This window comes from Thalassophryne amazonica, chromosome 19, assembly GCF_902500255.1.
Source record: "Thalassophryne amazonica chromosome 19, fThaAma1.1, whole genome shotgun sequence".
NCBI classification, from domain to species: Eukaryota; Metazoa; Chordata; class Actinopteri; order Batrachoidiformes; family Batrachoididae; genus Thalassophryne; species Thalassophryne amazonica.
Window position 1 is genome coordinate 13532173 of NC_047121.1, and position 269581 is coordinate 13801753.

The window sequence follows — 269581 nt, forward strand, 5'->3', positions numbered from 1 at the left end:
AAATCCACACTTTGTGCGCGCCGTGGTGTGGATCACAATGCAGTGTCGGAGGTTACAAATTGGCCTATTTTCAATTATGACTCGGGCATTCTCACGCTTGGACTGGAAGTACGGAAGCGATTTTACACACACACACACACACACACACACACACACACACACACACACACACACACACACACACACACACACACACACACACACACACACACACACACACAGAAAATAAATAAATAAAAACAATAGCTTGATCTCATAATTACGGCGACGTGGAGCATAATTTCTTGTTATAACGTGATAATTTCTCGTTATAACGTGAAAATACCGCATCATGAAATAACATGATAATTTCATATGATGAAATAACATGATAAGTATCACATTATAACATGATAAATATCACGTTATAACATGAAACTTTTCACGTAATTGCATGATACTGAGCCAAATATATATTAGGGCTTGGCAGTTCAGAGTTTCCGTATGTAAGAAAGAGAGCGACGTCCAGCACGTCAGACTGGGCTTTCCGCCGGAACAATCCCAAGGACTTGAAATGCCTGCAGTGTTGACATACTAATATTAATATCATCCTCATTTTTAAGAGATATCAGTATTTCCCAGTGTCTCAGACCGAGAAGGTGGTAACAGCAGATTAATTGCGACAGCGCCATCATGCCCGCTGATCACTGAGGAAGCGCGCATACAGGAAGCTGGAGACACCTGATCTCGTAATTACGAGATCTTTTATCGTAATTATGAGATCCCGATGTCGTAATTACGAGAAAAGATCTCATAATTATGAGAAAATATCTCGTAATTACGGGAAGCTGATTGGTGATTAAGCCAGGAAGTGTTTGCTGCTTATGTACACCTTTGAGTGGTCTCTCTGTGTGTGGAGTGGTGGACTCACATGATGGTTTCTTCTTTCACAGACTCGGTTGGTCGCGGCCACCTGGGGGGTGTCGGCGGGGTCCTTGGGTCCGAACTGTTCTGGCTCTGGACCGTTTGTGCTGCTGGGAGCGCACCGTTTTTCCACCTCGCCAGACCGCGCACTTATTTTGTTATTAATAAGCACTCACTGTTATGTCATTAAATTCTGTTATCCTTTGAACCGTGCTCTGCTTATTTTATACTGGGTCCTAATGTCAAACGCTGGTCGGTTCTCTGCCCGCGTCCGACACATAACAGTAGGTGCTCAATTGATTTTAAGTTTTATAAATATTTGTAGCTGTTCAACTTTATTTACCACGTTATCGGTCTAAAAGTTATCGGACAAAAAATGTATCGCAAGAAATTTAGTCCAATAATGGTTTTTAAAGTTATCTAAAAAGATAATCCGATAATGAAAACATTATATTCGATAATTATCGGTTATCAGATTATTGGAACTGTGCCCACCACTGGTTATCTGACAATGGTTTTCTGAAGTGTTCCTAACCCCACGCGGTAAGATCCTTTACACAATGATGTTGATTTTTAATGCAGTGCCACCTGAGGGATCGAAGGTCATGGGCATTCAATGTTGGTTTTCAGCCTTGATGCTTACGTGTAGAAAGTTTTCCAGATTCTCTGAATCTTCTGATTATATTATGGACTGTAGATGATGGGATCCCTAAATTCCTTGCAATTGCACATTGATAAACGTTGTTCTTAAACTGTTGGACTATTTTTTCACGAAGTTGTTCACAAAGTGGTGATCCTCGCCCCATCTTTGCTTGTGACTGGTTGAGCCTTTTGTGTTCTTTGAACATTCATCAACTTTCCCAGTCTTTTGTTGACCCTGTCCCAGTTTTCTGAAATGTGTTGTAGGCATCCTTTTCAAAATGAGCAAATATTTGCACAAAAACAAAAAAGTCTATCAGTATGAACATTAAATATCTTGTCTTCGTGGTGTATTCAATTAAATATAGGTTGAAGAGGATTTGCAAATCATTGTATTCTGTTTTTATTTATATTTCACACAATGTCCTGTAATTTCCCCTGGCTCTTTTAAGCAAGATTCTGCCCCTTACCAAAAACCAAACCACTATATTTCTCATTTTGAGTGTATTAAAGGTCACGTTAGAAACCAGGCCTGGGACCCTCACAGACAGTGTCCATCTTGTGAAAGGCCCCTGAAGTAGCTTGTACAACACTTTTATACAATGTGGGTGTTAACAATGGGTGTGATTTACTCTCACATTTGTAATGTTACTGGCTCTCACCAACAAGGGGAGATATCCCTGTTTCTGAAACTTGCACATATGATGGAAGCCCTCACTGCAGTCCATGCTGCCTTTGCAGAAGCAGAGCAGCCAGGTTGCCTTTACCACTTGGCCCAATGTGTATACCGTCCAATGCAGGTGGAAGGGCTCCAGGAAAGATATGCTGCTGATGCTGGGCTCTCCCTTGCAACAAGAACATTGCCTACTCTGGCCTTTGTGCCACCAGAAGACGTGATCACTTGATTTGAGCTGGTTCATGAGGGACTGCCTGAGGAGCTTCAGTCTGTGGTCAACTACTTTGAGGACACCTTCATTGGTCGCCCAAGTAGAAGAAACAGCAGGGGTCTAGGTTTCAACCTCGCGATCTGGAACATATCAGCCAGAATACAGGAAGGGCAGCCACGCACAAACAGCATAGGTTGGCACTGCCACATGGCTGCTAGTGTCGGCTGTCACCACCAGAACATCTGGGTATTCATGGATATACTAAGTAAGGAACAAGCAAACAATAGAGTCATTATCCAGGAGTTGGGAGCTGGCGAGCCTGCCCCACCACAACGCCAAGTGTACCGGAACATCACCTGCAGAATTCAAACCACTGTGGTTGAGTACCAAGAGAGAGATCTCTTGGACTTCCTCTGTGGTATTGCCTACAATTTGCAGCTATAAACAATGTACTAAAAAAAGTTAATATTTTGCATATTTGAAAAGACTCATTGATAGTAAGTCCCTTCGGCTTCTCCCTTGTTTGCACTCGGGGTCACCACAGCAAATCCAAGGTGGATCTGCATGTTGATTTGGCACAGGTTTTACGCCGGATGCCCTTCCTGGCGCAACTCCACATTACATGGAGAAATGTGGCAGGGGTGGGATTTGAACCCAGAACCTTCCAAACTGAAACCAAGCGCATTAACCACTTGGCCACCACCCCTGCTCTTGAAAAGACTCATTGATACAACAACATATTACATGCAAAATTATCAAATGGTAATGTAAATTTTTCATGTTTGTTTTGTAAATATTTAGTTGTTACAAATAAAGTCCCAGTTAAACAGGAATATGTTTTGTTTATAATTACTGTCATATGTACAGTTTGAAAGATAAATACAATGTAATACAAAAGAAAACATGCACGGGGTGGGGGGTTGGTAATCGGGAAAGGGAGAGGACAGGTGGGAAATTACCTAGGGGGGGAAAATATGTCTGGGGGGACCATGACCTGTGGTGGGGGAGGATGCCCTAGAACTGATTTCAATACAAATAATGCACCCATTTAGTGCGAGACGATGCAAGATCTCTTCCACCCTATGTGCGATTCTTGCACTACAAACTGTCAAACTGACGTCATTGTCATTCGACTGCCACTTGCTCACTCATCTTCAACCACTTACTCCAATTAAGGGTCATGGGGGGGGGGGGGGGAGCTGGAGCCTATCCCAGCAATCGCAGGGCCTGAGGCGGAGTACACCTTGGACAGGACGCCAGTCTGTCGCAGGGCCACATATAGACAAACAAACAGAGTCACACCATCACACACGCCTACGGACAATTTAAAGTTTCCAATTCACCTAACCTATATGTCTTTGGATGTGGGATGAAGCTGGAGCACCTGGAAGGAACCCATGTAAACATGGGGAGAACATGCAAACTCCACACAGAAAGCCCACAGGTGGGAAATGATCCCATGACCTTCTTGCTGTGAGGCAACAGTACTACTAAGCTACTGTGCTGCCCTATGCAACTACTAATGACTTAAAAATGTTTTTATTATAATAACAAAAAATGATAATAAAAAATGCATGCATGATAAAGTAATTAATGGATTAAAAACATAAATTACACATGAATCACCTGGTACATTTACGGAACTTGGAAAAGATCAGCACACACTGATGACGTCATCACAGGTAAGATGTGGAAGAAAAACTTCATTAAAACGTTTTTTTTTTTTTTTTTTGCTTTATAAGATTTGTTGGGGTGATGAAATAAATTTAATTTGGGGTGGATGTTTAATCAACTATTTTTTTTTTATTTAATTTAGGGTGATTACTTAAAACCAACTTTCATTAAAAAGGGGTTGGCCGGATGCCTGTGGTGGTGGTGGGACAGGGGGAAGACATAATATGGTAACTAGAAAGTGTTCAGTGAAGGAAAGTTTGCAGTCGTGATATCTGCTGTCAACTTCTGGGAACCACTCATATGGTCCAACTGTCAGAACAGACACAACGATCAGATATGACTCACAGGATGTAACCCAAACCTGTGCAGGATATACTGTATCTCAAATGAGGTTAACTCATGTCCTGTTTCCATGGCACTGCACAACCCCCAAAACACCATACCAACAATGTAGTTTGGGGGTGGGAACATCATGGACATCATCTGACAACACTGGCAAACTCCATATAATTGAAAGAGGGATGAATTAAAAAATGTACTGAGACATTCTTGATAAAAATCTACCAGGATGATGAAACAATGGTGGACATTTCAACAAGACAGTGATACCAAACACACAGCCAAGGAAAGTCTCAATTGGTTTCACAGAATGAAAATAAAACTGTTGGAATGGCTCAGCAAATCACCTGACTTGAATCCAAGAGAAAATCTATGGAAAGAACTAAACATCAGAGTTCATAGAAGAGGTCTACGGAACCTTCAACATTTGGCGACTGTTTGTGTGGAAGAATGGACCAAAATCACACCTGACCAATACATCTGACTAGTGTGTCCATACAGGAGGCATCTTGAAGCTGTCATTACCGCCAAAGGCTTTTATACAAAGTATTAAATAAATTTCAGTAAGGGTGTTCAACATTTTTTGCACGTGTCATTTCACATTATTACACATATGTTAAAGGTATAGGGTCATTGAGCTTTTTAATATTTAAAGCATAAAAACACTTTCACCCAAATTACTATCTTCTTCTTTCAGCTACTCCTGTCAGATCCGAGATGTCCCTCTGATATGTTTATTCCTCATCCTATAATTTCATTTATTAGCCTTTAAATAGGGGATTCATAATATCACATTACCAATATGATCAAAATTCACATTGTCTCTAAAAAATTTATAAAATTGTCCCCCGAAAGGAAACATTTCAAAAGAACAGATGGCCTTGAAGTACTGCCGGCAGCTATGGTTGAGACCCATGCAGTTGATGACAGTGATGTCATCATGTGGGGGTTTCCCCAGACTTGTGCCAAGCATTATGGGAAGCAGCCAATCACAGCAGAGAGGCACAGTGACATGTCTCTTGCTCCAAGTCCAACATGGTGGAAAACGCTCTGAAACAACAGCATTTCTGTGTAAATCTAAGATGTTTCTTATATGTTATGTAAAAGCTAGCAAGAAATAAACACTTCTAAAATAAAAAATGCTGTTTTTGTAACCTGATAACACCTCTGGAGTGAGTTACAAGATATTTCATGTATGTCAGCATCACACATCGCATCAAGGTAACTCCCAGTCTTTTGAAAAGCGCACACACACGTCCTCCTGCAGAGGGACTCAAAAAGAAAATATTTAGTATGGAAGTCTCCCTAATAAATATGTTCTCTTGATTAAAATGAAATGTAATTTTACAAGATGTTCCAAAAATAAACTGACATTGTAAACTGACATTAAGAGTACTACTGTCTCACTGCACAGCATTCCAGCAGTCAGCCTGGTGATTGCACAATCCATGGTGAGGCACAGCTGGTTGGTGCCTCACCGCACATCTCTTCTCAGTATTTGAACGGCAAATGTGAAAATTCAGCAATTTTGAATAAAAATAATCCAAAACTGAAGTTAAAAGGAAAATAACTTTATAGTACAAACCACTGGATAAGTATAACCATTTAACTTATTTTTTCATTTTACAATTTTTTTTCCCATGATGACAGGTGAGGCACAGCTGAATCAAATGGTTGAATTACCTCCTCAGTATGCAGTTAACCTCTCCAGAGCTGCTAATGACCTCATTAATTGACTAAGGTATGTTGAAGCAGTGACACAGTTGAAGACCCTGGTGTAGAGGATGGGGCTGAGGACACATCCCTGAGGGGTGCCAGTGTTGGTGATGATGCTGGCTGAAGTCCTATTACCAATCCTGGTAGACTGGGGCCTGCCAGTCAAAATGTCTACAAGCCAGTCACAGAGGGTGGGGTGCAGGCCAAGTGTGAGCAGTTTGTGGGTGAGTTTGAAGGGAATGACTGTATTGAAGCTGTAGTCCAAAAAAAAAAAAAAAGAGTATCCTGAAATAGGAGTCTCTGTTTTCCAGATGAGACAGGGAATAACAGAGTGCAGCAATGATGGCATCTGAGGTGGACCTGTTGGGTCAGTATGCATATTGCAAGGGGTGCAGTGTGTCTGGTATGCTGTTCTGAATGTGGGCCAGCACCACTCTCTCAAAACACTTCATGATGATTCGAGTGAGTGCAAATGTGTGCAAGTGTCAAGGTGCCTTTAGTTACTATGAAGATGTTTTGTAGAGTGAGTGCATAACCTAGGGCCACAAATTCTTTCTTCAGCGTCCCACCTACTTTGTAGGCCCACTTCTTGCAAAATTCTTTCAAAACGTTGACTTTCCAGTGGTCAAAATCTTTCATATCTTCATTGCTGTCAGCACTTATCTTGTGTTTTGAGTGATCGTGGAATTTGACTCAGCCCATCAGGCACTGCGCCTGCTAAGATGCTGAACTGACTTATTAGCACATCCCAAAGGCAAGGAATGGGACGTGGGTGGAAGGGACGTCTCCCTCTTAAATGCCTTTGTGGAAAAACAGATTCTTTCTCATTTTGACAGAACAGAAAATAAAGATTTAGTGCAATAAAAGTACATAGCAAAATCGCCAGTGTTAAATTAACACTAAAAAGTCAAATCAAATCAATTTTATTTATATAGCGCCAAATCACAACAAACAGTTACCCCAAGGCGCTTTATATTGTAAGGCAAAGCCATACAATAATTACAGAAAAACCCCAACGGTCAAAACGACCCCCTGTGAGCAAGCACTTGGCAACAGTGGGAAGGAAAAACTCCCTTTTAACAGGAAGAAACCTCAAGCAGAACCAGGCTCAGGGAGGGGCAGTCTTCTGCTGGGACTGGTTGGGGCTGAGGGAGAGAACCAGGAAAAAGACATGCTGTGGAGGGGAGCAGAGATCAATCACTAATGATTAAATGCAGAGTGGTGCATACAGAGCAAAAAGAGAAAGAAACACTCAGTGCATCATGGGAACCCCCCAGCAGTCTAAGTCTATAGCAGCATAACTAAGGGATGGTTCAGGGTCACCTGATCCAGCCCTAACTATAAGCTTTAGCAAAAAGGAAAGTTTTAAGCCTAATCTTAAAAGTAGAGAGGGTGTCTGTCTCCCTGATTCGAATTGGGAGCTGGTTCCACAGGAGAGGAGCCTGAAAGCTGAAGGCTCTGCCTCCCATTCTACTCTTAAAAACCCTAGGAACTACAAGTAAGCCTGCAGTCTGAGAGCGAAGCGCTCTATTGGAGTGATATGGTACTATGAGGTCCCTAAGATAAGATGGGACCTGATTATTCAAAACCTTATAAGTAAGAAGAAGAATTTTAAATTAAATTCTAGAATTAACAGGAAGCCAATGAAGAGAGGCCAATATGGGTGAGATATGCTCTCTCCTTCTAGTCCCTGTCAGTACTCTAGCGCAGCAAAGTTAAAGTGTTAACTTTAATACTGTTACTGTTTCTTTAACACCCTGATGGGTCAATCAAAGTAAACAAGTCTCAAACATCCCTTCAAATATATATATATATATATATATATATATATATATATATATATTTTTTTTTTTTTTTTTTTTTTTTTCTCTGTTTCACAGTTGTGAATGTCGCACCATCTCGCGGCCCGTGACTCACGCGAGAGGTCAGTTTCAGGAGAGTTCCATTCAAGGCACAACAAGCCAACATCGGGGCACGGCAGAAGTCCATCACAGGTGCTACAACTCCTCTAGATAACCCTCTCAATTTAGGAGAATGTGTCATAATCATAATTGCCCGTGAATTCGCTGGATCAGCGCCATCCACATTCTCACTACCCACTGTTTACATGCGCTGTGAGACACCGGAACTCTGCTGAAGTCGTGGTGCATTCTGGGAAGTGCAGTGAGCCGCCAGGGGGATTATGGGAAACATTAAAGTACTGAACAAAATTAATTATACATTTATTGTTATTTACATTAATTATTAAGAGGTGATGGTCTCATGGTTAAGTGTTGGGCTTGAGACCGGAGAATCCTCAGTTCAAATCCCAGCCTGACTGGAAAATCACTAAGGGCCCTTGGGCAAGGTCCTTAATCCCTTTGTTGCTCCCGGTGTGTAGTGAGTACCTTGTATGGCAGCACCTTCACAATGGGGTGAACATGAGGCATTAACTGTGAAGCGCTTTGAGCAGATGGAAAAGCGAGACATAAATGCAGTCCATTTAGCATTTATTAAGATCCTATTGTCTTATGTACAATTTGTACATGTTCACTAAATTTCCTCTGTCAGTCAATCATACGTAAACAATATTTATGTTTTAACTAGGGATGGGTATTGAGAACCGGTTCCTTTCGGGTATCGTTAAGAAGTGATTTGATCCACTGACATCAATAACCTTTTTACTTAACGATTCCCTTATCAGTCCTTCAGAGTGGCTGATGTTTTTGGGATTGTTTGTCAGGAAAATTATAATTTCTCTACATTGATTAGAGACCCTGCAGCAGGTCTGCAATCAATGTTTCTGCAGCGTGTCTTTGCTTTGAGCCCTGAACCAATTGAAGCAGTGCTTCGATCATTGCTTTTTCTCCCCCGCTAAAACCGCTAAAGAGCATATGGCTGTGAGTATTATTTACCTTTTTTATGTTAAACCGAACTGTTATGGTCTTCTGAAACAGTGGATAGATGTATTTTATAACTTAAAAACGGGACCGATGCTAACACATTAGCATGTCTATGGCATTTTCAATGTTAAAGTTAGCATTAAGCAGTTGCAGCTGTCAAGCGTTTGTTGTCGTAAAAGAGTCAAATGTATTACAAATTGTAATATTTTTTAGATTTATTTTTGTTTATATATTAATAATAATAGCAAGCACAACAATAATAGTAATAATAAGTAATCTAATGATTATATACAATTTTAGAGAAAGAGACAAAAAGAACCTGAATAAAAACACAACAGAAAAAATATAAAACCAACTAACAATGAACATACATAAATAAATAAATACATACATACAGAAACAAATAAGTGTTTCCTGTGAACATCTAGTGACTCTTACACCTCCACTTCATCCCTGTTTTAAGTTTAATGACAATTTGTTTTAGTCAAACCATATTTTCAATGTGTTAATTTCTTCAGTGATTTCCTCCAGAACTATCTGCCAAACTAGAAAACTGCTGCATCCTAGTAAGAGCAGAATACTGCTGATATGAATTTGAATAAGGAAAGTTGTATTTTTTTTTTCTCACTTAAATGGATGCTGCACTCACTCCAGTTTATCATCTGGAATAGTCCCAGATTGCACTTCAGAGCTTCTAGAATTCAAACATTTTCGTGCAGGTGGTGTTGGGGGTAATTTTGGGTTTCAGCATTTTTGTTTTTCACCACTTTCATCCCTGAATATGAGTTGTGATTCACTTTTGTGCGGATTAAAGTTACTAACTGGGACTCCTGTCTTGTTGCGAGAAAGAAACGAGAATCATCCTCCGTTCTGTTCACACAGCTCCAAACGCTGCGCGGCTCTCTGACAAGTCAAGATCGAACGATAGAATCCAGTCTGAATTAATAACTTCAAAGTGAAACACCGTTTTATTTTATTTATGTCTAGAGATCAAGGATACAGTGACCAGTTTCATAATTATTTACTTTAAGACTCAATGAAATACAGAGAAAACCTGTAAAGCCTACTTTTAGTACAAAATACACGAGGTATCGATAATGGAATTGATAAGGAATCGGATTGATAAGCAGAATCGATAATGGCATTGATATCGATAAATCTTATCAATACCCATCCCTAGTTTTAACGGTGTCTGCAGAAGGGCGTATGTGTGCACATATATGAGCTTTTGACAAGAGCGGAAGTTATCTTTAGTTAGCTGAGGTTAGCATGCATGCTGATGTCAGCGAAATGTTTTGTAAATCACTGGAGAGGTGTTGTCAGGTTACAAAAACAGCAGTCAGTTTTACAAGTGTTTATTCCTTGTAGCTTTTACATAATATATGACAAAGAGGTTATATTTACACACAAATGGAACAGAATTTACAGCTAGCTAGACCAGCCTGTGACGTCACCATGCTAATGTCTGAGAAATATCTTGTAAATTCATTTCAGAGGAGTTATTTGGTTCCACAAACAGCATCTTCTGTTTTAGAAGTGTTTATTTCTTGCTAGCTTTGACATAATACATGACAGAGATGTTATATTTACACACAAAGGAAATGGACTTCACTGTGCAACATTCTACTCTGATTGGCTGTCACTCCACCCCCTCCAAAAAAAACAAACAAACAAACAAACAAAAAAACAACTAAAAACAAAGAGAACAGAATGAAACAGAATGTGACTTTTTAACTTCTTAAAATGTCTCTAAAAATAGGTCAACGTTAGCCATCTCTGAACTTGTCCAAGGTCTGTGTCCCAATAATGTTTCCTCTGAATTTGAAGACAGACAGACGGACGGACGGACTCAGAGTCTTCACACGACCCGATGGCCATATTTTGATGGCTTCGGGTAAAATATAACGGTATCGTTGTTCGGTGGAGTTTGGCGCGCCCAAAAGTGACTCCGCGTGCACCGCACGTGTTAAACTTCCTCCTGTAGGAGGAGGACGGAGGCGCGTGACGTCGCCGCGCGCACAGGCCCGGCAGGAGGACAAGCACGGGCGCGTCAGGACAGAAGAACGCACGCTGCAGCTGCACAGCAGCACCCAGCGCACGAAACAAACCGGCAGAACCGTTCGCACGGACGACGGCCATAATGCGGCACCGGAGCTGATGTGCCGGAGTGCGCGCTGAGCGTGGACGAAGCGGCGGGTGTGTGTGTGTGTCTGGATGTGGAAATGTCCTCACCGAACGCAGAAGAGGACCACAAATGGGCCCCGACGCACGTCCAGGTGACGGTGCTGCGGGGCCGGGGCTTACGGGGCAAAGGCAAGCACGGCACCAGCGACGTGTACGCCATCATCCAGCTGGGGAAGGAGAAATACTGCACCTGCGTGGCGGAGAAGACCACCGAGCCGGAGTGGAAGGAGGAGTGCTCGTTCGAGCTGCAGCCCGGCGTGCTCGGCGGCGGTCAGAGCGCGTACCCGGCCGCCGGCGGCGAGCTGATCCTGACCGTCATGCACCGGGCGATCATCGGTCTGGACGTGTTTCTGGGACAGGCGGTGATCCCGCTCCAGAAGGTCTTGCACGAGAGCGGAGGCGTGAAAAACGAGTAGGTTCATAAGTGTGTTGGTGTGTGATTTTTGTTTGTGCAAATATTTTCCCATGTTCATTGAACGCCTCATTTGTTTACATTCTGATGTCCAGCTGAGACATGAACACACGAGCTGTCAAATCTCTGGTGGTGCATCCTGTAGACACGCCCCTCCCTCCTCCTCCTCCTCCCAAGATCCCAAACTCAGTCTGACCACATCTGCCCACCACAGACCTCACTGAGGCTGCAGGCTTCCAGAAACATCACGTTCACCTCCCGGAGGGCGTCATCCTCCTCGTTTTCTTATGCAACCTTGCAGTGTTGTTTTCCCAACAGCTGTGACATACTCAGTGGGGATATTACTCCCTGTCCTAATTCCAAGGGATTATTGAACACTTGCACCTCTGAAACCTGCAAACAGACTGATTTTAACAGTAGACACCGACCGATATAGATTTTTGCGAGGCTGATACTATACCGATATTGGGGAGTAAAATTTATGATACTGGTGTATTTGCTGACATATAAAAGTGTTTATTTGTTATTAACTTTTACCAACTATGAAATAAAAAGTGCCAAACATGCTAAATTTATACAGAAATCCATCTGTCTGGGCACATATTTTTCCATCTTGGATTATTTTGTTTGAGTAACCAATCAATGTGTGTCATGCAGTCATTATTCTGCCTTCAGTCACATTGGCCATCACTGTGTGCCATTGTTCAACACGTGCATAGATTTGTTGTCCATTTTGACCCCGCCTAACTGGAGGCACAGCAACCATTTGTCTCTTGTTGCTATAAAACACCCAGTCTGATTGAAAGTGAATGACAGTTGGTTGCTTTGCCTCTGTCTCCTGTAGCTAATGTGATCAAGGGGTGATGGGGGTCCCAGCCATGCTTGACATCATGGTAAATAATGCTCTCAAAGTGCTCTCTGCTGGACATGCTACATACTGACACCATTTCCAACAGTAAAGTGCTTTTCTGTGTTCTTTAATTTGTAAAAATCAAAGTTTTCATATCAGCAAAATAACACTGATACTGATATCTTAATGAAAGGCTCATATAGGCCCATATTATCAGCCAACCAACATATTGGTTGAGCTCTACCTGACATAAATCGCATTCTGGTTGTTGAGAAGTCAAAGTGTGTGTGTGTGTGTGTTTTAGGAATATAAGTCACAGGACATCGTAATCTTGTTTAAATAAAAAGCACAGCTTATACTGTGAAAAATACAGTAGACACAAAATAACAGAGGATGAATGTATTTGTAACAAGTAAACACAGTCACAGTCTTTGATCCATATCTTTTAATCTGAACTTAGTTCCTGCTTTTGTTTGTAGTCTACAGCACAACAAAGTAGGAACCAACAACAATGAACACAAAGTGGAAACGCATTAATATCATACAGTACTTACCCATTGTAAAAAAAAATAAAAATAGAGGAAAACCCAACAGCACAATAATACACACTGATACATACTTGTAAGAGTTTGGAGATGTGCAGAGGATGGAACAAAAACATGTGTCCAATATGCTAGGGATGTGGATCTTACAACAACTCACGATTCATTCAATTCCAATTCTTGGGGTGATGATTCAATTCAGAATCGATTTTCGATTGAAAGAGCTCTGAGAAATAGTTATATTACTTAAAAATGTTTATGTTTAAGAAAATGCAGCTTTACAAGGTTAATCAAGTGATTCTAGATGTAAATTTACTTATCTGCTTTGCTCGTTCAGAGTTGGCTGGCAGTTTAGCGAAGCACTGGTCAGTAGTCGGCAGAGACCGCTGCTCCACTTCTTTTAGCTCCGGGTGATGATGTAGCATGTGGGCTTGCAGATTTGAAGTGTTTCCAAAGTACTTGACTTTCATTTTGCAGATTTTGCACACTGTATAAGTCATGTCAAGCTCCTTCTTATGCAGCAAATAATAAAATCCAAAATGCACCCAAACATTTGCCTTCAGCAAAGACGGTGCTGGATGAAGTAGCTCTTTGCCCGCCATGCTAAGCTGCAGCTCACGACTGTTTGAAGCCCCTCCCCTCGTGGGGACGCTGCAGTACGGAAGCTGTTGCCTGACAAACAGTACACACAGCGAGTAAGCAAGAAAATGTTTAAACAAATGCCTTTTAAAAATCGATTCTTGGACATTTTGGATCCATTCAGAATTTTTATATCGAATAAGAATCGCGATTCGTACGTGAATCAATTTTTTCCGGCACCCCTACAATGTGCTGTCACAGATCCGTGGCCTCAGGGTGTTTGAGATTTTGGTCTGTATTGACATCATACAATCACACAGTTGCCACACTGTCACACCACCATCAGCCTTAATAAGCCAGTTTCGAATTTATCAGTGCGCATGCGCGCGAGCTAGCTAACACTTCCGCTTCACAGGTCAATGCATACAATCAAACTGCCGACGCTGGTAAGAAAACGCTATGTTTGAAGCAACACAACAGCTTAAGGAGCCAAAATAAGTTTCACTGTGGACAAAAACGGTATGTAAACAGTTCAAAAGTCAGTATTTTTATTTATTTATTTGTGCATTTGTTTTAAAGATGACTGTGTTTGGGATTTTTTTTTTTATGTTTATTTATTTTTCGTGCATTTTTGTGTTCGTGAACACAATATAAGTGAGCCGTTAGCTCCGTTAACGGTTTATAAATATAATACAGACATAAACTGACTATTTATACTGCAGTTTACTGCGTTTGATGAAGATGATGACTGTGTTTGGGATTTTATTATTTATTTATTTATTTGTTTGTTTGTTTATTGTACATTTGCTTTGCGTTTGTGGTCCTGGAAATGTGCAGTTTGTATGACTTGATCTTTGAACTTACCCGGCAGCCCCTGCGGCGCTTAAAGTCAAAAGTGGGTTATTGTTGATAGAAAGCAGGAACCAGGCCTTCGTGTTGTTTCCACCAAAGCCTTACCCCGACATCTCAGTGTGGCAGCACAAATCAGCACTCGTTGGACCAGACTGCATTTAAAAAATTTTTGTCTGTACATTTTTTCGTGAGGTCGCGTCCACTGTCACCTCAATTTCCTGGTCATGGCTGACAGGAAGTGGCACGCAGTGTGGTTTTCTGCTGCTTCAAGGTTCAGTGTGTGGTGCATTCAGAGATCCTCTCCTGCATACTTGAGTTGTAACGGGTGGTGATTTGAGCTCCTGGTGCCTTTCTGTCAGCTCAGAGCAGTCAGTTCTTCTCTTACCGCTGCCATCCACATGACATTTTCACCCAGAGCTCCCCATCACTGACTGGAAGTTTCTTCTTTTTCAGACCATTTTCTGTTAACCCTGGAGATGGTTGCATTTGAAAATCCCATGAGACAAGCCGTTTGTGAAACACTCGGATGAGCCCGTCAGCACCAATATCCACACCACGTTCAAACTAAAGTCACTTCAGTCATCTTTCTTCCCCATTCTGACACTTTGCATTGAAGATCCTCATCACTATGGTGATGTGTGTAAATGGATTCCGTTTTTGCCAGTTGAACAGGCGTACCTAATAATGTGGCCAGGTGAGTGGCCATATTATTAGGTACGCCTAATAATAAAACTTTGCTGGATATGAAGCTTTGGGTTCACATCCAGCAAAGTTTCTTTTGTGCTGTGTCGATGACGTTTGCTATCTGTTAAAGAGGAGCTGGAGTTAGAAGAACCTGTACAAAGGCTGAAATATTGGTCATTGGTCCAGTTCACAGTAACTTTTATAAAGTTCAATTTGAATTAGAGGCCAGGCCATAAAGCCAAGCCATAATTGGTCAATAATGTGCTACTTGTAGATAAATTGGTATCTGTGTTTATAACAGCAGATCATTGCCAATAAGTATCTGAGCAACATCTGTAGGATGACCCACATCACTGACACATTGATTTCTAAAACAATGCATTGCAAAGCTCCCAAACATGATAACTCACCATAAAATGGTGAGTTATCGTTTGCTGTAGGAACAGATCCAACGAGTGGCTCGATGACTCCACCCCTTGTCGGTGGACTGGACGCCTGCATGGACTCTCGTCATTTGTTACTATGTTCTGTACTGTAAACCTTTCTGGTAGAATGGGCTAAGCAGAGGGTCGCCCCTTTGAGTCTGGTCTGCTTGAGGTTTCTTCCTTAAATCATCAGAGGGAGTTTTTCCTTACCACTGTCACCTGTGTGCTTGCTCTGGGGGTTGGTGAGGTTTGACGTTACTTGTGTGAAGTACCTTGAGGCAGCTTTGTTGTGATTTGGCGCTATTTAAGCTAAATAAATTAAATTGAAATTTTGTTCTGAAACATGTACTGATCCACATTTGTATTGAAGTGCTGTCACTCTTTTCAGTCTGCCTTATTGTCACCAGCAGCAGGCCACTAAACTAATTACAAAAGTTGACGTATGTTGAATTGGTGTCAGATGTTAGGAACAGAATGTGATGCTGCCTGCAATATTAAATCTGTACGGAGTAATGTTTTATGAGATGCTACCATTTGTACAAAATCAAACAAACTTAAAATTGATTAAAATATTGAAGGTGGTCTGGCATGGCGTTCAAAGTTTGTCAGAAGTAGAGCCCGGCCGATATATTAGCAGATAAGAGCCTTTCACCAATACATCAGTATCACTATTATTTTTGCCGATGTGAAAACTAAACAAATTCAGAAAAATTCTTTGGCTGTTGAAAATGGAGTCATTATGTATTTTGTCCAACAGAGGGTGCTCTGGCAACATTGTTTACAATTCCATTAAGCATGGCTAGAACCTCCGTCACCCCTTGGTTATGCTACAAGAGACAGAGGCAAAGCGACCAGCTGTCATTCATTTTCAGTCAGACTGGGCCTTTTACAGCAACAAGAGACAAGTGGTTGTTGTGCTGCCAGCTATAGGTGGGGACAAAATACAGGAGAAAATAATTTTATGCTAAGCGGTACGACACTGTGACTGCCAATCAGTGACTGCAGCATGACATACGTTCATCGGTTCTTGATTATGTTTATAGTTATCTCTAATAAAATTCATCTTTAAACTGTAATACATCAACTCTCAATTAAATTTCTTTGTCATAAGAGTTTGATAATGAAATATTTGGAATAATTGCCAATTTTTTTTAATGCATATGTCTTAAATTTTTTTTCACTTCCTCATATCTGTATCCGCCCACCTAATATCCAGATCTGTCAGGCTCTACTAAATGGTGTCCTAAGGTGATAACTAGATATCTTGCTCTCTTTGGGGGTTCCTTGTGTATGGTCACGAGCATGTTGACCGTGGGGATCCACGGGTCTAGATTGGGTAGTGTTTATAACATAGGTAGCCGACATTTATCAGAGTTGGCAGTCCATCGGTTTCCTGCTGAGAACCATGGCCTCAGATTTAGAGGTGCTGATCCTCATCCCAGCCGCTTCACACTTGACTGTGAACTGACCCAGTGAGTGTTGGAGGTCACAGGTCGATGAAGCCAACAGTGTTGGGGAAAGTGAGGAACACGGACCCACAACAGGGGGCGCAAATGAACGGACAATGAAGAAAGTCAAATAACAAAGCTTTACTGTTGTGAACACGCACAACAAACAACAAATTACAATTTCGGTCACAAGTCGAATTCCAACGGTGTCGTGTGGTCACTGCCTCCGCTCGTCGGATCCGGTACTGCTGGCGAGGAACAGAAACAGTCAGATGTGGGTGCGGCTGCACCCAACAACACGTGGGGTGGAAAACACCACCTCCACCTCTAATCAGACACAACACTGTAAGGTAGGAATAAGAGTACTTATCCAAATACGTCCTTCTCAGTCTTCAGTTGTTTTACACACAAGCAATAAGGTAGTAATCCGTATGGCTGGCTGAGTTCGTTACCTCCGTGGTAGAGCGATATCTCGGCAATGAGGTGGAGATGCCGTCCTGCTGATATACCTCCCTGGTGATTGATATCAGCTGTCTCAGGTGATGGGTGACAGCTGTCACCCTGGCTGCTCCTGTGAGGCGGCAGCGCCCTCCGATGTCTGGAGCCCGCACTCCAGGCAGGGCGCCCTCTGGTGGTGGTGGGCCAGCAGTACCTCCTCTTCAGCGGCCCACACAACAAACAGGACCACATCATCTGCAAAAAGCAGTGCTGAGACCCTGAGCCCACCAAACTGAAGGCCCTCTTCATCCTGACTACTCATCCATATCCTGTCCATGAATATCATAAACAGGATTGGATTGATCAGGCTACTTTACAAAATGCAGCAGTAACTTTTTCTTTCAGTCTTCCCACAGCATCTCTGCAAGAACACACATAAAGAGGAAACTAGCAGACTTCAGAATGGTTTGTCTTGCATAGTACAGCCTGATAACAATCTGCCGGATTTTCCAAAGTAGTATAAATCACAGTTTTTATTTTTACTAGTTTGGGAGGTCCTGCGACTTATACTCCGATGTAATTTATACAATCAAAAATCACACATTTGTGAAAAATAGAATTATTAGAATGACTATTTCCATAGGACTTTCCCAGGAATCAAAGCAATAAACAAAATAAGCTTTAATAGTCAAAGAATAAATGCCAATCATAAAACGCACACTACAACAAGGCACAAAATTCCCAAATTAAAACCCTGATAATACAGAAAAAAGGTGTGACACATACTCCAGAAAATACAGTATTTATCAAAGATAAATGATCCAAAACCTGTTGTTTGATGACTGTTAAGAGTCATTCAACTGAGAATTCTTGAGGCGCTTCATTTGAACCGAGCTATTGAAACCACTGTTTTGGAAATTAAATCATTTAGATGAATTGACGCCTTGGCCTTGTGACTGGCATTGTGAGTGCTGTTTGGATCTGTCAGACCTGTAAATATCAGAAGAAAAGAGAACCACTGTTGTGCTCATGCTGCTGGTGAGCTGGTCACTTGAAGGTTAGAGCAGCATGTGGCGATGGCATGTCAGCAGATTGGTGCCGTGGTGCATTCAGCATCTCCATGTGGCATTCAGTGAATCTGGGTGGGTCAGCAGTAAATCTCCCATCACGATCTGTTTGCTGACATTTTTACCTCTGCCAGGTCACTCAGATTTGATTATTTGGCAGCAGGATTGTGGAAAAGCGACTGAACTAACTTGGTGGGATATGGGCTGGACAAGAAACTGACAATTTCAAGTGGATGCCAATAAATGGGTGGATGCAGAATTTATATATATATTTACCTTTTTATTTAATTGTGGAACTTTTTTAAGCCATTTTTCTTCAGCTTTGGAAAAACATGTTACCTGGAAAATGCAATGTAGTCCAGCAGTTAGGTGTAAGAATTGTTCAGCTGATACATGCAACAGATTTGGTGTAAATACTTCTGAAAAGTCATTTTCTTCACAAAAGCTTTTAGCCACATAAAATAAGAATTTTGAAGGTGTATAATGTTGAAAACGTTTCATCTGTTCAACAGTCTATTCTGGAAGTTTCAAGTCTTCATGCACTGATATATTATCAATGCAAAGTCCATCACAGAAAATTTCTCTGTGTATTACCCTTAGCTAGTTTATCCTACAAGCCAATGCGGTTTACTGTATGTGGCCAATTCCATGCACAAGCAACTATTTGGACCATAGGTAAGCGTTAAGGCCCCCTGACATGCGCATAACTTTGATTCACACACTAGCACGCACGTCGGCGTGATGGTGCCACCCGCTGTGATCCCAGCTGGACGCTGTTCTTTGTTCTACCGGCTGCCACACGCTCTGTGCTGGACGTCGTGTATATAAAATAATTATTTTGTGTTGGATTAATCATTTTCTCTGCAAATTGACCGTTGAAATCGGCTCTAATCACTTCCTGAATCACAGAGGACTGCTCCAGCTTCAGCTGTTTGCGCGCACCTAACAAGCTGCAGAAAGCATTTTGAGCTGTCTGAAAAGGTAATTATTTGTCATGTTTACATTGTCATGGCTTGGTAAAACAGTTGTGTGTTCTTTCCTTCTTGTGTGCAGGTGTTAAAGCATGTTTATAACAGATTTAACTTCTCGTTCTAATTGTTCAGATGAGCTGCACTGTGCTGACGTCACCACAAGCTCTGTTCACTTCTTCTTTACTCCAATTGACGAGCTGCACGTTGTGTTGCCGATTAGATTGCGCCATGTAGCATGACATTTATGCATGAAAGATTTTTTTTTTTGAGCATTTCAAAATTCTCTGTGCGCGTAGCACACGCCGGCGCCTGTTTCGTGTCCTGTCTGCACCCGTTAATGACGAGTTTACTCTCCAGCATGACACAGGTTGTGCTAGTGCGTGAATCAAAGGCATGCTCATGTCAGGGAGCCTTTAGGTAAGCAGTGAGGACTAGGGTGACCAGATGTCCCATTTTGTATTGTTCTGTTATTAACATTGTTATTAACAGTAGCATTGTCAATAATAATGGGGAAATCGCTGTACCCTGGCTCACTTAGTCTTTCTGCTCCCGGTTAAAAAAAAATCCTTGCATTATTTAATGTGACACTTTTTCAAATGTTTGATTTAGGTCCGCCTCTTGTTGCAACGGCTTTGCAAACATTGCACGTTGCTGTCTTGCGTTGCAGTGTTCAGCAGACATGTTATCGACTGTACTCCTCACTGCTCGTCTGTTAGCTGGCTGATAACTGCGGAAGAGGCCTCTTGAATGGAGGCGTCTCTCATTACAGTACTACACGTCTCATTGAGAGACACGCCTCAGTTCAGGACCCCCTCCTCTCCCCGCAATCTGTAGCCAGCAGAGCAGCAAACAGAGCAGGAAAGCAGCACTCGTGGAGAATTTTCCAGACGTTTGTATCAGAAATTTTCAGTTCATGAATTACGTTGGTATCGAAAGCAGATACTAATATTGGATCAGATCGACCCCATCCCTAATTCTTACTTTTAGGCTCCTCATGTACAGTTTTAAATAATCTGCTGCACTAATGAGTGAGTAGATGTGAAGGAGAGAGAGCGAGGGAGATGGTCAGGCCTAGGTGTGGTGGCCACCATGGCTTGCTATCAGTTGTTCATGGGATAATGTCTTGATCATTTCTATTCATACAAATTTCTTTTTGTCCTCTTTGAAACAGTTAGTTTGTCTTTTAGACATTGGTGGATGCATCCACTCTGACTGCCCTTCTGGTTTAAAAAAAATCACCTGGGTTAGACAAAGAACACTGGGTTCAACATAAGCCACATTTTTTCCCCCAGAAACACTTTTAGGCTGCAGTCATTGGCTGTGTACTTCATAATATCCAGTCATGTCCCATTTTAAAGGCTGCTTGAGAAGTGGCCGACGTGTGCAGCTGTCATTCCTCCACAAATGAAGGGTACATCAGGTGGATCCTTCACGGCTCAAAGAATCCCATGAGTCATTGCACTGCTTTTAGTTTAACAATTGATCGAGTTGACTACAGAAAACCAAAATGTTTTTTCAAACGGCCAACACAGCGTACACACCTTGTAAAATGTCCACCACCTGGTTGCGATGGGTGATGCATCATTGAGATTTCAGCTTGGATTAGTCAATAAAAGCCAAACATATGAATCCACCAGTATTTCAAGTCATCCTTCTGCCAGGAGACCTAAAAGACAGCTGGTTTCATCATGTGTTCTAATTTAGCTGATAAGTAACTTTTGGTCAAAACCCATTAAAGTAAAAGTGGAATTTTTCTTTGGGCCCTCATGACGGTGTCATAAAAGCTTCTTCGGGATTGTTTTTTTTTTTTTTTAAGGGGAGGTTTATTTGCATGTTGATAAAACCTGGAAAGATGTGAAATTACTAAAACACAAAAGTGGTCACTCTGTTTCAGTGTAAATCAATCAATCAATCAATCAATTTTTTTTTTATATAGCGCCAAATCACAACAAACAGTTGCCCCAAGGCGCTTTATATTGTAAGGCAAGGCCATACAATAATTATGTAAAACCCCAATGGTCAAAACGACCCCCTGTGAGCAAGCATTTGGCTACAGTGGGAAGGAAAAACTCCCTTTTAACAGGAAGAAACCTCCAGCAGAATCAGGCTCAGGGAGGGGCAGTCTTCTGCTGGGACTGGTTGGGGCTGAGGGAGAGAACCAGGAAAAAGACATGCTGTGGAGGGGAGCAGAGATCGATCACTAATGATTAAAAGCAGAGTGGTGCATACAGAGCAAAAAGAGAAAGAAACAGTGCATCATGGGAACCCCCCGGCAGTCTACGTCTATAGCAGCATAACTAAGGGATGGTTCAGGGTCACCCGATCCAGCCCTAACTATAAGCTTTAGCAAAAAGGAAAGTTTTAAGCCTAATCTTAAAAGTAGAGAGGGTGTCTGTCTCCCTGATCTGAATTGGGAGCTGGTTCCACAGGAGAGGAGCCTGAAAGCTGAAGGCTCTGCCTCCCATTCTACTCTTACAAACCCTAGGAACTACAAGTAAGCCTGCAGTCTGAGAGCGAAGCGCTCTATTGGGGTGATATGGTACTACGAGGTCCCTAAGATAAGATGGGACCTGATTATTCAAAACCTTATAAGTAAGAAGAAGAATTTTAAATTCTATTCTAGAATTAACAGGAAGCCAATGAAGAGAGGCCAATATGGGTGAGATATGCTCTCTCCTTCTAGTCCCTGTTAGTACTCTAGCTGCAGCATTTTGAATTAACTGAAGGCTTTTTAGGGAACTTTTAGGGCAACCTGATAATAATGAATTACAATAGTCCAGCCTAGAGGAAATAAATGCATGAATTAGTTTTTCAGCATCACTCTGAGACAAGACCTTTCTAATTTTAGAGATATTGCGTAAATGCAAAAAAGCAGTCCTACATATTTGTTTAATATGCGCTTTGAATGACATATCCTGATCAAAAACGACTCCAAGATTTCTCACAGTGTTACTAGAGGTCAGGGTAATGCCATCCAGAGTAAGGATCTGGTTAGACACCATGTTTCTAAGATTTGTGGGGCCAAGTACAATAACTTCAGTTTTATCTGAGTTTAAAAGCAGGAAATTAGAGGTCATCCATGTCTTTATGTCTGTAAGACAATCCTGCAGTTTAGCTAATTGGTGTGTGTCCTCTGGCTTCATGGATAGATAAAGCTGGGTATCATCTGCGTAACAATGAAAATTTAAGCAATACCGTCTAATAATACTGCCTAAGGGAAGCATGTATAAAGTGAATAAAATTGGTCCTAGCACAGAACCTTGTGGAACTCCATAATTAACTTTAGTCTGTGAAGAAGATTCCCCATTTACATGAACAAATTGTAATCTATTAGACAAATATGATTCAAACCACCGCAGCGCAGTGCCTTTAATACCTATGGCATGCTCTAATCTCTGTAATAAAATTTTATGGTCAACAGTATCAAAAGCAGCACTGAGGTCTAACAGAACAAGCACAGAGATGAGTCCACTGTCCGTATTCCCCACTGCTGGGTAGTCCATCAGAGTAAATGTAAATGTTATTAAGAAATGATCAGACAGAAGGGAGTTTTCAGGGAATACTGTTAAGTCTTCTATTTCCATACCATAAGTCAGAACAAGATCTAAGATATGATTAAAGTGGTGGGTGGACTCATTTACATTTTGAGCAAAGCCAATAGAGTCTAATAATAGATTAAATGCAGTGTTGAGGCTGTCATTCTCAGCATCTGTGTGGATGTTAAAATCGCCCACTATAATTATCTTATCTGAGCTAAGCACTAAGTCAGACAAAAGGTCTGAAAATTCACAGAGAAACTCACAGTAACGACCAGGTGGACGATAGATAATAACAAATAAAACTGGTTTTTGGGACTTCCAATTTGGATGGACAAGACTAAGAGTCAAGCTTTCAAATGAATTAAAGCTCTGTCTGGGTTTTTGATTAATTAATAAGCTGGAATGGAAGATTGCTGCTAATCCTCCTCCCCGGCCCGTGCTACGAGCATTCTGACAGTTATTGTGACTCGGAGGTGTTGACTCATTTAAACTAACATATTCATCCTGCTGTAACCAGGTTTCTGTTAGGCAGAATAAATCAATATGTTGATCAATTATTATATCATTTACCAACAGGGACTTAGAAGAGAGAGACCTAATGTTTAATAGACCACATTTAACTGTTTTAGTCTGTGGTGCAGTTGAAGGTGCTATATTATTTTTTCTTTTTGAATTTTTATGCTTAAATAGATTTTTGCTGGTTAATGGTGGTCTGGGAGCAGACACCGTCTCTACGGGGATGGTGTAATGAGGGGATGGCAGGGGGAGAGAAGCTGCAGAGAGGTGTGTAAGACTACAACTCTGCTTCCTGGTCCCAACCCTGGATAGTCACGGTTTGGAGGATTTAAGAAAATTGGCCAGATTTCTAGAAATGAGAGCTGCTCCATCCAAAGTGGGATGGATGCCGTCTCTCCTAACAAGACCAGGTTTTCCCCAGAAGCTTTGCCAATTATCTATGAAGCCCACCTCATTTTTTGGACACCACTCAGACAGCCAGCAATTCAAGGAGAACATGCGGCTAAACATGTCACTCCCGGTCCGATTGGGGAGGGGCCCAGAGAAAACTACAGAGTCCGACATTGTTTTTGCAAAGTTACACACCGATTTAATGTTAATTTTAGTGACCTCCGATTGGCGTAACCGGGTGTCATTACTGCTGACGTGAATTACAGTCTTACCAAATTTACGCTTAGCCTTAGCCAGCAGTTTCAAATTTCCTTCAATGTCGCCTGCTCTGGCCCCCGGAAGACAATTGACTATGGTTGCTGGTGTCGCTAACTTCACATTTCTCAAAACAGAGTCGCCAATAACCAGAGTTTGATCCTCGGCGGGTGTGTCGTCGAGTGGGGAAAAACGGTTAGAAATGTGAACGGATTGGTGGTGTACAGGGGCTTCTGTTTAGAACTACGCTTCCTCCTCACAGTCACCCAGTCGACCTGCTTTCCCGGCTGCTTGGGATCTGCCGGGAGGGAACTAACGGCGGCTAAGCTACCTTGGTCCGCACCGACTACAGGGGCCTGGCTAGCTGTAGAATTTTCCACGGTGCGGAGCCGAGTCTCCAATTCGCCCAGCCTGGCCTCCAAAGCTACGAATAAGCTACACTTATTACAAGTACCATTACTGCTAAAGGAGGCCGAGGAATAACTAAACATTTCACACCCAGAGCAGAAAAGTGCAGGAGAGACAGGAGAAGCCGCCATGCTAAATCGGCTAAGAGCTAGTAGCTGCGCTAAGCTAGCGGATTCCTAAAAACACGCAAAGTGAATAATGTGTAAATAATTTAGAGGTGATTCAGCAGAAGGAGTGCTTTAGTTAAGGCACGTGAAGATTACACTGTGAAACAAATCGTTATCTAGTTAACTAGATCAATCTAACTGCGCAGATTAAACAGCTAACAGATACAGAAAAACACCGCTGTGCTCCGGAACAGGAAGTGATACAATACCGCAGTGAGAGCCAACCACCAGTAAATCACAAAAGCCACTTTATGTTTCTCTCTGTGACAGCAGTGTTGCATTTATTTACAGTGGAGGAGGGTCTCCACAGTGAGCCAAATTACTGCCAAGACTCATTCACTTGACACGTTCTAATATTTATGAAGCTATTTGGATGAGGTGGGTTTTCCTCAGCGATCTCGAGCTGTGGCTCATATATTTTCTGAGATACAGCAGATTAACGCGGCCCCGCTGTATGAAGCCTTTGACTTGTTTTATTGTGTAGATGGATCAGCAGATTCCACTTTTGAATCAGCACTTCTCTTTCAACATCAGTGAAAATGAAGGATGATGAAGTGTTCTGTTGGAGATGGTGAAATGATTCACTTTATTTATTTATTTTTCTTGCTTTCTTACTTTTCTCTGCAGTCAAGATTATTATACACAAGATTAAAAACACAAAAAATGCAGTGCTTGATATGACAAATGGCCATCCTTCATATTGAGTGTATCTGAGCCATATAAATATTTGCTTTAAGTGAAGTCATACCAGGACAGAGGGGTTCTAAAGAAAGGTGCGTTGGCCGTGGTGTATTTGCATGTTGAGCAGATTGCAGGAAAGGTGGGTGTTGGGTAAATTCCCCTGCAAAATGTATCAGGAAGAAGCGACAATAACACTTCTGGATCCCTGCTGAGAATAAAATTAGCAGTGGCATCATCATACAGTATGTTATGAACAGAATATTATCAAAGGCATTTGCGCGATGTTGACTTAACGACAGCTTTTTCTTGGTAATAGCTTCCTTCAGTGACGGTTGCACAGTTTTACTCATTTCTCATCTGATTTATGATGGTTTATTTTGTGCCTGTGAACTGACTTGGCATGTGATTTACAGTCAGAAAACCATTTGCTCACAACAGACTTATGGACATCTATAGATTATATAATGCTGCCGTCTGACATGCCATACTGGAAATGATGGATTATATTTTTGAATATTTTATTATTATTGAAAAGGATTCCTGGGCAGATTGCAGTGTTGTGTATATGTCACATAAACATCCATTCAAACCATACACAGGAGGATATAATATCTATAAGCTGAAAGCAGACGTTGTGTATTTGCACTTCAGACATAATGTCTGCTGTTAAGACTGAGTTCACTGAAGCTAAAAAATAAATAAATAAAAATATTACAAACTAAATCAGATTTGCATGGATGGAACAAGTCCAGTCCAACTCCACATTCTGCTTCAGTACTTTTCATATGTACGGGACAACAGACTTTCAGACATTTGTTACTCTGTTTAAATGTGGACGTGGGTGCTCGTCTTCAGTCATATGACTGATTTCAGTCAAAATCAAACTTCAGATTCTGTTATTTCCCTAGAATAAATTATTCCTATAGTGCTCTCACATGGCCGCTATAAGAGTGGCATCATCTCGCGATGTTCTAGAGCAAGACTTGGTGGGAATCTGACTGTGCACAAACCTATTTTTCCCAAGAAATTAAACATAAACAACTTCAGCAGAAAAATGCCCCAATGTGTGGGGTGCTGCAATCGCCGGTCCGCCCAGGGACATGCCGGCGCCAAGCGTCACAGAGGCCAAGGAAGGTGCATGTGGGTGCTAGTCTTCTGTTGTATGACTGTTTTCCATCAAAATTAATATTCCGCTATTTATGTTTTTTTCCCACAAAACGGGTGAAAAGTAAAGAATTCCGTCTTGAGATTTCTTAATCCGATGAGCGCGTTTAATTACAGAATTAAACTGAAGTGGACAAACTTGTTACACAAGCTGTGATTGGTCAGAAATCAAAGCGAGACTGTCACTGAGTTCTCTAATACAATTAGGTCAGTAAAGCACCATTGTGAACATCGATGTGGGAGATTCTCGTCTTTTTCCATCCATCACAATTTCCACAGAGCACTGTTTTCTGGATGTGTGAGAAAAGTCACAGAAACACATTCAAATGGTAATGACTGTTAACATTTCAGTCAAATGTTGTTAAATTTATTTAAAAAGGTCACATAGCCCAAAAATATGCTGAATTAATAGCAAAGCAATGTCTCTCAAGTCCAAACCAAGAGAGTAAAAAATCAGCACAACCCCATGTGAAAAATAAGAGATGCCTGCACAACCAGCTTCAATCAATCAATCAATCAATCAATTTTTTTATATAGCGCCAAATCACAACAAACAGTTGCCCCAAGGCGCTTTATATTGTAAGGCAAGGCCATACAATAATTATGTAAAACCCCAACGGTCAAAACGACCCCCTGTGAGCAAGCACTTGGCTACAGTGGGAAGGAAAAACTCCCTTTTAACAGCTTGTGGTTTGTTTGAAAAATAAAAATGAGTCGGATAAAATAAAATAATGAGTCCTGTATACATATATTAGAATTGGAATTTGACATTAAAATCCTTCTACTGTGGTGCTATAGCAGTCACTGCATAACAGTTATAAGCTAAAAAAATAAAAGTATGTGAATAAAATTTGCATTCATATTTGATTCGGTTTACTATTATGCCCCTCGTGTTGTGTAGCTTCGCCGCACAATCCATCCAATGCCGAAACAATTTCAGTCAAAAAAAGAAAAAAAAATTAAAAAAAGAAAAAATTCTCACCAGAACCCATGTGTGAAGGAAGTTCACTTTATGACCAGAGTTGCTGAAGGCAGAGCAGATGTAGGAACTGCTTTGCTCTGTGTGTCTCTGTCTGTCTGAGCGTGTGTCCATGTGATCGATATATTCCCAATATCTTGAAAATGAGTTCTTATATCAGGGTAAAATTTGGTGCAAATGTTCAACTCATGAAAACGTTGGACAAATTCCACACTGGGCATGTTTTGATTGTAATTGTGACCACAAGGACGCAGAGTGTGTGAAAGCATGAGGTCCGTGGTGCAGGATGGAATATGAGCCTTGTTTGGTATTTTGTAAACAAATTATTCCATGACCTTCATCAGTGAATATTAAAAACATGCTCAGGTTAGTGTGGGTGACCTTTAAAAGCATGTCTGTCCCCATTTCACTCTCTCTTTCCTGTCACTCTGGGTCTATTGCTTTCAAGTATAGGCAAAACAGAAAAATAAACATTCAACTTTTTAATTTTTGGAATGTGTTAATTTGTACATAATAAATGTGGTTGTCCATTGTTAAAACACATTAAACCCAGTGACATTTGACACTTTTTTTATGTGTGTTTGGCTACATTTCTTTGTCACACTCTAGATGCTTAAGATATCAAATGTATTATTTTCTCATGGTTCTTGGCTGAGGACATGCTGAAGTATTTTCTTCAGTGTTTTTTTAATGGAGTTATTACTGTCGATTTTCCACAAAATAATATAAACAACTGTTTCCTGATTTTAACCATCATTGATCACATCGTGATTTCGAGACACTGTACAGTAACAGACGATGGTCTCTTGTGTGGTTCGAATGGTTTGAATTTCGTGGTCTGTCAGTTACTTTTGCTGATGAATCAGGAAACCACAAAACTAAACATTTCCATGTACTATAATTCCTCCTCTGAGAGGCCCGAAATGTCAAATTGATGACCGTCGTTGACAAAGAATCACGTGCAGGTTTTGGTATTTTTATGACATGTTTATAAGTAAGATTAGTCACATTCACAAAAAAAACAATCTCAGGTGGATGGGAGCCAGATGGAGATTTATATGAGCTGTAAATAAGTCATTAAATAGGAAGATGATTGTGATTGAAACGTGAACCTGGGAAGGGGTGTGTGTGTGTGTGGGGGGGGGGGGGGGGGGGGGGACAGAGAGACCTGTGCTTCTCATGTGTTGTACCTTCATTACAAGTCGTACTTGTGCGTGAGTCAAGTCATTCTATGTGTCACCGGGCCTTTACTGTATTTTCCAGACTATAAGTTGCTCTTTTTCTTAACCCTCTGGGGTCTGAGGGCATTTTTTTGGACAGTTCACTCACCTGGCATAAAGGTTTTATTATTGCTGTTAACAACTCTCCCTGCATCCCACAATCAAGTTTTATGTCTTTTTTTTTTTCAGGACAACCTGTGCTTTCAGAATATATATATGTTTTTGTTGTGTTTTATAAGTGTAATAAAGGTTTACAGTCAAAAATAGGCAAGGAAAAAATAAAGCGAAAAATAATTTTCCACACACATTTATTCAAAACACACAGCAAACTATAATGAACAACTGTTTTGACACTTTATAAAGGTAATTTGAGGTCTTGTGTGAAAGACTGTACAACAAAAAGGTTCAAACAATAAACACAAATGCACATTTTGCACAATATATACAAAATGGTTTATGTGTTTTGTTGTCCATTGACATGGTAAACAGTGCTTTACGCAGAGAAAGCAACAGAGTTATCCAGTAACATTCACATGCAAACTGGTGGAGCAATCCTGATAGTTACACACTCTTTGTTTGAGCACGTGAGATTGTCATCAGAGGCTCTCTGTGTGCTCCGTCTGCTTTCACTGATTGCTGTGCGTAATGGTGCAGGGCACACTGACTATGTACTAATAGTATGTACTCATTGGAGCACCCAGGGGGCTATTCAAATAGGCCAGCTAGTAACGTATCACTCCTGAAAACGATCTTTGGCTTTTCACGAGAGGTAAATCTACCCTACGATTGGATTTTGGAAAACCATGTGACGGTGAATCAATTCAGATTGGACACTGACATTGCGCACGTCATCACACAGCTTCTATGAGGAGTACAAAGATGACCGATGGCTGGCTCGAAAGTCTGCGGAGTTAACTTTTCAGCAAAAAAAAAAGTAAGTTTCTATCTCATATCATTCAAAAGTTATTTATAATTTAGTAATTTAGTACGACGGCGTCGGCCCCAGAGGGTTAAACTACTTCGGGAGGTCCTGCAACTTAAAGTAAAAGTAGTAAAACATCACATTCGTGTAGAGCTAGGCCAGGATATTTTACACACAATGGAAGGCCAAGGGTTTAAATTCCAGCGTATTGATTGTGGTTTAAGTATCTGAGCTTCTGACCCCTGGTGAAAAGGAAGACTATTCACCCTATTGAGATATCCCATAATCTCTTGCGTGCCAGAGTCGCTGTAGTCAAAACAACATAGAGAAACCACATGACGACAAATGCAAATGAAACTTCCCTTTCCCGGGCCACAGTAACCACCTCTGACTAGGGGGTCCTGAGGTGTTCCCAGGTCAATGTAGCGATATAATCTCTCCACCTAGTCCTGGGTCATCCTCTGGGTCTCCTTCCAGATGGATGTGCCTGGAACACCTCCCTAGGGAGGTGCCCAGGAGGCATCCTTACCAGATGCACAAACCACCTCAGCTGGCTCCTTTCAACGTGAAGGAGCAGAAGCTCTACTCCAAACGCCCCACGGATGACTGAACTTCTCACCCTATCTCTAAGGGAGACACCAGCCACCCTCCTAAGGAAGCCTATTTCGATCTAGTTCTTTCGGTTATGACCCAACCCTCATGACCGTAGGTGAGAGTTGGAACAAAGATTGACCAGTAGATCGAGAGCTTCGCCTTTTGGCTCAGATCCCATTTCTTCACAATAGTATGATAGAGCGAATGCAACACGGCCCCTGCTGCGCTGATTCTCCGGCCAATCTCACTCTCCATTGTCCCCTCACTTTTGAAGAAGACCCTGAGGTACTTGAACTCCTTCACTTGGGGCAAGGCCATATTCTCTACCCAGACTAGGCATTCCATTGGTTTCCTGCTGAGAACCATGGCCTCAGATTTAGAGGTGCTGATCCTCGTCTCAGCCGCTTCACACTTGGCTGCGAACCGATCCAGTGAGTGTTGGTCACCGGCCGATGAAGCCAAGAGGACCAGATCATCTGCAAGAAGCAGTGATGAGACCCTGAGCCCACCAAACTGCAAATGAACATTGTACTACCAAAATGTAATTTCTATCCTTTTCATCACGTTAATAAGAGACTGCATGCATGAAACCCTGAAAAGTTGCTAAAACAAATATTCCAAATATTACATGTCTGTTGCGTTTAACATGTGTGGAACTTCATAAATGCAAACCGAATTTCAGACATCTTATATATATATCACTGTAGAAACAAACTGGACAAACAGTGCTGTAAAGGACAATAAGCAGGACATTAAAGAGCAAACTTCAGTTTCCCCCCGAATGACATGAACAGGAAGCGATCACAGCTCACAGCAACTCCCGTTGATTATAACGGAGAAACAACCTGAGCTTCTCGCATGTTTACATAAAACAAACACAATAACAACGTCTAGAAAACCCAGATAATATATTCACCAGAGTTTTAGGCACAATATACAAAGAGTTTTACCTTGCGATGTTGATGCTGTTGACCATGTGCAGCAGGTAAATTGCAGCCTTATCAGGTGGTGAACTCTGAAATTTTGGCAAATGGAAAAGTGATGACAACAATAGCTTTTGCAGGACTCTTAAAGCCATACAGATCATTGATATTTACAAAAAGGACCCTCAGAATTACCCTCTAAATTGCATTTAGGGGTGACTGTCCTTTTAAAAAATTTGTTGAGTGTGTAAAGGTCACCCGAATTTCACTCTTGTGCCCGCAGATAGACCACAGGGCCCAGAGAGTACTGCTTTTATATTCAACATAAAGCAAACGGAACGCGCAGAACTCAATTATGTACAAGTCACTCTTGGTGGTGAAATGCGCTTCTCTGCAAATCAACATTGCAGTCAACCACTTAACACACTGTTGATGTTGCTACTGCAAGAACCAGCACTAAGCTTTCACAAATACCTCAATAATACACAATTTTGACAACTATATACAATTTTTCCAGGAGCCCTCCCTCTCTATTTACCTAATTAACAGTGAACTCCTCCCCTGACCACCACTATTGGTGAATGTTCAGTTAACATCAAAAATAAATATAATTTTGTTCACTAAATATTTGACTTTTTACATTTTGGAGTACAAACACAACTGACATGAGTATTTGATTGTATAAATTCCAAATTTTATTCAATGAAATACTTTGTCAAACAATTTCAGAAGTTGAAAACACCCCTTAAAATTATGAAAAAGCAAGGGTAAGCATACCTGTTAAAACAATCTGAAATGGGCAGTCCTGATTTTCATACCTGAATGAATGAATGAATGAGTTTATTTGGCACACGCACGTACTCAACAAAAAATCTCGTAAAAACAAAAAACTTAGGAGATGGTGGCCCGCTGGGGTGGGGTGCTGTGATTTCCTGTTTTGTGAGATGGGGAAGCAGATACCTGCCACTGGAATGAGATTGTTTATTTTAAAAAGTGAGACTCCTGTAATTCCAGACTTTTTTTTTTTTGGTTTGTTTAACACTGCAAAAATGCTAAATCTCACCAAGCATATTTGTCTAATTTCTCTTCAACATGTCTAATCTAGACCTAATATACAGTAATGTGCAAATGTTTTAGGTGTCCCAGAGTTATAATAAAAGTAGCATTTGATGCCCCTCCCACCCCCTTTTTATTGGCTTGTCAACATGAAATAATTTCCAACAAAAGTGAATATGTGGGCTGTATTTTTATAATAATATAGAATATTGTTATAATAATATACTTTCTATTGATATATTTAATAATAATTTCTTTGTAAGTGTACTGGCCAGTTTAATACCACACAAACACAGATAATATTAATATATGTAATATTAAAAGGCATGTAAATCTAAATTCTAAAACGATATTAAATCACAATTTCTCATGCTTTAAATCACATTTTTCTTAGAATAGTTCTTGTGAACCTGCAACTTATACTCTGGTGTGACCAAAAAAATCGCACATAAATGGAATTTTCATGGACTGACATGCCATTCCCACAGGAGGCGGAACATCATCTTTATATTAAAAGCATGCGTGCGTGTGTGATTTTTATTTAGTAAGTTCAATGTAAGAAATATAATTATAAATACATGGATGACACTAAGTGAAAACATGTATTTCCATTGTGGTCCATTGAAAAATCAAAGGACAAAATAAAAGTTAAAATAATTAAAATAACTATTCAATAATAGTGTGTATATGATAACAAGGACCTAAACAATTTATAAATACACTAGCATGTTACGGCTCGAGATTGGATAGTTTTTATAAAATAAATAGCTGACATTTTTCAAGGGTGGTAATAAATTGTGCAAAGTTTCTACAATGAGTTGGAATGGCATGTGATTCCAGAATGTTTTTAGAACCTTCGATGTTAGACCTCAACAATTTTTAGAAGAAAAACTCAACCCTTTTATTTCCTGTTATGTAATTTTTAATGTTAATTTACTGTCTTAATGTATTTATAAATGGTTGTGTGTTGTTAGCTAATATACTATATAGCTTGTTGAAAAATATTAGTCCTGTCAGAGTAATGCCAGCTCTTCCCAGTTTGTGTGTAACTAAAATTGCATGCACATACATGCACGCACAGCTGTTTTCTTTTCTGCAGTCTGCTGTAAGCAGGTGCTTTTAATTTGACAGACCCGGTAGCGGCGGACATTAAAAACACTACACATTTCACTCATGGTGCCAATATAACACTTCACTCACTCATGGTGACAACAACATAGCACTTATCTAAACTGACTAAATCAATAACACTAACAACACTGTTAAACTAACATGAACCATAATAACATTTAAAACCCAAAAACTCCAAACTCCCATTGCAGCACAATGTGCATTGTTTGTTGGTAAGCTAAAGCTGCTAGTTTCTCCAAAAATATTTGTCCTGTCAACTTTTTGTTTTTGCAGCATTCATTCTTGACCCAAAATACATAATCATACCAAATGGCAAATGCGTTTGGTATGCTTATGTATGGAAATGTTATCTCTCCCCAGTTTTTGCGTGATCAGAGCCATACACATGCGCACATGCACACAGAGGCCACTTGGCTATTATAATATAGATTAAGACAGTAAATTAACATAAAAAATATGTAATTAACAGTAAAAAAAAAAAGAGTTTGAGTTCTCTTCTAAAAACTGTTGAGCTCTCAGATTCTAAAAACATTCTGGACTCCACACCATTCCAACTCATTATAGAAACTTTGCACAATTTATTACCACCCTTGAAAAATGTCAGCTATCTAGTTTATAAACATACCCATTCAAGAGCCTGTGGATCCCCACAGGCAACACACTATTTTATGAATATTGACATAGTTTTCAAAATTTTTAATGCTTTTATGATGCATTAAATATGCCTACAATTTTTGCACAGCCCTGTAATACACATTCGCTTAAAAATTTCAGACAAATATGAAGATGTTTTCAAGTGATGTCTTTTTCCTTGAAAGTGTCTTTCAAACCTTTTTAAAAGAAGAAAACAAGTGGATTTAACTTTTAACTAGTCAAAAAAAATCTGCTAATTAAACAAAGTGAAAATGTCTTGAAATAACGTGTTTAAATATGCTGATAAACTAATTTTAGTGGTATTTGAACAAATTGTATCTTTTACAAATAACGACATTAAAAAAATTTTTAAAAAAAAAAAAGCTTGTTTAATTTCAAAGATGACTCAAAACAAGATATTTCCAAGACGCTTGCACCTTCTGATTTATTATATAAAAACAAATCCTTATACAGTGCATCCGTAAAGTATTCACATCACTTCACTTTTCTACATTTGTAATGTTACAACCTCATTCCAAAATGGATGAAATAATTTTTTCCCTCAAAATTCTACACAATAATTCATAATGACCATGTGGAAAAAAAAACTTTTTGGGTTTTTCTTGCAACTTTACGAATGCACTGTATATTATTAAAATTTCAATGAAATGATTTTGCCTTATGTCAAGTATAGATCAAATAGTTTGGACTAGACATGAGAAAAATATACTCTGTGTAAGCCTGATCCCATCAGATCTCAGAAGCTAAGCAGCGCGGCATCTGGTTAGTACTTGGATGGGAGACCTCTTTGGAACACCGTGGCTGTGTGTGTTTCTCCAGGTTATGCTGGAGTTGCGTCAGGAAGGGCATTTGGCGTAAAACTTGTGCAGAGTACCAATTTTTTCCATTTTCATTTATTTAGCACACAATAAAATCACAATTTACTATATATATATATATATATATATATATATACACAATATGAGGATACATGTGCAGGGGACAAAAACATAAATGTCACAACAATAAACAAAAGATTATATTAATTTATAATATGTGAAACGTAAATGTAAATCAATCCAAACCAAGTAATATATTGACATTATAATACTCATGTAGGAGCTTAATTTTAATTGACTTTTGGATCTGTTTAAGGTGGTGGATGGATTTAAAAGATGTACTGTATTATTCCAAGATTTACCACTGTGATATCTGATATGACGCTGATAATGAGTTGTTCTATGCAAAAATAAATGCAAATATGAAGTCTGCCTTGTCAAATAATTAGGAATTTGATGGTTATGCACAAAATAATATTTAATAAAAAAAAGGCCAACTAATATCATGAAGCACTCTAAAGACAAATATACAAGTCAGGAAAATATTTATATGATAGATATTTAAGAGCTGCAATTTGAAAAAGAAAGTTGCCCTTGGAGCACAAGGGTTCAAAAAATACGGGATACGAACAAATTTTTTTCTGCAAAAGAAAAATTTTGTTTATATACGTTGCAAAGGTGATTCCCCATACAACATTGCAATAAACCAAATAAGGATAAACTAAACTGTAATATAATGTTAAAAGACATTGCGTACCAATGTGGATCTATCCTCTGTGGCGACCCCGAACAAAAAACGGGAGCAACCGAATGGACAACAACAAGAACATACTTGGTTACATTTTGCTTTTTTGTTGTAAAGGATTTACTTGATGCTTTGTATGCAGCATGCTGACCTCAGGTGAACTGCAGCACCTCATGTGCCGGATGATGCTTTTGGAAAAGTGGGTCATTTCTTGAAATGTTATGATTTGTTTGTCTTGACTGTGCATCAGAATGTAGGCTGCTTGCTTTTGTCTGCTTTGCACTTTCTGTTTTTAGACCCTGCTGCATCTGTGTATGTCACACTTATTCATGTGTTATGTGACCCACAAGAACAGGTGTGTGTAAATATGCCTCTACATATTTATTTATTTTTTGACATTGTCTTCAGATATACATGGCAGCATATATATTGTGAAAATAGCAGAATCCGATGTTTTTTCTGTGCAACCAGGTTAATGTTACAAAGTGACCTACTTGGATAAAGGAGCGACTGTGCCAATATAAACGATACATAAATAACCATTTTGCAAGTTTGCAAGTACTCACTCACAAATGCAGTCCAGATCATAGTAATGGTAGTAGGTGGGGATTTGTTTGGGGATTTTGGGGGGGGGTGATCTCTTCCACAGCTCTGTTCCACTGTTTGGAATGTAAACTCCACCTCAGCCACAGGGATTTGGCTGCCGTGTCAGGCAGAGGGTTGATACTATTGTTGGAGCACAGCCGTGAAACGCGAGTCCACGCCTAATAAGCATTTGATGTAACTCTGACATATAATTTTACAAACATGAGTAGGAATCTTCTGTAGCTGTTTATCAGGTCTACAATCTCGGCAGCTTTCAACTTTGATTTTGTGCAGATGGACAAAAAAGCTTGAATATTTGCTGGATGGGAGTGTCGTTCTGTGAACATAATGTCCACGTTACACATTTAAAGAAATATCTTGACTCTTTGCTCAAACCAGTACACTTCCCACATTTTCACTGTTAGCGTGACCGTGCATTCGGAAAGTATTCACAACGCATCACTTTTTCCACATTTTGTTATGTTACAGCCTTATTCCAAAATGAAGTAAATTACTTTTTCTCTCAAAATTCTACTCACAACACCCCATAATGACAACGTGAAATTTTTTTCTTCAGCTTTTGCACATTTATTAAAAAAAAAAAAACAACTAAAAAAATCACATGTACATTCACACCATTTGCTCAATACTTTGTTGATACACCTTTGTCAGCAATTGCAGACTCAAGTCTTCCTGAATATAATGGCACAAGCTTGGTTCACCTATCTTTGGGCAGTTTTGTCCATTCCTCTTTGCAGCACCTCTCAAGCTCCATCAGGTTGGATGTGGAGCATCAGGGCAAAGTAATTTTCAGATCTCTCCAGAGATGTGTAATCGGATTCAAGTCTGGGCTCTGGCTGGACCACTCAAGGACATTCACAGAGTTGTCCTGATGCCACTCCGTTGATATCTTGGCTGTGTGCTTAGGGTCCTTGTCCTGGTGAAAGATGAACCCCAGTCTGAGGTCAAGAGCGCTTTGGAGCAGGTTGTCATCCAGGATGTCTCTGTACATTGCTGCATTCATCTTTGCCTCAGTCCTGACTCGTCTCCCATTTCCCGCTGCTGAAAAACATCCCCATGGCATAATGCTGCCACCACCATGCTTCACTGTAGGGATGGTGCCTGTCATCCACCAAACATGAAGCCTCATTCACACCAGAGTTCAGTCTTTGTCTCATCAGACCAGAGAAATTTGTTTCTCATGGTCTGAGAGTCCTTCAGCTGCCTTTTGGCAAACTCCAGGTGGGCTGTCATGTGCCTTTTACTAGTGGCTTCCGTCTGGCCACTCTACCATACAGGCTTGATTGGTGGATTGCTGCAGAGAAGGTTGTCCTTTTGGGAAGTTCTTCTCTCTCCATAGAGGAATACTAGAGCTCTGACAGAGTGGCCATCGGGTTCTTGATCACCTCCCTGACTAAGGCCCTTCTCCCCTATCACTCAATTTAGACAGGTGGACAGGAAGTGTCCTGGTGCATCCGACCTTCTTCCATTTATAGATGACCGAGGCCACTGTGCTCATTGAGACCTTCAAAGCAACAGAAATGTAGATGAATGTAAATGTGATTTCTTAGGTTTTTTTAAAATAAATTTGCAAAAATCTAAAACACACACACACAACACTTTCACATTTTCATTATGGGGTATTGTGTGGAGAATTGTGAGGAAAAAATTAATCAATTATTATTTTGGAATAAGGCTGTCACAAAAAAATGGAAAAAGTGCAGCGCTGTGAATACTTTCTGGATGCACTGCATACTGGAAGATGTTTGTGAACTAATTGTTTTCATTGGCATTCTTCTCGGGTGTTGTCGTGTTTGCACGGCTGAGCTTGAGGTCAGCTGCAGGATGATGATTGCGTAACAGTCTGGATTATATCAGCATTACATTTTTTTTTTTTTTTTGCAGCTCACAGTGTTGTTGCTAGAACAGGAAAGTATTCCTCCAGTTTCTCTCACAGATGCTTAGTTTAGGCTTTTAGCAAGGTTAGAGTGCCTTGAGCCCAAAGCCAATTTTGACATAATCTGTACCCTTTGAGGTCAAACAACACTATGGGCCCCTTCACACATATTACGATTAAGTACAAAGCAGGGCGAATCACGGTGGAACAGCTCGTATGAGCAAACAACGAAAACATCAAGCCGACGGGCAGACGTGCACAATCCTGCTATGACGGCATTGTGCATGCGACGGTGTTGTGCGAGCAGGAACACAGTGCAAGCAGCTGGGAGGTGTACCACATTGCGCTGCTGATGTGGAGGAAAATAAAATAAAAACCAGCTGTATAATTAGTGAATATCACTGGGTTCATATAAATAATGAATAAAAGGGGATGCAATACAGAATAAATAAAAATAAAAAATAAATGTCACTCCCGGGATTCGAAGCTGTAAGCTCTGATTACCAGACGGAAACTTTACCACTGCACTACAATCCATGTCTTGTAACAGGGGTGTGAAATGGCTAAAATCAACAAGCAGAAAAATGTCTCTTTTTTTAAAAAAGAGAGAGAAAAAATGCAGTGATAACTGAACAAATGGCATTTGTTATGGTGTGTTTCTGCTGATGCGTGACTGAAAGTGGTGTATTTGTCGCACTGTTGGCTTGTCCTGCAGTGTGCCGCTCACAGCCCTCACGGCTCGACATGCGGGTCCTGTCAGACAGATGTGACATTCAGATCGCATGCTGCATGTCCACCTGAACTTTTGCCCGTTGCAAAAGCGATATATGTTTTTATGTATTTCCACATGAGGCCAGCAAGCACACACGGGACGTGTTCTGCAGGTGTGATGTCCAAAGACCAGAGATGTCTCAACAAAAGCTGTTGGCAGGCAGCCACGCCCCCGTCCGTTCAGCGCACAGACCAAGATCTCACTCTGTGATCAGATGAGAGGCGCCTCGTCTGCGGGTGGGCGCGCAAACCACATGCACACATGTGTTGGGGGAGGGGGGGCGCAACACATGCACATGTGTTGTGGGGGAAGCAGACACTCTGGCACGCCACATGTGCACTTGGCAACTTCACATTCATGGGGCACTTAGACACATTTCACATCCAGCTCAACAGTGATTGTCTACTGACAGTTTTTGTGCTAACAGTGCGAATGGCCACACATTTTCTAAGTGCCAAACAAGCGGTGTGAGATGTGCGTGCATGTCACCTGGAATTTGGCTGACACCTACCGCAAGAGGGAGCAAGTGGGAGCGAGTGGACTCTCACAGCGCCGCTGGTGTGCGCAAATAGTTATCGCAACAGGTGTACGAAGTTTTGGAAGCAGCAATGCTTTTACATGTATTGCATATGATTCATGCTTCATGCGCACTTCATGCTCAATTTGACCACATTTGTGTTATGTGTGAAGGGGCCCTATACCATGACCTATACAAAAATGTATGAAAGCCAGTGCCATCCCATGAAGGTAGCTATAGCCAGTTAGCAGTCAATGAAGGATTAAAGGCCTTTCACACTGAGCAAGCAAACCTTGCGCACATTGCTCGAAAAGCCATTATTTTTAATGAGAAGTGTTGCATAAATGCTGCATTGCACCGCAATGTGCAAAAACCAAGCTTGCATGATGCTCTGCCGGAAGTGTGCACCAGTGCGTGACGTCAAACTCACCGTGGTGAAAGTTCAACTCAATCCAACTTTTGGGCAATTCTATGGTAACGGAATTACAACAGCAGCAAAATCTGGACATATGGCATCTAACCATGACAGATTAGCTCAGATTGTAATTCCATTACCGTAGAATTGCCCTTTTACCACTGTGCGCTGTAATGTAGCTTTACACGTCCAATAGAAATGAGGCATCATGCCAAAAAACGGAAGACAACAGAGTGCAGAAATGTGTGTCAGAGGAGCATCAGAACTGCTAATTTATTTACAGCAGTTTTCTCAATAAATTCCTTACAATTTACTTCAAGATTAATTTCTGATTACTGTGCATTTTGAGGTTAATTTTTTTCTTGTATTAGAAAACTTGTAATTAAAATAGCTTGAAGCAAAAAAAAAAGATTCTTTAGAATTCTTTGATGTTCATCTGTAAATTAAAATCATAACTTACGTGTTGTTGTTTCAGATGAGATATTTCTTGATTAACAGGATAAGGAACCTTTAACAAATAAAAGACAAAATAGCATGAAAAGTCTGCATAAAAAGACATTTTTAAGTCTGGTAGATTGATTCATTCATATCTGCATTTTAACCATAAAAAAGGCACCATAAATAAATATAAACATTTATTATAAACACAACATGAGATGATAAAACGCTGACTGCAGTATGTTTAATTCGGATTTCTCAATGTGACATAAACCTCATGATGAAATTATTTTTTTAAATTTAGACATTTCAACATTTAATTACATCCTCGTTGACTATGCAATTGGTTTTAATGTTGTAATCGTGACACATTAATGACTACAATATGAATTTGACTATTCTAGTGATTGTGAATGCTTTGAAATTTTGCACAAGGGGCAGGGCTTCTACCTGTGCAAGTGTCTTTTTGACTGAACTTTGACTTCATGGAGATTAATGTAAAAAATAAAAGGAAACACCTTTTTCAAATAATAGTTGCTTTTTAAAGAGCCTTTGTTTTATTTAGAAGTGTAGCACCAAGTGTGTTTTCAGAGACGACAGGTGTGCTGGAATCTCAGGACACTTAACCATATGAATGCCTTCTCCAAAGCTTCAGCCTCTTGGTGGAGTTTTTGGAGACACTTTGATCACATTTTAAAGTGCAGCGATGTTCTATTCTTCCTTCTGGACTGTAGGATTTGGTGTTCAGCTCCATAACTTGATGTTTTGAAGTGCATCTGGATTTACAAGGTTCTCTTCACAGCAGATGTTGAAATGTTCCTGATGTGAGACAGGTGAAGAAATATATTTCTTAAAATATAAAGAAACACAAAACAGCGTTGTGCTGTTTTCTTTAAGGTCTGATTACTAGATAGTTTTTTAACAATCGATTTTTTAACAATAGATTAAAATCTATTACTAGATTGTTAAAAAACTAAGTTATGTAAAGTTGATAGTCTTCTTCTAGTGCTCACAGCAGTAACAATAAAAACTATTGTGTGGATTTATTTGGTAAAAATAAAAATAGATCATATAATTTACAAATATAAAACATTCACTCAGCTTGACTGAATGATTCTGCAGCTAAAGGCTAAGCTAACGTTAGCCAATAAAACTTCAGTGTTCAGTGGGGCAGAAACATCATGTTTTATTTTCAGATTACTCACTCACCTCAGAAAATTGATGAAAAATTTGTAAAACTTGCCTGCCAGTGCCTTTATTTGATTTGATGAGGGTTTGTGTGTGTGGGTGGCTGATCTTTCCCCCTCACAGTGGAAACCCACCCCAGTGTTAAATGTGTGTAATATTAATTAAGCAAATCATTATTCACTGTCATTCATAATCATTATTGAGTGTTTTTGTTGTGATTTGCCGAGTAGTACACTTTCAAAGAAATCATTTTTCAATATAAATGCATTGATTTTAAATTCAATTTGCTAATTGATGACTTTTTGAATGTGAATTTTACATGTGGTTTTTTTGTTGACTCATTGATCAATTACAAAAAAAGGATTCAACTTTAGAGAGGTGCTGTGGTTGAGGTGTGAGGTGCAAAAGGCACAACAGCACAGAAAACGAAAATATAAAGCATGTCTCAGGGGTGATCTTTTTTTTTTTTTTGGTCTTCTACAATGATATTTATCTCCCTGAGATCAAACACATTAAACTGGGGATTTTTATCATTTATTTTCAGTCATATCTTTTTTAGCTTGCAGTCACAGGACACCAGATGAAACTTTCCCATGAGTCATGTTGTGAAGTTGTTGGTGCTGTTCCACTCACTGGTTAACTCTGTTTCCAAGAAGGGCTCTGCTCGCCTCCTAAGCGGGCGTGCAGTCATGTGGGGTTTGCCTGTTTTATTTGCGTCAGTCTCCATGAAATCGGTAATGAGCTTTGTTTAACTGCATTGTTCTCGAATACCAGGTCTAATTCTTACTGTGGGTTGTCTGACAACACACAACTTAGTGATGTTAGTACACACAAACCCCGTTCTCCCCCCCACCCCCAATAAAAATGAATCCGTGTCAGGACAGATTAGCCTCATTCAAAATAACAGTACAGTCATTTACCACGTTTCCTGTCTGTTGGCACTCAGTCATGAAAATTACACTTTAGAGAGTGTTGAGTGTGGAAAAAACACACACTTTGAGTGTGTTTTTTTAAACCAAATTCTCAGATTTCTGCTTTTTAAATGTCATTTTTTTCTGATTCATTTAACTGCTTTCTCTGGTCGTAAACAGAAAATCTATTGGCTGTGGAAAAATGAGACATCTCAAAGCATCATCTTTGGAAAACATTCAACATTTTTTGCCATTTTCTGAAATTTTACCAACCTATAAATAAATCTATTAATTCATGAATTGTTTTCTCAATTAAGCAATTATGAAAATAATCATGAGTCGCAGCCGATTCAATGCCTTAAACAAGATTAACAGAATGGTAGTAAAACACAAACAGGCAACCACTTTTTATCACTTTTTGATTTACACTAATGTTACCACTAATCGTGCATATTTCATAGAACTCTCCTTGAATCATTTAGAACTTGTAATCGATCAGGATGCACCAGCCTCTGTCGCAGTGATTGATTTGTCCTGTCTGTTATCGTTGTACTTCAGCCATTCTCGAGCTGTGGCTGGGAAGTGCAAACCAAATTTACATCTTAAAAAACAAATAGACAAAAGTCAAATAAAATTTACATTTGGGGAAAAAATTCTTTTGTAACTTGTTTTTCTAAATGTAAATTTGCTTTTCAACTTGTAATTTTTGTCCGTTATCGGGATACTCTTCAAAATGACACCATTAGTAAAATATGTGTTGTGGTAAATAGATTTTGAGATATCGAGCTGGGGAAAAAAAGTCCTGTGATCATATTTTTTTAAACCATATTACCAAGCCCTAGTTGCTGCTGGCCACACTTCCATTGTGCGAGAAGTCTCTCTCTATTTCTTTTCCATAACTGTATGGACGTCCTGTGGACTTACAATTGGATGTGGACATTTTCACAGACGTTTAAAAGGAATTTTGGTCCAAAATTTTGGATTCAAGTGGGAGTCTATCTACATGAACAGTTTTGAATTGTGGGACTTTCAGGCTATTTTACAATGAAATCCCAAATATACAGTCTAAGGCACACCTGTGCACTAATCATGGTGTCTAATCAGCATCTTGATATGGCACACCTGTGAGGTGGGATGGATTATCTCAGCAAAGGAGAAGTGCTCACTATCACAGATTTAGACTGGTTTGTGAACAATATTTGAGGGAAATGGTGATATTGTGTATTTGGAAAAAGTTTTAGATCTTTGAGTTCATCTCATACAAAATGGGAGCAAAACCAAAAGTGTTGCGTTTATATTTTTGTTGAGTGTATTTGCAACCTCTTACACACTACATGACCACCACAGCAGTAGCATGAAGCATTACAGTCTCCATAGTAACGACGCATTTATCTAGCAGGACATGCTACCCGGAATGCATTGCATTAGTATGTTAATCGTATGGTAATCAAGTGAATGACGTAGTAGGTAGTGACTTTGTGATTGGCTATGGATGTACATACTACCAGATTGTGATGGTTGTGACATGTTACAGCACAAGTATGAATAAAAATGTTCATTTAGTGATATTAACCCTCTGGAGTCAGATGACGCACCCTCAAGTAGAAAATCACATGACCTAATTAAGTGGACAAAACACTCAATCTGCTGCACTCCGAGGCTCCCTTTAAATGTGTGTTCAACTTGGAGACTTCAACCTTTATAGCACTTTTTAAATTTTGTTAATAAGCCTAGTATAACTTGACTTATGAGTATTTTTACACCGTGCGTTTTCATGAATATTATTGTAAATTTTCGCTGCGCGCTTATGTACACACACTCAGCAAAAAGGATCATTTCCTTCTCTACTGCAGCAGCAACAGTGGTATGAAGAAATATGACTCCTTCTTCCTCGTTGGTTGGCTCCTGAAATTTTCCACCAATCAGAAGTCACTAACCCCACGTGTGTTTGATCACAGTCCACCCACCCCACGTGGGTCTGATTGTGTGTGCATTTTCTCTTTATGACTGGTGGGAAGTGTGTGTGGTTGATGTTTTGTTGTTGTTTGGGTTTTTTTTTTTTTTTTTTTTTGTAAAAATGGGGCATTTTATGAATGTGGAACAAGCGCTTGAGTTATTTTTTGAACTGGAGGAAGACTGAGCCTGCAGTGCGTCATCAGAGTCTGAAACAGACAGTGAGGACTTTGGTCATGAAAGAGATGATCCTTCTTCTGTTCTGGAGGAGCAACCAAAGCAGATAGATCCACCAACGTGCACACAGAGATCTGAAGAGAGGGTCGTAGCTTGCGCTTACATTTCCAGATCCTGATCTCCGCTTGGACGCGCAGCAGAGACATGCCTCAGTGCTGAATGCTGGAACATGGAGTAGGATGCAGACACAGCTCCAACAGTAAGCAGATTTGAGCCTTGGAGAAAACCAGGAGTCCAGGTTGATACACTTTCCACCCAAACTCCTAAAGACCTTTTTCTTTTGTTTTTTGCAGCTGACACAATTAGAACAATTTGCACCAACACCAATAAAACTGCTGCGAAAAACAAGACATTAGGGAAAAATACAGCTGGACAGACATTGAAATGGAAGATCTGTACAAATTTTTTGGACTTCTGATATACATGTCGTTGGTGTCACTGCCAAGTCTCCAGGGCTACTGGAAACAGTCATATTTTGTCTGTGCCCTTTCCAGCGAAAAAGTCTCCAGGGCTACTGGAAACAGTCATATTTTGTCTGTGCCCTTTCCAGCGAAAGTAATTTAGATCGATTTTCTGGAACATCCACCTAAGTGATCCAGATGAGGATGTAGAACATGATAGAAAAAAGGGAACACCAAGTCAGGCCCGGTGCCAGAAAAAAAATATTAAGGGGGCGATGAGTTTATCACAGCCCCCCCACCCCCAATAAAAAAGTGAGCACCGGAGGGGACGTGCCTCTGAGTGTGCATAATGAATTGGGTGCGCTCCTGGAAAGCTCGTGTATTTAGGCTACACCGTTGTAAGAGACTGACTGAGTAAGAGTAAAGAGTGATGACAGTATTTTTTTTAATTATTATTTGAACGTATAGACCCTTGGTCAAGTGATCTCCTGCATACCACAAAACCAAACCAACAACTGATCTGAGAAACGACACGAGACAGTAGATTAACCCCACATACAGCCCTCAAGCACAAGCACAAACACAGTGCAAGTGGGAATGACAGTCACACAACGGGTCAAAGATAAACCTTTCATGTAGATATATTTACAACAATACATAACTTTAATATCTGTCATTGCGGGCGACTGGCCGTGAACGGAGGGACTATGAAAATGCATACCGCACGACAACAGCATGTTATTTGCATTATTATCACTTTTTACTGAGATACACAACACGTTACGCGTACATAAAATGCTGGCTCACTTAACTTCTGCCTTGTAGCCTGGTGCACGCGCTGCTGTTCAAATTCAGCAGTGCGTCCTCATCAAGCTGGCTGCTTTAGCTGCTGTTCATTGTCGTACTATCCATGAGAAAATCATCTGGAATATCCATATTGGGACCAAAACACACTTCTCGCATTTTCATCTTTTCCTCTGCGGACAGCCCCCCCACCCCTGTGGACAGTTCTTGGGCTGCGCGCGCTATGACGTCATTTATTTACGCATAGGGGCGGGTACAGCCAGGTACCGTCAACATAAATGTCCGATACCGGCCCAGCAACGCCCCGGTAAAGTGATAATAATATTGAATAACTAATATTTTGCTATATTTTCCAGTATTTCTTTTCATTTTTATTTTTTGATAACTCTCACATCCGAGGGGGTGGGAATGATGACGTGAGGGGGCGTTGCCCCCAAACGCCCCCTCGTGGCGGCGGGTCCGCACCAGGTCATGACAAACTGTTTCAAGTCAGGCCTCTTTATGATGACATCCTCAGTGCCTGCCAGGCTTATTACCACCAGAGAAGGAAGCTGGCAATGGATGAAAGGATGGTGGTGACGAAGGCAAAAACTGGAATGATTCAATAGTTGAAGGACAAACCAACAAAATGGGGCATGAAACTTTTTGTGTTGGCTGTTTCAAGTAATGGCTACACACTCAAGTTCACCATTTACACTGGCAAGACTGTGACCACAAGTGAGCAGGGATTGTCATGCGATGTGGTCATGAACCTGATCCAGCCATCCTCGCTTGGTACTGGGTACCACATTTACATGGGTAATTTTTACACCAGTCCCAAACTGTTCATGGACCTGGCTAACATGAAGTTTGGGGCATGTGGCACATACAGGGAGAACATATGAGGATGCCCCAGAGGGAGGGCAAATGCTCTCACAAAAAAATCAGAATGAGGATCTATAAGATGGATAAGAGAGGGGCCTCTGGTGTTTGTAAAGTGGATGGACACACAGGAGGTGTTGAGACTGTGCGGAGGAGGGTGAAGGACACGAAGGATGGACACTGGATAGTGAAAGACATTCCCTGTCCTACTCCAGTGTTGGCTTATAATAAAAACATGGGTGGAGTCGACCTATCTGACCAGCTCATCCAGTACTACTCCACCCATCGGAAAACTGCAGACTGGTACAGGACAGTGTTGCTGCACTTCCTTGACAATGCAACCACAAATGCATTCAAAAATGCATTCTTGCATGGTGAGATTAGCAGTGTCAAGCAAGTGCAGCCCATGACACACAAGGACTGTGTGGCACAGACAAAACAGGTGTCCCACAGAACAGGAGCCAGAACCATGTTCCTGTGCCAATTGTGACAGGCACAGATCCTCGCCAGAATTCTACAAAAGACAGACTGAGATGCCAATGGTGCCTTCACGTGGGCAGTAAGAGGTGTGACACACCGTGGGAGTGTCAGGCCTGCGATGTGCCCCTTTGTGTTGTGTTGGAGAGGAATTGTTTTTTTTTTGTTGTTGTTTTTGAGTGGCACAAATAGTTTAGCATGTCCTGCACTACATTGTATATATGTTTTTGAAATGTACCATTTATATTTACATTCTAAATCTTATTTTGACATCTGTTTTTGTTCTAAATAGTTTAGCATTACCATTTCCTACACTATATGTTTTTGAAATGTACATTTTATATTTACATTCTAAATCTTATTGTGATATCTGACTATTTCACACATAGTTTACCATGTCCCGCACTACATTGTACATGTTTTTGAAATTTACCATTTATATTTACATTCTGAATCTTATTTTGGCATCCAGTTGTTTTCTAAATAGTTTAGCATTAGCATTTCATGCATTATATTTGTACATATGTTTTTGAAATTCTAAATCATTGGGAAATCTGACTGTTTTGTAAATAATTGTACAAAAAAGCCCGAAGCATTTCCTGCATTTATGTAAATAGTTGTATTTAACTTAGCTTTTTTGCTACATGTGTACATATGTTTTTGAAATGTACAATTTATATTTACATTTGAAGTTATGAAAATGGTTTGTTAAACAAAAACAAACTTTTTCTACTCGGATTTTATGTTTTATGTGTGATTTTAGATTCACTGTGTTAATACAGTAGGTCAGAATGAATGAGAAACTGTAAAGTCACACAGGTGAGGTTGTGCTGAAAAAAATGACACCAAACAAAACCAGGTAAACACTTTTTTTAAGGTAAATTATAAAGGTAAAACGAAAAGTAGTGAAAAACAGCCAATTATACCCTGGACTCCAGAGGGTTAAAGGAGTGACTTTTTTTTTGTTGTTTTCTTTACAGGTGGTACAGGCTCAACTCCAAAACGGGGAAGAAGGAGAAAGAGCGAGGAGACATTCAAGTCACTGTTCAGTTCACCAGAAACAACCTGACAGCCAGCATGTATGACCTCGTCATGAAGGACAAAAGCATCTCTACCTTCAGTAAGCTCAAAGAGCGTATGAAGGGTAAGAAGAGGCCCAGTGATGAGGACTCTTCATCTGCTGTCCTTCCTAGTGGTTATGGATCTCTATACCGAATGCGGCAACGGTTGCCAAGCGATGGAGGTGGAGAGGAGGATTATGAAGACGACGAAGGGGGTGAGGCCCGGCGCAGCAAGATGAGGAACTTCTTCCTGAGAGGGAAGTTGCGAAAGTCGTCAGACACGCGCTCCAGCACCTCTCTCGGCTCGGAGAGCAGCGAATCCTCTTCACGGGGCGGGAGCCTCAGCCCCACGGCCGGCATCAGTGTGGTGGTTTCTGATCTGTCCAACTCGCCGAGTAACAGCAGCAACCTAACGGCAGATAACAGTCCCGGTACAAAATGTGTAACGTTGTGTTTTTGCTTGCATGCCTCTCTGTATCCTGTGTCATTTGCTTTTTCCTTTTCAACAAATAAGAAAAGAAATGAAATTAACCTTGTTAAAGTAACTTACAGTATAAACAGTTCAAAATTCTAATATATTATCTAAAACAACCCATTCCAGAAACATTTCAACCTACTGCATATAGGTGGTACATACTTCTGTACCACCATACTAGGCACACGATTTGTTTTTTCCTGCCGTTTCCAAAGTTGGCTAACCAGTGTATTTCTGGCTCCAGCTCTTTTGTAACCTGTTATTTATTCAGAAAGGTGCCACTAACGTATGTTAAAAAAAAACAAACAAAAAAAACAAATACATCTAAATAAAACTGGAAAAGCACAAACTAAGTAGTAATAAATACATGCCCTGAAACACAACCGCATCCCACTGATTATACTTTCTCTTGTTAGCATACAACAGCCATGTAGAATATCATCCTGCTGTCTGGCGCTGCTCCGGTTTCAAACGGCTTTGTATGTAAACAAAGTCATTGTTTACTTCTATACTTCCAAATTCTATGAAATCGACATGACTGCCAGTAAGCATCCATTAGCCATTGTCATTTCTATTTATTTTCATTTATATAGCACCAAATCACAACAGAGTTGCCTCAAACCACTTCACACAGGTAAGGTCTAACCTTACCAACCCCCAGAGCAACAGTGGTAAGGAAAAACTCCCTTTGAGGAAGAAACCTCAAGCAGACCAGACTTAAAGGGGTGACCCTCTGCTTTGGCCATGATACAGACATAAATTACAGAACAATTCACGGATGAATATACAAGAAATACTATTGGCGCACAGGACAGGAGGATCGCCAACATGAATACAACTCCCATCTCTGGATGGAGCTGCACCTTAAACAGAGAGAAAAACAGAATCAGGCATCAGAAAGACAAAAAATACTGTATAATTTGTCAGCATTAAACAACAAGAAAAACAAAAGAAATACTAAGGTGATCGCCGGCCACTAGCCCTAAGCTTCACTAAAAGACCCAGAATTTAGGTAAAGTTGAGGCCGTGGCCCGCTCCAATTACTAATAAATGAATTAAAAGAATTAAAAGCGTAAAACAAAACTGTATATGCTAGCTATATGAAAGGGAAAATAAGTGCGTCTTAAGTCTGGACTTGAAAATCTCCACTGAATCTGACTGTTTGCGTTGCTTGATTTATTTATTTATTTTTCTCCTCTCCATTGGTTTGTCCACAGTGAATAAGCCAGGTAAGCATACACATGGCTAGCATGGACAGCCAGTAGCCATTTGAAGTCCCGTGTCTACATCACAGCTCTCCCATTCAGATTGCATCTCCCATTGAGATCACGAACAGAGCCGTCTGCCATCATCACCCATCATTGCTTTCTGTGAGATTCTTTGTGGTCATACTTCTCCAAAATCGGATAAACTTATGTGTCTTTCTATGAAAAGACTGTAAAGAAGCCACTCCAAATAATTAAATCAAATAAAATAAACAAAGCACATTAGTCAGGCACTGCTATGCGTAAATCACCTGTATTAATGCTACTGCAAGTGCAATGATTGGCTAAAGAAATGGATGTTGACAATGTCATGCATTCTGGGTCGGGGGAGTTTTCTCCCTCTTCTGTTGGTAGGGAGAAGTTGGAGTCGTCAGGTTTTACAATATTTTCTGGTACAACTGCAGTCCCATCCTTGATTATAATCTGGACAAGAGATGTGCAAGGTAGCCTAACACATCCTAGCCTACTCTATTAAATACAATGTGAATTAACATACAGCTGTTAATTCTATTTCAATTTATTTACATAGTGCCAAATCACAACAAATGTTACGCCATGGCACTTCACATGGATACGATCTAACCTTGCCAGCCCCACTGAGCAAGCCAGTCGGAGACAGAAAATCGTCCTCCGTTGTCTTTTTGAGGAAGAAACCTCAAGCAGACAAGACTCAGGGTGGGGTGGGGGACCCACTGCATCGGCCATTCCAACAGTAACAGAACTCAAATAAACAAAGTACCACAAAGAATTTTCAAATATGCAAAACAGGAATCGAAACTGATCGTATAGGTCACTGCAACTGTTCATGAGTTGTTAAGATGCTAAATGATCCTGCAAGCAATAATGTATTTTTCTAATAATTGTAATATAATAATGAATTAATGATTTAAAAAGTTAATATTACCATTGCAATGTTGCATATTGGTGTATATTTGTCTGCAGCATCAAAATTCAGATTTCCAGTTCTGAATGTGATGAGTCATTAATGAATAATTGAAAGAACTGAAAGAATTTTGTTGAAAATGATAATGAAATAGAATATTTCAGGTTTGTGTTCTTCTGTACAGGACTATTTTCTGTTTCATATTATTATTATTACTATTATATATTTACTAAATTATTTAAATAAATTACAATCTTGGATGCGCCAACTCTGTCTAATCCAAATATGCATCAGCACTCACAAAACACATCAGTTTCATTATTTCAAATGATCTCTTGGACAAAGTCTGTTAAATAGTCCATAAGGTTCTTGGCTCAAGTATTCCTAGTTGTACTTAAATGTAATCATATTCTGATAGAATATTTATGTGCACAGTTGCACACTCTTTGACATCTACTCTGACCATTAACAGTTCAGCCTATTTGACCAAAATCTATCAAATACCAAGTCTTTAATCTAGTCAGAAAAAAAAATAGGATTTTTTTTTCTCCCAGTGACATTGTACACGTGTATCACAGTGTATTGCTGTATATAACACTACACTAGCACATTGCCATGGGAATCCATGGGTTCTAGATTGGGTAGTATTTCTAAAATAGGTAGCTGACATTTTTCAAGGGTGGTAATAAATCATGCAAAGTTTCTATAATGATTTTAACTGAAAGTACAGGAAATTAAAATGAGAAAGCTTTGTGAATAATTGTATTTATTATTTGGCACATTTAGTTGATGTCGTGTTTTGCAACTGGCAAGGTTGAAATATTTCCTTTGTTCAGAGCTTGTCTGGTTACCAGATACGGATTAACGGTGATATCAACATCCATTGTTCACTGTTGTTACCTAATATTGCAGATTTCTCCAAAAATATTTGTCCTATCAACTTTCTGTTTCGCAGCGTTCATCCTTGACCCAAATTGCTTGAGCATACCAAACGGCAAATGTCAGGTTTCCCCAGTTTCTCCATGATCGAAGTTGCACACATGTACTCAGGGGATTTACCGCCCCCTGCTGGAATGGCATGTGAGTGCAGAATTTAATGATCAATGTCCATTGTTCACTGTTGTTACCTAATATCACTAATTTGTCCAAAAATATTAGTCCTGTCAACTTTCTGTTTTCACGGCATTCATCCTTGACCCAAAATACATAAGCATACCAAACAGAAAATATTATCTCTCTCCAGATTCTCTGTGAATGAAGACATACACAGGCACGCACACATACATAATATTATTGTATATTACTGTACTTGGCCCCACAAATCTTAGAAACATGGTGTCTAACCAGATCCTTACTCTGGATGGCATTACCCTGACCTCTAGTAATACTGTGAGAAATCTTGGAGTCATTTTTGATCAGGATATGTCATTCAAAGCGCATATTAAACAAATATGTAGGACTGCTTTTTTGCATTTACGCAATATCTCTAAAATCAGAAAGGTCTTGTCTCAAGAGTGATGCTGAAAAACTAATTCATGCATTTATTTCCTCTAGGCTGGACTATTGTAATTCATTATTATCAGGTTGTCCTAAAAGTTCCCTAAAAAGCCTTCAGTTAATTCAAAATGCTGCAGCTAGAGTACTGACGGGGACTAGAAGGAGAGAGCATATCTCACCCATATTGGCCTCTCTTCATTGGCTTCCTGTTAATTCTAGAATAGAATTTAAAATTCTTCTTCTTACTTATAAGGTTTTGAATAATCAGGTCCCATCTTATCTTAGGGACCTCGTAGTACCATATCACCCCAATAGAGCGCTTCGCTCTCAGACTGCAGGCTTACTTGTAGTTCCTAGGGTTTGCAAGAGTAGAATGGGAGGCAGAGCCTTCAGCTTTCAGGCTCCTCTCCTGTGGAACCAGCTCCCAATTCAGATCAGGGAGACAGACACCCTCTCTACTTTTAAGATTAGGCTTAAAACTTTCCTTTTTGCTAAAGCTTATAGTTAGGGCTGGATCAGGTGACCCTGAACCATCCCTTAGTTATGCTGCTATAGACGTAGACTGCTGGGGGGTTCCCATGATGCACTGTTTCTTTCTCTTTTTGCTCTGTATGCACCACTCTGCATTTAATCATTAGTGATCGATCTCTGCTCCCCTCCACAGCATGTCTTTTTCCTGGTTCTCTCCCTCAGCCCCAACCAGTCCCAGCAGAAGACTGCCCCTCCCTGAGCCTGGTTCGGCTGGAGGTTTCTTCCTGTTAAAAGGGAGTTTTTCCTTCCCACTGTAGCCAAGTGCTTGCTCACAGGGGGTCGTTTTGACCGTTGGGGTTTTACATAATTATTGTATGGCCTTGCCTTACAATATAAAGCGCCTTGGGGCAACTGTTTGTTGTGATTTGGCGCTATATAAAAAAAAAATTGATTGATTGATTGATTGATACATGTACACAGAGGCCACTTGGCTATTAATATATAGATTATCTGTTACTGTTTCAAACACCCCGATGTTTCATTAAGCAAATGACATGCTTCAATGTTTTTATGTTGAACAGGTGTATCACTTTAGTAGTTACTTTTCAAACTGTCACTAACGTGGATTCACATCTTGATGAGCTCAAAGTTCATTATGGGGCTGCAAAACCTGTATTTACTTATTGTGAAAATCCCACATGTGGAAGTGTGACATTTTTACGTGCTTGACGCAGTGTATGTTTTGTGCATATTCACATGGACCACGTGACGTCACCTTGTAGTTTTATTGTTTTGTAGATAAATTCCTGGATGGGCGTGCATGCACAGAAAGGTTTTAAAACAGTTGTATTCTCCATTGTATCAGGATAAACTAAGCACTACCAGAAGAAAATGAATCACTTGAAAATAATTCTTCCACACAGTCCTGCTGTGAAACAGTTTGGCACTCAAATCAACTACAAGGGTTTATCAGCCAAGAAAACCACTTTCAGATTTAATGTAGAAAAACTATTGATTGTTTTTCAGAACACACAGCAAGCACGTCACCCAAAGCATCCTCTCCAAAATGTGAGTTCAGAGAAGAGACTGGGGAGCTCACCATCACAGTGCCTCAGCCTCCTGTGTACATTAATGGTAGCCATGGCAACAACATCCAGGTTCCGCATCCAGGCTCAGGAAAAGCTGCAGGTTCTTTAGGACTGGGACTGCTGCAGAAGCCTTTGCCTCTGTCCATGTCTCTACAGAACCTCAGCCCATGGGCCTCCACAGACCTTCCCAAAGGCCAAGTTGGAGACGGACGCCGTTGGTCCTTTGACAAGCCCGACGAGGAGGAGAAGGCTGCCATAGCGGCAGCCCTGGAGCAAAGTGGCCCAATGCTGAGTGAAGAAGAGGAGCGCTCGGGAGACACTGCCTCTCTCCAGGTGTCCTCCTCCTCATCCACGGCAGAGTCAGAGAGTCAGGTGAAGAAAGAGAGGAGGAACTTGTTTTCACATGGAAAATTCCGGTCGAAGGACGAGTCGGAGTCTGCTCCTGCTGTCACTGAGGAGAAACACAAGGGATGGTTTGGATCGAAAGACCACCACAGCAAACCCAGGTGAGGCACTGACACACAGACAGTTAGCTTTGTTACTACACCAAACAGATGTTTACCGAACAGTTCAACAGGAAATAAAGCAGGAAAGTCAAAACCAGCCCCAAAAGTGACATGATGACCATGCCGCCGCACTACAAATACGCTGATCTAATGGAAAATATTGACCAATATTCATTGCCATTGTTAAATAATACACAAAAAATAACTTCTACAAATATCTGAGATGCTCTTCTGCTTGGCAGCTGGATTTTGCTCTGGATGATTATTTCAGTTGTTTAATGCTGCACCCTTAAAATTATCCTGAGTAGTTATGCTATATATGAAGGTGAATGGAATGAGGTGAATCAGACCATTTTTTTTCTCTCTTTCTGAATACCAATTCCACATGTAACGTCTTTACTTTCTACGTCTGCTGGTGTTTTATGTGTTTCTGCGCTTTACCAGCTGGATTCCATAAGAAGGTGCCTCATAAAGCTGTAGATTGCTGTTTTTACAGTTTAATTAACTGAGAGAAGCTTTAAAAAAATAAATAAATAGACGTCTTGTTTCACCGGTATACTTTCTGATGCCAGATTGATCTGGATTCAGGTACTCACATGCCATTTATTCACTAAATTTTAATCTTAGTGTTGTATGTTGGGGGGTTTGGCTGGATGTTTTTGTGTTGTTTTCTTTTCTTTGCTCTCCAGGTGGTATGCAAACTGGTTTTTGTCTGTGGAGACGGTGCTGGCAGAAGAGTCCTTCACCCTCATCAGCATTATTAGCTGCACCTGTGGAGGATGTTCACGTGCAGGCCTACTGACTCGCAGCACCTGTGGATGATGCTCACGTGTAAACTTAGACTTTCAGCTGAAGCAGATAATGAGATGGCGTTCTGCATTTAAGCCATGAGTGGTTCAAGCAGAATTGCCGGGAACTCGACCTTGTGACGTTCGTTTGTGAGACGCTGAGGACCGCGCCAGGGTTTGACACATCGTGCCTGTGGAGGAGGACGGGTGAGGGACACATGCTGTCAGCACACATCAGAGGTGATTATTGTCTGAATGATCGTTAATAGTAATTTGGTATTTTGTTACGCAGTGTATTTGAACATTGATGAGAATTGTGCAGTTTGCTTCTCACTGCCGTGGCGAACGGACTGATGATCCTCCACCTGTTGTGAGAAGCTGCTCATTTACATAAAGCTTAAATTCAGACCTGAATGTGTTGCTGATAGTGTGTGCCTCTGAGGGATATTTGCTGTAGCTCTGTTGACTTACCTCACCTTTTCCATCCTTCACAGAGTCAGTTTGTCGTGTCCACCTGGGGGGTGTTTGGCGGTGAATCTGAGTCCAGAAGCGCAGAGGCTTCGATCATTTTGGGCGCTGGAGAGCGCGCCGTCCTTCACTCCGCCAGACAAACTAAATATTTATGCTGTACACTAATTATTGCACTAGAGGGGGAAATAAAATTGTTTTGTTTGTGGAACTGCTTTCTGGTTATTTAGCGCTGGGTTCGGTCAGACGTTGGTCCGCTCCTCAACCTGCGTCTGCACATAACACTTAGATTAATCTGAATTGCATTTTGGTGAATGAAAACGGAGACCGAAACTGTGTTCTTGAAATGTATGTTTTAGTTGTGGAAATAAAATTAAGAAGGCACTGTAAACTTTATCAGAAACAAAGCTGGAAATTCATACATCCCCTGAACACTACATGAATCGATGCTGAGGCATGGCACTGCCTGGTGCCACAATGTTAGCATTCCTTTTTTCCCCAAGTGGCAACCTGACTGCTCGAAATGAAGCCAACATGGACCTTGCTCCAAAACAGTGCACTTTCTCATAGTTGGCGCTGCCGCGGCTGCCAACATGGCAATGCCCAAATATGGGCTTCGTATCGCCTGTTCCAGGTCTCTATAGAAAACCTATGCGTGATGTCACGCAGGCTTTGTCCAGTGTATATATACAGTTTATGGGAAAAGCCAGAAATGCGTGGAGTCTAGTCTGACCATGTTCTTGGTTATTAAAGGTGACGTGAAAGGTATTTTAAACATTAATATAACCAGTTAATCATTGGTGCTCTACTGTGCATATTTCAAACAGAACTACCTAGAACCTTGAGAAATTACTTAAAATTAAAAGCTCCCCCAACATTTCCCAGTAGGGGCAGTGCCCTGTCACCCTGCACGGGCCCGCTGCCAGTACAGGGCTCTTAATCAGTTAGTGTCCTTCCTGCCACTCCCACAGATGAACAAGCAGAAGAGGTTATTAAAATACTGAGGTGAAAATAACAGGACAAAGTTGAAGCATACCAGAACTGCTCGCAGAGGTCTGCACACATACTTTCTCAGTTTCTGGTCTTGGTCTCTGGTTACAGCATGTATCTGCAATGCAGATGGGGTGGGGCGTCGCTCCTCTGAAATTAGCTCTGTAGAACCAACATGTGATGTGGTTATGTAATATGAGTTTGGACAGAAAGTGATGGGGTGGAAAGGTGTGTATTCTTTGAAAGTGGGTTTGGTTGACATAATTTTTGAAAAGTCTTTGAACGTACACACTTTTTAAAGTGAGCACTTTATGTAGAGTATGTCTCCTGTTGAGCTGTGCTTCTTGTTCTTCTCTCTGTAGTACTGAGTGCATTGCTATAAATGCACTTTCAGTTGGCGACTTACACAAACGGAATGTTTCCTTCAGGTCTCCAAGAACACAAACTATCAAGTCTGAAGTTGAAGGTTTCGATTAACCCCAAGAACACTACACATGTCCACAGTAATGTAACGCATCCATACAGTAGGAATAACAAAATATTGGACTAATAAGCACCTCCTGATTGTCATGAGGTCAGCTGTTCTTTACTGTAGTAAAGTCGGTACCTCTGTGCTGGACCTGTGCGTCTTCAAAGCATAACCTCCACTGTAGACCTTTGGGGCTGAGATGTGCAAAGTTACACCAGCAGCACAAAATGGTCACTACATCTATGTGCATCGACTTTTCTTACTTTAATATGTCACAGGCCAAAGAAAACGCAGAAAAGATACAGAGATGAAAACTTCCAAAGATGTGAAAACATGCAATTGTCTTGCTCATTTATACGATTTCCTCTGTTATGTAGCAGTTGTTTGATTTTACATGTGATGTTAAAAAAAGTCCAGCTGCACATCCATCAAACACCACTGATGGGTAACTGCTTAACTTTGATTCTTTACATTCTCTTATGTCCAGCTCTCCAGTGGAACAATTTTTTGACTTGTTGCTGAACTATAGCAGCATTGTTTAGTCATTTAGGCCGAAAGGGGAAAAGGACCATTTTTGGTCATTTTGGCAGTTAGAAACAGAATTTTAAACAACGTAACTTCAAATTCTGTTCTGTAGCCTCAGTGGTTACTGAGCTCCAACAAGGGGTGATTTCATTGGGGTTGAAGGTCAAAGAGAAATGTTTGTAAATTAATGGAATATTTACTTGAGTCACTGAGTAATTTTAACACTAAAATCGTCTTTTTTGCTTCTGTCTTGTTTTAGTGAGAAGTGGGTATTCTGTGAGTATTGTGTAAATTATTTAACACCAGATATTGACTATCGAGAAGTTTACTTTACAGGAGGTGGACTTGTTTGTTTTCAAACCATTTTACCATTCATCCGGTTTGATTATTCCTCTCAGGGCAGTCTTCCATTGGTGATTTTTGACACCAAATTGTGCATGTTTTTGGTGCCCAAAAAATAAAAAAATAAAAAATCCGATATCCAGTCGAGGCCTGAAAATAGGTGTAATCTGTGGTTAAAGTAGTGTTGTGGAACATTGTGAGCCTTTGGGAAATTTTTAAACATGTTTAAAAAATCATCCAATCATCATTGTTTCACAATTGCCCATGGGGGGGATATGTCTTTATTATATTAATTATGCCTCTGATGTCCTGGGGATGCTGTACCAGACCAGAAAGAGCGGAGCCAGAAGGTGAGACTGTCGATTTATGCTCCTATCCTCACCTGTGGTCATGAACTTTGGGTAATGACGTAAAGAACAAGGTCATGGATACAAGCCACATAAATGAGGTTCCTCTGTTGGGTATCCAGACTTATACTCCAGGACAGTGTGAGAAGGTCATATAGCCAGGAGGGACAGAGTACAACCGCTGCTTCTTTGCAATGAAAGGAACTAGCTGAGGTGATCCAGACCAAGATAATCGGCAGAAAATAATGAATGAATGATAATATTAATTGGGCAGCGCAGTCTTGTTTGAGGGGTAAGATATGACACATGTGACCCAGTTTTTCTACATCTGGGGACAGCCCTCATATGTCCCCATCAGAAACATGGCACTTTCTCTGAGTTTTTGGGCAAATTGCATGCAAACAAAGTGAAAATGCAAAGAAAAAGTGATGATGCGGTGGAAAGTGGACATGTGTTGCAGTTTGTTTATGACCCCCAGCTCAAACACGTTGAGGCGGTTGTGCAGGTGAGACGACGTAGCTGCTCTGGCTGGTTGTGTAAGCTAACACTTACCGACACGACCTCTCCCATTAGCCTCGTCTTCCCTTCTCCACTAGGAACCGGAAAAACTGCACTTTTTGCAACTGCTTTGGTGATTGCAGCCGAAAACAAAACAGTACACCATTTTTCCATGTGAAGTGGGGAGAGACTAATCCCCGGGTGGAGTGTGGGAGTGTCAGCACAAACCATTTGGAGGATGGGCATTTCAGCAAAAATCATTTTAAACCGGCACATCTTCAACTGACACATCCGCTAGGTGGCGGAAAGTGTGCTTTTAAGTTTACCGAGCCAGGCTGAATGGTTCATGCTGAAACTCTCACACTCAGCCCAGGGATTAGTCTGCCGCATTCGTGCAGTCTGTCCCCGGAAGTGGTCATATCCCACAGGGGTTCAAACAAGACATCTCTGCCTTATTTCCGTCTTTTCACTCTTCACTCTGAAAAATAGTTTTTTCACCTCCAGTACACCCTCAATATACTCTTGTTTTAGGATTACCCATTCTCCATTTCTCCTTCCATCCACACCATGGTAGAACAGTCTGAACCTACATCTGATGTACTTGGCTTTACTCCCCTTCTGTTATTTCTGTAATACACACAGTATGTTTTATTCTTCAGCATCATAACAGCCAGCTCTCTGCCTTTACCAGTCATACCGCCAACAGTTTTGTCTCTCTAGCCACAATCCCAGCGCTCCTTGTCCTCCTTTGCCTAACACTAGCATAGTTTCCATCAGTGTCCTATTGGGTGACAGTAGCAGTGCTAGTTGTTGTAGTTGTTGTTGACTTGAGCTGCAAATGATGTAGTATGGCAGTTGCCCTTCATAATGCAACTCTACCCCATGTACCTGGGCTTGTGATCACCACTAAGAGGGCACTGATTTGTGCATCCTCAGTGATAGGGGTCACACATTCACAACGACTGCAATCCTTTTAGTGCATCGACAATTATCAGATGCAGTTTTTGTCATAGTGTTTTAAAAGTCTCCTTTGCTGTCACTCTGATCACAGATTGTGCCTTGAATCAAGTTTGAAAAAACAAAAGGGCTGTTTGTTGAGTATGAAATGATTAAAAACAGATTATGCTGAAAGTCTGTAAAATGGGATTGTGATCATATCTGAGACACGTCAGTTACTGCAGGCATTTAGCCATGTGAACAATATGTGTCTGCCCTTCCTTTCACAGCCTGGTGGTGTTACTTAACAACTTAGAGCCCAGCATTGACCCCCATGACTCCCTGGTCTCACCACTACATCACACTAACCCCTTCGGCCACTTTCAGACCACACCACCCCCCTTATCCCCTTGCAACCCTTTCTTTTCCCTTCTCCTGCAAAATCCTTTCTATGGAGACATGGCTACTGCTCCTGCCCTCAAAACGTCACCGCCTCCTCTGCCCTGTCTCTCCAGTTTTTGCCCCCCAATAGCTCAACTTTTTCCTCTGGCTAATAACATTAATGTAATCCTGACCCAAGATTGTGACACTGTTGCAAATGCAAAGAGAGAAGTGATGGCAAAATCAGAGCAAGGACCCATTCCTCCTGATCCACCGGAAGGCAAAAAGCCTGTAAGCAAGAAGGCACCCAACCTTTTCAGATCTTTAGCTCTGCTGGAACAAGATCCAGAGTGGGACAAGTCATTTGAAGTATTTGCAGCTGGCAGGCTGCATTCTCCGGAGGTTCTGAAGTCAAAGTGCAAAATAGAGCAAAACACACCCTGTAGCTTTCCACCGGAACACTGCAATAATCAAAGATTATCAGACTTGAAAGGTGTTGATCAGGACACAAATACAAATGAAAGGCCAGGATTCACTTTGAAAGCCTCCAGTCAGGTGACCGTCACAGACAAACATCACACTGAAGCATGTGCACAGCCTCTTGAAACACTACCAGAACGGAGTACACTAAATACTGATCCACAAAAGTTGAATGATTGTGTTGAAACTGACAAAGTTAATGTTACCACTAACTCAAATGTTTTAACAAACACTAATATGCACCAAGCTCCCAGTTTGTCTGTGATGCTCCACAGCACCTCCACAGATCCTGGTTCTTCCGGTCTTGGCAGTTCAGTAGAGGAAGACTTCCGCTCCTGTTTCTCCTCATATTCAGTATCAGAGAAACTCTCAGCATCATCATCAGATGGAGCTGATTCACAAAACATTGGAAATGGCACAATTAGCTTCTGTCCAAGATCTCCTGAGTGTGATCTCGAAATAACTTTGACATCTTCAGAATCTCATAAAGATAACACTGAAAGGCCACACAGTTTGTCTGAAGGTGATGTCGTCCAACAAGCTGTAATTCAACCTGGGGATGTTGATGAAAAGATGAAGTCACGCCCACCAGTTCTTACAGAGCAGCAGCCCTCGATGACAGTAAGTCAGGTGGAAACTGATGTTGAAAATTCTCAGTCACTAAACTTTCTCCAAGATCAGTCCTCACTTCCAGATCTGCAGCAGTTGTTCAAAGTCTCGTTACAGTCTGATGATGAAAATGAACTGACAGATAAACGAAAGTTCAGCAAATTCAACATGGATTTTTCCGAATCATTGGATAATCCTTCTGCATCTGTAAATTTCAGTCCAGACCTTATAAATCTTGCTACACTAGATGATGATGTGTGTTTCCTAAGCCCGTCGCTGCACATAATGACATCCTCCCCTTGTGTCAGTCCATCTTTGTTGGACACACCCTTTGAAAACACCACTTTAGTAGAACAGGAAAGTGGCATAAATTATCTTCCAACATCTGGGCCTTTTGGTGAATTCAGCTTAACTGATCTCTGTGTGAGCAGTGACTCGCAGCATTACCAAACCTGCCGGTCTCATCAGTCCTCCAGATTTTTCAGTGGCTCAGAGCCAACTGAGGAGCTACACTCTGCTAACTCAACACTGTGTGGTGAGTTCAACGAGATTTGGCCATGTCAGGGAACTGAGAAAATAGCTGCTTCTAGTCGAGAAGGTTCCCCTAGTGCATGCAGCCCACCTAATGATGGAATGAACCACAATGACCAGTTTAAAACTCTTTGCAGTGGTGATACATTGACAGGTGCTTTTGAGGAAAGCTGTACAGTAGCAGATGACTTTGATTCCTCAATACTTCCTGTTGCACCAAGATCTAAAGAAGACGATGTAGGGCTGCAAGAGTATAGCACAAATTGTAATTCAGATACGCTTGGTGAAATAGACGTGCGGAGTCTTGCAGACTTGCCAAGTAGTTCCTCACGGTTCACGACTCTACACCGCACGCAATCTCAGGAAGCACTGAGGACTGCCAGTGATGACGACCTCATGCCGTCCTTTGTGAGTGATCCTGGTGTGACACAAGATTCTTCCTCAACCCAACCTGGTCCTGCCTTCCCCCTTCTTGCCTTTTTTGAGCCTTCTCTAATTCCCAAATGCAGCTCTCCTTCTGCGCTCTGTTTCTTACCTTCCTTTTCCAATGCTTCGGCAAAATCACCACCCAGCACAGCGCCAGCTCTTGGCAGTGCAAAGCCGCTGACTGATGCAGTTTTGCCTGAGGAGATGCAGCAGCACCAGCAGACACCCAATCAGCAGAACAGGTGAGGTTGCACATGCTTAGTGTTTGGTGAAAAGGTGGAATAATACACGTTTTCACACTACTTCCATCCTATATTCTTGCCTCTTCCGTTTGTCTCTACAGCTCTGCTTCTGCCCACTTTTCTTCTCTGTCGCAGAATCTCGAGGGTTTTCTTCTTTGTAGTGTGACCTTCTCTTTTCACGCACACTCATTGGTGTTAACAGGACTTCACTGCAGGTGTCTTGTGTGTCCCGGCTCTATGATAACAGGAGGGGAAACTGAGCCTCGGGCCAATTAGCAGTTATTATTTTGCCCTGATTTCTAATGCACAAACCTACAATCTCCCTTCCCCCTGAGCCACAAACTCTTCTCACACAGCAACACTCATTTGCCAAACTCCAGCCAAACCCTGGCGTGTATGAGGTTGAAAAAAAGGTGTTGTTGTGTCACTTATTTAATTTTCTCTTCACCTTGGGGTAATAACACTTTTAATACAATACAAATGCATGCAATTAAGCTTTTCAGTTTTGAGCTCATTTAATTTTCACCTTTATTCCTTTAATGAGGAGTCTTACACCTGTCTAACCTCCTTTGTTCTTCATTATGAATATTAAGAAACTGTGGGATTTACAAAAGAATGATCTCTAGCATTCATGTCTGGTTTCAGTGTGGAGGTCCAGAAGCCAGGCTTTACTGTTCAAACAATGTCTAATAATGTGTCACTTTGGATAAAAAAAAAAGTAATGTGATACTCAACCGTGAATGACAGCGTCGGCTCACAGGACACTGTCTTCTCTGTGTTAAATGTCAGAAGGTCCATTTGACTATAGTACACAGCTGGTTTCAAAAATGTTTTTCACCAGCAACCTACCATGCAAACAATTAATTTCTAGGATTTGTAAAAGCCTAGACATGTCCTCTGTAAATGCAGTAAGTTAATAGATTTATTTTTTTTAAATAGTCTGTTCTCTCTGATTTGTTTAAGTGGAGCTCTGGATATTTCAACCTAGGCCCTATCGTTAGATGCTTTTTGGTTAAATTTTTCACTTGGGACAAAAATTAAAATACAAGGGGTGATGGACAAGTTTTCAGCCTGTCCCAGAAAAAGTAGGGCATGGTTCTCCATCTTTTGCATTCTGAGAAACAAACATTTCTCAAGTGTGTGACGTTTTGTCTCACTGGCTGCAAAGTTGCGAAATGTTTTCTCAGAATGCAAAAGATGAAGAACCACACCACACTTTTTCTGGGTCAGGCAGCTCGAAACTTCTCAGTCACCCTTCATAAGTGGGCCCGCATTGGGTTGGAGAACTAACACCATCACAGGCTAAATAAAGTGCACTCCAAAAGTATTGGGCCACTTTATTTTACAAGTTTGAATTTATTTACGCCATATCAAATGCAAAACATAAATACTCACAAGTCCCCAGCTGAGCGCGACTACCTTGGAGTTTGGCTTTAATATTTTTAATTAATTTATATCTACGTAGTTGTAGAGATTTGCTTTGAGTTTAAGGAGGATAGTAAGTCCCTTTGGCTGCTCCCTTGTTTTGCACTCGGGGTCGCCACAACAAATCCAAGGTGGATCTGCATGTTTAATTGACACAGGTTTTACGCCGGATGCCCTTCCTAACGCAACTCTGCATTACATGGAGAAATGTGGCAGGGGTGGGATTTGAACCCGGAACCTTCTGCACTGAAACCAAGCGCATTAACCACTTGGCCGAGGATAATTTCAGAAATTTTTATTTTGAGAAACCTGATTTATTGTGTTTGAAATGGCATAAACAAATTAAAATGTGTGAAATATCAAGTGGCCTAATACTTTTGGGGGGCACTGTAGCTATACAATATAAGCCCATGGGGCAAATACTTCTTGCCACCACAGAATAAGAGAAAATATTAGAAGTGCCTGGTAGCATTGGGAGGAACCCATAGATGCATGTTTACCTCAGTAAATGTGAAGAAACTTTAAAATGACTGACTATACAACCAGACTTACCTTAGTCTTATTCGGTGTACCCCCCAATCTGATGATTTCTGGTAATAATTTCTTCACACCACCTCCCCATATAAACTCTGTCCTGTGACTGTCTAAATAAATTATGCAATGTGGGATTTATCAATCAGTCATACTGCACGCAGGGCAAAATTTTCATGTTGGCACAATGGGGAACTATTTTGCTGCTTTATTAACCGACCACGAGTCAGAATCATCAATAAGGTGAAAAACAGACTTTTTACCCTAAAAGTTGTTGAATGAATTGAAGGCTGTTATCCAATTAGCAGTAATAATATTAGTAGTAATTGTAAAATTGAACAACTGCATTCATGATCATACTACATGCGGTTCAGGCTGAGTCCAGCTGAGTCGTTCCTTTGACCATATTTGCAAGTCAGGCCAATGACAGCCCAGAGCACTCACACTAGTCAAATAAACTGAACTTTGGGAGGTGTAATATGCTGTAATATGATTTAGAATGACTCGTGAGCATACACCATAAATCCCTACAAACTGACTTTTGATTAAGGGCGCATTGTTTTTGCTTAGAACCATAATGAAGCTTTCACGGTTGCCTTTTAAGCATCCAAAAAGAGAGGTAACATTAAATTCTTGCCTGTATGATAATGGAAGTAAAACTAGTTTTTCTAGTCTTGCGTTTTCATCTCATTTGGGATGGCATATCTGCCAGCTGCTGGATGGTTTGTGGATGCTGGATTACTGGTGGATTAGTTGCAGATATGGATGGTAATGAGCAAGGCACTCGTTTTACCCTCAGAAATGTACTAAATAAGACAAACTTATTTCTGATTGTAATGGTTACATTGTGAAACTGAAATTACTCAAATGTCATAGTCATAATTTGACACTACCCTGCAGTAAGGAAGGCTCGAGGTCATGTACCTAAGCTTAAAAAAAGGTCTTTAGAATTACTATCATAGCCTGGCTTTCATAAATTGATTTAAAGAAAGGAGGGAGAAAAAAACAAACTCAGCTGGTCAACCTGAAGGAGACTCGTGGATTATTGATTATTGGACCTGGCACAAAATAGAGTGGAGAATAATTTAATCTCACCTACAATGTGGCCATTTGGGATCAAACCCGAGTCTCGATTCATAGGAACAGACTGTTGTATGGACCACAAAATTCTCTCTCTCTCAAAACCCCTTCAAAATGGCCATTAGACAAACATTTTTGCAATTAAAAAAAAAAATACACTGCAGAAATCATGCAGTGCAAATGATTTTTACATATTGGGGGAACATTGCACAGTTTTCAAACTGCTACAAATTAAAACACATTGCAGTATTTAATCACTAAATTATGACATTTTTTGATGATTTCTCATGCAGTCTGATTGTATTACATCAAATCATAGCTATGATGAGGTGTTGTAGCTGGACTACTGGGACCTCCAGTCAGACAGGGTGCAGTTCATCATCTCAGGCAAAGTGTCTCACTGCTGTAATCATCTATACCCGACTTTCTGTTGTTAATGCATGTTTTGGTTGGCCTCCAGCCCCCACCCAGTGAAGCCCCTGACCACTGCCACGTTGGCTGAGGAGAAGTGGACTGAGGGCCGGTCAGTGCTGGCCACAGGCCTGGAGAAACTCAAGTCTACCATCACCCCTGGGAGAAGCAACCATGTCACAGAGCAGGAAGCAGACAGGAAGAAGGTGAGGGATGTCTTCTTCACGGTCATACTAATAAAACAATGCTGCCCTACAGAGGCTGAAACGTGGTGTACTTTTGGACACATGACTTTAACATCATGTTTGTGACAGGACAAAGACTCCATTCATCTCATTCATGCGCGGCACACTCCGAGCACAGCGCACTCCGAGCGCCGATCGACAGGCTGACACCCCGCTGAAACAACCATATCATTTCCAACGTGAAGCTTTGTTGATCCGGGATGTTGTCTGACTTCCACAAAAAAGGCATAAGGCGTGGACAAAAAGGCATAAGGCTTCATCACGGCGTTGCTTTGCGCCATGCGGCTCTGCCGCAACGCGCGGAATTCCTCCGCATGTCTGTCTCAATGTGCCAAAAAAGTGCTGATGTCCACGTCTTCTGCAATTTCTGTGCTAGTCAGAGGACATCCCGGATAAAACACAGCGTCCAGTTTAGAAATGAATGGCACATTCCGCTGTTACAGGAGTTTTTGTCATGGAAAGAGGAGCGGAGGAATTCCGTGCGTCGCGGCGGTGCCACATGGCGCAAAGCAACGCCGTGATGAAGCCTCACAGGACATGTTCTGGCATGTCCAGCTCATGCACAATTTCTCGGATAGTCACACGACTAAAAAGCCACCGACAGCCGTCTGAAATCCATCTCAAAGCCGTCCTGTGAGACCAACACGGAGGTGGTTTTGTCCCGCGCCATGAGTGGCACGGTGGCGCATCCGTCCGCTTCTTTTTCCATGAAAAAAAAACTCCTGTAACAGTGGAATGTGCCGAAAAAGTGCTGATGTCCACGCCTTATTCCATTTTTGTGGAAGTCAGATGACGTCCCGGATCAACAAAGCCTTCACGTTGGAAATGATCTGGTTGTTTCAGCGGGGTGTCAGCCTGTCGATCAGCGCTCGGAGTGCGCCGCACTCTCAGACGCTGTGGGCGGTCTTTAAACCGGCTGGAGCACTCCTTAATCTGTGTAATCCCCATAAAATGGTCCCTGAAAGCCATCTGAATTTTCCGAATGGTGTCCACCTGGAGGTCTCTCACAGTTTCTGGAAAAAATTTGATGCAGCAAAGCTCCAAATCGTTCAGACATTTATTCGCAATAAAAATCTGACGAGAGGGGTGGACCACTGCTCACACAAAGCCTGCTCACAGGCGAATGACGCAACCGACAGGCGTCAAAAAACTCACGCAGGCGCACGAAGGTTCAAGCATGGCTGATGCAATCACACGTGATTCAAATCCATATGGCTTTTGCAAAAAATAAAAAGGTCCGATACTTTTCTAACAGACCTCGTACGTGGAGACCAAGACTATCACGAGAGCATGGTTACTGACTCCTCACTGTGTCCTGTTTTGCTCTCTTTCTTTATCTTCAGTCTCTGACAGAAGGAGCGGGCTTGTACTACCATCTGACCCACAACGAACTGGTTGCCCTGCTGGTGCAGCGGGAGGCGGAGCTGGAGAAACAGAAGGCGGAGCTTGAGCGACAAGCAGCTCTGCTGGCCAAGCGGGAGGTGGAGCTGAAGAAACTGAAGCCGCAAGTTAGAGATCTAGAGGACTACATTGACACACTGCTGGTGCGCATCATGGAGCAGAAGCCCACCCTCCTGCAAGTGCGCTCCAAGTTCAAATGACCAAGGGCTTAAAAGAGTTCAGAGTCCAGTCCGTATCTGTTCACTCGACCCTCCACAGCAGCTCTCTAGTCTTTTCCCTGCTATGCTGTGCTTTTTGATACAAACATTTAGGCACTGAGATGTTGAAGCGGTCTTTTCCTGCCGGCATGCTGTACTGTACTGAGACGAGTCCTCGCAGCCGAGGGGTTTGGATCTTGCAGGTTTGAATGTAGCAGGTTCTCAGGTTGTTTTCAGGTCACGCAGCCTGTTGGTTTGAAGCTCACGAAGAAATGAGCCAAGTGGGTTTGACACCCAGATACTTCCATTTTGGGATCCTGGTTGTAGAAACATTGCTTCAGCTGTCGCTATGATCACCTTATTACAAAAGAGAGAAACTGTAGTATTTCAGTCCATAATTCCTGATGTCCGAACAGTGGATTTTTAAATATGCACACCTCTCCAAAAATGTCACACTTCCTGCATGGAGAGAAGATCTAAAAACTTGAAGGTCATCCCTGATGGTTATTTATTTTATGTTTTAGTCCATTAACTACAAATGTTGTGGGTATTTTTTTAAACAGTTTCTTTTAAAATTTCTTATCTAACTTCCACTTTTAGTTATTTAATGTAGCATTAAAATACTTCAGTGACCCAGTTTAGTGATGTTATCCCAATAATTAATTTTATCAGTATACATTTAAGTACTTTGTTGACCCCCCCACCCCCACCTCCCCAAAAAGAAAATAAATTGACTGTCTGGGAAGCCATGCCACCTAATATCTACACCCCCCCCCCCCCCCCACAAATAAAATAAAAAAAAAACTGAAAAGTTTGGAATCTGATTGCATCTTTGAACAGCAGCCGACAATCAGAATGTGGATTTTGAAGAATCCAGTATACATGAGGACTCACACCTGCAGTACATCACAACACTTACAATGCCTCATTCACATAATCAGTTGGTTCACTATACTGCAGTGGATTTTAGCAAAGTTTTTAAGTATTTGCAACAGTAACCAATTACTTTTTTTTAAGAGTATGGAGTCCAAAATCTGCAGTCACACTGCTCTGTGCACACAGCTTTATTATCTTAGCTTGTAGTTAATGGGTTAAAACAGCTCTTCAGGGGTTCATGCATATATAATACCAGTCACATATGTTGCAGAAAATAAAAAAAGGGCGGTTTCAGCCCCACGGTTTGCTTACAACAGGAATATTCTGCACACACAGACAGAGAATTGTATGATTTAATATCAAGCTCCGTCCTTATTTCACTGGAAAGATCAAGCCAACTGAAAGTAATATGACCACTTCAGTATGATCGCATGTGGCTTTTTTTTTTTTTTTTTTTTTGTAGATGGTCCACATGTTTTGGATTGACATTCTACATTACATTGAGCGCGCACTAGTTTTTCAAACTATAAACCAAGTGTTGGGTGTCAAACAGCAGCCTTGTCATGTGCACATTTCTAGGAACTGATTGTAGCTTATGAATATTCAGTGTTCTTAGCCAGTATGTGAAATGAGATTATGTTCAGCACGCAGTAAGTGCTTTCTAGATCTCTTTTGTTGCTCTTTTTTTTTTTTTTCCTTTTCTTCTTCCTTGTTCCTGCTTCTTTCCCGTGGGCATGCCTTGAATACACATGTAATGCTCTTTCACATAAGATAACAGATTCTTGTGTGGATGACGGTGTTACCAGTTGGAAAACAGTATCGATCATCTTCCTGCCAGTATCGATGTCAGACATCACAGCTTCTCTGATTTCGAACTTTGCCTTGCCAACGCGACTCCGCTGCGGCTGCTGAGAAAATCCCTCACTGTTCACGTCACATCAGTTTCTGCTCTGGTACACACATACGTGCACGTTTTCAGGTGTTACAAAGGGATATACTGTTTAATTTACAGGGTATATGCCGTATTGAAATGCCAAATGCTGCCTTATTTTTGTTGTAACATTCATTTTTTTTTTGTTTTGTTTTGTTTAAATTTAGCACTTAATTTTTGTGGGGGGGGGGGGGGGGGGCAGCTTTCAAAAAGCCATTTGGTGCAAGTTTTTTCTTTTCTTCTTCTGATCTTTGGTTGTGTAAAGTTTGGACGACAGCACAGACAAATTGTACACATACCAGCACAATACAAGCAGTATTTCCTATTAGTCTATGAGCCAGTCATCAATTTGACCTAATCTTTAGCACTTAAGGTGACGAAACAACACTTAGAATCCAGCCTCAGTGTATTATGGCCTACACAAAAATGTATAATAGCCGTCCCAGGGTGGTAGCTGTAGCCAGCTAGGGGTCAATGAAGAATTACACAGAGGTCAAGCTGTAAAAATGCTTTGATCAAGTTGAAAAATATACTACATTATTTGTCTGATCATAACGTTTCCAAAAAGGTAGTTTGTACTATCTGTGATGGAATGTTCTGGAGTTATGGGGTAAAAACAGCAAAAAGGCTAAAGTTCCTCCAATTTCCGTAAAAAATGATGCCAATTATTGGTTGAAATGAAAGGATTAATAAATGAAATAGTTTTGACTGTGTTGAATGCTTGGTCTCCAAAGCAAAGGTCAAACAAGGTTGACGTCCATTGGATTCTATGAGTTGTGACATATGTTACCCTGTAACATGATGTAACCCTAAGCATGACATGGTGCAAACTATTCCTTTTTAGAACCCTATTAACCCAAACAATAATTTGCATTTTTTTTTTACTGAAATTGGAGCAACTTTAACTTTTGACCCCTGTACAAACTGAAACTGACCTTTCTTCTTTCTTCATTGACCCCTAGCTGGCTACAGCTATCACCCTGGGATGGCTATCATACATTTTTGTGTAGACCATGGTACGCTGAGGCTGGATTCAAAGTGTCGTTACGTCACCTTATGTGGTACCAAAAATCTGCTTGGCCCATGGACTATATGAAAAGTTTGAGTGGGAGCAAGCCAAGCCTTTATCACTTAATCCTTGGAACAGACTGATACACCCAAACCTTTCACACCTTTAACAGCATTTGTGGATGTTGCTACACTTGATGAGAACTTTACTCTGCTGTCAGTGTAGTTAGATCTACTTCACACCGTACTTCACTTTGTAATTGCTCTCTATGATTTAAACACACTTGTCTTACTTCGTCAACACAATGAAGACTAATTAGTGAGCTTGAAGGATACAAATCCTCCACAAACAGCCTTGTTCTCTCATTTATGCTGTGCAAACGCAATATCAAGTGAATAAATGACTGTTGAGACATTAAATGTGGCCGTGCAATTCTGAAACGCAAAATTATCTCTGTGTCTTCCGTTTTAGAATCTTTTATTTAAGTTTAAATTGATTGTAATTTGACCTGACTGCATACCTGGTGGATTGTATAAGACTGGAAAGTTTACAATTTGTGATGCAATTCTGTTTCACATATTTTGTATATTTAATAAAGAATATTTTGTTTCTTGCGCACTGTATTCTGTTGTCATATAATACTTTTGTTTTACCACTCAAATAATGACTTTCACCAACATTGGCCATCATGCGTTGACTGCCTACAGTTGAGTCCATAGGTATTTGGACAGTAATATAATTTGCCCCTGTACCCCGCCACAGTGAAAATGAACTACAGTATCTGCTCACCAGATTTCATTGAAATCTGTTCATTGCTTTTTGAGTTATCCTGCTAACAATCAAACTAACATACCACAGCCAATCCTTCATTTTGACAGCAGTTAGGTAATGGACAAACTAAATATAAGGATTATTGTTACGATAAATCATCACTTTTACAGCCAATTTAGACAAGTCAGACAATGGATACATTAATAATTCCAAGTCACAGAATATATCTTATCAATCATGAGGAAAAACGCTATGGCAATGTGTGTTAAATCAATCTGGAGTTAGGCAGTCCTCAAAAACTGAGTGGCTGTACAATAAGGAGATGAGTGACAAAAGCCACCAAGAGATGTAGGACAACTCTGGAGGTCTTACAGGCTTCTTTGGCTGTGACTGAAGAAACTGCATTGTGTAATGTTTGTCTGTTGAATGTCTTTTGCCAAAATAACTGAAATGAGAAGCCATGTGATACCAAATGTGAGCTATTTGGATTTTTACTAGACTTTACATAATACATTGTATTATGTTAAATATCTAATGTTAAACATTAGAACAGTAATGATAAAGCTGCACAATGTTGACCTTTTCTTTTTAACCTTTACAGAAATAACCGTGAATTAAATCACAGTCAATATATTATTTTTGACAAACAGTTGTTTTTGAACAGAGCTGGTTTGGATGGTATTATGCACTTCCTTTGTAAAGTGTTTTTGTGTAGAGTCACAGCTGCCATGAGGGGGCAATGTTCCCCTTTAGAAACTGTGTTACGTTCTTTCTAAAACAGTTTGCCATTATTTTACAACTCAAACAACAATAACAACACTTTTCTTTATTATAACCAACAGTACCTGCTTGATCACGCCTCATTTTCAGGCATAATAGCTCTTCCTGATGTGCCGAGTACTTTTCATCACAGACGAAGAAAACGTGTAATAACGTTCTGGGAAATGTAGTCACGCAGACCCTCTGTTTTGAGAATGATGGTTGATGAAAAACTACATTACCCATAATGCAACATCGCCGTACAGTGATCTCGCAGCTTGTGTTTCAGCAAGTGGTTCGGTTTGTGTGTTTTTATCAACATGTATGAATATCCGACGTTCCAGTATGGAAAGTCTCGTTTTGATCAGGTATGTTCATTTTAAATATGACTGAACAGGAACAAGCAGCAGTACTATATTGCACACTAAGCTGTAGTACGAAAACATTTTAGTGGCATCTTTTATTTGCTAAATTAGCTTTACAATTTGGTGTCAATTTGTATGTCTAACCAATCATGAACCGTATTAAATTTACACAGAAAATGAATGTCAAACGAAAGTACAACACTGCACTGACTGTGGGTTGGGGCGGACTTTACACCGAGCGCCCTCTGGTGGCCATTTGTGGCCGATGAAAACAGCGCCGAGGTCAATACATATGGGTTGCTGCGGAGCCACGTCACTTCCGGCGAAGTGGCCAATCCGAAGGCGAGTGGCCGCCCGATGAAATCAAGCTCGGGCTGCATTGATTGTCATCTGAAACTCTGGTTTTATTTTGTCTCTAACTTGCTTCTAGCAGCCAGCTGACAGGTCTCACTGCCTGGAACGACGAGATTTGTACACCAAGCTGACCTAAAATGAACCACTGTACATTAAATTAACTTTATTAACGAGTCTGACCCGTTTGAAAAGTGACCATATTACATGTATTTGTATCGAGCTCTGAATGTTTTCATTGGCCAAAACTGGCCACCAGAGGGTGCTCAATGTAAAGTCCGCAGCAACCCATAGGGGAAACCGGGGCACAGTGGATCAGGAATGTTGCATACAGCAAGTTATTGTTTATAAGGCTGTGTTAATAATGTCTCCCCAAGTGTAATTTACAGGTGTTTAAAATCAGTTTTAAAATTTTTGATTCACTGTGCCCCGGACACTAATTCATGAGGAACAGTGAATCAGTGTCCGGGACACAGTGAATCAACTTAGAATATAATAAAAAAACACATAATTATACAGATTTCTTCAAAATTATTTATACTGATGCATATGCAAACTATAATCCAGCAAACCAGCTATGTAATGTGTGAGTGTCTTATATAGTGACATAAGTCCTTTAGAAACTATTATAAATACAACTGTCATAATTTCTGCTCAAATGTGAAAACAGTTGTTTATATACACAAATGATAGAAATAATTCATGGAGAAATAAATGTATAAGCTTCAACAAGTAACATTTGCCATCCACTTGTTACTGGGTCTTAGTAAATCACTTTCTAGACTGATTCACTGTGCCCCGGGTGCATGTGACACACATGAGTCATGTTATCAAATAGCTGATAGTCTGGAGAAGACATAACACATGCTCATCAGTTGGATGGGGTAGTCTTCTAACTAATAACAATTTTTTGGGCCACCTTTCCTCTGTTGTGAGACATAAATACAAATACACTGACATCCACAAAATTTACTTTTGATAGAAAAAAACTGACTTTACTTGCCACTTAGTTTTACCCTTAATGTATTCAAAAACAAAACACTAATTTATAAGGGGGATGTCTTTATGCATGGCATAACTGCATAGTTATGCCATGCATAACTTATGCATGGCATAACTGCTGCAAATATATATGTAGTTTTGCACATATAGCTACTGATTCACTGTGCCCTGTGATTCACCATGCCCCAGTTTCCCCTACACGTAATTCTGATCCAATTACATTTGTTCCGCAAATCTGATTGGTTAATCGTGTGAGATTTCAGACCATAAAATATCTTTTTGATGGTGGCAAAATATTCAACCATTTCACATTTGATGTATTACTCCGCGCCCTGACTGCTTTGCCAGGCAGATGTCAATATTTGACCATTTCACATTTGATGTACAACTCCAATTCCAATGAAGTTGGGACGTTGTGTGACATGTAAATAAAAACAGAATACAATGATTTGCAAATCCTCTTCAATCTATATTTAATTGAATACACCACAAAGACAAGATATTTAATGTTCAAACTGATAAACTTTATTGTTTTTGTGCAAATATTTGTTAATTTTGAAACGCGGAAGTATGAATTCTCAACCTCAGATTCCCCACTTCATTGGAAGTGAGGTCTATCTGCCCCAACCCATAGTCTGGGCAGGGGGGGGCGTAGCGAGTGTCTCCAACTCAGAAAAAGTGCAATTAAACTGATTTTAACAATTAAATCAAAGTTGGAAACTTCATATGTGTAGACCTCAGTCACCGATCTGATGTTGCACCAAAATAGTTGTGCTCACAGTGAGGGGTCTATTTAAAATGGTGCCAAATCAATCAATCAACTTTTTTCTTATATAGCGCCAAATCACAACAAACAGTTGCCCCAAGGCGCTCCATATTGTAAGGCAAGGCCATACAATAATTATGAAAAACCCCAACGGTCAAAACGAACCCCTATGAGCAAGCACTTGGCCACAGTGGGAAGGAAAAACTCCCTTTTAACAGGAAGAAACCTCCAGCAGAACCAGGCTCAGGGAGGGGCAGTCTTCTGCTGAGACTGGTTGGGGCTGAGGGAAAAAAACAGGAAAAAGACATGCCGTGAAGGGGGGCAGAGATCGATCACTAATGATTAAATGCAGAGTGATGCATACGGAGCAAAAAGAGAAAGAAACAGTGCATCATGGGAACCCCCCCACAATCTACGTCTAAAGCAGCATAACCAAGGGATGGTCCAGGGTCACCCGATCCAGCCCTAACTATAAGCCTTAGCGAAAAGGAAAGTTTTAAACCTAATCTTAAAAGTAGAGAGGGTGTCTGTCTCCCTGATCTGAATTGGGAGCTGGTTCCACAGGAGAGGAGCCTGAAAGCTGAAGGCTCTGCCTCCCATTCTACTCTTACAAACCCTAGGAACTACAAGTAAGCCCGCAGTCTGAGAGCGAAGCGCTCTAATGGGGTAATATGGTACTACGAGGTCCCTAAGATAAGATGGGACCTGATTATTCAAAACCTTATAAGTAAGAAGAAGAATTTTAAATTCTATTCTAGAATTAACAGGAAGCCAATGAAGAGAGGCCAACACGGGTGAGATATGCTCTCTCCTGCTAGTCCCCGTCAGTACTCTAGCTGCAGCATTCTGAACCAACTGAAGGCTTTTTAGGGAACTTTTAGGACAACCTGATAATAATGAATTACAATAGTCCAGCCTAGAGGAAATAAATGCATGAATTAGTTTTTCAGCATCTCTCTGAGACAAGACCTTTCTGATTTTAGAGATATTGCGTAAATGCAAAAAGGCAGTCCTACATATTTGTTTAATATGCGCTTTGAATGACATATCCTGATCAAAAATGACTCCAAGATTTCTCACAGTATTACTAGAGATCAGGGAAATGCCATCCAGAGTAACGATCTGGTTAGACACCATGCTTCTAAGATTTGTGGGGCCAAGTACAATAACTTCAGTTTTATCTGAGTTTAAAAGCAGGAAATTAGAGGTCATCCATGTCTTTATGTCTGTAAGACAATCCTGCAGTTTAGCTAATTGGTGTGTATCCTCTGGCTTCATGGATAGATAAAGCTGGGTATCATCTGCGTAACAATGAAAATTTAAGCAATACCGTCTAATAATACTGCCTAAGGGAAGCATGTATAAAGTGAATAAAATTGGATAAAATTGGTCCTAGCACAGAACCTTGTGGAACTCCATAATTAACTTTAGTCTGTGAAGAAGATTCCCCATTTACATGAACAAACTGTAATCTATCAATCAATCAACTTGTTTCTTATATAGCGCCAAATCACAACAAACAGTTGCCCCAAGGCGCCCCAAGGGAAAGAACCAGGAAAAAGAGATCGATCACTAATGATTAAATGCAGAGTGATGCATACGGAGCAAAAAGAGAAAGAAACAGTGCATCATGGGAACCCCCCCACAGTCTACGTCTAAAGCAACATAACCAAGGGATGGTCCAGGGTCACCCGATCCAGCCCTAACTATAAGCCTTAGCGAAAAGGAAAGTTTTAAGCCTAATCTTAAAAGTAGAGAGGGTATCTGTCTCCCTGATCTGAATTGGGAGCTGGTTCCACAGGAGAGGAGCCTGAAAGCTGAAGGCTCTGCCTCCCATTCTACTCTTACAAACCCTAGGAACTACAAGTAAGCCCGCAGTCTGAGAGCGAAGCGCTCTAATGGGGTAATATGGTACTACGAGGTCCCTAAGATAAGATGGGACCTGATTATTCAAAACCTTATAAGTAAGAAGAAGAATTTTAAATTCTATTCTAGCATTAACAGGAAGCCAATGAAGGGAGGCCAACACGGGTGAGATATGCTCTCACCCGTCTCATCTATTAGACAAATATGATTCAAACCACCGCAGCGCAGTGCCTTTAATACCTATGACATGCTCTAATCTCTGTAATAAAATTTTATGGTCAACAGTATCAAAAGCAGCACTGAGGTCCAACAGAACAAGCACAGAGATAAGTCCACTGTCCGAAGCCATAAGAAGATCATTTGTAACCTTCACTAATGCTGTTTCTGTACTATGATGAATTCTAAAACCTGACTGAAACTCTTCAAATAGACCATTCCTCTGCAGGTGATCAGTTAGCTGTTTTACAACTACCCTCTCAAGAATCTTTGAGAGAAAAGGAAGGTTGGAGATTGGCCTATAATTAGCTAAGATAGCTGGGTCAAGTGATGGCTTTTTAAGCAATGGTTTAATTACTGCCACCTTAAAGGCCTGTGGTACATAACCAACTAACAAAGATAGATTGATCATATTTAAGATTGAAGCATTAAATAATGGTAGGACTTCCTTGAGCAGCCTGGCAGGAATGGGGTCTAATAAACATGTTGATGGTTTGGATGAAGTAACTAATGAAAATAACTCAGACAGAACAATCGGAGAGAAAGAGTCTAACCAAATACCGGCATCACTGAAAGCAGCCAAAGATAACGATACATCTTTGGGATGGTTATGAGTAATTTTTTCTCTAATAGTCAAAATTTTGTTAGCAAAGAAAGTCATGAAGTCATTACTAGTTAAAGTTAATGGAATACTCAGCTCAATAGAGCTCTGACTCTTTGTCAGCCTGGTTACAGTGCTGAAAAGAAACCTGGGGTTATTCTTATTTTCTTCAATTAGTGATGAGTAGAAAGATGTCCTAGCTTTACGGAGGGCTTTTTTATAGAGCAACAAACTCTTTTTCCAGGCTAAGTGAAGATCTTCTAAATTAGTGAGACGCCATTTCCTCTCCAACTTACGGGTTATCTGCTTTAAGCTACGAGTTTGTGAGTTATACCACGGAGTCAGACACTTCTGATTTAAAGCTCTCTTTTTCAGAGGAGCTACAGCATCCAAAGTTGTCTTCAAAGAGGATGTAAAACTATTGACGAGATACTCTAACTCCCTTACAGAGTTTAGGTAGCTACTCTGCTCTGTGTTGGTATATGACATTAGAGAACATAAAGAAGGAATCATATCCTTAAACCTAGTTACAGCGCTTTCTGAAAGACTTCTAGTGTAATGAAACTTATTCCCCACTGCAGGGTAGTCCATCAGGGTAAATGTAAATGTTATTAAAAAATGATCAGACAGAAGGGAGTTTTCAGGGAATACTGTTAAGTCTTCTATTTCCATACCATAAGTCAGAACAAGATCTAAGATATGATTAAAGTGGTGGGTGGACTCATTTACTTTTTGAGCAAAGCTGATAGAGTCTAATAATAGATTAAATGCAGTGTTGAGGCTGTCATTCTCAGCATCTGTGTGGATGTTAAAATCGCCCAGTATAATTATCTTATCTGAGCTAAGCACTAAGTCAGACAAAAGGTCTGAAAATTCACAGAGAAACTCACAGTAACGACCAGGTGGACGATAGATAATAACAAATAAAACTGGTTTTTGGGACTTCCAATTTGGATGGACAAGACTAAGAGACAAGCTTTCAAATGAATTAAAGCTCTGTCTAGGTTTTTGATTAATTAATAAGCTGGAATGGAAGATTGCTGCTAATCCTCCGCCACGGCCCGTGCTACGAGCATTCTGACAGTTAGTGTGACTCGGGGGTGTTGACTCATTTAAACTAACATATTCATCCTGCTGTAACCAGGTTTCTGTTAGGCAGAATAAATCAATACGTTGATCAATTATTATATCATTTACCAACAGGGACTTAGAAGAGAGAGACCTAATGTTTAATAGACCACATTTAACTATTTTAGTCTGTGGTGCAATTGAAGGTGCTATATTATTTTTTTCTTTTTGAATTTTTATGCTTAAATAGATTTTTGCTGGTTATTGGTGGTCTGGGAGCAGGCACCGTCTCTACGGGGATGGGGTAATGAGGGGATGGCAGGGGGAGAGAAGCTGCAGAGAGGTGTATAAGACCACAGCTCTGCCTCCTGGTCCCAACGCTGGGACCAGGATGACAACATAAGTTGCCCCAAGGTACTTCATAAGGACAACAGGGCTATTTCACAGGGCACCACCCTACAACATTCACTCATGATCCAAAAAAGTGCAAAAACAGGATGAAACATCTTAATCTGGCTTGCCTCCTAACAGGCTGCCTTATAAAGTACAGACCTGGCAACTCTCATGAAAACGAAAGCTGTTCAATTTTCAAAAAAGTGGATCTCGATTTCAAATCTATTGAAATCGCATCCCGATTTGCTATTTGGGATTCAAAGGGGATAGGCCCATAAAGTCTATCCTTACCAACCCCCAAGCAAACACGTATGTAACATTGGTAAAGCGCCAGTCACAACCCACCGTGCGTTTTTTTTTCGCCGTACATTTTCTGCGGATGCCACGTCCACTACGTTTTTGTGAAAACGTACGGAGGCAGTAGCAAGAGGAGGGAGGGAGTACGTTCAACGCACGTCTCTAGGAGTGTAGTGATAAAGAGAGTTGACAATAAAACAGTGTGTGTGTGTGTGGGGGGGGGGGTCGGCTTTTCTTTTGATGTGTGTGTTATGAGCGGGACCGGAGCGGCAGGTGTTTTTCAGCGTCGGCGATGCATGAGCATGTCCAGCCTGCAGCGGTCAGTTGTACGAGTGTTTACTTGCCTCGAAAGGTTACAGCTACTTATCAGACTGAAGCTGTGGAGCGTGTGTTGCTGAAGTTTGGAAATAAAGTCCAAGTTCAAGTGAGAAGCTCCGTCATGCATGCAAGTCTGTCGGCCTCCATAGTATGTGGTGAGTGCCGTAATCCGTACTGCCTTCGTACGGATTTGGTTAATTCAATAGTAATTGAATGAAATGAAAATGTGCTGCTTTGAATCCGTACGGAGGCAGTACTCACAACGTGCGTCATCTGTACTGCTGGTGAATCCGCAGCCTGACCGCAGCGAAAGTTCTGCATGCACTAAAACCTCTACGGCGTGTCTGCGTGTGTCTGCGTGCTCCTAAATTTGTACTGAGGCAGTACTTACGACGTACGGATTTCCAAATTTAGCCCACGTTTTTGCAAGTAGACTGTACGCACGTGCAAGTACAGTGGGTTGTGACCACGGCTTAAGGAAAAACTCCCTCGGGTGTAATTTAAGGAAGAAGCCTCAAGCACACCTTATTCAGTGGCGTGACCAACTGGAAGGTTATACTAACAATAACAAAGATCAAATGAAGTGCAACAAAGAATTTTCAAACATGCAAAGCAAGAACAGAAAAGTTATAGTTCTTGTATGTAAAGTGTGATGGGTTTATGCAGTAAATGTATCTGAGGGGTATTGACTTGTGTTGTGGATCTTGGTATTCTCAAGGTTGGACATTACCCCAGTACCCTCTGGTGGTCGTTTTTGGTCAGTGAAAACATCACCGAGCTCAGTACAAATACATGTATTTTGGTCACTTTTCGAAGGGGTCAGACTCATCAATAAAGTTAATTTCAGGTCAGCTTGGTGTATAAATCTCATCGTTCCAGGCAATGATTGCTATCAGCTGGCTGATAGAAGCAAGTGAGAAACAATACCAAATCAGCTAATTTCAGTACAGCCTGAGTGTGTTTTCACCGAGTGGCCCATCACGGAAGTATGAATTCTCGCCTTCGGATTCGCCACTTCGCTGGAAGTGACGTGTACCTGACCACACCAATTGTTGTAAGTACGGCAATGGGTTACAAGAGGATAATCCCCCTCTCAAGATGGTGGATGAAAATATCCCAGAAAGGAGCTCTGTGTCCTTTTCTTGAGGAGATACGCTGAAATATATTTAGATCAGATGTCAAAACACAGACTTGGAATTATTGACTTCTGCCGAGCAATGGAAATTAGCTTTCTTTTTCACGTGCGTTCCAGATCAGTGGTTCGAACCATCGGCGATTCAAATGTTTTGGAACAGTGTTTCAAATTTGCTATGGGTAATTTGCAGCACATCCCCATTCACATGTTCTATCCATTGTTTATTTATGGTTTTACTTACCTCTTGTGTTGTACCGTATCCACATGCTAGACTTCCCCTGGCCAAGCATCAACCCTTTTTTCAGAAAGTTGGTTATATGTCCACCTTGAAATAAAATTATTTTTACACTAAAGTATACATTTTGCCAAGCCAAAATTAAATAATTTCATGACCCTAATATAGTAAAAAGCAAAAATAATGAGTTTTGACAATGGCTTTCTCATCCCTTCCGTGTCTTACCTGTGATGATGTCATCAGTGTGCGCTGGTAGAAGTTGTTGTGGATTGAAGTTTATGTTGAAATGTGCTCTTATTTTCAAAGACTCGTGCAAGAAAACGGAAAGTGTTCCAGGACAATAGCTAGCTTTGTGAGAATTAAGATTCTATAAGTTCAGTATTGTTGCAACAGCTAAATAAAGACTTGGCAGTTAATAAGCATAAAGAACCATTTGCTAGAATTTCTCAGCATTAAGACAACATGGTGGCAGAAGCAGTGAGCCACAGAGGAAAGGTAGGAGAGTTTAAAAAGTTTAGACATCTGTAAACAACAAGATTGGGGACGAAGAAGCTGTACTCCCCAGCTAGCAGCTAACCTTCCGAGTGCATCTCTGAATGCATCATTTACTCTTCAACCTCCAGAGGCATTTGACTTTTCAAAACCCTAGGACTGACATTTTGAGTGACAACTACTGAGTGGAGCGCCTTCGAAGCTTGCAGCGTTTCCCACTCAGAGGCCGCTGGATGCGGCCACTAGCTGTTGTGGAGGGCTCTGTGTGCTGTTTTGAGCATATTATGACAAATACCTGGAATACAACCCCTGGCAAAAATTATGGAATCACCGGCCTCGGAGGATGTTCATTCAGATGTTTAATTTTGTAGAAAAAAAGCAGATCACAGACATGAGACACAAAACTAAAGTCATTTCAAATGGCAACTTTCTGGCTTTAAGAAACACTATAAGAAATCAGGAAAAAAAATTGTGGCAGTCAGTAATGGTTACTTTTTTAGAACAAGCAGAGGGAAAAAATATGGAATCACTCAATTCTGAGGAAAAAATTATGGAATCATGAAAAACAAAAGAACGCTCCAACACATCACTAGTATTTTGTTGCACCACCTCTGGCTTTTATAACAGCTTGCAGTCTCTGAGGCATGGACTTAATGAGTGACAAACAGTACTCTTCATCAATCTGGCTCCAACTTTCTCTGATTGCTGTTGCCAGATCAGCTTTGCAGGTTGGAGCCTTGTCATGGACCATTTTCTTCAACTGCCACCAAAGGTTCTCAATTGGATTAAGAGCCGGACTATTTGCAGGCCATGACATTGACCCTATGTGTCTTTTTGCAAGGAATGTTTTCAGAGTTTTTCCTCTATGGCAAGATGCATTATCATCTTGAAAATTGATTTCATCATCACAGCTCTCCAAGGTGTGATCACTCCTTTTTAGATGCAGACTAACGAGCAGATCTGATTTGATGCAGGTGTTAGTTTTGGTGATGAAAATTTAAAATCAAATCAAAATCAAATCAATTTTATTTATATAGCGCCAAATCACAACAAACAGTTGCCCCAAGGCGCTTTATATTGTAAGGCAAAGCCATACAATAATTATGGAAAAACCCCAACGGTCAAAACGACCCCCTGTGAGCAAGCACTTGGCGACAGTGGGAAGGAAAAACTCCCTTTTAACAGGAGGAAACCTCCAGCAGAACCAGGCTCAGGGAGGGGCAGTCTTCTGCTGGGACTGGTTGGGGCTGAGGGAGAGAACCAGGAAAAAGACATGCTCCCCCACCACGATAAGGTGGTGAGGGGGAGCTAGAGGGGGGAGGTTGAGTAACATCAAGAAGGCTTTATCCAGTATATATACAGTCTGTGGATTGCTCACATGAAGGTGTGTGCTGCATCTAACAGGTGGCAGACACTTCTTTGGGATATTAGATGGGCCAAAAATAAATTTAATAGGGCAGTGCAGTCTTGTTTGAATCCCTGCATGATATCGCGGGATTTGACCACTTCTGGGGACAGCCTGCCGTTGTGCAACACAAACACAGCATCACCTTACATGGAAAAATGGTGTACTGTTTTGTTTTTGGCTGCAGTCACCGACTCAGTCATAAAAAGACCTCTTCTGAAAGTTCTTTGTTCTCTCACGATGTCCTGGGTCAACAGAGGCTTAAATTTGGAGGTTTTCAGCTCGAAACAGGCTGACGACGGCGCCTCGGACCGCTGCGCGACGTCCTGCTCTGTGGGAAGTCCTTAAAGCAACAGGAACACTCCATAATCTCTCATCAGCCGTTAAAATTTTCACTGAAAACCAGCTGAATTTCTCGAATGGTGTCCACTTCGATGTGCCTCACAGGTTCTGAAAAAATTTTGATCAAGCAAAGCGCCAGTCTCTCAGGAAGTTCCCAGACAAAAGAAATCCGACAAGAGGGGTGGACCACTCCTCACTCAAAGCCTGCCCACATGCGAATGATGCAACTGACAGGCGTGAAAAAACTCTTGATGTAATCGCACGTGATTCAAATCCATATAGTTTTTGAAAAAAATAAAAAGGTCGGATACTTTTCTAATAGACCTCATTTAATGTAAGGCAAAAGCCATACAATAATTACAGAAAAACCCCAACGGTCAAAATGACCCCCTATGAGCAATCACTTGGCGACAGTGGGAAGGAAAACTCCCTTTTAACAGGAAGAAACCTCCAGCAGAACCAGGCTCAGGGAGGGGCAGTCTTCTGCTGGGACTGGTTGTGGCTGAGGGGAGAGAATCAGGAAAAAGACATGCTGTGGAAGAGAGCAGAGATCAATCACCAATGATTAAAAGCAGAGTGGTGTATACAGAACAGAAAGAGGTGAATAAAAAGAAAAAACTTGGTGTATCAATGGAAACCCTCCAGCAGTCTAAGCCTATAGCAGCATAACTAAGGGATGGTTCAGGGTCACCTGATCCAGCCCTAACTATAAGCTTTTTCAAAAAGGAAAGTTTTAAGCTTAATCTTAAAAGTAGAGAGGGTGTCTGTCTCCCTAATCCGAATTGGGAGCTGGTTCCACAGGAGAGGAGCCTGAAAGCTGATGGCTCTGCCTCCCATTCTACTCTTACAAACCGTAGGAACTACAAGTAAGCCTGCAGTCTGAGAGCGAAGCGCTCTATTGGGGTGATATGGTACTATGAGGTCCCTAAGATAAGATGGGACCTGATTATTCAAAACCTTATAAGTAAGAAGAAGAATTTTAAATTCTATTCTGGAATTAACAGGGAGCCAATGAAGAGAAGCCAATATGGGTGAAATATGCTCTCTCCTTCTAGTCCCTGTCAGTACTCTAGCTGCAGCATTTTGAATTAACTGAAGGAACTTTTAGGACAACCTGATAATAATGAATTACAATAGTCCAGCCTAGAAGAAATAAATGCATGAAATAGCTTTTCAGCATCACTCTGAGACAAGACCTTTCTAATTTTAGAGATATTGTGCAAATGCAAAAAAGCAGTCCTACATATTTGCTTAATATGCGCATTGAAGGACATATCCTGATCAAAAATGACTCCAAGATTTCTCACAGTATTACTAGAGGTCAGGGTAATGCCATCCAGAGTAAGGATCTGGTTAGACACCATGTCAGAATGTGACTGCTCGTGTGGAAAAGTATTTGCAATGGCAGCATATGTTAAATACTAAATTGGGTCTCAAAATCTGACAGGTCACACATTGTTGCATGACACCGCTAAGGGCCCCTTCATACATAACACAATTGAAGTGGACTAGCCCACGGCCGGCTAATGTCACTTCCACCATGTAAATTGTAGTTTACATGACACAAAGAAATAGTGGAAATTAAATAAAACAAATAAGGGTGAAGGCGTGAACTCATTCTTGTGTGATCGCTTTGCTCATACGCTTTGCTGTGGACATACAGGGTCTGTCAGCTGACCGCCAACTGACAGCTGGATGTGACCGTGCATGCAAGGTGTTCCATTACAAACACAGACATCAGACAGATGCAGGACAAACACATAATAATATATTAGAGATGTACCCAATCCAAGATTCGGTTTCGGATTCGGCCGAACATTGGCCTTGTTGACGGGGTTCGGTTTCGGCCGAACCCTAGAGCACCAACCGAACCGAATCCTACCGCGCGTAAGCACAACGTGATTACGTCGTTAATGTTTAAGGCCGGGTTCACACGGCAGGATAATTAGGCCAATACCGGACCCAGTCTTCCCCTTCCGACAATCTTAAGGACGCCCCAACAATCGTGATGACACTATAATCTTATCAGATATTCCACCCATGTGTGATGTGTTAGAGCGCTCTGATCTGCTCGGAAGGGCATCAGGAGTGCTCCGATCGCAAATTGGGGATATTCAGCATGTTGGATTTTTTTGGCCCTATATCGCTGTGTGTGTTGTGTCTTTCGACCAAAACAAGCACGCAGCCTGCTGAATGTGATGTGCAGCCAATCAGAAAGGGAGGTGACGGACGCACGGAGCAGAAAATAAAATCAAAACAGCTGTTCTGACTTACCAGAAAGTCCTATGGTCCCGCTGTCTCCACTCCTTTAAAAAACGCCTTTTCTTTTTCTTTTTGTATTGTTTTTTCCCCTCTGTTTTAAATAGTCCACAAAGTATCTCTGTTTGTTTACTCTGAAGTCACGTTTAATCTCGAGAGATTTTGCGAGATTTCCTGTCTGAGCTGTGAATGTCCATGCGTGAAATCTGTTCGTGTGTGGTGTTGTTCTTACTGTGTGGCTAAACACCACACACTGTACGACCAAACCTGTTAGAGCTATAATTTTTTTTATCTTCACGTGTGTGGTCTCTCAGGTTTTGGAAACCTAAAGATAATTTTAAAATCCTGTCGTGTGAACCAGGCTTAAGAGAAGATGACCTTTTTGCTCTCTTTGTTCTTTGGAATGAACAGAACACTAAGCCTGTACACTGAATGGCTTTAAGCTTAACATTTCAGTGGGGTTCTCTAAGTGTGACTATATTGAAATAAAAAAATAATGGTAGAAGTTATTGCCTATGTTTTATCTTACTGTTAAAGAAAGGAAATACACTGTGCAATGGTTTTCATTGCATTATAATGTACTAGCTGATGATCGGAGTAGGATTCGGTATTCGTTTTCGGATTCGGCCAAATCTTACGCAGTGGATTCGGTATTCGGCAGAACCTTAAAAATCAGGATTCGGTACATCTCTATAATATATAGATAAAATTAAAATCACAGAACAAAGCAACAGAGAGTGAGCCTTTTTGTTCTGTGAGCTGCTAAGGTCCGTTGACAGAGGTGGGCATGTCCCCCTGCGATGTGCAGCTGTTCAGATATCTGTGCTCGCACGTCACTGCTGGGGAACACCTGTAGTGGCTTGTAGGACACGACCTCACATAACCACAGCGTGAAGCGCAGACGTCGGCATGCTGTCCTCACATGGGAATAAATTAAAACATATTGCTTCAGCTGATTGGCGCATCAGTGCACTGCAAGGCTGCTGAATATTACGCCATGAAGGAAATCACCCCACAGGACACCCCCGCGAGGCGCGTGTCACTACGGCATTTCCCCACATTGTAATAATTAAAACGATAATTAAAAATTTGCAGTGGATCACTGCTGATGTGTTCACGACGCGTGAGACGAGCGCATCAGGTAATTCATGTAAAACATAAAAGGGAGAACAGTAATCCACGTTATTTCATTACTTCCTGGTGTACGTCTAGGCGGAGGCTAACTCCGCTCTTTATAACAGGAATTAAGTATTATGATTTGTGGTGTTTTTACATTTTTTTCCTCCGCTGCTATGTGCGCAACTTTCCATGTGCTCGCACTGTGTTCGCACGTGTGAACATGAGCGTGCACGAAACCATTGCCATGGTATCGTGCATGCCTGTCCGACCGTACGTCCCTACCAACAGCATGTGGAAAGTTTTGCCGTTCCCCATTTTGTTTTTACTTTGAGGATTTTCTTTCGGTTTCTGCATCTTTCATGTTATGTGTGAAGGGGCCCTAATACAGCAGTCACCCTATAAGCCAAGGTCAGCTTCCCCTTTATGACACCGGTCACACCAGTGCCAGCACAAAGTGGTCAGACTGGAGTTACTGCAGAATAACTACAATTTAAGAAGCATCTACCACAGCGTAGGTATAACATCCATCCATATGCTTGGTAAGTCACAAGGCGCAGCAGTGAGTCAGACAACAGATTTTCAACCAAATTAGCAGTTATTGTAATTAAAACCAAGTTGGAGAGGGATGGGGGGAGTTTTATGGCCATGTGTTGTTGTATCTCTAAAATTGTTCCTTATGCTCAGTTTTGAATAAATGACTGAATGATATTTCTGGAACAAGCACTGATTAAATTAATTGTAAATGGTGTGAATAAATTTGTGTCCCTACAAGATGCTGAAAGGAAACAGTTTCTCAGAAGTAATGAGGAGGCTGCACCTGGTGTGGTGAAACAGCTGGCACACTGAAACATCACCGTGTTTTACAGATGACAACTGTCATTGCTGCTCTTAAAAGTGACAGCCCACAATTATTACATGATTTTGTCTTTATTGGTTGAAAAGAAGAAAATCTTTTGAAGTTCATTGTTTCTTGTACTGCACCGTTAATATGAATATTGTAACATCAAGACATCATAATGGATGTAATAATGCATCTTTATGTCTCATTGGCAGTAGAATATAGTGAGAATAATGGTTCTTCTCTATAAATTACGATATATTCATAATCTCGGTTTCTGAGTTTTTTTTAATTTTGCATTTTGGAGAATGTTACTTTTAGTGATGTATTTTCTTCTTCTGCTAGAACACGTTTTTTGGTCGATTCAGGCACTTCTTGGATGTGATTGACCCCAGCACCCTTTTTGTGACAGAGGTACGTACATTTTGCTGGTGGTAGTGGGGGGGCTTACATCTTAATAGTGGATTTTCTTTAAATATAACTTCAGTTTTAATATCATTAAACTGATAAACAAATAAAAAACAAAAGTAAAATCATTATTCCTGGCAAACCAATAAATGCCAACATAAGTCTCAGCAGGACAAATGAAGCCCAAACACTGGGCGTTCACTGGCTGTTATAAAAGATGAATTTGGTGTGAGTATTAAAAGCTCATAGCCATATTTGCTATGAATGCTAGGAATGGTCTATTTGAAGAGTTTCAGTCAGGTTTTAGAATTCATCATAGTACAGAAACAGCATTAGTGAAGGTTACAAATGATCTTCTTATGGCCTCGGACAGTGGACTCGTCTCTGTGCTTGTTCTGTTGGACCTCAGTGCTGCTTTTGATACTGTTGACCATAAAATTTTATTACAGAGATTAGAGCATGCCATAGGTATTAAAGGCACTGCGCTGCGGTGGTTTGAATCATATTTGTCTAATAGATTACAATTTGTTCATGTAAATGGGGAATCTTCTTCACAGACTAAAGTTAATTATGGAGTTCCACAAGGTTCTGTGCTAGGACCAATTTTATTCACTTTATACATGCTTCCCTTAGGCAGTATTATTAGACGGTATTGCTTAAATTTTCATTGTTACACAGATGATACCCAGCTTTATCTATCCATGAAGCCAGAGGACACACACCAATTAGCTAAACTGCAGGATTGTCTTACAGACATAAAGACATGGATGACCTCTAATTTCCTGCTTTTAAACTCAGATAAAACTGAAGTTATTGTACTTGGCCCCACAAATCTTAGAAACATGGTGTCTAACCAGATCCTTACTCTGGATGGCATTACCCTGACCTCTAGTAATACTGTGAGAAATCTTGGAGTCATTTTTGATCAGGATATGTCATTCAAAGCGCATATTAAACAAATATGTAGGACTGCTTTTTTGCATTTACGCAATATCTCTAAAATCAGAAAGGTCTTGTCTCAGAGTGATGCTGAAAAACTAATTCATGCATTTATTTCCTCTAGGCTGGACTATTGTAATTCATTATTATCAGGTTGTCCTAAAAGTTCCCTAAAAAGCCTTCAGTTAATTCAAAATGCTGCAGCTAGAGTACTGACGGGGACTAGAAGGAGAGAGCATATCTCACCCATATTGGCCTCTCTTCATTGGCTTCCTGTTAATTCTAGAATAGAATTTAAAATTCTTCTTCTTACTTATAAGGTTTTGAATAATCAGGTCCCATCTTATCTTAGGGACCTCGTAGTACCATATCACCCCAATAGAGCGCTTCGCTCTCAGACTGCAGGCTTACTTGTAGTTCCTAGGGTTTGTAAGAGTAGAATGGGAGGCAGAGCCTTCAGCTTTCAGGCTCCTCTCCTGTGGAACCAGCTCCCAATTCAGATCAGGGAGACAGACACCCTCTCTACTTTTAAGATTAGGCTTAAAACTTTCCTTTTTGCTAAAGCTTATAGTTAGGGCTGGATCGGGTGACCCTGAACCATCCCTTAGTTATGCTGCTATAGACGTAGACTGCTGGGGGGGTCCCATGATGCACTGTTTCTTTCTCTTTTTGCACCACTCTGCATTTAATCATTAGTGATCGATCTCTGCTCCCCTCCACAGCATGTCTTTTTCCTGGTTCTCTCCCTCAGCCCCAACCAGTCCCAGCAGAAGACTGCCCCTCCCTGAGCCTGGTTCTGCTGGAGGTTTCTTCCTGTTAAAAGGGAGTTTTTCCTTCCCACTGTAGCCAAGTGCTTGCTCACAGGGGGTCGTTTTGACCGTTGGGGTTTTACATAATTATTGTATGGCCTTGCCTTACAATATAAAGCGCCTTGGGGCAACTGTTTGTTGTGATTTGGCGCTATATAAAAAAATTGATTGATTGATTGATATTTCTACAGTAATAAGCAATTCAGTTCAATTTCAATTTATTTTCATTCATATAGCGCCAAATCACAACAAAGTTGCCTCAAGGCGCTTCACACAAGTAAGGTCTAACCTTACCAGCTCCCAGAGCAAACACACAGACCACAGTGGTAAGGAAAAACTCCCTCTGATGATTTGAGGAAGAAACCCCAAGCAGACCAGACTCAAAGGGGTGACACACTGCTTAGGCCATGCTACCGACACAATTTACAAAACATTTCACAAAATGAATATAAAGGAAATATTTGCCAGTGCACAGGACTGGAGGGTTGCAGAAGAAGACCCCACATCTCTCAGGCATCAGAAAGCCAACAAATACAGTATAATTTGTCAGCATTAAGCAACAAGAAAAACAGAAGAAATACTAAGGTGATCACCGGCCACTGGCCCAAAGCTTCACTAAAAGACCCAGACTTTAGATAAAGTTGAGGCCGCAGCCCGCTGTGTTTCCTAATTAAATTAATTTAAAAGAGTAACAAGCATAGTAACATACTATACCAGTATGCCAGCCATGTGAAAAGGAAAATAAGTGCATCTTAAGTCTAGACTTGAAAGTCTCTACAGAATCTGACTGGTTTATTGATGCAGAGAGATCATTCCACAGAACAGAAGCACAATAAGAGAAAGCTCTGTGACCCACATACTTTTTATTCACCCTAGGGACATAAAGTAGTCCTGCACCTTCAGAATGCAGACCAGGGGTTTACCCAGGTACCCAGGTGTTTAATTAGGTCAACTAAGTAGGGAGGTGCCAGTCGGTGAAAAATTTTATAGGCTAGTAGCAGAACCTTAAAATCTGATCTCACAGGGCAGGATGCCAGTGAAGGGATGCCAAAATGGGTTTAATGTTGTCGAACTTTCTGCTTCCTGTCAAAAGTCTGGCATCAGCATTTTGAACCAATTGAGACCCCTAATGTTGGACTGCAGTAAACCAGAAAATACACCTCCGTTGGAAGCCTTAAGGACAAGTTGGAACATGTCCAGCTGTTAAACAATTTCTCAGATACTCACTCAACTGAAAGCCATCAAAAGCCGCCTGGTTTTTACAAATGGTTATCAACACGGAGGTGTTTTCCCCGTGCCGCCGGGCACCGCGCTGGCTGCGTCCCGACGCGTGGACCCGTCCGCACATCTTTCATTAATAAAATCTCATTTAACAGTGGAATGTCCGGATAAACTGCTGATCCCGACCTCTTCTGAAAGTTCTCTGTTCTCTCACGACGTCCTGGGTCAACAGAGGCTTAAATTTGGAAGCTTTCAGCTCGCAACAGGCAGACAGCGGCGGCTCAGGGCGCGTCGCGATGTCCCGCTCCATGGGCAGTCCTTAAAGCGACAGCAACAGTCCATAATCTCTCATCAGCCGTTAAAATTTTCACAGAAAACCAGCTGAATTTCTCGAATGATGTCCACTTCGATGTGCCTCACAGTTTTGGAAAAAATTTTGATCAAGCAAAGCGTCAGTCTCTCAGGAAGTTCTCAGACAAAGAGATTCCGACGGGAGGGGTGGACCACTCCTCACTCAAAGCCTGCCCACAGGCGAATGACGTAACCGACGGGCATGAAAAAACTCACGCATGCGCACGAGGGTTCAAGGTTGTCTGATGTAATCGCACGTGATTCAAATCCATATAGTTTTTGAAAAAATAAAAAGGTACGTTAGTTTTATCACAGACCTCGTAGAACATTGCAGTAGTCCAATCTAGAAGAAACAAACACATGAATCAGGGTCTCAGCATCAGCCAAAGACAGGATGGGACAAATCTTTGCTATATTTTGCAGGTGGAAGAAAGCAGTCCTCATGTTATTTCTAATGTGGAGGTCAAAGGACAACGTAGGATCAAAAATTACCCCAAGGTTCCTCACTTTGTCAGTGTGATGTATGACACACTAGCCTAAGCTAATTGTTAGCTCATCAAATTGTTGCCGATGTCTCACTGGACCAAGAACCATAATTTCAGTCTTATCAGAGTTTAAAAGTAGGAAATTGCTAGACTTCCAGCTTTTCACTGTTGCAAGGCAATCTTCTGAGGATGTTATGTGGATGAGATTACCAGCAGTTTTCGGCATGTATAACTGAGTATCAGCATAGCAATGAAAGGTAATCCCAAAACTGTTGTGAAAGTGTAGGTACACGGACCCACAACAGGGGGCGCAATGAACGGACAATAGAGAAAGGTGAATAACAAGTTTTACTGTTGTGAACAGGGCACAACCAATACAACAATTAATACTTTGTAAGTCGAAATCTGCTGGTGTTGTGTGGGCAGGCTCGAAGGTAGGAGACGTCCGTCCCCGTCGAACCGGAACCACCCAGATTTCCTCTGCCACCGAAAACCAGGAGTACTGGAACCGCCAAGTCCCGAATTCCCAGGTGGCCACTGCCTTCGCTCGTCGGATCCGGTACTGCTGGCGGGAAAGAGCACAAACACACAGGTATGGGTGCGACAGCACCCAGTAGACGGAGAGGGGAGAAGCCGCCTCCACCTCTTGAAATAATGAAGCAGGAAGGTGAGTACTTATCCAAGCAAGGTGCTTTCTGTAATCAGCTGTCCTGAAATAGTTTAGCAAGGTTTATCAGAGTCCTCAAAATATATACTAGCAGAGTAGGTTACCTTAATCTCAAGGCGATATCTCGGCACTGAGGTGGAGACGCTGTCCTGCTGATATACTCCGTCCTGAGTGCAGTCAGCTGTGTCTAGTAATGGGTGACAGCTGTCAGCCTGACAGCCTTCGTCGGCGGCAGCGCCCTCTGGTGCCTGGAGCCCGCACTCCAGGCAGGGCGCCCTCTGGTGGTGGTGGGCCAGCAGTACCTCCTCTTCAGCGGCCCACACAACAGGACCCCCCCCTCAACGGGCGCCTCCTGGCGCACGGCCGGGCTTGTCCGGATGGCGTCGGTAGAAGTCGGCCAGGAGGGCCGGGTCCAGGATGAAGCCCTTCTTCACCCAGGAGCGCTCCTCGGGGCCGTACCCCTCCCAGTCCACCAGGTACTGAAAACCCCGGCCCATTCGACGGACATCAAGGAGCCGGCGCACGGTCCAAGCCGGTTCCCCGTCGATGATCCGGGCAGGAGGTGGTGCCGGACCCGGGGTGCAGAGGGGTGAGGTGTGATGGGGCTTTATCCGGGAGACGTGGAATACTGGGTGGATCCGCAGTGAGGCCGGAAGCTGAAGCCTCACTGCGGCGGGATTGATGACTTTGACAACCTTGAAGGGACCGATGTACCGTTCTTGGAGCTTGGGGGAGTCCACTTGAAGGGGAATGTCCTTGGTGGACAACCACACTGCCTGCCCAGGACGGTACGTGGGGGCCGGGGCCCGCCGCCGGTCTGCATGTTTCTTCGCCCTCGTCCGGGCCTTCAACAAAGCAGAGCGGGCAGCACGCCACACCCGACGGCACTTCCGTAGGTGGGCCTGGACCGAGGGCACACCGACCTCTCCCTCGACCACCGGAAACAAGGGGGGCTGATACCCCAAGCACACCTCAAACGGGGAGAGGCCGGTGGCTGATGACACTTGGCTGTTGTGGGCGTACTCGATCCAGGCCAGGTGGGTACTCCAGGCCGTCGGGTGCGCGGCTGTCACACAGCGTAGTGTCTGCTCCAGTTCTTGGTTGGCCCGCTCTGCTTGCCCGTTGGTCTGGGGGTGGTACCCGGACGAAAGGCTGACCGAGGCCCCCAGTTCCCGGCAGAAGCTCCTCCAGACATGTGAGGTGAACTGGGGACCGCGATCGGAGACGATGTCTGATGGTATGCCATGCAGACGGACGACGTGGTGGACCAGGAGGTCCGCTGTCTCCTGGGCCGTAGGGAGCTTCGGGAGGGCCACGAAGTGGGCCGCCTTGGAGAAACGGTCCACTATCGTGAAGACGACGGTTTTTCCCTGGGACGGCGGGAGACCCGTGACGAAGTCCAGGCCGATGTGGGACCAGGGGCGATGAGGCACGGGCAGTGGCTGTAGCTGCCCTGAGGTCTTCTGATGATTGGCCTTGCCCCTGGCACAGGTGGTACAAGCCTGGACGTAGTCCCGGACGTCGGTCTCCAGGGATGCCCACCAGAAGCGTTGCCGGACGACTGCCACGGTCCTTCGCACCCCTGGGTGACAGGAGAGCTTAGAACCGTGACAGAAGTCTAGGACTGCGGCCCTGGCCTCTGGTGGGACGTATAGTTTGTTCTTTGGTCCGTTTCCGGGGTCCGGGACACGGGTCAGGGCCTCCCGGACGGTCTTCTCCACGTCCCAGGTGAGGGCGGCCACGATAGCGGACTCCGGGATGATGGGATCCGGGGGATCCGACGGTTCCGTTCTGACCTCCTCTTCGTGCACCCGGGACAATGCATCCGATCGCTGGTTCTTGGTCCCGGGGCGGTAGGTAATCCGGAAGTCAAAACGGCCAAAGAACAATGACCAGCGGGCTTGCCTGGGGTTCAGACGCTTAGCGGTCCTGATGTACTCCAGGTTCCGATGGTCAGTGAAAACCGTGAATGGCACGGCTGTTCCCTCCAACAGATGTCTCCACTCTTCGAGGGCCTCTTTCACAGCAAGGAGTTCCCGATTGCCGACGTCATAATTCCGTTCAGCGGGGGTCAACCTGCGAGAAAAATAGGCACACGGGTGAAGGACCTTATCGGTCTTCCCGCTCTGGGAGAGCACCGCTCCTATCCCTGAGTCCGAGGCATCCACTTCAACCACTAACTGGCGGCTAGGATCGGGCTGCACCAGAACTGGTGCAGACGAGAAGCGCCGTTTCAACTCCTTGAACGCGGCCTCGCACCGGTCCGACCAGGTGAAGGGAACTTTTGGAGAGGTCAGGGCTGTCAGGGGGCTAACTACCTGACTGTAGCCCTTGATGAACCTCCTGTAGAAATTAGCGAAGCCGAGGAACTGTTGCAGCTTCCTACGGCTAGTGGGTTGGGGCCAATCTCTCACCGCCGCAACCTTGGCCGGATCCGGGGCGACGGAGTCAGAGGAGATGATAAACCCCAGGAAGGACAAAGAAGTGCGGTGGAACTCACACTTCTCGCCCTTCACAAACAGACGGTTCTCCAACAACCGCTGCAGGACCTGACGGACATGCCGGACATGAGTCTCAGGATCCGGGGAAAAGATGAGTATATCGTCTAGATATACGAAGACAAACCGGTGCAGGAAGTCCCGCAAGACATCGTTTACCAACGCTTGGAAGGTCGCGGGAGCATTAGTGAGACCGAACGGCATGACCAGGTACTCAAAATGACCTAAGGGGGTGTTGAATGCCGTCTTCCATTCGTCTCCCTTCCGAATCCGAACCAAATGATACGCATTCCTAAGATCCAGCTTGGTGAACATCTTGGCTCCATGCAGGGGGGTGAACACCGAATCCAACAAGGGCAACGGGTATCGATTGCGAACCGTGATCTCGTTCAACCCCCTATAATCAATGCATGGACGAAGTCCGCCATCCTTTTTACCCACAAAAAAGAAACCTGCGCCCATCGGTGAGGTGGAATTCCGGATCAACCCGGCAGCTAAAGAGTCCCGGATGTAGGTCTCCATGGATTCGCGTTCCGGCCGTGAGAGGTTGTACAGCCTACTGGACGGAAACTCACTGCCTGGAACCAAATCAATGGCACAATCATACGGGCGGTGGGGAGGTAGCGTGAGGGCCAGATCCTTGCTGAACACGTCAGCGAGGTCATGGTACTCCGCTGGCACCGCCTTCAGATTGGGCGGGACTCGGACCTCCTCCTTAGCTTGGGAGCCAGGAGGAACCGAGGAACCGAGACACTCCCGATGGCAGGTTTCGCTCCACTGTACCACTACCCCGGACGGCCAATCAATCCGGGGATTGTGCTTTAGCATCCAGGGAAAACCCAAAACCACACGGGAGGTGGCCTGAGTCACGAAGAACTCGATCACCTCCCGGTGGTTGCCTGACACCACCAGAGTTACTGGAGGTGTCTTGTGCGTGATTGGTGGGAGTAGGGAGCCATCTAGTGCCCGAACCTGCACAGGCGAGGTAAGAGCCACCAGAGGGAGCCCTATCTCCCTGGCCCATCTGCTGTCAAGCAGATTCCCCTCAGAGCCCGTGTCCACCAGTGCTGGGGCTTTCAGGGTTGAATCCTCATATAGGATCGTGACTGGGAGTCGTGTAGCAATGTGGGTGTGTCCCACGTGCATGTTTTGGCCCACCCCTGGCCCAGTCTCTAGGGGCGGGCGTTGGAGTTTAACCGCTCGGGGCAATCGTTTGCCATATGCTCACTCGAGCCACAAACATAACAAGCTCCGTGGGCCCGCCTCCTTTGTGCTTCAGGTGCCCTAAATGTTGCCCTGCTCGTGTCCATAGCTTCGTCAGCAGGGGGAGCCGTAAGCGCACGGAGCGCCGGAACAGAGGAGCGTGGGGACGGCGGAACTCGATTGGACCCGGAAGGGAGAGGGACGACCCGTGCCTGGCCACGCCCTTCGCCTCGCTCCCGGCGACGTTCCTCTAACCGGTTGTCAAGCCGTATGACCAGATCAATGAGCCCGTCTAAATCCCGCGGTTCGTCTTTAGCCACCAGGTGCTCTTTTAGGACCAGAGACAATCCATTTACAAAGGCAGCGCGGAGGGCAGTGCTATTCCAGCCGGATCTCGCTGCCGCGATGCGGAAGGCGACTGCATAGGCAGCTGCGCTCCGACGTCCCTGTCGTATGGACAGTAATGCGGTTGAAGCGGACTCTCCTCTGTTGGGATGATCGAACACCGTTCTGAGCTCCCGTACAAACCCGTCGTATGACTGAAGGAGCCGTGAGCTCTGTTCCCAGAGCGCTGTAGCCCAAGCGCGTGCCTCCCCGCGAAGCAGATTTATCACATAAGCTACCCTGCTAGCATCAGCTGCGTACATCACGGGACGCTGAGCGAAGACGAGCGAACATTGCATAAGGAAGTCCGCGCACGTCTCCACACAGCCGTCGTACGGTTCTGGAGGGCTTATGTATGCTTCAGGGGACGGAGGAAGGGGCCGTTGAACAACCAGTGGAACGTCATTCTCACACGCAGGGTCCTCGGGAGGGAGAGCCGCAGCGGCGCCCGGAGGGCGCGCTTCCATTTGTGCGGCGAGAGCCTCCACCCTGCGGTTTAGGAGAACGTGCTGCTCGGTCATAAATCGATCCGAGTGGTGAAAGCGGTGAGGATCCGCTGCAACTCACCGATTACCCCTCCCGAAGCCGCCGCTGCGCCCTGTTCTTCCATTGGCCGTTCAACAGCCGGTTGACGCCCCTCGGGATCCATGACGCTGGCCGAGATATCCTGTTGTGAAAGTGTAGGTACACGGACCCACAACAGGGGGCGCAATGAACGGACAATAGAGAAAGGTGAATAACAAGTTTTACTGTTGTGAACAGGGCACAACCAATACAACAATTAATACTTTGTAAGTCGAAATCTGCTGGTGTTGTGTGGGCAGGCTCGAAGGTAGGAGACGTCCGTCCCCGTCGAACCGGAACCACCCAGATTTCCTCTGCCACCGAAAACCAGGAGTACTGGAACCGCCAAGTCCCGAATTCCCAGGTGGCCACTGCCTTCGCTCGTCGGATCCGGTACTGCTGGCGGGAAAGAGCACAAACACACAGGTATGGGTGCGACAGCACCCAGTAGACGGAGAGGGGAGAAGCCGCCTCCACCTCTTGAAATAATGAAGCAGGAAGGTGAGTACTTATCCAAGCAAGGTGCTTTCTGTAATCAGCTGTCCTGAAATAGTTTAGCAAGGTTTATCAGAGTCCTCAAAATATATACTAGCAGAGTAGGTTACCTTAATCTCAAGGCGATATCTCGGCACTGAGGTGGAGACGCTGTCCTGCTGATATACTCCGTCCTGAGTGCAGTCAGCTGTGTCTAGTAATGGGTGACAGCTGTCAGCCTGACAGCCTTCGTCGGCGGCAGCGCCCTCTGGTGCCTGGAGCCCGCACTCCAGGCAGGGCGCCCTCTGGTGGTGGTGGGCCAGCAGTACCTCCTCTTCAGCGGCCCACACAACAAAAACGCCACAATATGTATCCAAGGGGTGCTATATAAAGGGAGAAAAGCAGGGAGCCTAAGACGGACCCCTGTGGAACCCCACATTTCATGTCACTAAGGTTAGAGGTAGTGTTATTGTACAAAACACAGTGAGAACAACTGGTCAGGTATGATGTCAACCATGCAAGCACATTCCCAGTAATCCTAAAGTAATTCTCCAGCCTATTAAGCAGAAAATGATGATCCACGGTATCAAGCACTAAGATCTAACAGCACCAGAATGGTAGCAGTGTCTGAATCCATTTGAAGCAGAAGATCATTCACCACTTTAGTGAGAGCCATCTCTGTGGAATATTTTCTAAAAGCAGACTGCAGTGCAGAAAGATTATTCTCAGTAAGGTGGTCCACGAGCTGCTGTGAAACCACCTTTTCCAGAATATTAGAGCAAAATGATCTTGTAAGATCTTGACGATTTAGCCAATATATGCTGACTTAAGGAAAAATTTGGCTAATAAGCCGGCGACATCAAATAAGTGCGGTACCATCAGTGGTGGTAACATCACTAAAATATCATTTCCTGCTTGTGCTGAGAGTGCTGAACATGCAAATGAAATAATAAAATTTTGCTCAAAGGAAATACTGGAGCAGAAATTTTTTTTATTCTTATTCTTTATTCTTATTTTATTCTTCCTGGTATGAAATACCAGGATATAGTGATCAGCATGTCCATCTGTCTGTCCATTTTCATTTGTTAGCATGATGTCTCAAGAACCAGTTGACCAATTCCATTCATATTTAATATAAAGGTGTACTGGGGTGATCCCCCAATGTCAGGTTAATTTCAAGGTCACAGTGAGCTATTCGCAATATTGTCATTACCACCCTTGTTGACACGATATCCCCAAGAACCATCCATCCATCCATTTTCTGAATCTGCTTCCTCGAATTAAGGGTGGGGGGGCTGGAGCCTTTTCAAGCAGTCATAGGGTGTGAGGCAGGGTACGCCCTAGACAGGACACCAGTCTATCTCTGGGCCACATATAGACAAACAAACACATTCACACCTGCACACATACACACACACCTACGGGCAATTTAAAGTTTCCAGTTCACCTAACCTGCATGTCTTTGGATGTGGGAGGAAGAAGCCGGAGAACCTGGAGGGAACCCATGCAAACAGGGGTAGCACATGCAAACTCCACACAGAAAGGACATAGGTGGGAAGTGATCCCATTCGCCCTATTGACGTTTCAAATCTCGCAAAACTTCGAAGAGGTCGCCGCACTGCATTGAGATGCTCTGATCGGGCTGCACTTTAACCGCTGCACACGGACAACACCATTAACATCACAACATAAAACTATTTTTATATTTTGCCTAAAACTCTCATGAATAGATTCTCTGGGTTTATAGACGTTGTTATTGTGTTTATGTAATCACAGGCTGTTTCTCCATTATTTTCAATGGGAGCTGCTGTGAGCTACGCTCGCTTCCTGATCATGTCGTTCTGGGGGAAAGTGAAGTTTGCTCTTTAACATCTTGATTATTTTTCTTTACAACACTGTTTGACCTCTTTGTTCCAGACAAATATATATAATATGTCTGAAATTCAGTTTGCGTTTATTAAATTCCACGCAGATTAAACATAGCAGACACGGATTATTTGTTCTAATTGTTTTAGCAAGTTTTCAGGGTATCATGCAGCAGTCTGTTATTAACGTGATGAAAAGCATAAAAAAATTACATTTTTGTAGTAAAATATTCATTTACAATTGTCATCATGTGGATTCTCTATGTTGTTTGACTGCAGCAACTCTCTGGCACGCAAGGGATTATGGGATACATCAATAGGGCGAATGACCTAATTGCTGTGAAGCAACAGTGTTAACCACTAAGCCGCTGTGCTGCCCTCTCAAGAACCAGTTGACCAGTTTCATTGTTATTGTAGATGCATTCAACTGCAGAGCAATAGAATTCTGAGAAATAGCAAACACGGTCGATTCCACAGCAGCTAGCAGCCACTCTCTAATCTAACAGAAGATGCCATTAGCACCCGGCAAACACACACACACATATACACACACACACCATCAGTTGTGGCTTGGATTTATCACACATGGCAATAGGAGAGCATAATTGTAAAACAGAATGTAGCAAAGCAGTTGTTTTATGTCAGTGATGTTATATTTGTAATGGGGAAAGCCTAAGTTGTTACTGGATTCAAAATTCTATGAATTGCCTAGTGGTTCTGAGGTCCATCGGCTGTGTTAAACTTGATCATGAAATAGGTTCTTTTTCCATCACCACCAACTAGCAGAGGAGACAGTTATTATATAACTTGAATCCTCCCCTTTCACATCTGTTCGCAGACCTGCAGGTTATGAGATGTTCTCAACTTCCTGATCTATGTGATGTGGTGTAACATTTTTTTGGTTTTCGTTGAGTCGTAATAAATTGTGCTCGTGGGCATGTTGAGCATGCGTGCTCCAAGTAATGAAGCTGTTAGCAGGATCTTTGGTGACAGTAATAGCAGCAGTATCTCCTGGGATGTGATGAGGTGTGAACATGTGGGGTAGCTGTGAGGGCTGAGGGCATGCTGTGCACACACACATGCACACACCCTGCTGGGCCAGTCATAGCCTCAACTTGTCCCTAATAATGAGGGCAGAAGAGGACAGACCATGATTTTTGCATGCAATTACTCACACATTTATTCACCCACTCACACTCGGAGGAAACCTTGCACACCAAACGCCATCACACACAAAAGCAATGACAGGAGCATGAACACACTCGGGGAGCAGCAGCAAGATAATTAGAGCAAATTGGGCCACGTGCTCTTGTGTTTTGTTCTGTATTAGTGAATGATCATGACACAAAATACGCTTCGCTACCTTTCAGGAAACACATTTGTCATGTGTAAGGCATTTTGAATTTTTTGGTGAAATTACCCACACTGAGGCATGTGTGTGGGTAATTTAATAATAATTTAATAATAAGGTTGTGACGGATCCAAAAGCCCACCGTTCGGATCAGATCACAGTTTTTAAGTTATACATCAGAGCAATGAGAACAATCAACGTTTGTCTGTGATCCTGAGTGAGAAAAAGGTGTCCAATGTTTTACATATTTTAAAATGGAATACTTAATTATATTAAGTTGCAATATGAACAGTATCCGTGAATAAAAAATTACCTTTGTCAAAGTCATGAAAAGCTTACAAAAAATGGGAGCAAAGCTGGTCTAAATTCATAACTTTAAATTCTTTCTGCTGCATGTGCCTGATGTGTGGGGAAAAAGGGCAAGACGAGAGCCGCGTGCAGCCACACATCTGGCTTTCTCAGGCTTCTCCTCTCTGCACCACTCCATGGCACAGAGTCCAAGTAAGCATGAAATCACAAAGTTCTTCTGGTGTGGATTTTGAGGAACAAACTGGAGTGATCTGAATTGTTCAGCAACTGATGGTTGGATGAATATGGGTGTGTGTGTGAAGACAATTCACCTCATTCACAACGTGACAGAACTTAACGATGCACGGTTACGCGAGATAGTGCGCGACAACGTGGGACATTATTCTTGACTGTGCTTAATGGTTCCTGATAATTCTCCAGCAACATGTGCCATTAATCGTAACGCGTGGTAACAGGTTGCAGCAGTTCCTGAGGACACCTGATGCTTCTGTCTCATATCATCACATTCGTGATCAGCGGCCAAGAATGTATACTTCGTGGCATTCGTGACGTGCCGTCATTATGTGTAAACGCAGCATTATCTGTTTAGCATTATAAAAGTTAACTTTTCAGTTAGCTGATTAGCGGTTATCAAAGCTAACTTTTTGGTTAGCTGTGCCCACCACTGGTCATGACCAAATGTGAACAATATGACACTGTTTGTTAAATCTGTCAGGAGTAAAAATTTCTCAAAAACTTAGTGACCATTCAAGAGTGAGACCAGTAAGGGAAGCCACCAAGACACCACTGACAACGCTGAAAGAGTTACAAATGTCTGTGTGTGTGATTGGAGAAACTGGAGATGGTGCAATCTTTGGCTGTGGCATCAGGAGTCACAGCTTCATGGTGAAGTGCCACAGATAAGGACGTAATACAAGTCGAGATCAACAGGTTGAACAAGATCAAATCTAGGTTTATTGTAATGTTGGTGTTAAATTTCATTCGGGCTGACATTTAAAAAAAAGTCTTTAAAAAGCTTAAATCTTTCTTGCCTTAAGCTGTAGGAACCCTGCTACAAAATTGATAATTGTATTTATTATACATGTGGAATTGAAAATATCCTTGTTGGGCTTTTCTGACAATAGAACCCAACAAACTCTGACCTCATTTGAAGAGACGTGTTGATTATACAGGGGAACCATTGTTTTATGCTCTCCTGATTTTTCTCTGTTCCGTCAAATTAGAAACGGCTGCAGGAGTGCATCGACATGCTTGATCACTTCAGACAAGGAACTCTGCCTCCAGGTGTGACAGATGCTCAGGTAAGGGCACAATATCTCAAGTTCTTCTTAGTTCTTGATTTTACTCAGGAGCAGAAAGACTTTTGGGAGCAAACAAAATTTGATTGTGTTGCCTCTTTTGAAGAGCAGAGGACAACCATGCTGCTCTGAGCAAAGCTGATCTTGTCAGATCTCAGCACTGAACCAGAATAAGTCCTGATTCGTACTTTGCCTGGACACCAATTGGGACACCAGGAGCTGTGTGTGTTTTTCTCCATGTAGAACCTGAGCTACGTCAGTAAGAGCATCCGGCATAAAGTATATAATAGTGCTAAATCCCAGTGTGGATCTATGCGAGATTGACTGGCGATCTCGAAGGGGGAAATTCAAGAGCAGAGGGCGCAAAGTCGTTCACAATCAAACTCCTTTAAAACACATTAAAGGTAAACCTTAATGAAGGAACAGTGGTGGGCACAGCTAACCAAAAAGTTAGGTTCAATGACCATTAATCCCATAAGTGAAGTTATTTTTTTTATGACGCTAAACCGATAAACTGTTAAAAAAATTGATCTTTATTAGAGGTAACCGATAACTTTTAGTATTGATTTGGACGTGGCCACATCAGGTTACACTTTCGGCCTCTGATAAACCACTTTCACCTTTCACTTTTCGCTATTGGGTAAATTCAGTGATCACAAACACAAAAGAACACAAGAAAAATTAATGAATAAAAAAACACTGTCATCATCTTTCAAAAGCAGTAAAACACAGTATTAGAAGTCACAGTTTATCTCACTATTATATACGCAAACTAAAAAGCTGGTGCTTTTTTCACACGCTTTGAACCTTGCAGTTTAAACAACTGATATATGTCCATTAATGCATTGATTGGCAGAGTAAAAGACACGATAGTAAATATAAATTCTTACCTGTTAGTTTCAGTGGGATTCATCTGAAGAAATAAAGAGTCCTTTTTTTTAATCCAAAACAGTGAAGAAAAGTCCCTACACAGCTACGCTGTGAGAGCTCCTCTCCCCCACTGAGTCTTGGCGATTAAATTATCCCATCAGCCACAAACAAATAAAATAAAATAATGTTAAAATTAATCTCTTTTGTTTGTGTCAAGCGGATCGGAACAGTGTAACGTCCAAAGTGAACCTGAACTACACTACCCACAGTGCTCCCTGTGTCGACCGGCCAATCACGTCTTGCACTTAGCGATGACGTCATCAGCAAGCGAAATGCAGCCAGTCTGCCACAAACACACAACAGACGGACTAAAATGTTCGATTTTAGGTTTTACAAATGTTTTTGACTGTTAAACTTTGCTCACTTTACCAGCAAAAAAAAAAAAAAATGTTTCTCACTGAAAGTTATTGGAACTAAATTTATTGGAAGATAATGGGTCCAATGATGGTTTTAAAACTTATCTGAAAAGCTAATCCGCTAGCAAAAACATTAGTTTTGATAATTATCTGTTATTGGATTAGCTGAACTGTGCCCAACTCTATGAAGGCCTGAACAGGTGGACTTCCTGAGTTTCATTTCAGAAGTATCCATTGATCTGTCGTCCGTTCCTTTACTTTACATTCTGTTACTTTTAGATACGCGACCTCAAACGCACAGTCTGTGTTAGCTTTGAGTGAAGAGGAGTGTAATACAGATCAGACTCTTTCTTTAGTTTATACTGTGGAGTTCTTGGAAAAGGACATCGTAATACATTCAGGTTGTGCTGACTTGTCAGCAGAAGGGTGAAGGAAAGTGAAAACTGGGTGTGTGTGACATATTCAAACATCTGAAAGGCAATGATAGCTACGCATAAGCCTCTAAAAGATAGTAAGTCCCTTCGGATTCTTCCTTGTTTTCACTCAGGGTGGCCACAGCAGATCTGATGTGGGTGATTTGGAACAAGTTTCATAACGGATGCCCTTCCGGATGCAATTCCATATTACATGGAGAATGGGCATGGGTGGGGTTTGAACCAGGAACCTTCCACACTGGAAACAAGCACACTTCACCACTTGGTCACCTCCCCTCAGTCTCTAATCAGATAAATGTATACATTTGACATTTAATCTTTTTTATGCTCTGCCTAAAATATGAGGTTTCTGCTTGTGTTCATTTCAATAATAAACAGATTTTCAGAAACCTTATTTCACTGTAATGAAAATACATGTTATTGCAGTCATCAAAGTGTTTCATTAGGGTGTTAATATGTTTGATTACAGTCTGTTGACCTTCAGCCATTGTTTGTCTTTGCTCCACCAAACTGTTTGTTTTTGTTTATCATTCCAAAGTTACTGGGTTTTTTACATCTATGATTTATACACTAGTATTAGTTTGGGCATCATTAAAGTATTTTACTTAAATATTAAGGGTTCTATTTTGACAGGGGACACAAAATGGTCTTGTGCAGAGGGTGAAAATGTATTTTCTGTTTAAGCGGCAAGAAATATTGATGCAAACCAGGCACTGTACTCTAAAGGGTTGGGTTTAGGTGTTCATTATTCATGAGCATTTTGTAGTGTGACTGTGATATCAACCAGTCAGAGCATCACCTGTGCCTTTCTTTAAACTGGAGTGCACAGAGTGCTGAGGATTGAGGAAGCAGATGCAAGTGAGGGGATTTTTGGCATGTTCATGAGTTAGTGCCAACCTGTCAGACCACACAGCGACCACCAAAGATCCCTGAGGTGAAAGAAAGAAGAGGGGTTTTTTTTGTTTTTTTTGCCAAGAGTGTCGTTTAATGAATTTTATCAATTTACGTCCATAACACATTTTTTTATTAGAGATAGAACACTGACATTCTGTGTCCTTCATCCCATCCATCCATCCATCCATCCATCCATCCATCCATCCATCCATCCATCCATCCATCCATCCATCCATCCATCCATCCATCCATCCATCCATCCATCCATCCTCATCATTGAATCAGAACCTATCAGCTGTCATGATGAAAATTTTGGGTGACTGCTTGATGCATAACTGCTTAGAAAAATGCAACCACAGGAATAGTGTTCAAATTATATAGACTGCAAAATGTGTTGTGTTGGAATATGGCTGAGGTGTGCATTCTGCGTTCCATTCTGTGTTGTATTTTTTCCATTTCACTTGGTCATTTTACACATATAAATGACAGGATCAGAGTTTTTCAGTACAGATTTATTTGTCTCTACAGCTTTGGCAAGCTCAGAAAATAAAGCAGGTAAGGTGTCTGTCTGTCTGTCTGTTATTCAGTCCTACACAAAGACACTATGACCTTTGTCCACATTGTCTCCAGTTGCAGTATGTTGGCAGTAATTTGGCTCAATAGTGACACATTTCTTTGCAGCACAACTCTTGGAGTGGACAAAACACTGCAAACAGTGTCAGTGTAGTTGTGACTAAACTAGATGTGTAGACAGTAAAGTGACATTAGCTCCAGTCCTGAATTACAGAATGTTCGTTTTGTCAAAAGCACAACAGAATGATTTATTTTACTATAAAATAGCTGATATGTCTGAAGATATCTAGCAAAAATAAATGAAATTTGGACTTCCAAAGTAGCTGTTGTACAAGTGCAAATATATCACAAATATAGATCACACTTAACACAAATGCTTATGTGTAAGTACTGTTGTTGTGCTGATGTGACAGGAAAACGGTGTGTAAAGTTTTTTATGAAGCTGCTGTTTATAGTATGTGTGATGAAAGTCCATTTTGAGTTTAAATTAAAGGGGACCTCAGATACGAGGGCTGTTCATAAAGTATAGGTCCTTTTTATTTTTTTCAAAAACTATATGGATTTCATTCATATGTTTTTACGTCAGACATGCTTGAACCCTCGTACGCATGCGTGAGTTTTTCCACGCCTGTCGGTGACGTCATTCGCCTGTGAGCACTCCTTGTGGGAGGAGTCGTCCAGCCCGTCGTCAGAATTCCTTTGTCTGAGAAGTTGCTGAGAGAGTGGCGCTTTGTTTGATCAAAATTTTTTCTAAACCTGAGAGACACATCGAAGTGGACACGGTTCAGAAAATTAAGCTGGTTTTCGATGAAAATTTTAACGGCTGATGAGAGATTTTGAGGTGATACTGTCGCTTTAAGGACTTCCCATGGAGCGAGACGTCGTACAGCACTCCCAGGCGCCGTCGTCAGCCTGTTTCAAGCTGAAAACCTCCACATTTCAGGCTCTACTGATCCAGGACATCGTGAGAGAACAGAGAAGTTTCAGAAGAAGTCGGTTTCAGCATTTTATCCGGATATTCCACTGTTAAAGGAGATTTTTTTAATGAAAGACGTGCGGGCGGATTGCAGCGTCGGCTCGCAGCCGCCGCGACGCTCCGCCACAGGAAAAACACCTCCGTTGGAGGCTTTAAGGACAAGTTGGAACATGTCCAGCTGTTAAACAATTTCTCATATACTCACTCCACTGAAAGCCATCAAAAGCCGCCTGGATTTTACAAATGGTTATCAACACGGAGGTGTTTTTCCTGTGCCGCCGCACCGCGCCGGCTGCGTCCCGACGCGCGGACCCGTCCACACATCTTTCATTAATAAAATCTCCTTTAACAGTGGAATGTCCGGATAAACTGCTGATCCCGACCTGAAATGTGGAGGTTTTCAGCTTGAAACAGGCTGTTCATTTCGATGTGTCTCACAGGTTAAAAAAAATTTTGATCAAACAAAGCGCCAGTCTCTCAGCAACTTCTCAGACAAAGGAATTCCGACGAGGGGCTGGACGACTCCTCCCACAAGGAGTGCTCACAGGCGAATGACGTCACCGACAGGCGTGGAAAAACTCACGCGTGTGCACGAGGGTTCAAGCATGTCTGACGTAAAAACATATGAATGAAATCCATATAGGTTTTAAAAAAAATTAAAAAGGACCTATACTTTATGGACAGACCTTGTATTTTTCAACTTGAGATTTATTTTTTGATGATTTTGAGTTCATCTTATCATTTGGGTCAAAAGTGATTTTAGTCAGTGCAGTATTATTTTGTAACTTAAACACTGTAACAGGCTAAATGACAACATAATACAGTTAGACTGAGGAAGTGAAAACACTTGAAGTACCTGCTTCTTATCACCAGTGAGGATTGTGTGGAGATGGAGGACAAGATAAACTCAGGTTGAAAAGTTCAGAATTCCCCTTTAACAGACTGTTTTTCTCTGTTTAACATGACTGTTTAACATGTCCCAATAACTTTTAAATCTCATTTTAGTAATTATATTCTCATTACAGGCCATAATCCACCCTGACACCGGGGAGAAGATTATCATGCCCTTTCGGATGTCAGGTACAGTAGCTTGGTGTTGAAACCTTGAGGGAAGTGGAATCTCCAACATTCTTATGTGGTCCAAAATGGAGACCTCATACACTCTGGGAGCTGTCACAACTCAACGGGGCTCTTCAGGTTGTCTCAGGTTTAGGAAAGGTCACACTCAGCTGGATGCTGATTAAAACCTCTCTCTTCCATGGTGATGGAGAAAATCTTAAAATTTCCAAAAGAAGCAAGATGTCACTTTTTTCCCCTTTCTTTTGGTCTAGTCCCAGAGCAAAATTTCATAAGATGACTTTAATGGATCAGAGAGACGGTGGGTGAGAGAATGAAAAAGGCAAACTGTTGCTGATCTAACAAAAGTAAAGCAAAATTATTTCTCTCCCCACCCACCCAAGGAGATAGTTACAGTAAAAGTCGTTAGCCCTGTCTCCCTCATTCACGTCATTGAGACATGGCCAAGAAACCAACACTGAATATAGTCCTGCGCAGGATGATTAACACCCCCGCCTGTATTTAATAAAAAAAATGCAAATGAACAATTGTGTTTCAGAATATTTAATAAAAATGGTCAAAGCACAGTCCATTTGGAAAGTATTCACAGCGCTTCACCTTTCCACATTTTGCTGTGTTATGGCCTTATTCCAAAAAGGAGTAAATTAATTTTTTTCCCTTTAAACGTCTACTAACAACACCCCATAATGACAACATATTTTTTTTGTTTTGTTTTTTTTGCAAATTTATTAAAAATAAAAAAACAAGGAAATCGCATGTACAAAAAGTATTTACAGCTTTTGCTGAGTATTTTGTTGATGCACTTTTGGCAGCAATTACAGCCTCAAGTCTTGAATATGATGCTCCAAGCTTGGTGCACCTATCTTTGGGCACTTTTGTCCATTCCTCTTTGCAGCACCTCTCAAGCTCCATCAGGTTGGATGGGGAGCGTCGGTGCAAAGTCATTTTCAGATCTCTCCAGAGATGTTCAATCGGATTCAAGTCTGGGCTCTGGCTGGGCCACTCAAGGACATTCACAGAGTTGTCCTGAAGCCACTCCTTTGATATCTTGGCTGTGTGCTTAGGGTCATTGTCCTGCTTAAAGATGAACCATTGACCCAGTCTGAGGTCAAGAGCGCTCTGGAGCAGGTTTTCATCCAGGATGTCTCTGCACATTGCTGCATTCATCTTTCCCTCAATCCTCACTAGTCTTCCAGTTCCTGCCACTGAAAAACATCCCCACAGCATGATGCTGCCACCCCCATGCTTCACTGTAGGGATGGTGCCTGGTGTCCTCCAAACATGACGCCTGGCATTTATGTGAGAGAGCTCAATCTTTGTCTCATCAGACCAGAGAATTTTGTTTCTCATGATCTGAGAGTCCTTCAGGTGCCTTTTGGCAAACTCCAGGCAGACTACCACCTCAAAAATAACCGTCTGTATGTTGCAGCCAGGTGAAGTGTGGGTGTCCCCTTGGTCTTCTCCAGCCACTGGGGACCTCAACACTCAAGCACCCATATGCTGGATCATGCACTACATGGTCAAAATGTCAAAGATGACGCTCCCTCACAATGTAAGTGACATTCCTCTTCGGAGTGTTGTTTCTATGTAGGCTCTCAGTTGTCCAGGTGGTTTCCATAGTAGAGAAGCTTGAATCTTCGACTGGACTGGGTTGCTTGATGCGAGGACGTTTCGCTTCAAATCGCAGAAGCTTCCTCAGCTAAAATTCTTGCTCTGGTAGTCTGACTTCTGTCTTGACTCCTGTAGAGAAGAATAAACAGAAGCCACAAAAGCTGGAGTTTTAAACCTAACCAGACTCCTCCTACCGAGAGGCAGACTGCTAAGGCTAGTGACTAAACAATAACTCTAATTAGCACCTATTGTGCTCTAGTTAACACCCTCCTAATGACAGGGCAGCTGTCCCTCCTATTGATGGAACGGACGCCTCTCTTGATGGCTCCCTTGACGACTCTCCTGATGACGTGAGTGACTGATTACCATGAACAAAAGACTGAAACTGCTTTGACCTGAGTACCCCATTGTAAACAGGGGACAAAGCGTGTCTCAGACCCCCTCCCCAGTTAAGGCTGGGTTTCAACTGTTTCACATAGAATGCCTCCTTGACCCCTCTCTGAAACCATTTCTTCTCTCTGGCTAAGATTTTAACTTCCTTGTCCTCAAACGTGTGGTTAGTGTCTTTAAGGTGGAGATGAACTGCAGACTGAGGTCCACTGGCGCCCTCTCTGCGGTGCTGGTATAGCCTTTTGTGTAAAGGTTGCTTAGTCTCACCTATGTAGTGTTTGTTACAGTTTTCCTGACATCTGATAGTCCTTACGGTGAACTAATTTCTGTCTCAAGGTGTTAACCGGTTTAAAGTAAACTGGGATTTTGTGCTGTCTGAAAATCCTCTGTAGTTTTTCCCCTACTCCTGCTAAATAAGGGAGAGACACTTCTCTTCTTCTTGTCTCTGTCTCCTGTCTGTCTGGTCTCTTTGTTCTCTGGGACATCTCCACTTTGTCCAGGGACCATTGTGGGTACCCACATACTGTGAGGGCTTTCTGGACAAGTTGTTGTTCTTTAGCCCTTCCCTCTGCAGTTGTGTGCACCTGTAGGGCTCTGTGTTGAAGAGTCCTTATCACCCCGAGCTTGTGATCAAGGGGGTGGTTTGAGCCAAAGAGCAGATATTGGTCAGTGTGAGTGGGTTTTCTGTAAACCCCTGTCTGGAGCTGCCTGTTCTCTCCAGTCGTATTACCACAGTCCAAGAAGGCTAAATGGTTGTTTCTGGCATCTTCACGTGTGAACTTGATATTGGAGTCCACCAAGTTGATGTGTTCTGTAAAGTCCTCAACTTCCTGTTGCTTGATTTTGACCCATGTGTCATCGACATATCTGAACCAGTGACTGGGAGAGATGCCCGTGAAAGACGTCAAGGCTGTCTTCTCCACTCACTCCATGTACAGATTGGCCACAATGGGGGATACCGGAGACCCCATCGCACAACCATGGATCTGCCTGTAGTAATTACCCCTAAGCAGGAAATACGTGGTATTAAGACAGATCTCCAACAGTTGGCAGATGTGGTCTGGTGTGAGTTTGGTCCTTTCAAGTAGAGACACCATCCTCCAGCAGTCTCTGCCTCACAGCTGAGACGGCCTCAGAGGTGGGGATGCAGGTGAACAACGATGTCACATCAAATGATACCATAGTTTCTTCTGCCTCCAGCTGCATGTCCTTGATCTTGTTCACAAAATCTTGTGTGTTCTCCACATGGTGGTCTGAGTTACCCACTAGAGGAGCCAAAATCTGCTTGAGGTGCTTGGCCAAATTGTACGTGATGGAATCTGTGCTACATACAATAGGCCTGAGTGGCACGTCCTGTTTGTGAATTTTGGGCAGTCCATAGATGCATGGAGTGACGTCCCCAGGGTACAGTCTGTAGCATGCCTGCCTGTCGATGCCTCTTTCTCCATTTTTTGGAGGTAGCTAATGATTTTCTTCTTATAGCCGCTTGTAGGGTCTCTCTTCAGACGTTCGTATGTATTGGAGTCATTGAGCAAGTTGTTGATCTTGGCCTCAAAGTCCGATGTGTTCAGGACTACCGTGCATCTGCCTTTATCCAATACATTTTTACAAGTGCTTGTAAAAATGACCCTGTCTGAAATGGAGAAAAAGGTGTGGTGCGCGCATCAGCCAAGGAGGCGGAAGGAGAGGAGGAAGATACAACTAATAATATTACACGTGCACAAGATGTGAACAGATGTTGTGTGCAGTGTTTTCTGCAGTTTTAAGAATGTTGTCACATAAGCAGTGCAACAATGTTTCACCATTATCACAACGTGTGTTCCTGTGCTAATTATTGTGACACAAGTACAAAGTGCATCAGTGCAGCACAGCCCGTGCACACACTCTTGTATTACGATAAGGTGCACATAAATATTTTAACCTTTTAATTTGCTAGAGTGCTTATTGTCTAAAGTGGAGTCAGTCACATATGTGAGTCCATGCTTACATCAGGTGGTTTACCAGGGGAGCTTAGGAGCAGCAGCCCCCCTGGGTTTTAGAATTTAGAATCAGTGACTCAAGAGTGTAGAAGTGATGACATCACTGACTTTTTTTCCTCCCTTCTACAGGTTTTGTCCCATTTGGCACACCAGTGGTAAGATAAACATTTAGGAAATGCAAAATGACTTCTCTTTTTTTAAAGACAGAATTTATTAGTTTACTTGTTTATCTTTTGTTAACTTGCTCAATATACCTGGTCACGGACCTGAATTGTTCCAGACCCCCCAAGCTGTAAAGGAGTACCAGCTTTGGCTGGGGAACCTGATGACAAGTGGCCTCTTGGCCTACATAGGACCTACTGCTGCTGTACAACTGCTAATACTACTTTATCTTCACCTTCTTTAGTCTTCTCGTTCTTCTGTTAACAGGGTCAAGAGAAGAGTTCTATCTGACTTTTTACTATTATTAATAATAATAATAACTCACTCATCTTCAACTGCTTTCTCCAATTGAGGGTCATGGGGGTGCTGGCGCCTATCCCAGCAGTCAGAGGGTGTGAGGTGAGGTACACCCCAGACAGGACGCCAGTCTGTCACAGGATCACATATAGACAAACAAACACAGTCACACCTGCACACACACCTACAGACGCCACCTAACCTGCATGTCCTTGGATGTGGAAGGAAGCTGGAAGGAACCCATGGAAACTCCACACAGAAAGGCCACAGGTGGGAATCGATCCCATTACCTTCTTGCTGTGAGGCAACACTGCTAACCAATAAGCTACTGTACTACCTAATAATAATAATAACATTATTATTATTAGTGACACATACAGCAGAGTCAGCACATGTTCGGATCCAAACTCCAACAGACTTTCAAAAAATTAAGGGTTTCAGGTTGAAGTGTGTCATCTCTTTGTACATCCTATGTAAATCCGATTTATCACTTTCGAATGAAAGCTCAGAAGCTTCATTATCGGACATAGCAGTGTTCATTTCACTCTGTCTGTTGGCCATTGGTTTCTGTGTTCGCTAAAATGTGCGTCACATGCCGAAAAACAGCAAGAAAAACAGCCGACTAAGACGTTTTCCAGAAATGCACCTGCTGACTCGTCGAGTGAGAGAGATAATTAGCAATAAAATACAGAGGTGACCACTAATTATTACTGAATGTGCGCAGATAGACTTACAATCATGAATACTTTGTTGTTGTGTTGCTAACTGAGATGTTAAATAATTTGTGAGATGTCTTTTAAATCAGTCTTTCAGAAGTCTTAAAAATATCAGGACATGGGAAGGAAGATTTTGTTTATGTTTTAAAAGAAAAATATGTAAACAAATAGCTACACACACACACACACACATATGTGTATATATAATATAATATAACTGTGAAATCTGTAGCGGAACAACAAAATCTCTGTACTTTGTTTTCTCAGAGCATAGACACTTTCAGTTAGTTAAATGTAACTTACATGATGACATGGGGAACTATAAATTTAATGAAACTTTGCTTTTAAGGAAGGATTTTGTGTGTCTTAATCCAGTAACCATGTTCTACACTGCATGTAGAAAGTGTTTGCAGCGCTGCACTTTTTACACATTTTTTTTGTTACAGCCTTATTCCAAAATGGATGAAATTCATTTTTTTCCTCAAAGTTCTATCCACAATACCCCATATTTTTACATTTTTGCAAATTTATTAAAAATAAAAAACTAAAAAATCACATGTACATAATTATTCACAGCCTTTGCCATGAAGTTCAAAACTGAGCTCAGGTGCATCCTGTTTCCACTGATCATCCTTGAAATGTTTGCACAGCTTAATTGGAGTCCACCTGGGGTAAATTAATTGGATTAGACATGATTTGGAAAGACACTCACCTGTCTACATATAAGGTCCCACAATTGACAGTGCATGTCAGAGCACAAACCAAGCATGAAGTCAAAGGAATTGTCTGTAGACCTCCAAGACAGGATTGTCTTGAGGCACAAAACTGGGGAAGGATACAAAAACATTTCTGCTGCTTTGAAGGTCCCAATGAGCACAGTGGCCTCCATCATCCATAAATGGAAGAAGTTCAGATCCACCAGAACTCTTCCTAGAGCTGGCTGCCCGTCTAAACTGAGCCTTAGTCAGGGAGGTGACCAAGAAACCGATGGTCACTCTGTCAGAGCTCCAGCATTCCTCTGTGGAGACAAGAGAACCTTCAAGAAAGACATCAATCTCTGCAGCAATCCACCAATCAGGCCTGTATGGTAGAGTGGCTAGACAGAAGCCACTCCTTAGTGAAAGGTGCATGGCAGCCCACATGGAGTTTAACAAAAGACAAAAGAAGGAATCTCAGTCCATGAAAAAACAAAATTCTCTGGTCTGATGAGACAAAGATTGAACTCTTTGGTGTGATTGCCAGGCATCATGTTTGGAAGAAACCAGGCACCATCCCTACAGTGAAGCATGGTGGTGGTAGCATCATGCTGTGGGGATGTTTTTCAGTGGTAGGAACTGGGAGACAAGTCAGGATGAGCAAAAGATGAATGCAGCAATATACAGGGACATCCTGGATAAAAACCTGCTCCAGAGCACTCTTGACCCCAGACTGGGGTGGCGTTTCATCTTTCAGCAGGACAATGACCCTAAGCACACAGCCAAGATATAAAAAGAGTGGCTTCAGGACAACTCTGTGAATGTCCTTGAGTGACCTAGCCAGAGGCCAGACATGAATCCAATTGAACATCTTTGGAGAGATCTGAAAATGGCTGTGCTCCTATGCTCCCTATACAACCTGAGAGGTGCTGCAAAGATAAATGGGCGAAACTACCCTAAGACAGGTGCACCAAGCTTGTGGCATCACATTCAAGATGACTTGAGGCTATAATTGCTGCCAGAAGTGCACCAACCAAATATTGAGCAAAGAGTGTGAATAGTTATGGACATGTAATTTCTTTTTACTTTAAGTAAATTTGCAAAAATTTACCAAATAAAACATTTTTTATATTGTTATTATGGGGTGTTGTGAGTAGAATTTTGAGGGGGGAAAAAGGAATTTACTCCATTTTGGAATAAGGCGTTGAACTTTGAAAAAAATGTGGAAAAAGTTAAGTTTTGTCAGTACTTTCTGGAGGCACTGTATGTTACATTTTTTTCTTTTCAGTTTCATCTCTAACACCTCAGCCATTTATTCACATCCCCCTCCCCCATCATTTTTGTTTAATGTAATGTTGGTCTTGATTTTCTCCAACTGGCATTCTGTCTTTCATTAATTTTAGAAACCCTGATACATTGATTCACATAGATGTGAGGAGAGATGAAGGAGCACAAGAATACACATGATTACATATCTGTATTATATCATTTAGCGCTGTACTCTTGCTTTTTAACCTTTTTGTGTTTTTGTAAAGACATGTCAAATTTCTTTAGGTCGTTGGGCTCCTTCTGCCAAATCAGACCTTGGCATCGACTGTCTTTTGGCAGGTACGTCTATGCTTCTAGACAACCAAGGTTCTGGCATTTTTCCACAGCCTTCTTTTATTTTATTTTATTTATTACATTATATTGTATTTTATACATTATTTAGGAATTTTGAGGAATTTTCTCTGATTCCTAAATCTTGTCTTGGCGATTAAAAGGTGTTTTCTGCAATAGCAATACAAAACTATAGGAAAATGATTTTAGATTCAGAACTTTCATTCTAGTATCAAAGAAACCACAATCACATAATTTGGACTGCAGTGTAATTAGACCAAAAGTAAAATAATGATATCCTTGCTCAACAGCATGTTTGTATGGCATCATGTCAGGTCTGGGCATCCCCGTAACAAATGCTCTTAAGAGTAAGTGCAAGTTCTATAATCATTTCTGTATATGTCTTCATTATACCCACTTCAAACAAATGTTTGGGAGTGTTAAAGAGTTTTATCTGTGGTCTGTAATCAGACACAACATAGTTTTTGTTTTGTTTTTTTAAGCTGAACTTAGGGACAACAAAATGGTCTTTGTATTCAGTGCATCCGGAAGGTATTCACAGCGCTTCACTTTTTCCACATTTTATGTCATAGCCTTATTCCAGAATGGAGTAAATAAATTTTTTCCCTCAAACTTCTGCTCACAACACCCCATAATGACTACATGAAAAAAGATCTTCTTGAATATTCAAAATATTCAAAGCGCATATTAAACAAATATGTAGGACTGCTTTTTTGCATTTACGCAATATCTCTAAAATCAGAAAGGTCTTGTCTCAGAGTGATGCTGAAAAACTAATTCATGCATTTATTTCCTCTAGGCTGGACTATTGTAATTCATTATTATCAGGTTGTCCTAAAAGTTCCCTAAAAAGCCTTCAGTTAATTCAAAATGCTGCAGCTAGAGTACTGACGGGGACTAGAAGGAGAGAGCATATCTCACCCATATTGGCCTCTCTTCATTGGCTTCCTGTTAATCCTAGAATAGAATTTAAAATTATTCTTCTTACTTATAAGGTTTTGAATAATCAGGTCCCATCTTATCTTAGGGACCTCGTAGTACCATATCACCCCAATAGAGCGCTTCGCTCTCAGACTGCAGGCTTACTTGTAGTTCCTAGGGTTTGTAAGAGTAGAATGGGAGGCAGAGCCTTCAGCTTTCAGGCTCCTCTCCTGTGGAACCAGCTCCCAATTCAGATCAGGGAGACAGACACCCTCTCTACTTTTAAGATTAGGCTTAAAACTTTCCTTTTTGCTAAAGCTTATAGTTAGGGCTGGATCAGGTGACCCTGAACCATCCCTTAGTTATGCTGCTATAGACGTAGACTGCTGGGGGGTTCCCATGATGCACTGTTTCTTTCTCTTTTTGCTCTGTATGCACCACTCTGCATTTAATCATTAGTGATCGATCTCTGCTCCCCTCCACAGCATGTCTTTTTCCTGGTTCTCTCCCTCAGCCCCAACCAGTCCCAGCAGAAGACTGCCCCTCCCTGAGCCTGGTTCTGCTGGAGGTTTCTTCCTGTTAAAAGGGAGTTTTTCCTTCCCACTGTAGCCAAGTGCTTGCTCACAGGGGGTCGTTTTGACCGTTGGGGTTTTACATAATTATTGTATGGCCTTGCCTTACAATATAAAGCGCCTTGGGGCAACTGTTTGTTGTGATTTGGCGCTATATAAAAAAATTGATTGATTGATTGATTGAATATGATGCCACAATCTTGGTGCACCTATCTGTGGGTAGTTTTGCCCATTCGTCTTTGCAGCACTTCTCAAGCCCCATCAGGTTGGATGGGGAGCATCGGTGCACAGCCATTTTCAGATCTGTATAGAGGTCTGGGCTCTGGCTGGGTCACTCCAGGACATTCACAGAGTTGTCCTGAAGCCACTCCTTTGATATCTTGGCTGTGTGCTTAGGGCCACTGTCCTGCTGAAAGATGAACAGTCACCCCAGTCTGAGGTCAAGAGCGCTTTGGAGCAAGTTTTCATCCAGGATGCCTCTGTATATTGCTACATTCATTTTCCCCCCATCTTGGCTAGTTTCCCAGTTCCTGCTGCTGAAAAACATCCCCACAGCATGATGCTGCCACCACCATGCTTCATTGTAGGGATGATGCCTGGTTTCCTCCAAACATGACACCTGGCATTTGTCACGGTTTCGGCCAGGTCTGGGGGTTTACTCTGATTTTTCCCCTTTCTGTTCTTTTCAGCTTTGATTTATTAATATTTATTTTCATCAGGAGTTATTCTGTCATGTTTTTCTTGTCACTTTGTTCTGGTTATGATTCACTAGTTATTTTGTTTTCATCATATGGTTATTTTCTGTTTTGATTTGTCACTTTGTTTTCTTTGTTACTTTATACTTTGGCCGTCCATTCTGTTCTAGTTGTTTTCAGTCCTTGTTTATTAAGTTATCACTTGTTTCTCTTGGTTATTATATTTGTTGTACTGTTGTGTCAGGATTTGTTCTGGTTATTGTTTGGTCACTGCTTTTTCTTATGTTTTGTCTTACTGCCTTGTTTTCTTAAGTCAGTTTGTGTTTAATGTCATTTTAGTATTTTGCTCCATGTCTCTCGTTCTAGTCCGTGTTGCCAGTTCATGTTTAGTTTAGTTCTCATGTTCATGCCTGCTTCCAATTGTATTATGGTCTGCCATAGTTCCCTGGTTTTTCACACACCCCCTCTGAGTTCTGTTTCACTCCACGCTCTGCACCTGCTCTATGTTTTCATCCCTGTTCCATCTCCGTCTGTGTTGTCATGTCACTCTACTAGTTCTGTGCCCTCCTCTCACACTTTGTCCCAGTCTGCTTTGTGCTTTCATTTAGTCACATTCTTGACACCTGTTCACACATCTTTGTCTTTTCTTCTCTCCACCTTGTGTTCTCTTCCCACACAACATAGTATCTTTGTTCATTAGCCACCCCCCCTTTCTGGATCCTTCCTCTCACATGCACCTTGTTAACACCACCTGTTCCTAATTAGTCCACATGCATATAAAACCCTCACAGTCTCACAGTCCCTCGCCAGATTGTTGTTGCTTCCAGCACACTCTCCACTCTCCTTGTTTAGTCTTACCGTGTACCAGTTCTTTGCTCTGAGTTTTTTGACCGCGCCTTTTTACCTCAGCCTACATGCCTGTTTTTGCTCGTGCCTCAGACCCCTGCCTGGAAATGACTACGTTTATGCCTCACCCTGCTTGTACCTCTGCTCCATTATCTGATCACCTGTGTGCCGAACCTCTGCCTGTAATAAACATGACGACTTCTTATACCACAAAGCCTGGTTTGGGAGTTTGTACCATGGGTCCACCCGCTCCTGGTGTCGGGCAGCCGCCCGTCATGACAGCATTAATGCCAAAGAGTTCAATCTTTGTCTTATCAGACCAGAGAATTTTGTGTCTCATGGTCTAAGAGTCCTTCAGGTGCCTTTTGGCAAACTCCAGGTGGGCTGCCATGTACCTTTTACTAAGGAGTGGCTTCCATCTGGCCACTCTACCATACAGGCCTGATTGGTGGATTGCTGCAGAGATGGTTGTCTTTCTTGAAGGTTTTCTTCTTTCCACAGAGGAATACTGGAGCTCTGACAGAGTTACCATCGGGTTCTTGGTCACGTCCCTGACTAAGGCCCTTTTCCCCCCTATTGCTCAATTTAGATGGGCAGCCAGCTCTAGGAAGAGTCCTGGTGGATCTCAACGTCTTCCATTTACAGATGATGGAGGCCACACTACTCATTGGGACTTTCAAAGTGGCAGAAATGTTTCTGTACCCTTCCCCAGATTTGTGCCTAGAGACAATCCTTTCTCAGAGGTCTACAGACAATTCCTTTGGCTTCATTCTTGGTTTGTGCTCTGACATGCACTGTCAACTGTGGAAACTTATATGTAGACAGGTGTGTCTTTCTAAATCCTGTCCAATCAACTGAATTTACACCAGGTAGACTCCACTTAAGCTGTGGAAACATCTCAAGGATGATCAGTGGAAACAGGATGCACCCGAGTTAAATTTTGAGCTTCATGGCAAAGGCTGTGAATACTACATGCTGGCACATTACCTAATACATTCAGCCACACATCAAGCAGTACAAGGTACATAGATTTGTGGTTTCATTAATCTGCTATTGCTGTCACTGTGTCCATAAATCAACAGCCACATATTGGGCCTCATGTATCAATGTTGCGCACTTGTGGCGTAAATTTACGGCGTAAACTTGAAATACACCAAAGTCGCCGTGACATGTATCAAGCAGTGCGCACCTGCCCATTTCTGGCGTATGCCTGATGTGATCTTGATAAATGCGGTGGGTGGAAACGATCATAATTATAATAAACACGCCCATAAATATTCAGACTCCGCTTCAGACACACCCTCATTTTACGACACTGAAGCCGGAAAGACGGCAATGAAAAAGAACTCCACCAATCACGACGCGTGCCAATAGAGCGTCAAAAGCGGCCGTTGTATCAATTGTTTTGTAGTATATAATCAATAAAGTGTTACAGTGGTCCCTCATTAATCGCTGGAGTTACGTTCTAAAAAATAGCCCGTAATATGCGAAACCGCGACGTAGTCAGCGTTATTTTTTACAATTATTATAGACGTTTCAAAGCTGTAAAACCCCTCACTACACAGTTTATACACTTTCTCAATCAGGCATGAACATTTTCTCACTTTTCTCTCGTGTGTAAACACTCTCAAAGTTCAAACCTTAGTAGGAAAATAAGACCAAACTGTTTTCAGGCCCAAACATTTGTTTGAGAAATAAAAATAGAACGTTTTCCTATAAATAATTATGATGGCATTTAGAACTAACAAATTAATTTTAACGACCAACGAACGAGGTCGGACACATAAGAAATTATTAATAGTGACTCACCAGTATTTCACAGATAGGGCCTCTGCGTCCTGGTGCTGCGCCTTTTCCCACTCACATCTCGCTGCAGCAGGTGTTTGTTTCCGTGTGACAAACACAGTTATGAGTAGTTGTTGGCGCTCTTTTCTCTTCTGGGCAATAAGATTCTTATAAACAGATACGCAGAACACAGAACACTGTAAAAAAAAAAAAGGCATGCAAAATTGGACTAAATACTCCGCGAGACTCCGAGACCACGACAGGTGAACGGCGTTATAGCGAGGGACCACTGTATTCTCTTTTCACGTCAATAATTCTTGACATGTGGATATTTGCTCGCTCAATTAATAAGACACGCCTAATCTGTCAGATGTCTTTATTTTTTAAATGTATTTCTGTATTTATTTTATTGTGACAACCGAATGGAGACGACAAAACCTGGTTGCAGCACGGGCGAATTAAGGGAATGACGAAACTACAGTTGTTATTATTAATTTCATAGTCTAAAACGATCACACCACATGAAGTTAAGCTCAGCGCTGCTCTGGCTCCAGGCTCGAAGTCTGGAGAAAAAGGCGAGCAGCGCTTTCTTTGCAGTCAGCGCTGTGGCCACGGATCGTGCTCCATAATCCTGCAAAGGCGGGATTTGTATTGATTATTATGTAGTATAATCAGGAAAGTGTTATTTATGTAACATATGCATTGATTTGTATAATTGCACTGTTTATCATGTTGATCATCTTCATTTTTATGTGGATTCCAGCGCTGGTTCATTTTGGTGTATAATTTACGGCACCTCTCGACCTGGTGTATATTTTCAGCACAGCGTACGCCAACGACCACACTGATAAATGCCAAGTAGCGCAGCCGTTTTGGCGTACACCCCATATACGCTCAAATATCGCCGTACACAACGTTGATACATGAGGCCCATTGTGTGGTTAAAAAAAAAAGCAATAAATATTAGTAATCAGTTGTTGTGGCTGTTGGGATTTGTTAAATCAATGAAACTGACTCTAAAAAACTGAATATTAGGAAAATGTAGTGTTTTTATGAGATAATGTACAGTAATAGATAATATACAAGAGCAATCAGAGAGTTTTGACATCCACCAATCCAGACCCCAGATCACCTCCAAAATTTAGTGGAGTCTTCCATACCCTAATATCTGTGGTGTAATATTGTGGTGCAACTTTGGTGAGAATCCGTGAAGTAGTTTTGATGTAAAGACTATATAAAATGAAACTTGATCTGGATCCATATCACCTCCAAACTTTAATAGAGTCTTCCATGGCCTAATATGATTTTTTTTTTTAAATTGAATTCATTAGACACCCATGCAACAAAATTTCACTCATATACAACAACAAAACTCATAAACAAAGTAAGAAAAGACAGTAAGAAAAAAATAAACAATGTATACGGTGCTTAAAGGCATAGGCAGAAGCAAAGCTTTTCAATGCCTACACCCCTCCATGAAGTAAAATCAAACCAGGCATATGTGCCTGTTCATAAACATTCATTTCTAAACAAAATCTGAACAACAGCATCATAATTACAATTAAAAGAAACCAAAGATTTTCGAGCAGGGGCGTATAGATGAAGCAGCTCAGAGAGATAGGACGGGGCAAGGCCATTTAAAGATTTAAAAACAAATCTTAAAATGAATTCTAAAATGCACAGGCAGCCAGTGGAGGGAGGCCAGAACAGGTGTAATGTGCTCCCTCTTACGTGCACCAGTTAGCAGACGAGTGGCAGCATTCTGAACAAGCTGGAGACGTGCAAGGGAGGACTGGCTAATTCTGTAATGAAGTGCATTACAGTAATCTAGCTGGAAAGTAATAAAAGTGTTGTGTGGGCCGCTGAAGAGGAGGTACTGCTGGCCCACCACCACCAGAGGGCGCCCTGCCTGGAGTGCGGGCTCCAGGCACCAGAGGGCGCTGCCGCCTTATGGGAGCAGCCGGGGTGACAGCTGTCACCCATCACTGGACACAGCTGTTCCACTCAGCACAGAGGTATATCAGGAGGACGGCGTCTCCACCTCAGTGCCGAGATATCGCCTAAGACTGAGGTAACATTCTCTGCATTCATATTCTGAACAACCAGCTAAAACTTGTTAAACCTTTTCAGGACTGTTGACTACTGGTAGCTACATTGCTTGGATAGTACTCACCTTCCTGCTATACATTGACAAGAGGTGGAGGCGGCTTCTCCCCTCTCCGTTACTGGGTGCTGTCGCATCCACACCTGTGTGTTGTTGCTCTCTCCCGCCAGCAGTACCGGATCCGACGAGCGGAGGCAGTGGCCACCTGGGAATTCGGGACTTGGCGGTTCCAGTATTTCCAGGGTTCGGTGGCAGAGGAGATCTGGGTGGTTCCGGTTCGACTGAGACGGACGTCTCCTACCTTCGAGCCTGCCCACACGACACCAGCGGATTTGACCCCAAATTGTGATTGCTGTATTCATTGTGCTCGTTTCACAATAGTAAACCTTGTTATTCACCTTCCTCCATTGTCCGTTCATTGCGCCCCCTGTTGTGGGTCCGTGTTCCTACACTTTCACAACAGGATATCTCGGCCAGCGTCATGGACCCCGAGGGGCGTCAACCGGCTGTTGAACGGCCAATGGAAGACCAAGGCGCGTCGGCGGCTTCGGGAGGGGTAATCGGTGAGTTGCAGCGGATCCTCACCGCTTTCACCTCTCGGATCGATTTAATGACCGAGCAGCACGTTCTCCTAAACCGCAGGGTGGAGGCTCTCGCCGCACAAGTGGAGGCGCGCCCTCCGGGCGCCGCTGCGGCTCTCCCTCCTGAGGACCCTGCGCGTGAAAGTGACGTTCCACTGGTCGTTCAACGGTCCCTTCCTCCGTCCCCAGAAGCATACATAAGCCCTCCAGAGCCGTACGGAGGCTGTGTGGAGACGTGCGCGGATTTTCTGATGCAGTGTTCGCTCGTCTTCGCACAGCGTCCCGTGATGTACGCGACTGATGCTAGCAAAGTAGCTTATGTGATAAATCTGCTTCGCGGGGAGGCACGCGCTTGGGCTACAGCGCTCTGGGAGCAGAACTCACGGCTCCTTCACACGTACGATGGGTTTGTACGGGAGCTCAGAACGGTGTTCGACCATCCCAACAGAGGAGAGTCCGCTTCAACCGCACTACTGTCAATAAGACAGGGGCGTCGGAGCGCAGCTGCCTATGCAGTCGCCTTCCGCATCGCGGCGGCGAGATCCGGCTGGAATAGCACTGCCCTCCGCGCTGCCTTTGTAAACGGACTGTCACTGGTCCTAAAAGAGCACCTGGTGGCTAAGGACGAACCGCGGGATTTAGATGGGCTCATCGATCTAGTCATTCGACTCGACAACCGGTTAGAAGAACGCCGTCGGGAACGAGGCGAAGGGCGTGGCCAGGCACGCGTCGTCCCTCTCCCTTCCGGGTCCGATCGAGCTCCGCCCTCCCCACGCTCCTCTGTTCCTGCGCTCCGTGCGCCTATGGCTCCCCCTGCTGACGAAGCTATGGACACGAGCAGGGCAACATTTAGGGCACCTGGAGCACAAAGGAGGCGGGCCCACGGAGCTTGTTATGTTTGTGGCTCGAGTGAGCATCTCGCAAACGACTGCCCCGAGCGGTTAAACTCCAACGCCCGCCCCTAGAGACTGGGCCAGGGGTGGGCCAAAACATTCACGTGGGACACACCCACATTGCTACACGACTCCCAGTCACGATCCTGTTTGAGGATTCAACCCTGAAGGCCCCAGCACTGGTGGACACGGGCTCTGAGGGGAATCTGCTTGACAGTAGATGGGCCAGGGAGATAGGGCTCCCTCTGGTGGCTCTTACCTCGCCTGTGCAGGTTCGGGCGCTAGATGGCTCCCTACTCCCACCAATCACGCATAAGACACCTCCAGTAACTCTGGTGGTGTCAGGTAACCACCGGGAGGTGATCGAGTTCTTTGTGACTCAGGCCACCTCCCGTGTGGTTTTGGGATTTCCCTGGATGCTAAAGCACAATCCCCGGATCGATTGGCCGTCCGGGGTAGTGGTTCAGTGGAGCGAAACCTGCCATCGGGAGTGTCTCGGTTCCTCGGTTCCTCCCGGCTCCCAAGCTAAGGAGGAGGTCCGAGTCCCGCCCAATCTGAAGGCGGTGCCGGCGGAGTACCATGACCTCGCTGACGTGTTCAGCAAGGATCTGGCTCTCACGCTTCCTCCCCACCGCCCGTATGATTGTGCCATTGATTTGGTTCCAGGCAGTGAGTTCCCGTCCAGTAGGCTGTACAACCTCTCACGGCCGGAGCGTGAATCAATGGAGACCTACATCCGGGACTCATTAGCTGCCGGATTGATCCGGAATTCCACCTCTCCGATGGGTGCAGGTTTCTTTTTTGTGGGTAAAAAAGATGGCGGGCTTCGTCCATGCATTGATTACAGGGGGTTGAACGAAATCACGGTTCGCAACCGATACCCGTTGCCCTTGTTGGATTCAGTGTTCACCCCCTTGCATGGAGCCAAAATCTTCACCAAGCTGGATCTTAGGAATGCGTATCATTTGGTTCGGATCCGGAAGGGAGACGAATGGAAGACGGCATTTAACACCCCCTTAGGTCATTTTGAGTACCTGGTCATGCCGTTTGGTCTCACTAATGCTCCCGCGACTTTCCAAGCGTTGGTAAACGATGTCTTGCGGGACTTCCTGCACCGGTTCGTCTTCGTGTATCTAGACGATATACTCATCTTTTCCCCGGATCCTGAGACACATGTCCGGCATGTCCGTCAGGTCCTGCAGCGGTTGTTGGAGAACCGCCTGTTTGTGAAGGGCGAGAAGTGTGAATTCCACCGCACTTCTTTGTCCTTCCTGGGGTTCATCATCTCCTCCAACTCCGTCGCCCCTGATCCGGCCAAGGTTGCGGCGGTGAGAGACTGGCCCCAACCAACAAGCCGTAGGAAGCTGTAACAGTTCCTCGGCTTTGCTAATTTCTACAGGAGGTTTATTAAGGGCTACGGTCAGGTAGTTAGCCCCCTGACAGCCCTGACCTCCCCAAAAGTCCCCTTCACCTGGTCGGATCGGTGCGAAGCCGCGTTCAAGGAGTTGAAACGGCGCTTCTCGTCTGCACCAGTTCTGGTGCAGCCCGATCCTAGCCGCCAGTTAGTGGTTGAAGTGGATGCCTCGGACTCAGGGATAGGAGCGGTGCTCTCCCAGAGCGGGAAGACCGATAAGGTCCTTCACCCGTGTGCCTATTTTTCCCGCAGGTTGACCCCCGCTGAACGGAACTATGACGTCGGCAATCGGGAACTCCTTGCTGTGAAAGAGGCCCTCGAAGAGTGGAGACATCTGTTGGAGGGAACAGCCGTGCCATTCACGGTTTTCACTGACCATCGGAACCTGGAGTACATCAGGACCGCCAAGCGGCTGAACCCCAGGCAAGCCCGCTGGTCACTGTTCTTTGGCCGTTTTGACTTCCGGATCACCTACCGTCCCGGGACCAAGAATCAAAGATCGGATGCATTGTCCCGGGTGCACGAAGACGAAGTCAAAACGGAACCGTCGGATCCCCCGGATCCCATCATCCCGGAGTCCGCTATCGTGGCCGCCCTCACCTGGGACGTAGAGAAGACCGTCCGGGAGGCCCTGACCCGTGACCCGGACCCCGGAAACGGACCAAAGGACAGACTATACGTCCCACCAGAGGCTAGGGCTGCAGTCCTGGACTTCTGTCACGGTTCTAAACTCTCCTGTCACCCTGGGGTGCGAAGGACCGTGACAGTCGTCTGGCAACGCTTCTGGTGGGCATCCCTGGAGGCCGACGTCCGGGACTACGTCCAGGCCTGTACCACCTGCGCCAGGGGCAAGGCCGACCATAGAAAGACCTCAGGGCAGCTACAGCCACTGCCCGTGCCTCATCGCCCCTGGTCCCACATCGGCCTGGACTTTGTCACGGATCTCCCGCCGTCCCAGGGACACACCGTCGTCTTCATGATAGTGGACCGTTTCTCCAAGGCGGCCCACTTCGTGGCCCTCCCGAAGCTCCCAACGGCCCAGGAGACAGCGGACTTCCTGGTCCACCACGTCGTCCGTCTGCATGGTATACCATCAGACATCGTCTCCGATCACGGTCCCCAGTTCACCTCGCACGTCTGGAGGAGCTTCTGCCGGGAACTGGGGGCCACGGTCAGCCTCTCGTCTGGGTACCACCCCCAGACCAACGGGCAGGCAGAGCGGGCGAATCAGGAACTGGAGCAGACGCTACGCTGTGTGACAGCCGCGCACCCGACGGCCTGGAGTACCCACCTGGCCTGGATCGAGTACGCCCACAACAGCCAAGTGTCATCTGCCACCGGCCTCTCCCCGTTTGAGGTGTGCTTGGGGTATCAGCCCCCCTTGTTTCCAGTGGTTGAGGGAGAGGTCGGTGTGCCCTCGGTCCAGGCCCACCTACGGAAGTGCCGTCGGGTGTGGCGTGCCGCCCGCTCTGCTTTATTGAAGGCCCGGACGAGGGCGAAGAAACATGCAGACCGGCGGCGGGCCCCGGCCCCCAAGTATCGTCCTGGGCAGGAGGTCTGGTTGTCCACCAAGGACATTCCTCTGCAGGCAGACTCGCCGAAACTCCAAGAACGGTACATCGGACCTTATAAAATCCTCAAGGTCATCAACCCCGCCGCAGTGAGGCTCCAGCTTCCGGCCTCACTGCGGATCCATCCAGTTTTTCATGTTTCCCGGATCAAGCCCCTTCACACCTCACCCCTCTGCACCCCGGGTCCGGCGCCGCCTCCTGCCCGGATCATCGACGGGGAACCGGCTTGGACTGTACGCCGGCTCCTTGATGTCCGTCGGATGGGCCGGGGTTTTCAATATCTGGTGGACTGGGAGGGGTACGGTCCCGAGGAACGCTCCTGGGTGAAGAAGGGCTTCATCCTGGACCCGGCCCTCCTGGCCGACTTCTACCGTCGCCATCCGGACAAGCCCGGCCGTGCGCCAGGAGGCGCCCGTTGAGGGGGGGGTCCTGTTGTGTGGGCCGCTGAAGAGGAGGTACTGCTGGCCCACCACCACCAGAGGGCGCCCTGCCTGGAGTGCGGGCTCCAGGCACCAGAGGGCACTGCCGCCTTATGGGAGCAGCCGGGGTGACAGCTGTCACCCATCACTGGACACAGCTGTTCCACTCAGCACAGAGGTATATCAGGAGGACGGCGTCTCCACCTCAGTGCCGAGATATCGCCTAAGACTGAGGTAACATTCTCTGCATTCATATTCTGAACAACCAGCTAAAACTTGTTAAACCTTTTCAGGACTGTTGACTACTGGTAGCTACATTGCTTGGATAGTACTCACCTTCCTGCTATACATTGACAAGAGGTGGAGGCGGCTTCTCCCCTCTCCGTTACTGGGTGCTGTCGCATCCACACCTGTGTGTTGTTGCTCTCTCCCGCCAGCAGTACCGGATCCGACGAGCGGAGGCAGTGGCCACCTGGGAATTCGGGACTTGGCGTTCCAGTATTTCCAGGGTTCGGTGGCAGAGGAGATCTGGGTGGTTCCGGTTCGACTGAGACGGACGTCTCCTACCTTCGAGCCTGCCCACACGACACCAGCGGATTCGACCCCAAATTGTGATTGCTGTATTCATTGTGCTCGTTTCACAATAGTAAACCTTGTTATTCACCTTCCTCCATTGTCCGTTCATTGCGCCCCCTGTTGTGGGTCCGTGTTCCTACACTTTCACAACAAAAAGCATGGATTGCTGTTTCAAAGTGCTGCTGTGCAAGAAATGGCTTAACCCTAGCAAGCTGCCTTAAGTGAAAGAAACTCGATCTGACTACTGCACTAATTTGGTGATCCAGTTTAAAATCGTTGTCCATCTTAAAACCCAAGTTTGTGACAGTAGATTTTGAAAAGGCTGACAAAGGCCCCAGATCGACAAGTGAAGAAGAACCGGAGCTGCTAGGGCTAAAAACAATCACCTCGGTTTTCTTTTCATTGAAATTAAGAAGATTCAATGCCATCCAGGCTTTAACATCCTCAAGACAGGACAAGAGGGGCTTAAGAGAAGAGGCATCATTTTTCTTTAGAGGAGCATATAGCTGGCTGTCATCAGCATAGAAATGGAAGCTGATGCCATGCTTTCTGAGAATAGACCCCAGGGGAAACAAATACAGGGAGAAAAGTAGGGATCCAAGAACTGAACCCTGTGGGACCCCGTATAAAAGTGGAGCGGAGGAGGACTCACAAACCCCGAGGTCAACGCACATAGTCCTGCCAGTTAAGTAGGACCTGAACCAGTCCAGGGCACTACCACCAATGCCCACAAACTGCTGCAGATGATTTATCAGTGTGTTGTGGTCAACTGTATTAAAAGCAGCAGTCATGTCAAGCAGGACAAGAATGACATGGTTCCCGCTATTGTTTACCATTAAAATATCATTAAAAACCTTTAAATCTTATACATATCTGGAGAATACCATTTCTTTGTATAAATATTTGAAGCGGTTGATATCTATGCTGCCTCGTCACGGCTTGTAAAGTTCAGAGAGTCATTGTGTGTCCCAAAAAAAAAGAATTGCCAGGACTCGCATACTGAAACATTCCTTGTTTGTTGTTTCAGCTTTCTAACGCTCTATACAGCCATGGCAGACGTTTCATACATGAAAAACAATCACGCGCTTGATTTGTTTCATGGACATTACTGGTGGCTGCACTGGGACAAGTAATATAGGATGAGTATGTTTGCATAAAGTGTACATGACCATTATAATCAGATAACTTTTACTGATCAGATAACTGTAAAGCTGCATTTACACATAGGCAAGACGTGTTACGAATGTCATATTTGCATCATTCTTGGCACATTCCTGACATTCTTAACGTGACTTAATGCATCGGAATAGGTTTCGTAATAGTGCATGTTGGTGCGTAATATTCGTGATTTTCGTGGAGCATACTTTTGGATGTCAAAAAATCTTCCACAAATGTCACACACCACCCTCATTTCGCCTCATGTCGTGGAGGTCACAACTGAGCGTGTTGATCTGTCTTGATTAGTGGTGATCCTTAATAGAGACTGACAGTGTTCTTCTCTGACCTGCACACAATTAAACCCTGCTGCACCACATTCAGTTTCATTGCTGCAGCATGCTGAAGGACAGTGAAGCCAAGTCAGCTAAAAGTTTCCTTCCAGTGCTCATCAGCGTGGTCCTGCAGATGTTCCACCTGCTGCTGTGCCTGATGTTTGGGAAAATGTGTGAGACAAAAGCCGCGTGGAGCCACACATCTGGCTCTCTCAGTCTTCTCCTCGCTGCGCCACTCCATGGCACAGAGCCAAACTAAGCATGCAGTCACAAAGTTCTTCTGGTGTGGATTTTGAGGAGCAAACTGGAGCGATCTGAATTGTTCAGCAACTGATGGTTGGATGAATATGTGTGGAACATTATTCTTGACCGTGCGTAATGGTTCCTGATAATTCTCCAGCAACACCTGCCATTAATCGTAATGCGTGGTAACAGGCTGCAGCAGTTCCTGAGGACACCTGACGTTTCTGCCCCGAATCATCACATTCATGATCAGCAGCCAATAATGTATATTTTGTGGCATTTGTGACTTGCTGTCGTTATGTGTAAACACAGCTTAAGAATCTGATGTTACGAGCCCTGACGAGGCAGCAGTGCATCCCGCTGTGTGTTTGGAAATGTGAGTGCCGTTTGCGTTTCATGTACAGAGTGCATAAATCACCAAAGCATAAATAAAAATACTTAATTTACTTGTATTTAGAGTCAGTTTGGGTAAATCGTCGCACCTGTTTTGCCTCTGTGTGCACGCTCATTAATATATGTGTTCCACCTACCTATCGAAAGATGTTCTGGGTGCCAGACGTAACCGTTTCCACACGTATAATACCGTGCAGCACTGACCCAAACCCCTCGGTGGAAACGGGGCTGTCAGGACGGACAGGACGGATGAGTCACTGAGTGACCTATTTATCTGTTTAATCCACTCATTCCAACACATGTGATCCTTAGGAAACAGAAATCATTAAACTCCGCCTGCAACATTGTTTTAATAAAAGCCTGCAGCAAACACATGGAGCCAGCATAACTCCAGAAAGGAAGCACTTGCACAGAAATATGTCCGATCGCTAACCAAACAAATGGGGCTGTTAAGATAATGGTTCTCGCACTGATATCACTTCCTCGTTCTTCTCCAATGTCGTGACTCATCCGGAGGTTCTTGGTTTTTAGTGGAGTGCAACTCAAAATTTGAATATTTCTCTCTTCACTAACCACACACCGGGAAAGCATTCATTTCAAACTGTTATTTAATTTTAAATACTCAAAAAAACATTATATATCGTGTCACCTACACTTTAATCTCTGAACATGTGTGCATCTTTAGTGGCATTTAGGGAATAACCCTGTTGTGTCTGATGGTTTGTGGACATTCATGCTGGTTATACGGTCGCAAATTGAGCTTTAAAAAAGTAAAAAGGAGTTTTATGTTAAAACGGATATTTGCAACCGTATAACAGCATGAACATCTGCAAATCATCAGACACAAGGTGGTTATTCCCATTCTATTCAAATTCCATCATTTGCACTGTTTATTATTCTGTAGGTAATTTGGTCGGCAAGGCTTACCCTCAAGGTGAGGCAGCCTCACTCCGACAGTTTTCAGGGCACGGAGTAATCCATCAAATGATCAAATCCATCAAATGTGAAACGGTAATTCTGGATTAGAAATTACATCAATACTTTCGTACGGTAGCTTAAATTCACCCATTTCAGCGGTGGCCACGTCATCGGTACGCAAGTTTTTCTCGCTCTCAGCTAACAGCTCTAACAGCTAGCAGTGCGTGTGGCCAGTGTTCTGTTGAATTGTGCATCTCGTCGCATAAATCAACAGTTCCGCATCCCGACAATACTGTACATGCGTACGCAGTTGCATCCTCTGCGCAAAGAGGACAGGAATGATAATCAACAGGAATGACATCTCCTCAGAACACTGGTCAGGGCGCGGAGTAATACATCCAAATGTGAAACGGTCAAATATTTTGTCACCGTTACCCCGATATTATATGGTCTGAAATCTCACACGATTAACCAATCAGATTTGTGGAAAAAAATGTAATTGGATTAGAATATGAAATATTAAAAATCCTAAAATCTAAAACCTAAAATCTCTAAAATCACCTAAAATCTCACCGAATAACTTAAAACAAATGATGAATCATGTTTTGTTGTTTGTTTGGGGGTGGTTTTGTGGGTCCTCCTGCAGATTGTGGAACCTCTCACAATGCTCTTAAAGCTTCTACGAGTGGGCAGTGAGTACTTACATTTTATACACTTTCTTAATTTAAAAGGTTTTGAAAGAACAATTCTACAAACATTTTAGCATTTTGTCAACTTAAGGAGCATCAGCTTCTATGAGTACTTGCGTGTTGTCTGTAGGGATAACACCACAGGGCCCCACCAGTCTCCACTTTCTTCTGGTTACACACTCAGTAACTGTTTTTAAGATTTGTTGAAAAATTGCATGTGTAGTTTGTCATTTAATATCAAGAGGGTATTAAACAAACAGAGCTAATGGTAAAATACCAGTTTACAAAAACCCGCTCACCGAATGTTTAGCTTTTGATGGATAAAGATGTTGCTATAGTCCAATATATGAAAACATGAGTCTTGTGCAAACTTTGGCTTTCCTTTATTTGCATCAAATATGTTTGGCCTGTTAGGGAGGTGGAGATATTTAGCCTAAAACAGTTTGACAAAACAGTAGCAAAAGACAAAGTTAACATATTTAAAAATGTTTTACAGCCAGGATGAGGGGAGATGATGACAATCAACATCACCTGGGAAAGGAAGCTTGAGCTTTTACAGGATAATAGGGTCTATTTTCCAGACCTTACAAATGGTTCTGGTACTGGGCAAAAGCTGCCAGTTGTCTAATTGCTGTATGTTAAAGAGATCAAAGCATTTAAGCATTAAAAATGCTGAATGATGTCAACTGTGACCTTCTATACATCCCAGTCAGTGATTGTCTGTTCCATAAACAAATTTCATTTTATTTTTTACAGTGGTTAAACCAGAGCCACAATGCGTGTGTTAACTATTGCAACCGCAATGCTTCAAAGGTACGTGTGAGTGCTGAAATAGCCCGTTCCATTGAGTCAGGTGTGAGTTTGTACAACTGCTTTAATGTTTTTTTTTCTTTTTTTTCTTTTCTTTATGTCTTCTTCTAGCCAGCTCCGCTTGCCAAATTTGTGCAGGGCTATCTCGGGGCAGTGACGACTGCAGTCTCTATAGCGGTGAGTCTCATAAGGCATAAGCTTTGCAATAACCTCTTATAGAACACTCATTTTAACTTGTCACAGCGGGTGACGCGCGGGTGACAAATTACATTATTATAGTGCAGCATCAGTTATGCAGGTGTACCATTATGGATTGACAGCATGTACATTTTCAGGGCTCAGACATGAGAAGAAAGGAACGCAGCTTATAAAAGATGTATTTATTGTATCCTTGTCTTTCCTCCTATGTGATCTTAATATTTGTGGTGTAAATAAGGCCTCAGACTCAGACAACTTTATTGATCCCTAAAAGGGCAATTCATTTCACACCCAATTACCTCATATGAATGTACAGCAATTAATCCAAAATTATAACTAGTTGAACGTAATAATGGCCCACGTCAGAATTAAAACAACCGCACATATATATTTGATTCTTTATGTACGCTAAACTTTGAAACAGTTCGTCATCCGAATTGAGGAAATGTGAGAGTGGGGGGGCTGCAGCAACACATGGTCACGCAGCCAGCTTGGGGGGAATGGGGAGCTGCAGCAGCTAAAGCTGTGCTGCGCCCTGGAGGGGGAAGAGAGTGGCATGAGCAGGGGATGGGATGGGGTGGGGGATGGGGACAGGAACACAAAGGAGGGAAGGGGGTGGGAGCATGCGTATCAGTCACTGTCCATGTGTGAGTGGCAGATGAGTTAAGTTTATATCAGTTTCTGTCCGTGTGTGCTGGAGTTGCAAAAGATAAGAAGGCAGCCGAATGGTTCACCAAAGCCATAGAAATTCTTCTGGAGGAAAACAATGGGGCGTTTTGACCTTCAGAGGCTGATAAGCCTGCCATGTTTACGGTTGTGCAGTGAAAACACATTTGCAGCTCTCATGAACAACCAAATCCAATTTATGAATATTCCCTGGTCTCCGACATCTTCCTTTGCAAGGCATTCATTTGCTCCGAGATGTTATCCAACTTGTGCCTGAGTTCAAGGGTTAACGCAGTCTGAGGATGTATTGACGGACAGGTGAGGGGTCGTGGTTCTGGTGGCAGCTGTCTTGCCAGTTCTCCGGTAGGTCAGGGTAGCACATAAACCAATAAGTACCAGCCCTCCTACGATAAAACCAAATATAAATAAATCTTCGACGTCCTCCACAGAGAGTGGCACCAAGCATGTGACATGCCATTTCTCCCAGGCATCGAGAACGTAGCCCGCAGGGTAGGTTCCATCTGGGCACGCAGGGTCCCCCAGCCCTGATTTCCTTATTAAAAAATGGTGTCAGTAGCGTTCAGAGACCAGCTGATCAATTCCATGGTTAATCCAATATAGTTTGAAGAATTCACAGTCCGGTGAAGTAGGGACTTCGAAGGTTGGAGCAGAGATAGAGGAGCTTCTCGTTGCTGGTGAAATGAATTATGGTGCATTCATCTGATGACTAGACGGACATTTGCCCATGGAGAGTGAAAAGTTAACATCGATCAGCGCTGAGGTCTGCCAGAATCAGCAGGGGCTATGTTGATGTCAGTCAGACATCACTGATGTTTGTTGTGGTCCCTGAAAAACCCACTGAAAAACATGCTTAAAATCTTCAACAGTCATGATAAAATGCAGGCAAGAGTTGAGCATCCCTACCACTACGTACCTCTGCTAGTACATCATTACTGGTCCATTCACCTCCACCGGCCTGCGCTAGCCAACATGGGAGGCTTGACTGGATGCACCACCTCCTCTGGATCCCTTGGACATGAAGAAATATGATGAAATGTGAAAGAATATGTAGACCATCTCAGTGACGCAGCACTAGTAGCAAATGACGCATTCGCAGCGTTGCATCGAGTTTAAACAGGCTCTGTCACTTGACGTCTCTGATTTTGAGTTGATGATTAGCTACGCCAAACTACACTACTGCTCCACAGAGTGTGGTACCAATGCACCTGCCCTCTTGATGGCAAAAGTTGAACTGCGTCCCGTAGTAAGTCATTGAATCATCTGCAAACTTTGAGCTCTGCCACTACAACGTCGCCCTCCACTGAGCTATGTCAGCCTGTGTTGAAGACAAAAAAATTGTACCCTTGGAGGGACCTTTTCCAGCGTTTAACAGAGATTTTTGAGAATCTGCTACATTCTGAATTTGTCCAGAATAACACACTATGGAATGAGAGCAATCAGCAGCGCTTGTCCATGCTGTACATAATGGCACTTCTTCCTGAGTTGCACTATGTATCATGTGTCAGACAAAAATAAATAAATTAACAGCATGGCACAGATTTAGAAAGAAGTTGATGTGATGTTTGTTTTGCATTGTTTTAATCAACACATGGGACGGGACAGATTAGTACAATTTTGTGCTGAGCGATCGGGGGGGCTTGGTCAGACGAGTGACCAAGAAGCAGATGGTCACTCTGTCAGAGCTCCAGCATTCCTCTGTGGAGAGAATAGAACCTTCCAGAAGGAGGACCATCTCTGCAGCAATCCACCAATCTTAGTAAAAAGTGCATGGCAGCCCACCTGAAGTTTGCAAAAAGGCACCTGAAGGACTCTCAGACCATGAAAAACAAAATTCTCTAGTCTGATGAGACAAAGACCGAACTCTTTGGTGTGAATACCAGGTATCATGTTTGGAGCAAACTAGGCACCATCCCAACAGTGAAGCATGGTGGTGGCAGCATCATGCTGTGGGGATGTTTTTCAGATACAGGAACTGGGAGACAAGTCAGGATTGAGGGAAAGATGAATGCAGCAATGTACAGAGACATCTTGGATGAAAACCTGCTCCAGAGCGCTCTTGACCTCAGACTGGGGTGACAGTTCATCTTTCAACAGGACAATGCCTGTTGAAACCCTAATCACACAGCCAAGATATCAAAGTCCAGACCTGAATTGGATTGAACATCTCTGGAGAGATGTGAAAATAGCTGTAGTGTACCCCGATGCTCCCCATCCAAACTGATGGAGCTTGAGAGGTACTGCAAAGAAGAATGGGCAAAACTGCCCAAAGATAGGTGCATCAACCTTGTGGCATCATATTCAAGAAGAGTTGAGGCCAAACGTGCATCAACAAAGCATTGAGCAAAGGGTGTGAATACTTATGTCCATGATTTCTTTGCTTTTTTTTAATAAATGCATACATTTCCAAAAAATTTATAAAATAACTTTTTGAATGAAAAAAGTTAGGTTGTTTGTGAAGGCCACTCTAATATATATATATATATATATAATATAAAATGGCTGAGTGGATCCTTGTGATTTGATTAGTGCTTTGTCATGGATTAATTCATCCCATTTGTTTTGCATTGCATTCAGAGTGCGGCTTGGTTCCATTTAGAGTGCAAATTTGGTTCCATAAGTTTGGTACCATTGCACTCTCACGTGCACATGCACAGCCTCATGCACACACGCAAATGTGATCACGCATACACAAGTGCGCACGAGTATGCGTGCACACGCGAGCATGCTCATGCACGCACACCCACACGTGCATGTGCGCGCACGCACACACAGAACCAATCCACTGTGCTACCTGGAGGTTGTTAGCAGGAAGAGAGAACAACACGTGATTTTTTAAATTTATTTATTTATTTATTTTGCTGCACTGAGGACGTATAGTCTTATTTTTGTTGTTCACGCACGCACAAGCACCGACCAGGTTACGTGCGTGTGTGTGCGCGTGCGCAGGGGACACAGCTCTCCTGAGACATAATTTGAGCTAACTGACACTGCTAATTCTTGTAAGATACAGACACACACACACACACACACAAAACAAATCCACTGTGCTGCCTGTTAGCAGGAAGAGAAAGAAAACCTGGACTCATTTCTGACGTGACTTTTTTTGTTTTTGCTGCACTGAAGAGGTACAGCTGGACCAAGCCAGTGGCGTGTGCGCACGCACGGGGCAACGACATGATGATTTGATTGAGTTAACTGACGCTGCTACACACACACACACACACAAAATCCTCTCCCCTGTAAGCCGTCTGGATGCATGAAGAGCTGCTAACATGAAACGCTGATGTGATTTTTGGCTGAACTGAGGAACTACACAGTCTTTTTTTTTTTTTATGGAAGTCCGAAGTCAGTGCACAGCATCACTGGACTACACGTTACAGTGGAACACCAAAATGTAAGTCCCTTTTCTGTTGTTTATAAATTAATAAAATATCAAATGACAATGATCTATTTTAGCGGTTATATAAAACAAATAATTAATTAATTCTGTGAAAGCTGGAACATACCATTCAACTCTGCTTCACCTCGTTGAATGATATGTTCCAGCTTTCACCTCATGAAATATTCGTACCACTGAACTCATAAACATTCATTATTTGTATACTGTGTGGTGTGTGTATGTATAGTAGGGTGTGTGGTGGGTGTAACGACAGGCTGGAGAAATGAAGGCAGCATGAGATCAACAATTAAATACGAGGGCTGTCAATAAAGTAACGGTCCTTTTTATTTTTTTCAAAAACTATATGGATTTCATTCATATGTTTTTACGTCAGACATGCTGAACCCTCGTGCGCATGCGTGAGTTTTTCCACGCCTGTCGGTGACGTCATTCGCCTGTGAGCACTCCTTGTGGGAGGAGTCGTCCAGCCCCTCGTTGGAATTCCTTTGTCTGAGAAGTTGCTGAGAGACTGGCGCTTTGTTTGATCAAAATTTTTTCTAAACCTGTGAGGCACATCGAAGTGGACACGGTTCGAAAAATTAAGCTGGTTTTCGGTGAAAATTTTAACGACTGATGAGAGATTTTGAGGTGATACTGTCGCTTTAAGGACTTCCCACGGTGCGAGACGTCGCGCAGCGGTCCCAGGCGCCGTCGTCAGCCTGTTTCAAGCTGAAAACCTCCACATTTCAGGCTCTATTGATCCAGGACGTCGTGAGAGAACAGAGAAGTTTCAGAAGAAGTCAGTTTCAGCATTTTATCCGGATATTCCACTGTTAAAGGAGATTTTTTTAATGAAAGACGTGCGGACGGGTCCACGCGTCGGGACGCAGCCGGCGCGGTGCGGCGGCACAGGAAAAACACCTCCGTGTTGATAAGCATTTGTAAAATCCAGGCGGCTTTTGATGGCTTTCAGTGGAGTGAGTATCTGAGAAATTGTTTAACAGCTGGACATGTTCCAACTTGTCCTTAAGGCTTCCAACAGAGGTGTTTTTCCTGTGGCAGAGCATCGCGGCGGCTGCGAGCCGACGCTGCAATCCGCCCGCACTTCAGCCGTTAAAATTTTCACCGAAAACCAGCTTAATTTTTCGAACCGTGTCCACTTCGATGTGTCTCACAGGTTTAGAAAAAATTTTGATCAAACAAAGCGCCAGTCTCTCAGCAACTTCTCAGACAAAGGAATTCCAACGAGGGGCTGGATGACTCCTCCCACAAGGAGTGCTCACAGGCGAATGACGTCACCGACAGGCGTGGAAAAACTCACGCATGCGTACGAGGGTTCAAGCATGTCTGACGTAAAAACATATGAATGAAATCCATATAGTTTTTGAAAAAAATAAAAAGGACCTATACTTTATTGACAGACCTCGTATCTGCTCTGGTGACACCCCCCCTTGGCTGGGGTTAGCCGACGGCTAAATGGGCATGTTGGTGTGTTAGAGTGCACATAGCCTTTTATCTGCAGCTGTCTAGTGTCTTAAAATACATTTTAGTCAGGTGATTGTTTATGCATAGATCCAAATGATCTATTAAAATTCTTCTGTGTGTGTTCTACACTTATCTGTCATGAAAATGTGTTATTGCCATTTTCAAATTTTTAAATGAAAATAAGGTAAATTATGTAAATCCTGACATATCACTAACATTTTGAAGTTTTTATTTATTTTCATCTGATTGGATGCAGTCTGTTATGAGTCTGGTAGTATTAATATGCAGTTGTTGTAAATGATTGTCTTATGTAGTGAAAAATGGAATTTTTGGCCTACTGGGCACATAATTATTTCTGTAAACTAGCAGGTAACAAAAGCACAACTGCGTACTACAAATTACAGATGGCATGGTGTTTGGCAGCATGTGTGCTGGTTGTGGAATCGTAACTGAATTTGTGATTGGTCTGTGTCAGGGTAGGGTGTTTGTTTTTTTTCTTTCACCATTCTGAAATAATGCAGCTATGGTCCTTTCCTTTAGGTGGGTTTGAATGTGTTAATCCAGAAAGCCAACCACTTCAGCCCTGCAACCAAGCTTTTGGTGCAGAGATTCATTCCATTCCCAGCAGTGGGTAAGTTTAGAAACATCAAGTGGATATTTTGCACGGTAAGGATTTGATTTCAGTGTAGACTAAAATGACCTTTGAATCTACCAACCATCACCTTGTTCAGGATGGATGTTTCCTCTTTACAAAAATGCACTAGGAAATGCTGCAGCTTACATCCTGTGAATCTCAAACCGCACTAAGCAACAAGAGATGGTACCGGGGATGGATGTGTAGTTCAAATTAGTTTTTTTTAATACAGATGGTGTGGAATACTTCCAAATAGACATGGTTGTGTAGGTACAGAGGGCTGTAGTATTGAGGAAGGAGATGCAAGTGAAGTGATTTTTGGTGTGTTAAGAGATTAAAACCCCAATTCCAATGAAGTTGGGATGTTGTGTAAAATGTAAATACAGAATACAATGATTTGCAAATCCTCTTCAACCTATATTCAGTTGAATACACCACAAAGACAAGATGTTTAATGTTCAAACTGATAGACTTTTTTGTTTTTGTGCAAATATTTGCTCATTTTGAGATGGATTCCTGCAACACATTTAAAAAAAGTTAGGATGGGGCAACAAAAGACTGGGAAAGTTGATGAATGCTCAAAGAACACCTAATTGGAAACAAGTGAGTGTCATGATTGGGTATAAAAAAGCATCCCCAAAAGGCTCAGCCATTCACAAGCAGAGATGGGGTGAGGATCACCACTTTGTGAACAACTGCGTGAAAAAAATAGTCCAGCAGTTTAAGAAGAATGTTTCTCAATGTTCAGTTGCAAGGAATTTAGGGATTCCTTCATCTACAGTCCATAATATAATCAGAAGATTCAAAGAATCTGAAGAACTTTCTACATGTAAGCAGCAAGGCCGAAAACCAACATTGAATGCCCGTGACCTTCGATCCCTCAGGCGGCACTGCATTAAAAACTGACATCATTGTGTAAAGGATCTTGCGGCTTGGGCTCAGGAACACTTCAGATAACCATTGTCAGTTAACACAGTTTGTCACTACACCTACAAGTGCAAGTTAAAACTCTGCCATGCAAAGCGAAAGCCATACATCAACAGCATCCAGAAACACCACCGCCTTCTCTGGGCCCAAGCTTATTTGATATGGCAGACGCGAAGTGAAAAAGTGTGTCATCGTCTGATGAGTCCACATTTCAAATTGTTTTTGGGAATCATGGATGTTGTGTCCTCCGGACAAAAGAGGAAAAAGACCATCCAGATTGTTGCCAGTGCAAAGTTCAAAAGCTGGCATCTCTGATGGTATGGGGGTGTGTTAGTGCCCATGGCATGGACAACTTACACATTGTGATGGCACCATCAATGCTGAAAGGTACATCCAGGTTTTGGAGCAACACATGCTGCCATCCAAGCAACGTCTTTTTCAGGGACGTCCCTGCTTATTTCAGCAAGACAGCGCCAAGCCACGTTCTGCACGTGTTACAACAGCGTGGATTCGTAGTAAAAGAGTGCGGGTACTAGACTGGCCTGCCTGCAGTCCAGACCTGTCGCCCATTGAAAATGTGTGGCGCATTATGAAGCACAAAATACGACAACGAAGACCCCGGACTGTTGAACAACTGAAGTTGTACATCAAGCAAAAATGGGAAAGAATTCCACCTACAAAGCTTCAACAATTAGTGCCCTCAGTTCCCAAACATTTATTGAGTGTTTTTAGAAGGAAAGGTGATGTAACACAGTGGTAAACATACCACTGTCCCAGCTTTTTTGAAATGTGTTGCAGGCATCCATTTCAAAATGAGCAAATATTTGCACAAAAGCAATAAAGTTTATCGGTTTGAACATTACATATCTTGTCTTTGTGGTGTATTCAACTGAATATAGGTTGAAGAGGATTTGCAAATCATTGTATTCTGTTTTTATTTACATTTTACACAATGTCCCAACTTAATTGGAATTGGGGTTGTCGCTCCAACCTGTTAGAGCAGACAGTATCCAAAGTCACCAAAGCCCCCTGAGGTGAAGCAGTGCAGCACCAAGGTTAGTGGTTTCATTTTTGCCAGAAGGTTTTACCTCCTGGACGGAGGACCCGTCAGGGAGCACCTGGTGGCTGGGCTTGCCACGGAGCCTGGCTAGTCACAGCCCAAAAAAGACTATGTGGACTTTCCAGCTCCACCCTGTGGGCACACTACTCACAGGGGAAACCACTGAGGTTGGGTGTGCTGTTCAGTGGGTAGCAGGCCCTCGACTTTTACTGCTACCCTGGTGGCAGAGGCTTGCTGTGAGGGACAGAGCCGGAGCATGTGCGGAAGGTGGAGTGCTACCAGTTAGATGTCGTGGGTCTCACCTCCACACACAGTCTCGGCTCCAGAACAACTCTTCTTGATAGGGGTTGGACCGTAATCTTCTTTAGAGTTGTTCAGGGTGTAAGGCGCCGGGAGTGTGTGGGGATACTCACTAGTCCCCGGCTGAGCGCCACTACGTTGGCATTTACCACGTTAGATGAGAGGCTTGCCTCCATGTGCCTTTGGGTGGTGGGGGCTCTCTGACTGTTGTTTGTGCATATGCAGTGAACAGCAGTTCGGAGTATTCCACCTTTTTGGAGTCCCTGACTGGAGCCCCATACAGGACTCCAGTCAGGGACTCTGTTGTGCTGCTGGGACTTCAGTGCACACATGGGCATTGACAAAAACACCTGGAGAGGCGTGATTGGGAGGAACGGCCTCGCTGATCTAAACTCGAGCAGTCACTTGTTACTGGACTTGTGTGCTAGTCATGGACTGTCCATAATGAACACCATGTACGAACATAGGCATGTTCATAAGTGCACACGGCACCAGAGCACCTTAGGTCGAAGGTCGATTTTGTGATCATATCATCTGATCTGAGGTCGCATGTTCTGGACAATTGGGTGAAGAGAGGGGCAGAGCTGTCAAATGATCACAATCTGGCAGTGAGTTGGATCGGAGGGTGGGGAAGGACTTTGGACAGATCTGGTCAGCCCAAACGGATAGTGTGGTTGAACTGGGAACATCTGTAGGAGCCCACTGTCCGACAGACCTTCAACTCACACCTCCGGCAGAAGTTTCCTGGCATCCCTGTGGAGGCATTTTGAAAACCTCCATTGCTGAAGCTGCAAGCAGGGAGCTATGGCCTGAAGGTCTTAGGTGCCTCAAGAGGCGGCAACTCTTGAACACCGTGGTAGATGCTGGTGGTAAGGGACACCATCTGACTGAAGAAAGAGTCCTTCCAGCATATGTTATTCCGGAGGACTCTGGAGGCAGTTGCAAGGCGCTGACAGGCACGAAGGGTGTCAGCCTGTGCAGTCACGGAGGTCAAGCAGCGATGTGGGAGGAGTTTGGAGTAACAATGGAGAAGGACTTTTATTTAGCACCAAGGTGCTACTGGCGGACCTTGAGGCACCTCATAAGAGGAAAATTGGGAACCATCCAAGCTGTTTACAGTAAGGATGGGACTATGTTGGCCCCAACTGAGGAGGTAATTGGGCGCTGGAAGGAACACTTTGACGAACTCCTGCATCAGACTGGAGTGGCCTTTGTAGTAGAGGCAGAGCTGTAAGCAGGTGGTGGATCATCATGAGTTTCCCTGGTGGAAGTCACTGAGGTAGTCAAGCAACTCTGCAGTGGCAAAGCCCCGAGGGTTGATGAGATCCACTCAGAAATGCTGAAGGCTCTGGGTGTGGAGGAACTGTCTTGGATGAGACATCTCTTCAACATTGCAGTGAGGTCTGGGACAGTGCCTAAGGAGTGGCAAACTGGGGTGGTGGCCCCCATATTTAAAAAAGGGGACCAGAGAGTGTGTGTCAACTACAGGGGCATGACACTACTCAGCCAACCTGGTAATGTCGACTCCAGGGTGCTGGGAAGGAGGGTTCGGCCAATAGTCGAATCTCAGATTGAAGAGGAGCAATGTGGGTTCCATCCTGGTCATTGAACAACTGACCAGCTCTTCACTCTCACAAGGACCCCGGAGGGGGCCTGGGAGTATCAATCAACCAAATTTTATTTATAGAGCCCTTTTACAACACACAAGGTGCACAAAGTGCTTTCCATTAAAATCAAACAAGGAAAAGACAGTGTGCATAAACAGTTAACATTCAAAAAATAAAATGCAAAAAAAATAAAATAAATAAATACACCATCACTGCTTAATAAGTATCAAAAACCAGTCTGAACAAACAAGTTTTGAGTTGAGCTTTAAAAAGATCAAAGTCTGTCGTGGTTCTCATGTCAGGGGGAAGTTTGTTCTAGAGTCTAGGCCCAGCAACAGAAAAAGCTTGATCACCCCAGTGCTTATACCTGGTTCTTGGGACTTCCAGTAAAAGCTGGTCTGTAGACCTTAAGGCCCTGGTTGTGTTACGAATACACAACAGTTTGGAAAGGTAAGAAGGGGCAAGACCATTAAGAGCTTTAAAAACAAAGAGCAAAAATTTAAAATCAATTCTAAAAGAAACGGGGAGCCAATGAAGAGAATAAAGAACTGGAGTGATATGTTGGCGACGGGAAGTGTTTGTTAAAAACTGTGCAGCTGCATGTTGAACCAATTGAAGCCCTTTGAGAGACGACTGGGTCATCTCTCAGTATGCCCATCCTGAGAGTATGCCCATCCTGTCTACATGTGTTTTGTGGACTTGGAGAAGGCATATGATTGGGTACCCCAGGAGATACTGTAGGAGGTGCTGCGGGAGTATGGAGTGAGGGGACCTTTCTCATGGCCATCCAATCTCTGTACTCACAAAGCGAAATTCGGGTTCTCTGCAGTAAGTCAGACTCGTTTCTGCTGGGGGTTGGCCTCAGCCAGAGCTGCTCCTTTTCACCAATTTTGATTGTGATATTGGCTGGATTGTGATGGACAGGATATCAAGGCATAGTCGGGGGAGGAGGGTCTTCAGTTTGGTGCATTCAGGGTCTCATCACTGCTTTTTGCAGATGATGTGGTCCTTCATCAGACTGTGACCTCCAATACTCACTGGGTCGGTTCGCAGCCAAGTGTGAATTGGCTGGGATGATGATCAGCGCCTCTAAATCTGAGGCCATGGTTCTCAGCATCCTTGGGATGGTGGCTGGTGTTTCCCTTAGAGATAGGGTGAGAAGCTCAGTCATCCGTGAGTAGCTCGGAGTTGAGCCGCTGCTCCTTTGCATTGGAAGGAGCCAGCTGAGGTGGTTCAGGCATCTGGTAATGATGCTCCCTGGGTGCCTCCGTAGGGAGGCGTTCCAGGCACATCCAGCTGGGACCAAGGGGAAGACCCCGGACTAGGTGGAGAGATTATATCTCCACACTGGCCTGGGAATCCCCCAGCCAGAGGTGGTTAATCTGGCCCGAGAAAGGGAAGTTTGGGGTCCCCTGCTGGTGCTGATCAGCAGTTGCAGATGTATGTATTAATATTGTATGGTTGCAGGTAACTGATAAGAAATATATGCATGCAGGCAACATGTACATGCTTTCTGAACCTGCATCTGTGCTGCACTCTTTATACAGTGCTAAAGATTGGTGGGATTTAGATGTGATTTTTTTGGAGTGAGATGCAAATTCTGCAGACAGGCATTATCAACCTGCCAGCTCTGTGCATGACCACACCGTATTTTGACACCAACATGCCCACATGAGTGTACATCACATTGTGATTTGGAGGAAATGACAATGGCATCAAGTGGAAACTTGCACTGTGCTGTGCACTGTTTCCCTCTGTTTGAAAGAGACGACCCATTGTTTCTTATCCTCATGTCACGCCGCCCACTTATAAACATCAAATTAACCCTGACATGAAATTCCATGGGGAAAAGTTAATTCTCAGGAAACCAATCAGACCTAAAATCAGTGGCTGATTATGTCCCAAATTTCAGTGTTAAAATTGTATTGTTTTCCTTCATGTCTGTGATCACAATAAACCTCCACATGAGAACCAAACATGGCTGAGTGATCTGTAAAATTTTGCTGCTCCCATTATGTTTTTCCTCTCTGCAGGGTTAGTGATCTGTTAGATTTTTTATTTTCATATTTTTGTATGCATTCGTCGACACAACCTTTTTGTTTTTGTGCAACTCTTCCACGAGCATAACAAACACATTCATTCCCAGGGGTATAAACCTGTGTCCCAGAATGCCCCAGGGCTGCTGGCTCATAATTAAATTGTTTGTCTACTCCGTGTCCAAACCATTATGGTTCTTCTAATTAAATCAACAGGTTTCTGCAGCTCAGCCTTTGCCTGGTAATTGGCTCCTCGTTAGAACTCTGCTGCCGCAAACAAATTGGATAATTATCTCTAAAGTGCCGTCTATGTCAAGGCCTCATTTACCTGATTTCTGTTTGTTCATTGTTGTTGCTGTTTTTTTTTTTTTGGTAGACCCACTTAAAAGGTAATTAAAATGGCTAATTGAAGCGAGTGAAAGCAAAGTGCTGTTTGAGTTTTCACCCGCTTGATTTTGTTTGCTTAGTTAATGAAAGATTTATTTGTAATAACCTAATCAACTAGCAGCCTGTCATTCAATTAGAAATACAATCTGTTAAATAATGTTGAAAAATGACGCTGGATATTGAAAGATTGTATTGTAAAAAGGGGCAGAAAATATAAAATATAAGACTTGTTCTTCTCTCTGCTCCTTTTCATTCTGGTAATGGAGATGCTTTATTTCTGCTTTTCTGTTTTTTGTTTTTTGTTTTTTTTTTCTTTTAAATGAATGAAATAAATAAATAAATAAATTAGATTGTGAAGGCTTTAACTGGAGGGAAAGTCAGGCCACCAGGATTAATATCAGTAATTATTTTGTTGTCTTTGAAAATAATTTATGAATTATTTGTAATTTTTTAGAGAGTAATTACACAAAAAGTTCTTGGGTGGATTTCCGTGAGTATACTGACGGTAATTAAACCACAATTAGAATGTACAAAGTGTAATTATTTCTGAAAATGACTTGGAAAGTACAGCCACTTATTTCAGCGTTACCTGAGCAGACATTACTATAATCAGTTTATAGTTTGACTATATGAATTAATGTTTCAGCTATATTTACTTGCCAAACTCATGTTACCTGTCTGTGATTTGCTGTGGAGAACAAAAATAAAGCAAATCACTTGTATGTTTTTGAAAACAGAGAGAGCTTTTTGCTTTGTCAGTTGAATTCCACTCACGCATCGACCTGTCAGCCGTGTCACCCATAGGAAAGATAACACTTAGTGATGTTGTTTTAAATTAAAAAGGCTTCTGGCACCGCAGCTAAACTCTATAAATTAGTTTTCCTTATTCCTGTTGGAGTCCTGGAGAATGGTCCAACTATATTAACATATATTTGTGTTCATTTTGAGGGTAGTAACATTGTTTTCAAACCTTTTGTTCGCCCTTGTTATGTTTGTACATTGTTTGACATCATATTGAGTTTCTTTTATGACAGAAATCACGTCATCAAAGAAATACTTTATGTATTAGCTGAGCCGTGACCTGCAACCATAAGTGAGTGAACCAGAAGAGGCAAAGCAACATCTTTCAGAAGGACACTGAGTTCACCATCTTCCACCCAGCTCAAAGTGGTGCACTGCATAGCACAAGTACCATTGCTGTTTTCCAGCCAGTGCAATTATTGTTTTTATACCCGATGCTGAGGTTAAGTAGGATGTGTATTGGGTTCATTTGTATGCCCTGGGCATGTTAGTTTTAAATTGGGGTGTATTCAGGTGCAGTACAGGGGGCATTGTCGTGAGGCAACAAATTGATTTAGCCAGAGACTAGCAAAAACCTGGTCTAAAGTCTGGCACAGTTTCTCTGTGCTACCTAAATATTAGATCAGGTACACCTACATGGATAGGTTTGTGATGTGTGATCACTCTGCAAGTACTCTAAGGGATGTGTAGCAATCTACAATGAAATTTAAAGTGAACACAAACAATCAAAAGCTTAAATTAATGGAAAAGCATAAAACACTGATATGTTTTTGCTGTGTTTTTCATCCTCCATGATTTGACAGATAGGGTGTGTCAAAACAGTGCAAGTGGGGGATCTGTCTTAGCATTTTGGGATGAAGAAGATAAGATGGGTGGAGATGGAGAAGGTTTTGCGGATGCAGTGTATTCAACTGCTTCACCTCAGGGAGCTGTGGCGGATGTTGGAAATGATCCACTCCCATGCTTTTACGCTTTGTGTCTAGATCTATTCTGAGTCAGAAATCCTCTCAAGTCCACCATTGAAAAAGCAGTGTACTGGGTTTCATGGGTGTACATGGCTCTTACAGGTAATTACAGATGGAAGTCAAATTTGTCTAATTCATGTTGAACCAAAAACACATCCATGAATAATTAAAATACTAAATAATCTCCTTTGCTTCCTCTGCCTCGCTTTGTGCTGAGTTCATGCACCATGTAAAAAGCAATGTGGAGTTAAACATGCCCCAGATCAAGTTGCACTATGAGCTTTAGACCATATGCTGTATATCATCAAGATAGTGCCATCAGATTCTTCCAGTTTCAAGATCTGAACTTGCAACTTATTGCAATCTATATGGTTTGATTCAAGGGTGCAATTTAGAACTAGAAATTGGGGGGACAAAGTGTGAGGCCTGCAGGGCTGAAGCCCATAGGCCGGGGGTCTGGGGGCCGCTTTAGGCCCCCAGAAGCCAACGGTTTCTAGATAAGGTCAGATGCATTCTGAGCAGCCGGAACAGTAATTTTAATGTTTTGAGAAGACCATAAAGTGGACACCATTTGACTTATACAATTTGAAACTGTGGATATAAGTACTTTATTCTGAGAATAGCCAGCATTGATTTTATTAACATCCTGGTGTAAATAAGGTATCACCACATGTGTAGAACTCAAAAAGAATGATAGGTTGAGTTCTCATTAAAAAAAAAACAACTGCAATGTGGTAAAATGTATTAATAAATATGAAAGAACAGTCTCTTAATAATTATTAACTATTGCATACTGTATTTTTTTTTCTCAAGATTTGTTTATGCATACGAGGGCTGTCCGTAAAGTATAGGTCCTTTTTATTTTTTTCAAAAACTATATGGATTTCATTCATATGTTTTTACGTCAGACATGCTTGAACCCTCGTGCGCATGCGTGAGTTTTTCCACGCCTGTCGGTGACGTCATTCGCCTGTGAGCACTCCTTGTGGGAGGAGTCGTCCAGCCCCTCGTCGGAATTCCTTTGTCTGAGAAGTTGCTGAGAGACTGGCGCTTTGTTTGATCAAAATTTGTTCTAAACCTGTGAGACACATCGAAGTGGACATGGTTCGAAAAATTAAGCTGGTTTTCAGTGAAAATTTTAACAGCTGATGAGAGATTTTGAGGTGATTCTGTCGCTTTAAGGACTTCCCACGGTGCGAGACGTCACGCAGCGCTCTCAGGCAGCGTCATCAGCCTGTTTCAAGCTGAAAACCTCCACATTTCAGGCTCTATTGATCCAGGACGTCGTGAGAGAACAGAGACGTTTCAGAAGAAGTCGGTTTCAGCATTTTATCTGGATATTCCACTGTTAAAGGAGATTTTTTTAATGAAAGACGTGCGGACGGGTCCGCGCGTCGGGACGCAGCCGACGCGGCGCGGCGGCACAGGAAAAACACCTCCGTGTTGATAACCATTTGTTAAAATCCAGTTGGCTTTTGATGGCTTTCAGTGGAGTGAGTATATGAGAAATTGTTTAACTGCTGGACATGTTCCAACTTGTCCTTAAGGCTTCCAGCAGAGGTGTTTTTCCTGTGACGGAGCGTCGCGGTGGCTGCAAGCCGACGCTGCAATCCGCCCGCACGTCTTTCATTAAAAAAATCTCCTTTAACAGTGGAATATCCGGATAAAATGCTGAAACCGACTTCTTCTGAAACTTCTCTGTTCTCTCACGACGTCCTGGATCAACAGAGCCTGAAATGTGGAGGTTTTAAGCTTGAAACAGGCTGATGACGCTGCCTGAGAGCGCTGCGCGACGTCTCGCACCGTGAAAAGTCCTTAAAGCGACAGAATCACCTCAAAATCTCTCATCAGCTGTTAAAATTTTCACTGAAAACCATCTTAATTTTTCGAACCATGTCCACTTCGATGTGTCTCACAGGTTTAGAAAAAATTTTGATCAAACAAAGCGCCAGTCTCTCAGCAACTTCTCAGACAAAGGAATTCCGACGAGGGGCTGGACGACTCCTCCCACAAGGAGTGCTCACAGGCGAATGACGTCACCGACAGGCGTGGAAAAACTCACGCATGCGCACGAGGGTTCAAGCATGTCTGACGTAAAAACATATGAATGAAATCCATATAGTTTTGGAAAAAAATAAAAAGGACCTATACTTTACGGACAGACCTCGTAAGTTTGAAAAAACAACAGATCATAAGTTTAGGATAAATTACTTATCATGAATTTAATTTTCGAAGTGGCACTAATGACAACATTCATACTGAACATAATTTCGCTTGCATAGACTGATTTTGGAGATCAAGCAATAATTGCAGATGGGCTTTCTGAGGTCCCAGATAGCTTTTCTGATTTCCTTTCTAACTTTCAGAATTTAGTAAATTAGCATATGGTCCATTGATACTTATGTGTAGACACTAGTCCCTAGAGGCAACTATTTTTGGTTTCAGATCTGGGCAAATGCAGTCCCAGAAAATTCCGAATGTGACAAACAAGAAACAGGTGTTGTAAACAAGTCAATGCTGCTAAAAATACAAACTTGCAGAAACAAAGATACTATTCTGACATGGTTTTGCACATAAAACTGACATAGCATGTTTCAAGTACACACATATATGTCAGAAGGTGGTGGGGGGCATACCATATCCTGTCCCCCCTGGTTGAAAAGGTGGGGGGGACATGTCCCCCCATCCCTCACCAAATTGCGCCCATGGTTTGATTTCATTAGAAGCAAAAACTGTTGAGCAGGTTTTTAAGGCCCCTCCCACTGGCGGAAGATTTGCGCATGAATTGAGCACAAACTTGGTTTATATTCGCCTAACATCTGCAATATCTGTGAAACATGCTTGTATGAGTCGACCAACATCCACACACATCCGGAATTATCCGCAGAGGCACGGTTTTCCGTTGCCAGGATTTTTGAGATGCACAAAATTTTGGTTGCGGATGACATCCGCCTTACATACTCAATACATACTCTATGCGCTGTATATCCGCTGATATCTGCAACTGATGGGGTATTGCGGCTTGGCAGCGGACTGGGACAGTGTGTAAAATGGATATATAGCATGCCTATCGTCCACATTACGAACTGAAATAAATTGTAGCGAATGCATAAACATTGGCCACGAATAAACCGTTTGTATTACATCTGCTTTGCATCTGATTTGCGGACAATTTGTGAATGCATAACAAACACTTCACGTAAACCCAAAGTACTATATAAATGTGGCAGAAATCAACATACTTGCCAGTCATTGCCAGTCCAGCTGTGGAGACGTACAGATGTAGTTATGGATCCCCAATGACGTAGTGTGATAGTTGCTGCCATCCAACAATTTACCAATCAACTTGTCCAGATCCAGCAACTGCTCCAGAGGCTGTGGTGTTGGTGTGAATAGTGATGCTGAAAGGCCTGAGTGTGCTTCTTTTATGACCGCAATGCAGATGCTGCGTATGTGCAATACAACCGCTGTTTCTGCAACATGTGCGCAACGCACTCTCAATACATCCGTAATACTTTTGTGATAATCACAATGCGTCCGATAAGTTTCCTCAATACATGCGTTATACATCTGTGATTGTTTGTCATATATTTGCTATACATTATAAATATATCCATAATTCATACTGAGAAATTTGTCATTCTTGCCCAATTTTGTTGCAGATGACAACGAACGCCCGAAATTTGTATACTCAATTCATGAGCAATTAATCCTCTCCTCAGTGGGGCAGGGCCATTACTGAGAGAGAAACAGCAGAAATGCTTAAAACCAATTAACTTCACAATAGTTTTATTCTGTGTTTTAGTACCCCCGAATTAGAAAAATTTGGGATTGAAAATGCAAACAAAACTACCCACACGGATTCTTGCATTAGTTTATTGCACACAGTATGAACCCAAGTTACTGGTCAACTTAATTTCATTTGTTAATATACATCCATTCCTGCATTTCAAAGCACATTCCAGAAACATTTGGGATGCTAAAGCTTTTTTCCATTTTATAATGTTGTATTCCTTCTCACAATACAAAAAAGCTATTTTGGCATTGAAAATGCCAAACGATGAAACGTTTCAAGTAGGGATGTGAATCTCATCACTGACAACGATTTGATAAACATCTTGATACACTACCAGCGATACGATACATCTTGGAATGTACATGATGATACGATGTGATACAATTCACCCCTGTTCCCGATTTGATGCGATTTGATATTTATTTGATGGCGATTCAATTCCTCACAATGCGATATGATGCCATTTGGTGCGATACGATGTGAAGAAATTATACCAAAAATTTAAATAGAAAATAAGAAGCTGCAGTTCAGTATGGTACTATGGTATTCTTCTTCGTGTGATTCTATTAGAAGCACAGGACTTGTTTTACTCCAGATTCAACGTTAAGGAACAGGAATCGGTTTCCTCATATTTGGAACCTGTTTAATCATAATGTCAGAACTTAAACAGTACAGTAAACAGTAAGACAACATCACTGTCAATGTGTGACTTAAAGTGACACTTTCAATAGTGCAATGTCCAAATTCCTGTCTGCCAGAAAATACTAATATGAACTCTTCGGCAGGTAGCCTAATAAAATAGTGAGAAGCAGAAAGCATAAAGATTTTTAATATGAATAATACAAATAATAATAACCTTTCACAATTGTCTTTTACAATTGCTTGTGCAGAGAAAGATGCAAACTATTATTTGGCAGTCATAGCTGCTGTAAATGGAGTGTCTGACTCTCACTGAGTCATATTCAATGTCCATAAAACAAACAAAAGAATCAAATAAAATATACTTTTGAAAACAGATCTATCTGTAAATGCCATTCTCACTGCTTAACACCTACTTTGGTGGTTTATTTCATGTGGCTTTTTTCAGTTTTTTTTTTCAGGAATATTAGTTGCTCCACATGTTCAGGAAGAAGCAGACTGTGCTCTGCTGTCACAATATCACCTGCTGTGCTGAACACTTGTTCAGAGGGAACTCTTGTTGCAGGGATGGACAAGTAGCTCCTGGACAGTTCTGAAAGCACTGGAAGATCCACTTGTTCTTTCCACCACTGCAACACATTGTCATTCAGAGCTAAACTATTCCACCCGTGTATTTTGCTATTTCCTCCTTAGCTCTCCCGCTCTCTCTGCCAGTGTAAGGTTTAGCAGCGCGGCATTCCTTACAAATGACCTGCGTCTTGTTATGTTTCTCATCTTTTTAAAAAAGCCAAAGTATTTCCAAACACCTGATTTAAATGTTTTAGGTGCATCAAAAATTTCCTCTGAGTGCTTGCCGCTGTTGTCGCGGGGCTCCATGTTTGTTAAAAATGTATTTTCAAGCTTCCGTCTGTCATGCATTCATGGTGCATTGGAAAAAATTGATGCAAGCAGGCAGCAAGTGATCCATCCGCGATTCATCTCACCAAATGAATCGATGCACACTGAATGAATTGATGCACTCGCATTGCACATGTTGATATCTAGATACCGATTCGTACCGATTAATCTCCACATCCCTAGTTTCAAGTGTTATTTTGTTCCTTTCTTCCTGCAAACTTGTCTTAAGCTCTGCAACAGTAAGGGGTCATTGTTGTTGCATTTTTCTTTTCAAAATTTTGCACACATTCTCTGTTGGGGACAGGTCAAGACTACAGGCAATAACCTCAGTACCTTCCCCTCTTCTTCCATAGCCATGTCTTTGTAATGTGTACAGAATGTGGTTTTGCAATAGCTTGTTGAAAAATGTGAGGAAATCTGTGGAAAACATGTTGTCTTGAAGGCAACATATGTTGCTCTACAATCGCAATCTGATTTGTTGCATTAATGCTGTCATCACAGAAATGGAAATTACTTTAGCCAAGGGCACTGACACAACCCCATACCATGACAGATCCTGGCTTTTTGACTTGTTCATGATAACAGTAAGGATGGTCCTTTTCATCCTTGGTGCGGAGTACATGGTATCCATTTATTCCAAAAAAGGTCTGGAATTTTGATTTGTCTGACCACAGTACACATGTCCTCTGTGTAATGGTCAAACCCAAATGCTTCTCAGCCCAGAGTACTCAACACTGCTTCTTGTCAAGTTTAACATAAGGCTTCTTTATTGCACAGTAAAGTTTTAAGTAGGATTTGTCAATGTAACTCCATATTGTGGTTGGCAAAAGTTTCACAAAATAATCCCTTCCACATGTTATATCAGCTATTGATGAACAACAGTTGATGATGTAGTCCTGCGTGAGAGTTTGGAAATCACAGATGTACAGCTTAGGCTTGCACTCTTCATCGTCCGATTTTACGCACTGTAGAGAGAGAAATGGGAAAATCTCTTCCAATTTTTCTTTGAAAAACATTTTTAAACATTAAAATATTTTTCTCACACATTTGTTGGCAAACTGAAGATTCACTGCCCACTGTGGCTCCTCAAAGACACCATATGCATGTGAACCAAAATATGTTTGCAATCACCTGTTGACATCACCTGTTTGAAATAACACATTGTCCTTGTCTCAACCTTTGTTGTGGAAAGTGTTGTGGACTTGAAATACAGGAAAGGATGTACATTGACAAATGAGGCAAAGTTAGCACAGTGGCTCAGTGGTTAGCACTCTTACTTCAACGCAAGAAGGTTTAGGGTTCAGTTCCACCCATGCCCAGTTCCTTTTTGTGCGTAGTTTGCATGTTCTGCCCGTGTCTGTGTGGATTTTCATTGGGCATTCCAGTTTCCTCCTACCATCAAAAAAGACATGCACATTAGAGTCTGCTCCTTTCTTTGACCAAGGCCACTTCTCTACATCACTGCTTGCTGGATTGTGTGTAACCTTTAGTTGGGAAGAGATAAGTGCAGAGGGCAGATTTTGTTTGACAACGGCTGCTCATCTTCTTCTAGATAACCACACAAAATCTGAAATATCTTTTCGGTTCATACTGTCTGCAATGAAATAGAAGTCAAAGTAAGTGTAAGCATCACTGCTGGGGGATGTTGTATATTTTTTTAAATAATATTTTCTATACTGTTCAATTTCAATTTATTTTATTTGTACAGTGCCCCCCGGAGCAAGCAAACAGGCGGCAGTGGGAAGGAAAAACTTCCTCTGGTGATAATGAGGAAGAAACCTTAAGTAAACAAGACTCAGAGGGGTGACCCACTGCTTAGGCAGCTCCGTTCCAACTTTTTCTGATTTGAAGTTGTATTTGCCGTCACTCAATTCATGATAATAAAACTGGAGATAAACTATGATGTAGATATGACGTGTGTACCATATTCTAATATTGACTTAATGTGTTCACAAGAATATTTACACAGAGGCAAACATGATGACTTTTCAGTTTTACCTCATATGAGGTTCATCGTGGCAGGACATAAAAGTCCAACTTCAGTTCAAGCGGATCTTCATTTTTGATTTACCATATCATTGCTTCATTCATGTTTATCTCCACTTATATAATGAATGAAGTTAATTCATATTTACAGCTGCATATGTGACACACCATCCATTCATATTCATCCACATGTTTGTCTTTAGTGTTATCTACACTTCATTTACCTCTATTCACTCCTGTTTACTCACTTTTTTGGGTATTTTCATCTCTCCAGCAAGTGCCAACGTGTGCAATGTGGTTCTCATGAGGCACACTGAGTTATCAGAGGGCATCAGTGTGCTTGACAACAATGGAAACGTGGTGGGAACTTCAAAAGTGGCTGCCAAGCATGTATGTCACCCAAACATCCATTTGTGATAAAAACACATTTTTGTATTATTAGTTTGCATTGAAAAGCTGTTTTGCGAAATTGTTCATTTCTGATAAAATTATACGAATATGTTTTTTTAATCGTATGTTTTTTAATCCAAAGCTATTTTTCCTGTTTTATGTGATGATTGTAATTATAGGCACTTCTAGAGACAGCCATGACCAGAGTGGTCATGCCAGTGCCAATCGTGGTGCTTCCTCCTGTCATCATGGCTGCACTGGAAAAGTAGGAAATGTCAAATTCCTTGATTTAAATCTTTGATGAGTCAGTGGGTTTTTCAATTTGCTTATGGCTTTGGATATACTTTGACAAAATTTTTAGAGGTGTTCTTGAGTTACACTGTATAGGTGCCAGAATGCTTGTAAAGGGATGTCCACACATTTAGAGATCATAGGTCGAGGTTGCAGATGTCGAGGTCAATTTGAGCAACACTGAATCTTTCAGCACCATAAGAACTCAAAAGTAGCTGGGATATGATGATCATAGTTCAAGGACAAGGTTGTGGAGGCTAATATATTAATTCATTCATTCATTTTCTATACCTGCTTATTCCAATCAAGGGTCATTGGGCACGCAGAGCCTATCCCAGCAGTGATAGGGTGAGAGGCGAGGTACACGGCCACATACAGACAGACAGTCAAACACATTCACACTTGCATGCACACCTACGGTCGATTTAGAGCCAGTAGTTCCCCGAACCTGCATGTCTTTAGAAGTGGGAGGAATCCGAAGCACCTGGAGGGAACCTATTTGAGCACGGCAGAACATGCAGAATCCCAGTGGTGGGCACAGTTCCGCTAACTGCTAATTAGCAAAGCTAACTTTTTTGTTAGCGGATTAGCTTTTCAGCTAACTTCAAAAACCATCAGCGGACCAATTAGCTTCCACTAAATTTAGTTTTGTTAATAATAATTAACATAAGTAAAGCCAAACAGTCAAAATTGTTTGTAAACCCTAAAATCACATGTTAGTTCCTGTCTGTTTTATTTTGCAGCAGTCAGGTAGCTGTGAGGAGCTAAGCTCAACCCGACCCCAGCAGAAGGGACCTGGCTACCTGACTACTACAAAGAAAAAAAAAAAATGCAATTACATTCACAGCATACAGTGCCCCTGATGTGGGCAAAAGGCATAAACAGAAAAGCAGGTTTGACTTATGGTTTGATTTAAAAACCAAACTAATTCCATATGGTTATTGATATTAATGTTAATAACTGTCATTTGTACAAAGTTAAAATATCACAAATATCCTTTAGTTTTAAAGTAATGTACTAATTCTGAAAGTTTGAGTATTAAAACTCACAGATGCCAAAAGGCATTATGGGAAATTGAGCCTCCTCATCACTGGTTGGTTGGTTGGTTGGTTGGTTGGTTGGTTGGTTGGTTGGTTGGTTGGTTGGTTGGTTGGTTGGTTGGTTGGTTGGTTGGTTGGTTGTAAAAAAAAAAAAAAAAAAATACCAAAAACTCACAAGTTACTGTAACGTGTGTGTTGGTTTTTACAAATAAATCTGTATTTGTAAATGTGCAATTTTTTTCATTTGTAAAAAAAAAAAGGCATTTGCAAAACTGAAAATTCTGTTTAAGTGTGATGCAGTGCACCGAATGGCGACCGTATGACAGTTGGATGCTATTTACACTCCTGTCCAGTAGATGAAGGTGTTCTATGGATTTTGATCAAAAATGCAATAAACTGTCCAGAATTAGTTTGGTTTTTACATCAAACCATAAGTCCAACCTTTCCTTTTCTGCCTCACGTCTGGACCACTGTATGTTGAATGTAAATGACTCTTCCTTACTCAAAATTGCACTCAGCTTATCTTTGGCCTCAGCTTCTCTTTGTGCGCCCTGCCTATAGCGGGCAGGGTGCACAAAGACAAGCTCTCACTCATTGTTTGTGTTGGGTTTGTGATCGCCTTTGATTCTACTCAGAAGTATTGGCAGTGCTTAAACTCAAAACTGGCTTGTCAGTAGCTGACAGTGTACTGGAGGCACTACTAAAAGTTGCCGGTTATTGGTTAGCTGTAGCTTCTGCTAATATTTTTTTTAAATCGGTTTATCGGTTTATCGTTATAAAAGTTAACTTTTCAGTTAGCGGATTAGCGGTTATCAAAGCTAATTTTTTGGTTAGCTGTGCCCACCACTGCAGATTCCACACAGAAAGGACCAAGCAGGAAGAGGTCCCAGGTCCCTGGTGTGAGGCAAAAGTGCTAACCACTATGCCACTGTGGTGCCCACAGTCAATATAATTCTAGTTTGTTAGTTACAGGTTTTTTCAGTGCAGAGCTGCCAAAACTACTGCAATAATTATTGCAAAACTCTTTGTATGTCATTGTTGTACTGCATTTAAATTTAATATTTCAGACATATTTGTAATGCTGTTTGCTCAGGTATTGGACAGGTACGTTAGAGTTTGTCTCATATCTCTCAGAATCAACTCTTTAAAACAAACTGCCCACAGAATAAAAAGCCAGTTAAAGGAGCAGCAATAAATATTAAAAATGCGCACTTTATACACATTATGTTTTAAATAAAAGAAAGTGCAGGTAGATATCAAAGTGCATAAACATGTATGCTTGTGTTTGAGAAGAGCAACACCTTTTGTAGTCAAGATTTAGTGCACAAAACAAAGGATGATTGTGGAAGACTGTGATAAATCTGAAGGTTACCTGGGACTATGAGAAGGGGGTTAAGTAGTTGAACAGAAAACAATCTGCAGTGTGTTGTGAAGTGTTAATTGCCCGTGGTGTGAATAAGGTGGTGGAATGCAGTGTTTCTTTGTGGCCTTAGTGGTTTTAAGCCCCTTTCACACTGGGGCTGCTACCAGTTGCGTTGTGTCGTCATGGTGACGCTGTATGGAAGCAACTCAGTGCCGAGACGATGCAGCTCGACACCACAATAGTGCGTGGGGCACAAAGGACGAATCAAATCGGATGCCAAAAATAAATCCTCTCCCTCCCAACTCTTCTGTACTTTGTTGCATGGTGAAACTGTCTGATAAGACCGATGACTAAGTTGTGCACATATCTTTCATCACAGAACCTACTGTGGACAAACTGTATCTGCCTGAATTACCGACCAATTCCCATTTAAGTCAAAATGGGAGTCTTGTTACTGTCAAGACATGAAGTTTGTAAAATGTGTAAAAAAAGATTATAATTTTGCCTGGGCTGAAGAGGATTAAACATGTTTAATGCAGAAATTAAGTAGTCTCAGTGCAAGTCAGAGCAACAGGACGGTACTCGACATGACTGAAAGCCACACACTCACAAGACAACGTTACCCAACGCCAATTTATGATTCCTGCTGTGTTCCATTGTTCCTGAAGTATAAATCACACAGGATTGTTTTTATACTGTGCACCCAATGCAGTAAAACTACACGCTGATTGCAGCTGCTGCTGCAGCTTGCTCTTCTCTCACAAAAGTGTTTAAATAAAATCCATAAGTCCTGCTCACAGACTGATTGCCAGAGACAGGACATGTCCACATCCAGTAAAAAGTCCAGACATCTCCAGTCCACTCACGGACTGTTCGTTCACGCGCACACATGTGAACAGTTAAAAGAAAGAAAAAAAAAAGGCTGCTGCGCTCCTCACTCTCCCCTCAAACTCTCTCATCATTCTGTTAAATAAAGTCCATAAGTCCTGCTCACAGACTGATTGCCAGAGACAGGACATGTCCACATCCAGTCAAAAGTCCAGACATCTCCAGTCCACTCACGGACGATTCAATCGCGCGCACAAGAATCCGTGGAATCGTCGCTGGCTTCATCAACACACCTGAAAGATAAAAGAAACGGGAAAAGTGAACTGTGCCCTCTCAGGAAAACATGGTAAGAATTTTTCTCTTCTGGAAAATAAACATTCTGCTGTTCAAACAGGATTTTAGACAAGATTATGTGACATTTTTTCACTAATCTAGACTTTCTTTCATTGTAAAAGACATTGTGGCTTTGAATTAATTTAGGCTGCATGAATTTACACAAGAATATGTGACTTTTTACTATAAGGTATGTTATTGATATTTTACCCTGATTTTCCAAATATTCTACAAGCTTTAGCTGTGGTTTTTGAAATGCTGTAACAGTCTTTTCAGTCTTCATAAATTTCATGTAGTTTAATTGTTCTGAGTTGATGCATAATTTGTTTTACAATTAAAAGGAAAATCATTCCAGGTCCTACTTCCACGTCATATTCTGTTATTTCAACATCATCGACAGTTCAAATGAAAGGTTGAATATAGGATCATTTAAATATCCACTAATTTTGAGATTTGTTCTTCCAGGAGATGCTGAAAAAGCGTCATTAGATACAAATTTAATTCTGGGGCCCCATAGGGCCCAAGACCCTGGCTCCTGGGGAGCTGTAACCCACCCCCCAGACCCCATGCAAATTTTCCTCGGATTTCACAGTTTTCATTTCACAGCCCTGTATGGACGTGAAACACTAATATGAAGTTGGATATCACTTTTATATTGTTTACGGCATTTTTGACCTTACATCACTGTTAAAGGTCAAACAGGTTGGAGCCAGTATCATTAAACATGGTGGAAGGGTTGTGTGTTATTTAAGGAAAAATTGGTTCCATTTTGGAGAGAATTCTTGTATGATACAACTTAGATTAATTGAAAAATATAAATCTACATTTTGTACTAAAGCGAATACTTATGATGATTGAACCTTTTTCACCACTAAAGCTGAGTGCTGTGTGATGTGACTATAATGATGTGTTAATGATTCAGTGTGTCTGTGTGAATTTCTTATGATCGATGGCCTCACTGTGTTTTCAGCGTGCCAAGGAATGTCTCTGTGTACGTTCTTCAGCAGCCCAGGTGTGTTTGGGATTCTTGGAATGAGTGAACAAGGGGAAATAGGCAAGAAGAAAGAGTGAATGTGGTTTGTAGGGGAATACTGCTCAGCTATTATCCATGTCAGCTCACTTTCACTGGCTGTCAATGGAGCGAGAACACGGGGACGTGACGGGGGCCTGGGCCGCCCCTCAGTGATGGATTATGCTGCTGAGAGCTGGTGGGAAGCAGCAACAGCAGGAGCTGTCCTGCATGGATTTATTTTCCTCTGTGCAGCTTACTGCATTTATTCAAGTTTGAACCCAATTGTGTAATTAACTTTGAGCCAAACTTTATTAAGTCCTGGTTCTACTGAATAATAAAGCCATGAATAATGAGCCACGTATGGATTTGTCAGAAATTTCAGTGATTATTCGAGTAATGAGCAACCTATATGAACATTGCGTAAACAATTAAAAAAGCACTGCGTGAGAGTGCAAGTGACTGCGTCACTGATCACAGCACAGCTCATCTGATCGATTAGAACGAGATGTTAAATCTGTCATAAACATACCTTTACAGCTGCTCATAAGAAGGAAGGAACATGCAACTGTTTTACCAAGGCATTATAATATAAACATTACAAATAATTTCCTTTTAGACTGTTCCAAATACGGTAGTGTTCATATTAATAGTAATGCTATGTGACTAAAAAGATTAATCCAGGTTTTGAGTATATTTCTTATTGTTACATGGGAAACAAGGTACCAGTAGATTCTCACAAATCCAAGAAGACCAAGCATTCATGATATGCACACTCTTAAGGCTATGAAATTGGGCTATTAGTAAAAAAAAGTAGAAAAGGGGGTGTTCACAACAATAGTAGCATCTGCTGTTGACGCTACAAACTCAAAACTATTATGTTGAAACTGCTTTTTTAGCAATCCTGTGAATCACTAAACTAGTATTTAGTTGTATAACCACAGTTTTTCATGATTTCTTCTTTAAAATTAATGTGAGGCATTAATTTTGTTGGTTTGGATCCAAGATTTTGCTTGTTTACTAGTGTGCTTGGGGTCATTGTCTTGTTGAAACACCCATTTCAAGGGTATGTCCTCTTCAGCATGAGGCAACATGACCTCTTCAAGTATTTTGACATATCCAGACTGATCCATGATACCTGGTATGTGATATGTAGGCCCAACACCATAGTAGGAGAAACATGCCCATATCATGATGCCTGCACCACTATGCTTCACTGTCTTCACTGTGAACTGTGGCTTGAATTCAGAGTTTGGGGGTCATCTCACAAACTGTCTGCGGCCCTTGGACCCAAAAAGAACAATTTTACTCTCATCAGTCCACAAAATATTCCTCCATTTCTCTTTAGGCCAGTTGATGTGTTCTTTGGCAAATTGTAACCTCTTCTGCACATGTCTTTTATTTAACAGAGGGACTTTGCGGGGAATTCTTGCAAATAAATTAGCTTCACACAGGTGTCTTCTAACTGTCACAGCACTTACAGGTAACTCCAGACTGTCTTTGATCATCCTGGAGCTGATCAATGGGTGAGCCTTTGTCATTCTGGTTATTCTTCTATCCATTTTGATGGTTGTTTTCCATTTTCTTCCACGTGTCTCTGTTTTGTTTTGTTTTTTTGTCCTTTTTAAAGCATTGGAGATCATTGTAGTTGAACAGCCTATAATTTTTTGCACCTGCGTATAAGTTTTCCCCTCTCCAATCAACTTTTTAATCAAACTACGCTGTTCTTCTGAACAGTGTCTTGAACGTCCGATTTTCCTCAGGCTTTCAAAGAGAAAAGCATGTTCAACAGGTGCTGGCTTCATCCTTGAATAGGGGACACCTGATTCACCTGATTGTTTGTTCCACAAAATTGACGAACTCACTGACTGAATGCCACACTGCTATTATTATGAACACCCCCTTTTCTACTTTTTTTTTACTAATAGCCCAATTTCATAGCCTTAAGAGTGTGCATATCATGAATGCTTGGTCTTCTTGGATTTGTGAGAATCTACTGGTACCTTGTTTCCCATGTAACAATAAGAAATATACTCAAAACCTGGATTAGTCTTTTTAGTCACATAGCACTACTATTATTCTGAACACTACGTTCACCTCATGAAGAGACAGAGAGAGAGAAGCGGCAGATGAAACAGTCCTCTGTGATTCCGAAAGTGAGGTGTTTTCTGAGAGAAAATGATTCATCTGCTGCAAAATAATTATTTCATGTATGCAGTGTCCAGCACACAAAGCACGGCATCCAGCTGAACAAAGAAGGTGCGTGAGAGGGTGGAGCCAAAATAGCCTTTACAAAATAGCCTGTCCTGTCCTCATAGCCGCCAGGTACTTGGATAATGGGCTTTTAACAGCCTTGTCCTCACCACTAATATGTCTCTAACATCCTCTTTTGTCCTCGTAGTGCCCTGTACACAGACTGCCCCCCCTTTTTTTGCTAAATTTTGAACTTCTCTAAATTAGTGCCACGTTCTGCTTCTAAGAACCTCTAAAGCCCCTTTCACACCAGGCCTGCTTCAAGTTGCGTTGTGCGGCATTCATGACAACGCCACGTGGATGCAACCTAGTGTCGAGACGATGGAAATCAACGCCAGAACACCATGACGGACGCAAAGGATGAAGCGAATCGGACGCCAAAAATTAGACATTTAATTTTTCTGCATCGAGCACAGGACGCAGAAAGGAAGTGGTTTCAAAACAAGTCAGGGCAAAGCAACGGTACTCAACGTGACTGGAAGTCACACCCTCACAATACAATGTTACCCGATGCCAATTTATGATTCCTGCTGTGCTCTATTGTTCCCGAGCTATAAATCACGCAGGATTGTTCATACAAACCTTTTATATGTGTACACAGTGCAGTAAAACTACACCGCACATGTGAAAAATCAAGAAAAAAATGCTCAGATTGCAGCCTGACTGCTGCTCATTGTACTCACCTTGTCAAATTCCCTCTGATTGTGTTAAAGTCCATAAATAAGTTCTGCTCACAGACTGACTGCCAGAGACAGGACATGTCCACATCCAGTATAAACTCTGGACTTCTCCATGCCCACTCATGGACGGCGCAAACACGCGAAAGCCGGCTGCAGCTCCGTTGTCGTATTTTGCGCTTCATAATGTGCCACACATTTTCAGTGGGCGACAGGTCTGGATTGCAGGCAGGCCAGTCTAGTACCTGCACTCTTTTGCTACGAATCCACGCTGTTGTAACACGTGCAGAATGTGGCTTGGCATTGTCTTGCTGAAATAAGCAGGGACGTCCCTGAAAAAGACGTTGCTTGGATGGCAGCATGTGTTGCTCCAAAACCTGGATGTACCTTTCAGCATTGATGGTGCCATCACAGATGTGTAAGTTGTCCATGCCATGGGCACTAACACACCCCCATACTATCATAGATGCTGGCTTTTGAACTTTGCGCTGGTAACAGTCTGGATGGTCTTTTTTCTCTTTTGTCCGGAGGACACGACGTCCATGATTTCCAAAAACAATTTGAAATGTGGACTCATCAGTCCACAGCACACTTTACCACTTTGCGTCTGTCCATTTCAAATGAAATGAGCTCAGGCCCACAGAAGGCGGCGGCGTTTCTAGATGTTGTTGACATATGACTTTCGCTTCCCATGGTAGAGTTTTAACTTGCACTTGTAGATGTAGCGACAAACTGTGTTAACTGACATGGTTTTCTGAAGTGTTCCTGAGCCCATGCAGTAAGATCCTTTACACAATGATGTCGGTTTTTAATGGAGTGCCGCCTGAGGGATCGAAGGTCACGGGCATTCAGTGTTGGTTTTCGGCCTTGCCGCTTACGTGTAGCAAGTTCTCCATATTCTCTGAATCTTCTGATTATATTATGGAGTGTAGATGATGGAATCCCTAAATTGCTTGCAACTGAACATTGAGAAACATTGTTCTTAAACTGTTGGACTATTTTTTCATGCAGTTGTTCACAAAGTGGTGATCCTCACTCCATCTTTGCTTGTGAACAGCTGAGCCTTTTGGGGGTGCTCCTATTGATACCCAATTATCACACTCCCCTGTTTCCAATTAACCTGTTCGCCTGTGGAATGTTCCAAACAGGTGTTCTTTGAGCATTGTTGCCCCTACCCAGCTTTTTTGAAATGTGTTGCAGGCATCCATTTCAAATGAGTAGATATTTGCACAAAAACAAAAACGTTTCTCAGTTTGAACATTAAATATCATGTCTTTGTGTTGTATTCAATTGAATATAGGGTGAAAAGGATTTGCATATCATTGTATTCTGTTTTTATTTACATTTCACACAACGTCCCAACTTCATTGGTATTGGGGTTGTAAAAGTTAACTTTTCAGTTAGTGGATTAGCGGTTATCAAAGCTAACTTTTTGGTTAGCTGTGCCCACCACTGATGGCATGTTATCTGAGCGCAAAGTAGAGCACTCAGGATGCATCGGGTATATTTACGTGTTTAAGGCATAATATGGTGTAATTTTTTGCCAAAGACAGATGACGTGCTCATGAAAAACTTACAGAGGTGATATGCAAATGCCAGAAGATGGTTTTGTTGTGTATTTTTGATAACAGCAGATGTTTCAAGAGAAATACAGTATGTTGTGTGCAAAATGTATGTTTTATTTAAAAGGAAACTGTAAGGCCAGAATTTGTATTTAAGGGTGTAATTTGAGTAAAGCACTTAATTATCAGTATTGGATTGAAACATATTACTGGTGAACTGGTGGGTTTTACAAGTGGGGTAAATTTCTATGACTCTGGGCATGATGACCCAGAGTTGAACTCACAGCCCTGGGGATTTTCTAAGAAATGACCTCTTTGCACCTGCATATTGCTGGAAAAAATGACTGACCCAAAAATGTATAAAAAATGTAATTGTCATCTTTTGTGTTTGGAAGCAGTCCTGGTGTGTTCTGTTTTACGGGGACTCTGTGATCTGCTTCCATTTGCCGGCAAAATAAAAACTTGCTTTGGGACTTGATTCTCGCTGACTTTTCTGGACACCGTTATGAAGATATTTAAACAATTGTGCACAGCTATAAAACATGTAGACTCTTGTCTGGTGATCAGGAACAGAGGCTCATTATGAACATCTTTGATGCATTCGCTTTGCTGCCACACAATAATGCAGGTGTCATTTTCATGTCCAGCGCCGACGTCATGAAAATTGCGAGTATGATTGCGCTCATTTGTGCACCCATAAACATGCTGGTCAAAAGGTGAGGTGAGATCGTGTGCTGTGCTCACGCTGTGCATTAATGATGACATTTGCGCTTTGATGTTGTGCCACTTTGCAGTGGCAAAGTGGCACAACATCAGTGTAAAATTTTTTCTCAGCACCTCTCCTTGCAAGCCAATGTCTGATTCCTGATCTTCATGTTATTTTTCAGCCCTCTTTCTGATGCCCTTCTGCATTCTTGTAGCTTCCTGTTCTTCATTTCTGGTGTTGCACAACAGCATAATGTCTTCTGCACCAGGGAGACTGGTTTTTAATCCAAAGAACTCCAGTTCATAAAGTAATGGGCATAAAGAGTATCACTGGTGCACAAATAATTTTAATTATTATTATTTTTAATTAATATCAGCAACATAAGCTGCATGGGTTTTTTATTTATTTTTGACTTTGCTTTGCTGTTGCTGCACACATTTTACAGTTATGTTTTCAAAGATGAAAATGTCCCCACATGCACAAGTTCTTTTTTCTTTGTAAAGTGTGTGTGTGTGTGTGTGTGTGTGTGTGTGTGTGTGTGTGTGTGTGTGTGTGTGTGTGTGTGTGTGTGTGTGTGTGTGTGTGTGTGTGTGTGTGTGTGTGTGTAGCCTAATTAAACCATAGCAGCCATATGTATTAATGAGCTCCCTCATTAGGCAGTAGTTCTCCTCGTTAGGGGGAGTGCCACACTGCTGGAGGAGAGATGGAGCAACTCGTTCTCAGGCTCCTGCTGAGTTTGACGTCCCAAACACTGAAGAGGAAATTATCGAACAGAGGCCAGCGAGAAGGCATGAAAAGTAGGGTCTGAAGTGGAGAAAATGTATTTAGTAATTGATGTTTAAAATGTTTGCGATGCTCTTGTCTTAAAGAGTCACACAGACATGCAGTTAATGGGCTAAACCTCTGATTCTAGCCCACTGACGCATGACTTTGATCCACACACTTGCATGCACTCTGCCGTGCACAAGAGTAAACGTGTCTCAGACTCATTATAAACAGTTGTAAACTGTGTGCAGCTTCGTGCAAGTGCGCAAAGAACATTTTGAAATGTTCAAATTCTCCATCACACATTAATTATATGAACTTCACGTGAACATTGCACAAACAATTACAACCCCAAATCCAATGAAGTTGGGTTGAGTAAAATGTAAATAAAAACAGAATACAATGATTTGCAAATCCTCTTCAACCTATATTCAGTTGAATGCAGCACAAAGACAAGATATTTAATGTTCAAACTGATAGACTTTATTGTTTTTGTGCAAATATTTGCTCATTTTGAAATGGATGCCTGCAGTACATTTAAAAAAATTTGGGACGGGGCAACAAAAGACTGGGAAAGTTGATGAATGCTCAAAGAACACCTAACTGAAAACAGGTGAGTGTCATGATTGGTTATAAAAGGAGCATCCCCAAAAGTCTCAGCCATTCACAAGCAAAGATGGGGTGAGGATCACCTCTTTGTGAACAACTGCATGAAAAAATAGTCCAACAGTTTAAGAACAATGTTTCTCAATGTTCATTTACAAGGAATTTAGGGATTCCATCATCTACAGTCCATGATATAATCAGAAGATTCAGAGAATCTGGAGAACTTTCTACACATATGCGGCAAGGCCGAAAACCAACATTGAACGCCTGTAACCTTCAATCCCTCAGGCGGCACTGCATTAAAAACCGACATCATTGTGTAAAGGATCTTACCACGTGGGCTCAGGAACACTTCAGAAAACCACTGTCAGTTAACAGAGTTCATCACTACATCTACAAGTGCAAGTTAAATGAAATGGGCAGACGCAAAGTGAAATAGTGTGCTGTGGTCTGATGAGTCCACATTTCAAATTGTTTTTGGAAATCATGGACGTCGTGTCCTCCAGACAAAAGAGGAAAAAGACCATCCAGACTATTACCAGTGCAAAGTTCAAAAGCCAGCATCGATGGTATGGGGGTGTGTTAGTGCCCATGGCATGGTCAACTTACACATCTGTGATGGCACCATCAATGCTGAAAGGTACATCCAGGTTTTGGAGCAACACATGCTGCCATCCAAGCAACGTCTTTTTCAGGGACGTCCCTGCTTATTTCAGCAAAACAGTGCCAAGCCACATTCTGCACGTGTTACAACAGCGTGGCTTCATAGTAAAAGAGTGTGGGTACTAGACTGACCTGCCTGCAGTCCAGACCTATCGCTCATTGAAAATGTGTGGCGCATTATGAAGCGCAAAATACAACAATGGAGACCCCGGACTGTTGAACTACTGATGTCATACATCAAGCAAGAATGGGAAAGAATTCCACCTACAAAGCTTCAACAATTAGTGTCCTCAGTTCCCAAACACTTATTGAGTGTTGTTAGAAGGAAAGGTGATGTAACACAGTGGTAAACATACCACTGTCCCAGCTTTTTTGAAACGTGTTGCAGACATCCATTTCAAAATGAGCAGATATTTGCACAAAAACAATAAAGTTTATCAGTTTGAGCATTAAATATCTTGTCTTTGTGGTGTATTCAATTGAATATTGGTTGAAGAGGATTTGTATATCATTGTATCGTTTTTATTTACATTTTACACAATGTCCTAACTTCATTGGAATTGGGGTTGTAAAAATAAAGGGCAAGTGATTGCATCAGTGTACCGCATCAGAGTGCAGCTCATCTGAAAGATTCTAACAAGATGTTAAATCTGTCATAAACATACTTTTACAGTTGCTCATAAGAAGGAATGAACATGCAACTGTTTTACCAAGTTATTGCAATGTAAACATGACAAAAAAATACGTTTTTAGACTGTTTCAAATGCTTTCTCCACCTCGTCCAGCACACACAAGAGAAAGAGGAACAGCTGCTGCTGGAGCAGTCCTCTGTGATTACGGAAGTGATTAGAGACATTTTCAACAGCCAACTCGGAGAGAAAATGATTAATCCATTACGAAATAATTATTTTATGTATGCAGCGTCCAACACGCAGCGTGTGGCATCCGATGGAAGAAAGCACAACGTCCAGCTGGGAACACAGCGGGTGGGATTGTCATGATGATGTGCATGCAAGTGCGCTGATCAAAGTCGTACAAGTGTCAGGGGGCCTTCGGAAAACAGCCACCCGCAGGTGGATTAATTCAGTGCAGTATATATTGTACTGTATTTTTTGGACTATGTATCCTTATCTATATTATAATAGCCAAGTGGCCTCTGTGTGCATGCGTTTGTTTGGTTTCAATCACACCAAAATTGGGGAGAGCTGACATTTGCCAATTGGTATGCTTATGTATTTTAGGTCAACAGTGAACACTGCAAAAACGGAAAGTTGATAGGACAAATATTTTTGGAATAATTAGAAATTTTAGCTGACCAGTAAACAATGAATGTTGTGCTGTAATGCACCATGTGAGTTTGCGTTTTGGAGGTTTTAAAGAAAATGAAAACACTAATTTCCGTTGTTGTCCATCAAATTACAAAATAGAAGTCAAAGTAAAATAATAGTAATAAAGACAATAATAACAATAATAATGGTTATATGATAACAAGAACCCAAACTATTTCTAAATACATTAATGTATTTTATAATTTAACATTAAAAAAAATTACATAAATAACAGGAAATAAAAGGGTTGAGTTGCTCTTCTAAAAATTGTTGAAGTCTAAGGTTCTGAAAACATTCTGGACTCACACACCATTCCAGTTCATTATAGAAACTTTGAAAAAATTCTTACCACCCTTGTCAGCTACCTATTTTAGAAACACTACCCGATCTAGAGCCCGTGGATCTCCACAGGCAAGGTGCTAGTCAGCTCTTTAATTTTGGGATTTTTGTGTATTTTTTTTATGTATTTTTATTGACATTTATTTTTTTTATTATTGGACTTTGTTTTGTTTAGTGCTTTGATTGTTATATTGTCAAGAAACACAATTTTTTTCGGCATATAAATCACATCACCGTATAGGACCTTGCATACTGGTTAAAAAAAACACGTCCTCCGGAAAGTACGGAATATACTTGTCAGGACACATAAATGCAAAAATTCCGACCAATTAGTGAATTAGCAATTTTTTTGGGGCCCAAAATAAAGCAAAATATCATGGTTATGCAGTCAGAGTGGTTCTTCCCGACTACGTGCCTGTCGTGGTGAACGTGTCACTCACAAACTACATTTCACGTGAAATATAGCTGTTGAATTACAGTATGTTCTAAATCAAAAATTAAAATGACCCTTGATAGGAAAAGGTTCCCTACCCCACTGATCTGGCGACTAGGGAGTTTCATTTCAGAAGAGTTTTTGTTCCAGTTTATGCTGTCATAAGTTAAATTACTGGGCACAGGTGCAAACACCTCTTGATCCAGATTTAATGTACATGGAAAACGACTCTGTACTGCAATAGCAGTTTACTTTTTGAATTATCAAATCTTGTCCATACTATATTTTCTATCAACATTTCACTGATGTATGTATTTTAAAAGTAATTACACTCTGTGCCGTTACTCGATCCACCACTCTCACTGTAAATGAAAACAGCCTCAAATCCAGAACTGACCTTGTGAAGAATTTCACCTTGTAATTTGTACAAAATGATATTTCGTCAGAGAGATCTGCGTGCAATATTCTTATGTAAATGTATTTTTCTGATTTGAAAGGTGGATATTTCTATGTGCTGCCTTCAGGAAATGGCATACTGAGGGTTCCTGTCAGAGTTTCTCTGAAGGAATCACAGCATTCACATTCTTTTTTGTATTTAATATTTATGTTTTCACGTACACATTTCTTTTTAAAATACATGAACCACATTTTTAAAAAAATGTGTAGTTTTATGTGTACTAAATTCTCTCTTAGTGTCAGCACCAAAATGAGTATGTCCGTTCACTGTAAACTTAAAAAAATAAAGTCTCTGTGGTTCTTTCTCATTTGTTTTCCATCAGACTCCCTCTGCTCCAGAGGCAGCGGAGGCTTGTTCTGCCCGTCCATAGTCTGGTTTGTCTCGCTGCCTTCGCCTTTGCTCTGCCTCTTGCTATCAGCCTTTTCCCACAGATGTCCCAGGTACATAATGTCACATTTTTTCCCTTCTTTGTGTAAAATATCTTTATTCCAAAATCCAATTGATCATTCAGTAATGGTGATGCAAATTTATACAGTGAGGCAAATAAGTATTTGATCCACTGTAGATTTTGCAAGTTTTCCCACCTACAAAGAATGGAGACGTCTGTAATATTTATCCCTAGGTACATTTCAACTGTGAGACATGGAATCTTAAAAAAAAAATCAGAAAATGACATTACAGAGGCCAACATATGGCCATCGCGTATTGCGAAGACCTGGCACCTGCCCGTCTGTCTGTCCGTCTGTCCATCTGTCTGTCTGTGTTCAGTATAAGTCCAGTTTACTGCCACAGTCTTCAAATTCACAGGGAACATTCTTGGGACACAGACTTTGAACAAGTTCAAAGATGGCTACCCTTGATGTATTTTAAGAGGTTTAAAAAGTCTCATTCTCTTATCTGATCCCTTTCGTGCTTGAGTGACGCGGGTGACAGCCAATTAGAGTAGAGCTGCACTGTGACATCAGTTACTGGTTTCTTCAAAACTGCTTCGCTTTGTGTACTTATATACATGTTTCTCATATATTATCTAAAGCTAGCAAGACATAAGCACTTCTAAAACTGAAAATGCTGTTTTTGGAACTATTAACACCTCTGAACTTAAAGACATTTTATGGAGGTTATGGAGGTGAGGTCACTTCCTAGTTTAGCGACTTGCTAACTGCTTCGTTTCTGGTATATTATGTAAAAGCAAGTGAGAAATAAACATTTATAAAACTGAAAACCCTGTTCTTTAACCTGATAACACCTCTGGTGTCATTTACAAGACATTTTGTGGATGTTACCTTGCATGCTTACTTTCACTAACTCAAAGCTAATGTCCTATGGAGTTAAATTTCTCTCATTAATATTAATACGTGCAAATGCACAGAGGGTGATCTACAAATATTCCTTGATTTGCACAACATGAACAAATGATTTGATTTGAACATGTACAAATTGTATGTAAGACAATAGGATCTTAATACTTAACTAAACAACTGCAAATTATTAGCATTGCGTTATATTTAAATCATTCATTTGTATTTTATTCCATGAAATAAGTATTTGATCACCTACCAACCAGCAAGAATTCTGTCTCTCACAGACCTGTTAATTTTTCTTTAAGAAGCCCTCTTATTCTGCACTCTTTACCTGTATTAATTGTACCTGTTTGAACTTGTTAGCTGTATAAAAGACACCTGTTCACACACTCAATCAATCACACTCCAACCTGTCCACCATAGCCAAGGCCAAAGAGCTGTCTAAGGACACCAGGGACAAAACTGTAGACCTGCACAAGGCTGGGATGGGCTACAGGGCATTAGGCAAGCAGCTTGGTGAGAAGACAAAAACTGTTGGCGCAATTATTAGAAAATGTAAGAAACACAAGATCGCTGTCAATCTTCCTTGGTCTGGGGCTCCATGCAGGATCTCGCCTTGTGGATATGGATGATTCTGAGAAAGCCCAGAACTACACAGGAGGACCTGGTCAATAACCTGAAGAGAGCTGGGACCACAGTTGCAAAGATTACATTAGTAACACATGATGCTGTCATGGTTTAAAATCCTGCAGGGCAGCAAGGCCCCCCTGCTCAAGCCAGCACATGTCCAGGCCTGTTTGAAGTTTACCATTGACCACCTGGGTGATCCAGAGGAGGCATGGGAGAAGGTCTTGTGGTCAGATGAGACCGGTATCAACTCCAATCGCAGTGTTTGGAGGATGAGAACAACTACAAGAACACTGTCCCAACCGTGAAGCATGGGGGTGGAAACATCATTTTTGGGGGTGCTTTTTTGCAAAGGGGACAGGACGACTGCACTGTATTGAAGGGAGGATGGATGGGGTCATATATCACAAGATTTTGGCCTTTGGTCTTCCAGCATGACAATGTCCCCAAACACACAGTCAGGGCAACTAAGGAGGGGCTCCGTAAGAAGCATTTCAAGGTCCTGGAGTGGCAGAGCCAGTCTCCAGACCTGAACTCTGAAACTATAAGGTCTCTAATTTAGTCTCCACACTGCTCTTTTACACCCTGTTTGCACCAAGTCCACAACTGAGTTGCGATCGAAAACTGGCCTCTGCTCACTGTTCATCTCTCTGACTCCCACTGGGGTTGCAGGCTGATCACAAATGGGGTCTCCGTGGTCACAAAAAAGATCTCTCTTGGTCGCCATCACTCCCCTTTGGTCTCCAACAGGTGTGCGATTGTGTTGAACTGTTTAAAACATTTGCACAAGTTGTGTGACCAGGTAATACAGTAGTGTTCAGAATAATAGTAGTGCTATGTGACTAAAAAGATTAATCCAGGTTTTGAGTATATTTCTTATTGTTACATGGGAAACAAGGTACCAGTAGATTCAGTAGATTCTCACAAATCCAACAAGACCAAGCATTCATGATATGCACACTCTTAAGGCTATGAAATTGGGCTATTAGTAAAAAAAAAAGTAGAAAGGGGGGTGTTCACAATAATAGTAGCATCTGCTGTTGACGCTACAAACTCAAAACTATTATGTTTAAACTGCTTTTTTTAGCAATCCTGTGAATCACTATACTAGTATTTAGTTGTATAAGCACAGTTTTTCATGATTTTGTCACATCTGCGAGGCATTAATTTTTTTGGTTTGGAACCAAGATTTTGCTCATTTACTAGTGTGCTTGCGGTCATTGTCTTGTTGAAACATCCATTTCAAGGGCATGTCCTCTTCAGCATAAGGCAGCATGACCTCTTCAAGTATTTTGACATATCCAAACTGATCCATGATACCTGGTATGTGATATATAGGCCCAACACCATAGTAGGAGAAACATGCCCATATCATGATGCTTGCACCACCATGCTTCACTGTCTTCACTGTGAACTGTGGCTTGAATTCAGAGTTTGGGAGTCGTCTCACAAACTGTCTGTGGCCCTTGGACCCAAAAAGAACAATTTTGCTCTCATCAGTCCACAAAATATTCCTCCATTTCTCTTTAGGCCAGTTGATGTGTTCTTTGGCAAATTGTAACCTCTTCTGCACGTCTTTTATTTAACAGAGGGACTTTGCGGGGGATTCTTGCAAATAAATTAGCTTCACACAGGCGTCTTCTAACTGTCACAGCACTTACAGGTAACTCCAGACTCTCTTTGATCATCCTGGAGCTGATCAATGGGTGACACTTTGCCATTCTGGTTATTCTTCTATCCATTTTGATGGTTGTTTTCCATTTTCTTCCACGCGTCGCTGGGTTTTTTTGTCCATTTTAAAGCATTGGAGATCATTGTAGATGAACAGCCTATAATTTTTTGCACCTGTGTATAAGTTTTCCCCTTTCCAATCAACTTTTTAATCAAACTACGCTGTTCTTCTGAACAATGTCTTGAACGTCCCATTTTCCTCAGGCTTTTAAAGAGAAAAGCATGTTCAACAGGTGCTGGCTTCATCCTTAAATAGGGGACACCTGATTCACACCTGTTTGTTCCACAAAATTGATGAACTCACTGACTGAATGCCACACTACTATTATTGTGAACACCCCTTTTTCTACTTTTTTTTTTTTTACTAATAGCCCAATTTCATAGCCATAAGAGTGTGCATATCATGAATGCTTGGTCTTGTTGGATTTGTGAGAATCTACTGAATCTACTGGTACCTTGTTTCCCATGTAACAATAAGAAATATACTCAAAACTTGGAATAATATTTTTAGTCACATAGCACTACTATTATTCTGAACACTACTGTACAGCCAGTGATTCCTGAGAAGTCTACGGGAACACGTTCCTGTTTTAACTCCGTTTCTTTTGACGATCGTGTCTCCTGATCTCCTTAATGCTCTCTGAGCTGACAAAGGCTCCTTCCTAATGAGGCGTAGCCCTCTGAGACTTACTGCTGTCTTATGATCTATACAACTATTTCTCAGAGCCAGTCAGTCGTGCTATCCAGCTGAATCAGTCTGAGGTTTAACTTTAGCCCGCTAACCTTAATGTGGGCCATTCAGCTCATTAAGTGGCTGCCTCTAATTTTTTTATTTATTTATTGTTTTTATATGCTCCAATCCCTTTCTTTGTCTTCTTTTTGCCAGATGACTTTCTGACACAAGCCAGTCAGCTCTGGCTTTAAAATCTTTAGAATTTAATTACCACTGGAAATAGCTCAGGCAACCATATGGCAAAATCCTCAGACATATGTGCCACCAACAGTTCTGTGAAAAGCAGCCTCCCCTTCCACCAAGGGGCCTGTTTTTCTCACACAACTCCTCTTTGCACTTTCACAAGGATACCAGATAAGAAGAAAAAAAACTGCCCAAAAAGCAACATGAATGCCCCTTTCCTCTGTACCCCCCACCTACTCAGTTTGTCCCACTTCCCCCTTTCACACCTACCAAGATGTCTGATTATAATTCTGCCTGCACTTCCAAGAGCCATCTGTCTCTGGTTCAAATATTAGGAGATGCAAACCTCAAATTAGACTTTAATCTGCCAAATTGGCACTTTTTACACATTAGCAAGAAATGCAGAACATTTAGACCCTAGTTATAAATGAAACGCTTTCAAGTGGCTGCGTCGAAGCACATGTAGGGGATTTATATACCTGCACCTGTACTAAAATTTATATAGTGCCAAATGTTGGCATTTGTGCTGGTGACCTTTTTGTTTTGTGTGGAACCCCACAGATCAGCGTCAGTCAACTGGAGCCAGAAATCACAGCAGCAACAGATTGTCAGGTTGTGACATACAACAAAGGACTGTAAGCATTTTTACCCATAAAGACGTGATGCTCCTCACGGCCTGAACCCTCTGATCCTGCCAGAAGGTGACGTATGTTCAAATCAGCTCTGTTAGGAGGTTGCAGCAGCATTAGGTTCAGGAGGGCTACAGAACAGCAAATGCGGATGTGTCAAATTAGTAGTCGTGCATGACAGTGTGTGATCAAGAAGCCAACGCAAGTTTTTATTTCTTAAAAAAAAAATAAAGCAGCATGCTACAGTTAATGCATGAGAAACTAGAAAGGTCTCAGTTTTGGCATTGGTTCATCATCACACCTGCATAAAGTTGTGAGAATTTTAATATTGATCTAGTGAAAACATTAAATCACAAGATTTTTTGAAATGTTGGTACAGTTTGAATTCTACTTGAACACCAACCAAGACGTGTGGGGTGATTATTCTGTGGGTTTTTCTGATGTCTGTGTGGCTTTTTTGAGTGTTTTGAAGAAAGATATAAAAGGAAATATTTATTTTGAAGATCCGTAACACCAAACTAACACCTGATATGTTTGTCAAATGCCACCCAGTACAGTTAACTTAAATAATTCAGGCACCAGTCATACTTTAAGTAAAAATAAACTTGGTTGCTCAGTGTAAGCATAAGTACATAGTAAATACTGCTGAGGCCCACTGGTGTGTGGGTCTGTCGACTAAATATGCTGGAGTCCGTATTGTTGTGTGGAACTTTCTATTTATATATGGTTCAATGAAGTCATTCATGATACTCCACTAATTTAATGTATTAATGTTAAATTTGTTTCAATTTGGCCCCAACAGCCAAACTAACTTTGAGCAGCTTGGGGTTTAATATCTTTCTCTAAGACATTTTGAAATACAAACATATTCAGGGATGTAGTTTAAGAACAACACACACTTTAATTTGTTTGTTTCTGTGAAGTGCTACTGTTTGGCCTTAATGTTTTTCAGACACATTAAATGATTATATCTTAAATATTTGAATTTAAAATGACAATATTTGCCTTGTTTCCAGCCTGCTGTGAATGAAAAGATTATGAAATAATTTGAATATTTGCAGTCAGAGGCAAATAATGTGATGTGTACAATTATTTATACAAATCACTTTAATATCACAGCTATTATGTCTTGTAAAGAAAGAGATAATTTATTTAAATTTTTTATGTATTTTTGAAATGTATTTGATGGTCTTAATGTGCAGAAGTACTCTTTCCAAATGCTGTTTTTTTGTTGTATATCAGATGATTTATATAAACAGTCTCTCTTCAGATGATGTCTTTTTTTACGATGTGTGTTGTTATGTGTTTGTGTGTGAATGACTTCAGCACGGTAGTTAGACAGTGACTGAAGAAGCCACATGCAGAATGAGTGGAGGATACGTCACCACAAATACCACAGCAACTCCCCAAAATAATCCATTTTTCTGTCAGGTCTTTATCATGTCATCCACACTCTTCATTCAGGTGGGGATCACGTACTAATTACTATTGACCTCAAGATTACTTAAGTAGTTCAACAGTAGATCCTTCTGAATTACTTTTTAACTTTAATGTGAATTTTTACAGGTTTAATGAAACAAGTAAGTTGCCCGTAAGTGCAAAAGGACGCAACTGTAAGTGGATTTTTGGCTGTCGGCCCATCAGCCAGTTCTGGAAATCACTTGACCACCAATTGAACATGTTATTAAAGTTGTTTTTACTTTTAACCTGAAGAGGTTTAAGAACATATCTGTACTACTGAGGTTTAAAAAAGGACATTTATAAATGGCAGAAATGCATGATTCCTTGGCATTTCCCAGTCTTAATGTGTAAAAAGTTTGATTCTGAGAGTTTTACGGTCTTGAGTTTTAAGATATGAAAGTTTGCAAGAAGGACTTATACAGAAGGATGTGATTAATCCAGAGAAACACAAGTTACAGTTGTGAACAAAAGCCCATTTAAAGATTTTTTTTTCCTGTTTTCAGTGCTTTTCAGCTGTATCTCAATTTTATACTGTACATTAACATAAGCGCGCAACTTATGACTTATGAAAGACTTCTATTGTCAGACATTTATGCACGTCTCAAATTATGCACAATCTTTATCTTCTGTTGCAAAATGTAGCCCTATGTTAGCAACACTGTCATCAGTCATTGAAAAAAAAGTTTAAGAGTAGAATATTTATTTATTCCAGTAATTAAGACATAGTTTGTAATTGGCTAGTTTTACTGCTACGTGATGATATAAATGCACCCTGACATCTGTGACGACACTGTAATTTATCACCCAGTGTGCATATTAATAAGCATCAGTAACACACTTGTAAATTGCACTGTTGGAGGATTTAGTCATTAAAGACACGGCAGATAATACACTGTTTAACTCTGCTGACGTCTGCTGCCGGTTGCAGGAGCAGCAGCAGAGAGGTGTGGGCTCCTTCTTCCTCTGGAGAGACACGTGTTTGTCTTGAACTCTGCTGACTCAGGCAACAGGAGGCGCAGCATTTGGGGAGATGGGTTTGATTTTCCCTTAACTGTTTTCTTAACAGACAGCTGAGAGGTGTTGGTTTGTGATAATCACGCTTTGCCAAAAAATGCACCTGTCTCAAGAAGATGACTGTGGTGTTTAAAGGGGTCATATTGTACACCTGTTTAGCAAATCATCGTCAGTCACCCAGTGTCTTGAAAACAAGTACTAACTTTTGAAGAAATTGAAGTAAAACACCCTTTAAAAGCTAACCTTTATCATGCTGCAACCTCCAGTGTTGGAAAAACAAAGCCGATGTATAATCTGCCAAAACCTGCAGTGCCTTGAATGGCCACTTGAGGCTGTTTTAAAAAGCAAGACAGTAATGATAATCAATTTCTCAACTTCCCATAATGTCCTGCGTATCTGCAGTAGTTTCAGACAGGCAGTTTTTTGTGTTAAGAAATGTGACTGCATAGGTGAGTTTTAGTCATTTAATCTCTCGTTACATTAAAATATATAGTAAAAATGCCCAAATTTGAGGCAACACTGCCCACCCAGAAGCACATGGTTTGAAAAACTGGCTGTGGGGTCTCATCAACCATCATATCAAGGATTCATTGTCCATCTGAGTGATATTTGACATATCTCAGCAAATGAGGTATCGTTTTGTATGTTTTTGGGTTTGGGAAGGTCATTTATGGGGTCGTTTGTGTAATCCAAGGTCAAGGTCATTGAGAAATGTTACTATATATTTTAATGTAATAGAATTTCAGGCTGTTCTGACATCAAATTTTAAATTAACCAAAACTCGAGGAAACCTTTGATGGAAAAACATACTTTACCTACCCTTCAATCTATTTGAAGGGTAGGTGGTTAAAATTTGATCAAAATCCGAGTCGGGTCATGTGGACGCCCCCGCTTGATTTTTACATAGACAGTTCATTAATCCTACACTATTGACAAAGGATTTACTGGAGATCTTTGAATGGTTTTTGGGAATCCAAGTTGTCCCATTTACCTGATTTCTGGGGATTGCTTTTTTCCAAAGATTGTTTTGGTACTCATTACTGAGAAATCTGTGGAAAGTTGCCTTCTTCCACCAAACATGTGAGTTGTGAATTGTTGCTCTGGGTCACAGAACATAAGTCACCTGAGCTCTTATCTATGCAATACCTTCAATGATTTATTTGGACTATTTCTAATATTCTCTTTATCTGTCATCAATTCTGTGAAAAAAAGATAAGCTTGTGTGCCACTCTGGAACTCGTGTGTGTGTGTGTGTGCAGGCCGGGCATTATGGGATAATGCAAAGCACTATAGAATCCCATGTTAAAATGTCCAGATTTATAGGAGAAATAGGCATTTTTAATTAGTTTCAAATATGATCAAGTCATCAAGTTACACATCATTAGGGGCATGATCAGTTTGTCTGAAAGCTCGGCGTGGCTGTCTGCCACTCCTTTCCTGAGCATTTTATAATACAAATATGAGGTAATATAGCTTGCTGTGTGATTAACTGTGCTCATGGACCATCAAAGTTCCAGTATACTGGGCGAGTAATATGTTAGCATTTAATTTGTATGTTATATCCAAGTATTGATAGTGAAGTAATATTTGTTGTCATCCTTTGTCCAGTGTGCAAAAATATGTTTATCAGCCACCCAAACCCAAGTTACTCAGCCTTGTTAGCCTGAGTTTGCTTGGTAACTTTGAGATAGGTGGGTGTGTTTAGGCTCCTTTCATCCTGCCCATGTCACACGGGTCTTGCCCAAGAACCACCCCTTTTGCATTTATGCATTAACCAACTAGAAGCACTCAGAGAGTGCAAACCTCCACCAAGGCCATGGGGTCACTGACGCCATAACATCTACACGCCGTGGAATCATTGAACCTAAAAAAGTCTAACTGATGTTTGCTCAGTAGTAAAAAATGTTTCATCTGCTGTGACTGGATAGCATGTATCCTTAGCGCTTGGCATCACAGTTTATTGCAACTTGCACCTTTCCCAGAAGCTACTGTCATCTGAGCACTGATATTGATATTGCATGTGCTTATAGACAAAAACAAATAAGAGACAAAATTCAATTTATTATTCAACTAAACTGCAAATATATGAATTTTTCAACATTTATGAAACACTTCTCTAAACAAGGCCATAGGGTCACTGACCCTAAAGAGATTCCTTCCTTGGCACAGTGATCTATTGTATTTATTTTTGTCTCTTTCTCTAAAATTGTATATAATAATCATATATCATATATAAACAAAAATAAATTTAAGAAATATTACAATTTGAAAACAAATGCACCCGAACATGATGACAGCTGCAACTGCTTAATGCTAACTTTTAACATTGAAAATACCATAGACATGCTAACGCGTTAGCATCGGGATCCGGATTGTGATCCGGATCGCCACTAAAATTTAATCACTTGTTCCTCTTGTCATTTCCAACCACTCCACAAAATTTAATCAAAATCCGTTCAAAACTTTTTGAGTTATCCTGCTGACAGACAAACAAACAAACGCGACCGAAAACATAACCTCCTTGGCAGAGGTAAAAATTACACAAAGTGGAAATATTTGGAGCCTCCCCTTTGACCTTCAGAAACCCTATGGGTGATGTTGATCTGTTGATGCAGGAACAAAACCTGCTGCCATTTAGGTGGAGTATCTCAGTCTTGTCTTTCTAAAGCAACATGAGTGTCAGAAAAAAGGAGTCCATGTATCAACTTTGCATTGTAGAATGTCACAGAGGTCAAAAACGAGTCCTTTCACTCTGACATCTTTGCTTGTACTTGTGGCGTTTCTAGTTTCTACAGCCACAGACTGACCTCTTTAAAGTGTTAATGTGAGCGACTGTATTGGTTAAAATGTTGTTTATTTGGATAATGGAGAATACTGAATACTTTTACCACACATTTGCACCTGCAGTAAGTATTGGATATCCTGGAAACTCAAAACAAAGCATCTGGCCTCAACTGCAGACATCTGAGGGTACTGTATGCTCATGCTCGGTGAAACAGTGAGGGTACTGCAGTATATTTTACTTTTACCTCCCCGTTCTTGTTCCTTGCCATCGCTTTGCCTCTTAACTTACAAAACAAGGCATCAGAGTCAAACATCAGGGCTCATCTCTAAAGCCTCTGGGTCACTAGGAGGAGGTGCCTTCCGTTTCGTTTGACAGCTGATTACTGAGGCGGGCGGCTGGTTGAAGGCCTGTCACACAGTAGGAACTACTTTCACGCTTTACCCACTGGCTGAGAATTCTTTTGGTTTCCTTGAGCTGGAATTCAGAGGAAACTTTAGAGATAAAAGATAAAGATAAACTTTATTGATCTCACAGAGGAGAAATTCACGTTACATCAGCTCTTAAAAAACACACAAGATGTGTGCAAGTAGAGAAAAATGTTCATCAAACAGCGTGTGCAAGGATAAGCAATAATAATAATACTTGTAACAGTACAAGACATAAGAAATAAGGTAGAAATAGAATATTTATGTATATATATTATACAAATAATGGATGGTAAGGAGTCCAACATAGAGAAATATTGGCTAAAGAAAAGTTCGGCTACGCCTCATCCAATATAACTTTTCTTCATCCACTATTTCTCTATGTTGGACAACTTGCCATCCATCAGTTGTTATGTTCTCCACGACCTCCCAAATTAAGCAAACAACAAAGAGTCAAGTAAATTAGATCAATTGATTTTGTTGTGAACAGCATATGAATGCTTCTAAAACATCAGTGGCGTGCTTGTCTACCTTCTTAGTGTTTTTGGCATCCTTGGAGTTCAATATTTCCACCAGTTCCTCCTCTGTGAACTCGGCAAACCTTGCTGGCAGATGATTTTCTGCTGTTGTTGACATGTTTGTTGCCATTTTTTCAACCAGCGTCTGTCAGCTAGTTCCTGACCTTCGTATGCCGCGCTCTGATTAGCTAGCTGTTGGCAGTAATCTCTAACGCTATTGGTCAGTGGGAACCGGTCCAATATAACTTTTGCTCCTAGCCTTTTTGGATCCTTTTGGATCCAACAGAACTTTCTGGCTCCAAGCATGCCAAAATACAGGTAAATGATGGACAGAAAGGCTAATCTGTGATTGGCTATTGCAGTCTGAGTGGAGAACATATATATATATATATATATATATAAACGTGATTAGGATTGAAAAGGAGATAGGAGCATCTTCCTTACAATATTTATCTTTCACCTCTACAGCCACCCTGCAACAATTATGTTCAATAAGAGCAAACTGAGATTTCTGACATCTGCAAATCCACATCCGGATCACCTCCAAAATTCAGTGGAGTCTTCCATACCTTGATATCTATCAGTGGTGCAAATCTGGTGAGAATCCATGAAGTAGTTTTGACTTAATCCTTCAAAGCATAAAGTGAAATCTTGATCCAGAAACTGAATCAGGATCACCTCCAAAATTCACTGGATATCCTAATACCCTAATATCTATCTGTGGTGCAAATTTAGTGAGAATCTGTGAAGTCGTTTTGACGTAATCCTGCTAACAGACAGACAGACCAATAAATAAACACTGATGATTTTATTATGTCGTTCGCAGATGTAGTAAGTATTTACAATCTGTCAGCTGCAGCCCCACAAAGACAAGTTCAGAGGTTCATTTTTATGTTTAGTCTTTAATCTGGTTCTATTGAATGAAATGAAACCCACTAGTATTTATATCTAGTTTAAGCTACAAAAAAAGCTTTAAAAGTAAAATTACTCTTGCTTGAGCAGATCAGTGAATTAACCCCAGGTGGACTCCAGTTGAGCAGTAGAAACATCTCAAGGACGATCAGTAGAAACGGGATGCACCTGAGCTCAATTTTGAGTTTCATGGCAAAGGCTGTGAATACTTAAGTATTGTGATTCCTTAGTTTTGTTTTGTTTTTGTTTTTTTCTTTTTAATAAATTTACAAAAATCTCAAAACTTTTTTCACATTGTCCTTATGGGGTGTTGTGAGTAGAATTTTGATTAAAAAAAAAAATTTACTCCATTTTGGAAAAAGTCTGGAACATAAAATGTGGAAAAGTAAAGTGTAGTGAATACTTTCCAGGTCCACCGTATGTTTTCCTGTAACTTTGTGATCACAGCTTAACAATCATTTTCTGTATGTATTGCTCACATGCCTGTTTCTTCTTGCAGAGTGGCATATTCACTGTTTCACAGTTGTGAATCTCGCGCTGTCTCGTCTCAGCAGAGTTCCGGTGTCAGGAGCTCAGCACTCACACTGTAAACAAACCTTGTGAAGTATGGACAACAAGACAACATCTGGTCACGGCAGAAGTCCATCACAGGTGCTACACCTCCTCTAGATAACCCTCTCAACTTGGGAGAACGTATCATCATCATAATCACCCGTGAACTCGCTAAATCAACGCCATGCACATCCTCGCTTTGCCATTGTTTACATGCGCTGTGAGATGACAGAACTCTGCTGGCATCACAGTGCATTCTGGGAAGCACAGGGAGCCACCAGGGGGATTATGGGAAACGCTGAAGTATCGAATGGGGATTCCGAGATCCAGTTTCAATTTCAATTTATTTCCTTTATATAGCGCCAAATCACAACAGAGTTGCCTCAAGGCGCTTCACACAGGTAAGGTCTAACCTTACCAACCCCCAGAGCAACAGTGGTAAGGAAAAACTCCCTCTGAGGAAGAAACATCAAGCAGACCAGACTCAAAGGGGTGACCCTCTGCTTGGGCCATGCTACAAACATAAATTACAGAAACAATTCACAGAACAATTCATGGACGAATATACAAGAATTGCTGTTGGTGCACAGGACAGGAGGGTCGCCAACACAAATACAACTCCCACCTCTGGATGGAGCTGCACCTTAAACAGAAAAAAACAGAATCGGGCATCAGAAAGACAAAAAATACTGTATAATTTGCCAACATTAATCAACAAGAAAAACAGAGGAAATACTAAGGTGATCGCCGGCCACTAGCCCTAAGCTTCACTAAAAGACCCAGAATTTAGGTGAAGTTGAGGCCGCGGCACGCTCCAATTACTAATAACATGAATTAAAAGAGTAAAAAGCATAAAACAAAACTGTACCAGTTTTGTTTTACGCTTTTTACAGGTTTACATTTCACACCCAGAAATGGAAACCTGACTTCTTGTAGTTCACATGCTCATAAGGTTTTCTGAGCATGAATGAATAAGTGGAAAGTGACTCCTCGTATGAAGGGATATTTTTATTACCTCTCATCCAGATTACATTGTGCCACCATTTTATTTCAGGGTATCCACAACAGATCACCTGCTTCTGATGAGGAACCCTGAGTTTTACTTATTTTTACAAAACTAGTCCAATATTAAAACAAGAAGGGGCACTAAAAGAGTCAAACTTACACCTTTGACACAGTTGTGCAGATTGTTTGAGATCCAGTGATACTAGTAATATGGTTCTGTGTGGCCTCGATGTGATCACTTCTGTCCACAACTAAACCACTTTAGCACAAAAGACTTCCACCATGTTTAATCCCTATGAGCACCAAATTGTTTGAATTAAATATTTATAACATTTTTGACCTTTCAGGGTCATCCATGGTTTAAAGTTATGTGGCCAATTGAAAAGTGATATGTGACTTCATATTGATATTTAATAGTCATCACTGGTGTATCTTCCTTGATTCTGCAGCACTGATCCAGATCTTTTGACCCTGGCTTGTGACCTTGACTTGAAGACATTTTTTTTTCTTTTTTTTTTCTTAAAATCACATCACTTTGTTTTTGTCTGGTCCTCAATCATTCCAACCACTTTCAGGACTTGGGACTTTGGCGAGGGCAGTCGCATCTCCTCTCTCCTCTTGTCTGTGTTTTTCTACCTCTGCTCCAACCTTCAAAAGTCCCAACGTCACCAGACAGAATTCTTCAAACAATCTCAGCCTGTGTTAACTTTTGAACTCAGCGCAAGTTGGAAAGCATCCCGGAGCAAATATCTGCCTTGCAAAGGAAGATGTTGGAGACCAGGGAATATTCATAAATTGGATTTCGAAGGTTAGAGGAGCCGCAAATGGAATTTCTGTATCTCTCTGCCTAACCCAAAACATGGCAGCCTTTATCAGTTACCGAAGGTCAAATCACCCCGCTTGTTTTCCTCCAGAAGGATTTCAACGGCCTTATCTGCCCTCCCTGACAGCCTGCTGTTGTCAAGGCAACTCGAGACTTCATGCACACTTGGACAGAGACTGATACGCCCCCCCCCCTTGTGTTTCTGATCCCCCCCCAGGCCTATGCTCTGCCACTCCGGGAGGCCGCATGGCACAGGCTGCTACGCCTCCAACCACCCCACCCCCGCCTCCAAGCTCGGCTGCGCAGGAGAGACCCTGCTGCGGCCTACACTCATTTTGCCTCAATTCAGATGATGGACTGCTTCAAAGTTTAGCGCACATAAACAACATCAAATGTGTATGTGTTGTTTTAATTCTGATGTGTGCCATTATTACATTCAACTAGTAATAATTGTGGATTAATTGTTGTATTTTGTCTGAGGTAATTGGGTGTGAAGATTAATTGCCCTTTTAGGGATCAGTAAAGTTGTTTGCACTTGAACTTTGAACTCTCAGTCCAAATAGGCTCAGGAATCTTCCAGATATCTTCCTGTTTATGATTATCATGTTCATACACTAACAGGCAGATTAATATGACCAGGAACTGTATATTGTGCATGCATGTAACTATTCGTACCACTTTCTTTTCACTCAAAATGCACTCTGAAACAGCAGCTTTCATCAAGTCAGGAGTGTGCAAAGTTCAGGTAGAAGCTATATTATGCTGCTTCTAGCAAGAGCACATACTTGATCTCAGATGGCCACTAGTCTCGACGTCTGTACCCCACAGCATGTGCACCATGTGCAAGCAGTCCCTCGCTGTTTCTGTGAGTGGGCCTCAGAAAGCGAGCTGAACTCCAGGTTTGGCCTTTCATGATACGTGTCATGAAAGTCAAATGTTCCACTTCAAGTCCTAAATTTTGCTTGAATCATGGACACCTCTGCATGCACAGACATGTGGATGCTCAAGGTGTACCTCAACCCCTAATATTTAACTGAAAAGTAGATAAAACTCTGCGCAGCACAAACCTCATCCACCACCTGCAATGACTGGCATAATGCAAGCAAATAAATTAACCTTCATGTTGCACAACTCCCCTGGTAAGTTAACCAGATGACGCGAGCAGTCTTTCCACTGAGGAGACATTTAAATGAACATTATACACAGGTGGTGGCGTGAAGTGTTGATGACCTCAGCAGGTGGTAAAAACACATTTAATGAAAGGACTAGCCTCTGTCAAATCCAAGCATAATATATGACATATATACAGTTTTTTTTATTTATTTTTTAAAAAACAAAAACACTATGTTAGGTGATGACTTTGAATGAACGTTGTGTCTCTTCGTCTTTAGTTGTGACACACAAACATGTTCGGACACTTGTAGACATTCATAATGGATGCAGCTACCATTAAATACATGTATTACTGTTTCTGACTACTGATGAAGAGGAGCACATATTTAGTCCTTGTGTTGTCCTCTGTTCCATCCAAGTATATTTTTAATAATATTACATAATAAATATTGTTGGTTCTCTGATGCATCAGAAGGTATGTGGGACAGAGGGTCAGGTACTGGACTGGTTTTAGTCCTCTGAGGTCACGTCAATGTCCTCGGAGCTGGTCTGCTTGGTGGCAATACGCCATCTGTTGATGTGGTGGTTGCCCTTCTTCTTCTGCTGGCTGTCAGGTCCCTCCTCCTCCAGCTTCTGTCTCTTGTACTTGGTCCTCCTGTTCTGGAACCAAACTTTCACCTGGACAGAAGAAGCAATGATGTTTTAATTGGCTGCAGTCTCAATTCAGATTAATTCAGCTTTGAAATCAGAAGTGTTTCATATGACATTGCCAATATGGCAATCCAGGATCCTTTCCAGGAAATAGAAGCTCAAAAGGCTGATTATGGCCAATTAGGAGCTTGGGCAGTCCCGGGGGCGGTATCTGTTTAAGCTAACCTAGGCTTGTTTCCCAGGAGTGATGCCCTGTGTTGACATAATGCAGGTGCTCTCGGTGGCTGCATCCTTATAACATATCACAGACACCAATGGTGGTGCAGGGCTGCTGATGTTGGTAGATGAATGTTGACGGTAGTACTCCAGGTCAAACTGAAGTGTAAGGTGTATTTATCTTTGGACTGACTCTGGGGAATGTTCCAGCGACTACAGGGAAAGATCTGCTGGTTGCATGAAAAATCCTGCTGGCAGTTGGGAAAGAAAGTAACCCAAGATTCTTTCAAAGGCATGGAAAACCAAAAGCTCAATCATGAGCTTGGGTAGTGTCTGTGGTGACATCTGTTTAGCTAACCTAAGTTATTTCCCAGTAGCTATGCTCCTTGTCAACTTAGCAGAGGTGTCCTGTGTGCCTGCATCCTTGTAAGACATCAGGGACTGAAGTTGTTGGGTGAGCTGATATAATACTTGTTTGGGTCCCATTGTACTGCAATGTGTAGTTGAAGATTGTAAAGTAGTATAAGTCACATTGCTGCTTTTGTTGCTACTGCTTTAAGCCAGTAAGAAGAAAATCCTATATGGGCCCTGAGGCCCATTGGTGCCTGTGCTTATCTCCAGATTCTGTTGCGTGAAGCGGATGAGAGACTGTGACTCCCCCTGTACGAGACACGAGTCCGAAGTAGGTTACTTCCCCATTCAAGGCTGGAACCCATTTAGAGCTGGATGGACTGGGACAATGCACATTAAGTATCTTGCCCAAGGACACAGGCATCTTGAGCAGGATTATGTATAAAGAAGCTAAATTATGTATTTATAACACAAACACTGTTACCAAGCAGAAGCTAATGACCTAATTATTTTATTAATGAGCCACCTGATATGAGGCCCAAAATGTGAGTAAACTGCTTCTTCTCTCCACTGAACAGATGAGAATATTTGAGATAGATGTGCCGTGTAATTAGACATTTGAAAATGTTGTGCATTATTTATTTATGAGGCAAACACCTCATCAGTGGTCAGAAGCTCACATGCTAAATAATATTGTATGATGCACATAGAACTTGAGGAAACCGATGATCATAGGTGAGGTAAATGTCTAATGTAATTAAATGTTTGAAAACTTCGGTGCATCATTTATTTTTATATAGTGCCTGAATGGGTCCTTGTCATTTGATTGGTGGTTTGTATGTCACGTGATATTAATAATTCGTATCCTTTGCCATTGTGTTCCATTTACCATGCAATTTTGGTTCTATACATTCTGTGCTATTGCATGCCGCGACCACAGCGAGCGGCGATGGTGCTTAGCTTAAAAACAAACATGGCAGGGTTTGTTTTGTTGATGGTGCTTATTGTAACACAAAAACAAATCCAGTACACCGTAAACTGAAGGCTTTCGCAGTATTCGCTGGGATGTCTCTACCTGAAGTACAAGTGCTGTTGGATTAAGAGCTCAACAAATTTCTGTCGCGATTTTTCGCTGGACTGAGGAAAGCAGATGGCAGTCTGTGCACAAAGAAGACAATACACGGCATCAGGTATGAACTACATCGTCAGGATTGCTAGGCATTATATAAAACAAATTATGAATGTTTTTTTTCATTCCTGCAATGAAAAGAATATTTCATTTGATGACAGATGGAATATTTCATCTTTCACCTCATGAAATATTCTTACCATTGCACTCATAAACATTCAATATTTGTATATTAATGCATACACTTACCTTAGGGGCCCCTTCACACATACTGTCGATTTGCGAATAAAGTGCACATGAAGCAGGAATCGTGTGCAAAACATGTAAAATCATAGCTGCCTCTTACACCTGTTGCTACAACTATTTGTGCACACCAGCGGCTGAAACTGCGCTGTGCGAGCCCATCAAACCCTCTTGCGGCAGGTGTCGGCCAAATTCCACCTAACATGCACGAACGTCTAACACCGCTGATTTGGCACTTAGAAAATGTGTGGCCATTCGTACTATTAACACAACAACAGTCAGCAAACAGTCACTGTTGAGTTGGCAGTGTAATTTGTCTAAGTGCCGCACGACGGTGAAGTTGCCAAGTGCACATGTGGCGATTTGCACAGTTTATAGCTGCACATGAAGGTATTTTTTAGCAAAATTACAAAGAATAAAGTTACGTGCTCCTCATTAAAGATCAATAGAAAAGAGCGTTCAGGAGCAGGACATCGGAGTGGCCGGTTTGCCTCAAAAATATTGGCCAATGAGCGATCCAGTAGAGCTCAGTGTATGAATCACAGTCCCTCATTCAGTACACAGGAGCAGCTTGTCACACATATAGACAAGGCCATCTTGTGGCAATAGATAACAATGCAGTTTTTTTAAATATGTCATTTTGGAGTATAGGTTGCAGGACCGCCCAAACTAGAAAAAAAATAAATAAATGTGACATGTAAATCCAGACAATAGGGTAATATGCCAAGGGTGCTCAGTTTTCATTAGGGAATATGGAGTATAAGTACTGGAATATGACATTCTTTTTTTTTTTCTTTTTTTTTTGGCATTTTGTACATTGTGGGCAAGTTGACAGACCCCCAGCATTCCTGGTCATGCATCAATGAAAAGCACAGTCAGGCATTAGGACTGACATTCTGGCTTCAGTCTCCCACATTGGGTTTGAACCCAACACCTTCTAATAATGCAAAGGTAACAGGTTTTGGTGCATGACCTACTATTGCACATCATCACATGCACCACCACACAGAACTGTTTGGGCCCTGATTGGGGACCACCCAGGTTAAGCCTACAGTCTTATTGGCCCAAAATCAGCCTCTATCTACAGCAACCAGACCATATGTGGGCATTCCCTTAGCTTTGTCGAATCACTCTGGTTCTCAGCAACAAGAGACCTGCACATTGATTCATACTCAGAAAAGCACAACTTATTGCCACAATGGATCAGCAGATGCTTCTCAACAATGCAGTTCACACACCTCATCTGGGTCTCTCTATATACACTCAACAAAAATATAAATGCAACACTTTTGGTTTTGCTCCCATTTTGTATGAGATGAACTCAAAGATCTAAAACTTTTTCCACATACACAATATCACCATTTCCCTCAAATATTGTTCACAAACCAGTCTAAATCTGTGATAGTGAGCACTTCTCCTTTGCTGAGATAATCCATCCCACCTCACAGGTGTGCCATATCAAGATGCTGATTAGACACCATGATTAGTGCACAGGTGTGCCTTAGACTGCCCACAATAAAAGGCCACTCTGAAAGGTGCAGTTTTGTTTTATTGGGGGGGGGATACCAGTCAGTATCTGGTGTGACCACCATTTGCCTCATGCAGTGCAACACATCTCCTTCGCATCATCCGTGAAGAGAACACCTCTCCAACGTGCCAAACGGCAGCGAATGTGAGCATTTGCCCACTCAAGTCGGTTACGACGACGAACTGGAGTCAGGTCGAGACCCCGATGAGGACGACGAGCATGCAGATGAGCTTCCCTGAGACAGTTTCTGACAGTTTGTGCAGAAATTCTTTGGTTATGCAAACCGATTGTTTCAGCGGCTGGTCTCAGACGATCTTGGAGGTGAACATGCTGGATGTGGAGGTCCTGGGCTGGTGTGGTTACACGTGGTCTGCGGTTGTGAGGCTGGTTGGATGTACTGCCAAATTCTCTGAAACGCCTTTGGAGATGCCTTATGGTAGAGAAATGAACATTCAATACACGAGCAACAGCTCTGGTTGACATTCCTGCTGTCAGCATGCCAATTGCACGCTCCCTCAAATCTTGCGACATCTGTGGCATTGTGCTGTGTGATAAAACTGCACCTTTCAGAGTGGCCTTTTATTGTGGGCAGTCTAAGGCACACCTGTGCACTAATCATGGTGTCTAATCAGCATCTTGATATGGCACACCTGTGAGGTGGGATGGATTATCTCAGCAAAGGAGAAGTGCTCACTATCACAGATTTAGACTGGTTTGTGAACAATATTTGAGGGAAATGGTGATATTGTGTATGTGGAAAAAGTTTTAGATCTTTGAGTTCATCTCAAACAAAATGGGAGCAAAACCAAAAGTGTTGCGTTTATATTTTTGTTGAGTATAATTGCTCATTTGTCATAAAGTCATTCCAGGTGTACCTGATTCTCTCAAATACATCCAGGCTTTATTTTAGCTCAGTAGTTTGTGTCCAGTTCTCACAAACAGGAAGCACTGTGGCCTTAAAGACTTGGACCGACACCCTCATACAAATATATTGGCACTGTAAAGCACCTCTGTCCAGTGACATCAGATGCTATAAACTCTTCACAGATGTTTTTTGAGGTTACAGACTGAGCTCCCAGAGACAAATGAATCTCTCAACAAATTTGACACTTTGTCCACATAGAGACACAATAATGATGACCGAGCCCTGGAAGTCAATAAAAACTTGGGTATCAGTTACACATCACCGCTGTGGCAGTGATGATTAGTTGAGTTTTAGTTGAACTTTAAAAAGGACTGTGTGTCATGTGGGATGTCTTATCCTTCTTATGTCTTATTACTTATTATATTATATATACCTTTTTCTTGAGCTGCTTGGGTGGGTAGGGAGAGTTCCCATGGGATAACAAAAAGCCTTTAAACCTACCATCCCTGGTTCTCAAGACCAGGCACCTAAGTGGCTCTACTCTACTCTTTTCTCCTCTCCTATTTTACTCTTCCTTTTTAGATATTTAGATATACCTTTGTATACTGGCATAGTTCCACCTTAGAATTGGAATATAATATATAAGATACACCTTACTGAATTTTCATGTCATAGAATCCAATCGACGTTGAGCTTGTTTGACCTTTACTTTGGAGACCAAGCATTCAGAACTGTCAAAGCTGTAACCTTTTATTCATCCTATTGGCTCAACCAATAATTTGCATCACTTTTTACCAAAATTGGGGCAACGTTAACTTTTGACCCCTGTACAAAGTGGAACTGACCTTTGTCACCATTCTTGCTGTTTTTACCCCATAACTTCATAACATTCAGTCATAGATTGTCCAAATTATACCTTTTTGGAATCGTTATGATCAAGTGAATAATGTGACATAGTTTTCAATATGATTAGAGCATCTTTTAATTTTAACCCCTGTGTAATTCTTCAATTGACCCCAACCTGGCTGCCTATTGAAAATTCAGGTGGCTAATTGGTGTATTTGCTGTATTTGTGCCGAATTTGATGCTTGTATCAAATTCTGCACAAGTTAACAGTTATCTGCTGCACTATAGTTTAGATTCTTGGCTCTCCTGGGAAGATAATATGGGTTTTAAGATAATAACAATATCAGGGTTTCCTGTGTACTGAAGTTCATGTTTTTGATGTTTTGTGTCAACACTGAGCTATTCCATTTTCTCTGTTATTTTCTCATGGTTCAAGTTCGTCATCATCCAGCCACATCTGTAAATTCAACCAATCAGCTTCCTTCCATGACCACCACAATAACACAGTCTTAAGATTGGGAAGGGTCACACGTCATCCCAACAAAAAGCCATTGCATCATTTAAGTATGCATAATTCTTAATTTCTGTGTCAGCCAAATATGATGCTGACAGACTGTTTCTGTGGTGTACATTTGCCTTTGGCCAACACCCATTTCATGCAAGCACAGAACAGAGTCAGAATCAGAACACACAAGACCTCACAGTAAGAATCGAGCAGAATATGGTTATCCCATCAAAATTAATTTGTGCAAAACCTCCACCTGCAACAGTGCCATCAAAGGTCATCCACTATCCTGTCAGCAGTCATATATATATATATATATATATATATATATATATATATATATATATATATATATATATATATCTGTATTACACCTCTGAAAATGGTATCACCCTGTACACTTAACAGCTGCCTGAGCCACCTTCAGCAACAACTGCAAGTTGTCCTTACATCAGTGTGGTGGAATTTTGGCCTTTTTTATTGCAGTACTGCTTTAGTTGTGTCACACTGAGTGATCTGTTCAGGATCCTGCCACCACATCCCAGTGGATGCAGCCTTCATGTTCTTATACTAAGAATAGTATTCAACTCATGTTCCAATAAATTCCTCATAGTGGTACAAACCTGCTGTCCTTCATTGTCCTTCATTATTTTGGGACTTCCTGGAGGAGCCATCACTGTACTCTTGGAGAAATTTTGGGAGGTCAGACTTTCTCTCTTTTTTTTTTTTGAGTGGGTCCCTGTTTGTTTAAATGTTGTGGTTCTCACTGTAGTTCTTTGGAGTCCCAGACCCTTAGAAATGGCTTTGTCACTCTCGATAAACTGATGTATTTCAATCTCCTTCATCTATTCTGGAATTTCTTTTGACATTTGGCATATGTGTTGAAAGGAGAGACCTTTCAGGCAACTGCACACTGCTGAGTTAGTTCTATTTAACTGATGACTGTTATTTTTAATTTGTATATTGTTATGTTTTTAAATCTACTTATTGCTGCATTGTATTTATTATTTAATTGGATATGTGTCTCCTCCATCGTGAATCTAATTATGAATTCAGTTTATTAGATTTGTGGATTTAACATCTAAGGAGGGTCAATGCTTTCTCAAACAACATGACCTGGCACTGGGTAACGTACACTGTAATTACTTTTAAAAAAGTGTTCTGTATTGAGTCAGGCTGGTTTTGTTTTGTGTTCAATTTTGTTTGAATATTTGAAAGAATTTAGTGTAAATGGTAAATGGACTGCATTTATATAGCGCTTTTCCATCTGCATCAGACACTCAAAGCGCTTTACAATTATGCCTCACATTCACCTCGATGTCAGGGCTCACTACACAACGGGAGCAATAGGGGATTAAAGGCCTTGCCCAAGGGCCCTTAGTGATTTTCCAGTCAGATGGGGATTTGAACCCATGATCTTCTGGACTCAACCCCAACACCTTAACCACTAGACCATCACCTCCCCTTACTGTACAATATAAAAAAATATAAAAGTGCTTTTTTACTTAATTCTATTATTATTATTATTATTATTGCTTTTGGCTGCCCTGATTGTTTAAGGGGTGTCTGGAGACCTTGGAGCCACATGACCTCAGTACCAGTGGTACCAATACAATTTCGGAACCCCTATGATCTCTGTAGCACATGTATTAACATCATATGTTTTGGTCCGTATCTTCATTAATTTGTCCCATCGTGCTATTTTGTTAAATGTGTTCTTCACTTAATTCTCTTCAAGAATCATATATTGAATTTTATCGACAGCACACCGAAAAGTTAAATAGTCCTGAAAATAGTGAATGTTACCATGTAGACAGCATGAACGCTACACTGACTACAGGAATTATGTGAGGAACACATAAAAAGAAAATTAACAGGATGGGACAAATATTAATGAAGATATGGACCAAAACATATGACGTTAACACGTGGTACTGAGATCGTAGGGGTTCCGAGATCATCTCCCGAGGTTGCGTGATTCTGAGGTCTCTAGAAATCGTTCAGGGCATCCACAGTGGAAGTAGTGAAGATCTGCCCTGGGATTTGGAATAGGGTTTACACAGGATACTGTTTCTGACGCAGCTCCAGTTTTACATGGAGAAACTCACAGACGGTCGACCAGCTGAGTACTAATCAGGATCTTGTGCTGCTGCAGCACTGAGACCTGACAGGAACAGGTGTGATCAGAGATGTGTGGTGTCTGCGTATTATTATCATCATCATCATCATGTGGCCCTGCAATACACTGGCATCCTGTCCAGGGTGTAACCCGCCTCACGCCCTCTGACCACTGGAACAGGATCCGGCCCCCCATTTCCCTTAATTGGAGTAAGCAGGTATAGAGGATGGATGGATCATTATTAATATTATAATTCCTGAATGAAATGCCATTACCTGTGTTTCAGATAAACTTAGGCTGTTTGCGAGCTGTTTCCTCTCGGCTCCGACAACATAGTGATTCTTCTCAAAAGCTCTTTCCAGACGGAGGAGCTGAGAAGGAGAAAAGGCAGTCCGGATGCGTTTGGGTTTTCTTGCGAACGGACCGTGGAGGAGAAGGCTGTCCTGTGAAACATCGTTCCCTGAAAACACAAACACAGTCAAATGAGACCAGCTTTCAACAACCTACGTAATAACGAGAACAATAACGAAGAAAATAACAATAATTATAACAATTATGATCAAAAATACAAATTGCAATTGTTACTATAATAAATAATTATATCAACATGATAGTAATAATTAAGAAAACAACAGTAATTATAACAATTATAAAAAATACTAATTTCAATTGTTATTACTATAATAAATTATTAAATCAACATGATAGTAATAATGAAGAACATAACAGTAATTAGCAGTAATAATGAACGTTGAATCACTGCTCAATTCACAGAAGCTGCTACCCTCAGGTACCTCACTGACCACATTCTACTGTCCACTGTATTTATATATTTCTATTTTATATTCTTACTGTTATGATCGCTCTTGTGCATAACAAAGACTGTTCTTACTGTTTTTTTTATTTATTTATTTTATTATATTTTTATTTTTACTCTGTTGTCTGTGATTGAATTCTCAATAAGTCTGTGTATGCATTGCATAATTATTTACAAATAATCTTGACTTGATAATATTGATAATAACATTAACAATATTACCAATTATTATTATTCATAGTACTAGGAGTAGCAGTGGTATTATTATTTTTTTGTTCTTATACTCATAACTGTTAGAATAACAAATTGCCAATAACAATAATAATTGTAACAATTATTATTAATATTATTACTAATACAAATAATTGTTAATATTCATAGTAATAACGATAAAAACAGTTACAATTATTATTGTTAGTAGTATTAATAATAATAACGATAATGAGAACAGAAGAATTTTATTTCAGTCTCACTAATAATATTTGTTTTCATTCTTAGTGCTGTTTTGCATCTTATAGAACTTTTATTTCGGGGGGGAGAAAAATCTACATATTACAAAGCTAGTAGCTAGATTAGTATTATTATTGTTGTGATTTGTTAATGTTGTTTTGTGATTATGGTTAATAATAAAATGACTATTATTATTATTATAACATAAGTACTAATAACAATAATAATTGTAACAAATAGTAGTTGTGCTAGTAGCAGCAGTAATTTTAACAACAATAATAATCATAACAACAATAACGACTGCATTTCAATTAAGTTTTTTCCATCTTGCACAAATGATACTCGTTCTTATTCTCAGTAATTTCGCATCACATAGAACTTTTACTTTGAAAAAAATATGAAGTATTTTCTTTTGAAATTATTTTAGCGTTCATGCAAAAGAATGAAGTTAATTCAAATGTAAAAGGATAAAGATGGTGCTGCTGTGTTCTGTGCGCCTGATTTCTTTTGCATGTGTGCGTAAACCGGGTTCCAGCGGCGGAGAAAAGACATAATAAACCATTATTTAATAAATATACATATATAAAAAAAACAGCTGTAGAAGGATAATAACACATATATAATTTCTGTATTATTTCTAATAGACTGAGCATTTCTTTGAGAGCGCGTTTTTAATCTGTACAATGTAAAGGATGAAAATATTCCAGTGGAGATATGAGGCCGAGTTTTATCCATCCTGACGTCATTGCGCGCGTGATAATTTCATTAAATGTCCAAGTCTTTTGAATGTGCTTCAGTGGAAATTAATTCTGCCTTATTAATTTATTTTTTCAGGTTTGAGAGAAACGCTATTAAAGATCATTCCTGCCGTGTGATATGATTCATTTTTTTAATGTTTTTGATGTATCAACTAAGGTATTAATGTAAACTATTTTTATTTAATAGTGTTGAATAGTTCAGAATAAAACATGTATTGTTTTACAACTCGTTGAGTGGATCATTTTGAAGGGGAACATGCGCTTGGAGTTTATCCAGAGGTGATGAAGCCTGCAGGTTGCCTTCAAATCCTCTCCTTCCGTTCGGCTCCGCATTTTGCTCAAATTTGTTCGCTGGGTGACAAATCTGAATGCTTAATGACTTTAAACGAACGTGTCGCCGGGGGCCACTGTTACTCATTTAAAATGAACATCTTATCTTCTCCTGGCTGTGGTTTGACGGTCGATTTCTCATTTCAATTTGGAAAAAGAATGAATGTAGTTTTTGTTTATTTATTTATTTATTCACGTCATTTCATGTCATTTTTGTGCGTACATGTTTAAAGTTTAATCTCCGTCGTGGTTGTTTCAAAACGATTAAAACGAGATTTAAAAAAAAAATCTGAAAGCTGCTTTATTTCTTTTTTTTTTAACTGATATTTTATTTTATTTTGAATTCTGCAGCATTTCTTCACATGCGTGATGTTTGCGCACATTTTGCGCTAATCATTTGCGCACACACACCTCTGTAAATATTCAACTGGACGAACTGGTCCGAAACTCTTTATTTATTTTTTTACCTTGAAATCTGTGTCCGAAAAACCTGTTCCGTAGGACCCACGGGTAGAAGTTGAGCGGGTCTCGGTGCTGCGTCCCGAAGAAGTGAGGATGCTGCAGGTGGGAGCCGCCGAACTGAGGACCCACGGTCAGGGACGGGTGGGTCACCGTCTCTGGGAACACCAGGTCCGGACTGTGGTACAGTGACCGGGCCGGCTGGTTCTGGTACGTGTTCACTAAAACGTCTGTGGTCGGGTTGGAGTAAGGTAAAGCCGTCGGCCGGAGCGGATCCTCCGCGGGCAGAGGGGTTTCTTTGGCCACGAGGGACTCTATGGTGAAACAGCGCTTTCCTGCGGACGAAAACATCATTTTGAGGAAAAACTCGACGAAACAGATATTGGAAAATGTCGCTGTGTGGTTGTCCGTGCTGCTGTCCGCGTCTTTACAGGTACATGACGCTCGTCCGGCAGCGCCGCGGAGCGCTGATCCGTGCACGCTGTGCGTGTGCGCACTCTGGAGGATCCCGGTGCGCAAAAGCACCACCAACCTTCCACGTACGCGCACGATCTGACGCTGCAGACAAAAAAAAAGAAAAAAGCCGATTGGACGAGAGCACCTGCTCATTTTGCGTAAGTACCTGCTGCCTGACAGGAGACCGCGCGTTTTTTTTTTTTTGTTGTTTTTTTTTTACTTACAGGCTTCGCCAATTAGCGCGTCATTTCCATCTGCAATCAGTGCGGAATAAAAGCCATCAGCTTGTTTTAAGCGCAAGTCTTTGTTTTCCAGATTCATGGAAATTTTGCTCGAGCAACAAAGTGTTTTTTTTACTGCTATTTTTGTATTTAAATTTATCGAATATTTTCCACGGTTTAATGCCCCATTAATAAAAACATATATAATAATTATTTGTAAAAATCATGCGACAAGTTCCATTTCATTCATTCATTCATTCATTGGTTCTGCTCTTTGACCCAAAACTTTTCAGGCAGATCAGATTTCTGCCAAAATAACGCAACAATAAATGTACTGATACAAACATGATGTCAAAGTAAAAACAAATAAACAAACAAACAAACAAACCAGAATTGGTTCCAATAAAATAAAACATGCAATAATAATAATAATAATAATAATAATAATAATACGCTGCCTCTGTTAGTACTGCTACTATTACTATTACTACAAACAATAATAACAACAGACTGGCTGACATGCCATGGGATACAGACCTCATACCACTGCTGGGATAGGACCCCCGCTTAAGTGGCGTAATCGGGTACAGAATATGGATGGATAATATAAATCATTAGGTCAGCACCACATAACTTGTATTTTAATTCTTGACTTTTTTTCAAAATGAAGTAAATTATTTTTTCCCTCCTACACCCCATAATGACAACATGAAAAAGTATATACATATTTTTCTGCAATTTGTAAAAAATAAAAAAACTATGAAATCACATGTACATAAGCATTCACACCCTTTGCTCAATACTTTGTTGATACACCTTTGCAAAAATCTCAAAACTTTTTTTTTCACATTGTCATTATGGGGTGTTGGGAGTAGAATTTTGATGAAAAAAAAATAATTTACTCCATTTTGGAATAAGGCTGTAACAAAACAAAATGTGGAAAAAGTGAAGTGCTGTGAATACTTTCTGGATGCACCGTATTATAAAGGGAACTACTACTACACAGTAAAATCACCAGTATAAAACTAATACTGACAGTGTTGAATTAACACTGCCAGTGTTAGTTTTATTACTACTACTATGACTACTACTACTACTGCTGCTGCTAATAATAATAATAATAATAATAATAATAATAATAATAATATGATTTTCCTGCAGTACTGGGGAGTTGGTGGCGTATTTATGTTGCACGTTGGACTGAGATGTCAGTGATTCTCTTCCCGATTGCCTCCAAGCTCCCAACTGGCACTTTGAACAGATGTGCCGGGAGGAGTGAGAGACACGTGCCGTGGGCCCTTCTGGAAACGTTAAATAAGAACCTCTTCCTCATCTCGACACGACATTGTTTTTCGTCTCAAAGTAACTCGTGCAGCATTGGGAGCAAAGCGCGTCCCTGTGCGCCTACAGCTTCCAGCGCGCCCTGACCAGTTTAATGATTACCCTAATAACGCTCGTTTGTGTGCAGGCAGCATTAGAAAATCATTAGCGACGGAAATTATGAGGCAAACAAGGTAGATGAAGCGTTTAGCGCGACTAAAGACGCCTGTGTGTGTGAGGCGGATGTCTGCGCAAAAAAACTCTATGTATTTAATCCAAAACGAAACTCTGGTATAATTTACCTTTTGTTCTCGGCTGTCAATGAGGTTTTTAATTTTGACGTAAATTACGACGTGTGGAAAAGCATCCAAAATGATTTTTTAGACGCAGTGCATTCGAGACTGTAGAGTTTAATGATGAACCGTGTGCGTTTTTTACGCACTGACCGCGATCACTGTCTTGGTTTGGCCGCTTAACAGTAAATACATTTCCAAATCAGCACATTGACCAAATCAAACCAGGCAGCTGTGCGCCCCCCGGAGGAAGCTACAACAAGGCACCAACGTCACATTTTTTATCCATAGAAATAGTATTTATAAACACGGAACATGTTTATGACTGGAGTTTCTGTTTATTATGATAGGGGAGAGCAGGACTAGTTGTAACGCTGGAGGCCAGGAAGACCAAACATATCAGATTATGTGTGTTAGAGCAGTGATTCTCAACCGGGGTGGTGGGTATTTTTCATATTCGCGATTACCATGAATTATTTGTTTTATCCACAAAGCATAAAACGACTCAGAATCTGATGTCAAACGTGCTGCAGCCTCGCTCTCGTCTTAAGGCGGGACAATAACAAGGAGGCTGACAGCCGATTAAAACAGTGTCGTCTCCTTCAAAAGCCGTCTAAAATGCGGAGCTGTCGGTGTGTGTGTCTGTGCCTGTGTGCGCGCGGCGGAGTTAACAGGCTGCAGACTGCGAGGGAGGGGGTGGGTGAGGGAGTTTCCTGAATGCAGGCGCGACACGTTCAGTGCGCAGCGAGCGCGGAGCAGAGAGAGGATTTTAACCCGAGTGAACGTTAACAAAACGGAAACGTGAAGCTGCCTTTACTTCTCTCTGAACTTTCTCTAAAGGTGTGATTCTGCCGTTACCGTCCTGTTCACACCATGTGCGCGTCGTATGCTGAATTTATGAGATCATGAGATGAAATAAATGGTCAAATATCTTTAAAAACATATTTAAAAAATGAGAATATATGAATGAACTGAGCCACACACACAAAAAAATGTTCAGACGCAGAGACCACAAAAAGCAGGTGAGAACTCTGAACTTTAACAGCTGTTATTTTCCAAAGGTATTTATTTGTTCAGTCTTGAGCTTAATGCAGTGTTTAAGCACAAAACGTGACTGATGAGGAGAAACAATTTCAGAAATGCAACAGAAACAACCACAATTCAGAAAAAGTTGGGACTGTATGTAAAATGAAGATAAAAATAAAAATGTTGCACCATTCCCAGTTTCTCCACTCACAGAAGCCAAACGTTCTTCCAGAGTTCTGTAATTATACTACAATAGTAGAATATAAAGAAGGGAAAAAAAGAAAAAAAAATAGACAATATATTCGTCAATCGCAATTATTTGTCTGACAATTAATCGTCTCCAGAAATTTCTAATCGTGACAGCCCTACTTGAGATCAGAGCGCAAAATGCTTGAGGATTTTTGAAATGCGGTGTTTTCTGTATCGATTTTCTATTGCGATAATTGGGTTTTGCGCAAAACCAGAGGTAATTGCATTATAATATTATTTTGGTTGGTGGTGTGCCGCAGGATTTTGTAAATATAAAAAGGGTGCCGCGGCTCAAAAAAGGTTGAAAATCACTGTGTTAGAGTACAAGATGAAATGTTGTTTTATCTCTGTCTATCTGACTTTTATTCTTCCCATCATATTTTTGTTATGTGACCTAAGAATATGATGGTTAGATTGTAGCCAACTCTGGTCATGCAAAAAGCCCACAATCCAGCCATCTAAAATGCAGCAAACCTGGAAGTGGAAAATCTTGCAGTTCTTAAAATGACCACTTGAGGCTGGCTCCAAATGGGAGTTACTTTGCATTAAAGCCCATGTTAAAACATCCAGCTTCAGAGGAGAGAAAAAGACATCTACCTGGAACAAAAAACAAAAAGAAAAGAAAAGGTTTTGATCTCTATAGTTAGTTTTCCCATGACACCCGTGAATTTGTTTAATAACCCAGTAATAACAGTTTATATATTTAAAGCCATATAATTAGTAAGTCCCTTCGGCTGTAACCTTGTTTTGCACTTGGGGTAGCAAATCCAAGATAGATCTACATGTTGAATTGCCGCAGTTTTTTAACGCTGGATGCCCTTCCTGATGCAATTCCACAATGGCATTTAAAGCTGTAAAATTGGCTAGCTAAAATGAACTAGATAAGCTAGCTGTTGTGGACAAACCTTGCTTATCCTTTTTGAGCATTTTGATATAGACAAATTCCATCAACAAAAAAAATTAGCAGGAGCAGATCCGAGAGTGGGGATGGGGTTCATGGACCAAAATAAAAAATATAAATCCCTGCAAAATGCTGTTTCTCATCACCTTACTTGTTCACAAATCCCCCTCCCCCCCAACAAAATCCTGAATCTGCCCCTGTTCAGTGTTACTGAGTTTGTATGTTAGCACTGTTAGCAGGTGATGCTAGTGCCTCTGTTACTCCACAGTTACTGAGGCAATAAAGTATTCATAATTTTTAATACCTGCATCCAAAGCCACCTGTCATGAAAACCACTGTCTAGTTTACAAAAAAAAAAAAAAGCTTTAGCTGAGAAACAAGATCAAGATCAACTATTTGAAGAATAAAGCAAAATCTGAGTATTATAAAGATAAGGTGGAGGAGTATAAAAATCAACCAAAAAACTGTGGAAGAGCCCAAAGTATTGGGCTCTTCCACAGTTTGAAGAGGATTTGCAAATCATTGTATTCTGTTTTATTTACATTTTACACAACATCCCAACTTCATTGGAATTGGGGTTGTAGAATGGTGCAGATCCTACCTTGATGGAAGGTTGCAGACTGTAGATATAGGGGGCACCCTATCTACACCTGCTATGGTTACCTGTGAGATGCAACAGGGCTCTATCCTGGGACCACTTCTCTTTCTCATACATGTGAATGATATGCCCTCAGCAGTTTCGCTGCAAACTGTTGTTGTATGCTGATGACTCTGCTTTATTACTAACTGGTAAAAAATGTGGCAGCTATTCAGCAAACCCTGTCTTCTGAACTTGAGTCAGTTAGAGAGTGGTTAATTGACAACAAACTGTCTCTCCATCTTGGTAAAACAAAATCGATCCTGTCCGGATTCAAAAAACAACTCCTGGTAAATGACACTGTTGACGTATTATGTGCTGGCAACAAAATTGTCAATAAATCCTGTGTAAAATACATTGGCCTGGACTTAGACCAGGCCCTATCTGGTGATTTGATAGCTGATAAAGTAATCAGCAAATCCAATGCAAAATTAAAGTTCTTATATAGACAGGCCAAAGCTTTGGATCAACATACAAAAAAACTTCTTACATCAGCCCTAATACAGTTTCATATGGATTATGCCAGTTCTGCTTGGTATGATGGCCTGACAGATTATGCAGAACAAAATTATACGTTTCTTCCTCTCTGCTCATCCTTGGACCCATATAGGTACAGCTGAATTTAGACAGCTCAGTATGTTGCCAGTGGAGCTTAGAGTTCAACAGTTAAAACTTAATCATATGTTTAACATCATAAATAACCAATCCCCTCATTATCTGTCCTCTTCTTTCAATTTCACAGCCGATCAACATAGCATGAACACACGGTCCAACAACTTGTCTCTAGTCATTCCCCATATTAAATCCTTTCGTGCTTCTAGTTTTATGTTGACCGGTGCTAAGCTTTTTAACAGTCTACCTAGTCAAATCAGAGTCTGTGATTCAAAGTCCTTATTTAAACACGGTCACGTTTGTCTTTGTTTGCTTGTCATGTTGATGTGTGTTTTATTTCCTGTTGGGCCACAATGGAAACAAGCACTTTATGCTTTTTTGTGTTACCCTGTATATTTATGTATCCATGTTTATTTAATACATTTTTATACTGTATTATCTTACACATGTTTACATTTTATATGAATAAAAATCAATCAATCAATCAGCTCTACAGGTTAAGGTCCCACTTCAAATAGTGTATAATCACATCTATCGTAGTGTTAAATTAACTTCAGAATGGCCAAATGTACTCAGTGCATGAGTGAAACAGATGGATATTCCTCTAGTGGCCAAAGAAGAAGAGCTGGGAGAAGTTTACAACCCTAATTCCAATGAAGTTGGGATGTTGTGTGAAATGTAAATAAAAACAGAATACAATGATTTGCAAATCCTCTTCAACCTATATTCAATTGAATACAGCACAAAGACAAGATATTTAATGTTCAAACTGATAAACTTTATTGTTTTTGTGCAAATATTTGCTCATTTTGAAATGGATACCTGCAACACGTTTCAAAAAAGCTGGGACAGTGGTATGTTTACCACTGTGGTACCATCACCTTTCCTTGTAACAACACTCAATAAGAGTTTGGGAAGTGAGGACACTAATTGTTGAAGCTTTGTAGGTGGAACTCTTTCCTATTGTTGCTTGATGTACAACATCAGTTGTTCAATAGTCCAGGGTCTCCGTTGTCGTATTTTGCGCTTCATGATGCGCCACACATTTTCAATGGGCGACAGGTCTGGACTGCAGGCCAGTCTAGTACTCGTACTCTTTTACTATGAAGCCACGCTGTTGTAACACGTGCAGAATGTGGCTTGGCATTGTCTTGCTGAAATAAGCAGGAACGTCCCTGAAAAAGATGTTACTTGGATGGCAGCATGTGTTGGTCCAAAACCTGGATGTATCTATCAGTCGGTGCCATTACAGATGTGTAAGTTGCCCATGCCATGGGCACTAACACACCCCCATACCATCAAAGATGCAGGCTTTTGAACTTTGCACTGGTAACAATCTGTATAGTCTTTTTCCTCTTTTGTCCGGAGGCCACGACATCCATGATTTCCAAAAACAATTTGAAATGTGGACTCGTCAGACCACAGCACACTTTTCCACTTTGCGTCTGCCCATTTCGAATGAGCTCAGGCCCACAGAAGAAGTGGCAGCATTTCTTTATGTTGTTGATGTATGGCTTTCACTTTGCATGGTAGAGTTTTAACTTGCACTTGTAGATGTAGCGATGAACTGTGTTAACTGACAATGGTTTTCAGAAGTGTTCCTGAGCCCATGCAGTGAGATCCTTTATACAATGTCAATTTTTAATGCAGTGGTGCCTGAGGGATTGAAGGTCACAGGCATTCAATGTTGGTTTTCGGCCTTGCTCCTTACATGTCAATCAATCAATCAATTTTTTTTTTATATAGCGCCAAATCACAACAAACAGTTGCCCCAAGGCGCTTTAGCTTTTTCTACTTACATGTAGAAAGTTCTCCAGATTCTCTGAATCTTCTGATTATATTATGGACTGTAGATGATGGAATCCCTAAATTCCTTGCAATTGGACTTTGAGAAACATTGTTCTTAAACTGTTGGACTATTTTTTCATGCAGTTGTTCACAAAGTGGTGATCCTCACCCCATCTTTGCTTGTGAATGGCTGAGCCTTTTGGGGATGCTCCTTTTATACCCAATCATGGCACTCACCTGTTTCCAATTAGGTGTTCTTTGAGCATTCATCAACTTTCCCAGTCTTTTGTTGCCCTGTCCCAACTTTATTGAAATGTGCTGCAAGCATCCATTTCAAAATGAGAAAATATTTGCACAAAAACAACAAAGTTTATTAGTTTGAACATTAAATATCTTGTCTTTGTGGTGTATTCAATTGAATATAGGTTGAAGAGGATTTGCAAATCATTGTATTCTGGTTTTATTTACATTTTACACAGTGTCCCAACTTCATTGGAACTGGCCTTGTAAATTCTTTCTGCTAAAAGATGGATTCTGAAACTTTTTTTTTTTTGTCCTTTGCATTTTTAGTTTAAAGCTGTACAGCCTTTTGGCTTTTAAGATTCAAGCCAATAAAAATAATTTTCTTTGGCACCACTATAATTTGATCCCTTAGCATTTAAATTAGGGATTTATAATAAAATTCCATTAAAATAAAAAATTGTGCTGTCTAGAAATACGTAATTTAAAATTTCGACCTGATTCTAACCAGATAATACATCTGAAGTGATTTACAAGGCATCTTATGTATGTATCATCTTATGTATTTTATCTATGTTAGTGTGCATGCCCTGGAATCAAGCAAGTGGGTCAGTTCACAGATAATCTCAAAACGTCACATATGCGCATGTGCTTCCTCCTGCAGTTCATCTGCACAATGGCATTAGAAGGAAAAGAAAATATCCGTCATGGAATTCCCCCAGATAAATATGTTCTCTTCATTAAAATGAGCTGTAATTATGCATCATTACAAAAATAAAATGCATTTTAATTCTTGACTTTTTTTTTTAATTAGCTGATATACAGCGCATCCAGAAAGTATTTACAGTGCTTCACTTTTTCTACATTTTGTTATTTTACAGCCTAATTCCAAAATGGAGTAAATCAACCCCCCCCCCCCCCCACACACACACACACACAACACCCCATAATGACAACATGAAAAAGTTTTTTGTTTTTTATTTTGCAAATTGGATTAGAAATAAACTAAGAAATCACTAGAACATAAGTGTTCACAGCCTTTGCTTGTTGATGCACCTTTGGCAGCAATTACAGCCTCAAGTCTTCTTGAATATGATGCCACAAACTTGGTGCACCTATCTTTGGGCAGTTTTGCCCATTCTTCTTTGCAGCACCTCTCAAGCTCATTCAGGTTGGATGGGGAGTGTCGTTGCACTGCCATTTTCAGATCTCTCCAGAGATGTTCAACTGGATTCAGGTCTGGTCTCTGGCTGAACCACTCAAGAACATTCACAGAGTTGTCCTGAAGCCACTCCTTTGATATCTTGGCTGTGTGCTTAGGGTCATTGTCCTGCTGAAAGATGAACCCAATTCTGAGGTCAAGAGCGCTCTGGAGCAGATTTTCTTGCACGATGTCTCTGTACATTGCTGCATTCATCTTTCCCTCAATCCTGACTGAAACTGAATAGTTTTGACGGTGTTGAATGTTTGGTCTCCAAAGTAAAGGTCAAACAAGCTTGATGCCGATTGGATCATATGACATGTGGCCCTGTAATGTGATAATTTAGCATGACACATGATGCAAACTAGCCCTTTTTAAAACCCTATTAACCAATAATTTGCATCACTTTTTACCAAAATTGGAGCAACCGTAATGTTTGCCCCCTGTACAAGCTGACATTGACCTCTGTCACCATTCTTGCTGTTTTTAACACCATAAATCCATAACATTCAGTCATAGATGGTCCAAAATATCTGTACCTTTTTGAAAGCTTTATGATCAGACAAATAATATGGTATACTTTCAATATGATTGGGGGAGGTGATGGTCTAGTGGTTAAGGTGTTGGGCTTGAGTCCAGAAGATCATAAATCCCCGCCTGACTGGAAAATCACTCAGGGCCCTTGGGCAAGGCCTTTAATCCCCTAATGCTCCCGGTGTGCAGTGAGCACCTTGTATGGTAGCACCCTGACATCGGGGTGAATGTAAGGCATAATTGTAAAGTGCTTTGAGCGTCTGATGCAGATGGAAAAGTGCTATATAAATGCAGTCCATTTACCATTTAACATTTTTAAATTTTGACCCCTCTATAATTCTTCATTGACCCCTGTAGCTCGTTAGAGGTCAGCTCCAGGATGCCACCACATCTAAAAATGAACATTACTGAATGTAGAATATGTGTGCCAGGTTTGGAGATTTAGTCACAAAATGAACAATTGTTATGGAAATTTGACCTAAACTGCACCACTACCTGGTTTCCTCCAAACATGACATTCACACTTAAAGAGTTCAATCTTTGTCTCATCAGACCAGAAAATTTTGTTTCTCATGGTCTGAGAGTCCTTCAGGTGCCTTTTGACAAACTCTGAGTAGGTAAAATTACAATGGAACAGCCATTCAGGTTGGAATTCCAAGTCAGAAATTTGGGCATGATCCATGTAGATCGAGTTTGTCAATCTGACGTCACAGCGATATGTAACACACAGAGGAAGCAGCAAACAGAATTAACTTTTCGGTCAGTTTTACTGGTGTGTAGCATTTGATGGGTCTGACTTGAGTTGTGGATCTTTGCGTTGCTGTCAGTACAGTGATGGGTCACAAACCTGTCACAGTCCCTCTCCTAAAATGGCGGAGCACGATGTCCCGGCCTTACAAACACGAGTTTGCTGCGTGCATCCATATTTACCCAAGCAGGTGCACTGGAACACATTTAGAATTTAGACTGCAAATAAGAAATACTGACTTGGAATTCCTGATGTCAAACTTCCAACTACAAAATGAAAACTGCTATGACGGAAACTATGGAGTCTGATTCAGTCGATTCACTTAAATCCAGATTAAAGACTCATCTGTTCTCTCTTTCATATCATTAATGCAGACGGGTATTGAGTTCCCATCCACAGTAGTGTTCAGAATAATAGTAGTGCTATGTGACTAAAAAGATTAATCCAGGTTTTGAGTATATTTCTTAATGTTACATGAGAAACAAGGTACCAGTAGATTCAGTAGATTCTCACAAATCCAACAAGACCAAGCATTCATGATATGCACACTCTTAAGGCTATGAAATTGGGCTATTAGTAAAAAAAGTAGAAAAGGGGGTGTTCACAATATTAGTAGCCTCTGCTGTTGACGCTACAAACTCAAAACTATTATGTTCAAACTGCTCTTTTAGCAATCCTGTGAATCACTAAACTAGTATAACCACAGTTTTTCATGATTTCTTCACATCTGCGAGGCATTAATTTTGTTGGTTTGAAACCAAGATTTTGCTTGTTTACTAGTGTGCTTGGGGTCATTGTCTTGTTGAAACACCTATTTCAAGGGCATGTCCTCTTCAGCATAAGGCAACATGACCTCTTCAAGTATTTTGACATATCCAAACTGATCCATGATACCTGGTATGTGATATATAGGCCCAACACCATAGTAGGAGAAACATGCCCATATCATGATGCTTGCACCACCATGCTTCACTGTCTTCACTGTGAACTGTGGCTTGAATTCAGAGTTTGGGGGTCGTCTCACAAACTGTCTGCGGCCCTTGGACCCAAAAATAACAATTTTACTCTCATCAGTCCACAAAATATTCTTCCATGTCTCTTTAGGCCAGTTGATGTGTTCTTTGGCAAATTGTAATCTCTTCTGCACGTCTTTTATTTAACAGAGGGACTTTGCGGAGGATACTTGCAAATAAATTAGCTTCACACAGGCGTCTTCTAACTGTCACAGCACTTACAGTTAACTCCAAACTGTCTTTGATCATCCTGGAGCTGATCAATTGGTGAGCCTTTGCCATTCTGGTTATTCTTCTATCCATTTTGATGTTTGTTTTCCATTTTCTTCCACACATCTCTTGTTTTTTTTTGTCCATTTAAAGCATTGGAGATCATTGTAGATGAACAGCCTATAATTTTTTGCACCTGCGTATATGTTTTCCCCTCTCCAATCAACTTTTTAATCAAAATATGCTGTTCTTCTGAACAATGTCTTGAACGTCCCATTTTCCTCAGGCTTTCAAAGAGAAAAGCATGTTCAACAGGTGCTGGCTACATCCTTAAATAGGGGACACCTGATTCACACCTGTTTGTTCCACAAAATTGACGAACTCACTGACTGAATGCCACACTACTATTATTGTGAACACCCCCTTTTCTACTTTTTTTTTTTACTAATAGCCCAATTTCATAGCCTTAAGAGTGTGCATATCATGAATGCTTGGTCTTGTTGGATTTGTGAGAATCTATTGAATCTACTGGTGCCTTGTTTCCCATGTAACAATAAGAAATATACTCAAAACCTGGATTAATCTTTTTAGTCACATAGCACTACTATTATTCTGAACACTACTGTATCCTGAATCTTGTGCTAATATTAGCAGAGTCAAACTCAGTGTCTCCATATCTCATTTCTGGGACTGTTAGTGAAAAGTTGTGTGACATTGCCGAGGCTCATATTTGCATCCTGTCTGGGGTTCTTTCTTTCTTTATTTGTTTATTGCTTTTGTGAAATATTGTTCCTGTGAGTTGTCCATTCCAGCTGTTTGATTGTTGTTCTGTCTCTTTGCCTGTGGGATCTATGTTCCTGATTGCTGTGTGTTGGAGGTTTACACAATGCCCATCTAGTGGGCCCCTGTCTCAGCACGTGATGTCTAGACCCACGTCACATGAGGAACTTTGCAACTAGTGATGAACTGCGAGTCAGATGCCATAGACTGTTTTTTTTTTTTTAACTGAATACTTAGTACATCATCTCTGTTTTACATATTTGACCAGTTCTTGTTGTATTGTGTTTATTTGATCTTTGCTATTGTTAGAATGGCCAAAGCAGTGGGTCAGGGTCACCCCCTGACTCTGTTCTGCTTGAGGTTTCTTCTGTAAGATTAGACTTTAGCACGTGATGCACCTTGGGGTGACTTATACTGTGATTTCGTTTGTTACATAAGCAATCATTAAATTGAATTGAACTATCTGGAGGTGCTGAGAAAGAAGTACAACTTGTGACTGAGGGGGGTGTATATTTCTGATACCTGCATCTTCATTTATTGTCAAATCATGACATGTTCACAATGTTTGTATTTTTTTTTACAAGAAGGAAAGACCACTGTGACTTGAGGTCTCAATTTAATATTGCATGCTGTCCTCTAGTGGACAATGTCTCAACATTTTTAAATAAATTTTACTTTGATTTTTTGCAGAAACTTTAACAAAAAAATCTATCTATCTATCTATCTATCTATCTATCTATCTATCTATCTATCTATCTATCTATCTATCTATCTATCTATCTATCTATCTATCTATCTATCTATCTATCTATCTATCTATCTATCTATCTATCTATCTATCTATCTATCTATCTATCTATCTATCTATCTATCTATCTATCTATCTATCTATCTATCTATCTATCTATCTATCTATCTATCTATCTATCTATCTATCTATCTATCTATCTATCTGTCCAAATTAACTGTTTTTCAGTTCACATATTCAACAGTCATGTTTTTTTTCCCCATTTGTTGTGACACTCCTGCCATCTAGTGGTTATACTAGGAGTTGTAATAGAATTTGTCTGTTCTTGGGGCCCAACTGAAAAGTCACTTCAGGTTTTAATTACTGGTTCATTTAAGGCAAAGTTTCATTTATGTGTTAATTTTTTTATTTCTTTTGTTTGGAACATTTTGCACTTTGATTAACCTTCCATATTTTATTTTTCCCCCCTTTTTTTAGAACCAGCTGACATCAATTACAAAAGCTTATAAAAACATTTATTTTATGTTGAATTTTTTTACAGAATGGTTGTAAATCAGCAACTTGGATTTAAAGTTATTTTGATGTCTTAATTTAATTAAATTTCTATTCAACTCCAGACTAAAAGCAGGTTTTGTGACGCCCCGCCCCCTCCACCGCCTTCATTAATAAGGTAATTAGCCGTTTTGTTCGGCATTAGTGTTGTATGTTCAGCTAATGTGTTTCACTTAAATACTTGGAAAATTTCACCCCGTTATAAGGAGATGGGTAAAATGGCACATCGTCGCGTATGTGCCACCCGAGTGAGAAGTGGGGCCCTAAAGCCACCTGCAGGAGCCACCCACTCCTCCACCAGCACCTCTCTTCACCACAAACAAACATCCCTCACTTAAAAAAAAAAAAATGAATCCATTTCAAAGTTTAGGTCCTTTTGGTGCGTAAAGATACATTTTTACCCTTTTATGACAGCGCGTAATGCAACCCGCGTTCCAAAATAGCAAAACAACAATAACAGCTAAATGGGCAAAGGTTTAAAATGAGTTTCGTGTCATTTTTTAAGACAAAATATCTGAGGAATAAATTAAAAGTAAATCCGGATTGTTCTGGGAATATGTCGTTGTGCGTAAAAGCGCGCGTTGGATGCGACTATTTCCAGTTCAGTTCTCTAAAACTTGTTCCACGCTGCTCTGTCCAGCTGTGAACAGGAAGTACTGCTTCCTGTAAGACAGAGGACAAAAAGCTTGCTCTCCAAACAGACTTCTGCTCCTCACTGCCCGTGTCAGAAGTCACTGTGCGTCTCACCCACCAGGGGACAAAGGACAGCGCGGACTTCAAACGGCTCTAATGAAACCTAATGACTGTTAGATTGAGTAGAAGGGCCTCATGTCTGCAAATAAAATGCAAAAGAGGATTTCTGAAACAATTACCCACCCTAAAACCCTCACTGCTCATTGCGCTCCATGAGAACTTTCACACCTTCTCAGAGCTGAATTTCAATTTCGTGATTATAATGAAAACCAAGTTCCCTTCTTAAAAATAAAACAAACAAAACAGACACCAGAGACACATTGCTGTAATACTGTGAAATAAACAAATAATCAGTTGAGTATTGTGACTAATAATAATAATAATAATAATGATAATAATAAAGTTGTTTGAGTCAGTACTAACTTTTAACAGATTTTAACGGCACAGTTCCACAAACCACTGGAGCTCCAATTAGAATAATAACGCTTTATGACTGAAACAACCATTAATAGCAGGATAAGATGACCATTATAGGTCAGTTGAAGGTTTCAGAAGCTGCTGACGGTTTGGTTACCACTAATATTTGTAAACTGGATGTTGGTTGGTTACTTAAATGCACTTGACAAACACATGGAATCTCAATTTTAAAACAACTTAAAGGGTAAGTTTGATATTTCTCAGCCTATGCTCTATTTTTAGAAATTTTTGGGATCACTTTTTTCCACTTGGGGCAACAAATGAAATTAATCAGTGCATTATTTATTTAGAATGTGAACATACTCATGGGCTAACCAGATAATTAATGTATTGATGTGGGGCAAGTACTGAACACACTTTCAGTAACAAAAAAAATCGATGTGTGAAGATCAATTCCAGTTGCTAATGAATGAGCAGCCGTGTCTTATGGAACTGCAGCTGGCTGGTAAAACCTCTTTGGAGAGCAGAGCAGGTGGAAGACGGATAAGTTAAGAGGCTAACTATAATCTGTTGTCTTAAAAAGTTTTTAACTTCCACATGGATCCTCTCTGTGTAACCAAAAACCTCAAATAACATTTTCATCTATTCAGTAATGACAAGAAGCAATTGTACCCCATCACACTCTGCCACATTTCCGCTGTGTTGGCAAAAAAAAAAAAAAAGGGAGTATTGGGAGTAACTTATTAGGAACCCAGTAGGTACAGCCAAAGGCTCATTATATTCTCCAGGGATGTGGAGGACATGTTCAAACTTTGGACATGTTCAAAATATGCATTGTGAAGACGTGGGCAAATCAGTACACGGTACAGTTAGACCGCACAGTTACGGTCGGAAGCTTATATACACTCATCATGGGCATGACTGTCATGTCATTTTAGGCTGTAAATGATGTATTTGAACTGTTCTTTTGCCATGGTAGAATCATTGTACAGCATGCATCATTACTGACTTCAATAAAAAAGAACATGTTTGAATTTATTTTGGATTTTCTCTAATCAACACAGGCTCAAATATAGACACACCCTGACTCATATTTACAGTTAAATGTCCCTAGCAAGCTGCACATCGACCAGATGCTATACAATCATTCCACCCTGGCAAAAGTTCAAAGACATCATTAAAAGCTCACAATTACCATGACATTCATGCCCATAATGAGTGTATGTAAACTTCCAACCACAGCTGTAAATAAGGATGTATTAAGGAGAGCACTGACATTCTGGGATGCATCCATGAAAGTAACCATGTAGCATGATGTCTCGCTTCCATGTACCGTTTGTATAATGTCCATAATATTATTCACAAACCATATTCACAATGTGTTAAACTTGTTATGCTTTTCAACTGATCTGAAGGAGGTAACTTGTTAGCTTTGCAAACCTTGCTCGCTTAGGGTGACTATATTTTGATTACTGAAAACCAGGCCACTCGGCCCGGTGTAGCCGACCAAACGGTCCCCCATAACAACTGGTCCCTCCTGCCTTCACTGCGCATGCGTCATTTCGGAGTGTCAGCAGCACTTCACAGATTATCGCCTTGTTTCTGCTTAAAATTGGACTCCAGTCATAATCTATCTCAGCGACAAATATCTGAAGCTTTTGTACAACAATCATTTCCACATAAATTCAGCATTATTTCATCATAAATGACAGGGGTGTGATCAGAGCACCACAGCAACACATGTGAGGCTGATTGTCTGAGTCTGACTCTCTACAACCCAAAGCGATCAAAGGGAATAATGTGATTATTAACCATCAGATGACAATGTAAATTTTCAATTCAGTTTCAGTTTATTTTAATTTATATAGCGCCAAATTACAACAGAGTTGCCTCAAGGCACTTCACACAAAGTAAGGTCTAAAATTACTAACCCCCAGAGCATCAGTGGTAAGGAAAAACTCCCTTTGAGGAAGAAACCTCAAGCAGACCAGACTCAAAGGGGTGACCCTCTGCTTGGGCCATGCTACAGACATAAATTACAGAACATTTTACAAAACAAATATACAGGAAATGCAGTTGGTGCACAGGACCGGAGGGTCTCCAGCACAAATACCACACCCATCTCTGGATGGAGCTGCACCTTAAACAGAGAGAAAAAAAAAACAGAATCAGGCATCAGAAATACAAGAAATACAGTATAATTTATCAGCATTAAACAACAACAAAAACAGGAAATATTAAGGTGATCGCCGGCCACTAGCCCTAAACTTCACTAAAAGACCCAGAATTTAGGTGAAGTTGAGCCCGGGGCATGCTCTGTTTCCTAATAAAATGAATGAAAAGAGTAAAAAGCGTAAAACTATACCAGCTTGCTAGCCATACGAAAGGGAAAATAACTACGTCTTAAGTCTGGACTTGAAAGTCTCCACAGAATCTGACTGTTTTATTGAAGCAGGGAGAAACGTAAAACCTCTTAAATCGTTGTAAAGTCAGTTTTAAGCAGAAATGAAGCGATAATCAGTGAATCGTTGCTGATGCTCCGAAATGACGCATGTGCAGTGAAGGCAGGGGGGACTGATTTTTAGGGGGAGCCGTTCGGTCTGCGACACCGGCGATGAGACTCAAATGATACTCGAATGAAAAACAATGAAAACCAGGACATCATTATCACTTTCTAAAAAAAAACCCAGGACAGGATGTGAAAACAGAATATGTCCTGGGAAAACTGGATGTTTGGCCACCCTATGCTAGCTTATCAAAACCAGCGTCTTGGCATAGAGCTTATGCAGTCTCTCCAAAATCTATGATAAAATTTCGATTTTTCAAAGTACATGCACCTAATTCTGGACTGGGGGGTCGACTGTAAGGAGAAACTTAACACACAATAGAGGCTTCATTTGAAGTGAAAGGGCTGTCAGTGGTACACAGACTTTTTACTAGATCATCAAGATAGGGCCTTTGATCTTTATTTGACTGTTGCTACACAAGACAATTTGTCCGAATGTAGCAATCGAGTGTCCTGAAAACCCAGGAAAAAAATTGGTTCGGCCCCCCCCCACACACACACACAAACAGCAACAACAAAATCAATAATGTCATATGTAAATAGTTTTAAACCCCAAACTTTAAAATGAGTGATGATGTGTGAAATGAAGATGTAACACAACAGAATCCTTTCAGAGAACCGTAAGAAACCCATCCAGCTCGGGCATGTTTCCTGCCGTTAAGGTGCCCTGTGCTAATTGGGGCGATGAGCCCGATGACCCCTGGCCCGTGGGCTTTCCCAGGCCTCTCACTGCTCCTTTTTGTCCCTCAATGGGATTAGGTTGAGCTCCAGAGAAAGAAGACAGATTCCCGGCTGATCACATCAGAAACGGCTCTCTGGGCTTTTTGCACAAATTGTGCTCCTTCAGCAGCACTTCACCTGTAATTAGGCCGAATGGGGACACAGAAGACAGCAGGCAGGGGGTGTCGGACCAGAGATCAACGCTCTTACTGCTTATTAAACTTGTTTGTTTTTAACTGAACCCATATGACAAACCTTCAAAAGCAAAATTTGGGGCATTAAAATCTCAGTCAAATATTTCAGACATGCTTTGACATTTAAGATGTGCTGTCTTAAACATTGCACAGTAATAGAGCTGTTGGACATCTGAGTTATCAATCAATCAATCAATTTTATTTATATAGCGCCAAATCACAACAAACAGCTGCCCCAAGGCGCTTTATATTATAAGGCAAAAGCCATACAATAATTACAGAAAAACCCCAACGGTCAAAACGACCCCCTGTGAGCAAGCACTTGGCGACAGTGGGAAGGAAAAACTCCCTTTTAACAGGAAGAAACCTCCAGCAGAACCAGGCTCAGGGAGGGGCAGTCTTCTGCTGGGACTGGTTGGGGCTGAGGGAGAGAACCAGGAAAAAGACATGCTGTGGAGGGGAGCAGAGATCAATCACTAATGACTAAATGCAGAGTGGTGCATACAGAGCAAAAAGGCTCTGTATGCACCATTTTTACCGTCATTTAAAATGTGATATTTTACCAATATACTCAGGGACCACTAGGGGTTGCTCACACACACCACTCTTTGAGAAAGACATAGATTTTGTTAAAGTGCACAAGTGGCACAAGTGGTTTTGGGATGTACCCAAGCTGAGAAGGTTTCCAGGGATTAAAATAAAAATGGAATATTAAAAGCAATGACTAGCAAATTGGCACCTTGACCTGAAGCAAGATCTGCCCGTGTGAGGATCTTTAACTTAAAGATCCAACCATGTCGATATACAGTATGAACAGTGTTGTAATGTAATGAAGTAGAAATACTCCGTCACTGTACTGACGTGTCTGTTCTTTACTTTGTTATTTACATTTCTGGCAACTTTCACTTTTACTCCACTACATTTCCTCAATAATATGTATACTTTTACTCTGAAACATTTCCCTGAACCATCTCGTTACTGCAATAAAAAAGTAGAAGAAATTTGATTTGGCAATGCCTGTTTGAGAGGTGAAAGTAAGCCGGAACGCAGTAGATACAGTCCTCTAGAGCTGGAGTGCAGCACCTTTCACCCCTGTAGCATCAAGTGCCGTGTTTGAAATAAAACAAGTTTAAAAGACAAAAAATAGAAAAGATGACAGGTTGAATCTGCCCCCCGCTGAGGAAAAGGAGACTGTGGAGGGTGAAAACCATCGGCACTTTGGACTCCAAACGTGTACACTCTGACACACACATACGCACGGATCGGCTCCCGCTACAGTCCAGCACACTATCAGAGTTAACACACACTTAAAGGGAAAACTTCAGTACTGACAAAACTGGCCGGCGTGTCTGTTTCATTTTATTTTATTTGAAATTTTCACGGAGAAGTGCTGCGTAAAAGCGGTGCCGCGTTTTGGATTTGAGAGCACAAAGAGTGCTGCATTTGGTTGCTTTACAGTGGTTGGTGGTGGTGACGCTTGAAAAGTTGTTTTTTTTTTTTTTTTTAACTTTTCCTTAGATTTGGCACAACTGTGAAGTTATAAATGACTGTTCTGTTTCACAAGAGCCTGACTGTGGTGTTTAACAGAAAAGTGTGGGTGCGTCTTCCAGGAAAAAGAACGGCAACTTTATTTACAGCTTCATACAGCCACCTGTTGCTCACTCATCCCGTCACCAAAACCAACTGCTCTGCCAGAGGTGGATCCAGCCTTTTATAGAGGCTGAGGCTCTCTCCTGGTTTCTCCAGACACCATACTGGCTTTCTTTTTGTGTTGCCGTTTCACTTTCACTTAAAGTACATTTTATATGAGAAATTTACTTTTGATACTTAAGTACAGTAAATGTCAGATACTTTAAGACTTTTAGTCAAGTAATATTTTTAAAGGAGACTATGCTAAGATACTTGTACTGTCACTCAAGTATCACTTTGAAGTACTTTATACAAGACTGAGTACGACCTCTTTAAAGTGAAGGCTGTCAGACAATTAATTCAACGTCACGTGATATCACACTTTCAACTGCGGACGCTCCTTCTTTGTAAAAGTTGGGCAGTTTCACGTTGTGATGGACTTAGCTGTGACGTCCCTGATCTTTTCACACGCTGTCTTCTGTTGTTTTATTCCTGAGTGTCTGCCTCAGCGGACAGCAGGAGTCTCTTTGAGCCCAGAGAGGAGCTGCTGTGTTTCTGTGGAGCACATACAAGTCACCTGCTGCTGCTGGGTGGGCATGAGGGAGCCCTGTCCGCCGGGGTGTGGCGAAAACAGACGTATTGACCGTTTAAGGAGATTAAAGAGTGAGAGCAGACCTGAGACAGACTGACCCCTGCCACCCCCAGCTACACAGATCCCGGCTAATCTCAGAGGTGTTATTTATTTACCTTGAGGGGAGCCAGAGTCTGCAGTGCTTTAGGATGGATCAAACCTGGGAGGAAACGTCACCCTCATCTGTACACTGAGCAAAGAATGAAAGCAGAGGTCAAAGGGCACTGGTCACCTTGTGATATACTGCGTGACAGAGGAAGGAGGTTTTGGTCTGAAACTTGAAAAAAACAAACTCATCCACAGGCAGCCTATAAGTATAGACTGAGAGTTTTATTAAATATCTTTAACATGTCAGAGTACAGAAATCACCCATCATTCAGCAGGAAGGTACCCACCCCCCAAAAAATAAAAGAAAATAAAATGTTTTTATTATTTTAAAGGTGCAGTATTGTGCAAAATATGTTCATGCATTGAGACTTTCAGAGGTTTTGTATTAAATATGCCCAAAGTTCCACAATTCTATGGCTGTGCATGTAGAAATTTTTCCAAGAAAATAATTTTAACCACAAACCACTTTTGAGAGTCCTGTGCCATGTGTAACAGTCACGTGTGTCTAAATTCCTACAGTCTGAAGTCTGTGCACATCCATACACTGTGACATCACACACGAGTGTTTTCTGAAGACTGGATTTGAAGATGTTGCCATCATTGTGGTGTCTGACTCTACCTGAGTCCTGGTGGAAGTAAATGGAGAAGATCAGCATGACCTGTATGGGCGAGGTGGATGAAGCCTGAACATGCCCACATATCCCAAAGTTACCAAGCTAGCAAAGGCTAACAAGCTCGGTGATTAATTGGTGGATATTTTTGTGGAGTGGGCAGAGGGTTTAATAGTGGCTGACTTGATTGTGAGTATTGAAATCTACAATTGCCCTATTCCCTCTATAACTCGATCACTGCAGGTAACATGACCAAGCTATCGATACCTGCTAGATAATGCTAGTGATGCTACATTTCAGTCACCAAAAATAATGCAGCAGACTGGTTAGTTGGTCCATTAATACAATTAACTGCACAGCAAGCCCAGCCCAGTCTCACATTTTATTTTCGTGCCCCTGCCACGAAAAGCACCCGATTTTTGTGAAAATGTTTTTTCATTTTGCTATTTATAATCTTCCCCTTCTCCTAACGCTAGCCATAACCATAGCCCATAGCTAACCCTAACCATACCCTTAACCCTAACCCTAACCCTAGCCCACAATAGTTGAAGAAACCCTCTCGTAGCAAAGAAAACATGCTGCGTGGCTCATTATTCATCCTTCATTCTTCGGTGGGACCCAGGCTTTAGTGTCTACCCTCCCTAACCGTATCCCCCGCCCCCGTTTGAACTTGTTACCTGTATAAAAGACACCTGTTCACACACTCAATCAATCACACTCCAACCTGTCCACCATAGCCAAGACCAAAGAGCTGTCTAAGGACACCAGGGACAAAACTGTAGACCTGCACAAGGTTGGTATGGACTACAGGACAACAGGCAAGCAGCTTGGTAGAAGACAACAACTGTTATGATTATTTATTAGAAAGTGGAAGAAACACAAGATGACTGTCAATCTCCCTCGGTCTGGGATTCCATGCAAGATCTCACTTCGTGGGGTAAGGATGATTCTGAGAAAGATCAGAACTACACAGGAGGACCTGGTCAATGACCTGAAGAGAGGTGGGACCACAGTCACAAAGATTACATTAGTACACATGATGCTGTCATGGTTTAAAATCCTGCAGGGCAACAAGGTCCCCCTGCTCAAGCCAGCACATGTCCAGGCCCGTTTGAAGTTCACCAGTGACCATCTGGATGATCCAGAGGAGGCATGGGAGAAGGTCATGTGGTCAGATGAGACCAGAATAGAGCTTTTTGGAATCAACTCCACTTACCATATTTAGAGGATGAGAACAACCCCAAGAAAACCATCCCAACCGTGAAGCATGGTGGTGGAAACATCATACTCTGGGGGTACTCTTCTGCAAAGGGGACAGGATGACTGCACCGTATTGAAGGGAGGATGGATGGGGTCATGTATTGCGAGAGTTTGGCAAACAACCTCCTTCCCTCAGTAAGAGCATTGAAGATGGGTCATGGCTGGGTCTTCCAGCATGACAATGACCCCAAACACACAGCCTGGGCAACTAAGGAGGGGCTCCTTAAGAAGCATTTCAAGATCCTGGAGTGGCCTGGCCAGTTTCCAGACCCGAACTCAAATCTCATTTCTAGAAATCTGGCCAATTTTCTTAAATCCTCCAAACCGTGACTATCCAGGGTTGGGACCAGGAAGCAGAGTTGTAGTCTTACACACCTCTCTGCAGCTTCTCTCCCCCTGCCATCCCCTCATTACCCCATCCCCGTAGAGACGGTGCCTGCTCCCAGACCACCAATAACCAGCAAAAATCTATTTAAGCATAAAAATTCAAAAAGAAAAAATAATACAGCACCTTCAACTGCACCACAGACTAAAACAGTTAAATGTGGTCTATTAAACATTAGGTCTCTCTCTTCTAAGTCCCTGTTGGTAAATGATATAATAATTGATCAACATATTGATTTATTCTGCCTAACAGAAACCTGGTTACAGCAGGATAAATATGTTAGTTTAAATGAGTCAACACCCCCGAGTCACACTAACTGTCAGAATGCTCGTGGCACGGGCCGGGGCGGAGGATTAGCAGCAATCTTCCATTCCAGCTTATTAATTAATCAAAAACCCAGACAGAGCTTTAATTCATTTGAAAGCTTGTCTCTTAGTCTTGTCCATCCAAATTGGAAGTCCCAAAAAACAGTTTTATTTGTTATTATCTATCGTCCACCTGGTTGTTACTGTGAGTTTCTCTGTGAATTTTCAGACCTTTTGTCTGACTTAGTGCTTAGCTCAGATAAGATAATTATAGTGGGCGATTTTAACATCCACACAGATGCTGAGAATGACAGCCTCAACACTGCATTTAATCTATTATTAGACTCTATTGGCTTTGCTCAAAAAGTAAATGAGTCCACCCACCACTTTAATCATATCTTAGATCTTGTTCTGACTTATGGTATGGAAATAGAAGACTTAACAGTATTCCCTGAAAACTCCCTTCTGTCTGATCATTTCTTAATAACATTTACATTTACTCTGATGGACTACCCTGCAGTGGGGAATAAGTTTCATTACAGTAGAAGTCTTTCAGAAAGCGCTGTAACTAGGTTTAAGGATATGATTCCTTCTTTATGTTCTCTAATGCCATATACCAACACAGTGCAGAGTAGCTACCTAAACTCTGTAAGGGAGTTAGAGTATCTCGTCAATAGTTTTACATCCTCATTGAAGACAACTTTGGATGCTGTAGCTCCTCTGAAAAAGAGAGCTTTAAATCAGAAGTGTCTGACTCCGTGGTATAACTCACAAACTCGTAGCTTAAAGCAGATAACCCGTAAGTTGGAGAGGAAATGGCGTCTCACTAATTTAGAAGATCTTCACTTAGCCTGGAAAAAGAGTCTGTTGCTCTATAAAAAAGCCCTCCGTAAAGCTAGGACATCTTTCTACTCATCACTAATTGAAGAAAATAAGAACAACCCCAGGTTTCTTTTCAGCACTGTAGCCAGGCTGACAAAGAGTCAGAGCTCTATTGAGCTGAGTATTCCATTAACTTTAACTAGTAATGACTTCATGACTTTCTTTGCTAACAAAATTTTAACTATTAGAGAAAAAATTACTCATAACCATCCCAAAGACGTATCGTTATCTTTGGCTGCTTTCAGTGATGCCGGTATTTGGTTAGACTCTTTCTCTCAGATTGTTCTGTCTGAGTTATTTTCATTAGTTACTTCATCCAAACCATCAACATGTTTATTAGACCCCATTCCTACCAGGCTGCTCAAGGAAGCCCTACCATTATTTAATGCTTCGATCTTAAATATGATCAATCTATCTTTGTTAGTTGGCTATGTACCACAGGCTTTTAAGGTGGCAGTAATTAAACCATTACTTAAAAAGCCATCACTTGACCCAGCTATCTTAGCTAATTATAGGCCAATCTCCAACCTTCCTTTTCTCTCAAAAATTCTTGAAAGGGTAGTTGTAAAACAGCTAACTGATCATCTGCAGAGGAATGGTCTATTTGAAGAGTTTCAGTCAGGTTTTAGAATTCATCATAGTACAGAAACAGCATTAGTGAAGGTTACAAATGATCTTCTTATGGCCTCGGACAGTGGACTCATCTCTGTGCTTGTTCTGTTAGACCTCAGTGCTGCTTTTGATACTGTTGACCATAAAATTTTATTACAGAGATTAGAGCATGCCATAGGTATTAAAGGCACTGCGCTGCGGTGGTTTGAATCATATTTGTCTAATAGATTACAATTTGTTCATGTAAATGGGGAATCTTCTTCACAGACTAAAGTTAATTATGGAGTTCCACAAGGTTCTGTGCTAGGACCAATTTTATTCACTTTATACATGCTTCCCTTAGGCAGTATTATTAGACGGTATTGCTTAAATTTTCATTGTTACGCAGATGATACCCAGCTTTATCTATCCATGAAGCCAGAGGACACACACCAATTAGCTAAACTGCAGGATTGTCTTACAGACATAAAGACATGGATGACCTCTAATTTCCTGCTTTTAAACTCAGATAAAACTGAAGTTATTGTACTTGGCCCCACAAATCTTAGAAACATGGTGTCTAACCAGATCCTTACTCTGGATGGCATTACCCTGACCTCTAGTAATACTGTGAGAAATCTTGGAGTCATTTTTGATCAGGATATGTCATTCAAAGCGCATATTAAACAAATATGTAGGACTGCTTTTTTGCATTTACGCAATATCTCTAAAATCAGAAAGGTCTTGTCTCAGAGTGATGCTGAAAAACTAATTCATGCATTTATTTCCTCTAGGCTGGACTATTGTAATTCATTATTATCAGGTTGTCCTAAAAGTTCCCTAAAAAGCCTTCAGTTAATTCAAAATGCTGCAGCTAGAGTACTGACAGGGACTAGAAGGAGAGAGCATATCTCACCCATATTGGCCTCTCTTCATTGGCTTCCTGTTAATTCTAGAATAGAATTTAAAATTCTTCTTCTTACTTATAAGGTTTTGAATAATCAGGTCCCATCTTATCTTAGGGACCTCGTAGTACCATATCACCCCAATAGAGCGCTTCGCTCTCAGACTGCAGGCTTACTTGTAGTTCCTAGGGTTTGTAAGAGTAGAATGGGAGGCAGAGCCTTCAGCTTTCAGGCTCCTCTCCTGTGGAACCAGCTCCCAATTCAGATCAGGGAGACAGACACCCTCTCTACTTTTAAGATTAGGCTTAAAACTTTCCTTTTTGCTAAAGCTTATAGTTAGGGCTGGATCAGGTGACCCTGAATCATCCCTTAGTTATGCTGCTATAGACGTAGACTGCTGGGGGGTTCCCATGATGCACTGTTTCTTTCTCTTTTTGCTCTGTATGCACCACTCTGCATTTAATCATTAGTGATCGATCTCTGCTCCCCTCCACAGCATGTCTTTTTCCTGGTTCTCTCCCTCAGCCCCAACCAGTCCCAGCAGAAGACTTCCCCTCCCTGAGGAGGTTTCTTCCAGTTAAAAGGGAGTTTTTCCTTCCCACTGTAGCCAAGTGCTTGCTCACAGGGGGTCGTTTTGACCGTTGGGGTTTTACATAATTATTGTATGGCCTTGCCTTACAATATAAAGCGCCTTGGGGCAACTGTTTGTTGTGATTTGGCGCTATATAAAAAAATTGATTGATTGATTGATTGATTTTCACAGGTGTTCAAATACTTATTTGCAACAGTAACATACAAATAATATAACATTTACAAATAATAACATTTCCAGCTCTCTACAATTTCTCTTGTACTCACTCGACTGGTAAGCATTGAAAGCCGAGATAGACATGTCCCAACTTGTCCTCTAACACTCCGAAACGGAGGTGTTCCTTTGTCTCGCTTCATCAGCGAATCCGTCGTGATGCGCGAAGCCTCCGCGCGGCTTTCCATGACGAAATCTCTTGTTAAAAGTGAAATCTGCCAGAAAATGGCTGATGTCCAGGTCTTGTGATAACCAGAGAAAGAGCACACGACGGTCTCGTATCCACAGAGCCATCAGCTTAGAAATGATCCAGTGGCTTGTGCCTTGTCGTCGCAGGTCGGAGCGCAGCGCACCGACTGTCCTTAAAGCAGTCCTGAAAGCTGTAGTAAAAGTCCTTATTCTCTGTGAAGCCCGTAAAATTTTCACCGAAAGCCAGATAAATTTTTCGAATGGTTTCCAGGTGCCAGTCTCTAACAGCTTCTGAAAAAATTCTGATGGAAAAAAAGTCCTTTTCATTCCGCCATTTCCAGACAATGAAAATCTGACGAGGGGGCGGGACCACTCCTTCCCAAGGAGTGCTCACAGGCGAATGACATCACCGACATGCGTGGAAAAACTCACGCATGTGCACGAGGGTTCAAGCATGTCTGACGTAAAAACATATGAATGAAATCCATATAGTTTTTGAAAAAATAAAAAGGTACGATACTTTATTGACAGACCTCGTACTTTATTACGGTCACAGCCAATAAATTTGTCTGTAATTTGTTGAATCATATGTCCTTTCTTAGAGGATTTCTTGATAAAATACTGAGAAATACTGTATCATTCATTACTTGTCCCATATATGAACTATTGTATTGAGGTTTGGGGAAATATGTAAAACAAAAACAAATTCAGTTTTTCTGTTACAAAAGAAAACTATAAGAGTTATAAGTAAAATACCATATTACAAACCAAGAAACCAATTGTTTGCTTGTCTGGGTATTTTGAAATTTCAAGATTTGGTGGATTTTATGATACAGATCATGTACAAAGTTAAAAATAATCTTTTGCCTCTACACGTTCAGGAGTTGTTTAAAATGAGAGGAACAGTGATATTTGAAAGAAGAAAGATTCGAAGTACTGTTAAAAGTCATTGTGTTTCTGTAAGAGGTGTTAGAATTTGGAATAATTGTTCTGATTGTATTAAATCATGTGGTACATTGGTAGGTGTTAAAAGGCTCCATAAAAACAATGCAGTTTCTTACTATAGTATGTTATATGAGGCTAATTGTTTTTGTGGTTCTTTTTTGTTTATTTGCACATCATATTATTGATTGTTCTGTTCTGTTCAATTACGTTATTTTCTGATTGTTACCTTGTTTTGAGTGTATTTAAATGTGTATAGTAACTGGTGTATGGGGTGGGCGTTTATAAGCTTTTGCTTCAGCCCATGACCCTTTCAGCTTCACCCAGTTGGGAAATCCTTTGAGTTATCGTTGTATTTTCTTTTGTTTTTTTGATTTGTTATGCTAGTAAAAGATTTTTATGTTGGTATTTTGTTTATGTGCGTGCTGAATAAAACTCATTCATTCATTCAGAAACATGCAAGGTCCTTCTAAATTTATATATATTTAATCCAGTTGGAGCTCATAATTTGTAAATGTTTGAGTTGCAGCACTCTCCAGCACTATATGTGCTTTAAAATACATACTTACAACCCCAATTCCATTGAAGCTGTGACGTTGTGTAAAATGTAAATAAAAACAGAATGCAATGATTTGCAAATCCTCTTCACCCTATATTCAATTGAATACACCACAAAGACAAGATATTTAATGTTCAAACTGATAAACTTTATTGTTTTTGTGCAAATTTTTGCTCATTTTGAAATGTGATCACTTCCTGTCCTTTCTGTGTGGAGTTTGCATGTTCTCCCTGTGTCAGTGTGGGTTTCCTCTGGGTGCTCCGGTTTCCTTCCACAAAGAAGTAATAAAAAAAAAACATGCTTATTTAGGTTCTAACCCTGACCAAGGCAGTGTCTCTACATCTGGAGTTGGTTCCCCGGGCGCCGGACTGTGGCTGCCCACTGCTCCTCGTGGCTGGATTGTGTGTAATTGAGATATGGGTTAAATGCAGAGGACAACTTTTATTGTATGTATCTATACGTATGTACATGACAATAAAAGCTAAGCAGAGTATTCCTAGTGACTACAACTTGAAACTTGTTTGATCGTGGTCCATCGGGGTAAAAATCTGAAGCTGAAGCAGCCTTTGTTGCATTTTTTTTTTTTATCATATCTACTTGTAGCCAAGGGTGCAGCTCCTTTTATTCCCATTTTCTGGTGGGTTACCAGGTCTGCCCTTTATAAGCCAGCCTGTTAGGAAGGATGTTTCATCCTGTTTTTGCACTTTTTTGGATCATGGGTGATCGCAATAGAACAGCACCCTGTGAAATATCCCAGTTAGAGAATTATGGTATGGATTTGTTCCGTACAGTTGTTATGAATGGAGAAGCTAGGTAGCTACAGAAACCAAAACCTTTTTTTTGTGCCAGGGTGTACAAATGTTTATTTCTGCTGTGAAACTGGAAGATTTTGGTATGGTCTCTACACTCAAAAAAAAAAAAAAAAAAAAAAAAAAAAAAAAAAAAGACTCATTGGATGAACTCAATTATAAGCAGGATTTCCATCTAATAAATTTATGGAGCCCCAACTCAAATAAAGCACATCCATGAAGATAATTTAATTTAGTTGGGACTATATATTTATTAGATAGAAATCCAATCCAGTGAGTCTGTTTTTTGAGTGGATGATCCAGGCCACAAGTGTCCATTGGAGGAACTACAGGATTGAGCACTTACTCACTACAAAGCTTCAGTTTTCAGCAGTGGAGGTTGTTTAGGCATGTCCACGTGATCTGTGAGACAGGCAGACTGTTTCCAAAGCAATCCCCGGATGTCAGTGTTGGCTCTCTGCAGTGTCACTAAATCACTGGATTATGTGATGATGAAATCTTGTCTAATTTGCATGGTGAGAAGATGAATGGCATCCTGTGTTCTCTTAAAGGTTGGATTATTTTGTTTGCTTGTTGCTTTCTTTTTTTTTTTTTTTTTTTTTTGGTGAAGTAGTACATAGTGGTATTTTTTTTATAATGTATGTGTTAATTATTTTTATTTTGTAATTGTACTATATTCAGCTACTGTATATACAAACTGACCAGTTTGTGTGGAATAAAAAAATGACAGATTTGTCACAAGCTGCTGGATAGGATATTTAGTCATGGAGGAAGGTCAAAAAGTCATTAAATTAGTAACACTGCAGGCAGAGACACTGCTCTCAAAAATAAAAGAACTTAAATATGTACATCAGAACATATAACATAATTTTCTAATGTTTCTCAATTAGAAACATAAAAAATATATTATCTGAACACATTCCGTTCATGTATAACTGATGTACTTATCTAAATTATGCAAATCCAAATGACTTTTTTTTCCTGTGTGGTGTCTCTTTTTTTTTTTTTACTTGAAAAATGATTTTTTAAAAGTGCATCACCTCTTTGGCTATACCAGTGTTAATAGTTGGCTATATGTAGATATCTGGTGAGCTTTATTAGCTTGTGTGATTTAAGAGCTGCTGTTTTTCTCTCAATGAGAACTATTCTGACTTGTCAATCAAATAAAGCATGTGATAAATATTTATTAAGCTAATGAAACAAATACCTTCTGAAATCTACTTCTTATAATGCATTCAATAAAAAGCACAAACGGGAATACTGTTATAAAATATATTTCTGAATTCCATTCAAATATACAAAAAAAAAAAAAAAAAACTGCACATAAAGTTTGACTCATAGGAGAAATAAATGTAGAAAATTAAATATATGGATTAAATAAGTTGGAGAGGAAGGCCTCCTCCTGTCTCCACACATGTCCAAGAGTTTTTCCATGCGTCCGGTCAGCAGGGATCATCGGACACGTCCACGTCCACGTCTGAAGAATCAGAAAACTCCTCATCCCCGTGGCCCTGAGAACCGGGACTCTTCGGCGGAGCCGCCAGACCCAGTTTGGCCAGCTTGGCCTGCTGCTGCTCCAGACTCTGTTTGCGCCACTTGATGCGCCGGTTCTGAAACCAGACCTTGACCTGCAGACATAAAAACACTTCAGGAACAAGGCTTTCTGAGGGTTTCTGATGCTATACGGTGTAAAACTGTTTACCTGAGCTTCTGTGAGCTGCAGAGCCGAAGCCAGGAGGAACCTCTCTGACCCCACCATGTACTGCTGCCGCGCGAACTCCTTCTCCAGCCGGGACAGCTGCTCGCTGGTGAAACTCGTGCGCATCCGCTTCGATTTCCCACCTTTGGCTTTAAGGGAGGGCAGGCCCGGGTTGACTTTGGATGCTGAAACTGCAAGGAAACGTATTCACGTCAGTGTTGTTCATATTTACACTTTCGCGCTGCTGTAAAAGTAAAAAAATAATTTACCTTGTGCGTAAAACGCGCTCCTGCACGGCGTGTGGTACGTGAGAGTGGCCAAAGTAGGGCAGCAGTGGAAAGAATATCCAGGCTGCGCTGAGCACAGGTAAGGCGCCGGTGCCAAAGGTACGCCGGCGTGCGCGCTGAGGCACAGAAACGGATCCGCCGCCGGTTGATATTTCACTCCGGTGTGTGTCGGATTCGTGCGCTTGCTGCTCGTGTCCTCCGGTTTGGCGAGTAAAGCGTCGATCGTGAACGATTTCCCACTCGGCGGCTTCACGAATGTGCCCTGGCTGCTCCCGTACTGCGGGTACGGTGCTGCCGATGCGTAATTACGCACGGGATAACCGTGCGCTCCGCACGCTCTGTCCAACACCTGCATGCTTCCAGATGAAACAAGTGGAAAAAGAAGGAAGAAACTGTTGCTCCGAGGGGCAGATGAGGAAGTGAATGCAACTTCTGGTAGAGGACACTCCTCATTTATACTTCTCCACGAGCAGAGAGGTGTCAACAGGCGCACCCCCCCTCCCCCCACATCGATCCTTTGTCTTTTATGAGAGAAGCGAACATCCCGACAACGTATCCAATTAATTGGTGGGCTGGTACAAGATGGGATTGTCAAACATCCTCCTGACGAGGGGCTTAGATGAGTTGGGGGGGGGGGGGTGCTCAGAGATTTACTGAGCCACAAATTCTTGCATGGGTCTTAAATCCAAATGTAATCATTATACCGCTGAGAAAGCCTTGATGTTACCAAATCATCTTGTTATTTGGACCCTTTTAAGTCCAGTCTGGAGACAGAGGCTTTAAGCAGCGCGGCGTCAAGCTGCTGCGCTGCACAGCTTTTACACAAACTCTCCTTTTAACTTCTTCAAATCCGGAGAACATTTAGAAAGAGAGAGAGAGAGAGAGCGAGAGAGAGAGAGAGAGAGAGAGAGAGAGAGACTCCTTTCCCCCTCCCCGACATTACAGTTTGGATCAGAAAGAATTTCACGCGTTAACGGCCCATAATCTTTTAAAAAATGAAATGAATGCACTCCGTTGTCCAAAGTGCGCGTTTTCACAGAACAGCGCAACTGAGGCGTCAAATTCAGCAGGTTTGCTTCGAGTTTCCACTTATTTCGCGTCTTCACCCAGAAACGTTCAGAAACAGACTGGCATTCTTTATTGCGCGTGTAAATGTAATTAACTTGTGAAATAAATGCAGGGAAGTTTTAGTTCAATATGTTTTTATCCTTATTTTCATCATTCTTGTGTTCACTTTTTTGTGCTTGAAATGAAACAAGTTTGCAGCTTCTTTATCAAAGGAAGTGATCCGCTTTCTTCCACCTCCAGAAAACAAAGACCTCCTCTCTTTCAACTCGGATTATTGCCAGCTCTGCAAACTTTGTGGGCTCATTTCCATCATTTGGAAGTGGCAGAGCGCGTCTCCGCGGCTTTAAGTAACTGTTAAAACACATTCAAGCACCGGAGCGAACCGCTCGCCCCTTTGACGCACGGTGAGGCCTGTTTATTCTCTTTAACTGACACTACAATGTCTAATGAAGAAGGCAAACACAGACTTTCTCCACTTGGACGGAGCTCCTGGTGGCTCTCCAGCAGGACCACCCACCCCAAACTGGCGCACGGCACAAAATACATGAAAGATAACCCAGAAACATATCAGGTTAAACCAAAAACCTTTTCATCCAAGGTCACATCTGGCCTCTGCTGAATCTGCAGCCCTGCATCTTTGTGACGTTTTCAATTCCCATTTTGGCATGTAATGAAGACTATACCATCACCTGTACTTGGAGTTTCAGTTTTGGGAAAAATGACAACGTGTATTGGAGCCAGACAAAAAACACTCGGGTCCCAGAGAGGCTTCTTTTCATAGTCATGATCCTCAAGGAGAAAAAGGCTGCAGGGCTCCTCTCCATCATCTCTGTGAACCAAACGGGCGTTGCCAGATACTCCTCGTCAACACCCCCAGTCTAATCTATCTTGATCAGATCTGATCAGTCCATCTGCTTGATATTTTATAAAGTGCCAGTATAGCAGTTGGATATAACTTGTGCATTGACAAGGTTTTTATTGTTTTACATTTCTATGAGAATGTATTGGAGATTAAAATGAAGGAATAACAAACATCTGAGCATCTTATAACAGAGTAGATTAGATTAGAAAGAACTTTAATTTGCCCTGATCACTGATATTTGATCTTGATCACTCATCTTTGAGGCTTGTAACCATAGATCCTGATCACTGATCTTTAAGCTGAATCACTGAGATTTCCCCAATCACTGATATTTGATCCTGATCACTAACCTTAAATCCTGGTAAATCTTTAAGCTGAATCACTGAGATTTGCCCCTGTTCGCTGATATTTGATCCAGATTGCTCATCTTTGATCTTGATTATTAACCTTAGATGCAGATCACTAACCTTAGATCCTGATAACAAATCTTTAATCACTGAGATTTGCCCCTGTTTGCTGATATTTGATCCTGATCGCTCATCTATGATCCTGATCACTAACTTTAGATCCTTATCACTAACCTTTAATCTGAATCACTGAAATTTGCCCCTGATCTTGATCCTTATCACTAACCTTTAATCTGAATCACTGAAATTTGCCCCTGATCTTGATCCTGATCACTAACCTTGGAAAATTTTTGGATTGGGACACGTTTGATTAAGATATAATTTAAAATATACATTAAATTGGGTTTTCAATGATAAATTTAAATGGCCACAAAATCTGTAATCTGGATCAGATCAAACTTTGCCCATCTATAAAGGATACCGTCCTACATAATGGTCCAAAATATGAAAAAAAGTGATCTCAGTGATTTTTTTTTGACAGAGTTCTGAATTTTTGAAAATTCATTCACTGTTAAAGATAGGGATTTTTCCAAGTTACCAAGATTTTTTCTGACTTTGACCTTTGACTTTTGACCTTGAAAACTGAATCATTTCTTGCCACTCAGTAAAAATTACCTAACAATATCTGAAAAATTATGGGCGCCCGGCTACTCACAAACAAACAGAGGTGAAAACATAACCTCCTCCAAATTTATTTGCAGAGGTACTGTAATAACGAGATGCCAATGATCACATAACCTCCTTGATGTGGGAATAAAATGCCTTAACATCAATTTTAGGAATAATGAAACAGCTTTAATTTAGTGGGTAGAATCATGGTTCAAAACAGAGAATGCACAGTTATTCTTGCATCCTGACAAAATCAAATAAAGTATATAGTCAGTGGGTGACAGAGAGGTGACAGACTTCTGTCCTGTGCCTCCTCTCAGCTCAGTTCACACGTGATTGAATGAAACAATAGCGTGGAGAAACACTTCATCATGATTATGATGGTGGTTTTTCTCACTGGCGCGACACATTTAGCAGGCACTGTATTCTCTGCCTTTCCTGTCCGTGCACCACGGCCTGCAGCTGCACTCTGACTCCTCAAGACGTTTTGTAAAATCTTGCACTTTCTGGCTGCACATCGAGGCTCCACTGCGAGCAGCAAGATGACCTCACAAAGGGCTAAAACTGCAACAACTTGTACATTTTTACACAATTACTGAACTTTTTTGGCATTCAGTTCACGGATGTCTTCACATTTTGTGTATTAATAGAAACAGGCACTACTTACTGCCTGTGTGCTGACTATACAGATACCCACAATGCACTCTGCTCCTCTCTCACTGTGTGCTTCTCTGGATGTTTCAGGAACTGTTATTCACAAGGTCGAAGTGTTGGTGTCAAATTATTTCCAAGATCCTGCAGGCCTTAATGGAACACATTCTGTAAGAAACTGAAGCGTTGCCATGGTAACAGATCATTCTGTCACTAATACCTCAGTAGTACTGAAGCCAGACAGCAAAATCTTTGCTGAAATTACTCAAAAGGACCAGAAATGTCTCTTTTGATGTTTGTTATCTCCACCAACCAAGATGCCATAAGGGGGATGTGCCCCCCCATCTGTGCCATATCAGACTCTCTTTTGTCAGGGGTAACTTGAACAAAAATGAGCAGACTTTTAGCTCATTTAAAATCATAAATGAGCATCTGTTGGGAAAGTTGAGCAACACCAGGTTTCACCAGGTCTCTAACTAAGGACACCCCTTTTTTTTAACTGAACATAATATTCAGTCCAGACGGTTTTTTTTCATGCCCCCAATTTTCATGAATTTTGCGATTTATAATCCTCCCCTTCTCCTAACCCTCCCCTAACCCTATCCATAACCCCCCAGACCGCCCCCCCATCACCCCACATTTCATGGCCCCATCACGAAATGAATTTGTACCCCCGGCACGAACCCATAGATTAATGTACTTTTCGTAACTCAGTCCCACAAACTGTCATGAGACTGCATGGGTTAGAATATTATTACACTGCTCAAAATAAATGATTAAATAAATAAATAAAATTCTGCATGGACTTTGAGAACTGATTTCGGGTAATTTTGGGGTGATGAATCCAAATAGGAGCTCAGATTTCCTCTATCACATCACGTTTTCGTACAATCTGTATATTCCATAGTGATGGATTACACAAAAGTTGCTCATTCACTCATGAGTTTGATGCCAGTAATCATGCACAAAACAAAGAAAAATTAGCTTTTCACTGGTGCCTTATCTGTGATGAGCATAATGCTCCAGATTGTATTTTTCCAATGTATTTCACTTATTTAGTATTTGTATACTGTGGTCAATAATGCTCAAAAAGGGTGTAAGCGTAAAAGTAATTTTATAAATGCATTCTTAAGGGAGCAGCTGCCTTCCATTGCAAACATTATATAATTTATGGGTGCTTAAATGCAACATAAATTTTTAAACTTTTGGCAAAAAAAGATCAATTATTTAAAAGACTTTGTTTTCATATCTCAAAAACATGATATGGTTGGCAAAAACACCAGATTCAGATTCAGCACCCCCAAATTACCCCAAATCTCTTGAAAAACTCCATGCAAATAAAATCATGTTGACCAGTGTAATTATTATTATTATTTATCTGTTATGCTCTGCTTTTATTTATTTATTCTTTTTTGGTGGGCAGGGGTCAATATCTAACATCTGAATTAATTTCTTTGGGTTCTCCCTGTAAAAAATAAATAAATAAAATTAACTTAACTGGTCAAAAACATGATTTCACATATCTTTAAATGTCATCCTGAGCAAAGTTCGGTCTGATTTCAGTGGAGGACGTGGATTAAAAGACTCTGAACACGTGAGTGTGCCTTGTTCCCGATAAAATGGCCCTTTCGTGTATTTTAACAACAGGTCAGAAATTTAATACATTTGTTTTCACTTGTACAACACGTAAACACAACAGAATGTAAAGAATCACATTTGGCAATCTGTCTTTTAAGTGATGGTAAAGTAATGTGGAAGGAAACCAGTTTTGCGTGTTGAGAATAATTTAATGTCAAAATCCAAAAATCTGCTTGAGGCAGCCTGCAGTACAGTGACTCATAAGCTGTAGGAAAAATTAGTTTAACTTCAAGTCTAAATCATATTTTGTCAAGAACACGCCAACAATTACAGCCCCAACCCACAAACTCTGGCACAACAGGGGTTGGACCCCCTTTTTTCCCAGAACTGCCTTAATTCTTCATGACGTAGATTAAACAAGGTGTTTGAAATGATCCTCAGAGGTGTTGGTCCATATTGACATGACAACATCACACAGTCACCCATTCAACCAGTCTGCCCATTCTCCTTTGACCTCTGACCTCAACAAGACATCTTCATCCACAGCCGCTCACTGGATAATTTCTGTTTTTTGGACTATTCTCTATAAACCCTAGAGATACTTGTATGTGAAAATTCCAGTAGACCAGCAGTTTATGAAATACTCAGACCAGCCCATTTGGCACCAACAACCACGCCATGTTCAAAGTCACTTAAATCCCTGTTTTTTTCCCCATTCTGAACGTTTGCTTTCATGTTCATGAAAGTCCAGAGCAAAGTCTGAATCCAAAGTTCATATTTAAAAATGTTTGCTTGTGTTCGTGGGCAGCACCGTGGACTAGTGGTTAGCACTGTTGCCTCACAGCCAGAAGGTCATGAGTTTGATTCCCGACTGTGGCCTTTCTGTGTGCAGTTTGCATGTTCTCCCCGTGTTTGCATGGTTTCTCTCTGGGTGCTCCGGCTGCCTCCCACATCCAAAGACATGTAGGTTAAGTAATTGGAAACTTTAAATTGTAAGTGTGAATGTGTTTGTTTGTCTATATGTGGCCCTGCGACAGACTGGCGTCCTGTCCAGGGTGCACCCCACCTCACACCCGATAGGATCCAGCCCCCCGCGACCCTTAATTGGACTAAGCGGTTGAAGATGAGGGAGCTTGTGTTCTTTTTAAAGATCTTACATGCTGACATCGTCATCTATGTAGGCTGTGATACTTAACACTGATTGGCTTGTCAATTTGGTGTTAGAGCTGCAAGAATTAATCAACTTTTAACTGAATGTTAAATTAACTGACAAGATTTTTGATAATCAATGAATTGTTATGAGGATTTAAAAAAAATCAAAATTCTGTGACTTCAGATTCTTTAAAGTCAATATTTTCTCATTTCTTATTTCTTATTTCTTATTACTTTCTTTACTAATTTCTGGTAGTAAACCAAATATCTTTGGGTTATTCAGGGTTTTCATGTATCCCATAATCCCTTGCGCGCCAGAGAGTCGCTGCAGTCAAAACAACATAGAGAATCCACATGATAATTGTAAATGAATATTACACTACAAAATTTTATTTTTTATGCTTTTTGTCACGTTAATAAGTGACTGCTGTATGATACCCTGAAAACTTGCTAAAACAATTATAACAAATAATCCGTGTCTGCTACGTTTAATCTGCATGGAATTTAATAAACACAAACTGAATTTTAGACGTATTATATATATTAGTCTGGAACAAACAGGACAAACAGTGTTGTATAAAGAACAATAATCAAGATGTTAAAGAGCAAACTTCACTTTACCCCAGAACGACATGATCAGGAAGCGAGCGTAGCTCACAGCAGCTCCCATCGAAAAGAACGGATAAACAGCCTGTGATTCTCGCATGTTTACATAAACGCAATAACAACGTCTATAAACCCAGAGAATATATTCATGAGAGATTTAGGCACAATATAAAAATAGTTTTATGTTGCGATGTTAATGGTGTTATCTGTGTGCAATGGTTAAAGTGCAGCGTGATCAGAGTGTCTCAATGCAGTTCTCAATGTTACTGAGATCTCGCAGCGCGGCGAACTCTCCGAAGTTTTACGGGATTTGAAACCTGAAAAGGGCGAATGGACAAAGCCATTTGGCAGCATCATATTTGGCTCTGGAAAACACAGATCAACAGTTTTCACCATTTTCTGGCATTTTATGGATCTAACAATTAATCGATTAATCAATGAATCGATTCATCCTTGTTCGCTCGCCACTGCTCAGGCTGCAGTGGTCTCTCTCAGTTGGGCCGAACCACTATTAAGATTTTTAATATTCTGTGCACATCCGTGCTCTGGCCTCATCATCAAGAAGTGATCACTACACCTAAAGTTGTCCCACAGCAGCGAATAACTGCACTGCAAAAGAACGCATGACTTGCCGATGTAATAATCTGACAACGTTTAAAAATTTCACCTAAATCATGATTACTTACCCTCTCACTGAAGCATTAGTGTGGCTTCGCGCCATGTTGGATGTCTTCTTGTTTACATCCGGGAAATCTCCAAAGTAGTCCAGCAGCCTTCCCACAAGACCATATTGCAGCAATGACCTGATACAGTCAGTCAGAAGCTGCAGATAGTGTGCGAATCGATTATGAAAACAATCATTAGCTGCAGGGTGACATCATTGGGGGAGGTGATGGTCAAGAGATTAAAATGGTGGGCTTGTGACCAGGGGATCCATGGTTCAAACCCCGTCACATCGGAAAATCACTAAGGGCTCTTGGGCAATTTCTTTTATTCCCAGGCTGCTCCTGGTGTGTCGTGAGCGCTTTGCATGGCAGCACCCTGACATTGCGTTATGGGTGAATATGAGGCATCACTGTGAAGCACTTGGACCATGAAAGAGCTGTATAAATACACTCTGTGTTATTATCATAGTATTTTTAGCAGCAGCATACAGCTACATGTGCTGTCAAATTAAACATTTTTCTACTTTTACCGCCTGCTACAGCAACACCCAAAATGTGTGTTTTATCTTCATTGAGAAGACAAGAAGGACAAAAGAGCAGAGTCACCGGGTTTTAATCAGGTACATTCATGAAATTATTGTGTTTCTTTTCTTATTCTACTGTTGGGTGGTGATAACCTGTGTCTGCATGGACCAGGGTTCAGTTAGAACCAGACCAAGACTACTGCTTTTGGCCGGACCAAATTTTGGTTCCTTTGGATCAGGGTCTGAGGCAGCTTTCACACCTGCTGTTTTCGTTCAGACTGAAAACTCAGCAGGTCCATACCAAACAAGGTAGACATGAAAGCACCACCTTTGACAATTTCCTCTTTATTTTACCTCGATAAATCACTCTCAGATGATACGTTTTCCTAGTTTAACACGAGGTGCCCTTAAACCAACAAGATACAACCACAAAACCTGCCTGAACATGTCCTCAGATTTCCATCTTGCTCTCCTGTGCGATTGAAGGACTTATTGTCATTGAGATTTGTACAGTTGACATCTGATCCTATCTCTGCCATTGTCATTTACACCCTATTCACAACTTTTAAAATGTCATAGGAGGAGAATCAAAACCAATTTTAGGATCCTATTAGCACCAAGCACCAGCTCAGTGGTTCAAACGTGAAATAAACAGATTAATTCTGATGTTAAATATTACACTGCAGATTATGCATGTTTTTTCCATGTGTCACGGGAGGTCCAGGCATAGAAGATAAGCAATCATTAGCATTGACAACATTGCTGTGAGTGAGGCGTTCACTGGCCATTTAGAACACAAAGTACTCTGTGACAATCAGAATGACTGTTCCAGCCATTACCAACTTAATGAGGGATTAATTTGCTCTGTGAGCAGTATCTGTTGACACTTGTGTCTGTCCTGGGAGTGGAGCATGTGTGTATTCAACCTGTCTGACACCAAACCTTTGGCCGACACCTGGAGGGGCGGCGGGGGGAGGGGGCAGATTTCTGTTGTAAGAATCAGACATGTTTCGATTTTATTATACACACACACACACACACACACACACACACACACACACACACACACACACACATATATATATATATATATATATATATATATATATATATATATATATATATATATATATATATATATATATATATATATATCACAATGGAGAGAGACAGCAAGTAAATGAAAAACATTGGAGGGGGATGCATACTGTGCTCACATACTATTTTTCAAGCTTAACTATGAAATTTGCAAGTTATTATTATTATTATTATTATTATTATTATTATTATTATTATTATTATTATTATTAATAATTTGCAAAGAAAGGCCCATGAACAATTAAAATTTGCTACAGGTGTCAAACAACACTCATATTTTGCCTCATATTTAATGCAACTTGTATCACCATAATTCAAAAGAATATTCAGCTGACACAGTTTTAGTGCTGATCTGGATCTACACTGGGTTTGCAGTCATTTTTTGCTTGTGCTATGAGTCGAGCTGTTGCTTCTTCTCATCAGAAGGAGCCATTTTATTTGGTTTGGGCATCTAATGAGAATGCGAGGTCGCGTCCCAAGGGAGGTCTTCCAGGTACAGCTAACTGAGGGGAGGCCCCGGGGAAGACACAGGACAAGCTGGAGGGATTCTATTTCCCAACTTGCATGGGAATGCTTCGGGATCCCGTAGGAAGTGTTGGCAGATTTGGCCAAGGATAGGGAAGTGTGGGATGGGCTGCTTGGCCAATGCCGCTGTGACTCAGACCAGGATAAGTGGCAGAAACTGAATGGAAAAAAGGACGAATTTGTTAACCTTTTGTGTCCTCTTTCAAACCCAAATATGCTCCATTTCTCACAAACTGATCTTTTGAAAATGTGACCAGTTTCACAACTTAAAAATCACAAAACAAACAAACAAACAACAAATAAGATCAGTTCATTTGAAATTCACAGTAAAAACATGGGTACATATTTCTTTTTTGACATGAAATATCTTGAATTTTCAACCAAGATTTGTTGAACTGAGATCGTATTCTTATTTTTTAGAGGCTGAGAAAACATTTCCCCTTATTATCCTCGTGTTAATAATCAATGATTGGGTGTTTGTTAATTTATTTTTTTTCTATCAGTGTCATTTGCACTTCTCAGGGCCATCCAGTCTCTGTACTCACAAAGCGAGAGCTGAGTTTCGGTGCTCGGCAGCAAAGCATTTTTTTCTGTACGCTTTGAGCGTAGTTTTTACTGCATTGTGTACATGGTATAAAAACAGTCCTGCGTGATTTATACTTTGGGAACAATGCAACACAGCAGGAATCATAAATTGGCATCGAGTAATGTTGTATTGTGAGGGTGTGGCTTCCAGTCACATTGAGTAGCGTTGCTTTGCCCTGACTTGTGTTGAAACCACTTGCTTTCTACATCGAGCACAGGACGCAGAAAAAATTAAACATGTTTAAACATGTTTAATTTTTGCCATCCGATTGGCTTTGTCCTTTGCGTCCCTCGCGGTGTTGTGGCATTGAGTTACATCATCTCAGCACTAGGTTGCATCCATGTGGCGTGCTCATTACACCGCACGATGCAACTCAAAGTGGGCCTGGTGTGAAAGGGGCTTAAGTCGGACTCGTTTCCGGTGGGGGTTTGCCTCAGCCAGTGACCTCCAACACTCACTGGATTGGTTCACATCCGAGTGTGAAGTGGCTGGGATGAGGATCAGCACCTCTAAATCTGAGCCCGGGGTTCTCAGCAGGAAACCAATGGATTCTCTACTCCAGGTAGGGAATACAGTCTTGCCCCAAGTGAAGGAGTTCAAGTACCTCTGGGACGTGTTCACAAGTGAGGGGTCTGTACTGTTGTGACAAAAAGAGAGCTGAGCCAAAAGGTGAAGCTCTTGATCTTCTGGTCAGTCTTTATTCCTACTCTCACCTATGGTCATGAGGGTTGGGTCATAACTGAAAGAAATAGATCGCGGGTACAAGTGGCTGAAATGGACTTCCTTAGGAGGGTGGCTGGTGTCCTCCAGAAGTTTGGTCATCTGTGGGGCGCTCAGAGTAGACCCGCTGCTCCTCCGCGTTGAAAGGAGCTAGCTGAGGTGGTTCGGTCATCTGGTAAGGATACCTCCTGGGTGCCTTCCTAGGGAAGTACAGGCTGCACATCCACCTGGGAGGAGACCCCGGGAAAGACCCAGGACTAGGAGGAGAGATTATATCACCATACTGGCCTGGGAACACCTTGGGATCCCACAGTCAGAGGTGGTCAATGTAGCACGGGAGAGGGAAGTCTGGGGTCCCCTACTAGAGCTGTTGCCCCGCGACCCGATCCAGGATAAGTGGTTGAAGGTGAGTGAGTGAGTGAATGAATGAGTGTCATTTGTCAACATTTTACTCGAACAACTGATTCTAAAACACATGCATGAGCTTTAAAATAAAGGTTTATTCTAACTGGTGGTTTGAAAATCAAATTCACAAACCCCAAGATGCATTAAATTTTTTAAACTCAATCAGATATGCTATTTTACGTGCACAGACTGATATTTTTTTTCTATTTTATAATTTCTGTCCCAGTTCAGTTTCTCCTCCGTAGTAACCACAACTGTTTTGGGATTTTTGACTTTAATCACTTTGAATTTGTTTAAATTCTATGTGGTAATAAATTGAAACATTATAGCCATGTTTACTATGTAATTATATCTGAAACCCAGTTACAGTTATAATCAGCGCTATCACCAATGGGAAGGTTAAACATCAGGCACAACGCCACGAGTCTGACACATCGTATAGCTTTAACCATTTTTCCACTTGTGAAATTCTATATTTAATGCCATAATTCATGTTTGATGACACAAATTTCAGATTAGGTTCACTTAAATGCAGAAAACGTTAAGGCTAGTTCTGCTGATGTGTGGAACGCCTTCGTCCATCTCAATGCGAGCCCGTTCCAGGTGGTTTGAAGGGTTTGTGGAGACACAGATCTAATGGAGGTGAGAATTGGCGGGTTGGACTTTAACACTTGACCTGTGTTTGCACTTCCTGTGAGTGTCACACAGCTTGTCCATAAACAGTTGCTTGCAGAGTTCTGACCATGGGGCCGGTGCTCAGCCTGTGACAGGCCATTTCCTCTATTCGCTTCTCAGTTTGCTCACGTTACTGCTACACTGCCCCCACCCGCACATACACTGCCTCTGGCCTTTATTAGGAAAATGATGACAAGCAATCAGCAAATTATTCGCTCTGAAGAGTAATGAGTGTTAATAGACCTTTTCCTCAGACGTAAAGAACATTTGGCTTCAGATGGTCTTATGTATTGCTTATTGTTTCCATCAGGAGTCTCAGAAGTACAGTTTCTGTCAGAACCTGGAGTTCTTACAGATATTGTGTACATGTAGAATATTGGAAATTTAATAAATTCCACTGCAAAATCACACAAAATTGACATGCTTGTTTGGAACCACTTTGTGTTAAACTGTCCTTTAAGATCAAAGGTGAGATGTTCACATTTATCTTTGACTTGCAAATCGGCTTTCTGAGTATTTTTAGATTCAGACATTAATTTTCTTCATTGGAAGATGCAGTGTTTTGCACAGCATTTGAAGCCTTGGCTCACAAATTATTACACAAATTATTCACATTTACTTGATTAAAACCAGGTAACTCTACGCACTTAAATAATTCATCTCTCGCTGTCTATCTTTCCACCTCGTTAAAGACAAAACACTCACTTTACTGCTTACAGCCAACATATGAATGCAGCATGAGCAGCATTTGTATGGATCAAATAAGAAAACATATTATACCTGAATGATATGGATTCCATTGTTAATCAGCACATATTTTTGTTGATCAAGCAGTCTGGATTGGTTTTCATGATAGTTCAGGTGGGTGCAGGTGTTTTAAAAAACCCTGACCCACACATTACTACTTAGCAGCGTACTCTACAGGGACACCATTTCCTCATTCAGCTGCTTTTAGACTTTCAGACCACTGAAGGATGTTTTTTTGTATGATTTGATGCAATATTTCTGCTATAATACTCGAAACTGAGCAATAACCATAGTTGAATCAGACAAATGTCATATTTGATGGCCTTGGTTTGTTTACAGTGCATCCAGAAAGTATTCACAGAGCTTCACTTTTTGGTAAATGGACTGCATTTATATAGCGCTTTTCCATCTGCATCAGACGCTCAAAGCACTTTACAATTATGCCTCACATTCACCCCGATGTCAGGGTGCTGCCATACAAGGCGCTCACTACACACTGGGAGCAATAGGGGATTAAAGGCCTTGCCCAAGGGCCCTTAGTGATTTTCCAGTCAGGTGGGGATTTGAACCCATGATCTTCTGGACTCCAGCCCAACACCTTAACCACTAAACCATCACCTCCCCTTTTTCACTTTTTCCATATTTTGTTATGTTATAACCTTATACCAAAATGGAATCAGTTCATTTTTCCACTCAAAAGTCTACTCACAACACCCCATAAGGACAACATGAATTTTTTTTTTTAATTTTTGCAAATTTATTAAAAATAAAAAATACTAAGAAATCACATGTATTCACACCCTTTGCTCAATATTTTGTTGATGCACCTTTGGCAGCAGTTACAGCCTCAAGTCTTCTTGAATATGATGCCACAATCTTGGTCACAACTGTCACCTGTCTGAGGTCAAGCGTGATCTGGAGCAGGTTTTCATCCAGGGTGTCTCTGTACATTGCTGTATCAATTTTCCATCAATCCTGACTCGTCTCCCAGTTCCTGCTGCTGAAAAGCATCCCCAGAGCATGATGCTGCCACCACCATGCTTCACTGTAGGGATGGTACCTGGTTTCCTCCAAACATAACGTCTGGCATTCACACCAAAGAGTTCAATTTTTGTTTCATCAGACCAGAGAATTTTGTTTCTCATGGTCTGAGAGTCCTTCAGGTGCCTTTTGGCAAACTCCAGGTGGGTTGCCATGCGCCTTTTACTAAGGAGTGGCTTCCGTCTGGCCACTCTACCACACAGGCCTGATTGGTGCGTTGCTGCAGAGGTGGTTGTCCTGGCAGATTCTCCTCTCTCCACAGAAGAATGCTGGAGCTCTGACAGACTGACCATTGGGTTCTTGGTCACCTCCCTGACTAAGACCCTTCTCCACTGATTGCTTAGTTTAGATGGGCAGCCAGCTCTAAGAAGACTCCTGGTGCATCCAAATGTCTTCCATTTACGGATGATGGAGGCCACTGTGCTCATTGGGACCTTCAAAGCAGCAGAAATGTTTCTGTACCCTTCCCCAGATTTGTGCCTTGAGACAATCCTGTCTTAGAGGTCTACAGACAATTCCTTTGACTTCATGCTTGGTTTGTGCTCTGACATGCACTGTCAACTGTGGGAGCTTATATCTAGACAGGTGTGTGCCTTTGCAAATCGTGTCCAATCAACTGAACTTACCTTACCGCAGGTGGACTCCAATTAAGCTGTAGAAACATCATGCACCTGAGCTTCATGGGAATGGCTGTGACTACATATGTATACGGGATTTCTTAGTTGTTGTTGTTTTATAATTTTGCAAAAATTTCAAAAAACATCATTATGGGGTATTGTGTGTAGAATTTTGAGGGGGGAAAAAGAATTTCATCCTTTTTGGAATAAGGCTGTAACATGCCAAAATGTGGAAAAAGTGCAGTGCTGTGAATACTTTCTGGATGCACCGTATGTACCATAACCCCTGACCCCTACCCATGGTGACTTGTGTGCAAAAAACTATGAAATTGTTTATTATTCCTCTTTTTTTCTCTCTCTTTGGTCTCCCAACTGTGCAACAAAAAGTGAAAGTGCAACATGGCGGTGCAACGTGTGGGGCCCTCTCCCATGTAGATAAAGTACGAAGGCCTCATGTAAGTTTCTGAAAACATATCGGTTCATTGATGCAGACAATTAATGAACAGATGGTTATAAATGCTATATTCCATTTCTGTTAATAAACACTCCAAAATCTTAGTTATACACAGGTGCAGTGTTGGTCTATTGGTCTATTGATAGTATTTCCCTTGGGGTGCTCTCTTGTTTTCACTCGGGGTCGCCACAGCAAATCCGATGTGGATCTGCACCACTTGGCCACCACTCTCTTGGTCCAATGCTCTTGATAAACCAACAAACTCAAATAAGGGTTTTTCTTCTGTTTGTTCTTAACAATATTCAGATGCGTCTTCCACAGACAGCTTCATGATGCACATGCAGCACAAGTCAAACGTTTGGACACACGTTCCCATTCAATTGAATGACTCCCTTTGTATGACGATCCAGCCACAAGGAGACAGTGTTGGACATTTGTCACAAAAAGTGTGTGTTATATTTTAGGTGATCATTGTAATGTTGAATCATCCTTCATATTGGGGTTGTGTAGTGTTTGACACATGTTAAATGAATATAAAAATATCCTCAGTACAATAATTTGTGTACATTGTTGTTCATTATTTTTTTTAGTCACATTAAACATTTCTCTCTGTCCATCTGTCCTTGTTATTTTCCATCATTAGTGACACCACTGGAGGTGTCCACTTGTGATTACCTTGGTAAATCTGTTAAGATATCTTAAGAACACGTGATTTCAGTCAAACCTAGCAGGTACACTGAGCATGTGGATGGAAATGAATGATTTGATTTAGGTTAACAGTCAGTGATCAAAGTGTCTAATTTTTGGAAGTTAGTTCAGAAATCAAATTGCAAATGAACTGACAGTTTACAAGCACATATAGCATTTTCTCTACTTACCTGATAGTTTGACATGTAGGTGTGTTGCTAATCAGAATCAGAATCAGATTTGAATTTATTGCCAGGTAAGTTTGCACTTACAAGGAATTTGTTCTGGTGTTATTGGTGCATCAACAAGAGCAATCAGAGATTTCTGACCCGGATCACCTCCAAAATGCAGTGGAGTCTTCCATGCCCTTAATATCTATCTGTGGTGCAAATTTGGTGAGAATCCATGAAGTAGTTTTGACGTAATCCTTCAAAGCGCATATAAAGTGATATCTTGATCCAGAATCTGGATCCGAATCTGGATCATCTCCATGGTCCTTGGTCTAATATCTATCCCTGGTGAAAATTTTGTAAAAATCTGTGAAGTCGTTTTGACGTAATCTTGCTAATAGTCAGACAGAGAGACAGACAAATATTGCAAATAAACACAGATGATTTTATTAAGTCCTTGGTGGACGTAATAAGAAAAGAAAAGAAAAAATACTTCTGTAAGAAGTAAAAGAGTCAAATAGGCAAAACTATATTCACTGTTAAATAAATATAACGTGATGGAATGGGACTGTGCAAAAACAGGTGGTTGGAGTACAGATGTACAGGGAGGAACAATCTGTACTTTATGGTAGTGAGGGAGGGAGGCAGGGTAAACAGGGGTCTCTGGTGTTGTTTATGAGTCTAGCTGCAGATGGAAAGAATCTGTTCTTTGAGATGGATCTACTTGACACACTGGCTGTATGAAAACTATAAATTGTAATAGTACAATAAGTATGATGTCATTAATTGAATGGCATAAAATCAATATTTTTAAAATAGTAAAAATTTAGATTATCATTATCGACATGGGCAGGGGCGGTGGCCAAGAGGTTAGTGCACTTGGTTTCAGTACAGAAGGTTCTCGGTTCAAATCCCAATGCCAATTCACTTGTAAAACTTGTGCTAATTCAACATGCAGATCCAACTTGACTCTGCAAACAAGGGAGCAGCCAAAGGGACTTACTATCATGACATGGGCTTCTCGTGTTCAACACGAGAATGTCGGTAATGCTGTTACCATCACAATGCTCAGCTCAGCTCAGCACACTCACAGCCTGCAGCAGATCAAAGCAGCGGTCGGTCCCCTTGGAGAACTCCCAAACAAAGACAGGTATGCTGCAGGCTTTGTGGGCCACAATGATGGACTCTGTGTGCAGCCGTCATTAGTGCACAAAGTACACCTAAAGTCACAATTACACCTCACTTTCCTGTCATTTAACTTATGCAAAGACACAGGCACACAATAGTTCATTTAGTTTTTGTTGTATTTTTACAAGGGCAGACAGCAGTAGTTAACAGACCACACACAGGCTGACTGGTGCAAATGACTTATAATCATGTAGTGACACCTAGTGGAGAAACGTCTCTAAACACTAGAGTATATCAGTATGCTTTTAATCCACAAAATAGTTTTCCATCTCAGACATGATTTTCCTCAGTCTAAAAGTAATACTTTATCTTTCTACATCACAAACTGTGGTTCTATTCATTGATACCATCAAAATAAAATGTCTGTTTTTATTCATTATAATCATATTAAAATCAAATAATTCTTAAATTGTTTACAAAAACATGACGCAGAAGGGTCACCTTGTACAAACTTGAAATTATTTTCTTAACTCTGTGACATATGTCACACAAGTCACTATTTGGACTTGTGTTTGCTCTGTGAGACACGCCCAGATGTGTGTCCAACAAAAGAGCCTTTCCAATTAAAGAGACAGAAATCTTAAAGACCAGCGAATTTACTTTAATGATATATGACCTCAGTGTCCTTGAGTTATTTATTTTATATCAAATCAAATCAAATCAATTTTATTTATATAGCGCCAAATCACAACATACAGTAATTACGGAAAACCCCCAACGGTCAAAACGACCCCCTGTGAGCAAGCACTTGGCGACAGTGGGAAGGAAAAACTCCCTTTTAACAGGAAGAAACCTCCAGCAGAACCAGGCTCAGGGAGGGGCAGTCTTCTGCTGGGACTGGTTGGGGCTGAGGGGAGAGAATCAAGAAAAAGACATGCTGTGGAAGACAGCAGAGATCAATCACTAATGATTAAATGCAGAGTGGTGCATACAGAGCAAAAAGAGAAAGAAACACTCAGTGCATCATGGGAACCCCCCAGCAGTCTAAATCTATAGCAGCATAACTAAGGGATGGTTCAGGGTCACCTGATCCAGCCCTAACTATAAGCTTTAGCAAAAAGGAAATTTTTAAGCCTAATCTTAAAAGTAGTCTGTCTCCCTGATCCGAATTGGGAGCTGGTTCCACAGGAGAGGACACAAATAAATATTTACATTAAGTCCCTTTGGGCGCTCCCTTGTTTTCACTTGGGGTCCGATCCAAACTGGATCTGCATGTTGATTTGGCACAAGTTTTACACCGGATGCCCTTCCTGATGCAACTCCACATTACATGGATAAATGTCAGGGGTGGGGTTTGAACCAAGAACCTTCCGTACTGAAACCACACGCACTAACCACTTGGCTACCCTGCCTATGGTGCAAATCTATACAGTCATGCAAAACTGTTGTTTTAGAAATGAGATATGTAACACAAATGGATGCAACAAAAGCAACATTTCAATAAAACAGATAATCTTATGCTAATAAAAACATTATTGAATGTCTCCTGGGGATGGATATCAGGAAATTCTTCAGATGAAGCAAAGATGGGGAAGCATTAAGAAGAGATGAGGAACCTGGCAAGGTCTGGCTTTAGTTGGTGATAAATAAGTTTGCTAGCTAACATACTAGAAAATATGTAAAGCCCCGGTCACACGGCAGTAACAAAGGACAAGGAAGCCCGAACGAAACAAGAAATCTGGACTTTTGTTGACTTTTGGAAGTATCACTTAACCTTCATTCAGCTTTGTTCCTGCAGCTGGCGCTTCATCAGAATTCTTAAACTGTTGAAAAATTTGAATGAACACAGCCGACAACCTCAATTCATCCGTATTTCATTTTGCTTTGTTCTTGACGGTTTCTTATCGTGTGCTTTGTTTTCCTAATGTTAGCGTTTTGTTTGACTTTCGGCCAACATCGTTCAACCTCTCAAGTCCAACATATTGAACAAAGGTTGACGAACACAAGGATATCTGAACGAATCAATAACTGAAGCTTTGACAAGCTGATTCCTTGTATCACTAAAGAATTGTTCATTTTTGGAACAAAAAAAAGCAACATTTTCATACGGAAACAACAGTGTTAAGAACGTTTTATCACTAACTAGACAACAGACCGTTGCTGTCACTGCTTCTTCATGTGTGGTTGGTTGTCCTGGTAAGTTGTATGGTTGGGGCTCCGTCTCCTCGGTGTCTCATTTCTCATCACTTCACAGTTATTGCCTTCACCACTTGCCTTTCGTTCTTGTCTGTCTTCGTGTTGTTTTGGTGGTCGGCCCTTCCTGATAGAAGTTGTTAGTTGGCTTTGAGTAGGATGCTATAGGCTGATCGAGAAGGGCAGATGGGGGTCACACACACACGCACACCACGTTCATTTATACACTACATACCTTCCGTCTTGCAAGAATAAATTGCATATATGTGCATTAATGTACATAAATGGTTCTGCCAGTGTGGCATTTTCCATTACTATATATGCAGACAGGGGGAGAAAAAAGAAATAACGTTTTATCAACTACTTTAACTATTTATGCACGTTTCAGCCGTTTGTGGTTGGCCTGTGTGTGCGTGTCTTTGGGAGTAGCCTTCGTCTGACATGGACAGTTCCCCATGGCCGATGCCAAGGACTCGTCAGTACTCATCAGGCCAAGTCCTATCACAGATGAAGCCTACAACAAGGTACAGACACACTGCGAGAACTCAGAATGTGGAAAAAAAAAACAAAACTTGCTGAGAACACAAACAAAATCTCTCACCTGTTGTCAAGACAAAATCTTGTACCTGCAAATACTAAGGAAATGAGGATGAGGCTGGCTGTGCTCGGTTTTATACCCGCTTTCGGTCACATCATCGTGAATATTCGCAGGCTTTTCAGTGATGGGAAAAGTGCAGGATCTGTCATCCACCTTTTCTTGACGATTTTTGACTTTTTATCCTTCGTCCAGCTATCGCCATTGCCATGTGACCTGGGCATAAGGAAGTTCAATTATTTGAATAGGCTTTTGTTATATTTGTATTTACAGGAACAGTTGTGGCGTATAACATATTGAAATAAACATCTGTATAAATTGATGACTGTCTCAAGTTTTTTTAACCTTTGCTAGTTTTTTCCACCCAGGAGGATTATGGCAGTGGCAATAATAATGCGCTAAGTAAGTGAAACAGGTATAGTGTATGCAATAACACATTTCCTGCAGCAGTAACAATACCCCCCCCCCCCCCCCAAAAAAAGGGTTCTGAGGTTTGGTGGGGGGGACTGTAGAATACTATGTCTAGCAACTCCCCTGTCTGAGATACACTCATATGAGATGTTCAATTCAAATTTGGTGAAAATATGATGAATTTTGTTCATGTTTTTATGGGCACTAGAATAAATACTTTGTCCAGTGAAGTGAGAAGCCCTTAGAGGAGCTGGTGAAACTCCATCACGCTTGATCAGATGTTTGGGAGGTTACTCTCTGGAAGAAGTGGCCTTGATGGGAACAATCATTAGAGAACATTCAGTGATGTAGTGGGTACATATTAAATACACAATATATCTAATTTAGACTTAGTGACATCAAGAAGAAAACTTGTAGAAAGGTCAAGAACTAAGTCTTCCACTGAGAAAGTTAACACCCACTGGTGACAGTAACATGCAAAATCACTCCACACAATGGGTCCATGAGAAGAAAAACATCATAATAATAAATTGTCCACTCTGTCTGACCAATTTTAATGTGCACTACACCAAATAACACTGACATTTTTCCAGGAACGTGACTTTGAGGTACTGTGAGATTGTATGTAAGTCAAATTTGGGAATGTCTGTGATCCATCCTTCTACCGACATGGGTTCCGACATCAACAAATTTAGTTTTATTGTGTAACTCAATTATGTCAGTAAAAGCAAGGATGTGTGTCTGGGAACTGGAAATAACCTGGTTTGGTTTCTGTTTTTCCTACATTAAATTGAAGCTTTTGTGCTCGAAAGGAAGCCTCTTGATATTTTCAGATTTATTTAAGGAAAACATATTCAGGACTCTTTTAAATTTAATTTATAACGCTTTCAGTTTTGTAGTTCACAATTTGGTGTTTTATTTGAGCGTAACTTTCGATGCAGTTCTATACATTGCCTGCAGGTGGCAGTGTACCACAGCTAATTAACACTGCTGCTGCTGGTACGAAATATTTCTGGACACTGGAAGATTTTAAACAGAGAATTTAAAATTTAAAACCCCTCAGGTGGAGAGATCATTTATTTTCAACAGGTTTGATCTAGCTGTAGCAAATTTAATTCATTCTAAACACTCACATTTGCATGTTGAATTGACGCCAGTGTGTCAGTGGAATCTGATGTGATTTATTATTATTATTATTATTATTATTTCTGCGTGTGTGTGTGTTGTAATAAATTACTTCTGTCGTAAAAGCAAAACATTATTACAATTCAGACTGGTTTAACATGAGAAATTTGGATTTCAAATAATGTAGCAAAAAAGTTAATGCAAAGAAAAAAAAAAAGATTTTTAAATGATTCTTAGATTTACTTTGGCTTTTATTTCATTGCAGACACGATGAATCCAAGATATTTGATGTTCTGTGTGTTTAACTTCATTTCATTCGTTAATATAAATCCATTCCTGTGTTTCAGATCTGCAACACTTTCCAAATAAATAAATAAATAAAAAGTTGGTGTAATTTATCACTTTGTAATGTTGTAATCTTCCTTCTCATGAGACCTAAGACATTTTGGCATTATGGACATCAAGTGATAGAACATTTCAGGTGTTATTTTGTCCCTTTCTTCCTGCAAACACATCTTTTAAGGTGTGCAACAGTACGGTCTTGTTGCTGCTGCATTTGTTTCAAAACTGTCCACACACTCTGTGATGGGGACAGGTCAGGACAGCACACAGGCCAGTCCAGTACCCGTATCCTCTCCTGCTGCAGTTATGCCTTTGTACAGTGAGTGTTTAGAAGTTGGTTGTGCACTGTTTTGTTGAAAAATGCATGGATTGTCCCTGGAAAGATGTCTTCAAAGCAGCATGTTGTTGTTGTCCATTCGGCTGCTCCCGTTCTATGTTCGGAGTCGCCACACCAGATACAGCCAGATCCGCTCTGGTATTTGGCACAAGTTTCACGCCGGATGCCCTTCCCGACGCCACTCCAGTGTTACCTGGAGAAACACACACAGCCACTGGTGTTCCAGAGAGGTCTCCCATCCAAGTACTAACCAGATCCTGCACTGCTTAGCTTCTGAGATCTGACAGGATCAGGCTGACACAGAGCAGATTGGCTGCTTCCTTCAAAGCAGCATGTGTTGCTCAAAAATCTCAGTATGCTTTTCTTAATGCTGCCGTTACAGAAGTATGAATATTGATGCAGTGCCATCAGAGCTATCAGAGAGCACAGGTGTTCAGTTTAGGCTTTCACACCTGCCCTTTACACCCCTGTCACACCTTGATGATTTAGCCAGCATATGCCGAGCATATTAAAAATGCTGACGTATGTCTAATAAGTTATAAGTTTTGTATAAGTTAAGAGCACGTCGAAGTACGCTGATATACGTTGCAGTATGGTGAGGTCATCAAAAAATTTGGGCATCAAATCAAATCAGTTTTATTTATATAGCGCCAAATCACAACAAACAGTTGCCCCAAGGTGCTTTATATTGTAAGGCAAAGCCATACAATAATTACAGAAAACCCCCAACGGTCAAAACGACCCCCTGTGAGCAAGCGCTTGGCGACAGTGGGAAGGAAAAACTCCCTTTTAACAGGAAGAAACCTCCAGCAGAACCAGGCTCAGGGAGGGGCAGTCTTCTGCTGGGACTGGTTGGGGCTGAGGGGAGAGAATCAGGAAAAAGACATGCTGTGGAAGGGAGCAGAGATCAATCACTAATGATTAAATCCAGAGTGGTGCATACAGAGCAAAAAGAGAAAGAAACACTCAGTGCATCATGGGAACCCCCCAGCAGTCTAAGTCTATAGCAGCATAACTAAGGGATGGTTCAGGGTCACCTGATCCAGTCGTAACTATAAGCTTTTTCAAAAAGGAAAGTTTTAAGCCTAATCTTAAAAGTAGAGAGGGTGTCTGTCTCCCTAATCCGAATTGGGAGCTGGTTCCACAGGAGAAGAGCCTGAAAGCTGAATGCTCTGCCTCCAATTCTACTCTTAAAAACCCTAGGAACTACAAGTAAGCCTGCAGTCTGAGAGCGAAGCGCTCTATTGGGGTGATATGGTACTATGAGGTCCCTAAGATAACATGGGACCTGATTATTCAAAATTCAATTCAAAAAATTTTAAATTCTATGTTATGTTTCAGACACGGTCGGAGCACCGACCCAGCGTTTGAAAGGACCCAGCATAAAATAAGCAGAGCACAGTTCAAAAGGTAACAGAATTTAATAAACATAACAGTGAGTGAAGTGCTAAACAACTAAAAAGTCTGCGGTCTGGTGAGGTGGAAACACGGCACGCTCTCAACAGCGCAAACGGTCCGGAGCCACAGCAGTTCGGACCCAGGGACCCCGCCGACACCCCCCAGGTGGCCGCGACAAACCAAGTCTGTGAAGAAAGAAAACATGGAGGTGAGTCCAACTCCACACAGAGAGACACAACTCAAAGGTGCACGCAATCAGCAAACACTTCCTGTCTTAAATCTATACATCAGCTTCTCACCCTGCAGGCACGGAACAACTCAGTTCAAATCTCCACTGCAGCAGAAGCTGATTAGACAATTAGCATAACGTGACAGCTCGATACAACAAGGTGTGAGGGACACCAAATCCACTGTCATTACTTCATAAAAGTCACCAAAACCAAATTATCTCAGGAAGTGTGCTGAAGAGCGTGAGACCTCACCCAATCCTCCTTCACAGACTGTGGCGTCAAACCTGGAGCGGTCTCTGCGTCCGTGATGGTGAGATTGTTCTCCTGACGTCGATCTCACATGTCTGCTCACAAGGTCGAGTCTCTGGCAATCACACACTGTGCATTCAAGGTTTAAATGCAGCAATCTCTGATCAAGAAGAATACACCACCATGTGAGTCCTGATGACGTGAAAACAAGCCTCAGGTGTTCAGGGTGAGGTCCTAATGCTCAGCCACTCAGTCTTGAATGCATACCACCTGGTGGGAGAAACAGAAAACAAAAACCAAGCCAGCCAAACACCCCAGCCCACAACATTCTATTCTGGAATTAACAGGGAGCCAATGAGGAGAAGCCAATATGAGTGAAATATGCTCTCTCCTTCTAGTCCCTGTCAGTACTCTAGCTGCAGCATTTTGAATTAACTGAAGGCCTTTCAGGGAACTTTTAGGACAACCTGATAATAATGAATTACAATAGTCCAGCCTAGAAGAAATAAATGCATGAATTAGCTTTTCAGCATGACTCTGAGACAAGACCTTTCTAATTTTAGAGATACTGCGCAAATGCAAAAAAGCAGTCCTACATATTTGCTTAATATGCGCATTGAAGGACATATCCTGATCAAAAATGACTCCAAGATTTCTCACAGTATTACTGGAGGTCACGGTAATGCCATCCAGAGTAAGGATCTGGTTAGACACCATGTTTCTAAGATTTGTGGGGCCAAGTACAATAACTTCAGTTTTATCTGAATTTAAAAGCAGGAAATTAGAGGTCATCCATGTCTTTATGTCTGATAGACATTCCTGCAGTTTAACTAATTGGTGTGTGTCCTCTGGCTTCATGGATAGATAAAGCTGGGTATCATCTGCGTAACAATGAAAATTTAAGCAATGCTTTCTAATAACACTGCCTAAGGGAAGTATGTATAAAGTGAATAAAATTGGTCCTAGCACAGAACCTTGTGGAACTCCATAATTAACCTTAGTCTGTGAAGAAGACTCCCCATTTACATGAACAGATTGTAATCTATTAGATAAATATGATTCAAACCACTGCAGCGCAGTGCCTTTAATACCTATGGCATGCTCTAATCTCTGTAATAAAATTTTATGGTCAACAGTATCAAAAGCTGCACTGAGGTCTAACAGGACAAGCACAGAGATGAGTCCACTGTCTGAGGCCAAAAGAAGATCATTTGTAACCTTCACTAATGCTGTTTCTGTACTATGATGAATTCTGAAACCTGACTGAAACTCTTCAAATAGACCATTCCTCTGCAGATGATCAGTTAGCTGTTTTACAACTACCCATGCATGCACAGTATTTTCAACGTACACCAGTGTATGGCTCATACGTCCCGCGTACATGGGACATAAGTTGTAGTTCAGTTATGCACACGGCCACACGTTACTTGTAAGTGACTCATAAGTCAAAATACGACGAGATAATGTTTAGCATACCCAAAATGTATTTTTAACCTATGAAAAACGTACTGTTATACATACTGTAGTATGTATAACTTATTGGATGTGTTCCCGACGACCACAGAACTTACTGAATGTGTCGGCTACCGTATAATAGCACATTGACAGTGATTGGTATAAAAAATAGGGCTTGGCAGGAGGAACCCATCATTACTCTTCAGACTCCATGGTGAATTGACAATGAGGATCCAGCAAGGCAATGAGAATACCTCCTAGCTGTCCTCCAACATCAGCGTGATCTCATGGATTTGACACTACACCAGCTGTGTGGTAACAGAGCCAGGAGAAGAAGAGATGAACGAAGGAGATGGACCTGGGTTCGCCCACAACCACGGCCTCGGTGAGGAGAGTTCTTGCCAGCAGCAGTTTGTTTCAGCATGACGGCGATGTTGATCCTTCGGTTTGTAGTGCGGTAATCATTGAGTGGCAGCCATTTATAGGGCTACGACATGTGATCACAATTCTAATGTTACTGGCTCTCACAGACGGGGGGGCTCCACCCCTTATCTTCAACCAAGTTATTTGATACATGGTGATACAGTGAGGAAAATAAGTATTTGAACACCCTGCGATTTTGCAAGTTCTCCCACTTAGAAATCAAGGAGGGGTCTGAAATTTTCATCTTAGGTGCATGTCCACTGTGAGAGACATAATCTAAAAAAAATAAAATGCTGCAAATAAGTATTTGGTCCCCTACCAACCAGAAAGAATTCTGGCTCTCACAGACCCGTAAATTTTTCTTTAAGAAGCCCTCTTATTCTGCACTCTTTACCTGTATTAACTGCACCTGTTTGAACTTGTTACCTGTATAAAAGACACCTGTTCACACACTCAATCATTCACACTCCAACCTGTGCACCATAGCCAAGACCAAAGAGCTGTCTAAGGACACCAGGGACAAAACTGTAGACCTGCACAAGGCTGGGATGGACTACAGGACAACAGGCAAGCAACTTGGTAGAAGACAACAACTGTTATGATTATTTATTAGAAAGTGGAAGAAACACAAGATGACTGTCAGTCTCCCTCGGTCTGGGATCCCATGCAAGATCTCACTTTGTGGGGTAAGGATGATTCTGAGAAAGGTCAGAACTACATAGGAGGACCTGGTCAATGACCTGAAGAGAGCTGGGACCACAGTCACAAAGATTACATTAGTAACACATGATGCTGTCATGGTTTAAAATCCTGCAGGGCAGCAAGGTCCCCCTGCTCAAGCCAGAACATGTCCAGGCCTGTTTGAAGTTCACCAGTGACCATCTGGATCAGGGGTGGCCAGGTTTGGTCCTTGAGAGGCACCTTCCTGACACTCTTAGTTGTCTCCCTGCTCCAGCACACCTGAATCCAATAAAAGACTCGTTAGCAGACTTTTAATGAGCCTTTCATTGGCTCTTGAGGACCGAATTTGGCCACCCCTGATCTGAATGATCCAGAGGAGGCATGGGAGAAGGTCATGTGGCCAGATGAGACCAGAATAGAGCTTTTTAGAATCAACTCTACTTACCATGTTTAGAGGATGAGAACAACCTCAAAAAAACCATCCCAACCATGAAGCATGGGAGTGGAAACATCATACTCTAGGGGTGCTCTTCTGCAAAGGGGATAGGACGACTGCACTGTATTGAAGGGAGGATGGATGGGGTCACACATTGCGAGATTTTGGCAAACAACCTCCTTCCCTCAGTAAGAGCATTGAAGATGGGTCATGGCTGGGTCTTCCAGCATGACAATGACCCCAAACACACAGCCAGGGCAACTAAGGAGGGGCTCTGTAAGAAGCATTTCAAGGTCCTGGAGTGGCCTGGCCAGTCTCCAGACCTGAACTCTGTATGGAGGAGTGGACCAAAATCCCTGCTGCAGTGTGTGCAAACCTGGTGAAAAACTACAGGAAACGTTTGACCTCTGTAATTGCAAACAAAGGCTACTGTACCAAATATTAACATTAATTTTCACAGGTGTTGAAAGACTTATTTGCAGCAGTAATATACAAATAAATTATTTAAAAAATCATACATTGTGATTTCCGGATTTGTTTGTTTTTTTTTTTTTGTTTTTTTTTTAGATTATGTCTCTCACAGTGGACATGCAGCTAAGATGAAAATTTCAGACCCCTCCATGATTTCTAAGTGGGAGAACTTGCTAAATTGCAGGGTGTTCAAATACTCACTGTAATTCCATGTTTCTAATCAGATAAAACCAGTTCAGACCAGTTAACATACATATTCAAACGGATGACCAAAAGTCACCAAAAACATAAGCATTTAAGCATAGGAAATACTTGATGACCAACATGAAATAACAGCACAGATATTATCTAACATAAGTCAACTCATAATCTCAAACTTGATGTAATCAAAGTTGACCCAACTAATACCATTATACTTCATAGACTCAAAACATCTGTGCAGCTCGTCTTCCCAACTTTTTTCTGTTAATTCTGTTAGTTTTTACAGTTTAACCCATAATCTGGTTCAGTAAAACCTGAGCGTTGTTGTCATAGGGATGTTCTGAGATAATTAAATCAAAGAAACAATTTGTAACTATACTACCATACTATATAAATATAGTATGGTTTTCAGAAGGGAGTATTGCATTAAAGCAAATAACCCTGTTGTGTGTTGGGGGGGTGTGGCTGGACATTTTGGTGTTCTTTTCTTTTCTTTGCTCTCCAGGTGGTATGCAAACTGATTTATTGTCTGTGGAGAAGGTGCTGGCAGAAGAGTCCTTCACCCTCATCAACGTGATGTGCAGCACCTGTGGATGGTGCTCACGTGCAACCTTAAAGACTTTCAGCTGAAGCAGATAATGAGATGGCGTTCTGCATTTAAGCCATGTGTGATTCAAGCAGAATTGCCGGGAACTCGACGTTGTGATGTTCGTTTGTGAGACGCTGAGGGCCGCGCCTGGGTTTGACACATCGTGCCTGTGAAGGAGGACGGGTGAGGGACACATGCTGTCAGCACACATCAGAGGTGATTTGATTGTCTGAATAATTGTTAACAGTAATTTGGTATTTTGTTACGCAGTATATGTGAATATTGATGAGAGTTGTGCAGCTTGCTTCTCACTGCCGTGGCGTGCGGACTGATGATCCTCCACCTGTTGTGAGAAGCTGCTCATTTACATAAAGCTTAAATTCAGACCTGAATGTGTTGCTGATAGTGTGTGCCTTTGAAGGATATTAGTTGTAGCTGCTGACTTACCTCACCTTTTCTATCCTTCGTAGAGTCGGTTTGTCGTGTCCACCTGGGGGGTGTTTGGCGGTGAACGTGGGTCCAGAAGCGCCGGGCTTCGATCCTTTTGGGCGCTGGAGAGCGTGCCGTCCTTCACTCCGCCAGACAGACGCATTTACGTTTGTACACTTTGTATTGCACAAAAGGGGGAAAATAAATTGTTTTGTTATTGGAACCGCTTTCTGGTTGTTTTAGCGCTGGGTTCCGTCAGACGCAGGTCCGCTCCTCAACCCGCGTCGACACATAACAAAGCCAACTGACATCAAATGCAATGAAAGCATTAACCCTCAGATATTGAAACTGTTCTCCTTTGTAGTGTTGAAATTGTAGCTTCCCGCTACACACATGACTGAAAGAGAGGCTGCATAAATAAAAATACACAGCTGTGAGTTAGCAACCTTCAAAGCACAGGAAGATGTAACCATGGCTTCGTGCAAAAGAAAATTTTGAAATGTTCAAAATCTCTGTCACGCATTAATTATGTGAACATCACGTGAACATTGTGCAAATGTTTAAAAACACTTTGTGTGACTGCAAGTGATTGCGTCAGCACAGCGCACCACTGTGCAGCTCATCTGAACAATTATAACGAGATGTTAAATCTATCATAAACATACTTTTACAGATACTCATGAGAAGGAATGAACATGCAACTGTTTTACCAAACCATTACAATTTAAATATTACAAATAATTACCTTCTGGTTTCAAATGCGTTTTCCACCTCATGAAGCGCACGAGAAAGAGAAAAGCTGCAGCTGTAAGGGTCCTCTGTGATTCTGGAAGCAATTAGAGGTGTTTTCATCAGCCAAACTCTGACAGAAAAGGATTAATCCACTACAAAATAATTATTTTATATACACAGCATCCAGTGGCACAAAGTGCAGCATCCAGCTGGGAACACAGCACATTACTGTCACAACGAATTGTGCGGCAGTGTGGGGGTTAAATGCCTGCAAGTGTCAAGGCAGCTTAATTGTGAAAGTAGAAAGCTGTATTTTAAAACAAACAAACAAGCAAACAAACAAACAAACAAACAAACAAAAACAAGCCATGAAAGGAAACATGCCATGAAAGGAAACATTGCCCTTCATTCAAGTTCTGATACTACATGATTTACTGAACCATAGAAATATGCTGATCGTTGTTATTTGCATAATCAGCTCCATTTGCATCTTTCCACTTAATTTTTTTCCTCACGTCTTACATTTTTAACAATTTATGTTGATGGCTCACAGCATTTTCTTCCTCCGTGATCCCCCTCCAAAGCAAACACACACACACACACACGCACACTCAGGCAGCCTCTCGCCTTCGTCCCCTCCTCCTCCTCCTCATCTTTTGTCTGTCTTTCCCTCCTGGCCTCGGCCATTCTCCCTCTGTGTTGTCCATCTGTCGTGGGGCCTCCTCCAGCAGCAGATGTTTGCTCCTTCTAAAAGAATGACTGTGTGTGGTGTTAACTCACACCGAATGCGAGTGTGCGTAGACACTAGATCAACACCAGAGAGGAGGATTGGAAACGCTAGCTGATCACGGGGATTCGTGCTCTGCGATCCTGCTGAGTCTTTGTTACATGTCAAATTTTTAATTTTTAGTTGGATGGAATTCCTTTCTCACAATTTAATTTAATGAGGGTTTTTTTCCTTTCTTTTCTTCTTTTATTGGTGCATTCTCAGCTGATTATTACAAGGATCAAATCAAATCAAATCTATTTTATTTATATAGCGCCAAATCACAACAAACAGTCGCCCCAAGGCGCTTTATATTGTAAGGCAAAAGCCATACAATAATTACAGAAAAACAACCAACGGTCAAAACGACCCCCTGTGAGCAAGCACTTGGCGACAGTGGGAAGGAAAAACTCCCTTTTAACAGGAAGAAACCTCCAGCAGAACCAGGCTCAGGGAGGGGCAGTCTTCTGCTGGGACTGGTTGGGGCTGAGGGGAGAGAATCAGGAAAAAGACATGTGTGGAGGGGAGCAGAGATCAATCACTAATGATTAAATGCAGAGTGGTGCATACAGAGCAAAAAGAGAAAGAAACACTCAGTGCATCATGGGAACCCCCCAGCAGTCATGTTTGGAGTCGCCACACCAGATACAGCCAGATCCGCTCTGGTATTTGGCACAAGTTTCACGCCGGATGCCCTTCCCGACGCCACTCCAGTGTTACCTGGAGAAACACACACAGCCACTGGTGTTCCAGAGAGGTCTCCCATCCAAGTACTAACCAGATCCTGCACTGCTTAGCTTCTGAGATCTGACAGGATCAGGCTGACACAGAGCAGATTGGCTGCTTCCTTCAAAGCAGCATGTGTTGCTCAAAAATCTCAGTATGCTTTTCTTAATGCTGCCGTTACAGAAGTATGAATATTGATGCAGTGCCATCAGAGCTATCAGAGAGCACAGGTGTTCAGTTTAGGCTTTCACACCTGCCCTTTACACCCCTGTCACACCTTGATGATTTAGCCAGCATATGCCGAGCATATTAAAAATGCTGACGTATGTCTAATAAGTTATACGTTTTGTATAAGTTAAGAGCACGCCGAAGCACGCTGATATAAGTTGCAGTATGGTGAGGTCATCAAAAAATTTGGGCATCAAATCAAATCAGTTTTATTTATATAGCGCCAAATCACAACAAACAGTTGCCCCAAGGCGCTTTATATTGTAAGGCAAAAGCCATACAATAATTACAGAAAAACCCCAACGGTCAAAACGACCCCCTGCGAGCAAGCACTTGGCGACAGTGGGAAGGAAAAACTCCCTTTTAATAGGAAGAAACCTCCAGCAGAACCAGGCTCAGGGAGGGGCAGTCTTCTGCTGGGACTGGTTGGGGCTGAGGGGACAGAATCAGGAAAAAGACATGCTGTGGAGGGGAGCAGAGATCAATCACTAATGATTAAATGCAGAGTGGTGCATACAGAGCAAAAAGAGAAAGAAACAGTGCATCATGGGAACCCCCCAGCAGTCTAAGTCTATAGCAGCATAACTAAGGGATGGTTCAGGGTCACCTGATCCAGCCCTAACTATAAGCTTTTTCAAAAAGGAAAGTTTTAAGCCTAATCTTAAAAGTAGAGAGGGTGTCTGACTCCCTAATCCGAATTGGGAGCTGGTTCCAGAGAAGAGGAGCCTGAAAGCTGAAGGCTCTGCCTCCCATTCTCCTCTTACAAACCCTAGGAACTACAAGTAAGCCTGCAGTCTGAGAGCGAAGCGCTCTATTGGGGTGATATGGTACTATGAGGTCCCTGAGATAAGATGGGACCTGATTATTCAAAACCTTATAAGTAAGAAGAAGAATTTTAAATTCTATTCTATTATTCTTTTATTATTCTATTCTATTGCTCTCTCCTTCTAGTCCCTGTCAGTACTCTAGCTGCAGCATTTTGAATTAACTGAAGGCTTTTCAGGACAACCTGATAATAATGAATTACAGTAGTCCAGCCTAGAGGAAATAAATGCATGAATTAGCTTTTCAGCATCACTTTGAGACAAGACCTTTCTAATTTTAGAGATATTGTGCAAATGTAAAAAAGCAGTCCTACATATTTGCTTAATATGTGCATTGAATGACATATCCTGATCAAAAATGACTCCAAGATTTCTCACAGTATTACTAGAGGTCAGGGTAATGCCATCCAGAGTAAGGATCTGGTTAGACACCATGTTTCTAAGATTTGTGGGGCCAAGTACAATAACTTCAGTTTTATCTGAGTTTAAAAGCAGGAAATTAGAGGTCATCCATGTCTTTATGTCTGATAGACATTCCTGCAGTTTAACTAATTGGTGTGTGTCCTCTGGCTTCATGGATAGATAAAGCTTTGCGTTTGTCCATTTCAAATGAGCTCGGGCCCAGAGAAGGCGGCGGCGTTGCTGGATGTTGTTGATGTATGGCTTTCGTTTTGCATGGTAGTGTTTGTAGATGTAGCGACGAACTGTGTTAACTGACAATGGTTTTCTGAAGTGTTCCTGAGTCCACGTGGTAAAATCCTTTACACAATGATGTCGGTTTTTAATGCAATGCCGCCTGAGGGATCGAAGGTCACCGGCATTCAGTGTTGGTTTTTGGCCTTGCCGCTTAAGTGTAGAAAGTTCTCCAGATTCTCTGAATCTTCTGATTATATTATGGCCTGTAGATGATGGAATCCCTAAATTCCTTGCAATTGAACATTGAGAAACATTATTCTTAAACTGTTGGACTATTTTTTCAGGGCAGTTGTTCACAAAGTAGTGATCCTCACCCCATCTTTGCTTGTGAATGGCTTAGACTTTTGGGAATGCTCCTTTTATACCCAATCATGACACTCACCTGTTTCCAATTAACCTGTTCACCTGCAGAATGTTCCAAACAGGTGTTTTTTGGGCACTGGTGATGAACACAGTGGTGAACAAAACAATAAAGTTTATCAGATTGAACATTAAATATCTTGTCTTTGTGGTGTATTCAGTTGAATATAGGTTTAAGAGGATTTGTAAGTTACTGTATTGTTTTTATTTACATTTTACACAACGTCCCAACTTCATTGGAATTGGGATTGTATGTAGACAGGTGTGTGCCTTTCTAAATCATGTCCAATCACCTGAATCTACTCCAGGTGGACTCCAAATGTAGAAACATCTCACGGATGATCGGTGGAAACAGGATGCAACTGAACTAAAATTTGAAATTTTGAGCCTCATGGCAAAAGCTGTGAATACTTATGTACGTGTGATTTATTAGTTTTTTATTTTTAATAAATTTGCAAAACTCTAAAAAAAACCCCCACCTTTTTCACATTGTCATTATGGGGTATTGTGAGTAACTTTTTGAGAAAAAAAAAATTAATTTCATCAATTTTGCAAGACAGCTGTAACATAACAAAACGTGGAAAAAGTGAAGGTCTGTGAATACTTTCTTTTGTACATCATAGGATATATAATATACTAAAGTCTCATAAATGCATACACACATTCTGAAAGAGAAAACAGAATTCGGTCCATAGTTTATAGTTTGACAGTTAATAGCACGCACGTCGTTGTGATGATCCCACCCACTGTGATCCCAGCTGGATGTCGTTCTTTGTTCTACCGGCTGCCGCGCACTCTGCACTGGACGCTATGTATATAAAATAATTATTTTGTGTCAGATTAATCATTTTCTCTGCAAATTGGCCATTGAAAATGGCTGTAATCACTTCCTGAATCACAGAGGATCACTCCAGCTTCAGCCGTTTGCGTGCGCACGCACGCGCATGCCTAACAAGCTGCAGAAAGCATTTGGAACCGTCTAAAAAGGTAATTATTTGTCATGTTTACATTGTCATGGCTTGGTAAAACAGTTGTGTGTTCTTTCCTTCTTGTGTGCAGCTGTTAAAGTATGTTTCTAACAGATTTAACTTCTTGTTATAATCGTTCAGACGAGCTGTGGTCTGATGCGATCCGCTGACATCACCACTCACTCTGTTCACTTCTTCTTTACTCCACTTGATGAGCTGCAGTGTTGGTGATTAGATTGTGCCATGTAGTACGACATTTGTGTGTGAAAGATTTTTGAATATTTCAAAATTCTCTGTGCACAATAGCACGCACCGGCGCCCCTCTCGCGTTGGGTCTGCACCCGTTAAAGACGAGTTTACTCACCAGCTCACCAGCATGACACAGGTCGTCCTTATGCATGAGTCAAAGGCATGCTCGTGTCAAGGGGGCCTTTACTTGTTTTGATCATGAAGAAGGTGACACGTGACTGCAGAATGAAGTTCTGAAACATTTTCTGTGAGCTCTCTCTGTGATGTTAATTTGCTGGTGTGACGCCATCAGTCTGCTCAAGTGTCTCTGTTGTATCTCTGGTACAGCTGTGGGGTTCTGAGCTAATGACCTCTTTGAATCGTCTCTGCATTAATGCTGCTGCAGCAAGATAAGATAAGACAACTGAGAATCCACTCAACTACTCAGTGTCTGTTCTCACAGCACTGCTGTGCACCAACCAAAGATTCGTGCCATTTGACGTGACAGTGTAGTATAGAAGCAACGAGCTACGATGAATGACTGGAAAAGTTCGACGGGGTTTTGTGGTTTTTGAATTATTTTGCAGAGCAGGTAACTGTGGCATAAGGAGTTGGGATACCTGTAGGTAGATCTGAGTTTGATTCCCATTCAAGCTACCCATCTGTGTCCTTGGACAACACACTTCATCTGCATTGTCCCAGTCCACTCAGCTGTAAATGAGACTGGCCTCGGCTGGGGGAGCAACCTGCATTGGGCTCGTGTCCTGTCGATAGTCTATAGCAAGTTTCGGACATCGGCCACCAACCTGAGACATGAACTACAAATTCTGTTTTGATGATTTCCTAGGTATTTATATATATATATATATATATATATATATTAACATTAGTATTTAAAAATATAGATTTTCTTTCTTTCTGCAAAAATAACAAGATCACATGTTACATACTTTTAAGATTAGGCTTAAAACTTTCCTTTTTGCTAAAGCTTATAGTTAGGGCTGGATCAGGTGACCCTGAACCATCCCTTAGTTATGCTGCTATAGACTTAGAATGCTGGGGGGTTCCCATGATGCACTGAGTGTTTCTTTCTCTTTTTGCTCTGTACACACCACTCTGCATTTAATCATTAGTGATTGATCTCTGCTGTCTTCCACAGCATGTCTTTTTCTTGATTCTCTCCCCTCAGCCCCAACCAGTCCCAGCAGAAGACTGCCCCTCCCTGAGCCTGGTTCTGCTGGAGGTTTCTTCCTGTTAAAAGGGAGTTTTTCCTTCCCACTGTCGCCAAGTGCTTGCTCACAGGGGGTCGTTTTGACCGTTGGGGTTTTTCTGTAATTATTGTATGGCTTTTGCCTTGCAGTATGTGGGCTGTCCGTAAAGTATCGGTCCTTTTTATTTTTTTTTAAAAACTATATGGATTTCATTCATATGTTTTTATGTCAGGCAAGTTTGAACCCTCGTGCACATGCGTGAGTTTTTCCACGCCTGTCGGTGACGTCATTCGCCTGTGAGCACGCCTTGGGAAGGAGTGGTCCCGCCCCCTCGTCAGAATTTCATTGTCTGGAAATGGTGGAATGAAAACGACTTTTTTTCCATCAGATTTTTTTCAGAAGCTGTTAGAAACTGGCACCTAGAAACCATTCGAAAAATTTATCTGGCTTTCGGTGAAAAGTTTGCGGGCTTCACAGAGAATAAGGACTGTTAACTGTCGCTTTAAGGACCCCTTTAAGGATGCTTGGAGCGCCGCGCTCCGAGCTGCGACAACATGGCACAAAACACCGTATCATTTCTAAATGGATAGCTCTGTGGATACGAGACGTCGTGTGCTCTTTCTCCGGTAATCACAAGAGCTGGACATCAGCTATTTTCCAGCAGATTTCACTTTTAACCAGAGATTTTGTCATGGAACGCCGCGCGGAGGCTTCGCGCGTCACAACCGATTCGCTTGATACCGGAGAAAGAGCACTCGACGTCTCGTATCCACAGAGCCATCAGCTTAGAAATTATCCAGTGGTTTGTGCCGCGTCACCGCAGCATGGAGCGCGGTGCGCCGACCGTCCTTAAAGGGGTCCTTAAAGGGACAGTTAACAGTCCTTATTCTCTGTGAAGCCCGCAAAATTTTCACCGAAAGCCAGATAAATTTTTCGAATGGGTTCCAGGTGCCAGTTTCTAACAGCTTCTGAAAAAAATCTGATGGAAAAAAAGTCCTTTTCATTCCACCATTTCCAGACAATGAAATTCCGACGAGGGGGCGGGACCACTCCTTCCCAAGGCCTGCTCACAGGCGAATGACGTCACCGACAGGCGTGGAAAAACTCACGCATGCACACGAGGGTTCAAACTTGCCTGACGTACAAACATATGAATGAAATCCATATAGTTTTTAAAAAAAATAAAAAGGACCGATACTTTACAGACAGCCCACGTATAAAGCGCCTTGGGGCAACTGTTGTTGTGATTTGGCGCTATATAAATAAAATTTATTTGATTTGATTTGACATGTTGAAGTATCACACTTTATTATCCCATTGTATCCCTGCTTTAATGTTTCGCATAATCCCCCTGGCAGCCCCCTACGCTTCCCAGAATGCACCGCGGCGCCAGCAAAGTTCCAGCATTTCAAAGTAAATTATGATTTTGATGATGATATGTTCTCCCAATTTGAGAGGGTTATCTAGAGGAGGTGTAGCACCTGTGATGGACTTCTGCTGAAACTCTGCTGAAAACGACCTCTCGCATAAGTCACGGACCGTGACACGGCGCGAGATTCACAACTGCAAAACTGCAGATATGTATAAGAAATCAATAAGATCGAGATGTTGGGCTGTCTACCACGCAGGTTGTCTCTAATGGTTGGTGGAGGTGTGATATGAGCACTTTTAAAGTCCCTTTATAATTATGGTTTTGCAACCACACAGTTGTCAGTCCATTTTAAGCAATAACTTCCTCAGTTTTAAGAGAAATGTCTTTAAATTTAAATTTCCCTGTTGTAGTCAAAAATAAAAAATAAATAAATAAATAAAATATGACGTAAAACTGGCAGCACAGTGGCTTAGTGGTTAGCACTGTTGCCTCACAGCAAAAAGGTCATGGGATCACTTCCCACATGTGGCCTTTCTGTGTGGAATACATGTTCTCCCCGTGTTTGCATGGGTTCCCTCTGGGTGCTCCAGCTTCCTCCACCATCCAAAGATGTTAGGTGGATTGGAAATTTTAAATTGTCCATAGGTGTGTGTGCAGCTGTGAATGTGTTTGTTTGTCTATATGTGGCCCTGCGACAGACTGGCATGCTGTCCAGAGTGTACCCCACCACACGCCCTATGACAGCTGGGATAGGGTCCAGTCCCTTGTGATCCTTAAATGGAGTAAGTGGTCGAAGATGAGTGAGTGATGATATAAAACCTAAAATATATACATAACACCTATAAAAAAATAAAGTATTTTGAAATCTTGCCCGTGTCCAAAACGTCCATTGGGGATGGTTCCTGTGTCCGAAACATCCCAGGTTGGTGGCTGGCGTCTGAAATATCTGTGTCCAAAACATCTGTCCGTCCTGTCCAGAGAGGGTTGATGCTCATCTGTTTCAGGCTACGGAATCTGGGGATAAGGACAGGCACCAATGGACCTCTGGGTGTATATAAGACTTACTTCAAACGTATAGAGACCAGTAAGGCACTTGAAATCCGGAACACATTCATGATGGACTTACAACCTGTTGTCATCATCTATGTAGGCTGCATCTCCCTATACTTGACACTGATTGGTTTGTAGATGGGCAATTCTATGGTAACAGAATTACAATCTGAGCTAATCTGTCATGGTTAGATGCCATATGTCCAGATTTTGCTGCTGTTGTAATTTTGTTACCATAGAATTGCCCAGATGTACGTGGGCTTCTTTTCCATTTGGCATGTAGGTTAGTTTGAATGGAAAGTTTTTAAATGATTTTTAGTTCTTCTAACCAATACACAATTAAAAACTTCTTCTCCTCATCCTCTCCCCATGTGTTCAATTTTACTACTTCTGTTTCTTTTCTTCTTCTAGGTGACGATAAGCTGCCTCAACTGTAATAGACCGTTGTAACCTTCTAAAGGTGCATGCTCAGTGTTGTGTAAATCTCACGCGACAAAGCGTGACATCCCAGCTCTGCTGTCGGCATGGGGAGCACAGTGTTAAGTGCTTATTTGTCCAAAACACATCCGAGGAATGGCTCTTCTGAGTGCAGGCTAAGGAGGACCTAATGCCATCTAGATCCAAGACCTACGGATACTTTGGTTTATGTTAAATTCAGGAGGTGTCTGCCAAAAGAGCCACTGAGACCCTGAGACCTCTGAGTGCAGGGACAAAGTCGGAGAGGTGAGATCAAGCTCTGCTATTTACAGTGTGCATTTTACTGTTTTTAATTGCCTGAGAAATACTAAGTTGATGTTTTCTTTTCATGACAACTGGAGCACTATGCTTGAATGCTTTAGATGAATGAACAGAACGTTGTATTTTTATAGTGCTCTGCAATCTGCCTGAGAATGCTCCGTGACAGAAAACTGCTATTTTTCTGGCTCCCCACTCCCCAAATCATTTGTGCAAAGCACATTTTGTTGCAAAGCACGAATCACACAAGCTGTTTTTACTGTTGTAATACTAAATGATGCTCACGAATAAAGCCGTGAAAACAAGGTACACACAGTACGTACAGGATTACAGCCGACTGTGGTAATGTTATCTACTAAATATTGGCTTATTGTTCTGATTGTCACATCTACGACATGTTTAAAGGACACTGTCCAACTTTCCAAGTTACAGACATTTGCCGCAGTGTTATCCATAGATTCAGTCAAGTCTGTGTATGTCCGCATTAAAATGCTTTGCTCCCCATGTGGTTCCACACGAGTGACTGGTTGAGTACTCAGTGTGCATGCACCACACAATGTAACAACAATCTATTGGTTCAAAAATCTAAACTATCCAAAAAGCATTTTAACACTGCACATGAACCAAACCATGGTTCCCTTCGATCTGGAACAAAACCACCTCTTTTGGTAAGACCAAGTTTTGGTGCTCTGGTCTGCACTGTGGTCTGAGGCAGTTTTCACACCTGCTCTTTTGGTTTGTACCCACCCAAATGAAAGGTCTGAAGGTCTGGACCAAACAAAGTAGGTGTGAAAGCAGCCTAATATTAAACACTCCTCCTGCTTATCTGAGGACAAGCCCATTGTTTGTTAGTTTGATTTGATCAGTGCGGTCAGGAACAGGTGCTTTGTCAAGAACACACTTTTTAACTTACTTTTACAGACTATGAGTCTGTTACGTTTGAGTTTGATGGCTCTGGAGTGTAATTTGCCCATCTGGACTGGTGTAAGCACGTACATGTTCAATTTTGGGGGGCAGAGATCTTTGACTTATTTTGTTTTTGAATGCATTAGAAGTGAAGCCACTTTAAGTAACTGATGTGATTCTACTGAAGCATAACACAAACTAAGTAATCCAATTAAATAATTAATGTCAAGATCAGGTCATGCACATTCTGGCTTCTGATTCTTGTGTTAATGTGTGTGAGGAATTCATGGAGGTTTGGTGGGAACAGGCGGTTTTGAGAGACTTTATTGGTGGTGAGTCACTCTAACGTCTCTTTTGTCTCATGTTTTCAGATGCAGGGTGTGGAGCCAAGAGTTGCAGGCCTCCGCTTGTACCTCACCAGGGAAGACCATTAAAGTTCATTTACCTCTCTGGTGCCAATCACAGATGTAAAGTGAATGTCAACTGAACAAAGACTATTCCAGTCTTCCACATCTCAAAGGTCCCAGGATTGCTAAAAATGATACTGAAACACTACCTCATTAAAACAGAGCTAAAATGGATGGTGCCAGCCTGATAAGATATCAGACACTTACACTTTAAGTGGATGGCATTACCCTGACCTCTAGTAATACTGTGAGAAATCTTGGAGTCATTTTTGATCAGGATATGTCATTCAAAGCGCATATTAAACAAATATGTAGGACTGCTTTTTTGCATTTACGCAATATCTCTAAAATCAGAAAGGTCTTGTCTCAGAGTGATGCTGAAAAACTAATTCATGCATTTATTTCCTCTAGGCTGGACTATTGTAATTCATTATTATCAGGTTGTCCTAAAAGTTCCCTAAAAAGCCTTCAGTTAATTCAAAATGCTGCAGCTAGAGTACTGACGGGGACTAGAAGGAGAGAGCATATCTCACCCATATTGGCCTCTCTTCATTGGCTTCCTGTTAATTCTAGAATAGAATTTAAAATTCTTCTTCTTACTTATAAGGTTTTGAATAATCAGGTCCCATCTTATCTTAGGGACCTCGTAGTACCATATCACCCCAATAGAGCGCTTCGCTCTCAGACTGCAGGCTTACTTGTAGTTCCTAGGGTTTGTAAGAGTAGAATGGGAGGCAGAGCCTTCAGCTTTCAGGCTCCTCTCCTGTGGAACCAGCTCCCAATTCAGATCAGGGAGACAGACACCCTCTCTACTTTTAAGATTAGGCTTAAAACTTTCCTTTTTGCCAAAGCTTATAGTTAGGGCTGGATCAGGTGACCCTGAACCATCCCTTAGTTATGCTGCTATAGACGTAGACTGCTGGGGGGTTCCCATGATGCACTGTTTCTTTCTCTTTTTGCTCTGTATGCACCACTCTGCATTTAATCATTAGTGATCGATCTCTGCTCCCCTCCACAGCATGTCTTTTTCCTGGTTTTCTCCCTCAGCCCCAACCAGTCCCAGCAGAAGACTGCCCCTCCCTGAGCCTGGTTCTGCTGGAGGTTTCATCCTGTTAAAAGGGAGTTTTTCCTTCCCACTGTAGCCAAGTGCTTGCTCACAGGGGGTCGTTTTGACCGTTGGGGTTTTTCTGTAATTATTGTATGGCCTTGCCTTACAATATAAAGCGCCTTGGGGCAACTGTTTGTTGTGATTTGGCGCTATATAAAAAAATTGATTGATTGATTGACTTTACTGCATCAAATCAAATCAAATCAATTTTATTTATATAGTGGCAAATCACAACAAACAGTTGCCCCAAGGGGCTTTGCATGAGAAAGACCAGACTTTACGCTGAGGACAACTATGCCAAGCCCCAAACACAAATTGTTAAAATGCACATAAACATCAGGAGGACTGTTCAGTGAATTGGAATTCATCTCATTCTGACAGTTTGACAGCTTGGGCCATCAGGTCAAACTAGTTACAGGTGTGTCTGTTTTGCCATGGATTTGTTTGAAGAGTTAGCCCAATGTAGTTTGGCCAAAATTAAGGTGCACAATGCAGCCTTGAAGGGATATGCCAAGATAGAAGAGCCACATCCAGCACTTTCAGCCTTTGCCAGTGCAGTGTTATGTCACACTCCACAAATACAGCAACACAAAACCAGTTCAAAAGTGTCTTCTATGGCACAACAAGACAGTAAGTCAATCATACTGGATCAGTTATTATTGCCAACTGCTTAATGGCATTAAATAGAGGAATACTAGTTCCAGTCAAAGTATAGCCATTGTCACATGATTAAAATCTTCTTTCTTCACAAACTGGCAAGCCAACATTGCTCCAGTCAGACTGTGATCGAGAGGAGTTAGGCTTGAAATATGTACACCTGGGTTAATTTCCTGGTCTGTAGACAAAAAAACCTTGTCTACAATGTCCACTCAGTTGTATACTGGCCTTGGCAGGGCAAGGAGACTCACATCCACTTTATGCTACAGTATCTGGGGATAACCATCAACAGGAATAGGGCTTACGGCCTGTACAGGGTTCCATGATTCAGATAGCTATGGCAGTAAATTAGTCACAATTTTGGAAATTTCTATAAAACACATACAGGCAATAGTTGAGAGCTATCCTTTTACCAAGTTAAGCAATAGAATTAAGCACATACAGAATAAGCTAGGTTGAAAACACAATTTAATGTTGTACATCTAGGCCTATCACTCACCCAGTGTCATTCAATTGTTGTACACTATCTGGGGTAACTAAAGCTTCATTACTCTCGGCATGGTTGTCCTATGTCGAGAGCTGTCTATAGTTAGGTCTGCCTAACTAATAAGTATACATCTGCTTACAGTAGTAACAACACTATGCACAGATGGAAAGCGGTTTCATTAACTAGAATTTGCTACACTGAACTACATGATAAAGAATGGGCAAAGACATCATGATGCATTGTATTTTTGGATTACCACTGCCATGTCCACTCTCACGCTAACCAAAACAACCAGCAACGGCTGAGGGTACATTGTTTGTGTTTTTCGCATGTTTGTGGTGATTGTACATTTGTTCCAAGTTTGTGTAAACCATATTTCCATTGGTGTCCACTGATTAGTAATAAAAAAATAGAAAAATTAAACATCAGCGGTGATGGGTAACAACAAACAGTAAAGAGGAAAAAAAGGAAAAAAAACACAATATTGAACAAAAAAATCCACAGCAAGATAAAGAAGCACAACATGGAGACAATGGAGCATTATTTGGTCAAAAAAGCGACAATTTGAGGAGCTGATCCACATGAAAACAGAGTGGTCTTGTGATTTTGATGAGCAACCAATACTAACATTCCCCAGCCTTTTCTACGACATCATTTGTAGGGTCAGCACCAACACATAAGTGCAGTTGCGGAATTATAAATCACTCTATGCCCACATTCAATTCACCAGTGGCTGGGTGCAGGATCTGCAGGTTTTTAAATCCAGCAACCAGAAGACCAGAGGTGTCTCGCAGTCTTGTTCATGTGTGGGGTAAGTTGGAGCCGGAGCACGATAGACTGATTGTGGCAGCATCTTATGATTTACGGACGCTGTACTGGACAGTTATACTGAAGAAACTGAGCCAGTAGGCGAGACTCTCAGTTTACCAGTTGTGCCCCACTAGCAACAGCTGTTGCCGAAGTGTATCACTGTCATTTTCTACTCACAATAAAAAATCTCAAAGGTACTAATGCAACTTTTTCCACTTATAAAAAAAAATCTGGGAATAAACAGGTTAATTTACTCTCCTATCCTCACCTACGGTCATGAACTTTGGGTAATAACCGAGAGAATAAGGTCACAAATACAAGCAGCGGAAATGAAATTCCTCTGTCTGGTATCTGGGCCTACATTCTGGGACAGGGTGAGAAGCTTGACTATGTGGGAGGGACTCGGAATAGAGCTGCTGCTTCTTTGCAGGGAAAGTAGTTTGGCAATCTGAGTTTTCATGCAGAAAGGCTGAAAAATCTAACTCAGTTCTGCAATAATTTTACACTACAATTGTGTGAATGGTGTTGGCATTTCAAAACACAACAGTTCACCATTCTAATGAATTCTCGGTTTAGAAAAATTAACTTTGTAACTCAGCA

At 41.6% G+C, this 269581-nt stretch overlaps 4 protein-coding genes across 7 annotated transcripts; 2 read left to right on the forward strand and 2 right to left on the reverse strand.

The window, feature by feature from the left end:
• Positions 1 to 10964: 10964 nt before the first annotated feature.
• rab11fip5a (RAB11 family interacting protein 5a (class I)) lies at positions 10965 to 68201 on the forward strand. Of its 2 annotated transcripts, XM_034159973.1 has the most exons (6): positions 10965 to 11636; positions 48091 to 48602; positions 53789 to 54356; positions 60010 to 62388; positions 65885 to 66041; positions 67424 to 68201. In XM_034159973.1, exons 1-6 carry the CDS (start codon positions 11263 to 11265, stop codon positions 67679 to 67681), a joined length of 4248 nt encoding a protein of 1415 aa, XP_034015864.1. In that variant the 5' UTR covers positions 10965 to 11262; the 3' UTR covers positions 67682 to 68201. The 2 variants fall into 2 exon arrangements, with proteins under 2 accessions (XP_034015864.1, XP_034015865.1); XM_034159974.1 differs by lacking the exon at positions 60010 to 62388 and having other exon boundaries at positions 11057 to 11636.
• A 4078-nt stretch (positions 68202 to 72279) lies between these two features.
• Positions 72280 to 174848, forward strand: sfxn5a (sideroflexin 5a). Of its 3 annotated transcripts, XM_034159976.1 has the most exons (14): positions 72280 to 72392; positions 87438 to 87506; positions 101844 to 101921; positions 105061 to 105087; positions 107107 to 107161; positions 111268 to 111293; positions 114563 to 114616; positions 131495 to 131551; positions 131660 to 131725; positions 137838 to 137928; positions 153607 to 153722; positions 153902 to 153987; positions 168698 to 168815; positions 173512 to 174848. In XM_034159976.1, exons 1-14 carry the CDS (start codon positions 72345 to 72347, stop codon positions 173587 to 173589), a joined length of 969 nt encoding a protein of 322 aa, XP_034015867.1. In that variant the 5' UTR covers positions 72280 to 72344; the 3' UTR covers positions 173590 to 174848. The 3 variants fall into 3 exon arrangements, with proteins under 3 accessions (XP_034015867.1, XP_034015868.1, XP_034015869.1); XM_034159977.1 differs by lacking the exon at positions 114563 to 114616; XM_034159978.1 differs by lacking the exon at positions 87438 to 87506 and having other exon boundaries at positions 72301 to 72392.
• A 9804-nt stretch (positions 174849 to 184652) lies between these two features.
• Positions 184653 to 195845, reverse strand: emx1 (empty spiracles homeobox 1). Its single transcript, XM_034195484.1, has 3 exons — positions 195463 to 195845; positions 192916 to 193100; positions 184653 to 184865 (listed from the first exon to the last, which is right to left on the reverse strand). The coding sequence occupies exons 1-3, from the start codon at positions 195806 to 195808 to the stop codon at positions 184698 to 184700; spliced, it is 699 nt and encodes a 232-aa protein (XP_034051375.1). The 5' UTR covers positions 195809 to 195845; the 3' UTR covers positions 184653 to 184697.
• A 29597-nt stretch (positions 195846 to 225442) lies between these two features.
• On the reverse strand, positions 225443 to 226525 carry noto (notochord homeobox). The gene is made up of 3 exons (XM_034160040.1): positions 226153 to 226525; positions 225887 to 226074; positions 225443 to 225812 (listed from the first exon to the last, which is right to left on the reverse strand). Exons 1-3 carry the CDS (start codon positions 226523 to 226525, stop codon positions 225627 to 225629), a joined length of 747 nt encoding a protein of 248 aa, XP_034015931.1. The 3' UTR covers positions 225443 to 225626.
• Between the last annotated feature and the right edge of the window lie 43056 nt (positions 226526 to 269581).

Coding starts and splice junctions, on each gene's coding strand:
- rab11fip5a (XM_034159973.1), top strand. CDS start 11,263: ATGTCCTCACCGAACGCAGAAGAGGACCACAAATGGGCCCCGACGCAC. Junction 11,637..48,090: donor AGCGGAGGCGTGAAAAACGA/GTAGGTTCATAA, acceptor TTTTCTTTACAG/GTGGTACAGGCTCAACTCCA. Junction 48,603..53,788: donor AACGGCAGATAACAGTCCCG/GTACAAAATGTG, acceptor ATTGTTTTTCAG/AACACACAGCAAGCACGTCA.
- sfxn5a (XM_034159976.1), top strand. CDS start 72,345: ATGTATGAATATCCGACGTTCCAGTATGGAAAGTCTCGTTTTGATCAG. Junction 153,723..153,901: donor CAAAAGTGGCTGCCAAGCAT/GTATGTCACCCA, acceptor TTGTAATTATAG/GCACTTCTAGAGACAGCCAT. Junction 168,816..173,511: donor TTTTCCCACAGATGTCCCAG/GTACATAATGTC, acceptor GGAACCCCACAG/ATCAGCGTCAGTCAACTGGA.
- emx1 (XM_034195484.1), bottom strand. CDS start 195,808: ATGATGTTTTCGTCCGCAGGAAAGCGCTGTTTCACCATAGAGTCCCTC. Junction 193,101..195,462: donor TTTCGGACACAGATTTCAAG/GTAAAAAAATAA, acceptor TTGTGTTTTCAG/GGAACGATGTTTCACAGGAC. Junction 184,866..192,915: donor TAAGTTTATCTGAAACACAG/GTAATGGCATTT, acceptor TCTTCTGTCCAG/GTGAAAGTTTGGTTCCAGAA.
- noto (XM_034160040.1), bottom strand. CDS start 226,525: ATGCAGGTGTTGGACAGAGCGTGCGGAGCGCACGGTTATCCCGTGCGT. Junction 226,075..226,152: donor GAGCGCGTTTTACGCACAAG/GTAAATTATTTT, acceptor GTTTCCTTGCAG/TTTCAGCATCCAAAGTCAAC. Junction 225,813..225,886: donor TGCAGCTCACAGAAGCTCAG/GTAAACAGTTTT, acceptor TTATGTCTGCAG/GTCAAGGTCTGGTTTCAGAA.